We start from the raw sequence: 288358 nt of genomic DNA, 5'->3' as shown, positions 1-288358 counted from the left end.
AGAGGGGTGAACTGGTGCACTGGACCAAAGCCTGGTTAAAAAATTAAAATAGTAGCAGGTTGGTTGTCCTTAATTAATGAATTCCAGGAATTGTTTTTCAATTTTGGCTGGAGTATACCTATAATGCATTTGATCCACTATCAAATACCAGTGATATTAAAGCAGCATTTCAAAAACGACTCCACCATCAGTTGAAATAATTCACTAGTAAATATGACCATCTTATATAAGTCCTGATTCTGTACGATTTTTAATTAAACCTACAGATTTATTATAAATATTTATTCTTAATTGTGCTAAATGTTGTTGCTGAGAGCTCAAATTAATCAAGGCTCCGTTGGCTCAGTTACTTAAACCCAGTAATAGAGCTCTGCTGTAGGAGTCACAGGCAGTAAACCATATTAATCATGAAGTTTCAGCAGAAATGCCTTGGATAATGCAGATAGAGTTACCATCAGAGAGATCGCTTTGTCTTCCAAATATCTGATAGTGACAATTCGGCTGAAAAAGCAAATACTGCAAATAAACTTCATGAATCATCATTGAATTTAGAGAATACTCATTAGAATGTTGTTTTCAATAGTTCAATATCCGTCTCTCTCTTTCTGGTTTCTCTGTTTCTTTCTTCCTTCCTTTTATTATCTCTCTATTTCTGTCTATCTTTTCTCTCTCCTTCACTCCTACTTTCTCTAAGTTTCTCTACTGCATTTTTTGTCTCTGTTGTTTCTCCTCGTATCTCTTGCTTTAACATGAGATTGCATGCCACACCCCTCCAAAAACGTTTCTTTCCCCAGATACAATATATAAAATAATGACTCAAGATACCAATTTTTTTGGCAACTAAAATGGCCCCGACACTTTATTGTTTTTTCACATAAATTATCCTTCAGTACTCTTTTATTATCAACCAAATGACATCATGAATTCAAATAAACCTCAATTCTTGCTGCTCAGTTTTTGGAACTCAAGCAGCAGTACCACATATATTTTTACATAGAAAATAAACAGTCCCCCCCGGATACCAGGGTGACCCAACCACATAAAGTACTGGTGACTGGGGTGGGAGGGAGGGAGCTTTCTTCTTCCTGTCTTGCCGCCGGGAAAGAGGGAGAACTCTATCTCCCCAGCCCTTAAATAAACTCTCCCAAGTTTTCCAGAAGATTCCCTGGCTTCCCACGGGTCCCACTTCTGTGCTCCTCCCTCTTGTTGTGTGCCCCCACACCAAGCAACTTGGTATGGGGGCACTCAAGCCGAGCTGTAGCTTTGTGTGTCCATTCAGACATGGAACTGTGGTTCAGCCCCGCCCCCTCTCTTTCCTGATTGGCTAACTGACTTTGATTTACAGCAGCAGCAGTCAATGGCGCCGCTGCTGTGTCTCAGCCAATCAAGAGAATAATTATGAAAGGGGAACTATTAAGAGGCTAATCCTGAGGGTCTCTGCCACATCCCAGGAAATTGTAAAGAAAAAGAAATGCCCCAAAAGGGATAGTATGGGCAGGGAGCCATCACAGGATCAATAGATTGTAAATACAAGAAAAGTATATAAAAATATAAATTTTATTGAATATACAAAAATACCAACATTTAAAAACATTGATGAGATAGGAACAGAAATGTCAAAATACAGCTGCTGAGTGCTGCAGCAAACAAAGGTTCTGAAAGACCAAAGGTCAAAAACAGATTGTAGCTGCAATACAAACCCTACATGTTTCCAAAAACACACAAATATTCTTTTCTTTTCATGATACTGTACTTCCTTCTTCAGGGGTTGAGATAAAGCAGGCTGTTGCATTTCTATCAAAAAAGACATATGTGTACATATAAATAATCAACCAGTGAATAGCCATTGAGTCTGTATATGTAAAAATCAATTTTGCACGCAAAAAAAAAGTTATTGAAGAAAGGCAGATATACACATCGGTATGTACTATATAGATTGGTACTCGCAAAACACATGTTCCTCTACAGTAAAGATGGTGCACAGCAATGATGTAAATAGATGGATTCCCACGTCCGGAGGTCCACTAAGCTGGAATACCTCTCAACGGTAACCCCAATAGTTTGGAACTCACTAATCTCTTCAGTAGAGGTGGGTTTGGGTATGGAACCGGTCTCTGCCTGAGACTGGGGCTGACATGTACCCCCCTAAGTGGAGCGGCAAGTCAGAGCTCACAAGAACCGCCAAAGCATAGAGGATGCAGATCTAAGAGGTAACAAGGAGACAAAAAGAGTATACATATATACCATAAGTATATATGCATATGGATATAAACCACTGCTGGAATGTAGAGAGGCAAAAAAGTCTATTAGGGGGGGCAGTTGGAGAAGTCCATACAAATAACCAAGTAAATTTAAAGGATATATGTGTAATTGTATGGAGAAAAAGCCCCACATAAATAGGAGAAAAAAAGTGTTAATTTCAAACCTTTTGTGAACAATCCTCTCAAGACCATACAGGGGTGATGCTCATCTCGGCTGTGCAGCAATGATATGCTGCGCTTACTGTACCTGTGTTAAGTAGCCAGACAATGGGAGTGGTGAAAAAAGGGCAGCCAATCCAGCGAATTGGGTGTTCCTGACATCAGGGAACAAGGTGAGCCCGATAGTAAGTCTGTTGTTACTCCAGACACCTGTGTGAATAGCACACCTGTGTGTGGAGAAAATCCTCCATTCGCGGTACGCGATGACGTCGGATGTCGATGTAGGCCGCCGACACGAAGGATGGGCGGCAATTGAGGGCAGGAGTGGAAAAAAGCTAGTGCGCACCATCCCTGAGCCTCGAAATTCGCTTTGCACCAGCAAATCACCCACAGAGGTGCCCTGTCTGTAGGTATATTTAAAATTGATTTTTACATATACAGACTCAATGCCTATTCACTGGTTGATTATTTATATGTACACATATGTCTTTTTTGATAGAAATACAACAGCCTGCTTTATCTCAACCCCTGAAGAAGGAAGTACAGTATCATGAAAAGAAATGAATCTTTTTGTGTTTTCGGAAACATGTAGGGTTTGTGTTGCAGCTACAATATGCTTTTGACCTTTGGTCTTTCAGAACCTTTGTTTGCTGCATCACTCAGCAGCTGTATTTTGACATTTCTGTTCCTATCTCATCAATGTTTTTAAATGTTGGTGTTTTTGTATATTCAATAAAATTTATATTTTTATATACTTTTCTTGTATTTACAATCTATTAATCCTGCGGTGGCTCCCTGCCCATACTATCCTTTTTGGGGCATTTCTTTTTCAGTCAATCAAGAGGGAGAGTCTCGGATGGCTGAGGCACTCATGCAACATCGCTGGATCAAGATGGGGCTCAGGTAAGTGTGACAGAATCTGGACACCCTGACTGGGTATCTCCGCTAAAAAGCTGCTTCCCAAAGCTCTGGAACACGAGACCAGAAAATCTGGCTATAGTCACTCCAAGAACCAGACAACACTAGTTTTGTAGTAAACCAGAATAAGAACTGTTTATTTGAACAAGAATACAGGCTATTATACACTTGAGAAGGAGGTCACTCACCACATTAACAATGACCCAAATATTTACCCAAAACATCACGCTATGGTTTAGCTAACGAGGTACAGCTGACTCATGGCTAATCACATCACAGAGGATCCTTAATTAACCACCTGGATGACTCAGATGTCACATTGCAGGTCAGACTTGCTGACTCCAAACTCACACAGCACAATACACATTATTATAAGTATAAACACACCTTCAGACAATAGCAGACCTACTTACAATAAACACATTGTGGCAGGGGACCCAAGACAGGTGGCTTGCTGATGACATCAGCATCTGCTATGAGTCCCACACTAGCAGAGACCATCATGGCCTTTTTAATAATGTCCTTTTGCATAACAGAACATCTTCCTAAATGCTTATAGCTCCCTCAAATGCCAGGGCCCATAGTCGGCAGACAAGCTAACATTCAGTCCCCTCCAAAAGCCTCTGTCCCGGGTGAATCTGTCACAGTAAGTATTAGAGGGGCCAAGGGGGGCTGCTGCACACAGAAGGCTTTTTATCTTAATGCATAGAATGCATTAAGATAAAAAAACCTTCTGACTTTACAACCCCTTTAATGCAGGGAATGTATTAGGGCCGATTCCCATTGGTGTGATGTCCAACATCGGATGTGATTCGCACCGCACTGCAGTGCAAATCACATGCAATCTCTGTGCAATGCGATTTGAGACATACAGATAGAATGGCTGAATTTGCATCGCATTCGGACCAAACTCGCACAGGACCCGTTTTTTGTTTACACCCATGCGATCCGATTCCTGTCCGAATTTGCAGTTCGCACTGCGATATGGAAACTGATTTGGGGGTGTCATTAACTTTCAATTGACACTCCCAGCAGTTCGCATAGGGCAGTGTGAGCTGCCGCCAGGAGACATGCAATGTGGGAACCCGCAGTGGATTTGCAGGGTTCCCACATCGCTGCAGTGTAAACCAAGCCTAAGAGCCGGTTCACACTGGGACAACTTGTCAGGCGACCTAGCCGCCTGACATGTCGTGTTCCGTTCTGTACAATGGAACCGTTCTAATAGGAGCGACTAAAGTTGCTCCGACTTAGAAAAAGGTTCCAGTACTACTTTGGGGGCGACTTGAGGCGACTTGCATTGACTTCTATATAGAAGTCGTTTTGCAAGTCACCGCTGCTGTCGTGTGCAGGTCGCCTGAGGCAGTCGCACTGCAAGTCGTGCTGCCTCAGTGTGAACCGGCTCTAAAGGTAAGAAATGTTTAAGCTTTTGGAACCACTTTAAACCCCTCTCTCTGTTCTCTCTTCTTATCAGTATCCATCCCTCTCCTCTCTGTTTTCTGTTTTTTTTTTCCTCTCTCTCTATCACTCTATCCAGCACCTTAAGCTCGCCCACTGTATCTATTGCACGAACTGACGTACAGCTATGGAGATTCACGCAATTTAGCCAACCTGCCGCAGTATAATGACGGCGGCTGGTCGGCAAGTAGTTAATGCATGGAATTATTCAAGAAAGAGGTTTCATGCAAATTTAGGGAATTATTTTTACCTTGCAGTTTTAACCCCTTATTCATATATCATTTTTTTCTTTTAACTAGGTAAGAAAGCAAATTCCAGATGGTAACATTTCAGATTTTCACCTAAGGAAGAGGCTGGTGAAAAACCTGTTTATTGCAAAGTCCAGCAGAGCTTTAGGTATGTTACAGAAGCACAGCTGGACTAAAAATATTAAACATATAATTTAATCACTGCACACCCTAATGCATGTTAAAACCATGTGCCAAATCCCAATATAATGTATTTAATATTGTATTAAGTGTCCCCATGGTATATTTCTCAATGTATATATTAGAGAGTTTGGCAGCACTTTTATGCCATGTAATTATTGTAATGGAACCGTGAAGTAATAGATTTCATGTATAATCTGTTTTGTATATTTCTTTACTAAAATAATAGTACAAATCTTTAAAAAAATTACACAGAGTGTTTTTTTTTTAATTTCATATTCCCAGTGCTACTTTCTCCTATGTGTGAAACCATGCTCACAATTCAACATCTCAGCTGACAAGTGTTTGTCTGATAACCATGAATAATGTTCCCACCTGATATGGCAAAAGGCTTGCAGGCAGCTGTGCTCATCCATGAATAACTTGTTGGCATTTGAAGTTTGGCATTTTTTTTTTGGTAAGTTTGCATGAAAGCCTTCTAGCTTTCAGTACAGATGGTGCTGTGTTGTCACATATACACAGCTTGAGAACTCTCTCCATTGAAACAAACTTGTGAACAGCAGGCCCTTGTGATCTACAACAGAATCTTTATTATAGGGATTGCATAGCTGATTGTAGATTTTTTTTTCTATGGTCCGAAGTAGAGAATACAATTAAAAAAGTATATTTTATAAGTCAGTGAATGTGACATATTGCATATTAACTTTTTGTGGGGCTATAGACTGCTTTTTTTAACATTTTATCTATTTGCTTTACTGTTAAAAAAATATTTACAGAGCTCAATAGCTAAAGCTGAAATATACTCATTTACAGTGGCAAACAAAGAAAAAAGGAAAGGGTGCACCATAGTGTGATACTGTTTAATAAGGCACATGATAAACACTTTCACAAGTTACACTCACATTTTGCACTGTATACATAGGCATGTAGTACATGTGTTTTCCTCTCCTGGATTGTCACTTTTTTTTAGATCAGCGCACGAACTGATGAATTTTTTGTGTTTTTGTCATTTACAGTGGCTCATCCCTCACAAGATGGTTCCGTTTGAGCTTTCAGTGACAACCCAGAATGTCTACATAGGAATGACTACTGGAGTAATGTTTCTTTAGCTTCTAATCCTTTGTAAGCTATGCAATTCTATTTTTTTTTAATTGAGTACATATAACTAAAAAAGAATACATAAGTAAATGGTTTAAAAACTTTGAACCTGTAAAAAACTAGCTAAATGCAAACTGACCCCAGACTTACTCCTCCTAAAACCCAAGACTTACTCCTCCTAAAACCCCTCTCCAGGCAATGTAAAGCAATCCTCCCACCCCTCCTTCTCAACTTTTTGCCATTTTTTTAAAATAAAATTTTAAATCCCCATTATACTTACCCATATGTTATTCACTGGTGCCTTTTCTGTGGAGTGAAGAGCTTTGATCTTATCTTGCATTCTGTCTATGCACCAAGCGGATCTTATCACACTGCTGCAGTCTTCAAGCTCTAGGAGGACTCAACTGCTGGAGAGCCAATAGGAAGTGTACACATCAACTAGGCAATGATTTGGGAACTTAAAAGTAGTTGGAAATAGACATGTGCACTGCCGAAAAATGTGTTTGTTTTCATTTCGTTCGTTTTTTGTTTTTTTCAGAAATTAGAAAGTTCAGATATTCGAAAATTCCAAAAATTCGGAAATTCGAAAATTCGGAAATGCGTGAATTCGAAAATTCAAGAATTTGGAAATTGTAAATTTGAAAATTTGAAAATTTGTAAATTCGTACATTTGAAAATTCGTACATTTGAAAATTAGAAAATTCAAAAGTTTGAAAAATCAGAAATTCGGAAATTCGAAAATTCGGAAATTCGAAAATGCGAAAATAAGAAAGGAGAATCCGAAAATTTGAAAGAACAAAAATCTGAAAATCCAAAAATTCAAAATAATAACTAACTAACTATTAAAGTATAGGTATTGGAATTTCCTTTCAAATTTGGCTGTTAGTGAATGTAATGAATACAAATTTATCTGAAGTTGCGAATTATCCAAAATAAAGAATGCCGTATCTAAACAAATGGAATGGAATAATAATACGTTTTTATTATTATTGTTATTTATCATTATTAATTTGTTACGTTCCATTCGTTTAGATGCGCCATTCGTCATTATGGATAATTTGTAACTTTCAAATTTTTGGGTTTTTGAATTTTCATTCTTATTTTTGGATTTCAGAATTTTCAGATTTCCGAATTTTTGAACTTCGAATTACGAATTTCTGAAATTTCGAGTTTTCGAATTTACGAACTTTCGAAGTTCCAAATTTTCTAATTTCCGAATATTCGGAAATATTCCGAATTAACAAATTTGTCTAAATTCTTTAAAAAACAAATTCCGAACTAAACAAATTGCACATGTCTAGTTGTAAAGCCACTTGTTATGTCCCAATAATCCACTCTGATAGGTAACAATATGTGCCCCACTTTATGTCCTTTATTAACCGCTTGCTGACCGGCTCACGCCGATATACGCCAGCAGAAGGGCACATACAGGCAGATTAACATACCTGTACGTTGCCCTTTAAGAAACGGTTTGCGGGCGCTGCCGACCTCTGTGCCGCCAACCTCTGTGAGTGTGATCGCGGGTCCCGTGGACTCGATGTCCGCAGGGATACCCGCGATCGTCTCACGGAGAGGAGGAACTATGTAAACAAGCATTTCCCCATTTTGCCTAGTGACAGGACAATGATCACAGCTCCCTGTAATCGGGAGCAGTGATCAGTGTCGTGTCACACACAGCCCCTTCCCCCCACAGTTAGAATCATTCCCTAGGACACACTTATCCCCATACAGTGCCACCCAGTGGTTAACCCCTTCACTGCCGGTCACATTTACACAGTAATCCATGCATTTATCAACTAGCAATGCCATTGCTAGTAAAAAAAAATAATTAATAAAAATGCCATAAAACTATCCCCTATTTTGTAGGCGCTATAACTTTTGTGCAAACCAATCAATAAAAGCTTATTGTGAGTTTTTTTTTTTTTTACCAAAAATATGTAGAAGAATACGTATCAGCCTAAACTAAGGAAAAAAATGGGTTTTTTTTAATATATTTTTGGGGGATATTTATTATAGCAAAAAGTAAAAATAATGCGTTTTTTTCAAAATTGTCGCTATTTTTTTGTTTAAAGCACAAAAAAATAAAAACCACAGAGGTGATCAAATACCACCAAAAGAAAGCTCTATTTGTGGGGAAAAATAGGACGTCAATTTTGTTTGGTAGCCACATCGCACAACAGTGCAATTGTCAGTTAAAGCGACGCACTGCCGAATTAGAAAAAGTGCTCTGGTCTTTGGGCAGCCAAATGGTCCGGGGCTTAAGTGGTTAAAAAAAAGCCAATATCTACCTTATTTCAGAGCGCCTCCTGGCGCTCACTTGGCCGGCCGCCTCTCTCCTCTCCAGTCTGACAGCTACAGTGGGAGGGGCAAAGAACTCCCGCTGATGTCAGCTGAGAGGAGGAGAGGAGAGGAGGAGGAGATGGCCAGTCACATGGGCGCCGGGAGGCGCTCTGAAATAAGGTAGATATCTCCTTTTTTATTAAAGGACATACAGTGGGGCACATATTGTTACCTATCAGAGTGGATTGTAGGGACATTACACAGTTATTAAAGCAGCAGGAGGGGAGCATAGGGGAGCGGACGGAGCTGACAGGCAGACAGGGAGGGGGAGAGAGGACAGAGGGGACTTGCGGATGACGGAGGCACGTAAACTGACCATGGTATCAGGGGCTCAGCAGCCATGATTACATGGTTAGTTTACAGGGGGGAGGGCAGAACCAGGCAGGATCAGCCAGGTATTTCAGGTGATACAGGGGGCCAAATTACACAGCACAAGCACCATGCTGTATAACATGCTTTAGGGAACAGGATCGATTTTTTTTTTTTAGGGTTACAAACACCTTAAGAAACACCCTCTACCTCTGTAGAAGATAGAATGCATCATGTGACCAAATATTTACATGAGTAACTGTAGTGTTTAGATTATGAACATGCAGAAGATAATCCAGCAACAAGGTTACTTGAACATTAGTCTGGCTACACTTCTATGAAATTTCCAACAAGGGTGTGGGTGTGTGTGTGTGTTTGTGTGTTTGTGTGTGTGTGTGTGTGTGTGTGTGTGTGTGGAGGGGAGGGGGTGCTCTGCTGATGGACATCACTAAAATGAATGCAATGTTTGGGTCAGTACAGAGCAAAACAGCGCACCCTTTGAGGCCCAACCACTGCATAGCTCCCAAATGTCCCTGATTGTCCTTGATTTGGAACAAATTCTCTCTATCTTCTTCATTTGTCCCTAATTTCGGTCTGATCAATATAGTTGTATATAAAATGCACTATTTATCTTTCAAAAAGTGTTTGCCAGTCCTAAACCGTTCATCCAATTTCTAAATTGTTGCATTTATTCAGTTCAAAAGCCAGTATAAAGTGTTTAAAAAAAAAACAATTGGGGGCTTAGCTAATATTTTTTTATAATTCTCCTTTAAGGGGGCATGGCAGGGGGTGTGTCCTATGCAACATACCTTTGCTAATAAGTGTCCCTAGTTCTCAAAAAGTTGGGAGGTATGCAGCTGAAGGCCAAATAAGGGTGCGTGGCAGGAATCTGCAGTTACTAAAAATATCCCTTTTTACATTCCTGTGAACAAGAATGTACATTATTGTAACTGATGCTGACAATATAATAAAAAGAACATTTAGTGTGGAAAATAGATGATGGAAACAAAAAAGATTGTTTTCAACAAAAGTGCTTGACATATTCCTGTTTGCTTTTTATAATAGCTTTGTGCTGGAAAATCTTACATACTCAAAACTAATCTCCCACATTGGCAACATCTGTACACAAGGCCTGCTCCTTGTTTTTAACCACTACAGAGCTATATTACATTTTTAAATCAGTGTAAAGAAATATTAAAATGCACATTCAGAAGGGTTTACTAAAGCCAAATAGACTGTGCACTTTGTAAAGTGCAGCTGCAGAGCTTCATAAATGAGGTAACGCTTTACTTTACAAAGAACACCCAATCACATGCAAGGAAAAGAAAACAGCATTTTTGCTTGCACATGACTGGATGATGGAAGTCAGCAGTGCTTCCTCTCATTTACTGAGGTTTGGAGAACTGCTCTTGCAGAGTGCAACTGCACTTTCAAAAGTGCGCAGTCTAATCACCTTTAATAAATCAACCCCAAAATGTTTCAGTTGAAGAGCAATTTCAGGCACCATTTGAGGGTCTCATGGGGAACTGGAAAGGGGTCTAAAGTACCTTCTTCTCAATGCCGATGTGGGCAGAGTCTAGTTGCACTCATGCAAATGGTATAACATCTCGCTCAAAGATGTTCACCAATGCTCGAGACCAGGCAGAGGTTGCAGTCTTGTCAAGAATCAACCTAACTCAGAGATGACTTGTGTGCAGCAATAATGTACGGAGTTCCTTCATAAGATGTTTTTTTCCAAGTGACTACACATTTGTAACTTAGGTATGTGTTGCATTCGGAGGGACATGCAGAGTCCTTGCCCACTCCACCAATCCAGCAAACCTCTGTTACCTCACGTCCAGTAATGGAATGGAACCATGCGGATGCATAGGGGTTGATTTACTAAAACTGAAGAGTGCAAAATCTGGTGCAGCTGTGCATGGTAGCCAATTAGCTTCTAACTTCAGCTTGTCTAATTAGGCTTTGACAATAGTTTTAGTAAATCAGTTTTAGTAAATCAACCCCATAGTGTATGTAGCGCTGGTAGATTTTCAATCTACCGCTTATAGGTAAATTTAGTGGGTTATCTGTTTCATACATAGTCAGATTTAGCCTCTGTTCCAGTTTGGCTGTGTTGCATGTAGTTTCACACTGTGCCTGTGGGTGTTGTTGTCGCCATGGGTCGGTGTTGGAAAGGCAGCATGTTAAAGCGTATGAGTGCTCTTCTGTCCCGGAGATAACTCGGTGGAGGTGGTCCTCCGAGTTACATTCTGGGGGAGGGTATTTATGGGACAGACGCCATGTTTTAGGGTCTTTCATTCCACCTGTTGGCCCTCCTGGCCAACAGGTATGTGTTAGGAGTGCTACCACGTGGTCCTCCGACCAGGAGGACCGCGTTGCTGCAGCGTGTGGGTGGGCCCAGAAGCCTGTTTGGGGCCTACCACAGCGGCGAGGGAATGGTCCTGTGCTGTCTGTCCTACGGGAAGAAGCTGGACAACTGAGAAGATCCCAGGGGAGGACCCATCATGGAAGGATCATGCAGAGTGCTGGTCTGGAGAGGGGCCTGGTGACTCAGTTGGAGGACGCATCCTAAAGTTAACCTACCACATAGTACTGCTGGGTCGGCTTAAAGGTTCTAGTGCTGTGTTTGCTATCCATCGTAAACCATTACATCCTGTGGCAGAGGATCGTACGGGTTTCTATTCCATTCAAGTCTGTGGCAGAGACTTTTGTTCGTGCTGCGTACCGGCTGCTAGGTTAGTGAGAGAAACCTATCCGGGCGGGCAAAGATTCAACTCTAAAAGGAAAGTACATTCATCTACAAGATTCCAATTCCTAATACTACATTAAGAAAAGGTATTTGAACTTCCCTGCAACTCTCCTTCTACCTCTTTCCAGCTACTTCCTTCAGTTACTCTTTATTAAAGCATTGGAATAGATACTCAAGTGTCTGGTGCCTACACTGTCTGATATTAAGCTCAACGGGACCCTAGACCCGGTTATGGTGAAATTGAGGTAACAAAGGTGACGGTAACAGCCTGCTTTAAACCAGCAGCTCCACCGTGAGTTATTGCTACATGTGGGGTCGTCGTCTGGGATTGTTAGCCGTCAACCTTCCGCAACCCTGAGAAGTATTTCACCTGGAGTTTATGTTAGAAGAAGTTTCTGGACTTTGTCACTTTTTCCAGGAAAAGAAGGGGTTAAATTGCAGGACTTTATTTCTGACTGTGTGGGCTGCGGGTGAGAAGTAAAAGCCCGGGAGCTACGTAATCAGAAGAACAAGTGGGAGGAGCCTAACCTACTTGTTACCGCGTGGGACGCATGTGTGTGTGTTTGGCGCCAAAGGAGAAGAGAGGCCTTGTGATCGTGCTGAGAGGATCAGAGTGCAGCCATGTCTTCTTTTCCATTGGTACCATCAACTATGGGATCTAAGATGTTCCCTACAAGTACCGCTGCGGGTGCTATGCTGACCGGAACCCTGCTGACAGATACCGGCATTCGTTTGAAGCTGCAGGGGCGGTTTGTGCTATACACTGTTGGAGATATCGAAGGGCTGGGCATGCTTTGCCACAAGTGTGAAGGACTGGCCATACATCTCCATCCATTTGTCCGATGTTTGCAGTGCGGAGAATATTTGTTCACAGTGGAGCAACCTACCACGTCGCCCCGTGCTTATCGTGTGGATTGGGCTACAGATATTGCCACAGTGGAAACTACTGCCATTGCTGCTGGAGAGCAACAGACCGTGATCTCGTCTGCTACTGTGAGCGTTTCCGAGGAAGATGTTGCTGTTACCGCTTCCTCAGCAGACATCACCTTTATTTCCACGTCTACTACACCTATCCCCATTGCACCTGTTCCAAGGAGGGTGGAATATGTGAAGGCTTCCCACGGCCGTGGTCGAGGCCTACCCCAGAGACTACCCGAACCGGAGCCGGAGAAATACATGGATCCGGAGAAGTCCACGTCAGGAACGGGTGAGAGATCAAAGGGGAACATATCTGGGACTCTTTGTAAATATTTGCCAGCAGAAGAGTTGAGAGACTCGGAGATAGATTCTATGTCAGATCTCTCCGGTGATGATGTTTTGTTTGAAACAATGTCACAGGAACTATTGTGGGCCCAGGGTGGAGATGTTGCTTCTGTTTTGACCTTCTCAGAGTGGACAGCCCTGAATTCTGGGAAGACATCACCTTGTGTGGAGCCGCACAGTACTACCAAAGAGATATTGTCTAAAGTTGCTAGTTTGCTTCCGACACCTGTCGGATCTATGGTGAGTAAATCACTGAATTCTTGTGTGTCTCCTGGTTTGGGGAAAAATAGACCTTTGCCTAAAAACTTGCCCGTTTACAGAGAGTGCTCACCAAATGAGTTGCCACAGAATATGGTCTGGAATTTCCTTATATTACTCAGGAAATTTTGCAGGAAATTGAGGCCAACCGGGAACAGTGGTACCGTGAAGCTGTTTGGGACTATTTATCTGTGCCAAAACCTTTCCGGAGAGCTGGGTATTCTGTTGCCATGGATGAACACTTCAATGGATGTTTCCTACATTGGAACTATGGTCGGCACATCTATGCTGACAAAGTGGTCATTTGCAGACCTGGAAAAGATGATGTTGTGTACTTTATCACTACCGTGGATAAACTAGGAAAGAAACTGACATTGCCAGATTCCTGGTTTTATAGGTGATTATGAAAAGGAACTTTGGGGAGTGTAGTTAGAAAGTGTCAGTTTCTAGAGATCTCCGTGGTCAAGAGATAATATTCATCCCAGCGTTTTCAAATCCAAAGACTCTTTGCTATCTGGATTTTCTTTATTGAAAGGGTGTAATTCACTCAAAGATAGGGATGGACTTTTCAAGTTACTTTAGTTTATTTCCATTAAAAGGAAAATATGAGGGAAGAGAGTGTCATTCTTCTTCTGGAATGAGGCTTTGCTCCTAAACTGTTTACTGATGATGCTGTACATATCTAGTGTGTGTTTAACTTTGTTTTTTTTTCAGGAACAATTGGACCTCCTATCAAGCTGTTAGGCTTTTCAGCTAGATAGATAGTGGGGCTCGTGACAGTTCTAATGTGATTTCTTTTGCGGATGTGAACATGTTGTTGTATAAATGTTGAAACTGTAATATTTCTATACTGTCTTTTCTTCTTCCTCATCCAAGTTTTAAGTTCAAATATCTACTCTCAGGCTTGGGAGTTATTTTGACAGACGTTGAGGACAACGTCTATTGTAGTGGGGGGAGTATGTAGCGCTGGTAGATTTTCAATCTACCGCTTATAGGTAAATTTAGTGGGTTATCTGTTTCATACATAGTCAGATTTAGCCTCTGTTCCAGTTTGGCTGTGTTGCATGTAGTTTCACACTGTGCCTGTGGGTGTCATTGCCGCCATGGGTCGGTGTTGGAAAGGCAACATGTTAAAGCGTATGAGTGCTCTTCTGTCCCGGAGATAACTCGGTGGAGGTAGTCCTCCGAGTTGCATTCTGGGAGAGGGTATTTATGGGACAGACGCCATGTTTTAGGGTCTTTCGTTCCACCTGATGGCCCTCCTGGCTGACAGGTAAGTGTTAGGAGTACTACCGTGTGGTCCTCCAACTGGGAGGACCACGTTGCTGCAGAGTGTGGGTGGGCACAGAAGCCTGTTTGAGGCCTACCACAGCGGCGAGGGAATGGTCCTTTGCTGTCTGTCCTACGGGAAGAAGCTGGACAACTGAGAAGATCCCAGGGGAGGACCCGTCATGGAAGGATCATGCAGAGTGCTGGTCTGGAGAGGGGCCTGGTGACTCAGTTGGAGGACGCATCCTAAAGTTAACCTACCACATAGTACTGCCGGGTCGGCTTAAAGGTTCTAGTGCTGTGTTTGCTATCCATCGTAAACCATTACATCCTGTGGCAGAGGATCGTACGGGTTTCTATTCCATTCAAGTCTGTGGCAGAGACTTTTGTTCCTGCTGTGTACTGGCTGCTAGGTTAGTGAGAGAAACCTATCTGGGCGGGCAAAGATTCAACTCTAAAAGGAAAGTACATTCATCTACAAGATTCCAATTCCTAATACTACATCAAGAAAAGGTATTTGAACTTCCCTGCAACTCTCCTTCTACCTCTTTCCTGCTACTTCCTTCAGTTACTCTTTATTAAAGCATTGAAAAAGATACTCAAGTGTCTGGTGCCTACACTGTCCGATATTAAGCTCAACGGGACCCTAGACCCAGTTCTGGTGAAATTGAGGTAACAAAGGTGACGGTAACAGCCCGCTTTAAACCAGCAGCTCCACCGTGAGTTATTGCTACATGTATGTCCCATGCATGTCCGAAGTTAAATCTTACCTTCCCATACCTAGTGATCAGGCCTTAGATCTCCATAACGCTAGTCTGCTCCTGGTGACCAGAGGAGATGGACAGCTAGGGGGGAAGTCAGAACACTGCCCCCCTCACTACCAGAGAACCTGTCATCTAAGCAGGTACCATGCTAAACGACAGGTTGCTGTTCTTCCTCTCAGATTCCCCATGGCAACTACCTCCTCTCCTTTGCCTTGCTAATTAACCTTGTGTAATGGTGTTACACAAACCCCATAGTGCTTTAACAGACCTCGGTTCTTTATGAATATGCCCAACATACACCCCTTGAATAACTTCAGACAAGGCTCTAAGCAGCTGAAACAACTACTTTTTACTGAAAATTCAGCAGAACATGTAGAACATGAGTAAACGTCCTTTTAGGTTAAGTCCACCTTTAGAAAAACTCGAATAGAGGAGTCCATGGTTACGAAGATCCCGATGAGTCAGTGCTCTGATGGTGGACCGCAGGTCCCAGTGAGCTTCAGCAAAGCTCCCATACTCTTTCCCACTTTCAAGTCCCCTGGCACCCGAACCTATTACCTTTTTTTTATCACACTGAAGGAGAGGCCGGGCCCCAGAAAAAGCCTACTAACATGATCAGGGAAGGTAGCAAGAACATTAACCCTTTCCCCCTGATCTGGCAGCCAGTTAACTAAATAAAACACAAAGTACAGTAAACAATCTGCCTACACCTGTTTGTTCCATATTGGAACTCTATTCCCATACTCTTACAAGTATGCTTTTTAGCAAGTAAGAATTTGACAATTTGAAAAAAAGACTAGGGACTGCCCAGAGAGAGTCACTTTGAAGCAGTTGGCCAGCCCAAAAATTGCAAAATATGCAATTAAGAATTGTTTTATTAAAGTCACTTCAAAGTCAAAAAAAATGATGCAACTTTGGAGTCGGCTAGTATGCCGCGACTTGGGATTCGACTTGTGAGACCAAAGTTGCGTGACACGTGAAATCCCATTTTAGTCAATGAGAGCTGTCTTAATTATCACTACTGAAGTCGCTCACACTTTAGAAAAGGTTCATGTACTACTTCAAGGCCACTTCTTTCGGACTTGTGCCCATAGACTTTAATGGAAGTCACATCCAAGTCGAATCCTCATCTTAATTGATGTGATTTGGATCTGAGATTACAGGAAAATTACACAGGCATTTTAGGTCACGGCAGTGTGAACTGAGCCTTAAAGTTTACTATAAATATGTAAGCGCTAACATGTGGTTTTACCTCTATAGAATTCCATGTGTTGTATATTTGGAAGCCATATAATTATGATCTCTGTGCTGTATCCCCTTGAATGTTTTATATATAATATACAGTATATATTGTGAAGAGGCACCCCACGTCACGCTGTGGATTAGCAATATATGCCTGATTGTGGCAGAAGCAGGCGTGCTAATTACACACCTGTGGGCTGGTTTCATGTGCAGTGGTGTCTCTAGCTTTCCATATTTAGGGGGGGAACATAGGGGGACAAGGACAAAAGTAGGGGGGGCAACCATAGAATGCAAATGTATACATATATATATATATATATATATATATATATATATATATATACACACATATACACATACACACACACAGGAATCACAGGAGGCCATGGACAGCTCCCACTCCCAGCAGGAATCACAGGAGGCCATGATGGGCAAGGTAGATGAGGTCAGGTGTATGGAGGGGACATCGATCCTGTGGGGGGGTGTCTGTCAGGGTCTCTCACCTTGCTCGGCAGACTCAGAGCTCAGCACTGTCAGCAGGACAGGAAGGGTCCTCTCTCTTCCACCTTCTCTTTCCTCCTTGCACTGCTGCTTCCTCTAGTCGTGGCTTGTGGGGGTCGGTCACGGTCAGTGATGTTGCTCCTGGCTGGGGTCTCCACTCCACAGTACTTTTTACTGCAGCCACCAGGTGCGCCCAGACCAGCCACATGATGTGGTGTGGTGTCCAGGCAATATCCGACTGCGGCGATGGGAGTTGTTGTAGCACGCAGGCTCAGGCGGGCTGCGCTGCTCTCCTCTCCTTAGACTGACTCCACCCCCCCGGGAGAGGGAGCAGGGAGCTTGAGCACGCCGCCGCGCCACGGACTACACTACAACTCCCATAAACAACAGCGGCGGACGGCGGCTGTTGTGCAACGTCACCTGGGCTAATAGCTAGCCCTGCTTACTGGCTCAGAGACTGACAGTCATACTAGTGAGTCATTCAAGCGGACAGACTGTCTGCACTGGGACAGCCGCGGCTATTCGGTTATTACAGTAACTGACATTCAGACAATACTTAACTTGGGGGGCATATGGGGGGCACACAATAAAATTGGGGGGGGGGGTCGTGGCCCCCTCAGGCCCCACCCTGGTGACACCCCTGTTCATATGCATCCCAGGGATAGAGCTCAGAGCTCCCAATTGGAGACAGCTCCACCCAGGCAGACAAGAAGTCTGGCCGAGGAGTCAGGAGGATTCCGCCCTACAGACACAACGTCTGTGTATGAGTATCAGGAGGACACCCATGTTCTTGGACATTTTCACTTAGGGGTGTACTCACTTTTGTTGCCAGCAGTTTAATGGCTGTGCGCTGAGTTATTTTGAGGGGACAGCAAATTTACACTGTTATACAAGCTGTACATTCACTACTTTACATTGCAGCAAAGTATCCTTTCTTCTGTGTTGTCACATGAAAAGATATAGTAAAATATTTACAAAAAATGTGAGGGGTGTACTCACTTTTGTGAGATAATATATATATATATATATATATATATATATATATATATATATATATATATATATATATATAGTAGCACAGATTTACTTTAAAGCGTGCCTGAACCCAAAATCAAAAATGTCATTTATTGCAGCTTAATATTCTTAGATATGGACAGTGCATTCATTTGCTTTTTCGAGGATTTTTTGCCCTTATTTTCACATAGGGATCCTGCCAGTTACACAGTTTCTGCCCTACCTACTGTACTGTGTCTATGAAGGAGCAGCATGGTCACCCTAGGATAGGACATGATTTTGAACTAAAGAACACCCCCCCTCTCAGTAACATAATGGGGAGGTTTTCTGTAGTCCACAGAAAGTACTCAGACAGGGCCTTTAACACTGCTTGAAATTTCAGTGTGGCGTTATTACTACTAGAAGTTAGCAATTCGCTAGGCCCCATTGGAAGATTTCCTCTCTATTCATTTTCCAGTGACAACTCAACATGTTCCTTTACTTTCAGTCCAGGTTGCAATGGTCACTGGAAACTAGGGAAGGTAAATCCCTTATATACTGTACTCTAATTAAAAAAATGTTTTAAATTTATGTTAAGCAGGAGTCTATATTACCATTCCCAATATACAGATGGACACTATAGGCTAAAGATCTGTATATGAAATGCATTATTCAAAATATGAAACATATAAGAAATAGGCAACCGTTACAATAGTTACCAAAATTTGTACTTATTGAAAATACCCTACAGCTTGCCATTGAGTATTTAACTGCGTGCCATTATAAAACATTGCTATTTCTTTTACTATAGCTGTAGACATTTATACTGTAGATATATGTCATCTGTCATAACATTTTAAGTATTGGAATGATTTTGAATTTCATATAAAAAAAATGTAAGTGACATGGGTATTTTTTGCAAAGATAGTAACTGTTGTATTTTCACACAGTTGGGAATACATGTCCAAAATACGAAGTTATGTCGCTTTTCCGAGTCCTATACAGCTGCACTATTTTAGTTATAAATTATACCAAAATGTTCTTTTTTAAATTTCAGTATTTTTCTATTTTGGCAGGTACGAACAAACACCACGCTAACTGGAATGATTTATCTGCAGGAGTGCTGCTTCATAATAACAAGCTGAAATCTTTCAAAATAGCATGATAATAAATGACTTAATGTGCCGCTTACGTGACAATTTTAAAGGCTTAATTTAGAATCTGGGATCGGCATGAAATATTGTCATTAATGCTGCCTTTAGGTATAACATAATGCAACTAAAGCTGTCAATCAGCAAGGAGAAATATTTAATTGACTGTCATGAATTAGAAATTCAAGCAGAATTATGTTCTAAAGCAGTCAGTTCTTGGCAATAAAAAATAGAATTCAATATAAAAAGTGACATTAACAAATAACTGTAGTGAAAAGCTAAAATTATACACATTTAAGCTAAGAAAATCTGAAAAAGGATTGACAGATTTTATGTTGGACATTCGATCCCTGCTATTGGGTTAGAGAGTTGGGTCAGAGAGATACCGATCCTGGTATCCAATTATCTGGCAGGAAAACAATTATAAATTCTGAATTAGGGGATTGGCGCTGTTCACTAGTATGAGATAAAGAGATCCACTATGAACAAACTGCTACTCCAAGGAAAACATTTTACCCCAATTATAAATGAATAAAAAATATAGCATAGTGTAAATGCTGTTAGAAAAATAAAAATAAGTGCTAGGAATGGTCACAAAAATGTGCAGACTACCCAAAGTAAAAAAGAATATAATACATAAAAGGTGTGTAAAAAATGGAACTCCAAACAATAAGTGATCGGTCAAGTGTGTGTAGAAAGTGGTTGTCAGAGTCCACTGAGAATAAATGATGTTTGTGCAGTAAAAAGTGCAATAAAAAATATAAAAAGTGCAATAAAAAATATAAGTGAGTTATACCTAAGAGTGGGGGCAAACACACTGTTGCCCACTATAAATAAGTGTGTATAATGGTGTAGCCAAATATTAAAAAATTATATTGTTGACAAAGTCCAGGTGACCACAAAATTGTTATCAAAAAACAACACAAAAACAACAAGTGCCGTGAATATTAATTCTGTCGTTAGGTAAAACAGTTCTAGTGCAACAGGCTAGTGCATCTTCAGAGGTTACAGGTAAATCCGTCCCAATAGTGTACTGTCCAGGGTGGAGTCCCCTCTAGTGCCCCCACTCACCAGAGTGCCCAACCCCTGCAGGGGTAATGAGCATGTAGATCCAAATCTGATGATCCAATCGGTCGGTGTCCCCCTCACCACCTTTTATCACTTGTGTCACCAGATCGTTCTCAGAGGACATCCATCCGGAACAGTTATCATGTGCAGGGAGAAGAGAAGAGCCTCATAGTGTAATTCCGAAAGTAGATTTATTAAACTTAAGCTCACAACAGGAATAAATAAAATCCGAAGATTAAAACAAATAAAAACAAATGGCACTCTGCCGGCTGACTCCACGTGAGAAGCCGCAGACAGAGCAGTGTGAGCGGCGTGCGTTCCACAGCCGTCTGCCGATGCCGGAAGTGCAGGACAACAACAAAAGGATAAAAAGACGTATGCGTACCAAGAGACCACGCCTTACGCGTTTCGTCATCAAGACGTCATCTGAGGCGTATGGTGTACCAAGATGGCCGCGCCTCAGATGACGTCTTGATGACGAAACGCGTAAAAAGGCGCCTCAGATGACGTCACGTGGAGTCAGCCGGCAGAGTGCCATTTGTTTTTATTTGTTTTAATCTTCGGATTTTATTTATTCCTGTTGTGAGCTTAAGTTTAATAAATCTACTTTCGGAATTACACTATGAGGCTCTTCTCTTCTCCCTGCACATGATAACTGTTCCGGATGGATGTCCTCTGAGAACGATCTGGTGACACAAGTGATAAAAGGTGGTGAGGGGGACACCGACCGATTGGATCATCAGATTTGGATCTACATGCTCATTACCCCTGCAGGGGTTGGGCACTCTGGTGAGTGGGGGCACTAGAGGGGACTCCACCCTGGACAGTACACTATTGGGACGGATTTACCTGTAACCTCTGAAGATGCACTAGCCTGTTGCACTAGAACTGTTTTACCTAACGACAGAATTAATATTCACGGCACTTGTTGTTTTTGTGTTGTTTTTTGATAACAATTTTGTGGTCACCTGGACTTTGTCAACAATATAATTTTTTAATATTTGGCTACACCATTATACACACTTATTTATAGTGGGCAACAGTGTGTTTGCCCCCACTCTTAGGTATAACTCACTTATATTTTTTATTGCACTTTTTATATTTTTTATTGCACTTTTTACTGCACAAACATCATTTATTCTCAGTGGACTCTGACAACCACTTTCTACACACACTTGACCGATCACTTATTGTTTGGAGTTCCATTTTTTACACACCTTTTATGTATTATATTCTTTTTTACTTTGGGTAGTCTGCACATTTTTGTGACCATTCCTAGCACTTATTTTTATTTTTCTAACAGCATTTACACTATGCTATATTTTTTATTCATTTATAATTGGGGTAAAATGTTTTCCTTGGAGTAGCAGTTTGTTCATAGTGGATCTCTTTATCTCATACTAGTGAACAGCGCCAATCCCCTAATTCAGAATTTATAACTACAGGATCGCACCTTTGGGGCTTTCTTTATCTGGGGGGCTGCAGTTCAGTCACAAGCCCGTCCTAAGCGCAGAACACTACCATATAGGAAAACAATTACCTTTGTTCTTTTGTGGCTGGATGAGAGCCCCTTTCCCTGAACCGAAGGACAGGTGGATTGTATCGTTTGCCGGCAGGCTGATGCATCAGACTCTTATGATCTCTATAAACTGATCCGGTAAGCGGCATTATTGTTATATGTTTTGGCTGCAGGAACATTCAAGTTTCAGAATATTGGAGGTCTTTTCATGCTGATATTATCATCTATGCGGACTCTGTTCCTATATATCACAAGTTAATACTGGTTTTCCATGGGTCTCACGGTGTGATCATTATAAACACGGACTTCTGTCTTTTTATTGCACCATTGTTATTTCTGTTCACTTGATAATATGTATTATTGTTTTTTACAGTCATATATTGTGACACATGAATGATTGATTTTTTAATATATTGTTTTTACACAGTTATATATTGTGATACACGCACTTTTTGTTTTTTAAACGTCACACTTGTTCACGTTTTAATTTCATTTATTTATTGATTAATGGATGCGCGATTATATGGATTATATGTTTTTGAGCTTTTAGTAATTAGGCTAACACAAGCAGCGGCACTTTATTTTTTCACTTGGTTAGCGCAAATATTTTTTTCTTTTAGGCAATATATTTATATGGGACTATTATGAGGGCAAAAGTATGGGTGTGTGTATGCCATTAACTGTTCTGCTATTTAGAAGACCACTAACTGTCTCTCAGGTAGAACAAATGTGCCCCTGTTGGTGCCTTCATTGGGCCTTGTTTACATGGATCATTCACAACTGTATAAAAGTGTAGCGCTAACGTGAAAACAATGAAAAAAAGGTCTATGAGGGTTTGGGATAGAGGAAAGTCAATCCACATAGGAAGAAGCGGGTACCCCCGTCCAATCTCAAACCTACAATGTAGATATGTGTATAGTGCATGTGAATTTTACCATATCTAAAGCAAAGACAATGCCCCTAAGAGGTACAAGTGGTCATGGAAATAACATAAAATAACGAAAAAATGCTAGTGAAAACAGTTAAATGAATAAATGGTGTCAAACAATGTCCATAATGTTGGTGAAGAGATATAACTCTCAGAAAGACCATATACACATAATAAATCAGTCCATATAGTGCATGATGTGGTTGACCCAACTTGAATCCAAAGCAGGTGGTGTCACAGGAAAGTGCAAACCAGAGAGAGAGATGTAATACTCTTACCGACTTCGGTGGACTCACAGGCCGTGGGCGGTGAGTCAAATAGGCTTGTACTGTCCTCAAATGACAGTGTGAGGCTAGTTGGTATACCGGAAGATTTCCTCCTCGAATGGGGGGCCAGGAATCTGCCCAAATAATCTGCTCGATCACCGTCGACTTCGGTGGACTCACAGGCCGTGGGCGGTGAGTCAAATAGGCTTGTACTGTCCTCAAATGACAGTGTGAGGCTAGTTGGTATACCGGAAGATTTCCTCCTCGAATGGGGGGCCAGGAATCTGCCCAAATAATCTGCTCGATCACCGTCTTTGTCAGCAGGTGTGGACCATGTATGAAGAAAAAACAAGGAACCTCCACATGGTGTAAATCCAAGATAACTTTTTAAATGGTGTTTATTAGATCGTTCAAGATCATCAAACATGCCATTAAGCATAAAAAATAGTAGAATCGATTCAAAAGATATAAAAACAGCAAGCGTGGTATAGGTGGCTGGGTACAGCAAGAAACCCGACCGGTTTCGTCCGCAAAGACTTCGGCTGGGGTATAAGCCATCCCGCCACCTCCACGCTTATATATATACATTATAATGTTTAACTAGAAACAGCTGATTACAGCATCGTCCGTGCTGACTTCCTGGATCGGTAGCGTGCGCTCCATTCAGAGTCATGTGCTAGCTAAATTGGCCAATAGGAAGATAGAGTAATGGATCCGCCTCTCTCTACCAAGCCTCGATGTGAGTGTCCACTCGGCGTGCGCGCTCATTAGATGGAAGAACACGCATCTCAGTCATTCACCCAATCAGGGCTAGCGTCATATGACGTTCACGTGACCAACGTCACGTGATAGCGCCTGAAGTATCCATAGGTGTGCATCACTGCGTTTAGGCCGGAAGTGGGAACACGTCTCTGAGGTTAATGGAACGCATACTGCGTTCCAAGCGGGTCATTGAGAAAGGAAGTGATGGTAAAACACAAAACGGCGATAATTATAATCAGCCGTAATATTAAATATATGATCCAATTTAGATTTAATCATATGAATTTGTTATTTATACAAAAGTATACAATCTGGAAGTCAGTACGGCCATATCACAATCCGTGTGAACAAAAAGACAAAAAGTATGTATTAATTGGCCTATTTCTATTCATGAAATATATATATATAAATTAATGTTCTCCAACAAACTGAGTGGCCATACCAAAATATGTATTTAATATCCTCAAAATCAATGGAATAGAAAAAAATTTTTTTTTTTTTTGGTAGTATGATGTGAAATCAGAAAAAAATCCTATAAAATTATTGTTAAAAAATATATTAATAAAAAATAAAAATATTATAAAAAATACATAATAAATTTATTAATAAAAATGTGATGACTGTTGAGCAAAATAGTGGTAGTAGAACTAATCTTAGAAATACTGGACAACCTTGCCCTATTCATCAAGGACAAAGATCACTTGTGTCCTCAAATGGAAGGACTTAATTTTTTGTGGGTAATTGAAAACAGAAATGGTATGAGGGAAGAAGAAAGGGGACTGTACTCATGATTGATTAATAAATGAATTGATGTCCCACTCGACATTTAATCCATGTGGCATGAAACATCTTAATTGGTGTATCCAAAAGGTTTCAAGCCTTGACACTCCTCTTATACATGACTCGCCTCTCCAATGCGGGATAAATTTGTCTATTATTTGAAATTTTGTGCCGGTGGGATCTCGATTATGACATGTTAAATAATGGTTGGGAACACTATGATTTGTACGTCCCTTTTTAATAGATTGAATATGTTCATTAACCCTTATACCAAAAGTACGGATGGTCCGCCCTACGTACTGTTTCCCGCAAGGGCAAGTGATGAGATACACGATGTACCTCGTCGAACAAGTGACAAAATGTTTAACAGCATACTCTTTCCCCGTGGTGGTTGATCCAAAAGTCTCGATCCTCCGGGATCTAAGTGTATTGTGTTTACATACCTTGCACCTTCGGCAGGGGAAGAAACCCTTCATATTTTGAAAGAAGGAGGGGACCGAGGGGGGGTCTGTTACATTGGGTGCAATCTGTCCCCTCAGGGACATAGCACCTCTGTAAATCACCCCGGCTTGTTCCGGGAGAATGGGTCCAAGAACAGTATCATTTTTCAAGACCTTCCAATGCCTATGGAAGATATCTTTGACCTGCTTATGTTGAATTGAAAAATTAGTAAGAAAGGACCATTTGTGTTTGTTTTCTACCATAGGTTTAGGTTGTTCGGAGATAAGTGAGTTTCTGTCAACTAAGGAGACATTGTAAATAACTTCGTCTATTTTAGATGCATCATAACCTTTGTCTATAAATCTCGACTTCAGGGTATTAGCCTGTTCGAAGTAATCGGTGAGTTTTGAGCAGTTGCGTCTAATCCGCAACATCTGACTTCGGGGGATGGATTTCAGCCATGCCTCGTGATGGCAGCTGTCGATCGGAATGTACCCATTCCGATCGGTGGTCTTGAAGAAAGTCTTGGTAGTGAGATGGTTATCAACCACTGAAATCTCAAGATCAAGGAAGTGAATAGTCGACTGACTCGCTTCATAGGTTAATTCGATCCCGATCTGATTATTATTCAAGATACGAATGAACCCATCCAGAGATTCCATACTTCCTTTCCATAGGAGGAGGATGTCGTCAATGTACCTAGCCCACAAAACTAATTGTGGTGGGTCTAGGGCATAGACGACATCCTCCTCCCATTTAGCCATAAATAAATTGGCTAAGCTGGGGGCAAACTTTGCCCCCATCGCTACCCCCTTCTTTTGGAGATAAAAGTCTCCGTCGTACCAGAAGTAATTGTGTTTAGTGGCAAAACACAATAAATCCATAATGAACCTCTTCTGGGTACCTGGAATTGTGGTATTCCTAGAAAGAAAGGAGTTAACTGCTTCAAAACCCAAATTATGGGGTATACAAGTATAAAGCGCCTTAACATCGGCAGTGGCCAGAATAAGGTCGTTGCTATAAGTGACACATTGAAGTTTGACAATAGTGTCCTTAGTGTCCCTTAAATAAGATGGTATAGATTTCACTAACGGTTGTAGGAAGAAATCGATGTATTTTCCGATGCGGGATGTTATAGAATTTATACCACTAATGATAGGGCGACCGGGAGGTTGTGTAACATTCTTGTGGACTTTTGGTAGATAATAAATTATTGGAATACGTGGAGCAACGGGAACTAAAAAACTTTTTTCTTTCTTGTCAAGAATTCCCAGTTGAGAACCAGTATCTATCAAATCCACTAGACCTTTCTTAAACTCAGATGTAGGATTTTTAATTAGCTTAAGATATGTATCTGTATCATCAAGAATTCTCATCATCTCCATGTGGTAATCCGTTTTATTGAGGATAACGATCCCACCCCCCTTGTCAGCTGGACGAATGACAAGGTTTTTACGTTCACAAAGGGACTTAAGTCCAGTATTTAGGTTGGGATCATTGTATATTCTTTTATCAGGTAAGTTATCAAGGTCTTTAAGGACCAAATCTCGAAAGACTTTAATGGAGGGTGCCACTGAACCCGGGGGATTAAACAGCGATGGGTTCGCAAGGCCTGAATGAACTGCATGTGACGTGGTGTCAATAGTCCGAGGTCTAATAGGATTAGACATGATATATCTTTGAATATTCAACTTCCTAATGTATTTATGTACATCTATGAAAGTTGAAAACTTATTTAATTTTTTTGGAGGTACGTATTTCAACCCTTTATCCAGTATTGATTTCTCGGCTTTTGTTAGTTCTACATTGCTCAAATTAAAAATGCCACTGTCTTTTAGACACGTTTTCTTTTTCCTGGCGCGCCACCCCCCTCTGGAGCCGCGCCCGGATTTTGATTTCTTGGATGGTTTTCCCCTTCCTTGTGAAAATCCCTCCTCAGGAAAGGTCCTGGTAAATTTTGGTTATAGTTAAATGGTGATCTCGTATGGTATCCGTCATCCCTATCAAAATAGGGATGTCTGGAACCTCGATCATCATCATTAAACCTTCTCTCTCCAAGAGGTGAAAATCTATTCTGTGTTCGAAGCGGAGTTCTTTGAGGATATTGAAAATCCGGATAATGATCGTAATAATCATTGTTTCTTCTCCAAGGTGACGAGTCCTGTCTATGATGATCATAGTAAGGTCTCTGATTCCTATTTCCCTTAGCCCTACCCCTGTTATTTCTCCCTCTTCCCCCATTGTTGGAGGATATGTTCCTATAGTGGGGTAAGGGTGTAAGGGGTCTAGTAGGTAAATGGTGCACATCCTGTATGTTAGGTTCTACCCTATTAATTGATTGTTGTGAACCTAGGGGAGCTAAACTGCTATTGGGTGCTTGTCCCGACTCCGGGGCCATGATTGGTGGATTCTTATCCTGCCAGCTAAATACACATCCATTTTTATAATCACAGGTGTCCCTTGTGTACTTTTTTTGCTTTTTAACCCTCTGTTCACGTTCTTCTTTTTCTAGATGGTCTTTAAGATTTGTGGAAAGCAAATTATATTCGGCTAATTTTTTATGTGGGAGGAGTTTATCCCTGATTTCTTTGATTTCTGTGTCTAAAATTATTTTCTTTAAGCGTTTTCTTTCGATCAGGAACCCGAGCAGAGAGAGGCCTGCTTCATTAAAATAACGGAACCAGGATTCAAGGTCAGGTTCGCCCTGTTGGGGATGGATATTCCACCTCAAACCCCTTGGAACCAGACGCTCCTTTAAGTACTGCTCAAGAAATGCTATGTCCCATTCCAAATGGAGCTCAGAAACCATCAGGTTTTTTAACCTTAGGAATAACCCTCCTATTTCAGAATCACTATTATGGGGAGTAAAAACACCCTCAATATTGAATGTACGATTACTTCGATAGTCAAAGATATCCATTGTTATGGTATCAACCTTCAACTATGGAAATCAAGAGAGGCAGCAGTAATAAAGTCAGAAAAGTTAGCAAGTGGGTGTGTAAAATACCGCGCCAATCTAACACATCAGGATAGCGGCCAACACTACAATATGACAAAAATTGTGCACAATAACTAAAAAATAAAAGTGTAGCGCTAACGTGAAAACAATGAAAAAAAGGTCTATGAGGGTTTGGGATAGAGGAAAGTCAATCCACATAGGAAGAAGCGGGTACCCCCGTCCAATCTCAAACCTACAATGTAGATATGTGTATAGTGCATGTGAATTTTACCATATCTAAAGCAAAGACAATGGTCAACCACATCATGCACTATATGGACTGATTTATTATGTGTATATGGTCTTTCTGAGAGTTATATCTCTTCACCAACATTATGGACATTGTTTGACACCATTTATTCATTTAACTGTTTTCACTAGCATTTTTTCGTTATTTTATGTTATTTCCATGACCACTTGTACCTCTTAGGGGCATTGTCTTTGCTTTAGATATGGTAAAATTCACATGCACTATACACATATCTACATTGTAGGTTTGAGATTGGACGGGGGTACCCGCTTCTTCCTATGTGGATTGACTTTCCTCTATCCCAAACCCTCATAGACCTTTTTTTCATTGTTTTCACGTTAGCGCTACACTTTTATTTTTCAGTTATTGTGCACAATTTTTGTCATATTGTAGTGTTGGCCGCTATCCTGATGTGTTAGATTGGCGCGGTATTTTACACACCCATTCACAACTGTATACCCATTGAAGACTGTGTTTACCTACATCCTGGATGCATTTGGAGCCATGAAACTGCACCTACGTGGATGTCACATTGGGAGCAGCAGCCATCTCCATGCAGCCACTGCATCCCAATTGACAGCAATGGGACTGCTTGTATGAACATTGGGTCATGCCCATATAGGTAAACATAGCCCTCCATAGGTGCATGGTTATGTATGCCCCATGTAAACAAGGCCTTAGTATTAGGGGCGGCCCGTCCATTAAGGGAGCACGAGCACTGCCTCCCCTTTCAATCGCCGCCGCCACCCCCTAATTATGCATCCGGCCCCTTTCAGAACACCGGGCACATGAATTACAGTGGCAGGGTTGTTTTTTGAAGCACCTGATTAAAGCCAGAGGCTCTAATAGGCTTCAAAATAGACTGGGCTCCTGATGCAGAACATTTCGCTCAGATCTCACCCGGGTGTGTTAGAATAGCGAATGAATATTCGCTATTCTAACACTGAAACGCCTTTCAGCCAATCAGGAAGCGCCGGTGTGTGAGATGCGTTTCTGGATTGGCTGTAAGGAGAAGCATTCTGATTGGCCACCGAGGAGGTAGTAGATGGAAGCCACTGAGCAGGGGAAGAAAATGCCCGCTCGTGATGCACGCGGAGGAGGGCCGGGAAGCCGCCCGTGGTTGAGGTAAGTGCACCGACCGACTGACCGACCCGCAACATTTGGGTTTAGCATACTAAGCAGTGGTGGCTGGTGGTAATTTTTTTTTGGGGGGGGGGGGTTGGCAGGCAGTGCACCCTAAACCCCCCCAAAAAAAAAATTACCACCAGCCACCACTGCTTAGTATGCTAAAGCCAAATGTTGCGTGTTGTCTCTATGAAGGGGATTCAGCTTTGGTATTCTAACAGGCCAACTTTTACTATCTGGTGTGGCACGGGGTGTTTGGAATCACAGCTGGTGTCTTGCAGTTGTCTGAGTAGGTATTATTTCAAAAGAGAACACTGAATGTATAATTGACATTATAATTGACATGTATAAGAGACATTATAACCAAAATAACCATCCAAATACCAGGGAAAGATCTTAATTAATTTTGGATAAACAGGGCTTTTTTTCTCAAACAATAGGTGCTGGAACTCAACCATGACCCCCCAAAAACCCCCAAAACCTCCCCTGGGGTGAACCAAGTAAAGCCACCTAATGGATAAAATGGCGAGGGCAATCACGCCAGGGAGAGTTTCCTATTTAAGCCAAACCAGATAGTAAAAGTATCAGTGGACTGTGGAGAAACCCAGTTGAAGAGTCCCCTAGAGGTATGGGGGAGTCAAGGGGCGTGAGCCAGGTTACGTCCTGCCATGGTTTTTTCTAAAGGGACCCACAGCTTATTGTGAGTATGCAGGTCCCAATTATCGTAGCAACGCCATGGCTTGGTAGTATAATGAGAAGTCTGGCAAGCCAAAACCTCCTTTTACCTAAAGACGACGCATAAGATCATAAGAGAGGAGCGGGGGTTTTCCATACCACACAAAATTAGTCAATTTGCGACTCGCTTTAAGAAAAAAAGCCCTAGGTAGTTGAGTCGGGGTCATCTGAAAAAAATACAAATCTTGGGGAGTATCATCATCTTAATGATGTTAATTCTGCCCAACCAAGTGACTTGCACTTTCTCCCATGCCTTCAGTTCAGATTGGACTGAGATCAATAAGAGACTATAATTGGTCTTGTAGAGATCTCTGAAATTCGCTGGTAATTTAATACCAAGGTATGTAAGGGTAGACTCTTTCCATTTTTTTTGTTTTCATCACCTTAGAAAGAGTCTACCATCTTTCACTTTTTGTGCATGGACTTTTTTTTGAGTTATTATCAGTTTATTAACCATTTGGTTATCATCATCACTATTGGACTTTGTGTTTTTTATATGCTAACTTATGTTCATTATTCACATCCAGTCACTATTTCATTGTTTAGTCACTAGATAGTCTTTAAGTTCTGTGATTTATTTTTATCACTTATATTCAGTCACAATTTATTTAGTCACAGGATATTTTTTCACTATAGTGTTGCAATTCATTTTGCATTGTCACCTCATAGCAGTGTTTCCATACTGGGTAGAGGTTGTGTTCATTTATCACGGTTTCACCCGTTGTGGTACACTAACTTTGAAATTGTGAGTGTATGGAATATTGTCTCACAGATCAATCAGTTTAAGCTCAGCTCCCCCTGTTTTGTATTCCGTTTAATGTTGTGTAACATTTTGAGTTGCTGCTGGGATAATTTTTTGATAATAGTGCAGTTTTCTGTTTCCTATAATTACATTTGAAAGGAATGCAGTATATTTTAAAAAAAAACATTAATTATTAATAATGGTGCATCGGCGGAATGCATACTCTTCTTACAAAATATATTTCTCAAATAAAACCTTGGCTTGGCACAGAATCAGGTGTGTTCTGCACAACATTTTCTTCAAACTCACTGCAGCCTCATGTGTACTCATTGATAGAAAGATTACATAGCAAAAATGTATATACAAGGAGACTGAAGACCCATCCAGATGCTCCGCCCACACAGCCACATCATTCATTCCCAGAAAGTTGTGAATGAAAAAACTCATCTCCATCCATCTGCCACTGGGACTGTAGTTCTCAATTAAATGAAGTCAAGTACATGTAGTTCATTGTTACTCCCTCCAGCTTCGTAGATAAAAGACCTCTGTATGGACCTGAGTTGATGAATAGTCAGCAGGAGCCAAAAGCATTGCACCTACATTCCATTGATCATGGATGCAAAGCTCTGACAACTTAAATACAAAAAATTAGATAAATAAAACAAAAACATGAAATGCCCATTTTTGCTTTTTTGTGCAATATGGGTGCATTTATTAATATTTTATTTTTATTTTTTTTAAACAGGGTAATTCCTATTTTTTACCTTGTAAAAGTAGCTCCGACATTATCACTGTGCTGTACCTAGTCTGTACAGAGCAGAGCTGAAGGTGGGATAGCAGGCCCCACCCACTTCAGGCTGCCTGTAGAAAATAGAAGAAAAATATTACAGCGCACACATGCAAAAAAAACATTCACCTCCAGCAAGGCTAGTTTAAAAACACCTAAACATTCTCAAAAAGACATTTTCAAAAATATGGGGATTTGGTCACACCATATTGCTATATGGTGCTAAGCCCACTTACAGCGACAATGTACCCCATGATTAGTGGGTCCTACACTATCCATTGATTTGTGAGATCCTGCTTCTCTGAACCATGAGAGCTACACTCTTCTAAATGGGAGAATCTTGAGGTCTCCACCTTTGACACAAATGGACACTAATGAGAGGTACTTAATGAGAGAGTAGGGTGCTCCTATCCCAAAAGGATTTGGTCAGAATCCATACAATACACAAACAAGATATTTTGGGGGCACACCTTCTCATTAAAGCTGGTGCAGCCATAAGACCATACAATAGAAGAAAAATATTACAGCGCACACATGCAAAAAAACATTCACCTCCAGCAAGGCTAGTTTATCTTGTTTTTGCCTGTAGAAAATGACAGGAGTAGGCGGAGTTGAGACCAGTCACCCTGCACAAAGAGATAGCAGAAGTGATCGGTCTTTATTACAGAAAGCTCCTACACAGGAGTAAAGTTTCACATGGGATTACTGCACAGATCTGAAAGAAATGCACAAAGCACACCAAGATTCAATTAAGAATGAACATGACTTATGTATTTAGACATTATTTGCTTATTGTGGAGTTTAAAACCACATTTAAGAAGCATAAAATACAGCCCTGTCAGTGTGTTATAGGTTGTCCCGACACCTGTCACTGTCTTTTGATGGACAGCTTGGTCTGCATATAAATGTAGAGAAATATATAAAGACATGTGAAATAACAAAGGAATCTATATACTGAGTACATATGAATAAATGTGCTAACCACCCAGTTATCGGATTATACATGTTTTTTACTCTAATGCTCATTTAATGAGAACATCTTTCATTTTGTGAATATCTGATATAATTCCAATAAATATTATTTTTCTGGAGCATTGGAAACAGTCACTGATATTCCGTCATAAAATGATCAGATGAGATAAATTGTGCTGAGCACTAAAATAAACAGGCAGACGCGGTCTTCCTGGGGAGAATGCTGGCTTTCACAAACATTGGAACATCTGGATCAATAATATTGTATAGAACGCAGTTGTAAAGGCATGACCTACTTTCTACAACATGTTCATGGTGGATACGGTGGAGAGAACCATAATATCTAGAACAGAATACATGTGATAACAATTAAAAAGTAGAAAGAACTTTAGTATGGGGAAAAGCTTGCCAGAAAACAAAATTTTTGGAACACGATAAGTTGTAGTAATCTTTTTTTGCTTTAAAGAGAACAAATCTTGACTGAGCCTATGCAAGAATAATCATACTTAGATCACAATAGGTGCGTAGGCTTGCTTATGCAAGATTTATATTTACTATATTATTTAGCTTTACTTGCTTTTTGTGACCCCGATTCAATAGTTTGAGTGTCAGGAGCAGATGTCTCCTGCTGGTCTTCATAGGCTGGGCCTGATTTATTGATGGCATACAGTAGGTGTATGTCAAGGTATTGATGGTGCATAAACCATTAAAACTTATACTCACTGAATAGGCGTGTGCAGCACATGTGCATAGCCTACAGCTTATTTAGGTTGAATTTACAAATTTGTGTGTTTTTTTTTTAAATGGAATTTAAACTCCTGCACCTAAAATAATACTATTTTTTCAAACGTTTTTGAGTCGTGTTACCTGCTGTTGAAATAATATAGCATCAAGTGAAAATAGCTATCCTTAAAGTGGTTGTAAACCCTCATATATGTCCAGTGAAGTTAACAGCCTCAAATGATACACAGGGATGAAACAAATCCTCCTACATAAGTTTTACTTGTATATCTGCAGTCTTCCCCTTTCTACACTCTTTGGAAAATACAGATCATGTTAGAAACCTTTCTTCCTCTTTCAGCAGCACATAGGGCTGGGTGAGGAGTCTGGATTTACACTGTGTAAGAGCTGATTGGAGAAAAGGGACACCCCCCCCCCCCCCATATAGGCAGAGGAACGAAGGAACTGTAAAATGGTCCCACTGTTCATCCATGCTTAACAAAAACAATTACGTTAAGAGTACAAATTATTATTATCAGATGAACCACACGTACTGTATTTACCATTCTTCCAATATATCAACATTCTGTATGATAACTTTTTCCTTGTACAAATCATCCAGAAAACAATCAAAAATTATGGAAAAAAAATATATATTATTATTATTCACATAAATAAATATATATCAATAGCAAGTGACCAAGTCGGTCAATAAATCTTATGACCAAGTGCTTCAATATTAGAATACAAAACCTCCAGCTCCTCCAACTCCAATTCATACTATGATCTAAATAAACCTTCAAATTATGTGTGAATAAACAAAACACTTCATATGAATCAATTAAAAAATCAATAAAAAGTGGGTGCTAGTTTTAGCTTACAAAATAAACACCTTTCAGGGATTCTAACCATGCAAGTAAAATTAAATATTAATAAATTATATGTGCATACATAGTCCCATCATATAATAGGTCCCAATAGATGTATGCAAATCCTTCCGTGATGTGTTCCCTGTTGTTCTGTTTAGAATGTGATTCAAAACACCAGTGATTCTTGCACAAAATATCACCACTGTGCTCACCTTCATTTTTTGAACTATGGGAGTAGATCAATAAATGCTCTGTATAATCTCTCTAGGCAGGTCAGTCTCCACTGGCTGGTGATGTACTGCCCCTTTAAGTTCCTTCCTGGGATAGATCAGTGCTCAAATATAAGGACAAGGATGCCTCCCATTGTGCAGTAACAACTTTTTTTATTAAAGGTTCAAACAGTAAAATACTACTCACAAATAAAAAGGACTAAAACCACCCATCCATAGCATGTACAGCAAACTGGGTGCACTTGGATATACCAAGATGTAAGACTTCCAACCGAACCTGGAAGTGACGTCACCACGCTTCCGTCCTATTTACCAAAAAAATAGCTATTATATTGTGTTTGTGTGTTCTAAAATTATTTTTCCTACAAATATGCATTTGATAAACAGTTGTGCAAATATCAAATAACAAAAAAAAATTGCAACTGATGCAATTTTATTCTACAGGGCCTCTGCTTTCAGAAAATATTTAATTGTGTGGGAGTTTAAAGTAATTTTCTAGCACAAAAATGTTCATTTTAATGTGTGTGCGAAAAAATTGAAAAATTGCCCCAGTTAAAAGTGGTTAAAAGAGACTGTAAAGAAAAAAATACAACAACACGTACAGACTCAATGAACAAGAGCATTGTACTTCATACCTACATATCTTTGTGTGCAAGCACATACATTCATGCACTACCCAGTGTATGATTCATTATTTTGATGTTCAACAACACGCACCTCAAACTAGAACCTTTCTGCATATTGAAAATCAATCTACAATCAGCTAGAGAGACCAAATAGCTGTAGAGATCACGATTGCTATGTAAGAGGACATCTGCATGCATAAAGGCCCACGATGCAAGCTTACCGTGATGATGTATCCTTGCTTTTGTTAATTTGTTTCAGTAAATCAAGTCCATTGCCTACTAACTCCCAAGTACATATGCAATATAAAACAACACAACCACACTATTGTCTACATTTTTCCTGACATAATTGCTCGTTTGAAACAATTATGCGCTCTCAGGTGCTATTAGACAGTGGGGGACATTTACTGAAATTGTTGCCCCCTAGGGAAAGTCCTTTTAAAAATAAATATTACAAAGGTTTTTACTTTTTTAAGTGTCACTAGTATCACTAGTTACCCTTGGTTATAATTGTATAGGTTGTATGAGGAGAGCAGAAAATGGGCCCTTTTATAGTAAAGATAAAATAATGATTCATAAAATAAGATACATATTCATGTCTAATAAAGACTTGCACTAGTTAAATAACAATTTTACATTAACTATTGATGATTTCAAATCTATGTGTGAATGGTTTGTTGAGAACATTTTCATAGAAGTGGTAGAGTATTGTACCTTATTAACCATCGCTTACTTTTATTATTAAATTTAAATGTATTACATTTTTTTTATTTTACACTGTTGTTATTTTTATTTTTTTAATCACTATTATTGCTGTCACAAGGAATGTAAACATCAGGTATTCTTTATGGAGGGATCTGGGGTCAATAAGACTCCAAATCCCTCCTTTGCACTTGAAAGCATTCAAAACGCCAAGATCGTGTTTTTGAATACTTTTGATTTTCAAAAAATGACACCGTTGACATCCCGGTAAACCGAAAGTGATGTCATGTTATCTCTTCTGGGTTACCATAGTAGAGACCCAATCAAAGCCGATTTCGAACGTGACGGCTAGTATCTCAGGTCACCCGGTGGGACGGAAAAGCCAGAGAGAGCCGTGGAAGGCAGCAGGAGGGGGGGTTGTTCCTTCCCTCTTCTTGTAGTAGCAATAGAGTGGCTAGTTAGCCTCTCCGTTTGGTATTACAAGAGAACTGACCGTCGGCTCTGAAAAACAGTACAGGAATGATGCCTGCAGCTGTAGGCATCACCTTGGTTCAACCACTTGAAGTCAAAAGACGTACCAGGTACGTGATTTAGCAGCAAGTGGTTAAGCCACGGACGTTGCATTCTTAGCCACTGTTTTAGCCGATTTAACTGTTTTGGCAGTTAAATCGTGGCTTTAGTTTTATTTTAAACTGTTTTTGTTTCCCAAATCAGTTACTTTTAAGGCATGCTGTGATTGATAGCTGGCACTATTGCTTATGCCCACAACTAAACTGTCAAGACATCAAATAGCTTGTGTCCAGCACCATGGCAACTGCAGGTCAAACAGAGGTTAAAATGGCAGCTTCCTTGGCTCTAAAGTTCTGCTTTATTTTAATAAAGATGCAAGCTTTTGGGATAACTTAGATCCCTTCTTCAGGATGTTTGCATTTTTAATAACGTAAAAAGATAGTTGCAGGTAAGGGATGTTTGTAGATTAAAACAAACTGGGCAGCTCTGACTAAAGATGAACAATACCCTTGCTATAGGTGTAGGCCATTTACATACCTTATGAAGCCTGACTGGAATACTCCCAGGACTTGGCTAAGTGAGGCCTAGTCATCACTGCTCACCTCCACCATCACAGGAGTGAGCTCTTTCTTTGATTCAAACCCCCTCACATACTTTTCTCTCCACTGATGCAGTAGCTCTGAGCTCAGCATTTGAGAGCTCACTCCTGTGATGGTGGAGGTGAGCAGTGACAACTAGGCCTCACTGAGCAATGTCCTGGGAGTACTTAGCAATGTCCTGGGAGTATTCCAGTCAGGCATTATAAGGTATGTAAACAACCTACACCCATAGCAAGGGCTTTATTTAACTTTAGTCAGAGCTGCACAGTTAATTTTTATCTACAGATGCCTCTTATCTGCATTGGCAGTTTTGCGGTAAAGGTGAACTATCCCGTTAAGTTAGCCAATAATGAGACTCAGACTCCCAAACTTGGGCAAAGTTCTTCAAGTAATGCAATAACAAATGCAAGTAAAGTAACCTATAAAGATACGTGGATTGAACGTTATATCATCTCCAGCTGCAGTCCCAGTAAACATTTTTCTTTTTTACAGAAGGCACTCCCTAAAACAAAAACGAGGCACGAGTAAATAACTATTCATACAGTACAAGGATGACTAAGTGTTGTGTTTCGTGGGAGTTTAGTATGTTACGTAAATGGTATTAAATTACACAGACTCCAATGGACATATGGTATTGCCATGAATATAGAATCATTTCATCTACATAAAGCATTCCATACTCATTAGAAGGCCAAGAACTGTTTCTTTGGAAAAAGACAATGAAGGAACCCTGTACAAATGGAGGTTGTCATTGCTGACATTTTCCTGAATATATTAGATGACTGGCTGTTACTAGTTCAGGACTTTTCTCAGGAACTGACCTGGAACAAGCACGCCTGGAAGGACGGAGAGGCTCACCACTGTCTGGCTACACAGTGATTTACAATAATAGTAGTAGATTTTGGCAAATATATTTAAAACACATGAATGTATATAGATTTGTATGAAAGCAATTAGTATTTGGTATGACTAGAAGAATTGCCTTTGAGATGGGGATGGCAGTCCTATAAGGCCTTTCCACATAGTTAAATGGTTACATGCAGTAGTTATCTGGTCTTCCACAACCCTGGGGTCAAACAATGCGTTCTTACTCCAACATACCATAAGGCAGTACTCAATGCCTGAGTAAACTATTTGCTAGACCTAATAAATGCCATAAGGTTGTGGGGGAGCGTGCCTAACAATATGGAAATATTTTTATTTTTTTGAAAAGGCAACACTTTCATAGAATCTTTAGTTAGTTGCAGCAGTGGACTAAAGCAATGTGCAGGCACATTATAGCACAATTCTGGGCTCACCCCTCCTGCCCCCCTTGCCCCAGAGGCCACATTTATAAATCTGTGTGTCATTCAACCCAGGAGACAAAGAACATCTAGTGGCAGGAAGCATTGTGAGAGCATTAGAGGGGTGGTGAATATAACAGCCCAGGCTTTTTTTGTTTCAAATGCCTGGACCCTAATTTTAGTTTTTTTTTTTTTTTTTAATTTTGACCTGAGTTAGGATTTAAAGGTATAGTGCGGCATTGGAGAATGTCTGCTATGGATCGCTTTGCTCTGTGTGACAGGTGCACGTTAAAGTGGTTCTAAAGGCAAGTCATATTTTACCTTAGTGCATTCCCTGCATGCCCCCTCAACTCCCTATATACTAACTTGAGTCCTATATTGATCTAGTGCTGTGCCCATCTGCAGCTAGCACTGCTTTTCCTTCTTCACACAGCCACAGAGGCAGCAGCAGCAGCCATTGGCTGCTGCTGCTGTCAATCAAATCCTGTAAGGAGGGAGCTGAGGGCAGGTCCGTGCCATTCTGCGTGTGTCTATAGATGCACACAACCCGACTCTGGAGAGAGCCTGCAGGTGTGCCCCATAGCAAGCAGCTTCCTATGGTAAAGCACAACGAATAGGAGGAACCTTGAGCACCGGCAGGTGGAAGCTGGAAGAGGAGTATCAGGGCCGCTCTGTGCAATACTATTACAGGAGCAGGTATGTCTAACATATTTGTTCTTTTAGAAAAAAATTATGTCTTTACACTTTAAAAAGCCTGCTCCTGACGGTTGCCTATGCAACAGTCTGTGTCACTGAAAACACTGAGAAGAATCCAGAAAAGGGCACTACACAGAGGTTAAATTAACAGTTATCTGTTATTTCCTCACAGTAGAGCACACTGCCTTTTTCTTATTGATTTTATCTTAAGAAACCAAAGTGACTGTTGTTTTCACTTCCAATTACAGTCTAGCGAAAATGTTCTATTCTCTATTTTTGCAGACCTTTCAATCTCTGAATCTCAAATCAAACAGACCTATAAAAATGATGATATGTCTCAAACATGTCAAACATTTGCAAAAAAGACACAAACAATTGCTTTTACTAGAAACATTGGTCTCAATATAACAATTTTGGATTCGTGGCAAGACTATATTAAAGGGGCTCTTATTTTAAAAAAAGAAAAGAGAGAGAGAATAAAGGTCAATTTTTTTTTTTTTTGGGGGGGGGGGGGGTTAGGTATTTGGAAACTGAGTAGCTGGGTAGTATGTCTTACTTCAATCCAGCCTCTCCTCAAATCACATATCCAGCTGTAGTTGTTATGTCATTGGTATCAAATTGTTTCATGATAAAAGTGGTACAAATAGTCTTCATATACAAGGCTACAAATGGCTGAATAGTGTACAATATGGCAGCTTTATGCAAACCTGAATGGATACATGGGTACAGGGCTGCATGTACCCCCCCAGAATGATAGGAAAAAGGGGTGAACGGTTTCAATAACCCCTTTTTCCCCATGGGAGAGTGGCAGGATGGGCAGTTTCAAGTCTCCCCTTTGGGGAAATAAAATAAATATATGTGCATGCGCTAAAGGCTATAAATACGTGAACAAAGAATATAATAAATCTATACAATATTGAAAATTACAAACAGTGTCAAACGCCTGTGAAGAAAGTGACTAAAATCCACAATTGAATATATGAATAAATGGTAACAAGCAACATGCAAAAAAAAAAAAAAGTGAGAAAGAAAAGAAAAAAATCCTTTAAATAAATAACAAAAATATATAAGTGCTACTTGATAAATAAAGTGTCCGAAACCAATTCATACAAATGAATATATCTCAGTCCAAACCATTCACAAGAGTATATAAATCAAAGTGCACAATAGTGTCCAAACAAATAGCAGGCATTCCTCATGCTTGTATTTATGAAAAAGTGCTAAATATTCCTCATGCTCTTCTTAAGAGATGTGCATGTTATGGCATGCTGCAGTGCTCTCCCGTGACCCCCAATGGATAATGCGCTCACCTTAGAGCGTGTGACACAGTGGCTAAACAGTGTCAAAACACGCATTAGAGCCACTCCAGGGCTCATACAGGGTCTGCTGGTGATGATCTGTACCACGCTCAAATGGTGACATATATAAAATAAAGGAGACTCATAGCATAATACCGCCAGGAATTTATTTGAAAAGCCATAAAAACAATCCCTCCAGGAGGGTACTCACAATGCTTGGGTGCGTCAGTGCACCATCCTATCCAAAGTATGCAATACAGATGAATCCTGTGGTGTGCGGTGCGGTGTACAATCCTCTGCCTGTCTGTGTGTAGAAAGCTCCGTCCTGCCCCTCCCCTACGCGTCTTCGGCACAGGGTATACGTGCCTTCATCTGGGGGATCTAATAGGACGGGCGCTCCATGTGTAATTTATACTGTCACAGTGGCCATTTTGCCTGGGACCGCTGACATCCTAGTGTTCGGCTTCAACAGCGGCCATTTTGCCTGGGATCGCTGACATCCTAGTGTTAGGCTCCAGCTATGTAAAAACAACAGCAAATGACGCTGTATGCCGGCCTTGATATTTAGGAAAAAGCAGGAAATGAAAAGCTATAGTAAGCGGTGTTATCCCTATCTGCATAAGTATAATCCTAATCCAGGACAGAGCCACACATCAGAGTAGACACCACATCGCACACCACAAATAATGGTAATTGCACTAGCGATTAATATATGGAACATCAAAAAACTACAAATGTACTAATCTAATGGCATAATATATAACAATAAAAAATATATATAAAAAATTTTGTTTAAAATCATACTGAGAATTAAGTATGTTTCTCGCATCAGTAATACAGCACAATCATCATTGTGGGATCCTATAAAACCCTTAAAGGGACCTGTAACCTTTATTGCTCTGTAATAGGAAACTCACAGATATGTGTTTAAATAAAAATATTAAAATAAATATATAAAAAAAAATATTTGAAATAAATATAGAAAATTGATACAAAAAAAAAAAAAAACATTTTATATATAAAAATTCAATAATTCTATAACCTAAAAAATACACATCTGGAATACAGTAGATACGATAAAATTACAAATATAAATATAAACAAAAGTATTCCTGAAAATGCGTATTGATCTTGGAATATCACAATTACTATCTAGTAATAACACCTAAAAAATAGCCGCCTCACCAAATTGTAAAAGGGGAAAAGTAAGTCTATATGAACCATACCATAAATGTTAATCAGGTGATCATTTAAGTATCTAAAAAGTGCTAAGTAATCCAGGAGAGCGTTATATCAAAAAGCAATAAATATGGGGGAGTGCTTTGTGAAAGGCACTATATGAGCTTAATCGCTCCCCAATGTGCAAACATATTATTTTAGTGGCTAGAGTGAATCCAATCAAAATCAAGCGAATCGTCATAATCTACTATGTATACCCATAAAAAACCTTTTAAGTACTGTAAAATATGGATATCTAGGTGGGATACAAAAAGGTGAAATCAATAATTACTCAAGAAACATCTTAAATCGAACTCCTTATTAAGCCCCCCCCCCCGGGGCCATGGAGCCGAGCTGGTGTATCCACCATGATTCACGTTTACTAATTTCTCTTACAAAGTTGGAACCCCTCCAGTGGCGTTTGGGTACCTCTATCCCCCAAAATTTCATCCCAAGCGTGCTTTGATTATGTACACGTTTGAAATGTATGTACAGATGGTGCTTGTCAGACCCCTTACGTATATTCCTTACGTGCTCTTCTAAACGGTCTTTCAAAGCCCTAATAGTCTGCCCCACATAGATGTAATTGCATGGGCATTTTAACGCGTAAACAACCCCTATCGTGTCGCAGGATATAAAATCTCTAATGGTGTTTCTAGGATTGGTAAACTCCTTTAATCTTCTATTGTTACCAGGAACCCTAACGCAGCTGTAACATCTCCCACACCCATAAAAACCTTTTAGGTCCCAGAACATTGAGGGTTTCTGGGGGGGTGGTTCTACCACACTATGAACTAACCTATCTCGTAAGTTGGGTGCTCTCTTAAAAATAATCTTGGGTTTCTCTGGGAGTATCTCTTTTAGGTGGACATCTTGTTTCAAAACCTTCCAGTACTTCCGAATAATTTTTTGTACTTCATTGTTTTGTAAAGAATAATTCAGAACCATACTAATACCATCATTAACATCTTCTTCCGTAGTCTGAACCCTATCTTTAAGTAAATTATCTCTACTAAGGCCAGCGACTTCCAACTTTTCTTTATTCAAGAATTCTTTCTGGTACCCCTTGTCTATAAACATATTGGTGAGTATGTTAGACTGGTAATCATAGTCCTCAATCCTCATGCAGTTCCTCCTCATCCTTGTGAACTGGCCTCTGGGTATATTACTTAGCCAAGGTTTGTGGTGACAGCTGGAGGTCGGGATGTAGGAATTTCGATCCGTTGCTTTAAAAAACGTCTTTGTAATCAAGCCATCCCTGGTGTTAAAAATTTCTAAGTCCAGAAAGTGAATACATTCTCTATTTACATCCCAGGTCAAAGAGATGTTCAGATCATTGTTATTCATAGAATCCAACAAAGCTAACAATGCATCCATACTACCCTTCCAAATTATCAACAGATCGTCAATAAACCTTTTGTATAGTAAAATAGCACCGTAATCCTGATTTAAAACACCTTCCTCTTCCCATTTGGCCATATATAAGTTTGCCACGCTGGGGGCGAATTTAGCGCCCATGGCGACTCCCTTGGTCTGTAAGTAAAATGTGTTATCATACCAAAAGAAATTGAGCCGTAAGCAGAAATCTAAGCACCTAAGAATAAATGCAATAAAACCATCATTCGCCAAACTCTCCTTCCTCAGGGCCCATTCAACTGCTTTCAAGGCACCTTCATGATCAATATTGGTGTAAAGTGAGGAAACGTCTCCTGTAACCATAATAGTATCCTCTTGTGCACTGCATTCGTCTAAGAGTTGCAATGTGTGCTTGGTGTCCTTGAGATAGGCTTTAGTCTTAGCGACCAGAGGTTGCAGATGGATATCTATATACTCCCCCAATCTGGATGTCAGAGATTCGATGCCGCTTACTATCGGCCTCCCTGGGGGGTTATTACTATCTTTGTGGATCTTTGGTAAGTAATAAATTACTGGTATCTTACTAACCATGGGGACTAAATACCTTGCTTCTTGTTTACTTAAGAATCCTTCATCCATACCATCTTTAATAATATGTTCCAGTGCCTCTTTGAAGGATCGGGAAGGGTTACCGTTCAGTAACTGATATGTTTCAGTATCATTTAGTAATCTTTCCATTTCTGACTTGTATTGTTGTAGGGATAGAACAACTATCCCTCCAGCTTTGTCTGCCGGCCTTATCACTATATCTGTCCTTTTCTCTAGTGTTTTCATCCCTTTTTTAAAATCCTTCTGTTCATAAACCTTCTTCACTGGCAATCGCTCCAGCTCACTGGTAAACAGTTTCTTGAACAAATCAACATACTTGTTGTTGGCTATATATGGGTTGAACACAGAATTATTCTTCAAACTAGTGTGGTTGGTATTCCTAATCGCTTTTTCCACCGGATTGAGAGCGTAATATTTCTTGAGGTTTAACTTTCTAATAAATTTTTGTACTCCAACATATGTTTCGAACTTATTCACCCCTTTTTTAGGGGCGAACTTGATGCCCTTATCTAGCACCAATAATTCTTCTCTCGACAAAGCGATTCCACTCAGGTTAAAAATCCCATTACCTAGTCTTCTCGCCTTCTCTTTCTGCTGTATTCTTCTGCCTGCTCTCCTTCCCCTCTTCCTGGGTTTCTTGTCTCGCGGGGGGACCCTCCCCTGGTCTCCCCTAAAAAAGATTCATCCAAAAATTCCTCTTCATTATCCTCCAATGGTTGGTAACTATTATAAACGGGTATTCTATATTGATCATATAAAGGATCTCCATATCTTACTCGCTGTGGTTTTGGCGAGTAATAAACACCTCCCCTCTGCGTGTCTCTATATGAGTCAGGAGGGGCCCTCTGGGGGTATTGGTTTGATGGGGGGCCTCTATATGAATATTGGTTACTTCTGTACGGAGTACCTTGTTGGTATCCATAACCTCCAAATGGTCTATGCGGGGTACTATTCTGGTATCCCTGTTGCTTCTGCTGGCCACCAGAGCCATACTGCCAACCCCTTCGTTGTGTGGGGGGGTAAGATTGGTGGCCCCTTTCATGATAATTATACTGGGCTCTATTCCCATTGCCTCGATTTGGTGGTCCTCCTTGATACCAATTGTTCTGGTTCGGTGGTGGGCCATACCTGGGATTCTGAGCATTACTAACCCCATAGTTAGATCTTTGGTGTTGATCAAAGTATGGCTTCCTAAGCGGCTGCCGCCGGGGTGTGTGTGGTTGTTTATCGTCCTGTCGGTGTGGAATTTGTCCACCATTTGTTGGTTTGGTTCTCGGTTGTTGTTGCTGTTGTTGTCCTTGTGGTTATGAGGGTCTCATATCGCTAGTGCTTCCAGTTGTTGTCTGCGGCGGTATGCTAGCAGTGATAGTTGCTGCTAATGTAGACTGCCAGCGAAATACTCGTTTATTTTGATAATCCTCAAAGTCTCGCGTATATTTTTTCTTTTTGATATTTTTATTTTCAACATCTTTCTTCTGCATATTCTTGTGCAAATCATCCATGAGCTTGTTATATTCAGGTGTATTGATGAAAGGGATAAGCTTGTCCCTAATCTCTTTAATCTGATTCTCCACTAGTGTTAATTTGCGTTGCTTCCTTTTGAGGAGAAATTCCATGATTTCCCTTCCTTTGCCTATAAAGAAGGCATACCATTCATCTATATCCTCTTTTCCTAACAGACCATCATTTATGGGAACATCCCATCTAAGTTTTCTGGGAATTAAACCATCTTTTAAATACTTTTCCATGGTGGAACGGTCCCACCATATATTACTTTTCTTATCCATGCACTGTCCCAATTTTCTAAATAAGTGAGAGATATCATTCTCTTTGTTATTGTTAACCGAGAACAGATCCTCCAGATCTATCTCCCTATTTTCAAAAAAGGCAAAAGGATCCATAGGCTACTAACAAGTGTATGAAAATAATATCCCAAAAAATAGTGCTAAAATCTTGTGAGCCACAAATGGGTTAATGCCTCCAATGTGAATAAATGAACCTAATTCAGCTGCACACACTAACCACGTTCCATACCGTGTATATGCCAAAATAAAATAAATATATGTGCATGCGCTAAAGGCTATAAATACGTGAACAAAGAATATAATAAATCTATACATCTTTGGGGAGCCAGCTAAGGCTCTCAGGTGGACACCTGGTGCTCACATGGCCTGGGAGAGTAGTACATGTGACTTTCCCGGGCTTTTGGGGGTACTAGGGATGAAAACTGGATGAATCTGGTCAGATCCAGTGAAATAGGGCTATATAAATGGGGTTCCGTCCAGTCAGGCTCAGTCGCCTCAGAAGACAGGAGCTGTGGTGTTCTAGGAGTTTTTTCTCCATTGAGCAAACAGAGTCTTCTGGGGCCAGAAGATGAGCCTGATGTGGCGGATGATTGAGCGGGCCGGCGAGGAAGGAGGCAAAGATTGGATCCGGCAATGCCTAGACCTACCTCGGACTCCGTGTCAAGAGGCTCCGGCGGGAGCCACAACAGCCGTAGGAGGTCCAGGGAGCTCGGCGACCGAAGTCGGGATGTCAGCGGTGGAATCCATCTTCAGCGAGCCGGCGTCACGTCAGGATGAGGAAGGCGCCGAACAGAGAGAGGAAGTTCCGTGTCACAGGGTTCGTGACCCTTCGGCATCGAGGAGTGGATCGGCGAAGAGAAGGCTCATCCCTCGCCGAAGACACTCCCCTTCACCACCAGCAGCCAGACGAACGGAGGAGGCAGCGCATCGAGAGGCGTGGCTAGGGGCGCGGCTAGAGCGTCGAATAACCCCAGAGTAAGTAGAATCTCGGCAGCAGGTTCGGCCGGAGGTGTGTCAAACGGCGTGTCAAGAGGCGGAGCTAGGGGCGGGGCTTCAACACGGCACTCATTCATTCTTCAGCAAGAGGAATCATCGTCATAGCAACAAATAGCACGGCCTGAGGTCAGTAATAGAGCTGAATTTGAATTGACTGGCAATCCAACTACAATTAGTCAAGCACACAGAGAATTTGAGGAAGAGGGCTTAATGATATCTCAGGATGGTCAGCACACACAGCTACAAGGGAAGGGTGAGTCGGCTACTGTTCCTAGTTTAGTTAATATAGCTGAGCTTTTGACTAAATTGGCTAAAGATATTACTTCAGCTACTAGTCAGGCTCGAGCTTTGCCAACGCAAGAAAATACTCTTATGGGAATCTGGGCGCCATCTAGTGGTTTGTTAGCTAATGATCAGTCCTCAGATTCCAATACTTCATATCAATTAGCTAGATCACAGAATTTACCTGAAACATGTTTAAAATAATCCATTGCTTGTAAAATTTCTCCGTTGGGTTATCATTTATCTATTACAGTGAAAGAAAAAATTTGGAGAGGAGAATTTTTAGATATGTTATCCTTACTTCCTTCTGCTAAAGAGTTTATTAGTAAAGAAAAGAAAGAGGAGGATGATAGAAGGAGACCAGTTACAAGGTCATTTAATAACTGGTTGCAGGCTTTCTGCATTTTTTCGGGAATTATGTGTGAGAAATTTCCGGAAAAAAGCGTTGGCCTTTTTCAACATTTGGACATTGTTCTCGAGGCTTTTAAGAATTTTGGTGGCACTGCATGGTTTACTTATGATGATGCGTTTCGTCAGAAATTGTCGGTTCATCCAACATTACATTGGGGAGTGAAGGATGTGGGCCTTTGGCTCAACATTTTTCTTCCCCAAAGGCCAAGTTTTGTTAAGCAGAGCCAAAGTTCTCAGCCAACAAACAATTCCAATTATAGAAAAGGCATTAAATTTCAACTTCAAATGATGGTCAGTGCAAATGGCCAAACTTGTGCAAATATCGACATGAGTGTGCCTTCTGCACAGGAACACATCCAATTTCAAAGTGTTTCAAAAAGATGTCAGCAAATAACCAACAATCAGGGATTGTTCAAAAAAGCAACTACACCAGTGAAATGGCAAGATATGCTCCCGTGGCTCAGAATGTTTCCAGACAAGTTGAGGGCTCAGCTGTTAATTGAAGGATTTAGAGATGGATTTTGGTTACCAGTTTTTTTCGGGTAAAGGGTGTACTTTAGTTAATAATCTTAAATCTGTAGATCAATTTTCAGAGGTAGTTTATACAAAGATTTTAAAAGAAATGATGGAAGGTAGGATAGCAGGTCCTTTTAGTTCTCCTCCTTTTAGTAATTTCAGAATTTCCCCTTTAGGAATTGTACCGAAAAAAGAAAAAAATTCTTTTAGATGAATTCATCATTTGTCATTCCCTACGGGTCAATCTCTTAATGATCAAATTGATCATAGTCTTTCGTCGGTTACTTACACCTCGTTTGAAGACGCTTTGTCCAAACTGAGATATTTAGGAAAAGGGGCCCCTCATGGCAAAGGCTGATATTAAATCAGCATTTCGCCTTCTTCCTATTAACCCAGCATGTTTTAATTCTTTAGGTTTTTTCTTTAATAATCAATTTTATTTTGACACATGTTTACCAATGGGTTGTTCGTTGTCTTATTTCTATTTTGAGTCTTTTTCATCTTTTTTAGAGTGGGTGGTTAGTGTACAATCTGGTTCTCAATTTTTAATTCATTATCTAGATGATTTTTTATTTTTAGGTTCAGCTAATTCTTTTGATTGCTGGTTCTTATTAGACACATTTTTTTCAAGATCTGTAATGATTTTGGTATTCCGCTAGCTCTGGAAAAGACGGCCTGGCCTTCAACTTGTCTCGAATTTTTAGGTATTACCATTGATTCAGAATTGATGGAATTTAGATTACCGGAAGAGAAAATAAATAAACTTACAGCTTTATTGTTGGTTATAATAAGAAAAAAGAAGGTATTTTTAAAAGATATGCAGTCTCTATTAGGCTTGTTAGCATTCGCTTCTAGAATTATGCCAATTGGCAAAGTTTTTTCTAGGAAATTATATGTGGCCATTTCAGGATTAAAATCCCCCTTTTCTCATATTAGAATAACTCATGATATGAGAGAGGATTTATTAGTTTGGTTACAATTTCTTACACATTTTAATGGGAGATCTGTATGGCAAGTGGAATTTATTTTGGATAAAGACTTTTTTCTGTTCACTAACGCTGCTGGATCTTGTGGTGTTGCGGCAATTTGGCAAGCTCAGTGGTGCGCAGATCGTTGGAATCCCACATGGCAACAGAAGGGTCTTTTAAAAAATATAGTCCTTTTAGAATTGTTTCCAATAATTGTAGCGCTAGAGATTTGGGGTCCTTACTTTAAAAATAAGCGAATATTAGTTAGGACGGATAATAAAGGAGTCATGTATGCAATTAACTGTTTAACATCTAAATCTCCTCCGGTCATTGTCCTGTTGCGTTACTTGATTTTCAAATGTCTAAATTTGAACATTTGGTTAAAAGCGATTCATGTGTCAGGTAAGGACAATGACATGGCGGACTCCTTGTCTCGCTTTCAGATGGATCGATTTTTTCAGCTATTTCCAGATGCGGACAGAGTAGGAATACGGTGTCCTCCCAAATTATGGGATCTGGTTTGAGACCAATATCGGAATATATTAAAAATTCGGTTGCACCTTTGACATTGGCTGGAAATCAATCGGCCTGGTTGTTTTGGCTTTCTTTTTTAAATGCGATCCGGGAACCTGCAGGTTCTTTTTCTGAAAATTTAGTACTGCTCTTTTTGAATTGTTTATTCGATAAAGGATATTCGTGGTCTTATGTGCAAAGGACCCTTTCCGGAGTTTCATTTTTTCTTAAGCTTAAGAATTTACCTTCTTGCTTGCATTATTTCTCAGTTCGTCAAGCATTGAAGGGTTATAAGAAAAAATTTTTTACTTGGGACCAGCGTAAACCTATTACTCCAGATATCTTAGGTAAACTTTGTTCAATCACTAAACAAGTTTATTTTTCCGTATTTGAGTCAATACTATTTAAAGCAGTTTTTTCTATTACGTTTTTTGGTGCGTTTAGAGTGTCAGAATTGTTTTTTATACAGGTCAATGACATTATTATCTCTGACTCAATGTTAAGAATTTTTATTAGAAGGTCGAAAACCGACCAACTAGGTAAAGGTATTTGGATTAATTTATATGCTTGTAGTAGCTCTCCTATTTGCCCTGTTCGGTTATTGAACAAATATTATTCTATTAGACCTTTCATGTATGATAATTTTTTCATACATGAGTCTGGTTCCCCGTTAACAAAGTATCAATTCAATTGTGTATTTAAAAGATGTTTAGAACGGTTAAATTTACAGAATTCTCACCTTACATCGCACTCTTTTAGAATTGGAGCGGCTACAGAAGCAGCTAGATTAGGGTTAGACACTAATATGATAAAGAAAGTTGGTAGATGGAAATCTGACAGTTATCTATTATATATTCGACCTAATCAATCTTTTTGATTCATTTCAGGTAAACGCCGGATAATATGGATTGTTGGACATTCCTATGTGTTTTGGGCACATCGGAGAACTAAGAATAGAGTGTATTCTAACAATTTAGGTTTGGACCCTTTGCAGTTTAGCATTTTTTGGTATGGTAAAAGAGGTATGGTTTGGGAGAATTTAATGTCTGTAATAGGTAGGCTTCTTCAGCGTTTTCCACCTCCAGATGTATTAATTATACATCTGGGGGGCAATGATATAGGAAAACGAAAAACGTTAGACATCATTTTCGAAATTAGAGATGACTTACACAGGTAACAATTATCTTTTCCTCACACTGTTATTGTTTTTTCGGAAATTGTGCAAAGGTTGAGATGGCTTTCTCCACCTTCTATGCGACATGGGGAAAAGATCAGAAAAAGAGTGATTAGGGCAGTTGCAAAAATTTTACAGGCTTTGGGTATAATCTCATTTAGGCTTGTGGAATTGGAAGGAAATATAAAAGGTCTATATAGAGAGGATGGAATTCATTTATCCGACATAGGTTTGGATATTTTTAATACAAATTTAAGTACTTGTGTTGAAATGGCCGCGGTGTGGGGTGTTGGTGACAGGTGGTTTTGAATCCACCTGTCTTTTGGATAATGTTGGTTTCTGATAATATTGATGCAGCCGTAGTGGCTAGGTTGTTTTAAGTTTATTGAGTTGGTGTTATTATAATAAATATAATATTGTCTTTAAACCAATAATAAAGCAGCCGCGGCCTTATTTATCCAACACTTGTCTGAGTTTATTATTATAAGATTATAGTTATTTAGTTATTAAGGATTCCTGCCTGCTGTCCCATGCAGACAATCTGCAAACACAGCCCCATACACTTATCATCACTCAGCTTTACATATATTTGTATATGAATAACACAATAGTATAAAGTTCAAAAGTTCTTTAGTGAAGAGAGTAAGTAAATAATCAATTCCTCTAATGTGCAGAGAAGAAAAATAATAGTTTTTCAGGACCAGTGATGAAGTCTGAACATCCTCCATTACCTTTTAGGATAAAGACCACCACCATAAAGAGGAAGATATACTCTTACTGGAATGTATGGACCTTCTAATTAAAGAAAGGTCAAACGAGCAGACATTAGTCATCTGGAACATCCCCATTCTGGTGCCCCAGAAGAAGTCCTTAAGGGCGAAATGCATAGGTTGGAGCAATGTGCTTGTGTCATCGCGTACTGGAAATTATGGGAATCGCCATTTTAAGAGCCAGCAAGTCTGTTTGTTTATTGCGCAATTTACTTTTTTCCATGCTAGTGGTATTTTTTACATTAGTATAAATGTTTTAAGCATGTTTTACACGATCCGATTCCTATATTTCTTTCATGCCCATATTGGTACTTGGGGAAATATTTTGGAGTATATCAAGTCTACTGCCCATGTCTGTGGATGTTCCGAACGACTAATTTCTGCACATTTCACCTTTCTTTAGTTAGAAGGTCCATACATTCCGGTACGAGTATATCTTTTACTCTCTATGGTGGTCTTTATCCTAAAAGGTGAAGGCCAAGGTACAGACTTCATCAGTGATCCTGAGAGACTATTATTCTTCTTCTCTGCGCATTGGAGGAATTGTTTATTTACTTACTTTTTTCATGGAAGGACTTTATACTATTGTGCTATTTATTTATTTTTTAGCGCAACACTTTTTCTCAAATCCATTTACCATGAATAATATCTCATGGTGTGTTTGCAGCTTTTGTAGTTGTTTTTCTAGGTGTCACACAAGCGTGGTTTTGACTTTGTTTTTATTTGTATATTAATATATACAGCCACCACCTGCTATTGATACAAGCTAACTAGTGACTTCTGGCAGGGAAAATAAGGCCATATTGTTTACTATACTACCATTTGCAGTCATGTGCATGAAAACATAAAAAACCATACATATAATTCCTTTCCATATTATCATCCTATTTTTCAGTTTTTTTTTTTTTTTTTTAAATCAATCCCTCCTGCTTTTAAAAAAAGACAAAAAAGTACTTTCAGTTTTTGAGATTTTGTTTTTCGCAATTTTTGTTTAAACATTTTATCACTGTGGTGTTTAATACATGTGATTACACTTCCCTTTGCCTCTTTTTCTTATCACTAACCATGTTCACATTTCAAAGTTAGTATGCAATTCATAGGACAACTGTGGGGTTAATTTACTAAAGGCAAATAGACTGTGCACTTTGAAAAGTGCAGTTACACTCCAGAACTTAGTAAATGAGGTAAAGCTTCACGTTGCAAAGAATACCCAATCACATGCAAGGAAAATTTAAAAAGACAGCGGGGGTTATTTACTATAGAAAAATCCACTTTGCACTGCAAGTGCATTTGAAAGTGCACTTGGAAGTAAAGTCGCTGTAGATCTGAGGGGGACATGCAAGGAAAATAAAAAACAGCATTTTAGCTTGCACATGATTGGATGATAAAATCAGCAGAGCTTCCCCTCATTTCAGATCTACCTCTTAGATTTAGAGCGACTGTACTTCCAAGTGCACTTGTAGTGCAAAGTGGATTTGCCTTTTCGTAAATAACCCCCAGCATGTTTGCTTGCACATGATTGGATGATGGAAGTCAGCAGAGCTTCTGCTCATTTACTAAGCTCTGGAGCAACTGCACTTTACAAAGTGCACAGTCTATTTGCCTTTAGTAAATCAACTCATGTGTGTCCGATCTAAATACATTAATGTAAACCTATGAGGGCATAAATAGTAAAGTAGTGCCAATATTGAAAACATTTCTTGTACTCCTCTGTTAGGTCTTTGGGTACTGGGCTAAGGCCATACACAGCGTCTTGACTTCTGTCCAAGCTGTCCCACCTGCCACTAAACCCCGTTTTTCTGTCATTCAGTAGTCTGGTATACAGATAGAGTTGCCACCTGTCCAGGATTCACCTGGACAGTCCAGGTTTTGAATCATGTATCCGGGTTTCAGGAGGACATTATTAAGACCGGGCTGTAGCTCCCCAAATAAGCAAGATAGTCACACCCAAATATGCTGCCATCTGGGTGCTGCAGGCGGCTGTCTTGGGGCAGGTTCGGCATCAGTGAGAAACAAAGCAATGATGTCAGCAAGAACAACTTGACCACACCCACTGTTCAATGCGGCACGCTATACGCACCACATTACTACTCTACTTGGGGTACCCAAAGGTGTCCCAGGCCGCTAAAGTGTTCAGGTTTGGCTTGAAGAAAAGGTGGCAACCCTATATACAGACCACTCAGATCAGTAGAGGCTTTGGAACTAGACCAGTGTTTCTCAATCTTTTTTCAGTTAAGGCACCCTTTAAAATTATAGACAGTCTCAAGGCACCCCATTCTAAAATGTAATAAACAATTCTAATAGTATTACACAATGCAGCAACATCCAGACACGTAGGACACCCAACAATAAAGGTGATTTATTAGTACAAAGCAAATACACTTGTGCACACTAGCACCGACTAGTATTCCAGTGTTTCCCCTTTCCCTCAGCTTCTCTCCATCACTCAGCTAATGTGACTCCAGTGTTGACAGAGAGGGGCAGGGTAGGATCAAACAAGGATGCTTTGTAGGCAACCAACACCCTTCTTATCAACACGGATGACATCGGCGTTTGTTAGGGTTCCAGTGGTCGAAAGGTTGAAATGGTGCACAATAAAAACCTGTGGCTTTGTGTAACTAAAAGGTAGGTTTGAGTCACCTGCTGGCTTGTATACATTTTTGGGCAATTTTTAGGCATTTTGCTAAGGCACGCCTGAAGAAACCCTTAAGGCACCCCAGGGTACCTGGGCACCCTGGTTGAAAAAGGGTTGAACTAGACTGTTTAATGATAGAGTTCATGGATCATGGATTAGCAATAGAAAGGGGTTGATGCTTAGGGGATGATTTACTGGAGGCAAATAGACTATGCACTTTGCAAAGTGCAGTTGAACTCTGCAAGTGCAGTTGCTCCAAAGCTTAGAAAATGAGGTAAAGGGGTTGATTTACTAAAGGCAAATAGACTGTGCACTTTGCAAAGTGCAATTGCACTCTGCAAGAGCAATTACCCCAGGCCTTACTAAATGAGCAGAAGCTCTGCTGACTCCCACCAGCCAATCATATGCAAGCACAAATATATATTTTTTTATTTTCCTTGCATGTGATTGGGTATTATTTGCAAAGTGAAGCTTTACCTCATTTATTAAGCTCTGGAGCAATTGCACTTGCAGAGTGTAACTGCACAATCTATTTGCCTTTAGTAAATCCAGACCCAAAGCTTTGCTTTGCAAAGAATACCCAATCAAGTGCAAGGAAAATAAAAAAAAAACAGCATTTTTGCTTGCACGTGATTGGATGATGGATATCAGCAGAGCTTCTGCTCATTTACTAAGCTCTGGAGCAACTGCACTTTGCAAAGTGAACAGTCTATTTGCCTTTAGTAAATCAACCCCAGTGTGTTGACTGGACCAGAAGGCAATACCCTGTTTACAACATGGAATCCAAAGGCTCCAGAGTGACAATCTTTGGGCCTTGGCAGAATATAGGTCAACAAGGAAGAGGCAGCATGACCTGTAACACACCATGTAAGAAAAGATCTTTCACTGGAATCTAGAAGGTAAAGCCCAAATCTGGATCCACCCTCTGAGCTGTGGACCCCCCTAACCCTTTGCCATCTATGTGGTATGCAGGGTCCTCTTTGCCTCTTGCCTGGTACTGATCATTCCTCAATGATGCAGAGGATGTTGCTGTTGTATGTTGTCAATGCCATTCTCTGCCTTAATGTACTTTGAGAACAGGATACTGTACCCCCCCCTCCCCCCCAACCAGAGGGTGGACCCATAATGCCTTGCTCTTACAGGAAGCAACCCAGAAGATAATTGTCACTGGAGTGCGGAGTTGTGCGTCTGCAAGAGACAGCACCAAGAAAAGGTATGTGCTTTTTCTGTTTTTTTTTTTAATTTTATTTTACTGGGGTAGGGTTAATGATTTTAAAAAAATAATAATTATGCTGAGTTGGGCTTTAAAATTGACCTTTATCCGCTTTCACTAAAAATCACATGGCATGCAGCTCTGCACACTGATATGAAATCATTTTACATTCATTAGCTTGCATGCATTTTTTGCTTTTACCCACAATTACTGTTTTTCCATTCTCTGTTTAAATGAGGCACTGATTGTGCAATCCTGGCCTTACAGATGCCTACTGAGAAATAAAGGAGAGAATGTGGTCCATGGCACCATAAGTGAAAGAGCCTCCATCCCAATTGTATATACAGAAAAGGGGAACTTGGTCAGGCAACTTTAAATGAGGCTGATCACTAGAAAATCGATATTGACCATAATAATGAATTTATTACATGATGATAAGTAAAAAAACAACAATTTACAAACATGATAGAATATAGGTAAAAACATTCCATAGAGCTAAACCATACTAGATAATCATCATATTGGCATACAAATATATAAATGTAATTGTTTATACATTCGTATTACATTGTATTGTAAACAAAATAAGAGGAATACATAGTAACTTTTCTGAGCATCCTGTAGCTCTACGCGTTTCGTGGATTGATCTCCACTTTCTCAGGAGCAAATGCAGAAAGTAGAGTCTAAAAGGTAATAAAGAGGACCCAAATGAATCATACAATGGGTATGTTACAAAAAGTTGGAAACAGAACCCTAGTACTTACATGTCAGCTCATTATAAGGGAAAAGGCAAGGGAAAGAGTCGGACAGTCCTGCGGGTCGGGGGAATCAGAGAAAGTCTACCCCAGGGGCTGAGGCGGCAAAACTTAAAAAAACACAAGGAAGGGAAGAGGAGCGAACCAGGCATCCATGTCAAAATGCATCCACAGGTGTCTAACGTCCAGGAAGAAGCTACGCTAACGAATACAGCGAAACGCGTTGACGTCATCACGACGCTGTCACGTCCCATCGGGCGGATCGTGCTGGAGGAGCGGAACAGCTGTGATCACCAGCTGGGTGTCAGCTGGGTGTCAGCAAACACGGACCATGGATGCCTGCTAGACTGGACAGAGGATAGACGTCGTATAGACTCTTGATTTACAACACTACATTTGATTCCCCTTATCAGCAGAGGATATACTGTCGCCCATATGAGTCTGTGAGACTCCACTCAGTACCTAAAAGGACTTCCATTGTAGAGTGTCTGAGTTCCTCCTCTCTCAACCAATCGGGCTGGTAATGTATGAACGCCATTAATCAAGCCACTGTTTAAACGCATGCATAGTTAACTGTGACTGCCACCTGCATGATTGGTCTTCATACAGTACTTACATCTCAATCTTACGCAGCTGATTAGAACCCTGCCAATAGGATTTACCTGCAAATCTGTGTTAATCCACGCCATATGGACAATTCCAAGCTACTATCACAGGAATAGTCTCTCCATATAACGCACCTTGCTATACACACTTGATGTGTCAGCCTATGCCAATCAGCACCATCTTGCGCCTGCAGGAACAGCCAGACCATCTATCCATGCTGATCGTCCATCCCTGTTAGCCGGCCAACAGGCAACCTTCCCCGCCTGGCCACCCTTGAGTTCCCCTCCCCCCTCCCTTCCTGCCCCCCCCCCCCCTATGTATACTCTTCGGCAGCATTGTCATTAAATATTGATGCCCATAACCTTAACCAAGCCATTGTGCTTGACCATCTCCAATTTGACCCACTAGCTGCCGAACAGTATACCAGTCCGGACAGTGTCAGTGTCGTATTGTATGTGTGTTTGTCGTGTATGTTAACTAAGGTACAGCAATACCTTAGTCACTTTATTGTTTTTTCTTTTGCCATTTTTTTCACACTGTTAGATGTAACCTATGCTTTGCCTCCTTTGCCAATTGTGGATTTTATAGCATTTAATAAATCGTATTTTTAATGTACATACCTCTGGTCACTCATTGCTAACGAAACTACTGTCCCACTTGATACTTTATATCAAGAATCCCCCCCCCCCACCCTTCCCCAGAACCAGCCCCGATTATAGTATCCACAGGTGTGTGCATGGATAGTGGCATGTGGTCTGTGACAATCTGTGAAGAGTAAATAAAATGACTGGATATAAAGTGCAACAGTCCATTTGAAATGACACTGTACATTTTATAGGGACTGTCCTGCTTTTAGAACCATTTTATCACCACTTTAACTGGATTTTAAAGCAACATTGTAAATAAGAGACTATCTTGACCGTGAGAATAAATATGATCTCTGGCCAGACCTCTACTCCAGTCCCACTAGTTAATCGCTGCCTTCCAATAACATAAAAACCTACCCAAAAGTGCCAAATATCTAAATCAATGGTCATGTGACGCTCCTGCTGCAAGTCTTCCATCTTTTTCCTATAAAGCAGGGAGGGTCATTTTTTGGGTGTTCACATTGCTGTCTGAGTGATGTCAGGATCCTAAAGAGACCCCAGTGTTATGATGTCAAGGTGTTGGAATAGACTACAATACCGAAGCTCTGGTCACCATGCTTGGAAACTGTCACTGAGAAACACAGGCAGCAGATTAGGTCAAAATTGCTTCATAAGGCAATTTAAAATGACAGGGGTGAGAGAGGACTTGGGGGGTTCTAATTTGCACATATGGGTTTTACATTCAGTACCAAAAAAAAAAAAAAAAAAAAAAGTTGTAATAAAATATTACTGTAACTTACATACGCCCTGTATGAATTGCATATAGGGAACTACATACACTATATTACCAAAAGTATTGGGACACCTGCCTTTACACGCACATGAACTTTAATGGCATCCCAGTCTTAGTCCGTAGGGTTCAATATTGCGTTGGCCCACCCTTTGCAGCTATAACAGCTTCAGCTATTCTGGGAACTGTCCACAAGGTTTACGAATGTGTCTATGGGAATGTTTTACCAGTCTTCCAAACTCCCTCATCCATGTCTTTATGGACCTTGCTTTATGCACTGGTGTGCAGTCATGTTGGAACAGGAAGGGGCCATCCCCAAACTGTTCCCACAAAGTTGGGAGCATGAAATTGTCCAAAATGTCTTGGTATGCTGACGCCTTAAGAGTTCCCTTCTCTGGAACTAATGCCGCGTACACACGACCGGTTTTCCGTCGGAATAAACTCTGAAGGTTTTTCCAACGGAATTCCGCCGAAACTGTCTTGCGTACACACGATCACACCAAAGTCCGATCGTCCAGAACGCGGTGACATACAACACGTACGATGGGACTAGAAAAAGGAAGTTCAATAGCCAGGAGCCAATAGCTTCCGTCTCGTACTTGCTTCAGAGCATGCGTCATTTTTGATCCGTCGGAACAGCATACAGATGAGTGGTTTTCCCCGATAGGAATTGGTTCCTTCGGAAATATTTAGAACATGTTCTATTTCTAGGTCAGTCAGAATTTTTGAAAAAAAATCCGATGAGGCATACACACGATCGGAATATACGATGAAAAGCTTCTGTCTGACTTTTTCTGTCGGACATTCTGGGCACCAGTCCTCAGGAGGGATGTACTGGAAATGGAGCGAGTACAAAGAAGGGCAACAAAGCTAATAAAGGGTCTGGAGGATCTTAGTTATGAGGAAAGGTTGCGAGCACTGAACTTATTCTCTCTGGAGAAGAGACGCTTGAGAGGGGATATGATTTCAATTTACAAATACTGTACTGGTGACCCCACAATAGGGATAAAACTTTTTCGCAGAAGAGAGTTTAATAAGACTCGTGGCCACTCATTACAATTAGAAGAAAAGAGGTTTAACCTTAAACTACGTAGAGGGTTCTTTACTGTAAGAGCGGCAAGGATGTGGAATTCCCTTCCACAGGCGGTGGTCTCAGCGGGGAGCATTGATAGCTTCAAGAAACTATTAGATAATCACCTGAATGACCGCAATATACAGGGATATGTAATGTAATACTGACACATAATCACACACATAGGTTGGACTTGATGGACTTGTGTCTTTTTTCAACCTCACCTACTATGTAACATTCTGCTCTTATGTACACGGCATAAGGGGTCAAGCCCAACCCCTGAAAAACAACCCCAAACCATAATCCCCCTCCACCAAATGATTTGGACCAGTGAACAAAGCAAGGTCCATAAAGCCATGGATGAGCAAGTTTGGGGTGGAGGAACTTGACTGGCCTGCACAGAGTCCTGACCTCAACCCAAATAGAACACCTTTGGGCTGAATTAGAGCGGAGACTGCAAGCCAGGCCTTCTCGTCCACATCAGTGCCTGACCTCACAAATGGACTTCAGGAAGAATGGTCAAACATTCCCATAGAGGCACTCCTAAACCTTGTGGACAGCCTTCCCAGAAGAGTTGAAGCTGTTATAGCTGAAAGGGTGGACCAAATCAATATTGAACCCTACAGACTAAGACCGGGGTGCCATTAAAGTTAATGTGTGTGTAAAGGCAGGTGTCCCAATACTTTTGGTAATATAGTGTATTTCTGATTGTTAGTCTATAAAGACTAAAGATTTTCTAGTGAAAAGGTATCTTTTATTGATTTTCATGGCAGTTAATCAGGCAAGCAGCGATCACAATGTTCCAAATGAGAATGGATCCAAATGGGGAGTCTAGCGGAGCAGACATGCATTGTTAGAGCTCCGCACCGCTGAGGAGAGAAAAGAAGGACAAAGCGGAGCCTGCAGGCTCAAAAGGTATCCATTTGAACCTTTTTGCCCCAGGGAACAAACTGTGAAAGTTTGGGCAGGAAATATGGTACTGGGAGGAAGGCGTGGCAGAAATAAAAATCACCTCACAAAGAGCTCACAGGCACTCACTGCAGCTGAAGCAGCTCCAGTCACCTCACAAGATACAGCATCAGGGCGCTCTCACAGACAGAAAATGTCACAGCAAGACTCTCCATTTGAGTCAGATACAGAACAAATCCTCTCACAAACTTCTCCACAAGCCTCCTCAGCATCCCCAGTAATTATATTACAATTTGAAAAGATGCTTCATAAGGCTTTAAAACAAACATCAGACCAAATAACAAAAAGCCTAACCAAAGAAATAAGAGAGCTGGGAAACCGCACCGCCTTAGAAATAAAAATGGATGAAATTGAAATTACAACCCAAGAAAATATAACAGAATTGGAACAATTAAAAGAAGAGAATTTAATACTTCAAACTAAGCTTGAAGATTACGAAAATAGAGCCAGACGTTCAAACTTGCGCATAAGGGGAATACCTGAAACTGTGACAGACCTGCAATCTACTATTACTGCTCTATTACAAGAACTAAAGCCAGATATCCCTATTGAACGTTTAGAACTGGACAGAGTACACAGAGCCCTCACAGCCAAAAAGAAAGATGGACCCCCACGTGATATAATCACAAAATTTCATTATTACAGAACGAAAGAACAAATACTAATTGCTGCAAGAGAAAAAAAGGAACTTAATTTTCAAGGACACAATTATCAAATTTTTGCTGACCTATCCCAACTTACTATTACTAAAAGACGATCCATGAAACCCCAACTAATGGAACTGCAACGCCACAACATTATGTATCAATGGGGCTTCCCCTTTTCAGTCAGATTTAACTACCAAGGTACAATTTACAGAAGCAGATCAGCAGATAAACTACAACAAACCCTTTTAAAATTAAATCTGACAGAACCCACAAGCAGCAACACTCCCACACGCAGAAGAATGGCATCATCTTCACCTTCAGGCAGCACTCAGAAAATTTCAGAACAAAATGGGAATCATCATTCTCACAAAAGAGGCCGTTATGCTACATCATCCATGGACCAGGAAGATTCAATGGACTGACATCCTAATTCCTGATATCTCTTCATTTATTATACTAAGAGATGGTTCTCTATAAAAAACCTGTATTTATAACTGAATGTAACTGCATTCTGATAGTAACACACTGTGTGGGATCATGTTACATTCCAGTTATATTTCTTATTACTTCTGATTCATATAGCCTTAGAATATATAAGTGAAATAAGGAAATTCTTGTTCAGTTATATATTTTCAGGTAATAACAATAGATTTATTACTTTTTAGGACAAATATGTTCAATAATCCAGAAGTAATGGAAGCTTTTTCTTTCTTTTCTTAAAACAAATATATTATTACCTAACTAGTTCCTAGAACTATGTTTTTGTTTATTCTAATCTGAAGCAATACAACCTCAATTTTATGAGTTAACATATCTAAACAGTTACATATGAATAAAATATGTAATTGTTTACTCTAAAAGGGTTAAAATCCCAAAATAATTCAAACTATCTTCATCAATACCAAAGTTATTAACAGTACCTTTCTAACTGAATTATTTAGCCTAGGGCAAGACTAACCATATACAACCACCCTGGAATAAATAATTTCAACAAAAACCATATTCTGCACTCCAATTAATGAATTATCATTTTGATGTCTTTTGACATAGCACTTCTCTCCTGTAAGCGGAAGATCCGTGTACCCCCATTAGCCCTCCTCATTCTCCCAACCATATTATGTGGGAGTGTGACGAAGGCACTTATTCCCCTGAGAGAGATATTTATTCTCTTTCACGGGTAAATTGTGATTACTTGCAAAAAATAATTTATACAATGTATCATCTAATCTCATATGTTTTTTGTTTACTCTTTACTCCAGAATTCACTGGTTTCTTTTCTATCTTTTCATCTCTTCAGTCCACACAGGTTGATCTGCGCAGTCAGCTCTGCATAACAAAAAGTAAGTCAAAACTATTTGATCTGTTGCCATGGCACCACTGAATATACTTTCCCTGAATGTTCAGGGAATAAATGTCCCTCAAAAAAGGACCAAAGCCTTCCGTACTTTCCATAACAAGAAGGCTCACATAGTATGCCTCCAAGAAACACACTTCACCAAAGATTCTACTCCAAAATATATTTCTCCTTTTTATCAACAAATTTACACGGCTTCTGCCTGTACCAAACAAAGGGGAACTCTAATTGCATTTCACCGATCCACACCATTCACCTTATCATCAGAAATTAAAGACCCAGAAGGTAGATACCTGATACTCATGGGTTATATAATGGATACAGCAATCACGGTGATTTCCTACTACGCTCCTAACAACCTACACCATTCCTCTCACATATATTACAAGTGATTAATACACACAAAATAGGAACAGTGATAATGTGCAAGGATTCGAACCAGGTCCTCCTCCCATTTCTAGATAAATCACCTTTTACACCATCCAAAATAACCTCTAGATTACCTTTTTCTCAACTTCTTTCCAAATACAATCTGGTAGATTAGTGGAGAGAAAGTAACCCAATGAAAAAGAAATTCACTTATTTCTCGCACCCTCATCAAACCTTCACCAGAATAGATCATATTTTTCTAACAATAGGAATGATACCAGAAATTATTGCATCAGATATAATTCCGATTCCGTGGTCTGACCATAATGCAGTATACACTACTATAGCCTCAGCCATACCAAAAGCGCATGACCCAACGTGGTACTTACCGGACATAATGCTCAAACACCCACTACATCAGATGGCCATTGAACAAGCTTTAAAGGAATACATATCAATTAATAATACAACAGACATTTCCCCAATAACACTGTGGGAAGCCCATAAGCCTGTCTTGCGTGGTACAATACAAAGACAAATGGCACTATTTAAACGGGAACGCAAAAATCTAGCAAAAAAACTAGAACTCAATTTTAATGCAGCCTACATATCATTCCAAAGATAATCCATCTCAGAGTACAAAATCTCATCTGGAAAAATCTAGATTGGAATACGATCTATTTCTCACTGAGTCAGTTGATAAATCCCTCAAACGCTCCAAACACAATTTCTACATGAATACAAACAAACCAGGTACATATTTGGCTCGGGCATTAAATTCAACTAACAAATCTTTCAAACCAATACGTTTGAAATTATCAAAAAATGTTTATACTTGTAATCCAGTTAAAATAGTCCATAAATTTCACTCACATCTCGCAACTTTATACAAGACAAACAATAAATTTAATCCTACAGAGGCTGAATCCTTCTTCTCAAAAATAACCTTACCTGAGTTGCCTCAGAATCAAAAAAGCAGTTTGGATGAGCCTATAACTATAGATGAAGTTGCTAACGCCGTAAAAGACCTAAAACTTAACAAAAGACCAGGCCCAGACGGCTACTCTGCTTTATACTATAAAACATTCTCAGAAATACTCTCTCCCATTCTCACTGAAACTTTTAACAAACTTCTAGAAGGACATTCTTTTCGGCAAGAAACACTAATGGCAATTGTTTGTATGATCCCAAAACCCCTTTCTGATGATACTTCCTGTGTGAATTATCGGCCTCTCTGTTAAACCTTGATATTAAATTATTAGCAAAAATAATAGCAAAACGCCTCAATAGCATTATAGGAAAATTAATACATAGAGATCAAGTAGGCTTCATGCCAAATAGACAGGCAGGCGATAATATACGCAGGGCAGTGTTATTGGCACATATTGCTAAAAAAAGGAAAATCCCTTTATGTTTTCTATCTCTCGATATTAAGAGGGCATTTGACACAGTATCCTGGCAATATATGCAATATTCATTACAAAAATGGGGTTTTGGACCCCACTTTTTAACATGGATCAAAGCATTATATAATAAACCCAAAGCCTATATAAAATATGCTGGATACAAATCTGATGCCTTTAATATCGAAAGAGGTACCCGACAGGGTTGCCCATTATCTCCCTTATTATTTGCCCTTATACTCGAACCCATGGCCCAATACATCAGAACAAACCAAACTATAACTGGCATTGAAGTAGGAGGTATTACACACAAATTATGTATATTTGCAGACGATATATTACTTTTTCTATCATCACCACAGGTCTCTGGTCCTAACTTAATACCAGCTCTTGATGGATTTGCAGCCCTATCCGGCATTATGATTAATCCTAAGAAATGCCTAGTGCTTAATATTTCGCTCACAAACATGGAATTGATCCTGGCTAGGGCTGCACTCCCATTCACATGGGCAGAAAAATCAATCCCATATCTTGGAATTCATTTAACAGCATCTCATTCTGACTTATTCTCAACCAATTATCCTCCTGTATTAGACAGATCACAAATCTAATAAAACAATGGTCGCAACTTCCTTTATCCTGGATAGGGAAGATTAATGCAATCAAAATGACTATTCTACCCAAATTGCTTTATCTATTCAGAGTCCTCCCTATTCCAATTCCTTCCTATTTTTTGAGAATAGTACAAAAAAGAGCAACTTCGTTTATATGGGGCTCTTCTAAACCACGTATACCTATACACACACTACATCTTCCCAAAAATAAAGGAGGCCTGGGATACCCTAATTTTACTAACTACTACAGAGCAGCACATTTGGCCAGTCTGTCCAAATACCATGCAAAACAGGAAATCCCATTATGGGTATTTATAGAAAATGACCCTCTATTAATATCAAACTTGTTATGGCTTGATCCTAAAGACCGCTTTAAAATTCATAATCCCATAACTAAACACTTCTTATCTCTCTGGGATAAACTAAAAACCAAATATCAGTTACAATCTGCACACAATCCTCTCCTTTCTTTTATCAGAAATCCGGCCTTTTATCCGGCATGGATCTACCCAAATTCTTTTAAAGCTTGGACAACATCAGGCATTCAGACACTAAATGACTTCATAGCATCTAAATCATTCCTTTCATTCCCATCGCTTAGAGAAAAATATGATCTACCAAACTCTGAGATATTTAGATATCTCCAAATCAAAAATTTCTATACACCATTCCTAAAGGGGGATACACCATTATCCCAATTATCCATTTTTGAATCAATCTGTACAAAAGATCCATTTGCTAAAGGTACAATTTCATCACTTTATAATCAATTATATGGAGTAGTAAATCTTAATAGACCCTCTTACGTTCAGAAGTGGGAGGAGGACCTGGGACAAACTTTAGAAGACACGGACTGGTCTAACATATGGCTCACATCTAAGTCATCTTCACCCAACATCTTAGCACTGGAGACAAATTATAAAGTTCTAACTCGCTTGTACCTTGTACCCGCTAGAGTGGCAAAATATTCACCTAATACCTCAGCTCTTTGTTTTCGAGGATGCCCAGAAATAGGCACACATTTACACATATGGTGGACGTGCCCAGTAATCCAAACCTTCTGGAAGGAAGTCTTCATGATTGCATCTAAAATATTTAAAAAAATAATACAACCAGATCCATATATAACTTTACTTAATCTAAAACCGGAATGGTTAACACTCTCTCAATTCAAACTTATGATCCAACTAATAACGGCTGCAAAACAAACAGTGGCCAAGGCATGGAAATCTCCTACATTGGTACTAGCAGAAACAATTCACAGAATGAATAATACAATGTCCCATGCTAAGATGGTAGCCATCGATCAAAATCAAATTCCAAAATTTGAAAAACTTTGGCAACCTTGGATAAAACAGTTCCTGTCAAATTTCAATGACTCTGTCCTGTTGCCATGGTAACAGATTAAATGCCTTACAGAGACACCCATTCTAAGGCTTCAAAGAGAACTAAAAAGAATAATAAACTGACGAGCGGGACAACCTTGTGGACCATACCTCTGCCTTTCTACCCTTTTTCTTCTTTCTCTTTCCTTTTCTCCACATTACGATTAAAGCTCATTATCAGAATTTATTTGACCTATATACACTCTACCTGTAAACAATATGTATAGTAGGTATAAATCATTTAAATACCTACAAAAGTAACTAAGGAAATGATATATATCTTTAATTTAGGTTTACGTGAACCCAATGTTTAATATTTGAAATTTCATGATATTTACCTATATAAACCTTACTGTAAAACAATGAGCTTACTTTATAGATCCTTGTAAACTTACTTTATGTATCTTTATAATATTTTATACTCAATAAACTTCTTTTGACAAGAAGAATGGATCCAAATGAACAGAGGACACAGGCTGTTACATTATTATTGTTAAAGTGATACTCTGTGCCTGAAAAAAAAAATCAAATAGGCAAGTCATATATAATAAAGTTTTTAAACAATTACTAGGTGTTGGTTATTAGCATGTATCGATCTGGAGTTGCTACTCAAATTATTCCATGTATAATATAATATATTATAATAATGTATAACATCATATTATAATATAATACAATATTAATAGTCACTATGCATCCAGTAAATACTCAGCAGCCTACCAGCTTTCTAATATGTTATATCAAAACATAGAGCAGATGTTCTGCAATTGGTGGAGGAGTTGAAAAAGTTATTCAGATGACGTCAGTGCTTCTGCTGTGAACTTTGAAGATGAGTTACTCCACAGTGCCTGCACTTACTGTACATATGTCAGTGAGGTCTTATTTTAAAGCTCATTTTCTGCAAGTTAACATTAATATTTTAATACATGAATGTCTATGACTTGGCAACATTCAAATTAACACTGAAATGTAGGGGGGGGGGGGTTGAGAACTGATGCTCCTAGGGCCATGAATATATTAAAGGGTGTTTCCTGGATGCATTAGATGGGCTCATTAGAATGTCCTAGCTGTACTCTTTTCTTGTGATGGGCATCACTAAACCTCTACATCACTTTTTTACATCTCTCAATGCCAGGAAGGGTTCTAATAAGTCAGCAAATAAAGATTTTGAGAAATTCTTCATAGGCATGTGGGAAAAAACCCATATACTATACCTATCTATACCTTAAGCTAGCCACATTTTATCTTACGGCAAAAAACAAACACATCATAACACTATCAACACAATAGCCTGAATACCATCAAGATTTCATAACGCTAAATGCCAATACTCTAAACCGCAAAATATAAAAATGATGGATAACATTACAAGACCATAAATAACATGGATAGACTTGGCAGACATATGTGATGACGTTTCAATGCATATCGTTCATGCAGATAAGAATATCTGAAATTAGTTCTAGTACAAGTCATGGATGAAAGCTTTTCATAAACACAGAGCTCTGTCTCACAACTTTGACAAATGCAAGTTGGCTTCTTGTTTGTGTCTTGTTTGTTTCTTGTCAAAATGTGATATTTATACGTCCTCGCAGAGATGTTAGCCAACCTGGACTTTCTTCACGTACACGTATAAGTAAATCTGACTTGACAATACAGCGAATTTGATGTCAATAAAGGTGCTTGAGCAGACGTGTAATATATCTCTCATCAGGGCCACTGTCGGAAGGTATCTTGCATTTTCTTCATACTATTTACGTTCAGATGTGGAACTCAACTGAGGGTGTTTGACTGTATAAATTATTAATAAAAATATACGTCATCTACAATAAGAGTGGATGACATTAAAGAGGTTTTGTAATCTACTTTACATCTTGTATTTTATCTATTTTATCTATGTTTGTTCTTGAATGTCATGATGATTAAAGCTTAACTTCAGGTACACAGCTAAAAAGATTGCTGCAATTTTAGCTAAGCGTGACATGTTAGGTATCTAGTTACTTTGCGTAACATCATCTTTTATATTTTATTAAAAAATTGGCATATATTGTGTTTTTTGCATTAAAATTCATTCAAGTGTATTCTTTCCCCCAAAAAATTGCATTTGAAAAACGCTGCACAAATGCAGTGTGACATAACAAATTGCAATGATGACCACTTTATTCTCTAGGGCAGTGGTTCTCAACCTTTCTACTGCCGTGATCCCTTCATAAAAGTTGCGGGGACCCAACAGTAAAATTATTTTTGTAGCGTGGGTTGTCAGCACCCAAGGCAAGACAAGTAATTTGCGCCCCTAACCCACGGACATTTAGCCATCCCTGAGTCATTTCCACTCGTACAGTATTAAAACCCCTTATGGTACATTTTAGGATGTACCACTCTTTCTCTTTGTTCTCCTTTCTTTCCCTTTTATTTCTCTCTATGCTAATATCTTGTTTTTTCCCCCCATCCCTCTTTCTAGCCGTCTTTTTTGTTCATTTTCTTATTCTTTCTCTCCCTTTTTTCTTTGTTCCTTCCCCTCTTTTCCTCTCCCTTCCATGTATTCTCTATTTTTATTCCTTCTCTTACTCATTGGTGGGGGGAATGGGATCATTGGCAGTGCTGAGGGGGAGTTCTGATCGGCCAGCTTAGGTGCTCTTGATCAAGGTCATCTGCTGATCTGAGAACTGTAATGGGGACTTTTAATGGCAACTCTAATCACAGGTAGTGTTACTCACTGTGTCTCCGGCTTCACTGTGTCTCTGACTTTGTGGTGTCTCGTAGCAGTGACACCTATGCCGAAATCAGGAGATAGGGTCTCCTCCAGCCCCAACTACTTCATTCCTCACAGTCAGCTGACCTTTAGTCTCTGCCCCCCAGCCATGCTGTGAACTGAATGGGCGGCTGGGAAGAGGCTGAGTGGGTGGCCACGGGCTCCAGGAACAGCCCAGCTGGGCGGCCACAGGCTCCAGGGACAGCCCTGCTGGGCGGCCGCGGGCTCCAGGGACAGCCCAGCTGGGCGGCCGCGGGCTCCAGGAACAGCCCAACTGGGCAGTCACAGGCTCCAGGGACAGCCCTGCTGGGTGGCTGTGAAAAGGCTGGGAGAGCAGCGCGGGCTTCAGGAACAGCCCAGGATTCATTGACCCCTGGCAAATCGTCATTCAACCCGAGGGGGTCCTGACCCCCAGGTTGAGAACCACTGCTCTAGGGCCTCTGCTAAAAAATGTATAATGTTTGGGGTTCTAAGTAATTTTATAGCAAAAAAAAAATACAGATTTTTACATGTAGGAGACAAGTGTCAGAACAGGTCTGGTCTTTGAGTGGTTAATTCAGATTTTTCATATATATCTTTTATATATTTTACATATAAAATACAATTATACATTACATGTGATTGTATATTTTACTGTACCTTTGTAGAAACAGTATTTTAGGAAATTCAAAATGAGAGTCAAGCAATTACATTCATCTCAACAGACCTATGACATAACCAGTGTTAATCACCGCTCGTAAATGCCAAACTCATCCATATTCCAATTTTTGATAGCAGCAATCAAGCATCTTGGTGTCTGCTTTATCAGAAATAAACATTGCATACAAATTGTGTTGTTGTTGTCGTAGAACTACGTTATGCTGTTAGTGACTGATAAACAGTCTAGAATACAGTTACATAACATATGATATTTACTTTCATTACCATCTAATTCTTAATGAGCAACAGTAGGCAAAAAGTAAAAGCAATTAGTACTAATGCTGTTCGGGATCCATTTTAAAGTTGTTCTAAAGACAGAAGGTTTTTTACATTTTATGCAGTAAGGAAAAACAATTCTGCATGCAGCTCCCCTCCCAGCCCCCCCGAAATACATGCCTGAGCCCAATCTCGATCCAGTGATGTGCATGAGAGCAGAGGCTTTCCTTATCTCTCTCCCTCCTCATTGGCTCAGATATAGCAGTGAGACACATTGGCTCCTGCTGCTGTCAATCACATCCAGTGCTAAGAGAGTGGGGGAAGGGGCGGAATCACATTGTGTTTGTTCCGTGGAGACACAGAGTCGGCTCAGGAGTGAGCACACATGAGTGCCCCCATAGCAAATGGCTTGTTATGGGGGCACTCGGCAGGGGGAGGGGCCAGGAGCCCCAGCGGTGGACCCAAGAAGAGGAGGATCGGGGCTGCTCTGTGCAAAACCATTGCACAGAGCAGGTAAGTATAACTTTACATTCATTTTTGTATAATCGATGAAAGCTGAATTCAGCAGACTTTTTTTTTATAAAGCTTCTGCAAAGATGCAATGTGCAAGAGAGAGACTGTTTATTACATATGCAGGCTCTGCATACTGCTTTGCATTGCCGGTCACTTAGCTTAAGGCAGTAATAAACCCAAATGCAAGCATTTATTTTATTGCAGCTTACCAGTTCTTGCTGAATGGTCTTTCAGCTTGAGTTCCTGTTATTCCTGATCCTGGACTTGCTTGACCCTGTTATTGACCCTTTTTTTTTTTAATTCTTGCCTGTCTATGTTTGCCATTTTACTTTTGTTACCAACCTTGGCCTGGACCAAAATTTTGCCTATTGATTCTGTACCTCGCTGCCTGTACATTGCCAACCTCTGCTCATCCCTGACCGTGATCCTGCTCATGATTTGATGGCGTCCAATCAGTGTCGGCTGGTGCTAAACTTTTTTGGGGGGTGTGACAAAAATATAAGCGTAGGATAGTTTTGCCTTAACTAGATGTGGTGTGATCGTTAGAAGTAGTGTAAATGTAGATGTAGTTTAATTCTGGATTATTAAAAATATAGTATTCTATGTCAGTCATGCACATATGTTCTTTCATTAGCATTTGAAAAGGACAGAGATAGTTTTTTCTAGGATCGTAGTGACACCTAGATGCCAATAAAAGTTCCCATTAGAGTAAACACAGATTGCCACCTTCCTGAGGCTCAAAGAAATCTGCTAGTCATCTTGGCTACACGGATCTGCAGGGGGCATTCACAAGGCTCCGGACAGTCTGTAAGCTTTGATTAATATCAAGAGATCTAAGGAACCTATTTTATCTCTCATAAAAGCTAAAATATTAACGGCAGAGAGATGAAAATAATTCCTTGTGATCGTACACCTGATGGGTTACGTTTACATGTGACTCTGTGTGTTTAGCAGGTGTGGTATCCTGGAGAACCACACAAAACCGTTATATGGCGCCTGATTGCGGCAGGCAGGCAGTGATTGGTACTGTTGCGATCGGACTGATGCGCTGGTATCGGAAATCCTATCCATGACCCAGCAATCAGCGCCGTTCTGGGCCAATTTGACTCTGGTCATTTCAGAACACAAAACATTTGTGGGCTGAGACAGGAACACCCCCCCAGGGTTGATTGGCCAAGGGCTAAAGTCCAGCCCGCATCCATATTTCAATAAATTGGGTAGCCTGAGATATGGACATGGTTCTTCCACGAAGCCAGTTCGAAACTGGGGAGTTCCCACATGTTCCAGTATGCTTCTACTAACGGATAGATTTTCTTGGTAAAGTTTATTTCTGTTTTTATCCCTTTTTATTTTCATAGCAAATTGCCAATTTGTGTGTCTTTCTGCATTTTTTGTATCTTTTTTGGTAAATCTTTTTTCTTTGTATATCTTATATGCACTGCCCACTTTCGGGATATTAAATGATAAAATTAATAAGTGACTTCTGTGTACTAAGCTAGGACTCATATCTCTGGAGAGGTTGTTGTATTTTAGTGCCTAAGTACTCGGTTTAAGTTACATGCCAATCGGTATGCAATTGCACTGTGTGTTGGCAGATTGCATGCAGATTGTAAGCTAACAGATCTGCCAGACAGAGATCTGTGTGTGTGGTGGCTCAGCAGACCAGTCTGCGGACAAACTGTTGGGTGGTGGCAGGCTATCGTTTATTGTGTGTCTGGTGTGTGGGTGTGGGGACAGTGGGAAGAGTGATTAACACCGGGGTTCAAGCTTGCAGGATAGCTGGAGGAATCCTAGAAGTGTGTAGTAATTGCTAGACTGCTCCCCAACCCTTAGAGTGCACCAGATTGTATGTAAGATTTGTATCTGCCTGTGTGTGGTCAGCTAGCTGGATTGGAGTGGAGTCTCCCTCTAGTGGTGGCCAAAGGTAGTGTAGGCTGTGAAAGTACCGCAGCCAGTCTTACATGCGCAGTAGAAGTTCCCCCTTATTCCCTTAGTTCCTCATATACCCCGGTCACGGAACGCACGTCGCGGTTAGTTAGTAGCCGTGGGGGTGTGAATACGTGACAGATTGGCGGCAGCGAGCGGAATTTGCTTAGTACATTAGTACATGGTTTATTCATTTAACCTATGTACTAAAGGTTGGAAGCTTGTTAGAAGCAACTGACCTACAGAAGCTCACTCAGTGCATAATTTTTGTTTTGTAGAAGACATACTTGGCTATTTGCTCCCCACCCCCTCTTGTTTTTTCTTTTCTATCTTTTATTTGGGCAAAAAACTTGGAGATGGTAACCCACGAGATGATATGCTGGTACAAGAGGCAATCCGAAGAGACCGCGATTGACCTCTGTGAGCTAAGAGGCATCAGTACAGTCGGCAAGACGAGGACCCAACTTTTATGTGCGTTGATAGAGGATGACCATGAACAGTTCACCATGGCATCTAAACCCAGAGACTGTGCCATTCCAGATGACTGTGTGAGACAGCATGATTCTGTTCTCAAACCCTCTCAGCGGAAGAAATCACTACAGCAGATGAAGCAAAGAGGGAGAGAGCACAAACTGAACAGTACCCAAATCCAGCATGGAAATGCAACATCACCTCCATCTGCATCAAGAACTACAAGAACTAGACCTACATCTGTGGAAACCTTGAAGTGTTTTGTCTGTAACCAAGGTGGACATTACTCAAGCCTTTGTCCAAAGAGGAGGAGGCCTAGCCCACCAGCAAGTGTGAAAAGTGCACCCCCTACTGTGTTGCTTGTTGGGGAAAATGTAGGAGACCGAGCGGATAACCTGCAGCCAGTTACCGCAAGTAACAGCGTTACAGTCGGACTCCGAGGTATGGGATCAGAGGATGTCCTAGCTCTTCCAGGATTGAGGTGCTGTGAGGATGTGATCCCAGGGGAAGCCATGGTCGTCACTGGAGGTGGAGGAGCCATCTCTGCCGTGCCTATGGCTTGTGTTTCGTTGAACCTGGACTCTGAAAGCCAAATGAAAGAAGTGGGCAGAGCAGATCCCACGTATGTAGGAGGCCATGCGGATAGCCTGCAGCTGGTTACCGCAGGTAACAGTGTTACAGTTGGACTCCAGGCTATGGGATCAGAGGATGTCCTAGCTCTTCCAGGATTGAGGAGCTGTGAGGATGTGATCCCAGGGGAAGCCATGGTTGTCACAGGAGGTGGAGGAGCCATCCCTGTCATGCTTATGGCTTGTGTTTCGTTGAACCAGGAATCTGAAAGCCAAGTGAAAGAAGTGGGCAGAGCAGATCCCACAAATGTAGGAGGCCGTGCGGATACCCTGCAGCTGGTTACCGCAGGTAATAATGTTTCAGTCGGACTCCGAGATACGGGATCCACGGATGTCCTAGCTCTTTCAGGATCGAGGAGCCATGAGGATGTGGTCCCAAAGAAAGCCACAGTTATCACAGGGGTTGGAGGAGTCATCCCTGTGTTACCAACAGCTTGTGTTGCTTTGCTCAGAGGATCAAAAAGCAAAGTGAGAGAAGTAGGCATAGCAGATGCCAGTAATGTACTATTGGGTACTGACCGGGTGCAGTTGGTAGCCCGCTATGAGCCAAATTCATCCCCCCTGAAACCTGCATCTCCACCTGAAGCCCCGGATTCACGTAAAGTACTGTTGGGTGACTCAGTGCACGTTGGGAACTCTGGGGAGGGTCAGGGGACTAGTGACTGTGTGCCAGGTCCAGGCCCTAATGGGTTTCTGGAGCCAAGGCCCAGAGAGGAAACTAAAGTCAGAATGAACTCTGAAATTGATAATGTTTTGTGTGATGTAAAAAGTCATGATTGGTGCTGTGCAGACATTCCCTCTGCTGCAGTGGTGACTCCCGGGGCCCACCGGGCTGCCCCGAACTGGTTATTGCCCACTGCTACAGAGGGACTGTCTGTGAAAGGGCCCAATCCAACTGGGTCGGACCCTTGTGAACTTGGTCAAGCAGGCCTGAGGTCCCCTCACACTGTTGTCTCCCTGGCGTCTGTGGCAGATCACTCTGAGTCCCCTGAGGCTGTTAAAATTGACATCAGCCTGGAGGAGTACAGAGGTCTGGCTGATGGACTGCCAGTTGGGGATGGCGGGATGAGGGTGTATGGGGAACAGGACTGTGACTCTGTAACCACATGTAAAGAAAAGGAATGTTTTGAAGTACCTGCTGAAAAGGCAAATTGTGTTTCAGTAGATCCTGGTACGGACAAGCAAGGTGTGCTTGTAACCTTATGTGAGGCAAAGTCTTCTGTAGTCTGCTCCTCTGCCATCACAGCTACCAGTACTTCCATTGTGGATTCTGGGCTGTGCATCACAGAGGAAAGACCACAGGGTGAGGGGGCAAATCTGATCCAATCTGACTCTACTCCCTTGGCAGTTGCAGCTGACAGCACTGAGTTCTTAGGGGATGATACAGTTGTTGCCAGCCCAGAAGAACTCAGGTGTTGTGCCAACAGATGCTCTGCTGAGGATGGAGTAGGAGTATGGGATGTGGGTCAAAGGACAACCTCCGGTGGAATTCAGTCTTCTGTGATCTTCTCCTCTGTCACCACAGTTGCGAGTACTGCTATTGCGGATTCGTTGCTGTGTGTCACAGAGGGAATGTTACAGGGTGACAGGGAAAATCTGGCCCCATCAGGGCCTACCATCTCAGCAGCTGCAGCTGACAACACCGAGTACTTTCTGGCTGATAAGTCTGATGTTGGCCCGGAGGAACTGAGGTGTTGTGCTGGCAGGCCTTCTGCTGAGGAGGACAGAGTAGGAAAGTGTGACACGGGTCCAAGGATGACCCCTGGCAGAATAAAGTGTTTTGTGGCTTTATCCTCTGTCCCCACAGCTATGAGTATCATGATTGAGGATTCGTTGCTGTACATAACAGGGGAAGAACCACAGGATTATGGGGGAAAACTGACCCCATCTGAATCTGCTCTCTCAGAGGCTGCAGCTGATGGCACTGAGTTCCTACAGGCTGATATGTTTGGTGTCAGCGTAGAGGAATTCAGGGGTTGTGCTGGCAGGTCTTCTGTTGAGGCAGAACGAGAAAAGGTGTGGGAGACAGGCCAAAGAGTGGAGGCCCTGGTACCCAGGTCATGGAACCAGGCCCAGATCACCCAGGGACGCCCTTATGCCAGGCTCAAACATCTGGGTGTGGTAGCTCATAGAGTACCACCAGATGGCCAGGGCCAATGGCTGAGAATGCTGACAACACACAATGACAAATTTGCCTGTACCCTTTCAGTAGGTAGTCAGTGGCCAGTGGATGAAGTGGATCCGCAGGGCAATCTACTGGCCAATCCTGATCTCTGACCCGTTAGGATCAGTCAGAGAGGGGTGCGGTCACCCTCTCCTATCTGCAAAGGGACAGGCTGAAATGTCGGTGGTGCCAAGCTTCAGTTGGGGGAACCTTCACCCCATCTTAGGGAATCTTCCATGCAGACGCGTTAGCTGACCCGTTTAGGCTCAGCTGTGCGTCATCAGGAAGGGGGAGATGTGACAAAAATATAAGCGTAGGATAGTTTTGCCTTAACTAGATGTGGTGTGATCGTTAGAAGTAGTGTAAATGTAGATGTAGTTTAATTCTGGATTATTAAAAATATAGTATTCTATGTCAGTCATGCACATATGTTCTTTCATTAGCATTTGAAAAGGACAGAGATAGTTTTTTCTAGGATCGTAGTGACACCTAGATGCCAATAAAAGTTCCCATTAGAGTAAACACAGATTGCCACCTTCCTGAGGCTCAAAGAAATCTGCTAGTCATCTTGGCTACACGGATCTGCAGGGGGCATTCACAAGGCTCCGGACAGTCTGTAAGCTTTGATTAATATCAAGAGATCTAAGGAACCTATTTTATCTCTCATAAAAGCTAAAATATTAACGGCAGAGAGATGAAAATAATTCCTTGTGATCGTACACCTGATGGGTTACGTTTACATGTGACTCTGTATGTTTAGCAGGTGTGGTATCCTGGAGAACCACACAAAACCGTTATATGGCGCCTGATTGCGGCAGGCAGGCAGTGATTGGTACTGTTGCGATCGGACTGATGCGCTGGTATCGGAAATCCTATCCATGACCCAGCAATCAGCGCCGTTCTGGGCCAATTTGACTCTGGTCATTTCAGAACACAAAACATTTGTGGGCTGAGACAGGAACACCCCCCCAGGGTTGATTGGCCAAGGGCTAAAGTCCAGCCCGCATCCATATTTCAATAAATTGGGTAGCCTGAGATATGGACATGGTTCTTCCACGAAGCCAGTTCGAAACTGGGGAGTTCCCACATGTTCCAGTATGCTTCTACTAACGGATAGATTTTCTTGGTAAAGTTTATTTCTGTTTTTATCCCTTTTTATTTTCATAGCAAATTGCCAATTTGTGTGTCTTTCTGCATTTTTTGTATCTTTTTTGGTAAATCTTTTTTCTTTGTATATCTTATATGCACTGCCCACTTTCGGGATATTAAATGATAAAATTAATAAGTGACTTCTGTGTACTAAGCTAGGACTCATATCTCTGGAGAGGTTGTTGTATTTTAGTGCCTAAGTACTCGGTTTAAGTTACATGCCAATCGGTATGCAATTGCACTGTGTGTTGGCAGATTGCATGCAGATTGTAAGCTAACAGATCTGCCAGACAGAGATCTGTGTGTGTGGTGGCTCAGCAGACCAGTCTGCGGACAAACTGTTGGGTGGTGGCAGGCTATCGTTTATTGTGTGTCTGGTGTGTGGGTGTGGGGACAGTGGGAAGAGTGATTAACACCGGGGTTCAAGCTTGCAGGATAGCTGGAGGAATCCTAGAAGTGTGTAGTAATTGCTAGACTGCTCCCCAACCCTTAGAGTGCACCAGATTGTATGTAAGATTTGTATCTGCCTGTGTGTGGTCAGCTAGCTGGATTGGAGTGGAGTCTCCCTCTAGTGGTGGCCAAAGGTAGTGTAGGCTGTGAAAGTACCGCAGCCAGTCTTACATGCACAGTAGAAGTTCCCCCTTATTCCCTTAGTTCCTCATATACCCCGGTCACGGAACGCACGTCGCGGTTAGTTAGTAGCCGTGGGGGTGTGAATACGTGACAGGGGGGGGGTGGCAAACAAACCTCCCCAGGTCCGCACTCAGCTCTCCATGGTCCCCCTGCACTCACCCCTGCGTGGCTTCCTTGGCTTCTCCTTCCAGTTAACCCGATCCGCCTCCTGTCCTGATTGGCCGGGAGGAGAAGCCGGAAGACAATAGTGAGTATTGATTTGCTAGTGGATGCTCTGGTTCTAATCATGTGCCTCTGGCTCTCCTGCATCCACCTGGACTTTTACCAAACTCAGCTTATAACCAAGCTCTGATCTCTACTGGACTTGGTGTGTTCTGGGTGCCTTCTCCACTGTGCCTTTGCTTACCTGACAGCAGTGCTCCCAAGTTCAATTCTTCAGTTCCAGCTTCCTGGTACCTGCAGCCTTCCATTGCCCTTGCAGCCCCTATTCCAACTTCCAGGGTTGCGTGGACTAGAATCATACAAGAAACTAGCTTCATCATCTTGATCTCCTAATACAGGCATGTGACAGATAAACTTTAAGAAGGAGAGGGTGGTGTTCTGCTTTTTGAAACAGGGTCATGGATCCATGAAAGAAGGACAGTGTAGGCCCTGCCCTTTGATTGGCAATGTATCACAAAAGGCATGGAGCTTAGGTTTCCTGGGTTAACACTTTTGGCTATGAGATTGGTGGGTTAGATATTCAACCTTTAAGAGAAACTGCCTTCAGCGTGGAGGCAGGTGAATCCTTATGATCTCCAGGTTCATCGTTTTGCTAAAGTTGAGCTAAAAGACACCAGATTCCTCCTTTTCATGGCAGAATTCTCGACATACCCATAAAGCTGTGCACAACTGTCATGAGCAGCAGATAAGGTGTCTGAACTGTCATGGTCCTGCCATTTGCTAATGAGCAGCTCTAATTGTGAGAGGGTTACAAGCAGTGGTGGCCCGTCCATAAGGGGCGCAGGGGTGTCACCCCCCTAATCCATGCGCCCAGCCCCTAATCTACATGCAGAGAGCCAGACGCATGGATATCAATGTTTTTTTTTTTTTTTTTTTTTTTAAAGCACATGAATAGAGTCTGAGTCTCTAATTGGCTTAAAAAAAGGGTGGGCTCAGGACGCAGGGCAAGGGAAGCTGCCGAGGAGGAGGAGGAGATGCAGGGTGAAGCCGCCAAGGAGGAGAAGACGTAGGGTGAAGCTGCCAAGGAGGAAGCCACTGAGGAGGAGGAGGAGATGCAGGAAGGAGCCAAATCTGCCCATGACCTAGATGGGGTAAGTGCGGGGCTGATGGGCGAACAAGTGAGCGACGGGGAGGTTTGAATGATGGATGGATCGACCAAACTTTGTTCTGGTTGCTTTGTTTGGAGCGCCCTGAAGCCTTCTTCACAAATGTGGTGGAAATGTTTTTTTTATGGGATTAAGTTCATTGTACTCTGAGTCAATCTGTGGATAGTGTAGGAAAGGAACAAAGAGCAACAGAGAACATAGACCTGAGTTGTGCCTGGGTCACGTGGTCAGTATGCCTAAAAGGGGGCATACCCAAGTATGAAATGAAATAAAATGAAAATGAAAAAGAAAAAGGGAATGGGTGGGTGGGACACGAGATCCTACGACCACAGGAAGGAGAAAAAGGAGGGCAGGCTTTATGCAGCCTGACTCCTCCTACAATTACAGGCTGACCTGCAGTCAGCCTTACACTTGTACTCGCAGTCAATCTGTGGATAGTGTAGGAAAGGAACAAAGAGCAACAGAGAACATAGACCTGAGTTGTGCCTGGGTCACGTGGTCAGTATGCCTAAAAGGGGGCAAAAATAAGCCAGTAGGATGATTATTATGCCAGATTATTACCCACTGAAATTACGTACAATCTACCAAATTGACAAATGCTTGTGGCATCTCAAAAGTGGCTCTGGGACATGCCCAGAGAAACAAGACGACCTCCACCTACCCAAATAAGGGCTGGGGCCCCTGGCACAAATTCGCAGAAGCTGCTCCTATCTCTTATGAATGCCGGAGTATACCTTAGGGTCCAGACCCCGATTGGCCAAAAAACAGGGGCGGCAATGAAGTATGCATTGAGCTACGGAGAGGGGAGCGCTAGGAAAAGACAACCGAGGACCATCCCTGGGTTTGCACTGCCGAGCTAGTTTAACCCAACACAGGGTACCACGCCTTGCCAGGCTCCAAACCTGATGACAGTGCTGCCACCCGATTATTGCATCTTGCGAGCATGCAGATGTAACAGAAAAGGGCGGGGTGCAAAACCCGTTGATTTGGCCAAAAGCAATACCCCTGTCCTCAGGACCCCCAAAAGGCCGGGTATAGCGCTGCCTTGAGCACCGAGCTGGTACCCCACACAAAGGAGACCATGAGAGCGTGACAGATACGACACGGAAAAATGACCCATGATGAGAAGTCTGCTGAGCACAGCAGGAGGGCTACTCTTCAGGATCCCTGAGGATGGCTTAAATAGAGTGCACAGAAAATAAAGAAAGACCTGTCGGGGTCTACCAACAACATGAAATGCTGAGTCCCAACCAGATACGCCCCGACAGTGCTGTGCCGATATAAGTTAAAAGAGGCAAAAAAAAAAACCAAGTAGGAAGCCTACTGATACTGGCCTAGGGACTGAGAAAGTTCAGAATCCACTAAAGCCCCTGAGCCCGTAAAGGCTGCTGGAGCTGCCATGGCTGACTTACCAATAGTTCCATACTCTTGCCAATGCTAGCCAGACGTAGCTAGGAAATAAAAGGTCGTGTGCATTTGGACAGGGAAGAAACCGCAGTCCCCTGGGTAACCTACTCTGCACTTGCGCTCGACGAGCAAGGGAACAGTAACTTAAAAACTGGGCTTTCCGTGCCGAAGCCAGGAAAGCAATCCACTGCATAGGGATACTGCCCTCGGGTCAAGAATTGAAGCTAGCTGAGTGTGAAAAAATTAAGCCTTGGGACGGACCAGGTTCTGAGAGAGGGTGAGCTACTGTGCTCCGACCCAACCAGCTGGAGAAGGAGGGAAAGAAGCAAAGACCCCAAAATCCGCTGCTTGAGAAATGTCCTGCAAAAACCGGATATTTGCAACCTGAAAACGTATCCAGGTGCTGAAGTAAGTGGTGAGATGTAATTTATAAAACAGAACCGAGATAAGAATGTAATCTGGATGAGAACAATTGCTGCTGCCCATGCCAATTAAAACCGTCCAACTCAACCGAGAGGACAAAACATATGAACGGTACCCCGCAAAATGATGAAAACAGTAAACATGAACCGAGTGGCAGTGATACACCACTGGGACCGCAACATGAACTACGAGAGAAACGTGAACAGACTGAGAAACCTGCGCCAGGAACGTAAGCTGCGTGAAGGAACAAAACATATGTATAGCGCAAGCTGACGAAAACGTGAGCAGCATGAGAACCGAGGCTGCAAGAAAACCGCAAACTACATGAGAAACACTGGTAGCATGAGAACGTGAATTGATGAAAAGCGTGAGAACATGAGAACGAGAGTAACCTTGGGAAAACATGAGAAACCTGGGAAAACGAGAGAAACATAAAAATGTGAGTTTATCACAGAAACAACAAATTGCATGAGAAACGTAACTAGTATGAGAGACGAAAATTGCATGAGAAACGTAAATTGCATGAGAAACGTAAATTGCATGAGAAACGTAAATTGCATGAGAAACGTAACTAGTATGAGAGACGAAAATTACATGAGAAACGTAAATTGCATGAGAAACGTAACTAGTATGAGAAACGTAACTAGTATGAGAAACGTAACTAGTATGAGAGACGAAAATTACATGAGAAACGTAAATTGCATGAGAAACGTAACTAGTATGAGAGACGAAAATTGCATGAGAAACGTAAATTGCATGAGAAACGTAAATTGCAAGAGAAAACATAAATTGCATGAGAAACATGAGTTTGTACGAAATACATAAGCAGCGTAAGAACAGATGAGGAGACTTGCCACCGAACAAGCCAATTAAAAACGATCACCTCAATCTGTTAAACCCATAGACGTGACGGGTAATCTGCAGTGGCAGAACATGAACAACCCAGCTGTTTGAAAGCAACCAGATAACATTACAGACAACCAGCCCAAGACATAACACCCCTGGTACCTGACAAGTATGATGATGTGGGTGCAGAAATGACAAGACCAAGAGCGCAAGAATGTGAACCTAATGACGACACCCCCCTACTGTATGCAGTGAGCAAGCCCGAGCAACCTGCAGCGCCAGGACAGGAAATTAAAACGAACACTCAGGGCTAAGGTACCCACAGACCGTGGTGGGTAGTATTAAAGGTGTAATGGTGAACGTGCACGTATGACGTATGGAAAACAGGCGAGAAGATTGTGGGACAACAATCAATTAAAACGAAACCTCAGCCCGTACGGATCTGTAAACGTGACAGACCCTGAATGTGAGCAATAGCTAACGGAAATGCAGCAAACTAAAGGCTGTGACATAAAAAGCATATGACATGAAACGTAAGAGACATGGGAAAACGAGAGAAGCATGGGAAAACGAGAGAACCAAGGGAAAAACGTGAGAACCAAGGGAAATGTAAGAAAAACATGAGGAATGTAAGAAAAACATGAATAGGCATAAGAAGTGACAAATTGCATGAGAAAACCGTAAATTGCATGAGAACACTGTAAATTTCATGAGAAAGCTGTAAATTGCATGAGAAAGCTGTAAATTGCAAGAGAAACCGTGACAAAGCATAAGAGATCGTAAAATGCATGAGAAACCGTAAAATTTATGAAACCGTAAAATGCATGAGAAACCGTAAATTGTATGAGAAACTGTAAAATGCATGAGAAACCGTAAATCGCATGAGAAACCGTAAATCGCATGAGAAACCGTAAAATGCACGGGCAACTGTAAAATGCATGAGAAACCGTAAATTGCATGCGAAACTAACATGCATGAGCAACCGTAAATTGCATGAAAACCGTAAAATGAATAAGAAATCATAATTCGCATGAAAACCGTAAAATGCATGCGAAACCGTAAATTGCATGAAAACCGTAAAATAAATGAGAAATCGTAAATCGCATAAAAACCGTAAAATGCATGAGAAAAAAAACGTAAAATTCATGAGAATCGTAAATCGCATGCAAACGGTAAAATACATGAGAAACCATAATTCCATGAGAAACCGTAAATTGCATGAGAAACCGTAAATCGCATAAAACCGTAACATGCATGAGAAACCATAAATTACATGAGAAATTGTAAATTGCATGCCCCCAAAGGACCCCCACAGAATATCATGAGATGACAGGCGATGAGCAAGTGTCATGACAACCCCACAGCCTGAATTAACCCCTGAACCCTGTGTTTATGCATGCGTGGCATGAGGTAACCGGATGCTAGTAGCGTGGCCCCATGCAGGTGAAAAGGCAGCACCCGCAGGCTGCCCTGTCAGCAAACTGTACCATGGACACCCCCATCTGCATTAATACATTAAATACCTTAGCAATACCACAGCTGATCCCCTTCCCCCACAGCGCGAGTACTGGGATGGCAGCTCCAACGTGGAGGTGGTTCTGCACAGGGAGAGGAGCAGCACAGGGAAAGGAGCAGACAGGTGGCCGATCACCCCCCACGTCAGCACCGGGAGGAGCGGACAGGCGGCCCCCTTAAAAACCAGAGCAGCACAAGGAGAGGAGCAGAGGGAGGCCGAACACCCCCATCACCACCCTTTACATGCACAAAGGCTGACCCCAGAGCCGACATGCCCCCTGCAACAGGCTGCCCCCCCCCCCAGCCCAGGCCGGCACCTGAGCGGGACGGGTGGCATCTGATGTGGATCCTCCGTTGATGCCACCCACCCACACCTACCGGAACCGCGACCACCGGGAGAGAGAACCATGAAGAACCTTGCAGCCGACCATGCTGCCGCCCTGCAAGCCGAAACAGGAAGTGATCTGCCGTGACCTGCCCTAACCCGGAAATGACATGTCGACACGAGATCCTATGACCACAGGAAGGAGAAAAAGGAGGGCAGGCTTTATGCAGCCTGACTCCTCCTACAATTACAGGCCGAGCTGCGGTCAGCCTTACACTTATCATGGCAAAGAGGGACTTTGCAATTAATTGCAATTCATCTGATCAGTCTGCATAACATTCTGGAGTATATGCAAATTACCATGATAAAAACTGATGCAGCAGACTTTGTGAAAATTAATATTTGTGTCAATTTCAAAACTTTCGGCCACGGCTGTACACTGCCTGCTAGCTTTTCCGCCAAAAATTCGATTTGCAAATCCACGGTAGTGGTGAAACCCGAACCTCATCCCTAAGAGATATCGAGAGTAGATATAAAAGAGTCAATTTACTAAAGGCAAATGGGCTGTTCACCTTGAAAGGGAAGTTGCACTTTGCTAGGGAATTTTCACCAGGGCTCAGTGAATGCTTTGCAAAGCAGACCCAGTCAGGTGCACATGATAATTGAATGATGGAAGTCAGTGGAGCTTCATGTCATTCACTAAGCTCTGGGGAAAAATTGTTTGCAGAGTTAACAGCCTGTTTGTCTTTAATAAATTAACACCATATGGTTTACACTAAATGAATAGTTATATGTTCCTGTTGCCCAGGTGAATCATCATGTAGTGTGACAAAACCCCAGATGACTTGGGGCGGAATTATGGACAGGATACAGTATATCTGCCCAGGACGTTTGCCACATAAATCCTAAGCTTGGCCCACTATTATCACTATCAGAGAGTCAGTTCAGAGCAATGATGAGCAGCGACCCTCTGCGTGTACATAGGAAGTGACTGAAAGGGCCAAAGGAGAACAGCAGCAATAAGACAAAAAAAAAAAGAAAAATGTTAAAATTATTTTATAAAACAAGAAAAAAGCATGGCGGTTATTTATGATACACTGGGATTGATTTACTAAAACTGGAGAGTGAAACATCTAGTGCAGCTATGCATGGTAGCCAATCAGCTTCTAACTTCAGCTTATTCAATTAACCGTTGACAAAAAAAAAACCTGGAAGCTGATAGGTGTCTATGCAGAGCTACACCAGATTTTGCACTCTCCAGTTTTAGTAAATAAATCCCACAGAGATTTAGCAAATGTCATTCATTTTTTTTTTTTTTTATCAAATTAGGATATAGGCATTGAAAATGTGTATTGTTTGTCTCTGCCTGTACAGTTCAGACATTCTTTATTGTGGCAAGATTGACAGCAGTACCACTTAACATATTAAAATATTCCCCCGTAATAGACTATGGAAAGGCTGATAAAACAACCATCTGGTTGACTGTGGTTTCTGAAGCTTTGTACTCTTGTGTTTTTCCCTTTATACTTCCTAGTTTGTTTTTTCCATGAACACAACACCGAATTATGCATTGGCAGGAGATTTATAAAAATACAGGGGGAAAAAATCTGGCACTATGCTATAAACTGGAGTTTTAGTATTTTCCTAAAGTCAGCATAAACAAAAATATCTCAAGTGAAAAGTTAAACAGCGATACAAATACTACAAGAAAATAAGACACCCATAGCAATTCAAACAGAACAAAAATGCTCGAAAATTATCTGGATATCTGTATTTTATCAGTGATAACAATCAAAATGGTATAATTCTACACACACATTGCTAAAAAAAAAAAAAAAAAAAAAAAACACAGTCAGGCAAACATCAACATCACTTCCGGGCTCCGCCCTCAGGCCTTAATGGACCAATTTTTTTTTTTATGTTTAAAAATAAAATGACATTATTTGTTTATTTATTATGAATTAATTATATTAATTATTATATTAATTATTAATATTATTGTTTATTAATTTTTTATTGCTTTTAAGTGCAAATGTGAGATCTGAGGTCTTTTTGACCTAAAAAGAGGCCCTGTCCTGCTTATTTCTATTACAAGGGATGTTTACATTCCTTGCAATAGAAATAAAAGTGATCAACAAATGATTTTTTTTTTCTTAAGGAACAGTGTAAAAAGAAAAAAAAGAAAAGTAAAAAAAAAAAAAAAAAATTAAAGTGCTCTGTCCCTCCGAGCTTGCACGCAAAACGCATACGCAAGTCGCACCCACATATGTAAAAGGTGTTCCAACCACACATGTAAGGTATCGCCGCGATCGTTAGAGCAAGAGAAATAATTCTAAACAGGTAACCTGTAGATAAAGTTAAAGGGGTTGTAAAGGTAAAAATTTTTTCACCTTAATGCATTCTATGCATTAAGGTGAAAAAACTTTTGACAATACCGCCGCCCCCAGCCCCCCCGTTTTACTTACCTGACGCCTCGAATCTTCGCTGCTCGTTCTCGTCATCTCCACTGCAGCTCAGCCTGGTCGCTGATTGGCTGCAGTGGATGGATTGAAAGCAGCGCAGCCATTGGCTCGCGCTGCTGTCAATCACATCCGATGACGCGGCGCGCCGGGGGGGGCGGGGCCGAGTGATACAGCGAGCGGCTATAGCCGCCGGCTGTATCACGGGAGCGCGCCCGCAAGCACTCACCACCATGCGAGGGAGCTTGCATTAAGGTGGTGAATGCTTGCGGGGAGGAGCTGAAACAGCCGCCGAGGGACCCCAGAAGAGCAGGTTCGGGGCCACTCTGTGCAGAACGAGCTGCACAGTGAAGGTAAGTATAACATGTTTGTTATTTTTAAAAAAAAATAATTTTACCTTTACAACCCCTTTAAAGCGTCACCTATGGGGGTTTTTAAGTACCGTATTTTGTCGCCATTCTACGAGCATTCGCAATTTTAAAGCATGACATGTTGGGAATCAGTTTACTAGATGTAACATCTTTTACATTATACAAAAAAATTGGGCTAACTTTACTGTTTTCTTATTTTTTACTTTAAAAAAGTGTATTTTTTCCCCAAAAATTGGCTTTGTAAGACCGCTGCGCAAATACGGTGTGATATAAAGTATTGAAACAATTACTATTTTATTCTCTAGAATCCCCTCTAAAAAATATATATATATATATATAATGTTTGGAAGTTCTAAGGAATTTTTTAGCAAAAAATACTGATTTTAACTTGTAAACAACAAATGTCAGAAATAGGCTTGGTCCTTAACCACTTCAGCCCCGGAATGATCTACCCTCTTCCTGACCAGAGCACTTATTGCGATTCGGCACTGCGTCGCTTTAACTGACAATTGCGCGGTCGTGCGACGTTGCACCCAAACAAAATTGACGTCCTTATTTTCCCACAAATAGAGCTTTCTTTTGGTGGTATTTGATCACCTCTGCGGTTTTTATTTTTTGCGCTATAAAAAAAAAAAGAGCGACAATTTTGAAAAAAAGCAATATTTTTTACTTTTTGCTATAATAAATATCCCCCAAAAATATATAAAAAACATATTTTTTCCTCAGTTTAGGCCGATATGTATTCTTTTACATATTTTTGGTAAAAAAAATAATATTTGGTAATAATAATTTGGTAAAAAAAACAATAAGCGTACATTGATTGGTTTGCGCAAAAGTTATAACGTCTACAAAATAGGGGATAGATTAATGACATTAATATTATTAATTTATTTTTTTTATTAGTAATGGTGGCGATCTGCGATTGTTATCATGACTGCGACATTATGGGGGACACATCGGACACTTCTGTCACTTTTTTGGGACCATTGTCATTTATACAGCGATCAGTGCTATAAAAAGGCACTGATTACTGTGTAAATGACACTGGCAGGGAAGGGGTTAAACACTAGGGGGCGATCAAGGCGTTAAGTGTGTTCTAGGGAGTGATTCTAACTGTGGGGGGATGGGCTACTACTCACATGAAAGCGATCACTGCTCACAATGACAAGGAGCAGTGATCTCTGTCATGTCACAGGACAGAACGGGGAAATGCCTTGTTTACAAAAGTATCTTCCCATTCTTCTGCTCCGTGACACGATCGCGGGCACCCGGAGACATCGAGTCTGCGGAACCCGCGGTCACACAGCATGCTGCCGCATCCTAAAGGGAACGTACCTGTACCCCCATTTGCCCAGCCGTGCCATTGTGCTGACGTATATCATCATGTGCTGGTCAGCATGTGGTTAAGTTGTTTATTAAATCACCCCATCTATAGGTGTGTGTTTTTTGTTTTTTTTTCATATAAAGCCTTTTTTTGCTTCTGTATGTGTTTTCCAAAAGGATACTTTTCTCTAAAGAATGAAACTTAATTTTCTGTGTTTGCAATTTTTCTCTAGACTCTAAAGCTGGATACATACTATACAATTTTCTTCAGATTTTTTCCATTAAATTTACCAAAACCATATAATATCAGGTCAAACCTAAACACTTTCAATTTGTATGCAGGCCCTTGCACTGCATAGTTGAAGATATCAAGATAAATCTAAAGGAAATCGAACAAGAAAAGTTGTATAGTGTGTATCCAACTTAAATCCCACTCCCTGACATGGACCTGACATGCATAGACAACCCATCCATTCCCAACAAAACTAACGCTGGCAACGCACCAGTAGATTTTCAAACAAGCGTTCACAATATGACTTTTCAAAAGTACTTCCAAATTTTGTTTGCCTTTATCATCTGATTTTGGGATACATGAGCTTTCACAAATGAAAACCACATTCACTGTTAGAAGTTTGTTTGTTTGAGAAAAAAATTCCATCCTGCTCCTTCGAATTTTCTTGTCACCGTGGTTGGAAACGAAGGTCGATTTGACCCCACTGAATATTAGAAAATAATGTATGGCCACCTTAAAGCCTGATCCCGGGCAACTACAAGATTAACCCTTGCAGAGGGGCTGTGCCCTGCAAAGTTTAATTGCTTGTTTTGATCTAAAGAACAAAAAAAGATTTACATACCCAATTCTTAGCTCCTCCTTGCAGCTTGAGTGGTCCCGTGGCTTTTTCACCCCCACACAATAGTGGTCTAGGGTCCTCACATCATCAAGACCAAAGCAGGAGGGTCCATAGCCCTGCATTGGACCTGATGAAGCCTGGGGACTGTGGGAGCATGGGGGAGCACCATTTGCTGGAGGAGCTGAGAATAAGGTAAATAAAACTCTTCTATCCCCTAGACCAGTGGTGTCCAAACTGTGGCCCGGGGCAGGATGTGGCCCATTGCTTGCATTTATCTGGCCCTTGGAGCAATATTCCTCCTACTGACACTACGAGACACTATTCTGCCAAGTAACATCAACTACGGGGCACCATTTCTCCTACTGACACCAACAATAAGGCACTATTCCTTCCAATGATAGCAATAATGGGGTACTGTTCCTCCCACTGACACCAATGATGGGGCACCGTTCCTCCCTTTTACACCAATGATGGGGTACTTTTCCACCCACTGTCACCAATGATGGGGTACTATTCCTCTCAATGATACCAACAATGGGGTACTATTCCTCCCACTGACACCAATGATGGGGCACTATTCCTCCCTTTTACACCAATGATGGGGTACTATTCCTCTCAATGACACCAATAATCGGGTGCTATTCCTCCCACTGACACCAATGATAGGGGACTATTCCTCCTACTGACACCAGTAATGGGATACTATTCCTCCCAATGACACCAATGATGGGGCACTATTCCTCCCACTGGCACCAACGATGGGGCACTATTCCTCCCACTGACACCAACAATGGTGCACTATTCATCCCAATGATTAAAAAAATTGGGCACTATTCCTCCCAATGACACCAACAATGTGGTACTATTCCTCCCAATGATTCCAACAATGGGGCACTATTCCTCCCAATGATTCCAAAAATGGAGCACTATTCCTCCCAATGACACCAACAATGTGGTACTATTTATCCCAATGATGCCAACGATGCCAATGATGCTAACTATTCATCCCCTAATACTAAATGTTGCAATGTTTACTCCCACTAAATTTCCAATCCCAATGGCCACAATGCGCCCACCCTAAAGTCTGAAGGACAATAAACTTACCCTTTGTTTAGAAAGTTTGGAGACCCCTTCCCTAGGCAAAATAAGCTATTAATCCTTGTAATAGGGCTGCGAATTGCAAGAAATCATTTAACATTTTCCCAGATTTGGGCTTTAATGCATATAAGCACAAGGTGCACAGTGGATACCAGTTGAGCTGATTTTGTTCCCAAGCCCAGACAAGTACATTTAACATTTCACAGAAAGCAGTGGTACTAAAAGCAAAATCAAAAATGAGTAAATGACATATAATGATGCAGTCTGTCACTAGCATTAACAAAGCAGATTTTGTTTTTCTGAGTCCCCCTGTAATTTAGTCTTATTACCCATTGATCCTACCGTTCATTTTCAACTTCCTTTATCAGACCAAGCTGTGCAGCAAACATGGACATTAGAGGGTTGAGAAAGCCATTTAACACTGACAGGGGTGTTTACAATACACACCTTCTTTTTATTTAAATAAAACTTTTATCCCAAAAGGAAAAAGAAAATGTTTGAGTAACTGCTTAAAGTGATACTAAAGTCAAATGTTTTTGTGTAAAAATAACAAACATGTTATACTTACCTGCTTTGTGTAATGGTTTTGCACAGAGAAGCCCAAATCCTCTTCTTCTCGGGTCCCTCTTCGGTACACCTGGCCCCTTCCTCCTGTTGAGTGCCCTCACAGCAAGCAGCTTGCTATGGGGGCACCCGAGCCAAGCCGCAGCTCTGTGTGTCCATCCAGACACAGAGCCATGGCCCGGCCCCGCCCCCTCTCTCCTCATTGGCTCACTGACTTTAATTGACAGCAGTGGGAGCCAATGGCACTTCCCTGCTGTCTCAGCCAATAAGGAGCGAGAGTCCCAGACAGCCGAGTCTCTCGTGCAACATCGCTGGATTGAGATGGGGCTAAGGTAAATATTAGGTGGGCCTAAGAGGGAGCTTCTGCACACAGAAGGCTTTTTATCTTAATGCATAGAATGCATTAAAGTGATCGTAAAGTCTCGTTATAAAAATAAAAATAAAATAACACACATGTTATACTTACCTCATCTGTGTAGTTGGTTTTGCACAGAGCAGCCCAGATTCTCCTCTTCTCTGGTCACTTTTTGCTGCTCCTGGCCCCTTCCCCCTATTGAGTGCCCCCATAGTCAGCAGCTTCCTATGGGGGCACTGGAGCCGAGTCACAGCTCCGTGTGTCCATTCAGACATGGAGCCCAACCTGGCCCCGCCCACCCTCTCCCCTGATTGGCTGACTGACTTTGACTGACAGCCGAGGGAGCCAATAAGGAGGAGTGTCCTGGACAGCTTAGACATTTGGGGACATCCCCGGAGAGAGAGGGGGCTCAGGTAAGCAATTAGGGGGTGCTGGGGTGGCTTCTACACACAAAAGGTTTTTTATCTTAATGCATAGAATGCATTAAGATAAAAAAACATTCTGCCTCTATAACTCTTTTAAGATTAAAAAAAAACCTTCTGCCCTTAGTACCACTTTAAATTGATTGCAAAGGAAAAAAACTAACAAACTTCTCTATACTTATCTGCTCTGTGAGATGGAATTGCACAGAGTGGCCCCAATCCTGCTCTTCTTGGTTCCCCTTCTGATGCCCCTGGCCCCTCCTCTCTGTCCACTACCCCCATGGGAAAGCACTTCCCAGGGGGGCACTCATGCAGGCTAACTCCAGAGCCTCACTACTGCATCCATCGACAAAGACAGTGTGACTCTGCCCCCTATCCCGCTCCCTCGTCACTGGCTTTGATTGACAGCGGTGGGAGCCAATGGCCCCTGGTGCCCCAGCAGAGCCAGTGAGACCTGGAAGGTAGCGGAGGGAAGAGCTGCAGACGTGCACAGTGCTGGATCAAATGAGGGCTCAGGTAAATAAAATGGGGGGCGAGGGGCCAAAAACAATCCCTAAACATTTGTTTACCTTAAAGTAAATCTAAAAGCAGAAGGTTTTTTATCTTAATGCATTCTATTCATTAAGATTCTGTGCAGCAGCCCTCCAATGCTTACCAGAGCCCCATCTCGATCCAGAGATGTTGCACAACAGCCTCGGCAGTCTGGGACTCTCCCTCCTGATTGGCAGAGACACAGCAGCGGGCGCCATTGGCTCCTGCTGCTGTCAATCAAAGTCAGTGAGCCAATGAGGAGAGAGAGGGGGCGGTGCCGTGCCATGGCTCTGTGTCTGAATGGACACACAGAATAGCGGCTCGGGTGCCTGATTTTTGTGGGGGTACTCAGCAGGAGGGAGGGGACAGGAACGCCGGAGGGGGACCTGAGAAGAGGAACATCCGGCTGCTCCGTGCAAAACCACTGCACAGAGTAGGTAAAAATAACATGTTTATTATTTTTAAACAAAAAAAACAAGACTTGAATATCACTTTAATGCAAGGAATGTATTAAGGTAAAAAATGTTTAGGCTTTAGAACCACTTTAAAAGGTGTTAGGCTTTAATTTGTTAGTTACTTATGTCAAGACCATCTAATAGTGGTCTCAAACTGATCTGGCCCTTTGCTTGCCTTTATCTGGCCCTTGGGGCCCTATTTCATCCACTGACACCAAAAAAAGGGCATAATTCCTTTGGCTGATACCATTAAAAGGGCACAATTCCTCCCACTGGCACAAAAAATAGGGCACAATTCCTTCCACTGACACCAACGATGGGGCAAAATTCCTTCCATTGATACCAACAATGGGCCTCTATTCCTCCCACCGACACCAGCGAAAGGACACAATTCCTTCCACTGACACCAACAATGGGGCAAAATTCCTTCCATTGACACCAATGATGGGGCATAGTTCCTTCTACTGATGCCAACAATCGGCCACTATTCCTTCCATTGACACCAATGATAGGACATTTTCTACTCCCACTGGCCCTAGTCCGGCCCCCTTAAAGTCTGAAGGACAGTAAAGTGGCCCTATGTTTAGAAAGTTTGGCGACCCCTGATCTATATCTACTTGTCTAACTAACACCATTCTCTCCAGCCAGTGTTGCTGTCCAAGGTGTCTCTGTTGCTCCTCCATCAATAGGTAGAAATAGAGGGGAAAAAAATACAAAAACAAAAAAACGAATGCAGTCATGACATCCAAAGATTTGATAAATAGTACATTTTTATTTTTAGCTTTAGATATGCTTTAACAACTCCTTTATTTCAGCCATTCAACTTATTAAAACCTTTAGAGCAGCCTTTCTCAACCCTTTTAACATGGAGGACCCCTTGATTAAACTTTTTGGCTCCAGGGAACCCATGCTAATAATTATTACATTTACAGCTCACAGCACATTAGTGTGATGGTCAGTGGGAAGAATGCTCCTTACATTTGTGGTCATTGGGAATAATCCCCCTCTTACAAGTAGCTAAAAACATAATTGGTGTCAGTGGTTACTCATCTGGGAGTCAAAAATCACTTATTGCTTAATGAACTCTGGTTGGGAAACCCTGCTTTAGAGACATTTACTGGATACTCAACCACTTTACCTCCGGTAGATTTACCCCCCCCCCCTCCCCCGAGACCAGGCCTTTTTTTGCGATACGGCACTGCGCTACTTTAACTGGCAATTGCACGGTCATGCGGCACTTTACCCAAATAATGTCCTTTTTCCCCACAAATAGAGCTTTCTTTTGGTGGTATTTGATCACCTCTGCGGTTTTTATTTTTTGTGCTATAAACAAAAAAAAAAAACAATATTTTTTCTTTCTGCTATAATATATATCCAAACAAGAAATTAAAAAAAATCAAATTTCTTCATAAGTTTAGGCCAATATGTATTTTACTTTTTTTGGTAAAAAAAAAATCCCAATAAGTCTATATTGATTGGTTTGAGCAAAAGTTATAGCGTCTACAAACGATGGGATATTTTTATTTATTTTTTATTTTTTACTAGTAATGGTGGCGATCAGTGACTTATAGCAGGACTGCGAAATTGTGGCAGACATTTGGACACTAACTGACACTCTTGACACATTTTGGGGACCAGTGACACTAATACAGTTATTAGTGCTAAAAAATATGCACTGTCACTGTACTAAAAACACTGGCTGGGAAGGGGTTAACATCAGGGGCGATCAAATGTGTTATCTGTGTGTCTAGCCTTTGCTTTCTCACTGTAGGGGAGGTGCTTTTACAAGGGGAAGCCATTGATCCATGTTCATACTTTGCGGGAACACAGGATCAATACCTTCCCTACTGACAGAACAGCAATCTGCCATGTTTACATAGGTAGATCACCGTTTTGCCTGTGTACTGTAGAATCGGCAGGTGCCGGCAGACATTGAGTCCAGGGTACCCACAAAAAAAACAATGTTTTTTCATTTGTAGCGCGAAAAATTTAAAAAAACATGTGGTGATTAAATACAACCAAAAGAAAGTTCTTCTTGTGTGAAAAAAAGGACAACAATTTCATAAGGGTACAGCATTGCATGACTGAGTAATTGTCAATCAAAATGTGAGAGTGTTGAAAGCTGAAAACTGGCCTGGTTAGGAAGGGGGTTTAAGTGCCCAGTGGGCCAGTGGTTAATATTCTGATTTTCTGCCTCAAAGCAGCATTAAACCCAAAACCAGAAATATAATATATTACAGTTTACCAGTCATTAGATGTGGTGGCTGCATTAGTTTTTTTTTTTTTTAGGCTCTCTTTTTTACCTGGTGATCTGGCCAGTAATACACCTCCTGTATTAGGGTGCCTACACTCTCAATAAAGGAGCAACAGAGACAATTTTACAATCAGGATTGCTTTATTGAAGGATAAAATAAAAGAATATACAGAAAGAAGAACTGGAACAACCAACTTGACATGGTAGTACGTAAGCACAGGGTTTACAAGTGGTAATAAAATAAAGTAAAATAAGAGGGAACAAAGAGAACGGTCCAGCAAATTTAAGAAGGAAAAACCTGCTCCAATACAATCCCATAATACCTGTTGTTATATGTACATCAATAGGAAGGGCTACTCTGGGGTGGTTCTGGAAAGGGAGGGGAGGGTGAGGCACTTAGTGGAGAGAATGAAGGGGGAAGACAAGGAAAGAGAAGATATCCAAGTCTAGGAGGCATTACAACAGTACAAGTATAGAAACTCTGCTCTACTGTGAAGTCCACGGCTCCCACACCTTGTCAAATTTCCAGGGGCAGTCATGACTGATGTACGTCAATTTGTAAAGAGGCAGCGCAGCATAAATCATAGCCTCCTAAGATGACAGCGTAGGTGGAGCAGAGGTGGACCATTTGAAAATAATTGCCTTTTTTTAGCATAGAATAGTAAGGGATCCTCAACAGAGCCAGTTCAGGAGACATAGAAACCATCAATGCAATAATTAATTCTAACAAGTTCAAAGATCTCAGACCAAAGGGTCTGTAGCTTAGGGCACTCCCAAAGCATATGAATACTTGCAGATTTAGAGACACTAAACACATTAAAGTCAAACTCCAGCTAACACCTTTTTAGCAAGGATAATTTTCGACATTCGGGGCGTGGTACCACATGATGCCGTGTCGGTGTACCTAAGGGAGTGCCCGTAGCTTTTCCGGTCTGAGGATAGCCCAACTTTCTCCTGGACGATTGAATCCCTGTTCAGACTGGTCTCCTGGCCATAACCAGCCGACTGTATTTATTAGTGGACTGTTCGAATCCCAGGACAAAAATCTGGGGCCCAGGGCACCTAAGGCCGGCCGGTGCCGACTCCCCAAAGACGGTACCCCTAGAAAACCAATTTAACATTGGTGCCTATGGGAAAATGAGCCAGCTTGCCTCCCAGGCCTTAGGGACCCCGGACCCCAAACATTGCATACATGCTCCCTAGACCCTCAACTACATGGGGCTGAAGAAAGTGAGTCGATAGCACCTATGGTTTGGAAAATAGGGTCATGCAAAGTTGGGTGTTTTGGGGCCTAAATCACAAAGGGGTCCCAATGCAAGTCAATGGGAAAAACCGGTTCCCGGTGGTTTTCGGTTAATAACTTTCCAGCCAAATGTGCTATCCACCCCCATTTTGGCCCATGCTTCCTAAATAGCACAGGTACCCCTGATACAAATCTGGAGTTTCGGGGACCTTCCACCGGGGAGTTACCGCGAGCACCAGGGTACCCTCTTTCACGGTACCATGTATCACAAAATTACCAAACTTCAGGGTTCTGTAGAGGACATCAAGAGGTATCTGTGCCTGTATCATCTCTGCCGCTCTGTACTCTAATGCCTGGTGTGCTGTCTTATCCTTTCTCATGCTGTCCCCTGAGCCACCGGGAACGCCGCCATTTCAGTCGAGTTCGTATGCCTCCACGAGTATAGCTGAACGCTGCTGAACGATGCTGAGTATACCTGAGCTGAAGCCAGCTGAGCCGAGGCCGCTGTGACCCACACGGCGCTCTGAAATTAGCAAGGCACACCGCCTGCAGGGGTCTGGAGAGACTGCATCATAGTCGTCTAAAGCCGAGACAGGCAGACACCGAGGAACGTGGAGCAGGCTGAGATCAGCCAAAGTCAGCTGATTCTTGATTCCTGACAAAATTGGCTTAAGCTGTTAAGAGGTGCCGTGGAGCTGAGTGAGTACAGAGGCTGGCTAGCAAAAGCAAGCCAGGACTGAGATTATTTAACACAATACAAACAGATAAATATACCAAATTTCAGCAAATTAAAATGGCACGCAAAGTTAAAATAGTAAGATGCTAATTATCAGGAGACAGTGAACTGTGGAACTTTACATTCTATTCATAAAGCTGCATTTCTGTGACATATCCTGCATTATACTTTGAAAGTTATATTTTATGTTAAGTACATATTACTGCACATAATAGCGTATACAATACCTGTCATTTATTAATTGCCGCCTAAGATAAATAGAGGAGAAGGAAGAGGGAGAGAAAAGAGGAGGGAAAAAGAGAGTAAGATGGCGACTCTGTCAGCTACATCACGTTCTAATGCTCAGATACCAATCTGAAAGTAAACATTCAAAGGGGCATCCAAAAGGCCAGAAGGCCTTAAAACAGAAAAAAACAACCACAGCAGTCAAGCCCAATGAAGAAGTACTTGACAGGAGACAGAGCACCAAATAAAACTACAGAAAGATCAGAAAGAATGAGCAGGTCTGGCTCCTGAGGTGCTTACCCATTGTAAGGGGCCAGTAGATCACCATCTACACGTGCTGGTTCCCCTCACCGGAGCTCTATGGCATCTCTCAGGCTCTGAGCGCCTGGAGGATCAGAGCCCAGAAATATTATTAGCTATGCGGAGTCTGAAGCAAGAGTTGGCAGGCGTGTTCACAAACTTAGAAAAATCAATGAATAAAGATATGATGGCAGTCTGTACCGATCTTTTTCATCTGCTTGTGCATGTAGAGGACAACGAATAACAGCAGGATAACCAAGAGGAGCTTCAAGTAAAGGTTGCAAAGTTAACAACAGCCCACAGAGCAGCATTATACAGATACTCCTCACTTAATGACCGGGTTCCGTTCCAACGACCAGGTCGTTAAACAAATTGGTTGGTAAATGAGGAACCACAAGCAATCAATATTTTAAGCATTCCTAACTACTGTACTGTACTGTATTCTGAAAAAAAAAAAAGATATAAAAATCAAAACTCCAATGCAATAATGTTGTTTTATTTTGCAGAAGTACAGAACACAAAAATGTAAACAAAAATACTGTACTGTACAGGATATATAGTGTGTACAGTGCCCAAAAAATAAATGTATACTGTACAGTAGACATTTAGAGAAACTTTTTTTTCATCAAATCCTTCAAAGGGTGATAGTGCTTCAGGGTCATCAGTGTCATCACTGAAATTGAAATTACCAGCAGGGTCATCAGTATCATCATTGGAGTTACCAGCAGGGTCATCAGTATCATAGGGTGGAGTTACCAGCAGGGTCAACAGGAGTTGTAGATGAGGGAGAAGATGACAAGGAAATGATAGAACTGGTAGGGGTAGCTTGCAAGAAGAATTCTGTTAAGGTGCTCTGCTTTGTTATTTTCTTTTTTTCATCATGTATTTTACAATAACATTGCATAAGTTCCTTCATCTGCCGTTCCACTTTAGAGAACCTTTCAACATTTGGGTCCATACTCTCTCATTGTAATAAAGCTGCATTCACTTTTGAGAACACGCCAGCTAACCCCCTGGCTGTGAACTTCTTTTGTGCTTCTTCTATTGTTTCCTCCTTTTCTTCCTCTTCCTGTTCTAAGTGCTGCCGTACTTCCAACTCTATTAAATCTTCATTACTTTGCTCTCCCTCAACAAATTTCACTAATTCTTTAATATCAGTCACTTCAACATCTAAGTCAAGCATGTTAGCATGTTGCACACTTTTTTAAATTATAACTTCAACATCTGTTTCATGAAACTCTTCGCTATTGTTCACAAAACGCGTTAAGCATTTTTTACTCCCCCCCCCCCCAAGCTGATGCAATATTTTTTTTTTTTATGCAGTGTAAATTGTTGTAAGCTTTCCAAAAATCATGAAGGGTAACTTCATGATTTTCAGTTGCCGCTACAGCTTTTGAAAAGGTGTTGTGCAAATAGTAGGCCTTATATGTTGCTATTGCACCCTGATCCATGGGTTGTAGGACAGCAGTTGTGTTTTTAGGCATATACACTACCTTTACATCTGAGAGTAGGTCATCAAGATGCAGGGGGTGGCCTGGGGCATTGTCAAGCAGGAGGATAATTTTAAAGGGAACGCCCTTTTGCTGACAATAACGCTTGACCGAGGGTACGAAACAGTTGGTGAACCAGTCATCAAATAAAGCTTGTGTCATCCATGCTTTGTTATTTACACAATAATAAACAGGCAGTCTGTGCTTACTAACCTGCTTCAATGCACATAGATTCTGTGAATGATACATGAGGAGAGGCTTTAAAGAGGAGTTCCACCCAGGGAGTCCAGTAAAAAAAAAAAAAAATTAAAAGTCAGCAGCTACAAATACTGCAGCTGCTGACTTTTAATTGGACACTTACCTGTCCCTGGGTCCAGCGATGCAGGGGATCGAAGCCCCGCTCGTCTCCCCCTCCATTCAGCGGCGCCGGCACTGCAACTGTGGGCTCCGGGCTGTGGCTTCACAGCCTGGCACCCACTGCGCATGCACGAGCGGCGCCGAGCGCCGTGATTGGCCACAATGGGTCCCAGATGATTGACAGGAGGGAGAGAGCAGAGCTGAGCCCTTCCTGTGCCGAGGGGGAAGTGATGTCACCAGCCCAGGCACTGGAAGAGGCAGACTACGAGGGATCACCTAGCAACAGGCATTTAGAGGTAAAGTAAAAAAGTAAAAAAAGTAAAAAAAAAGTAAAGTAAAAAAAAAAAAAATATCCAAATTTTTTTTGTATTTTTTTTTTTAATTTTTCATGTAGTTTTTTTTTTTTTTGGGTGGAACCCCACTTTAACTTGAACCCAGCAACATTTCCTCCCAACAACAACATGACCCTGTCTTTAAAAGCCTTAAAATTGGGCATTGTTTTTTTCTTTGTGTGTGTAGGACCTTTTCGGACATTTTTTTCCAAAAAAGTACAGTTTCATCCACGTTAAATATTTGCTCTGGACAGTAGTGAGCTTTTTCAATGATTTTATCAAACTCCACCACAAATTTTTTAGCTGCTTCCACATCTGCACTTGTCTGCCTCCCCACTGATACTCCGATTATGAAGGTTGAAGCTTTGAAACCGTTGAAACCATCCATGGCTTGCTGTAAATGTTTCAGTTGAATCTTCTCCTTTGTTCACTTTCAAATTCTCAAAAATACTGCGTGGTTTGGTTTGAATCAATAAAAGACTCATTGGCATTCTTTTTTCTATTTGTTCGTCAATCCATACTGCCAGCAATTTCTTTATTTCATGAATGAACCCTATCCGCTGCCTAGTTATTATGGCTTGATATATCTTTATCCTTTAGGATTGTTGAAATGGTAGAATGTGCAAGTTTCAATTCACTTGCAATTTCTTTACATTTCTTGCCAGGCTCATATTCCTTAATGATCTTATTTTTCATATCAAGATCAATAGATTTGTGCAGAATGAAAAAAATAGTTTTGTTTCATTTAGATTTGTTATTTGAATAAATTTGTTTCATTAAATTAGTTTAATTTGTTTAATTCATTATTGGAATTTGTTTAGTTTATTCGTTTTCAAATTGATTCAAATTTTTCTAATTTGAATTCGGATCGATTTGAAAAGTTTTCAAATCAATTTAGAATAGTTTTCGAATTCGAAAAATTATCAAATTCGAAAAGTTTTCGAAAAGTTTTCCAATTTCCAAAGAAAATAGAAAAGAATAGAAAATAAATGAATAGAATTTTTTTTTCTATTTTATTACTTTATTTTATATTCTATTTTATTCTCTTTGGAAATTGGAAAATTATTCGAATTCGAAAAGTTTTCGAATTCAAATTTGAAAACTATTCAAATTAGAAAAGTATTAGAAAACGATTCGAATTCGAATTTCGTGCAAATTTTTTTTTTTGTTATTTCGGATTCGTTTAAATTCAGTACGATTCTAATTCGGAAATTCGCATACATCCGAATTTCCAAAAAACAAAAATTCGTCCAAATTTTAATTTGGAACGAAACGAAACACATATTTGTAAAATAGATCTTTTTTTTATCTGAGCACTTTCTGCAGGTGCAAGCACGCTTTTTCTTTTTGCTGACATGGCGTGGGCAATACCTGTATACAGTACAAGCACACATTACAGTACTGTGTACATAAGGACATAAAACAGTACAGTATAAAGAACACTGGAAGGGGCATTTAGGAGGACAGGGTACATTACAGTAAGACATAAGACATAAAACAGTACAGTATACAGAATACTAGAAGGGGCATTTAGGAGAACAGAGTACAGTAAAGTACAGTGTATACCTGTAAAACAGCAGGCCGGGAGTGAGAACGAGGCTGATGCAGAGAAATGACATGATGTTCTGCGCGCAGGTTGGGAGAGCGGGAGAGCTGGTCGTAAGCCCAAGCAGTCAACCTGTGAGGGTCGGGGAGAGCTGGTCGTAAGTCCGAGCAGTCATCCTGTGCGGGGTGGGAAGAGCTGGTCGTAAGTCCGAGCAGTCGTCCTGTGTGGGGTGGGGAGAGCTGGTCGTAAGTCCGAGCAGTCATCCTGTGTGGGGTGGGGAGAGCTGGTCGTAAGTCCGAGCAGTCGTCCTGTGTGGGGTGGGGAGAGCTGGTCGTAAGTCCGAGCAGTCGTCTTGTGTGGGGTGGGGAGAGCTGGTCGTAAGTCCGAGCAGTCGTCCTGTGTGGGGTGGGGAGAACTGGTCGTAAGTCCGAGCAGTCGTCTTGTGTGGGGTGGGGAGAGCTGGTCGTAAGTCTGAGCAGTCACCCTGCACAGTTCGGGGAGAGCTGGTCATAAGTCCGAGCAGTCGTTAAATAGGTAAGTTAAACGAGGAGTGTCTGTAAAAGATGGAAGATTTAAAAAAACAGGAACAGGAGGAATAATATCAGGTTGCAGGGAATACCCGAGACGGTTAAGGATGAAGCCCTTCAAAACGTAGTCCAAAAAATTTTGAATCCTGTACTGGGTCAGCCAGAATCGAATGCTATTCGCTTTGATAGACCTCGCAGAATACTAGAAGGGGCATTTAGGAGAACAGAGTACAGTAAAGTACAGTGTATACCTGTAAAACAGCAGGCCGGGAGTGAGAACGAGGCTGATGCAGAGAAATGACATGATGTTCTGCGCGCAGGTTGGGAGAGCGGGAGAGCTGGTCGTAAGCCCAAGCAGTCAACCTGTGTGGGTCGGGGAGAGCTGGTCGTAAGTCCGAGCAGTCATCCTGTGCGGGGTGGGAAGAGCTGGTCGTAAGTCCGAGCAGTCATCCTGTGCGGGGTGGGAAGAGCTGGTCGTAAGTCCGAGCAGTCGTCCTGTGTGGGGTGGGGAGTGCTGGTCGTAAGTCCGAGCAGTCATCCTGTGTGGGGTGGGGAGAGCTGGTCGTAAGTCCGAGCAGTCGTTCTGTGTGGGGTGGGGAGAGCTGGTCGTAAGTCCGAGCAGTCGTCTTGTGTGGGGTGGGGAGAGCTGGTCGTAAGTCCGAGCAGTCGTCCTGTGTGGGGTGGGGAGAACTGGTCGTAAGTCCGAGCAGTCGTCTTGTGTGGGGTGGGGAGAGCTGGTCGTAAGTCTGAGCAGTCACCCTGCACAGTTCGGGGAGAGCTGGTCATAAGTCCGAGCAGTCGTTAAATAGGTAAGTTAAACGAGGAGTGTCTGTAAAAGATGGAAGATTTAAAAAAACAGGAACAGGAGGAATAATATCAGGTTGCAGGGAATACCCGAGACGGTTAAGGATGAAGCCCTTCAAAACGTAGTCCAAAAAATTTTGAATCCTGTACTGGGTCAGCCAGAATCGAATGCTATTCGCTTTGATAGACCTCGCAGTGTTCAGCGACCGCGGAATGTTGCTATGGAGCTGCCGCGGGATGTAATCTGCAGATTACATTACTTTGAAGAAAGAAACGCAATTTTGGCAAAAATGCGAGGAACAGCTAATGATAATTTCGAAGGCACACCAATACAAATTTTTCCAGATTCATCGAAGGAAACATTGGAGTGTCGATGGGTATTGAGACCTCTTTTGGATAAGTTACGCTCTGCAGATATTTCATATCACTGGGTTTCCCAGCATGTCTGGTGGCAATTAAAGATGGCCATTCATCAACACTAAGATTTCAAGAGGACTTACAAGAATTTTGCTTAGATCTTAATATTGACTCACCAGAGCTCCCGAACTGGCACGAAGTCCTTGGTTCTTTTCTCCATGATGCAGCATGGAGGAAAAAGTCGCATTCACAGAAATGGAATTAATGTAAAAAAACAGAAAAGGATAAGGTAGGAAGGGAAGGAAGAGAGAGGATTGGAAGTACTCTATCGATGAAATATTTAACGTTTGAGGGAAGAAAGGGGAAGGATACACCCCTTTTATTTTGTTTCTCCCTCTCTCTTCCCCTCCCCTTCCCTTCCCTTTAATTATTTGACAACTATTACATAAATTCTTATCCCTAATGAAGATTTGGGGATCTGGTGCCCTGCCGCACATCCGAACCAAGTTGTCCCGAATTCGCACTGGGTCTACTGCAGTTTTATGCATGGTGTAGCTAGGCTACAATGTGTTGTTTTTGCTTTGGTGTTTGTTTTTTTTTTCTCTTTTTTTCTTTCTTTCTTTTTTTCTTGCTCTTTATACCCACCCTCTCTTCTCTGCCTTCTTCCCCTCGCCTGCGATATAGAACATTTGTTAAAGGACGGGTTCTTGTCATATATTGGACACTCTAATGCTGATCTCTTATATTGTAAAGGGTCTGAATACCTGGGGTAAAAGACACCAGATTTTAAGAGATTTACAACTCATCTCCTGTTCTATTGTATTTCTGCAAGAAACATATTTAACGCATGGTACTTCAACTCGTATAAAATCTGTGCAGTATCCTATATGGTAGTATAGAGTATATAGTATATAGTATTGTCAGATGCTAATAAGGCAAAAGGAGTCGCCATTAGTTTTCATAAGAACATATCTTTTATATTAGAATAAATGATGACCGATGCTTATCGTAGATCTTTATTTCTTAGGGGCATGATGGGTGGTATGCAGTGTAACTTAGTAAAATATATTGCCCAAACATTAAACAATCAACATTTTTCGTCTATCTAAATTGGAAGACTTTGTTCGTCTATACCAGGGATCCTCAAACTACGGCCCTCCAGCTGTTGCAGAACTACACATCCCATGAGGCATTGTAAAACTCTGACATTCACAGACATGACTAGGCATGATGGGAATTGTAGTTCCTGAACACCTGGAGGGCCGCAGTTTGAAGACACCTGGTCTATACTATCTAAATTGGAAGAATTTGCCAGGGGCAATATTATTTTAGCAGGAGATATTAATATGTCTTTGGAACCTCTGATAGATACGTCTCAAGGTTCCTCTAATGCCCCGTACACACGGTCGGATTTTCCGACGGAAAATGTGCGATCGAAGCGTGTGTGAGCTCCATCTGACTTTTTCCATCGGATTTTCCGACACACAAAGTTTGAGAGCAGGCTATAAAATCTTCCGACAACAAAATCCGATTGCGTCAATTCCGACCGCGTGTGGACAATTCCGACGCACAAAGTGCCACGTATGCTCAGAAGAAATTCCGAGACGGAACAGCTCGGTCTGGTAAAATTTGCGTTCGGAATGGATACAGCACTTTCGTCACGCTGCAATGTTTTAAATAGTTTAATACAGCGCACTCTCTTCATCTTTTTAATGTGAGAAGAATGAAGTAGTTTTGCTGCTCATATTCACACATACTTCTCACAAACTTATTTCTTTATTATTTATCGGGATTCCCTCAATATATTTTGATTTGTCACATCTGACCAAATTTCTTGTTGGTTATTGTTAAATTTTTTTTTTTTTTTTTTTCAAGGCTGATTTTTTTTTTTTGGGTTTGTATTTTTTTCAAGGCTGTTTTTTTATTTGTGTTTTTTTGTGTTTTACTCCATAATATTTTTGTGTGTGTTTTGTGTGTCAAGTTACCACAACACCATTTATATCTTGTATTATTTAATCTCAAGGAGATTGTTTGGTGTTGGTGTCCCTTGTTAATTTCACATTGTATTTTTGAAATGTACCTGCCTACTCACAAACTGTCCTTTTTGAAGGAAAACACACATAGGCAAGTATAATTGAAACAAAAATTCCTTTATTAAGGGCTCAGAACCAAACAAAGAGGGAGGCAATGATGGAGAAACAGCAGAAATTGGCGAAGCCTTTGACCCCCAGGGCAGACATCAATTATTTTACTGCAAAATTGGTGGCCTGAGGAGTCCATATATAAGGGTGGGCAGTCTTGTCCAGAAGTCCCAGAGATCTGGAAAGCAGCAGATGACATCTATGTCCCCAGGCTGTGGTACTACAAGAGGCTGCATATTTTGCCAGACCAGACTGAACCCAGGGTCATCACTCTCTGGTCTTCTTTCCACGCTTCCTTCCCGGCTGTGGCTCTGGTGTTGGAGATGTGGCAAGAGGAGGAGTAGGACCTGGAGGAGGAGGAGGACTGGGGGGACCTGGAGGAGGAGGAGGACCATGTGTGAGGTCACAAATGTGGGTAGCACATGTTATTTGGCCCCTCAACCCCTTATTGGGAGCTTCCAAAATTAGGAACTCACAGAGGAGTTGTTGGCCCTCCTCCATCTGCATCATTTTGCAGGCAGTTATGCCAGCAAAGTCCTCCTCCACACTGTGGGGTGTTCTGAGGGCCTCAGTAGCCTTCCAAAAGAGACCTATGGCAGCCTCCTCCAGGTTACTCCTCTTCCTGGCACTTTGTCTTTGAAGGTGTAGGGGAGGGACCTGGATATCAGGCAGCCTGTTTGGCCCGGCCACCTCCTGGCTGAGACTTCCCTGTGTATGAAAAAGGGATATGGTGTTAGTTTTTGCTTCATCAATCACAATCATAAATTAGTACTCCAAACTAACATCTAGTTAACATCATTGATTGGACAACCAGAAATATTTAGAAGAATGGTATACCTGGCTCAAGCTGGGCTCCTCCACATGTTGCTGCCTGGAAGGCTCAGGTTGGGCGTCAGAAGCCTCAGCTGGGGGGGAGGAAGCGTGGAAGGAAGACTGGAGAGTGCTGGCCTGGGTTCAGTCTGACCTGCCAGAAAATGCAGTCTGTCATAGTACCACAGCCTGGGGACATAAATGTCATCTGCAGCTCCTGATCTCTGGGAATCTTCTTGCGCTCCCTTAGATAAGTGCTCCTCAGGCCACCAATTAGGATCTTCAAATAGGCAATGTCTGCCGTGGGGATCACCGTCTTCACAAATCCCAACAAATTATCCAGCGCTGCCTTCCTCTTTGTTTGGTTCTTATATTCAGGGTGGTTTATCTGCGCAGCTCCCTGAACATATCTATGAAGATTGGCATAAAGTCCTCATCTTTCAAGATATTCATTTTCACTGCAAGACACAACACAAGACAAACCCTAATGTCAGCCTAAAGTCTTCTAAACTTGTGCAAATACAGGCCTCAATCTAGAAGCAGTATAGGCCTAATGTTAAATCTTACCTTCGCTATCACGATCGGCGCCTCCGTTACTCCTTCCCCCGATCACAGATCGTATGTACTACGCATGCGTGTTACGCTTTATAGACACTGCGCATGAGTGAAACTCCGCCCGCCCCTGACGTTCTTTCTAGTCTATTCCTCGCCCCTTCTCATTCATCGCAGTGGGGGAAGAGCACATGGTGGAGACACAGCAGGTGTCAGATAATTACACCAATGAGGAGGAAGAGGATTAAAGCCCGGAGCCTGAAACGTCCCGATACAGAAGGAGATGATATAAGGCATCAAATATGTCCTTTGGGGAGATGTTGGAGATGGTCGACATAATGAAGAGGGCCGACTATGACGGGAAGTATGGACCTTACCCCAACCCCAATGTCAGAAAGGCCAAGATCATGGCGAAAGTGGTCAAAAGCCTGCACCGGAATTTTGGGGTACGACGATCGAAAGATCAGCTCAGGAAGCGGTGGTCAGACCTCAAATTAAGGGAGCATGAGCAGTACAGAAAGATCAGGAGAGTGCTGCAAAAAAGTAAGTAGTTGTGCTGTGTTCCGATTCTTTTTATGTTTATTACGTGGGTGCTGCTCCATGTGCTTTTCTTAACTGTTATCCATTTCTAAATGTCAACTTTTATGTTCATGGGCACATTATTCGTTTGTATCAAACATTTTTCGTGCGGCCTAAAAAACACCATTGTTTTGGCCATATGCATTTGCCAACATTTTTTATGGCCTACTTGTCTGAAACTAATTTGGTTGTGTAGGTGGGTTTGTTACTAGAATGAAATGCAAACTAGATTCTGTGTAAGGAGAGGACACTCAGCAGCAGTTTTCACATCTGGACGCTGGAGCACTAGTGTGGGACACAAGAACACCATTTTTATTAGGGGGCCCACACAGGTGCTCCAGTGTATACTATAGAGGTGTCTCCATCTGTGAAGCTTATACAAAACAAGTATTGAAGCTTGACAAAGGACACTAAAAATTCTACATCTTGGAACTCTGCCAAAATAGACAATTGTACCCCACTTCCAAACAATGTTTCATATTTATAGTTCTGACATCAAATATCTGTGTGCTAAGTATACCAATTTTTTTTTACATAGGGGAGAAAAGATTTGGAGGACACCCCTCATCCGAGGAGACCACAGACCCCCCGCCTCTGGAAGAAGGGGAAATCCACCCAAGCAACGCAGAGCAGGAAGAGAAAGACGTGGTGGAAATTGGCACCACAACAGGTGAGTGTCTGCGACCACAGGCTCAGGTAAGAGATGGATGCTGGCATATTTATAATACATGGTGTTTTTTGGTTTCTATCTTTTTAGGTGATCGTGATGTTGTGGATCCAGATCCTTTCACCTCGGAAAGTGCACAGATCCTGATTGGGGAGATCATGGAGTATAATAGGGACTTGGAAAACATCAAGAAAAACATCAATGATGTTCTTCAAAAAATGAAGAACATCATTGATGTTTTAGGGAGAGTTTAAAACCACTCCAAATCCCTTTGTTTTTTTGTGTGCTACAAATTTTTGACATTTTTTGACAAATTGGAGAAAAGCCAAATTTTGAAGAGGCACACAGTGTGTCAACATGTGCTATCTGCCATCACGGGAGATCAATGGACGCGTTTTGGGGGTGCAACCCCTTCCTCAATAATAAAGTAGCTGTGAGGAAGGGGTTGCACCCCCAAAACCCTTCCCTTGATCCCCCGTGATGGCAGGTAGCACATGTTGACATTCGTAAATTTGTGTGCATCTTCAAAATTTGGCTTTTCCTGGGGTGACTTCACCCCATCTGAACGCAATATCAAACACAGTTTCTAAATACCCATGTCTGATATTGCCTTCAAGTTCTACCAAATGTGAACTTTGTAAGTTCAAGATTTGTGTCTTTCTTGTTGGTTTGAAACATGCCTGTTTTATCTTAAATGTACATTTCTACTTTTTCTAATGTGACCCCAAAAATTTTTATACAACAAACATGTTGGTTTGTTTTAAAAACCTTTTCTACATGCACATGTGATTGTGCTGGTATTAAAAAGATTGTTAATCAAGAATGTGTGGATTATTGTCTCAACGGTACAACACTTTTGTGCTGCTCTAACTGCTGTTTTCTGTGACAATGGGTGTTATTTCCTGAGGGCAAATGTACTTTGCACTACAAGTGCAGTTTCAGTGCAGTTTCAAGTGCACTTGTAGTGCAAAGTGTCTTTGCCTTTAGTAAATAACACCCAACTGTGCTTTGTAAGGTTACACAATCACGCCATTTTCAGGACTCACCACATTTCTGTCAGGGTCAGCTAAAACAAACACAAGCAGTAAATGTCACCAAAGATTTGAGTATTTTTTTTTATTTTTATTTGAAAAAGGTTTTAGACATTGTCTGGCATATTGATAGCCCCCCTACCCGCAAAGAATTCAAGGTATCTTAGCCGGACATGTCGGGCACTCAGGGGAGGCAAGCCAGGACGGCCACTTTCAAGCGCCGTCAGGGTTGGTTCATTTGGAATTGCAGCCTCAGGCCCAACTGAGCCAGCATAGTTGGCAGAATGTTGCCGTAAAAAGTTGTGTAGAGCACGCCAGGATTATATGATTCAGTTTATACTTCGCCATATGTATGGGTGTAAGAAATTGGCGGAATCGGCTGGCCATGATTCCAAACGTGTCCTCCACCACTCTTCTGGCTCTGGTCAGCCGGTAATTAAAAACCCTCTGGTCCAGGGTGAGGGTCCTCATTGGGAATGGCCGCATAAGATGGTCCCCCAGCGCAAATGCTTCATCCGCAACGAAGACGAATGGAGGTGGCAAGTCCTAGCTGCCATTCTGGAGACGCCTGTAGAACTCCGTCTGGGCGATGACTCCACCATCCAACATCCGGCCATTCTTCCCCACGTCCACATACAGGAACTCATAAGTAGCCGACACCACCGCCAACATCACAATACTATTGAACCCCTTATAATTATAATAGTACAACCCTGAGTTGGGTGGTGGGACGATGCGGACGTGTTTCCCATCAATTGCCCCTCCGCAGTTAGGAAAGTCCCACCGCTAAGTGGGAGGCCACAGTCTGCCATTCCTGTGGCGTGGAAGGAAACTGTGAAGTCAAAACAAAAAAACAAAATTAGTCATTTTGCACATAAACAGGGAAAGCAGATTAGACACAAACATTCTTGGCCAACATCAAGATAACATTTATTTGAGGGAGTTTTTAAAGACCAAAGTATAAGGTACACCTATCAGATTACCCCTCCCCCCTCTCACAGGCCATTTCTAACATTATAGGGGGGAGCTCTTGGACAGGTAACCCTCTCCACTTCATTGAGAGATGAATGCCTAAATAATGGGTATTACTTTGGCCAGCCCCTCCTTAGTTACACTATTGGCAGTCCACTGGACAGGTAAGAAGTGTCATAATACAAAGATATAAATACACATTGTACACATTTTAGCACATTTGGACATTCTGCTATTACCTATCAAGATAATAATAGGATACAAAAAATTTAAACAGTACCATTGGAAAGTATACAGCCAGGCCCTTGCAATACATGCTTTGGGGAATTCATCCATACATCTGACCACTAAAGAGGTGGGTATAGTGTGTATGGGTTTGGCAAAGTCACCAGATAGATGATAGAGGATAGATAGAGAATTGGTATCAGCTGACTTAGCAGTTAGGGGGAGGGAGGGTTCCAAATGATTTGGGGACCCCCCAAAAAAAGCCTCTGGCACTCTGCCTGAATTTAAAGCACAAATCCCATTTAAAAATATTTTAGGGGGTGTTTGGGGTAAAGCACTACTATGGAGCTGATAAAATACATTGTTAAGTGACTACATGAGGTGAATATAGGGCCAGGAGACCATGCTGGGGAGGTAAGTGAAGGCAAACATGTATGAAGGACAACAAAAATAATAACATAAAAATCCAGCATGCATGAGGACAAAGGGGACATTCACATCATATTACAATCATGGTAATTAGGGAATGAGGAAAGAAATACAATAAATAAGCAAACATTAAATACAATAAAATGTGATATTGAAGGATAAAAATCTTACCTTAATATACTCCTTCTGCAGGACCTGATGATGGCAGAACAGGTCTCTGGGATAATGATCCCCAGAGCCTGGGGGGAGATGCCTGTCGAGAACTTCAAGTCGTGCAGGCTTCTCCCCGTCGCCAAGTACCGCAGTGTGGCGACGAGCCTCTGCTCCGGAGTGATGGCTTGCCTCATGCAGGTATCCTGCCTGCTGATATAGGGGGTCAACAAAGCCAACAAACGGTGAAATACGGGGTCCGTCATCCGGTGAAAGTTCCTGAAATCATCAGGATTATTCTCACGGATCTCACGGAGCAAAGGCATATGACAGAACTGGTCACGCTGAAGCAACCAATTCTTGGTCCATGAACTCCTCCCCACCCTGTTCATGGACTGGACTTGTGTCAAGGTAAGGACCCCAACACCAAGCCCCCGCACAGCACGAACTCTACGAGGAGTACGTATACGCAACATGGATAGAAAACGGTCGGCTGCTCAGAACGAAGTAACAGAACGCACTGAAGAACAGCAAGGCCTGTGAAGAGTGACCTGAAAAATAGTAACGAACGAACAAGAACACAATGACTGAGTCACGGGTAGCTTGCTGCACGCACTGAAGAGCAGATACAAACCCACAAGCACAAACTGAACAGCAGAAAACGATCTGAAAACCACGAGTCTGAAAAAGCGCGAATCGTCTCTCACCAAACTTTTACTAACACAAGATTAGCAAAAGGAGCCCAAAGGGTGCCGCGCTTGGTTCTGAACTGGCCTTTTCTAGTCTCGTCGTACGTGGCGAACGTCACTGCGTTCTTGGCGGAAATTCTGACAACTTTGTGTGACCGTGTGTACGCAAAACAAGTTTGAGCCAACATCTGTCGGAAAAAATACATGGATTTTGTTGTCGGAATGTCCGATCAATGTCCGATCGTGTGTACGGGGCAAAATAGTTGATGTTTGGAGAATTTTAAACCCTGAAGAACGTGATTATTTATATTACTCTAAAACCCATGATTCTTATTCCTGAATAGATAATATTTTTATAGTTCATCACCATCTCTCCCTGGTTAAATCAGCCAATATAGGAATTAGCACTGTCTCAGACCATGCCCCTGTGTCAATTAGTTTGATACTTTCTGGTCAGCCAAAAAAACAAAGTAATTGGAAACTGAAGATATTCTTCTGTCCGAGGCACCGGATTACACGGAACTGCCTTAGCTTGGTATTTTGCAGAGATTAAATCATCGGAAGTGCTTGCGTACACCCTGTGGGAAGCCCATAAGGTGTATATGAGGGGGAAGCTAATTGAATTGGATGATAGAAAGAAAAAAGAAGAACAAAAAATTATGGATCTGTTGCGACAGGTGGCTGATTTAGAGAGAACTTTCACTTCAGCGGGCTGCCTTGGTAGATCTTACGCAGAAACGCGAGGAATTAAAACTGCTTCTTGAAATGGACTTTAAAAGGCACTCCCAGTTCATGTCAGAGAGATGGTATGAATGGGGAGATAAACCAGGTAAAATGTTGGCTCTCTCTTTACAGGAAAAAAAACAGCAACCTTTATCCCCAAGATTAAATCCCATTCTGGGGAGTTTGTGCATACTACTTGCGATATTGCTCAGACTTTTGGCAAATGTAATAATGTGAGAGATAAATTAAATTCTGACCCTATGGAGGAAAGACATAGAAAAATGATAAAGTATCTACAACAGTCACAGCTACCTAAACTTACTAACGAGCCGTTTCAAAAGCTGGAATTAGAATTTACGGAGGAAGAGTTCTATGCAGCTTTAACCACTTCCCGACCAGCCGCCGCAGTTATACTGCTATACGTCAGCTCGCTTTCAGACCACTAGGGGGCGCACAAGCGCCGCCGGAGCTAATGCGTGTGCCCGGCGGTCGCGATGACCACCGGGCACCCACGATCGCTCCACACAGAGACAGAATGGAGATTTGTCAATGTAAATAGACAGATCTCCATGCTGTCAGGGGAGAGAAGACTGATCTGTTATTCATACTAAGTATGAACAGCGATCGGTCTCCTCACCAGGGCAGTCCCATCCTCCCACAGTTAGAATCACTCCCTAGGACACACAGTTAACACCTTGATCGCCCCTGCTGTTAACCCCTTCCCTGCCAGTGACATTTATACAGTAATCAGTGCATTTTTATGGCACTGATTGCTGCATAAATGTCAATGATCCCAAAAAATGTCAAAAGTGTCCGATCTGTCCCCCACAATGTCGCAGTCCCGATAAAAATCGCAGATCACTGCCATTACTATTAAAAAAAAATAATAATAATAATAAAGATGCCATAAATATAGCCCTATTTTGTAGATGCTATAACTTTTGCGCAAACCAATCAATATACCCTTATTGCGATTTTTTTTATGTACAAGTATACATATTGGCCTAAACTGAGGAAGTAAAAAGCAAAAAGTAAAAAATATTGTTTTTTTTTTCAAAATTGTTGTTCTTTTTTTGTTTATAACGCAAAAAATTAAAATCACAATAAGGCTATTTGGCGTTACCAAAAGAATGCTCTATTTGTGAGGAAAAAAGGATATCAATTTTGTTTTTGTACAAAATTGCACGCCCGCGCAATTGTCAGTTAAAACGAGGTAATACCAAATTGCAAAAAATGGCCTCGTCATTAAGGGGGCAAATCTTCCGGGGCTGAAGTGGTTAAAGTCAACACCAAGAGGTAAATCCCCAGGTCTGGATGGGTACACAATATCTTATTATAAGAAATTCAAGGAGATTCTTGTCCCACGTTTGACTGCTTATGCCAATTCCATTGTGGGATCTGAGGGCTTCCGTCCGGAGTCACTTACTGCATACATATCCGTATTACCAAAGCCTGGAAAAGATCTATCTAGCTGTGGAAATTACCGTCCAATATCATTACTCAACGTGGATATAAAGTTCTGCTCAAAGGTGTTAGCGACTGGACTACTCCCTCTGACCCTGCACTGGAGAGGACTGGAGCAGACAGGTTTTGTCTCTGGCTGTGAAGCCAGAGACAAGTCCTTACGAACTTTGTCCATAAGCTCATATGTCAGGAGTAGTTCCCAACCCACCCTGTTACTTTCAACTGACGCTGAAAGGGCATTTGACAGGGTGGACTGGGAATATTTGATGGTGACTTTGAAGTTTTTGGGAATGGGCCCAAGAATGCTTCATTGATCCCTTTACGTACAGCCAACCGCCCGAATAAGGGTTAACAGTTTATTAAGTGACATATGTACTCTTAAAAATAGTACACGTCAGGGATGCCCACTATCACCCATTTTATTTTCTATTTACTTAGAGCCTTTTCTTTCGAATGTACGGATGAATCCTAATATACATAGTGTAAAAGTGAAGGGGAAAGAACATGAATTATCTGCATTTGCATATGATGTGCTATTCTATGTCCAACAACCAAGGATCACATTGCCAAATCTACTTGGGTTACTGCGGGAATTTCAAACTATATCTAATTTTAAGATCAACATGACTAAATCTGAAATATTAAACATATCAATATCTATGCGTAAAGCCGAAACTTTAAAAATGTTGTTCCCCTTTACCTGGCAACCATCCACTCTAAAGTACTTAGGCATTTACCTTACACCTAATCTTAATAATTTATTTCAATATAATTATCTTACTTTGCTTAACAATATTAAATTATATTTACGTAAATGGCCCCTTCTTTGTCATTTATGGGTAGGTAAGATAAATGTTATACAGATAAATGTCCTTCCATGAGTCTTATATGTTTTACGTTCCTATAGGATTCTTTTCGATGGTCCAGTCTACTATTGCACACTATGTTTGGAAGGGACATTGTACTAGAACATCTCGAGATACCCTTTACCGTCCTAAAAAACAGGGAGGACTGGCCTTACCAAATTTTAAATTATATTACCAAGCGATCGTATTGACACGCATGGTACACAGGAAATGGCATTGGGAGACAATGATTTATCGGTAGTATTATGGATACCATGACCAATGAGAAGGCTAGCAAATATTTCCCCTGAATAGATCTACCTTGCATTTTTGGGATTCTTTACATAATCGATATGGCTGGGAATCTAACTCCCCAATAATGCCTTTGTTGAGACATGAATATTTTATGCCAGAGGTTCTAGACAAAGGTTTTGAATCATGGTTTCCAGAGTCGATACCACTACCACATCAAATGATAAAGGACCCAAAGATTAAACCACTAATGTTCTTGTGTGGAGTAGACCAGCCAACATTCATGGATCAGTGGAGATACGTACAGTTATCTCAGTTTATCAAGGGTCTCCCGCAATTTATTCGCTCTTTAAAAGAACTGAATCCTATAGAGGCAGTTGTGCAACATAAGGACTCATCACAGCATTATATTTCACTTTTTTACAAAGCTATGCTGACCTTGCAAAATCTCAGTTATCCAGATTATATAGGCCAGTAAATTAAATTTACAGATAATCAATAATATAAGGCTATACAACTCTCCTATATGTCTGTCTGCTACTTTGCGCAGAATGGTGGAGGTAAACTCCTTACTCGGTGTCATTATACACCAGTGAAATTGCAAGCAATGTACACTTCAAACTCACTCTGGTGCTGGAGAGACTGTGGAGACCGAGCTACACACAGGCACATATGCTGGTTTTGTCCTAAGAACCACCATTTTGGGAGGAAGTGGCAAGGTTGATCTCCCTGATACAAGGTGGAGTAATTAGACCTGAACCATTGACATTCCTATTTCACTGTACGAATCAATCAATAGGTCAATATAAGACGACTATGATTCCACATCTATAAAATGTGAGTAAATCTCCTATCACATTATTTTGGGGTGAGTGATCTATACCTACTATTTCGCAATGGCTACGTAGGGTTGATGAGCTCTAATGGAAGAATTAACTTGTAGGAATAAAGGGCTAACCAGGAAGTATCTTAAGACATGGGCAAAATGGTTTAAATTTAAGACTACTATGTTATGTTATGAATTAATTTCAGACTTTTCTCTCTTTCACTCTTCTTTTGCTTTCTTTTATCTCCCCTTTTCCCCTTTTTTTCCCCTCTCTTTTCTCTTCTTTTCCTCTTATTTGTCACTCCCTCCTCCTACCTCCCTTCTATTCCTTTGAATAGGAAGTGGTTGGGAATTAATCATTTAAATTTATATGGTATGTGTTTAAAGTTAATGAAAGTTATTTTTACGACTGGAACATGTTGAAATTTTAACTACATCTGTTGTAGGGAACAATTTCGCTATACACATATGATTTAAGGGATGTTCCAAAGGTATTCATGAGGTCTGACATATATATTGTACTGTTTTCTTAATTGTTTTTCTACTTAAAATAGCAATAAAAATGTATTAAAAAAAAAAATAAAACAACTTTTTAGCAGTTACAGTTTTGGTCCCTTTGTGGGTGAAGATTTTACATATTATTAAAGCTGATCATTGTAAACACCCCTGTCAGTGGTAAATGGCTTGTTTCAACCCTCTAACTGCTACATCTGTAGGGTAGCTTTGCCTGGTTGAGAAACAACAGACTTATTGGCAAGCTCACCAGATGAAAATAAAAGAAAGAAAGCCTTAAAAATAGAAAACAAATGCAGCCTTTACACTTAAGATTTGGTAAGCTGTACTGTAATAAATGTTTTCTTTTTGGTTTAATACCACTTTAACACAGAAACATGATGAGAGTATAATTTGTAACTTCCCAAACTGGCCTAGTTTAACCACTGAAGGATCGCCCCACGTACATTTACTGTGGCAGGGCGGCCCTTTAGCGCAAAATCAAGTGCCTGTACTTGATTCTCATCTTCGGCTCTTGGGTGCACGCATGATTGGACACAGCGGGAGCCAATCAGTGGGTTTGGTGGCCAGTGATCATTTGTAGAGAGGCAGAACGGCGGTCTACCTATGTAAACAAAGCAGACCGCTGTTCTGCCAGAAAGGAAAATGAAGATCTCATGTTTCTGCCAATCAGAAATATGGCTCTCTGTTTTCCTTTAGTCAAAGCATCCCCCCTACAGTTAGAAAGCACACATAGGGAACACTTTTAACCCTTTGATTGCCCCTGATGTTAACCACTTCCCTGTCAGTGTCATTTATACAGTGTCAGTGCATTTTTTTTAGCACTGATCACTGTATTGGTGTCACTGGTCCACAAAAAGTGTCACTTAGTGTCCAATTTGTCCACCGCAATGTCGCAATCCCACTAAAGATCACTGATTGCCGCCATAACTAATAATAATTAAGAAAAAGTCCCTAAATCTATCCCATAGTTTGTAGACGCTATAACTTTTGCACAAACCAATCAATATACGCTTATTGGGATTTTGTTTTACCAAAAATATGTAGCAGTGTACATATTGGCCTAAACTGAGGAAGCAAAAAGATGTAAAAAATATTGTTTTTTTTTCAAAGTTGTGGGGGTTTTTTTGTTTATAGCACAAAAAAAATAAAGACATCAAAAGAAAGCTCTATTTGTGGGTACAGTATTGCACGACCACGCAGATGTCAGCTAAAGTAACGCAGTGCCGTATCGCAAAAAATGGCCTGGTCAGGGAGGGGGTAAAACCTTCCGGAGCAAAAGTGGTTAAGTATGTGTGTGCCTGTGGCTTTAAGCAAGATATCACATGAAGGTGATATGGTAATTTAGTAGTGATGGATCAGGAGAACCTGGTCTATGCAAATTTTTGAGATATAAATTTTTTCATATAGCTCAGTCAGGGCTGCGGAGACTCACACAAGGCAAACGTGATTCATGAGTTGTACAATTCTCAACAGCCCAGACAAGCCATCACGCATATATTAACAGAATGAAAACATTTTCAATTTGCCTAATTTGCTTTGATTATTAACCGCTAGAAAATAAACTCCTCTGGGAGAAAGACGTATGTAGATATTCTGTGAAAAACCCTGTGGAATGTGTTATTGCTATATACAAAAATAAAATAACTGAAACAGCATGATGGAGTTTTATATTTCTTTTTTTTCAGGACTAAAATTATATTTTTAAAAAATATGCTTTCTTTTTGATCAGGTAAATCAGAAATCTTGCATATCTTGTATTTATATTTTGTATTTTCAAAACCAGCCACAGGTGGGGCTCTAGGCGCCTTTGTTTACTTATTTTACTATTATTTATTTATTACGGATATTTACAGTATATAGTGCCAACAATTTACAAATATATTGTCCATTCATGTCAATCCCTGCCCTCAAGGAGCTTACAATCTAAGGTCCCTAACTCACATTCATACATACACATGCTAGGGCCAATTTTGACAGGAGCCAATTATTATTATTATTATTATTATTATAAGGGGATTTATATAGCGCCAACAGTTTACGCAGCGCTTTACAATATAAAAGGGAGACAATACAGTTATAAAACAATAAAATACAAGAGGATTAAGAGGGCCCTGCTCAGAAGAGCTTACAATCTAATAGGATGGGGCAGGTGGTACAAAAGGTTGTAACTGTGGGGAATGAGCTGATGGAAGTGGTAGGAGATTAGTTAGAGACGTTATAGGCTTTCCTGAAGAGATACGTTTTCAGGGACCGCCTGAAGGTAGCAAGAGTAGGGGATAGCCGGACAGGTGGAGGATGGGGAGAGGCTCTGGAGAAATCCTGGCGACGAGCATGAGAGGAGGAGACGATAGAGCTTGAGAGTAGGAGGTCTTGAGGAGAGCGGAGAGGACGATTTGGGTGATATTTGGAGACAAGATTGGTGATGTAGCTCGGGGCAGAGTTGTGAATGGCTTTGTATGTTGTGGTTAGTATTTTGAATTTAATTCGCTGGGTGATTGGGAGCCAGTGTAGGGATTGGAGGAGAGGGTTGGCAGACACTGAGTGGTTGGTAAGGTGGATAAGTCTGGCAGCAGCATTCATGATAGACTGAAGAGGGGAGGAGCCTATGGAGAGGTAGGCCAATGAGAAGGGAGTTGCAATAGTCACGGCGAGAGATAATAAGGGAGTGAATGAGGAGCTTGGTAGTTTCATTTGTTAAAAAGGGGCGAATTTTAGAGATGTTACGGAGGTGAATTCTACAAACTTTTGACAACGATTGGATTTGAGGCTGAAATGACAAGTCAGAGTCTAGGATTACACCGAGTACTCTGGCGTGAGGGGAGGGACTGATGGTTGCATTGTTGATTTTGATGGAAAAGTCGTGGAGGGGGGCACGGGCGGGGGGGAATATTAATAGCTCAGTTTTAGAGAGATTTAGTTTAAGGAAGTGGTGCGACATCCATGCTGATATGTCAGTTAGTAAGTTAGTAATGCGAGAGGAGACTGAAGGAGTGAGGTGAGGAGTAGACAGATAGATTTGGGTGTCATCAGCGTATAAGTGGTATTGGAAGCCGTGGGCGGTTATCAAGTGACCAAGGGAGGAGGTGTAGATAGAGAAGAGAAGGGGTCCAAGAACAGAGCCTTGGGGGACCCCCACAGAAAGGGGCAATGGAGAGGAGGAGCCAGAGTTGTAGGTGACACTGAAGGAGCGCTGTGATAAATAGCCAGAGAACCAGGATAGAGCAGAATCTCGGAGGCCAAGGGAATGTAGTTTATTGAGAAAGAGCGGGTGGTTTCTGTGGAGTGCTGTGAGCGAAATCCAGACTGTAAAGGATCAAGAAGGTTATTTTCACTGAGGTAGGAGCTAAGACGGTTGTAGACTAAGCGTGTCTTTGGTGTTTGGGAGGAAACTGTAGTACCCAGAGGAAACGCAAGCACAGGGAGAACATACAAACTCCATACATGCTCCTTTTCACATATTTTACAGACTACTCTTACCCAATGAAAAAAATTATGTTAACAGAGCTAAGTTGCTCAAGATCACATTTACCATACATCTGCAGTCAAACAGAAAAGTACGTCTGTTGGCACAAACTCAACATTTTGGAAGAGAAGGTGAATAGGTCCTGATGTTTGTGGGTTGTTCATCTTGACCACAGGAACAGCAAAGCTTCTTACTTAGGAAAAGACTACTGTGGAACTCACTCAAACAGAAAAAGCAGAAACGGTTTATGACAAGGGTGTCCAACCTACGGCCCATGGGCTGCATGCGGCCCAAGTTAGCTCTGAATGCGGGCCAACACAAAATCATAAACTTTCTTAAAAATGTTGATTTTTTTTAGGGTGGGATTTTTTGTAAAAAAAGCGCTTACACTTAGCGAACATATGCAACAAAAGAAAATTTTTACAGTATCTCTACTGTCTGTGAGACTTTTATAGGTTTTAGCTTCCCAAAGAAAAATCTTTCACTCTTCACAATCACGCCTTATTCATGTCACCAGTTTTCGGCAGCACTTATATTTGTGAGCAACTATTTTCCTGTGCCCACCAGTGCAGCCTGTGTCACCAATGCAGCCTGTGTCACCAATGCAGCCTGTGCCCACCAGTGCAGCCTGTGTCACCAATGCAGCCTGTGTCACCAGGGCAGCCTGTGTCACCAATGCAGCCTGTGTCACCAGTGCAGCCTGTGTTCCCAGTGCAGCCTGTGTCCCCAGTGTAGCCTGTGGTCCCAGTGCAGCCTGTGTCCCCAGTGTAGCCTGTGTTACCAGTGCAGCCTGTGTCCCCAGTGTAGCCTGTGTTACCAGTGCAGCCTGTGTCCCCAATGCAGCCTGTGTCCCCAGTGCAGCCTGTGTCCCCAGTGTAGCCTGTGTTACCAGTGCAGCCTGTGTCCCCAGTGCAGCCTGTGTTCCCAGTGCAGCCTGTGTCCCTAGTGCAGCCTGTGTTCCAAGTGCAGCCTGTGTCCCCAGTGCAGCCTGTTTCCCCAATGCAGCCTGTGTCCCCAGTGCAGCCTGTGTCCCCGGTACAGCCTGTGTCCCCAGTGCAGCCTGTGCCCCCAGTGCAACCTGTGTCCCCAGTACAGCCTGTGTCCCCAGTACAGCCTGTGTCCCCGGTACAGCCTGTGTCCCCAATGCAGCCTGTGTCACTAATGCAGCCTACCTGTGCAGGGGAAGAGAGAGGAGAGCTGCCACCACCTGGTTTATCAGAGCTCCGGGGAACATAACAGCTTTCGTTTCAATAACTGTGTGTTCCCAGCCGCGCGCCATCATATACAGCCCCTCCCTCGTGTCCAGGGAACTTTTATAGACAGATCACCTGTTGCAGGATTGGAGGGGTGATCTGTCTATCAAAGTGCCCGGACAAAGAGGAGGGGCTGTATATGACGGCGCGCAGCGGGGAACACACAGCTATTGAAATGAAAGCTGTTATGTTCCCCGGCGCTCTAATAAACCAGGTGGTGGTGGCGGCCCCTGCGATCACTGGCAGAACTACTCCCATACAACCCAGGCTGCCGGCGGTGCTCGCCCCCGCTCCCAGGCAGCCCACACTTTTGGGAATTTTTAAGGGCTGGTAATGAATTTTATGCATTAAGAGAAAAAACTTTTGTGTGTAGCAGCCTCCCCAGCACCCCCTAATACTTACCTGAGCCCCATCTCTCTCCAGTGATGTCCATGAGTGTCTTAGCCATCCAGGATTCTCCTTCTGATTGGCTGAGACACAGCAGTGGTGCTTCTGTGGCTGTCAATCAAAGTCAGTTAGCCAATCAGAAGAGAGAGGGGGGGCAGTTTGGGGCTCCGTGATTGAATAGACACATGGAGCTGTTACTCGGCTTGGGCACCCCTATAGCAAGCTGCTTGTTGTGAGGGCACTCAACAGGAGGGAGGGGCCAGGATCACAGAAGCGGGACCCGAGAAGAGGAATATCCAGGCTGTTCTGTGCAAAACCAACTGCACAGAGGAGGTAACTATAAAATATTTGTTTGTTTTTTTCAGTGAGATTTTACAATCACTTTAACTGTAATGGTAGAGCAATGATGCTCTACCAATGTAATGTTAAATGTTAATGGTAATGTTAAATGCTCTAACAGTAATGTTTAAGCGGACCAGTCATTTTTTCAACTTTCCATCTATTATATCTTCTGCCCTTGTTGTTTTAACTTTGGATGGTAAAACTTTTTTTTTTCTGCCAGTAAATACCTTATACAGCCCACTTCCTCTTTCTTGTCTGGCCATTAGCCTAGGCTTATGACATCATGCACAGCTCTCTCTCTCTAACTCTCGTGAGAGTTTACCAGGAAGGGAGGGGGGTGAGTCATAAGAGGGCCAATGAGGCAGGGCTGCAGAGCTGGAGGTGTGCCTTTGTGTGTCTGTGTAAATCCAGGAAGTGAACAGGCATCAGATTCAGCTGCCCACAGTTAAAATGGATGCAGCCAGACTCAGTGGAGGGAGATTTCTGCAGCATTTTTTGCCAGTACAGAATCACAGTATATATAAAATAATATGCAAAGTTGTTGGAGGGAAGCTTCAGAATGACAAAGATGTTTTTATTACAAATTATGTGAGCAGACTGCAGTTCCTCTTTTACAAACACTTATTTCTGTTTTTTTTTTTTTTTTAGATGAAGTGCAGAGGAAATTTGCAGGATCGGTTGGTTGATTGGCAATCAGAGCTACAGGTTCAGGGTTTCATCAGCCTATGTAGCTTTCAGCGTAGTTTAAATCCCCTCTACTGATCTTTTTATGTTTATGGACCTGTAAGCTATTTGCCATGTAAATTCAATGTTTAAGAAAATAAATATTTTATTTAAGAGGTTTAAGATCAGACCAACTGGGTGCATCTGTGATGGTTTACAGGAAGTGGACGCGTGGAGGAAAGCACTAGATTGATCTTGAAGGTTACGTTGAAAGTTGCATCTTTTTTTTTACCACTGTCGGACAATCAATTTTTTATTTAAGATGTGGAGATGGGTTTCAATTGTTTTAATTGTTTAAGTACAAAAGAAATTATAAACTATCCATTTAAAAACATAAATACTTAAAATAAATAACATGAAAATGACCCAGACTGTTTTATCTTCCCCTTAATAAGATGAATTACAGGAAATTGCACGTAGCGTTGTTTAAAGAAAAGTTTAGCATTTTTGTTCAGTGGAGATTATAGGCTTAATTGTGTTTTTTTATACTTGCATTTTCCTGAAGTCCTTCATTTTAAAAAAAAGAGAGAGAAAGAAATTGGAGAGGTTTGTAAAGACTTTGCTTTGTCTCCTGTGCCATTTCCTTTAAGATAAAAGGGTGCGTGCGCTAATCTGCCGCCTTTCCATCTCCTCTTTGAAACTCTAGATGATACGTTTGTATTCACAGCTGGGCTGGCTACATAGTTCCTCCTATATTACCTTTAGGACATTTTAAGATTTACATTTGGATCAAGCAAGACTTTCTATGCCTTAAGAATCCTGCCAATGAAATAAAGCAAAAACCGCTTAGGAAAGCATGCACTTAACTTTACCCCAAAAGCTAACGTCCCACTTACTCTTTGGATTTTGTTACTGTCTTTAAAATTCATTGCCCCCACCTCCATGTTTTATGGTATTTTTGCTCTATTTTGCTATTATAATTAATTGCTTCTTAAATTTAATGGTTTGGGAGGAAGGATCTGGTTTGAAATTCCAATCATTAATCAGATTTCCCGTAGGGTGTACGTAACAGACCTTTAACCTGAAGCATTCTTAAGCATTGTGTGGCCCGATATAAAACTGAAAATGCCTCACCTCTCTCCTCTCAAGACAAGCCTTTTATTAAAAAAGAATTAAAAAAAATAGTGTCCCTCCATGTAATCCATCTTCAATCACGCCGCCAACAAAAATAGAAAAAAAAAACCCTGATGTCATCTCTTGAGGCCGTCTGCCTCCTCACTGCTTTGACAGCTCTTATATAGGCAAGGGGCGGGGCCACCTGACTACATCACCCGGTGGCACCACCCCCTTATGACATCACGTGATGTCATGTGATGTCACAAGGGGGCGGTGTCACCAGGTAACTGGCTGGCCCCACCCCTTGCCTGTATAAGAACTGTCAAAGCAGAGAGGAGGCAGACGGCCGTGACCTCCCAGGAGGCAAAGCATTTTTTTTTCTATTTTTGGGGTCTGGCAGGCAACGTGTTTGATGATGGATTACACTGAGGGACACTTTTTTTTCCTTTTTAATAAAGGACTTGTCAAAAACTGTTTCCTGTGTTTCTTACTTTTTAACACTTTTTTGTTGAATGGGTAGGGGTGGGGGCACCCTTCTTAAACCCGCAGCTCCCGACAACCATAGCCCAGGGTTGTCGGGAAGAGGCCTTGTCCCCATCAACATGGGGACAAGGTGCTTTGGGGTGGGGGGCGCAGAGCCCCCCTGCCCCAAGGCACCCCCCCCCCATCTTAAGGGCATGTGGCCTGGTATGGTTCAGGAGTGGGGGGTTGGGGTGCTTGCTCCCCCCCCCCTTTTCCTGACCTGCCAGGCTGCATGCTCGGATAAGAGTCTGGTATGGATTTTTTGGGGGACTCCACGTTGATTTTTTTTTTTTTTCTTTTTTTTTACCAGTACTGCCGGGAGCTGGCAATACATTATAGCATTATAGCTGCAAGCAAGTTTAAATTACATTTTTTTCTTTAGAAATGTCATTATTGCTGCAGCATGTTCTATACATCGCACAGATGTGATACTTTACAGGCAGACTAAGGGGATCCCCTGGCACGCTATTTACGAAATATTTAATTTTTATTGTTTCACTTTAAGCATCATTAACCACAAAAAAAGGACATAAATTTTGTTTGGGTACAGTGTCGCCCGATCGCCCAATTGTCAGTGGAAGGGACGCAGTGCCGTATTGCAAAAAATGGCCTGGTTATTAAGAGGGCAAATCCTTCCGGTCCTTAACTAGTTAAAATCACTGCTCCTTTAAAAACTATAGTTTTAAAAACATTTTTTGCATTGATACATGTCCCCCAGGGCATGACCCAGGTCCTGATACACTTTTTATGGCAATAACTTGCATAAAAGCCTTTAAAATGAGGACTTTTGATGTTTTATGTTCGTGTCCAATAGACTTTAACCACTTAAGGACTGGAAGGATTTACCCCCCTAAAGACCAGGTAATTTTTTGTGATACGGCACTGCGTTGCTTTAACTGACAATTGCACGCTCATGTGACGTTGTACCCAAACAAAATGTATGTCCTTTTTTTCCCACAAATAGAGCTTTGTTTTGGTGGTATTTGATCACCTCTGTGGTTTTTATTTTTTGAACTATAAACAAAAATAGACTGACAATTTTGAAAAAAAAATATTTTTTAATTTTTGCTAATATCCAAAAAAGAATGTAAAAAAACAAATTTCTTCATCAGTTTAGGCCAATATGTATACTTCTACAAATTTTTGGTAAAAAAATAAAATAGCAATAAGCGTATATTGATTGGTTTGCGCAAAAATTTTAGCGTCTACAAAATAGGGGACAGTTTTATGGCATTTTTATTATTATTATTTTTGCAGCCGACAGATCGGACACTTTTGACACTTTTTTGGGACCAGTGACATTTATTCAGCGATCAGAGCTATAAAAATGCACTGATTACTGTATAAATGACAATGGTAGGGAAGGGGTTAACACTAGGGAGAGATCAGGGGGTCAAGTGTTCCCTAGGGAGGTGTTTCTAACTGTGGGGGGAGTGTACTGACAGGGAGTACAGAGAGATCACTGTTCCTTATCACTAGGAACAGACAATCACTTTGTACTAACAGAACAGGGATCTGTTTATTTACATGAAGATTTTGTAGATTTGTCAGTTTGTATGTAGTAGTGTTGATGATTAGGATGTGTTAGATAGGTCTCCGTGTGACATTGATGAGAGAGGGGGGCTTCTGTTGTTGTTTTCTCATCCTTTAGGGCGCAATGAGCACTGGGAGATTTGGAGGAGCTATTATGGGAGGGGGCATCTGGGAATCACAGCAATAGTGGGTCCATATGTGCACTTTCCCATTTGGTCACCAAACGCTCAGATTTTTATCCAGTCAATGCACGTTGCCCAGAAATGGATAAATTCCAAAAGGTTTTTGAAAGAGACCTGACTATACTGTCCATGCAATCATCTTTGGACAGTTTAGTGAGGCGTGACAACCTTTCTAGTCAGGAGAGAAAGGCACTCAAAATCTTAGAGCAGGACAAAGGTATTCCTATCAAAAACTCAGACAAAGGAGGTTTGGTGGTAGTAATGGGCACTGAACAATACAGGTGTGAGGCTGAGAGACAGCTGTCTGATTGTAAAACATTCTCTAGTCTCACTGGTGATCCCACCAAAAAATACAAAATGTTGTTGACCAACCTAGTGAATGAAGGGTTGTCTCTGGGTGTCTTTGATAAAAAAATGGCAGCCAATTTGATTCCGGAATACCCGGTATCCCCGTTTTTTCACCATCTCCCAAAAGCTCATAAGGGGTTAAATTCGCTGCATGGAAGGCCCATTATTGCAAGGATTGGATCCCTTAATGAGAGATTGGGAGAATGGTTAGACAGCGTCCTGCAGCCTATAGTGTGCAGTCTCCCCAGCTATCTCAAGGATACAAACCATCTTCTGAGTATTGTCAAGGACATGACATGGGGCGACAGTTCACTGTGGGTCACATGTGATGTCTCCTGTTTATATTCCTGCATTCCACATGAGAAAACTCTGGAGGTTATAGTGTTCTATTTGGAACGAGGCACACAGTACAACATTGAGCATAGACTTTTTGTTTTAGATGTCCTACAATATCTCTTGATACACAATTTTTTCACTTTCAATGGAGACTGGTTCCTCCAGAGATGTGGAGCAGCTATGGGAGCCAAGTTCTCACCGTCATTGTCTAACCTGTATATGGGTTGGTGGGAACGCTGTCACATATATGGTGTTGACAATCCTTTTAGGTCATCGATTAAACTATTCTATCGCTACATAGATGACCTCATCTTTATTATGGACAGAGAACTTGGCTCCCTAGAGCTGTTTCTACCACACCTCAATTCGAATGACAAAAATTTACAGTTTACAGGACAGTGTAAGTCAAGGGATATTGATTTTTGGACATACATCTGTGTGGCTTTGAAAATAGCATTCACACCAGTTTGTTCAGGAAACCCATGTCTGGCAATACTTTGCTCATGGCTCAGTCGGGCCACCCCAGACATACTGTCAGGGGTATCCCTGTTGGCCAGTTTTTGAGAATCCGCAGAATGTGCAGCGACCAATCATCTTATGAGAAAGAAGCAAGAGCTCTTTACTCGCGGTTTTTACAGAAGGGATATCCCAAACATATGTTAGAAAAAGCCTGCGCAGTTGGGGATTCCAAAGATAGGTCAGAACTTTTGAGCCAATCCAAATATGGAACAAAAGATAAACAGAAAAAACAATTTTTCAACAAAGAGAGACCCACTTTGAGCACATCCTTCAGTAGGGAATTTAATTGAGATCAAAACCATTGTACATCTATATTTGCCTATACTTTTTTAAGATAGTGTATGTGCAGGCCTCTTGAAGGATGGAATAAATTTCATTCCCAGACGTGCACCTACATCGGACGTACCACTAGGAGACTCAGGGATAGATTTCAAGAACATTTGTACAGCATTGAAAAAAATGTATCCACAAATGTTGCTAGACATGTCAACCAATACCATAATGGCAGCAGTACCTTTGCAGATGTACAGATTCTAGAAAAAGTCTTGACACCTACTAGAGGAGGAGATGTTTTCAAACTTCTCTGCAAAAGGGAGGTTTTTTGGATTTTTTTATTTTAACACCGGAAAACCTTTTGGAATGAACCATGAATGGGACATCACACATTTTTATAATTAGTTTTTGTTCCATCCAGGTCTATATATATACATGCAGTGCATGTGAACAATTTCAGACACGCATGTATATATATATATATATATATATATATATATATATATATCAATTCCATATCTTTTTCCATTATTTTGTCACTGTTGCGATTTGCATATTCTGATGTTTATATTTTACATCTGAATCCATTGCTTTTTGTTACAGTGCTCCTTTTGTCCTTATGTCCTTCGTAGATCTGACTTTTGATGGCTATTTTTTTATCATCCGTCAGCTCCATGCGTTTTTCACATCAATAGTCCGATTACATCAAGTTTAGTTTAGCGGAACAAAGTTTTTAATACCCACTAAGATTTTGCTTTATACATCTATTTATATACACACCTATGAATGTTTATCATGTGTGCATAAACATTTTGCATTCATGTATTCAATGAGTAGGTGTGTTTTGGGTTAACCCTTTTTGGGCAATTATAAGCCTGGATTTTTAGGCTTTCTAGGCTTTAGGCTTTATTCTCCTTTTCTTTACTTTTCTCCTTTTTCATGATTTGCTTGTGATTTAATTTTAGGTAAATGATAGCAAGCTTATATATATATATATATATATATATATATATATATATATATATATATATATATATTTTTTTTTTTTTTATTATGACTGTTACTGTTTTTGGGTACATTTGTTTAGACATATGTATGCGTTTTAAACGTTGCAATGTTTTTAAAATGTTGGTTGAAATGTTGTTTGTATGTGGCACTATTAGAGCCAGTTGTGTTTTTGGGTGTATCCCAATTTGGGCGGACTCCCTTAAAAGACCTGCCTGTTTAGTGTTACATTGGTTGTGAACAAGCAAGCTATTGCTTGTGAAACGTCTACCATTGCCTGTATCTGTCTGACCCTTTTGACAATAAAGATGACATTGAGATAATTTGGAGTTCCAGTGTGCGACCAATTCCTTGTTTTGTTCGTCTTCCACGGTGGTGAGCCGAGGTCTGCACCTGTGATTCATCCTGCACCTGATTTTGCCTGGAGCGGTGTGCTTCTCTTTGTTCTTTGCTGTTTGTTTACATTGACAGATCCCCGTTCTGGCTCTCTGTGAAGTGATCTTGGGTGGCCGGTGGACATCGCGCCCGCCGGCCATGCGCATTAACTCCGGCGCAGCGCCATGGGCGCTGTAGCTATTGCATGAAGCGATGAACACCTACAGCGATTCAACCTACCACAGTATAACTGCGGCGGCTGGTAGGCAAGTGGTTAATAATGTTCGCATGTTCGATAGAACTTTTTGCCTGTTCGAGATGTTCTGGTGCAAACCGAACCAGGGGTGTTCGGCCCATCCCTATTTTTAAGTACTGCCTGGAATTACTCCACAATTCGGGCACCAGTTGCCTAATGAGTTTTGATCAAACTATTTTTAATGTGATTGCTTCACCACGTTGTACTGATGTTAAGGTTGTTCCCATTCTCATTTCAAAGCAGAATGATTGTACCTATCTTCTTTATGCTGCAATATTTCAAAGTGACATATTTATTGTATCGTGTCCTTCTCCTTTCCAATAAAATATTTGAACAAGAACTTTAGGAATATGAACTGATTTATAAATAAATATATGCCTGTAAACCTCTTTCAATTGTAAACAGCAATGTGTCTAAAAAACTTGTGAGGTTTCCTCACTAAGTAATGTTATAATTTGACAACTTTAGCCACAACTTCTATCAGGTTTTCATTGCTGTTTGTAAACCCATTTGTAAGATTTAGGACCAGTGTTGTCAGGCTTTTATTCATGTCAGAACTGTTTTTCTCCCCATACAAATCTATGAGAATACAAAACCAAAAAGCAGGTGAAATGCAAGTTAGAAGCAGGTCAACTCAAATGTTTCAAAAGTCAACATCACCTGAATTCTGAAAGATCTCAGAATCGCTTCAAATTGATATCAAAAGCACACTCATTGGCAGAGCAAAGCCCATTGACATAGGCCCCCACCCTCTCCATATGTCCCAGTGTCATAAGGGCAAGAAATGATGTGATATCTCTCTGATGGGGATAGAGCTACATTTATATAGTAAAGCAGGGAGAAGGTTAAAGTATCTGCTTTTTTTGACTCTCTGTGATACCAATGACCCAGTGACACTGAAACGTTCTCGTTTTTTACCGGTGTCACTAGGCCAGGAAGTGAAATTTTCTACATGAGGCAATCGATAGCAATAAAAATTTGAGACAGACATTGCCCATTCTCTTGAAAGGCTTTGGCCCAAGTCAAGCTTTCAGTAATCACATTACAGTTTGCTACAATAGGTACATTTTTGTGTCTTGTGCATTTTTGAGAATACTTACTATGGGGTTGATTTACAAAAGTCTAAGGCTAATAGGCTGCTCATTTTGCGAAGACATTTTCCTTTAGCTTAGTGGATGTGGTAGAAATTCACTTTGCAAAGACTACCCAATTACATGAAAGAAAAATAAAAAAGCTTTATTTTTTCTTGCACATGATTTGATAATGGAAGTCAGCAGAGTGTCACGTCATTTACTAAGCCAAAAGAAAATTCCCTTGGAAAGTACAACTTCTCTTGCAAAGTGAACATCCTATTGGCCTTTAGTAAATCAACCCCAATATCTCTATTTTAGTATGCTTTTGCTCCTTGTTTTTCATGTGGTCTTACCTGTTAGCAATAAGCTAGATACTTTGAGATAATTTGTATAGAATACATGTGAAGAGTGACAGGTCTCCACCACAAGGGTACATGATCAAGAAGTTTGGGGCTAAATTCTGGTCGCATTGGAATCTGACCTGATCAGTGATTGCTGCAGAGTTAATAGGTGAGACCTAGCTGTTGGAGTTGGATCTGACTTTAAGTGTGCTGAAGGAGGAGAATGAGTCTCAAAAAGAGACACCAGATGGATATCTGCCACAATGGACTGGAGACTGGAAAAGAACAGCAATGCTAAGTAGTGCATATTGGATAATTGACTGTAAATTTAGTTCCCAGGGTTCTTCTAGATACCCACCTTCCTCCTTCATCCCCCAAAAAAACAAAATTGCAAAGCACAAGCATTATTCACTCCCCCCACACAATATAATTTCCCTACATATCCTCCTCCATGGCCCAGCAACGTTCCTTTTTGGGGAACATCATCAAATCACCTTGGACTTACAGGAGAATGCTGCATTGAATGACACTGCATAATTAATGAATACATTTTAAGAAATACAAGGGTTAGACAGAAATATGTAAACACTACACGATTTGCAGGTATGAAAGTGACAACATTTTGCGTTGAAAGTGGAAGTGATGTAACATTTGACAGCAGACGACATAAACTCCAAACATACAAAGAACACTAGACACACCAAACTGGATTAATAATGGCTTAGCCTTGTTTATTGGTTTTTACAAATATAAACAATTAACAATTCACCACAACTCCTAACCTTCCTGCCCAGGCCAATTTTAAGCTTTCAACGCTGTCACACTTTGAATGACAATTGCACGGTCATGCAACACTGTACCCAAACAAAATTTATATAATTTTTTTCATACAAAAAGAGATTTTTTGGGTGGTATTTAATCACCACTGGATTTTTTTATTTTTAGCTAAACAACTAAAGACAGAATATTTTGAAAAAAAAAACAACTTTTTCATAGTTTGTTATAAAATTTTGCAAACAGGTCATTATTCTACTTCACTGATGTGCGCGGATGAGGCTGCACTGATGAGCACTGATGATGTGGCACTGATGAGGTGGCACTGATGGGCATTGATGGGCACCGATAGGCTGCACTAATGAGGTGGCACTGGAGAGCACTGATGAGGAGGCACTGATGGGGCTGCACAGATAGATGGCACTGATCGGCACTGATGGGCACTCATAGGCAGCACTGATGGGCAATAATAGGTGGTACGGATGGGCGCTGATAGGTGGCATTGATGGGTATGGATAGATGTCACAGTTGGACACTGGTAGGCAGCACTGATAGGTGACACTGATGAGGAGACACTGATGGGTACTGATTAGCGGCACTGGTGGACACAGATTGGCAGCACACGTGGGCACTGGTTTGATTGCAATGATAATCACTGCCCTGTTTATCAGTGAACGTGTCCCTTTTACAGAAGGCGGTTATCAGCTCTTTTCTCCCTTTCTCACATTGTCAGCGTGTGGAAAGCAGTGCCGATAACTGGCTACTGTCTACATCCATGATCAGCTGTGATTGGACACAGCTGATCATGTAGTAAAGAGCCGCTGATTGGCTCTTTACCTCAATCTGTGATCAGCAGTCTCTGGTGGCAGGGCGCGGGCGCCCACCAGGTGCGATCATCAGAGGCTCTCATATGATGGTCACCAGGAACTAGCCAACAGTGCTGTAGCCGTCATTTGACTATCATGTGCTCGGAAAGTGGTTAATCAATAAACACTTTAAAACTGTAAACAAAATCATCCAAAATCAGTGGAGCGCTCTTCAAATATCCCTCTGGCGACTGGCAAAGACCCCACTCCCGCTCTTGGAATTTCTGGAATGTTCTGGGGAGTCAAGTGACCTTAAATTACCTATCCTAGAAGACCCCCAGAACATTCCCAATCAACTGACTTTTTTTGACCTATCACAAAACTCCCCATTGAAATCAATCCATGGGGGCTTAAAACTCCTCCTGCCATCAGGGAAAGGGGGGCCTTAAAACAGGTTATTCCCACTTTCCTCACATCCTTTTGCTTCTGCTGTGTAATGAGACACCTATCTATCAGGTGGGAAGTCTCACTTTTGTTATTCGCTGCGTGCTCTGCTAGTAACATGGAGTCATGTCAGAGCTTACTGAGTTTCAAAGAGAGCAAATTGTTGGTGCCCGCTTAGCTGGTGCCTCTGTGACTGAAGTTGCCAATTTATTTGCGGTGTGATGAGGTACAGTATCAAAGGTTATGATGGCATATACAATTTCTGGGAAAACGTCGTCTGATAAGCATAAGTACAGCTTAAATGGTCAACTGCCCAAAAGAGACAAAAGGACAGGATTGCGACCCAGAATAATATTTGTCAATTCCCAGGAGAATTCAGGCCGCCTTGGATACAAATGGTGGTTCAACACCATATTAAGTAACAATTGCCTTCTTCTACCTGTTTTTTTTATATTTTTGTCCAACCCCTATACATGTGTGGGATTCGAGGAAAGAAAGAGGGACAGAGGGAGTTGACAGGAGGGTGTGTGGGCTGAAGTAGAGCATTAAGCACTGCTGGCTCTAGTGGTATTGTGTGATCCCTTGCAATGAGAGGGGTATCTGGGATCTTTGCCAGCACCAGGAAGCAGAGTTGGCTACCCCTATAAAAGATGAGCAAGGAGCAAAAGCCAAGAGGGTGCCCAGCATAAGATGTACCAAAATTGTTATTTGGACTAGTAAAATCAGTAAGGTGGATAGACGACTGTGATAAGGTGCCAAACCCAGCAGGTAAGATTACTTTTCTCTTTCAGTAATAAAGTTTTTCTAGGACTCACAGTATGTAATATACTAGACCATCCAGGTAAGAGTGTCAGACTTGTTTTTCTACTAGCGAGCGACTGCAAAGCACAATTGCACACATCTCATTTTCGGAGGGCTACCACTGTTCAGTAATTAAAAAGAAGGAGTGTGCAAGATCATTACACAAAGCTTCATTTGTTTGGGTTTAAACTGTTGCAGTTCCCTGAAGTTCTGCATCAGTTCAGTTAATCTCATCCTGTATCAGATACACGTGGCTCTGCTGTTATGCAAGCCTCTGTATATTACATTTATTACATTTGGGCTATGGCAACAGTACAGCACTAGAGTCGTAAAGCACTGTGAGAACATAGCTGAGCTTAGACCCTTAGAGGACATTGCCTGAGACACAATTTTAACCTTGTAATAGGAGCAGACCTTCCTATAAATCTGGGAGGGTAATGTTTATAGGCAATTCTGGAACATATTTGACAAATCAGTGTGTTTGTACTGCTCCATTCCCACAGCAAAGAACTGTTACTGTGGAACAAACCCCTTTGGAGGATGTTGAATCTCTGACGAGACATCAAAAAAGTGGCAAACTTTTGAGGCCACATTTCTTGAAGCCCCAAACTTTCTAAAACAGTTTTGCAGGGAGCTTAATACTCTGTCCCATTATAACAAAAATGGCATTCCCATGATCTCTAGCTGGCAACTAGGGACGAGCTTCGAGTTCGAGTCGAACTCATGTTCGACTCGAACATCGGCTGTTCACCAGTTCGCCGAACAGCAAACAATTTGGGGTGTTCGCCAGGGGACATGGATCATTGCAAAAAAAAGTTTTAAAAAGGGCCGTTTTTTCGGGAGCAGTGATTTCAATAATGCTTAAAGTGAAACAATAAAAGTGTAATATTCCTTTAAATTTCATACCTGGGGGGTGTCTATAGTATGCCAGTAAAGGGGCGCATGTTTCCTGTGTTTAGAACAGTCTGACAGCAAAATTACATGGCAAAGGAAAAAAAGTCATTTAAAACTACTCGCGGCTATTAATGAATTGCCGGTCCGACAATACACATAAAAGTTCATTGATAAAAACGGCATGGGAATTCCCCACAGGGGAACCCCGAACCAAAATTTTAAAAAAAAATGACGTGGGGGGGTCCCCCTAAATTCCATACCAGGCCCTTCAGGTCTGGCATGGATATTAAGGGGAACCTCGGCCAAAATAAAAAAAAAAAAATGGCGTGGGGTACCCCTCAAAATCTATACCAGACCCTTCAGGTCTGGTATGGATTTTAAGGGGAACCCCGCGCCAAAATTTAAAAAAATGGCGTGGGGTCCCCCCAAAAATCCATACCAGACCCTTATCCGAGCACGCACCCTGGCAGGCCGCCGGAAAAGAGGGGGGACGAGAGAGTGCCCCCCTCCTGAACCGTACCAGGCCACATGCTCTCAACATTGAGAGGGTGCTTTGGGGTAGCCCCCCAAAGCACCTTGTCCCCATGTTGATGGGGACAAGGGCCTCATCCCCATAACCCTTGCCCGGTAGTTGTGGGGGTCTGTGGGCAGGGGGCTTATCGGAATCTGGAAGCCCCCTTTAACAAGGGAACCCCCAGATCCCGGCCCTCCCCCCTGTGTGAAATGGTAAGGGGGTACAAAAGTACCCCTACCATTTCACAAAAAAGTGTAAATGTTAAAAAATGACAAGAGACAGTTTTTGACAATTCCTTTATTTAAATGCTTCTTCTTTCTTCTATCTTCCTTCGGTTTCTTCCTCCATCTTCTTCTTCTTCTGGTTCTTCTGGTTCTTCCTCCAGTGTTCTCGTCCGGCATCTTCCTCTGCGGCGTCTTCTTCCCTTCTTCTTCTCGGGCCGCTCCGCATCCACAATGATGGGAGGCTCTCGCTGTGTGACACTTCTCGTCTCCTGACGATTCTTAAATAACGGAGGGCGGGGCCACCCTCTGACACACGGGGACTTGACGGGGACTTCCCTGTGGCATTCCCCTGTGATGTCAGAGGGGGCGGGGTCACCCGTTACATAGCCCCCAGGTACGAAATTTAAAGGAATATTACACTTTTATTGTTTCACTTTAAGCATTATTAAAATCACTGCTCCCAAAAAACGACCATTTTTAAAACTTTTTTTGCATTGATCCATGTCCCCTGGGGCAGGACCCAGGTCCCCAAACACTTTTTATGACAATAACTTGCATATAAGCCTTTAAAATTAGCACTTTTGATTATTCATGTTCGTGTCCTATAGACTTTAACGGTGTTCGCGTGTTTGAACAAATTTTTTGCCTGTTCGCATGTTCTGGTGCGAACCGAACAGGGGGGTGTTCGGCTCATCACTACTGGCAACGCTAGTTCATATACAGTATCCTACTTACGTGATTTAGGGCAGTCCAATGATAGAAACAAACTCATCCCGCTCAAAACCCAGTTAATCCGTGTAGGCTGTGCACAGAGTCTGTTACCCTGTTGACAATAAAGTTTAATTACTGATTGAGTGCTGGCTTTACTACAAAGTATTTTATGCAAGGCACCCACAAATAAAATACTATGTCAACAGGGGTGAACTTGGGTTCAGTCCGAACCAATGTTTGACCAAAGCTGGAAGGAGGGTATCAACGTTGACCCAATCAGCTGCAGCTGGGGCTTTCCCCGCCCCACAGCTGTGCGTTCACAAAGGAACAGAGAAGTTCCTGACATCATTGACTTAATATGACCACATGGCCAGATTAGGTCAATGTAATTGGTCCTATTAGGTCCACTGATTGGTCCAGCTAATCCAGTTGATTTGGCCGACACTGACAGCTTTCTTCAGGTTTCAGACTTAACTTAAGCTCATCCTTAGTGTTAAAGTACATCTAAAAGGCAGATTCTTTTTTTTTTGGACATAATCCCACTGGGTAGATTTCCTGTCCTGTAGACACAACAGGAAGTGAGAGGATATTGGCCCAAAGTGTGGGAAAGCCCCTACAGTTGTCACCAGAACAGGTGTTAAGGTTTCAAACTCAAAATTTGGGATTTCCTTTCACTTTCAGTCCTGATAAAAATGGACCCTGGGACAAATACGATAGACAAAGACGATAAATCTCCCCAGTGGAAACTCAGACAACAAAAACCTGATAGAGCTTCCATTCCTTCCCTCCTTATCCAAAACAATAAACTCTTATGCCCCGTACACACGGTCGGATTTTCCGATGAAAAATGTCCGATCGGAGCGTGTTGTCAGAAATTCCGACCGTGTGTGGGCTCCATTTTTTTTTCCAAATTTTCCGACAACAAAATCCGTTGTCGGAAATTCCGATCGTGTGTACACAAATCCGACGGACAAAGTGCCACACATGCTCAGAATAAATAAAGAGATGAAAGCTATTGGCCACTGCCCCATTTATAGTCCCGACGTACGTGTTTTACGTCACCGCGTTCAGAATGATCGGATTTTCCGACAACTTTGTGTGACCGTGTATATGCAAGACAAGTTTGAGCCAACATCCGTCGGAAAAAATCCTAGGATTTTGTTGTCGGAATGTCCGAACAAAGTCCGACCGTTTGTACGGGGCATTAGGCTTTGGATATGCTTTTTATACTGCACACAAATTCATGTTGTTCAAACAAGAAAAAATGTCAATACTGGCTGCACCCCATCTCCTCTCCTTCCATGTATTCCTAAATTACAAACCAATGAAGCCCTTAGAAACTGTCAGGATGGATTAATTTTATTTTGTGTTATTTTTCTTTTCTCAGCCTCAAACTATTGTTCACCACAATCCAATTACACAGCATATTTTGGTGCTTACAAAAATGAGAGATAATGATGATATCCAAAAACTATGCAAAGTGTACGACATCATCCAGATGTTGGGTGTGACATGAGTGGTGCAAAATCACCCAAAAAACATGACCTCAGTTTGGTTACGTTCTATGCTGTTTTTGTATTTCACATGCCTTCACATATACATACTACATGTCATTAGCCAAACATGGACTGAGCAGAGAGCTATAATCTCATATTTCTCTTATATGTAAAACAAAATCAAATGTCACCTTACACTTTGTGAACACAGCCGCACATGTTTGCGATCAGACCAAGTAAGGCGTTGCCAGCTTTTTTTTTATCCGTCTTACTGAAAGAACAAGAGCTTAAACAAATACTTATATAGGGATTTCATAAAATGAATAATACTTTTGACTTTTGCACTGGATACAATTTTTCAACACATAAAAAAGAAAACTATATTGTATTGACAGTAATTAGACGTTTTTACTTAATTAATTTTTGATGCAAATTTCACATGTTCTGATTATTGTATTTCATAAACAAATAGGAAAAATCTTCCTTCATTTGGTTATCTGTATACCGAGGAATGTGATTAGCATTCCTTACTTAAACATTGATTCCAGGAAATTATATAAATGTATATCTAACTCCAAAACTTTTATTTTTTACTATATGCCATTCGGAAGATTATCCTTTGTTGTGTTGTGGTCTAGAAGCATGCTGAGCTGCATGTCCCCCATGTGTACAGCTATGCGGTGTAGAAGCACGTGAATTCTTAGGCCCCTTTCACACTGGGGCGGTGGGGGCGTACCGTCGTTCTTGCAGCTGTATTCGGCCGCTAGCGGTGCAGTTTTAACCCCCGCTGGCGGCCGAAAAAGGGTTAAAATCACTCGTACAGCGTGGCTATAGCCGCGGTATTGCCGCGGTATAGCCGTGCTGTCCCATTGATTTCAATGAGCAGGAGCGGTGAAGGAGCGGTGAATACACCGCTCCTTCACCGCTCCAAAGAAGCGGTTTGCAGGACTTTTTTCACCGTCCTGCCAGCGCACCGCTTCAGTGTGAAAGCCCTTGGGCTTTCACACTGAACAAACAGCGGAGGCTGTTTAGGGGCGGTTTGCAGGCGGTATTTTTAGCGCAATACCGCCTGCAAACTGCCCCAGTGTGAAAGGGGTCTTACAAGCATTATTTAAATCATTTTTTAAAATTAAAATAACAAGCATTTTATACTTCATAGTATCATAGTAGGTAAGGTTGAATAAAGACAATAGTCCATCCAGTTCAACCTGTGTAGGTGCACATGTGCCAGTGTCTATAATTATTTCCCATATCCCTGTATTTCGTGTTCCTTAAGATGCACATCTAAGAGTCTCTTAAAACTATCAATACTCCCCACAGTCACCACCAATTGTGCAAGAGAGTTCCACATCCTTATTGCCCTGTCAGTGAAAAACCCCCTTTGCAGTTTAAGGTTAAACCGCTTCTCTTCCAATCTCAATGTATGGCCCCTTGTCCTCTTACACTCCTTGAAACTGAATAGTTTTTTCCTATGCTGGGATTGCCATTGAGATATTTGTAAATCTCTATCATATCTCCTCTCAAGCTTCTTTTCTCCAGCGAGAATAAGTTTAGTGTTTGCAGTCTTTGCAGTCTTTCCTCGCAATTGAGATCCTCCAGTCCCATTATTAGTTTTGTTGCCCTTCTTTGGACTCTCTCCAGTTCCAGCACATCCCTTCTGAGGACTGGTGATCAGAACTGGACAGAATACTCCAGATGTGGTCTAATCAATGTTTTATAAAGTGGCAGGATTATCGTTCTCTGGAGTATATCCCTTTTTTATGCATGCTAATATTCTGCCTGCTTTGGTAGGTGCAGCTTGACATTGCATACTATTGCTCAATCTGTCATCTACTAGGACCCCCAGATCTTTCTCCATCCTTGATACCCCCATCGGTTCTCCCCCTAGTGTGTAGTTTGCTTTTGTGTTTTTTGCCCCAAGAGCATTACTTTACATTTCTCCCCATTAAACCTCATTTGCCATGTAGTTGCCCACTCCATGATTTTCTTTCTGTAAAATTTCTATATCTTGATGTGAAGTTATTACTCTGCTTAATTTTGTGTCGTCCACAAAAACTGAGATTGAGCTATTAATCCCATTCTCTATATCATTTATGAATAAACTGAATAGAATTGATCCCAAGACAGAACCCTGGAGCACCCCACTTACCACTCCAGACCAGTCTGAGTACACATTATTTATCACTACCCTTTGGACACGCCCCTGTAACCAGTTTTTAACCCAAGAACAAACCTTATGGTCCATGCCTGCAGACCTCAGTTTGTAGATTAAGTGTTTAGGGGGGACTTGCAAAATCAAGGTAAATTAAATCCACAGGCCTTCCCCTGTCTAGATGGCAGCTTACTTCCTCTTAGAATGTTAACAGATTGGTCTGGCAAGAACTGGTCTTTCATAAACCCATGCTGATGACTACTTAAGATATATTTTCCTCAGTAAGTTCTTGGATATAGTCCCTTATCATCTCCTCCAATAATTTACCAACGAGTGATGTTAGGCTGTCCTGTAGTTCCCAGGGATTTGTCTCTGTCCTTTTTGGAATATTGGTACCACATTGGCTTTTCTCCAATCAGCTGGTACCAATTCTGTCAGTATGCTGTCCACAAAGATTGGGAACAATGGTCTGGCTATAACCTGACTGAGTTCTCTGAGGACTCTCGCTTGTAAGCCACCTGGTCCTGGTGATTTATTTGTTTATCTTTTATCGTTTATGTTTATCTTAAGTTTATCTAGTCTTTCCTTCACTCCGGCCTTTGTTAGCCACAAGGGTATGCCCTGTGATGTGTCACTGACAGTACATCCGTGGTTGGTATACCCCTCCTGTGTAAAAACTGAGGAGAAGAAGGCATTTAGTACAGTTGCCTTCTATGTGTCATCTGTAACCATCCTCCCTTCCTCATCTTTTATTTGTGAAATGTGCTCTGATTTTGCCTTTTTACTGTTGATGTATCTAAAAAATTTATTTGGATTTCTTTTTCACTCTGCTCCGCTATGTGTCTTTTGTAATCTTTTTGCGTTCTTACACTTTTTATTGTATTCCTTGTAGTGTTTGAATGCTGACTGCGACCCATCCACTTTATACAATGCATTAAGGTAGAAAAAACTTTAAGCCTTTAGAACCACTTTAACTCATTCCAACCAGGATAAGTAGATCTCCTAAGACACACTGAAGTGCTATTGACACAGGATCCTCTTTTGAGCACCAACACAGAGGCACCTCGGGGAGGCCCCCTGGCCTAACCACTCAGCTCATTCCATACCTTCCTCAGGTCTTGAGGCAATGGACCCCAACAGCACCTAAATCCAGCACCTGTTTGCTTCCAGAAGATGTTTCCATCTTGAAGTTAGAAGAAGGAATAGTATACAACTAAACCCTTTTACTCTGTACTCGAGGAGCAGCTCAAGTCTTTAGGGGTTTGCTGGGTTTTTGTTTTTCGTTTTTTTGATCAGTAAAGGCACTAATTGAAAGAAAAAAACAACAGATTTCCCCATCCAAACTTTGGAGGAATCCTCCCCTCTGTACCATTGTATCAGGACAGCTGGGACTCCTCCATGGTCAGAATGCACAATCAGCAAAGGTTTTCCTATTGGGATCAAGGCGATTGTTTGGGACTTTATATGAGGTAAAGACCATTTAAGTCATATATCTCCATCCCTATATAATGAAAATAACATGGGAGGGCGAAAAAACAGTGGGGACAGGTGGGACTTTATATGAAGCATGCAGTCTAGGTTTTCTTATATCCCTGATTGACAAAAGTTGATAGCTAGATCAACTTTTGTTAAGCAGAAACTCCCATATGTAGGCAGGTGCAGTCTAATTTCTACACTGTAGATGGCGCTCATTTGCAGCAGCATTGCAGTTTGAGGGGAAGTCAAGAGAACCACGGTTCCTCTATGGTTTTCTGGGTCACTGGGGAAGCTATATGGTTGAATGATGCCATTCCATGTGACTCTGGCAGTCATCTTGGTTCAGGCAGGGCCTATTTAAGGTCTTGGCTCTCAGGCTTGGCAAGCATTTTGCGTGTGGGTAGTGTAGTGTAGGAATAGGTCATCCGTCTGGTAGGGATAGTGATTAGTAGTAGGGAGAGGCTCCAGATGAGTAGAGAAAGAATAGGGACACAACATCCTTCCTAAAGACCTCTCCATTTGGTTATGGAACGGCCAGGCCACATTCCACCCCTACACACGGCTTATTGTGAATTATTAAAGGTCTGTTCTCTGCAACTGGACTCTAAGTATTTACTGCCACTGCCCTACGCTGCGCCTCCCCACACATAGGTGGATCAAAATTTGGCAGCCCCTGCTGAACCAGCCACATTTTGATCCATCTATAGACAGCTTAAGGGGAAGTTCCCAGAAGCTAAAACCTAAAAGATTACATCTTTGCATGCCGTGGTCCTTGCACTGTTCTCCACTACTCAAAATGTCCCACATTGGCAGGGGCAAGGCTGGACCTTTTTTACAATCTATTATACACCCCACTCACTGGGATTCTCTAGTGGCTATCTAGGCACCTACACTGCTTCTCAACACTATATGGTTCCTAACCTTAGCTATGGTGACATTTGGAGACCAATTTGGAGAACTACACTGGGCACTCCTGTACCCCCACCCCACACCTTTACTGCCCTTGAGACAAAACAGAAAGTGAGGGAATAACATAACCACTCTCTCTCATGACATGGAGATAAGATTAGTAGGAAGAAGATTTCTTTATGGCAGCAAAAGAGAACTGGGCAGGGCTGACTGCACTTTTTGGGAATTCTGTGCAGCAGAGGCACTGTGCTGTCAGCTCATTACATGAAGTTAGGACTTATATGCAGAGTTTTTTAAAAGACAAAAATGGTTGCTTTGGAGAGAAGCATTGCATTTATTAGATTTTGTTTTCTACTTTGCCCGTCCAAACATGTTTTTAACAGTAACTAGCATAAGTAATTGCATTTGTTATGTTATCTTCTCATGCTGGAAGAAGGAGAAGCAGTCGCAATTTAGTGCTTATTTGATAGAAACAAGAAACTTGCCAATTAGAAAAATACAATAATAAAGTGACAGAAAAAAAGGAGCTAATCAGTCTACTGCTTTTCCTCCACTGTCCAAAAAGTAATGTCTCCAACATGGCTTTATTGTGTGGCAGAGCGGTGTACTGTATACGGTTTGAATAAAAGGGCAAAAAACAAATCCTCTGGCAGGTAAAAAAAAGTCTCTTCCTTAATGCATTTCATGTAATGAGCTTTTTGCCTGGAGCTCAGCTTTAATACCTCAAATTGACTGGCTTGGATCAAGCATGCAGTAAGCAAAGCCAGAACTCCAAGTTTCAATACCTATTCTTGGTCAGTGACTTATGTACTGAAACCATCAACGAGACAGCCAACTAGTTAGCATTTTCAGAAGCAAAGGTCATATCTGGAGCCTGTATTGTTCTTTTAGTACATAAGTTCTTGTCTTTCTATGTAATTACAAACACAACAGTCTTCGATCTGCATAAGTTTACAAAGTTTGCAAATGAGTTTATGAGTTCCAAGTCAAATATACATTTTTTCCATGACATAACCTGCATCTTGTTACAAGAAATTGGATAACACAGATGATCAAGTTTTGGTTCAGCCCGTTTTTTCTCCACACTTGACTTACATGTTATTTCTTGGCAAACATCATTGTAACGGTCATGTTACTTCAGGTTATAAAATGCTTGTGATTAGGACACATTGCACATGTGGGATAAAAATGGAGATGCACGTGGTTAAAGGATGTGAGATCATACACAGAACTCAGATATTAAATGTGGGAAAAAAGAAAGAAAATTGAAATTACTGTATGTTTTTCTGGAGTAGTGGAAATTTGTGGAGGTAGTTATGAGCAAAAAATAGAGTTTCTGGACCGCCCCACGCATATATACTGTTTAGAAATGAGCCGTTTACATTGCACAGATACACATTACTGTGAGACAACCTTCTCCCGTGACACTGTACACCTTATCTTCCACATGCAGCATTTTGAGGGAGACACCACAGAGCCTGTGCCCTGCTCCACCAGCTCAGCTCTCCTACCACCTCACTCCTAGTGGCAGATTAGAGATCCCGCAGTCAACTGAGCGCAGATCTCCTTGTGTGCACAAGTTAACTCTTTCATTCTCCCATACCTGCAGCTAGGTCCATGGGGTCTCCGTGCTGTGGATTCGATACTGAATGCTGTGGGGCACCAACTGCTAGGGAGGGAGTCAGAGCACCAACTCCCTTGCAAACCAAAGGACCCATCACCCATGCACAGTACCACTCTCCCGCTGGCTGACTGCAATAGCATTCCCACCAGTCCTTGTTACCCATATCAATCACATGTTAACCACTTCAGCCCCGGAAGGTTTTGCCCCCTTCATGACCGGGTCATTTTTTGCGATATGGAACTGCATTGCTTTAACTGACAATTGCTATACCCAAATAAAATCGACGTCCTTTTTTTCCCACAAATAGAGCTTTCTTTTGGTTGTATTTGATCACCTCTGTGGTTTTTATTTTTTGTGCTATAAATAAAGACCAACAATTTTGAAAAAAAAAAAACAATATTTTTTACTTTCTGCTATAAAACATACCCAATAAAAAAAATAAAAAAATCAAATGTATTCATTAATTTAGGCAAATATGTATTCTGTTGCATATTTGTGGTAAAAAATCCCAATAAGCATATATTGATTGCTTTGAGCAAAAGTTATAGCTTCTACAAACTGTGGGATATTTTTATAGAATTTTTATTTATTTATTACTAGTAATGGTGGCGATCAGCGATTTTTATTGGCTGACAAATCTGACACTAAGTGACACTTTTTGGGGACCAGTGACACCAATACATTGATCAGTGCTAAATAAAAAAGGCACTGTCACTGCACTATTGACACTGGCAGGGAAGGGGTTAACATCAGGGACAATCAAAGTGTTAAATGGGTCCCTAGGGGGTGCTTTCCAACTGTGGGGGGGGGGGGGGGGGTGGTGCTTTGACTAGGGTTAAACAGAGATCCGTGTTTCTTAGCAGAAACACAAAATCTCTATTTTCCCCTCTGGCAGACTGGCGGTCTGCCTTTTTTACATAGGCAGACTGCTGTTCTGCCTCTCCTCAGAATCATCGGTGGGTCCCGGCAGACATTGCCTCCGCCGGACCTGCTGATAGACATGTTTAACCACTTCTGGACTGCCCCACACATATATACTGCAGCAGGACGGCCCTCCTGCGTGAAATCACGTACCTGCACAGGGTCTGGGGCGAGCGCTGCCGGCGACCCGCTCCCACTGTGAGCGGACACAGAGGGAGTGGGTTGCCGGCAGCAGAGGGCCATGGACATCTCTAACATGTCTGCCCAGTGGAAGATCAGAGTTGGATTTTTTCATACTTAGAATGTGTCTGTATGCCCTTTTGTGAAATTCTTGTTTGGTTTTTCCAATGTAGAAGGATCCACACTGGCAAACCAGCATATAGACAACGCCAGATGTTTTACAATTGGCGAAATGTGCTGGTTTAAAAATCTTATCACTGGGCAGTTGAATGTTGTTTCCAATGTACATGTATTTGGAGTGGTTACAACCACCACATTGAAATGTACCCAAACGTCTGCATGGATCATTGCGTAATTCTCCTGTAAATTCGCTTTGTACGAATATGTCCTTTAAGGACTTAGTTCTACCGTAAGTAATAAAGGGGCTATTTGGAACAAAAGGACTTAGTAGGGGGTCAATACATAATAAGTGCCAATATTTTGATCCAATGGCCTTTATTTGCCTATATTGTCTAGTGTATTGTGTAATAATTCTAGCATCATTAGATTGCCTCGTCTTAGAATTCCCTGAGAAACTTACAGAGCATTCAGCTACACAGTCCAACAGCACAGTGTACATAAAGCAGAGTCCAACCCTAACTAACTAATGCAGGCTGCCCAGCTCCTACCTTCCCCAAGGGAAAAGTCCATTTCAAGTCCAGTAGTGGTATGTTCCAGGAAGAATTCCAGCAGGATGACCCAGAAGGGGGCCACATGCTCCAGCAGAACTATGTGATGCAACAATCCTTCCTCTGTAATCCCACATGGAAGAAGCCCCCTGCCCTGAACCCTCCCCTGGTATTTTAAATTGTTAGATAAGGACCCTAAAGAGGGACACAAGTACCCCCCGGGTACAATGGGACTTTATGGGCAAACAGAAAAAAAGACCATGTATCATAAAATATCATTTATTTGAAAAAGTTATTTTGTTTTAAAACACATGTGTAATGACAAACATAGCAGCAGTTTGTACAGTACATTTATATGAAAAGACAAAAAAGATGCTCATAATGATTTACAAATTCCAATGAACGTAGATTTTCTCCTTTAGCCCGACATGTTTCAGGAAACATATCCCTTCCTCAGAGGCATTATAGGAGAGGGTACAAATACATTCTAAAAAAAACAGGAACAATGGTTTCAACACAACATTTCAAGGCAGCATCAACATTGTAGCACATGAACATGTCCAACATACATACCGATACTGAATTGTAAAGGATTTTCATACAAGTACTTTAAAATCAAAGTTTCATAGGAAGGTAAGCTTGCCGATGTCTGTCCATCAAAAGGTGATGAACCCCGTCTATGCTCGGAACAGCCCTCACAAAGGTCCCCATGAAACAGCCCTCATGGCACAGCCACAGAAAAACCCTGACGGATGATCAAATATCCTATTGTAATAAAAAGTATGTATAAATATACACAAAAGATCCCGATATTATACTCATTTAAGCCATATGGAGCTTTGTAGCAAGCATATTGCATAGCCCCTTTCAATTGCCAAAAAAGAAAACATTCATTCTAATGGCAAATTAATACAGTATTTGTATCTTAGATTAAAAGTTAAAATTCTTGTCAGTAGAGGGAGGGAAGGGAGGAAAGAAAGAAATTCCCACCTTCTCTGGGTATTATTTGGATATATAAAAAACTGGAACTAACAAAAGGAAAATACTTTTACTTACTTAGAGTGGGTGTGTGGACACAAGTGTCTGAGACGTTCATTGGAATTCCTAAATCCTTATGAGCATATTTTTGGTCTTTTCATATAAATGTACTGTACAAACTGCTGCTATGTTTGTCATTACACATGTGTTTTAAAACAAAATAACTTTTTCAAATAAATGATATTTCATGATACATGGTCTTTTTTCTGTTTGCCCATAAAGTCCCATTGTACCGGGGGGTACTTGTATCCCTCTTTAGATTCCTTATCTAACAAATGTTTGGGATGTTGGCAACATTTTAGTGAGAATACAACAATTCTCCCTGTGGTTCTCCATTTATACTCCCTGGTATTTTAAAGATCCACCCCAGGACCCATGAACCCCCAGGAAAGATCTGAGACAAGATCTAAAACACCTTCCTATCCTGGGCAGCCTGAACTAACTATGTACCAACAATGTATAACTAATACAACAGCAGAAATACATTAAGGGGTACCCCGTAACCTCCTGTAGATAGATAGATAGATAGATAGATAGATAGATAGATAGATAGATAGATAGATAGATAGATAGATAGATAGATAGATAGATAGATAGATAGATAGATCGATCTACACCTGCCTAGCTTATTTATTATATAAAGGGGTCCCTAACTCTCAGGGATCCTCTGTACAGCTGGACAGGCTGCTCAAATGATATGTTTGCAACAGAACATTACAACATTTTACCAGTTATTTCAGATGCATTATATTTCACAATGTATTAGAAGATTTATACATTTTTTTACTAATATTTCACATCTCTTCTTAGGTCAGGGTGTCACAAACTCAATGATTCCCAGTCAAGTTCCAGTGACACCTGCAAGAACATGGCCAGCGACCTGATTGATGATTTTAAGATTAATCAACATTTAGTGACAGCTTTGTCAAATCTTCCAGACAGATACATATATCATTTATCAGACGAATGGAGAAAGTGTAGAAAGTTAATGTACTTTAGGTAGAAAGGCTTTTCTATCATCATAGATGAAAAAAATATTATTTTTAACAGCCAAGAACAATAAAATGATCACATTACTCAAAGAATATAACTTAACCTGGTTAAATCATAAATGAATAGTATTTTACAGGATGTTTGTTCTGTTATTGTCTATTGTTTATTCTGTTTCTGAAGACTCATTTCCGTTCTTTCCAACAGCCTTTGAGAAATCTCTGGAGTGCATGGATTTTGGTTAATCAGGACCATGGGAGGACTCTGTAATGTGATTTTAAAAATATTTTTAAGTTAGAGTTCCACTGATACCACCTTTTTAAGACCGAGTACAAGTACCGGTACTTTTTTCAAGTACTCGCTGATACCGATACTTTTTTTATGTGACAGTGTTGTCATGTGACAGTGGCATTAATATGCAGCACTGATGGGCACTAATAGGTGACACCGATGGCCACTGCTGAGGCGGCACTGATGAGGTGGCTCTGATGAGAATGCACTAAAATGCAGCACTGATGGGCACTGATGAGGCAGCACTGAAGGGCACTGATGGGGGAGCACTGATGAGGAGGCACTAATATGCAGCACTGATGGGCACTGATGGCCACTGATGAGGCGGCACTGATGAGGTGGCACTGATGAGGATGCACTAAAATGCAGCACTGATGGGTACTGATAGGTAGCACTGATGGGCACTGATGAGGCAGCACTGAAGGGCACTGATGGGGGGGCACTGATGAGGAGGCACTAATATGCGGCACTGATGGGCATTGATGAGGCAGCACTGATGAGGTGGCACTGATGAGGATGCACTAAAATGCAGCACTGATAGGTAGCACTGATGGGCACTGATGGGGGGGGCACTGATGAGGAGGCACTAATATGCAGCACTGATGGACACTGATGAATGATTCACCCTATAGCATACTCTAAAAGCTGGTAACAATACTGAAAATACAGGCCATGTGCTGGCTGGAAGTGAAAGTACACTATCCCATAGTAGAGACCTTAGTACAGATCTGACACTGTGAAAAAGCTTTGCATTCCTGAGTGAGCTCGAATGGGTCCAATGCAGCTGCATAAAGCGAACATGGATATTTGCAAACCATCCAGCACAGAAAATTTTACCCCTCTTTCTGCTGAACTGAAGTAGGTTAAAACTAAACTCCCTGCAAACAGCTAAATTTAAAAATGGACATATAGCAGAGCTGTTTTACCTGACAAAGGATTTGTATTTCTGTTTATCCAGTCCTGAGATTTACACATCTCTGCCCCAGAGCACAGCCTTGTCTATTAGGGGAGGGGACTGGATCTTTCTCTGCTGCAGTTCTAACATCAATTGCAGGTCCCCTCCCCATTGGCGTACTGATAAACTCATTTCTCTGTCACTCTGTTATCTCTTATCAGCATGCTCCTTGGTAGCCTAATATGTACTTGAGGTGCAAGCTATGAATGGAAGAGAGGGACCTTTCATTCATCTACCCATCTTCCATCCATAGATCAAATTTCATTAATTGAAGCTATAACACATATTCTATCAATGGAGGAGGGGGAGGAACGGGCTTGCATAGTCAGCACTCTTGATGAGTGCTCATAACAGGTCCCTCGGCTCATATTAATCCCCCGAGGCAACCAGAAGATTAACCACTTAAAGACCAGACCTTTTTCTGACATTTGTTGTTTAAAAGTTTAAAATAGTATTTTTTGGTAGAAAATTACTTAGAACCCCCAAACATTATGTATATTTTTTAGCAGAAACCCTAGAGAATAAAATGGTGGTCATTGCAATATTTTATGTCACACAGTCTTTCCGCAGCAGTGTTTCAAATGCAATTTTTTTTTTAAATACACTTTCATGAATTAAAAAAAAAAACAGTACAGTTAGCCCAATTTTTTTGTATATTGTGAAAGATGATGTTACGCTGAGTAGATAACTAACATGTCATGCTTCAAAAATTAAAAATCTCCGTAGGCGACGTTTTAATTTTTTTTACAGGTGACCTGTTTTGAGTTACAGAGGAGGTGCTATAATTATTGCTCTCGCTCTAACGATCGTGGTGATACCTCACATGTGTGGTAAAACACTGTTTACATACGTGGGCGCGACTTACATATGTGTTTATTTCTGCACGCAAGCTTGGAGGGACGGGCGCTTTAAAAAAAAAGTTTTCTCTTTTTTCTTATTTATTTTACTTTTTTTTTTTTAATTTCTTTATCGTATATCACGGGACACAGAGCACCATAATAATGACTAATTGGGTTATACGCTACCTTTAGGTGATTGGACGCTGGCAACCAATAGAAAGACGGTTCCTCCCATATAACCCCTCCTATACAGGAAGTACCTCAGTTTTTTCGCCAGTGTCTTAAAGGTGATGGTCATGGCTGTTGAAGCTCTTCAAAATTCTTCAAATAAATGTCCCAGTGAGGATGTTATAATCGGATCCATTTGGATGGCATAAGAAAGCTAAAGTGGATGGTACCCGAGCCTCGGTTCAAGAGCCAGGTTTTGCTTGTAATGTGTCCTATATGGCGCTGGACCCTTGTTAAAGCTGGTATTCCTGGTCATAACTTGCCCAAGGTAAACCAGATGGGTGCCTTACAGGTCCAAGGGTGTGGACCCCAAAAAATGGGGGACCCGGTCCTTGAAGGTCCTCGGAGGCGCTACCCGCTGTGATGGGGGAAGATTGGGCCTTGTAAAACAGGCCCTGCTGCTTGGGATGGTGAGTACTCCCTTTGGGAATTTTTTTATACACATATTCCCTCTGTTCCACTGAAATCCTTATGCGTGTGTCTGGAAGTTACAGATGGCCGGTATGGCGCACACTTATGGCAGGCGTGCGCAGGTGTGCGCATGTACCGCATATGCGCCGCGTGCGCACCGACGTTGTGCGCGTGCGCCGCTGCTGTGCGCATCACAGTTGCGCCGCGTGCGCGGTGTATGTCTGGGCATGGTAGATGTGCCGTACGGCCTGCATGCCGCTGGTCGCGCGGGCGCGTGCATGCGCTCAGTCCACTGCCAGGTTAGGCTTTATAAGAAGCTGGAGCTCCTGGCGTGTGCTAGGACAGCACAGAGCGATACTTGGGCACGTGAGTCTAAAGGTTTTTGGACACAGTTGCGACAGGTTAAACGCTGGTTACAGCTTGTGGGGAGTACTTTTTTCCTCGTATGTAAGCAATGTCTTCCAGAAAACGAGGTACAGGGAGCAGGGCAGGCACAGTGGTAAGAGTACCTCCCTTGAAAACAGGAGACCAGCCCCATGCTGATGCAGCCTCAGTCTCCCCTGAAAAACCTGCGGCATCTGGCTTGGCTGAGCCATTGCATTTGTCAGGCATAGTGGCCACTACCAATATTCCTGCCTCGGTTTATGTTACTAAGGATGATTTGGCATCTGCATTAGCGGGCCTTGAAGGCAAAATAGCTGGCATGATTGCTTCTGTAACACAGGGAGGGAAGAAGCGTAATAGATCTCCCTCCCCTGAGCCCGGGCTAAGTGGAGAATCACTAGAGCACCAGGACTCTTATAGCCAGATGGGTTCGGGTGATCTGGAACCAGAGTGGGCAGGGGATTTGGAGGAGGTGGCCATAAAGGACCGGGAGGAAGGAGAGGCTGAAGAATCCTCAGCTGAGGACTCAGGTTCAGAGGAGCCAATTTCAGCCTCCCATTCCCAGAATTTGTTTATCCGATCTGACTGAGATGGTACGAGTCGGGTTCAAGTTACCCCCAGTTCAGGAGTCTGGACTCTCCTGTTCTACTTTGGGATCCTTGCGACCTCGGCAGGGTTCCCAAGCGTTCCCTTTGCATCCATTATTGGAGCAGGTGGTTTACGCAGACTGGGATCATCCTGACAGGATATACTTACCTCCAAAAAGGTTTCCTATCTTATATCCTATGGAGGAAAAGTTCAGGAAGAAATGGGGTACACCTTTGATGGACGTCGCCATTTCTTCAGTGAATAAGAATTTACCCTGCCCAGTGGGTAATGTCCAGGTATTTAAGGATCCTGCCGATAAAAAGCTAGAGTCCTTATTAAAAGTCTCTTTTTCGGTGGCTGGTGCAGCAGTTCAGCCAGCAGTTGCAGCTATTGGGATTTGCCAATCCCTGAAAGACCGGTTTAAAAGGTTAATAAAAAACCTGCCTTGTCAGGAGGAACCTACCGAGGAATTGTCAGAGCTTCCTCATGCTCTATGTTTCGCAGTGGACGCATTGAGAGACTCAATCCAGCAAATGTTTTGTTTTGTGTTACTGTCCATACATATGCACAGGGTTTTGTGGCTAAAGAACTGGTCTGCTGAGACGCCATGCAAGAGGTTACTTGCAGCTTTTTCCTTCCATGGAGAATGCTTGTTTGGCGAGGATCTGGATAAATATATCCAAAAGATCTCTGGAGGAAAGAGTGCCCTTCTCCCTACTAAAAAAAGAGGGAAGCAACCCTCTTACAAAATTCCCAATGCTCCAGGACCTAGTGCTTCTTCCCCAAGCTGTATCGACAGCCTCAGCCGTCTGCTTTTAAAAAGCCTCAGGGTCAGAGGAAGCCCTGGAATCAAAAGCCAGCCAAGTCCAACTCCAAGTCAACCTTGTGAAGGGACGCCCCCGCTCTCACGGGTGGGGGGCAGGCTTCGGCTGTGGATGCATGGGATGCATGGGAAGATCTGGGCCAAGACAGATGGGTCATTTCCACTATAACACAGGGTTACAGAATAGAGTTCTGGGAATTTCCTCAAAACCATTTTCTATACTCAAGGGTCCTGTCGGATCCAGAGAAAAGGAAATGCCTATTCCTTGCTTTGCAGCATCTGCTGAAGCAAGGGGTAATTGTCAAAGTTCCGCACGAAGAAAGATTCAAGGTGTTTTACTCAAACCTTTTTACTGTGCCAAAACCAATCGGGGAAGTAAGGCCCATTTTGGACCTCAAGGCTCTCAACCCCTTTGTAAACGTCCGGTCCGTCCGTATGGAGTCGGTCCGTTCAATAATAAAATCTCTGAGAAAGGGATATTATTTAGCATCCATAGATATCAAGGACACATACCTTCATGTACCGATCTTCGGACCACATCAAAGGTTTCTGCGTTTCACAGTAGAGGGCCGTCATTTTCAATTTGTGGCACTGCCATTTGGTCTAGCCACGGCCCCCAGGGTTTTCACAAAGATTCTGGCCCCAGTGTTGACATCCCTAAGGTCCCAGAAGATCTCCGTGGTAGGATATCTGCACGATCTTCTCCTGAGGGATTGCTCTTGCCCCATCCTGATCCAAAACGTGTCAAGAACAGTGCGGGTTTTACAACGCCTAGGTTGGATTCTATATGTGGACAAGTCGGCCCATTGTCTGACCCAAGCCTTGGTGTATCTGGGTCTGGTCTTAAACACTGCCCAAGAAAGGGTGTTTTTACCCCCCCTTGAAGGTCATTTCCATAGTGGAACTCGTCTAGAAGGTGAAAAAAGAACCAAGACCTTCTATTCGGCTGTGCATGAGGTTGCTGGGCAAAATGATGTCATCCTTCAATGCAATTCCATATGCACAGTTTCACTCCAGGGTGTTCCAGAACAGTATTCTGGAAGCCTGGGACAGGTCTGCGCGAACCTTAGATCATCCTATGGTTCTGTCCCCACAGGTACAATGGAACCTCTCTTGGTGGTTAAAAACCAGCAATTTGAGAAAAGGAAAATCTTTTCCACCGACAGCTTGGAGAGTGGTAACTACAGACGCCAATCGTCTCGGCTGGGGAGCAGTCCTGGAGGAGGCGTCTGTCCAGGGAATATGGTCCCAGGCACAGAGGTCCTTGCCCATCAATCTATTGGAGATTCGGGCAGCTCGTCTGGCTCTGCGCTTCTGGACGTCCAGGTTACGGGGTCTCCCTGTCCGAGTCCAGTCCGACAACTCCAAGGTTGTGGCATATATCAACCACGAGGGAGGTACCAGGAGTCGGGCAGCTCAAAGATAAGTAAATTACATATTGACTTGGGCAGAAAAGCATGTGCCGTTTCTTTCAGCAGTGTTTATACCGGGGGTGGACAGTTGGCAGGCAGACTTCCTAAGTCGCCAGAAATCGTTCCCAGGGGAATGGTCCCTGCATCCCGAGGTTTTTCTACAGATGTGCCAACACTGGAGGACCCCAGATGTGGATCTGCTGGCATCCAGATTCAATGCCAAGCTGGACAGGTTTGTATCCAGGACCAAGGATCCGCTGGCTGTCGGGATAGACGCATTAGTAGTTCCTTGGGATCAGTATTCTCTGATATATGCCTTCCCTCCAATCCAAATCCTGCTGCACTTACTACGCAGAATACAGGAGGGATGAAAGCCAGTGATCTTAGTGGCCCCAGCGTGGCCTCGGAGATCCTGGTACTCGGAGATTGTGAAGTTGGCAGTGGGGGGACCCATTGGTCCTTCCATGCCGTCCAGACCTGTTGTCTCAAGGACCCATATTCCATCCTTCTTTACGGTTGCTGATTTTGATGGCATGGCTATTGAGACCAGAATATTGAAAGACTGTGGTATTATGGGTTCAGTCTTGTCTATTCTGATAAACACTAGAAAGTCAGTTTCTCGAGCTATCTATTATAGAGTCTGGAAGTCATACATTCCTTGGTGTGAGGAAAGGAAGTGGAACCCTTGTAGGTATACGATTGGAAGAGTTCTGGCCTTTCTTCAAGCAGGAGTAGACTTGAAGCTGGCTTTAGGGACAATTAAAGGACAGATTTCGGCCTTATCGGTATTTTTCCAAAAACCAATTGCATCCCATTCTTTGGTACGAACCTTTGTCAAGGGAGTAACGCACCTGAGGCCGCCGGTTAAGCCGCCTTTATGTCCCTGGGACCTAAATTTGGTGCTATCAGCTTTACAGAGTCAACTGTTTGAACCTATTGGACATATTCTGTTTGTCCTATTAGCCAGGAAATAGTTTTTTTTGGTGGCTATAACGTCGGCTAGAAGGGTGTCAGAATTGGCCGCCCTTTCTTGCAAAGAACCTTTTTTGATTCTTCATCAGGACAGAGTGGTCATGCTCCCTCGTCCGGATTTTTTACCAAAGGTAGTTTCCAAATTTCATTTGAATCAGGATATCATTCTACCTTCCTTTTTTCCAAACCTTAAATCTAGGGAGGAAAGGTCGCTTCACTCGCTTGATGCGGTGAGGGCGATCAAAGTTTACTTAAAGATGTCAGCTTCTTTTCGGAAGATTGACTGCCTTTTTGTCCTGCCGGAAGGTCCTAGAAAAGCACAGCCGGCAACAAGTTCAGCTATATCTAGGTGGATTCGCCAGACTATTATCCAGGCGTATGGATTAAGGGGCAAGGTTCCACCTTGGGATTTAAAAGCACACTCCACTAGAGGGGTTAGTGCATCATGGGCAGTACACCAACAGGTGTCTATGGCTCAGGTTTGCAAAGCGGCCGCTTGGTCTTCAGTTCATACGTTCACCAGGCTTTACCAGTTGGATGTCAGATGTCAAAAAGAGACTGTTTTTGGCCACAGCGTGTTGCAGGCAGCTTTATAGGCTCTGGCCCGTTTGGGCTTAGGGATATTGTGTTCCCCCCTCCTTAGGTGCATTGCTTTAGGACATCCCAATTAGTCATTATTATGGTGCTCTGTGTCCCGTGATGTACGATAAAGAAAAATGTATTTTTAATACAGCTTACCTGTAAAATACTTTTCTTGGAGTACATCACGGGACACAGAGGTCCCTCCCCTCTTTTCTGGGATCGTCATTGCTTGCTACAAAACTGAGGTATTATAGGAGGGGTTATATGGGAGGAACCATCTTTCTATTGGTTGCCAGTGTCCAGTCACCTAAAGGTAGCGTATACCCCAAGTAGTCATTATTATGGTGCTCTGTGTCCCGTGATGTACTCCAAGAAAAGGATTTTACAGGTAAGCTGTATTAAAAATCAATTTTTTTATGGTCTTATTAAAAAATATATATATTTCGATCACTTTTATTCCTATTACAAGGAACGTAAACATCCCTGTAATAGAAATTGCATGACAGGACCTCTGTATTGTGATATCTGGGGTCAAAAAAACCCAAGATCTTCCTTTTAGATTTAAAAGCAAAAAAAAAAAATTACATTGCCTAGAAAAAAACAAAAAAACAAAAAAAGGGCCCTTTAAGGCTTAGAGGTGGAAGTAACATAAGATGTCGCCCTGGTCATCCAAGAGCTTAGAGTCGAGTGGGGGCCATCTTGCCCTTACTCGACTTCCTGCCCACCAGTCCGGCGGACAGTTTTAACCACTACCGACGTCTCCGGTAAGCGCGGACAGCTGCCCATAAAATCACTTTTATCTGAAAGAGGATCACCCACTGTATCAAAATATACCGAGGCTATGGCAGTGTCAGAAACCAAGAAATAATAAAAGTAAAAAGAACAAACGTAGTCAAAACATAGCCAAAGTTTAGTAACCGGAACGGATTGTAAGCCAAGCCAGGAGTCAGGGATCAAAGTAGTGGAACAGCAAGTAGGATCTGTAGCCTGAAGGGATGTCAGCAAAGCCAGTCTTTAAACAGGAACGCAGGAGATAGTTACTTGTGATGTGACCAAGGCGAAGGCAGAACTCCTCTGGACTGGACGGCTTAAGTAGGCAGGACTGACGAGCAGGATCATCAACAGCTGGGTAACTGTGGAGAGAGATGGGAGCTGGCAATTAGTCGACAGCTGAGCGGCCAGCTCAGAGAAGGAAAGGCTGAGCCCAGCCCTGACAGGCAGCTAGCTGCTGCCATAAACCCGGTATATAACGTCAAACAAATGACGTATATATACAGTAGGTGGTCCGGAAGTGATTGTAACTGATCACCTTGTAAAACAAACCATTCAGTTTAAAATAGAAATGAAAGGCAACACATTTTTATATAGATATAAAAAAATGTATAAATACCTGTTTTCCCTTTTTTATAAGTGATCACATTCCCTCTATTCTCATCTGCATAAGACCTTGGAGGAGAGTACACTGAGTTCCCAGCATAGATTATAGAATTCAGCTGTTAAGCTTCACATTTCCCATGGTGCATACAGGAGGAGAAGGGCGGGAGGAGAGGGAGCAGATTGGCTCTCTCCTCTCCCATCCACGTAAAGGAGGAGGAAGGTGGAACTGTCACTGCAGGCTCTGAACTGTATGAGAGAGACACTCTCAGGTCGGAGCCCTGCGGCCAGGAATCCCGCTGGGGCCCCCAACAGTGGCGGAGCTCCAAGGCCCGGTCGCAAGTGCGACCTATGGGACACTGGTAGTTCTGCCAACAGGATACTTTCTCATACCACTACATGGTACAGCAGGCACATATCAGGAATATGAAGTTTTGGGGTAACAAACACGTTAAATCTGCGGGGGTTGGCGGGGATAAGAGGACTTAAGATTTCAATTAAATTGACAGCCCGCCGCACAAGGAACATTTTGCACTGATTGTAAGTACTGTCCCTTATGTTGATTTAAAAAAAATGTTTAGAATAAACTTGGGCTTTAACATACCTGCAATTACCTACAAGCCCTACAGTAATCTCTCTCTATGCAGTTTGTCAGCAACAATCCCTATGCTTTCCTTATCATAGCTAAAACACATTGTCGTTGATTTACTAAAACTGGAGAGAGCAAATTCTGGTGCAGCTCTGCATAGAAAGCAATCAGCTTCTAACTTCAGCTTGTTCAATTAAAACCTGGAGGCTGATTGGTTTCTTCATTAGCCTATAGCCTCTCGTAGCCTCTCTAGCTACTGTTGCTTCAAGAATATTTGTGGGCATTGCCAGATATTTTTAGTTAAAACATCTGTGCTGTTACAGGTAGAGTACTTTTCAACACTCTCTCTATCAGTAGCTGAACAGGTGAAACATTAGTACATGAGATGGGTGTAGGTAGCAGATGGAGAAGCGATAAAGTGTGGTCAAGTTTAGTGCTGAATGATCTGTTTGATATCTTTACTGTTATGCAAAAAAAACATATGTTGTAAATGCAGGTACTAGCTTGCAAATGATGCTGTAAGAATTTTGTTTTTCATCTAGTAGTTAAAGGATTATTTGAAAAATAATCCACAATCATTGGGATCTCCATAACACCTGGTTAGCACCCTTTTATTTTTACTCCTAGTGTGCTGAATACTTTGATAACAAATAGGATTACAGCTTAACAGAGGAGGGGAGAGTTACCGCATTGGGTTACATTTTTAAATGTGCCGTCTATCAGTGCTCATCAATGTCCCCTATCAGTGCCCATCAGTGCTGCCTATCAGTGCTCCTCAATGCCGCCTATCAGCACCCATCAGTGCAGCCTATCAGTGCTGCCTATTAATGTCACCTATCAGTGCTCATCAATGCTGCCTATCAGTGCCCATTAGTGCCTCCTATCAGTGCTGCCTATCAGTGCTCATCAATCCCGCTATTAGTGCCCATCAGTGCAGCCTATCAGTGCCGCCTATCAGTGCCTCCTCATCAGTGCCTCCTCAGCATGACGGTCTCATATTGCCCAGAGCCTGCACTGACAGTTCCACCTCCCTCATCCCTCGCACAGATGGGAGAGGAGAGAGACGATCTGCTCCTTCTCCTCCTGTGTGTGCATCGTGGGAAGTGTTAAGCTAATCAGCTGAATGATCAGAATTCAGCTGTTAAGCTTCACACTTCCCATGGTGCACACACAGGAGGAGAAGGGCAGGAGGAGAGGGAGCAGATTGGAATTCGCGAAAAGGAGGAGGAAGGAGGAACTGTCAGTGCAGGCTCTGGACTGTATGAGAGAGAAGCTCTCAGGTCAGAGCCCTGTGGCCAGCAACCCCGCTGGGGCTCCCCAACAGTAGCAGAATTCCAGGGCCTGGTCGCAAGTACAACCTATGCGACCCTGGTAGTTCCGCCACTGGAGTAGTCCCATTGAGCAGTCAGTTACCTTTATTTATTGTGGTAAGGCCAATCCCCAGTAACTATGATGGGCCAATCTTCTATCAAGGGGCCCACCTTTGGAGCACTGTGTGAGTGCCAGGTGCTAGACTGGGCATTTTTGTGTGATTCGATGATGCCCGACAAACTAGGTGTGGATGACATTATGGGTACTTAAGATTGCTCTACACCCCACTGAATAAATGGACACTTAGTAGTGACTCTACTGTGAGTAATGTTCCTATGCAAGTTCCTTATAGTGTGTGAGAATCAAGTTAAACACTGGTTAAATTCAGTTTGAGTATGCATTCTTAAAACAATGAAGCACCTTCTATTGCTCTCAGTGACTTTTTTTGTTGTTGTTACTACTGTGGTCTTATATCCTGGTGGAGGATGGCTACATCTGTACTCCATGGTCCCACTGCACATAAGAACATAGCCACCCTCTCTTGACCACTCCTGAGATGGACTTGTAGTGTGAATAAAGTAGTGTTCATAACCAGAACTAGAGTGTACTGTTCATTCCAAACAATTGGAAATCAGGGGAAAAGGAGAGATTTGAGATCTCAAGGAGGATGTTACAAGGGGACAGAATTATTTCTTGAAAAATAGATTATAGGGTCATTAAGCAGTAGATGTGTACTGATTATTTTTAAGCATAAGGATATTGTTTAGGGTCACTTTAAGTCTATTGCCATTAAATATTCTGTGTGAAGGCTTTTAGGGTATTCTAATCAAAAAAGAGGGGACTGGAGGTCCTTTATGACCAGTAGTCCTGCAGTCTAGCGGCAGCTTTCCATCACAGTACATAAGGTGAGTTACATCTGTCTTCTGATGAGGAGATCTTCTCCCAGAGGAATCATGAGGAACAAGAGGGAAGATGTCCCTATTGGACTATAAAAGTGGCTTTGATAAGTAGTGCAGGAGGGTGTCCTGTCATCTGTCTGCACAGGAGGTCATGAGCCAGACGAAGGGGTTGTGAGCAAGAATCTCCTCTGTAGGGCTCCATGCACACTGAGCTTCAAAAAACACCAGTTATCTTAACAGAAAAAAATGCATAAAGAGCATTTTCGTACAGATGTTTAGGCGTGTTTAGGAGAGTTTAGCATTTTTTCTGACAGAAAACTCCAATCAAAAAACGCAAACCAGAAGGGTTTTTTTTTTTCCCTGCCTCTAAATGCTGAGCTTAAAATATGCCTCTAAACGTCCTAATGTGCATGGATACATAGGAGAACATTGAGCTGCTTCTACAGGCAAAACACAAAACTCCTGTAGAAGCAGTGATTTTAAGCCAGTGTGCATGCATGTACCATAATGGATGCCTGACTAAGCGACACTGCAGGGTCCATGAAATGGAGTGATCACCCACAAGCAATATAATATAACATTTCATATCGGAGTTCATATTGGAGTTTCTGTAATGCATGTACAGTTGTTACTGGTTGTTTGCATCCACACAATAACAAAGACACGCTCGATACATAAGATAGCAGTTTCCGGACATAATTCAAGGTCATTTTGATATGCAAGTGCTTGTGTTTAAAATTGTTTGAAAAAGTCAGAAAAGGTTAAAGCTGATGCTTTTAACAGACTACTTTGCATTTAAACTTTTTATTCTCTTATTATATCTAATTGAGGGAATGCTGCTGCCCATATTACAATTCCATCTTATTAAATTCAGTACATCTTAACCACTTCAGCCCCGGAAGAATTTACCCCCTTCCTGACCAGAGCGTTTTTTGCGATTCGGCACTGCATCGCTTTAACTGACAATTGCACGGTCGTGCGACGTGGCTCCCAAACAAAATTGACGTCCTTTTTTTCCCCACAAATAGAGCTTTCTTTTGGTGGTGTTTGATCACCTCTGCGGCTTTTATTTTTTGCGCTATAAACAAAAAAATAGCGACAATTTTGAAAAAAACCGCAATATTTTTTACTTTTTGCTAAAATAAATATCCCCAAAAAATAATTAAAAAAAAATTTTTTTTCCTCAGTTTATGCCGATACGTATTCTTCTACATATTTTTGGTAAAAAAAAAATCGCAATAAGCGTTTATTGATTGGTTTGCGCAAAAGTTATAGCGTTTACAAAATAGGGGATAGTTTTATGGCATTTTTATTAATAATTTTTTTTTTTACTAGTAATGGCGGCGATCAGCAATTTTTATTGTGACTGCAACATTATGGCGGACACATCGGACATTTTTGACACATTTTTGGGACCATTGTCATTTATACAGCAATTAGTGCTATAAAAATGCACTTATTTCTGTGTAAATGACACTGGCAGTGTAGGGGTTAACCACTAGGGGGCGGGGAGGGGTTAAGTCAGTACTGGGGAGTGTTTTCTAACTGTAGGGGGGGGATGGGCTAGCTGTGACACGTCACTGATCTCTGCTCCCAATGACAGGGAGCACAGATCAGTGACACTGTCACTAGGCAGAACAGGGAGATGCTGTTTACATCAGCATCTCCCCGTTCATCCTCTCCGTGAGGCGATCGCGGGTATCCCCGCGCCGAACGAGTCAGCGGGACCCGCGACCCGAATCATGGAGCTCCCGGCCGGCGCGCACGCAATGGCACGGCGGGAAATTCAATGGGACTTCCCTGTACGCCCATTTGCCCAGCCGTGCCATTCTGCTGACGTACATCGGCGTGCGCCGGTCGAGAAGTGGTTAAAGAGGAACCGCAGTCTGCTCACATAATTTGAAATAAAATAATATTTACCATTCTGAAGCTTCCCCTCCAATCACTTTGCATATTATTTTATATATACTGTGATTCTGTACTTGCCAAATATGCTCCAGAAATCTCCCTCCACTAAAGCCCCGAACACATGATTGGATTTTCCAACTGGAATTGTGTGATGTCAGGCTGTTGGCGGAAAATCCGACTGTGTGTATGCTCCCATCGGACAATTGTTGTCTGATTTTCCGTGGACAAATGTTGGCTAGCAGGTTTGTTCCGCGGACAAATGTGTGTTGCCGGATTTTCCGAGCGTGTGTACACAAGTCCGTCGGACAAAAGTACAAACACGCATGCTCGGAAGCAAGGATGAGCCAGAAGCGATCAGTCTATCAGTCTAGCGATCGGTCTAGCGAACTAGCGTTCTTAATGGAGAATTAACATTCGTGACGTGGCAAATTATGAAATCTCGAAATACAGCGCACAATTCTCTTCTTCTATAATGGGATAATAATGAAGCTGCTTTGCTGGTGATACTGATGGAGTTATTGCAACCGAATTTTCAAAGGCTTTTTTTTCCTAGTGATATCAAGAATAATATTATTATGCTTCTTTTTTTTTTTTTTTATTTGGACAAGTTACCACAACACCATTATCCCATAGTTTTTAAGATTAAAGATACAACTATGTTGGTGTCCCTTGTCAATTTTACATTGTATTTTTTTAAATGTAATTGCCTACCAAACCCAAACTGTCATTTGAAGTAAAACACATAGCCAAGTATTATTCTTCACAATTTTTTTATTGTGCATTAAAAAAAGAAAACAAATAAAATTAGACTTGCTATCTGCCAATAGAACTTAACCAAAAAGTGCATTCTATGCATCCAAAAATATATAAAACATAACAAGTCAAATCATTATTCAACCAAAACAATAATGTCAAAGCAGTAACGCCAAGACCAATAATAAATAACACGTTATCTCCTCCGATTCCGCAACATGTCTGGTTGACGAACGGCCGTTCAGAAACTAACTGAAAAGCGCAAAATGAAAAGTGCAAAATTAAAAGCGCGAATCAACACTCACCAAACTTCTATTAACACGAAATTAGCAGTAGGAGCCCAAAGGGTGGCGCTAAAGAGCTGAAAAACAATGTAGTACGTCACTACGTTCATAATTGTTGGCCAACAATTGTGTGCCGTGTGTATGCAAGAAAAGTTTGGGCCAACGCCCTTCGGACAAAATTCCACGGTTTTGTTGGCTAACAATCCGATCTTGTGTATGAGGCTTAAGTCTGACTGCAACCATTTTAACTGTGGGCAGCTGAAGCTGCTGCCTGTTCACTTCCTGGATTTACACAAACAAACAGAGGCACACCTCCAGCTCTGCAGCTCTAATTGGCCCTCTTATGACTCCACCCCCCTCCCTTCCTGGCAAACTCTCACGAGAGTGAGAGAGAGAGCTGTGCATGATGTCATAAGCCTAGGCTTTTTACCAGACAAGAAACAGGAATCGGGCTGTATAAGGTATTTACTGGCATAAACAAAAATGTTTTACTACCCAAAGTTAAAACAACAAGGGCAGAAGATTTAATAGATGGAGAGATGAAAAAAATACTGAAGGTCCGTAAAGGATAGCAATGGATACCAAAATACATATCTGCTGTGCTGAGTGAGAGGAGTAAATATAAGTTACAACTGCTACTACATAAATTACCCTTAAAGTAATAGTAAACCACAAAAAATTCCCCTCACAAAAATTCATCTGCAAAATAATAGCATAATGTGCTAGTATGTTCTTACCTTAGAACTAAGCCCTCCAGCGGCGCGCTGTCACCACTGACAGGGCTTCCATTTATACCCTGACTTCCTTCTGGGTTCGTGGGCTTTGGCAGTTTGAGTGGCCTGAGCTGCAATGACATTACCCGCGCATGCACTGTGAAGTCACGGCCAGGACAAAGCTCTCTCAATAGATGACACGGCGTCCATTTAGACTGCAGTGCACATGCTTTGGTGATGTCACCGTCTACTACTATAGTAAATATCTCCTAAACCAGTGATTCTCAAACTGTGTGCTGTGGGAGTTTTGCAGGTGCAGGTGTGCCCTGGGAGTTTTGATAAATATTTAAAATTGCTAGCGTTTTGAAACCTTGAACATATCCAAAAATTAAATGGTAAATTAATGTTGCAAAAGTTAAAAAAGTAACATATATAAAAACACAATCTCTGTCAGTCTGTCATTCATTGGTTCCTTTCGTAACGCGAGACTTGGGCGAGATCTCGGGAGAACTCGATCGCTCTAATTATATTATAATAATAGAGACTGTTCCATTCGAATTTTGATGCTTATAAAGTTTGTTCATTGTTTAGCGATGGAGAAATACTTAATCAAGTCTGGAACTCTAAAAGAGAAACTGTTAAATGAAAAGCAAGAAATCAAGTGAAAGTACAAAGAAGATTACAATTGCTTCAATCTGATTTGCTCTCGAAAGCAGGCACATCCTTCACATTAAATTTTAAAATAAAAATTGAAATGAACAAAAATTGTTAAATCTTTTCAGGTGTGCCGTGAAAATTTTTAGATCTTTTTGGTGCGCCACAAGACGAAAAAGTTTGAGAAACACTCTCCTAAACGGTGTGCATTTAGGAGATATTTACAGTACCTACAGGTAAGCCTTATGTTAGGTTTATCTATAGGTACAAGTTAAAAATGGGGCATTACTACCACTTTAAAGTTCAGTAATTATATACAGTAATTCTCCCACATCCCCCAACCTAGCCAGTAAACGACCCTAAGGTCAATACAACTCCACCAAGTGCTTACTATCTCCTCTGCTGGTGGTGGCTTTCCGTGATGGTAAAATCTAGTGCCGGGCTTCCAGCATCTGTGCACTAACGTCCTAAGGCCCCATTCATACCTGAGCGTAGCGTTTTCAGGCAGAAAGTCGTGCGATTTTACTGCAATTTTTGCCGCAATTTTTGCTGCGATTTTGTACAGGCCAAAAGGTCACCAATGTAAAAAGCAGATAAACGCCCAAATCTGTCGAAAAAAAAAAAGTTCCAGAACTTGTTTGAGCTTCAGGCGTTTTGGAGCTTCTAGCTTCAGGTGTTTTGAAGTGGAGATGTGAACCATCTCTATAGAGAATAATTGTTTTTTTCCCCTCTGGCGTTTTGTAGGTTCAGGCTTCAAGCTACAAAACACTCAGGTGTGAATGGGGACTAAAGAGTTGAATGGAATATTGCTGCTGGAGTACGGGTACGTACCATTTTAGGTTAGTTTAGGGACTAAGGAGAGGAGCTAATTACCAAACGTGTCCTTAAAGAATATCTAAATGAGTTTTTTGGGGGGTTTTTCGATAGAATATGGAAGTATTCTCTCTCTCTTCTCCTCTCTCTCTTTTTGCCCTGGTGACCATTGTCACCGGGACAAAAAGTGATAAAAAAATACAACATTGTACTATCTGTCTATAGGAACACCTGTTCCAATGACAGTTGTCGAAAAGAGAGGGAATCTGTCAGCCATTTTACATTTTGGAACATTTCAAAGCAAAAGTGGTTCCAAACCAAGGAACCTGACATTTCCTTTATTACCTGGAAAACCATGTTCAATGTGATGCTTTGAAGCTGCTTTTGCTTTGATGCCTAGCTTGACCTTGTCTTACTAGACTTAAAGTGTAAGCCCCATCCATGTACAATACCCAGTGAAGCACCCTAACTGAGCTGCAAAGCATTCTCATTAGACAAAAGGAAGACAAGCTGAGATTGGGCTAGTAGTCTAAACGTTGGGGGAGGGTCAGGTAATAGAAAGACCTGTTCTAGGCAGGAACTTAAAGTGATACTAAATACATAGGGGCAGGGCTGGACTGGGACAAAAATTTGGCCCTGGACTTCATCCAGACCGGCCCACTTTACTCCAAACACCTGGTGTTGGCGCTTCAATCTTCTCGGCACCATGGTTCATATGGTGTCAGGATGATTGAAGCGCATTATTTCTATTATTACATTGTAATATAAAATGAAATAGTTCAACTCACCATAATGCAGAATCAGGGGGAGCCTTGAGTGTATCACCTGCCACCTCACTTGCCACATCGCCTGCCACCAGATGCAGTGTTTCACTTGCCACGTCACTTGTCAGCAGAGGCAGCTTGTCATTTGCCACGTTGCCTGCCACCAGATGCAGTGTTTCACTTGCCACGGCACTTGTCAGCAGAAGCAGCTTGTCACTTGCCACATCGCCTGCCACCAGATGCTGCATGTCATTTGCCACGTTACCTGCCACCAGATGCAGAATGTCACTTGCCACGTCACTTGTCAGCAGAGGCAGCTTGTCATTTGCCACGTCGCCTGCCACCAGGTGCCGCATGTCACTTGCCACGTTACCTGCCACCAGATGCAAAACGTCACTTGCCACGTCACTTGTCAGCAGAGGCAGCTTGTCATTTGCCACGTTGCCTGCCACCAGATGCAGAATGTCATTTGCCACGTCACTTGTCAGCAGAGGCAGCTTGTCATTTGCCACGTCGCCTGCCACCAGGTGCCGCATGTCACTTGCCACGTTACCTGCCACCAGATGCAAAACGTCACTTGCCACGTCACTTGTCAGCAGAGGCAGCTTGTCACTTGCCATATCGCCTGCAACCAGATGCTGCATGTCACTTGCCACATTGCCTGCCACCAGGTGCTGCATGTCACTTGCCACCATCGCCTGCCACCAGATGCTGCATGTCACTTGCCACATTGCCTGCCACCAGGTGCTGCATGTCACTTGCCACCATCGCCTGCCACCAGATGCAGCGTGTCACTTGCCACGTCGCCTGCCACCAGATGCAGCGTGTCACTTGCCACGTCGCCTGCCACCAGGTGCTGCATGTCACTTGCCACCATTGCCTGCCACCAGATGCCACATGTCACTTGCCACGTTACCTGCCACCAGATGCAAAACGTCACTTGCCACGTCATTTGTCAGCAGAGGCAGCTTGTCACTTGCCACGTCGCCTGCCACCAGATGCCGCATATCACTTGCCCCGTCGCCTGTATCCTGCCAAGTCACTTGTCACCAGATGGCAGATGCAGTGCTACTACATGACTTGATGGGCACCTCCAACCCAGCTCTGTAACCCCCCCAACACACAACGTGACAGGGGAGGAGAGAGAGATACACAGCGCCAATTGTAGCATTAAAACAACTTGTATTCCACTTAAAGAACGTTACTGACAAAGGTAGTAGGGTGAAAGGCATTGAGACACTGTGATCTGAATTAGGAGCCGCCACCGGGAACCGAACGGGCCAGTAGAAGCAGAGCATCGGTGTGTACTACTACTTCCTGGTAGCGGTGGAACGCATGATGGGGCGGACGTGATGTCATCATCCGGAAATGATGCAAGATGTGGGAGGTGACGCATCCTTCAGGCCATCATTCCTCCGCCACCAGGAAGTAGTAGTACACACCGATGCGCTCTGCATCTACTGGCCCGATCGGTTCCCGGTGGCCGCTCCTAATTCAAATTGTTGACAAGCCTGGATTCTTGCCAGTGTTTCAATGCCTTTCACCCTACTTTGTCAGTAACGTTTTTTAAGTGGATTAAAAGTTGTTTTAATGCTACATTTGGCGCTATGTATCTCTCCTTCCCTGTCTCTGAAACTGGCCCACTGAGCCATCGGCCCACCGGGAATCTCCCGGTAGTCCCGATGGCCAGTCCATCCCTGCATAGGGGTTGATTTACTAAAGGCAAAAAGAATGTGCACTTTGCAAAGTCCAGTTGCACTCTGCAAGTGCACTTGGTCCCGAGCTTAGTAACTGAGCAGAAGCTCTGCTGACGTCCATCATCCAATCATGTTCAAGCAAAAATGCTGTTTTTTTTTTTAATTTTCCTTGCATGTGATTGGGTACTCTTTGTAAAATGAAGCCTTACCTCATTTACTAAGCTCTGGAGCAACTGCACTTGCAGAGGGCAACTGCACTTTGCAAAGTGCACAGTCTATTTGTCTTTAGTAAATCAACCCCATACTGTTTAATTTACATGACCCCTTCTCTTTATGTTGTCATGGATCTGCAGTAGTGTTCATCTCTGCTTACCTCTGTGTTTAGCTTAAAGTGGATGTAAACCCAATGTCATCCGTTCTAAACTACTGCCATAGGGGTTATCTATAAGGATATACATGCCTCCTGCATGTATATTTACCTGTCAAATGTCTCCCCTCTGTCTGTTATGAGAGCCGAAAAACTGCAGATTCTGTGGGTGGGTCTGTTGTCTGGAGCTCGGTGGGTGGAGTCGTGATGTCAGTAGACTCCCCGCCCACTTCTACACTCCCCTTGTCAATATGCATTTCTCCTGTGTATTTCTAACACTGAACTTCTGCTATGATCTCTAACATCCAGTGAAAAGACAGGAAAGTAACCAAATCATGCTGAGGTGTGGAACAGCCAATCCTTGCAGAGCTGCTGAAGAAAGGAGTGGGGGTGGGAACTAAAAAATCATGCCTGTGTCTTAGGCTGTCACTCACAGCAGGGGGGAGTATTTGACAAAGTTTTTCTCAGTTTGTCAAGATTTTTATCACTGAACAATAAAAGAGGTGGATTAACTCTTTGTGGCAAGACTGGGCTCAAATGATAGGAAATCTTTTACTCTACAGTATGATATATAAAATCCACTTTAAGAGACCGGCCGTCTCTTCAACTGTCTGCTTAAAGTGGTTGTAAACCCTTTACAACCACTTTTTGGTACAGGTAAGCCTATAATTAGGCTTACCTGTAGCTACATTGGATATCTCCTAAACCTGAACGGTTTAGGAGATATCCCTGTATTTTCATGTGCCGACGTACCGTTACCGGCGGCTCCCACGCACATTGTGCGGGAGTGACATAATCGCGGCTCCGGCCAATCACAGTGCGGCAGTAACTCTGGGAGCAATGTCAGTCGCCGGAGCAGTGAAAGAGGACCGCTGTGGGGGCTTCGATCTCAGGTAAGTAAGTAATTCATAATGAACTAGTATGCTATGCATACTAGCTCATTATGCCTTTGTCTTGCAGGTTTTTTTTTTTTTTGTCGTTTTTTTTAGGGTTTACAAGCATGGCTCCACCCCAGCCTCTAACTAGGAATGCTATATTAACCTGTGCACTGCAAGCCATCTTTGCTGATCAATATTGTGTGTTTGGCTTCCTGTGTGCGTCTTGACGTGTGCTCTACGTCTGATTCTGTTTACCAACTTCGACTTGTTCTTGACTGTCTCTGTTTCCATAGTGTAATCTGTGTGGTGATTTTTTGTACAGCAGTTGTTATCATTCCAATCTATTTTATGTCACACGTTTTTTTGCACAGCGTTTTTTCAAATGCAATTTTTTTTTTTTTTTTATATTCTTTACTAGAATTTTTTAATACAGAGAAAATAACAGAAAAAAAAACACAATTAAAAAAAAATGACTTTAATAATTTAAAAATAAAATAAAAATAAAAACATTATATATATATCCCAATTTTTTTGTATAATATGAAAGATGATATTTCGCTGAGTAAATAGATAGCTAACATGTCATGCTTTAAAACTTTGCTTGTGGAATGGCACCAAACTACAGTACTTAAAAACCGCTTTAAACATTTCTACAGGTTAACAGTTTAGCCAGGTCTTGTGCTGCAATTATTGCTCTCACTCAGACGTTTGCGGCAATACCTCACATGTGTGCTGCGAACACCGTTTACATATGTGGGTGTGACCTACGTATGCGTTCACTACTGCCATCTTGCCATTACTTATCTCTATGGCAAGCCGCAGCCGGCGCCGGATGGGCACAGCGATCGGTAACGTAAGCCCGGAACACCCCCCCCCCCTCCGAATGTGGGGATCACTTTTATCTGAAGGTCCAGAGCCTGAGGGAAAAGAAAATACTGGGGTTATAGCACCTAGCTGCAGTCATAACCCTAGTATTTAATTTCAAACAAACAATGTATTTTCCCAGTTAGGCTCTTTAATTTCTAACAATTTCAAATAGTTGTACGTTTTTCTCGAATTAGTTAGATTGGGTGTATTCCAGCGACTATGGTGGAGGTGGTCCTGTAAACACCATCCAGGAGAGAAATATGGAGGCTTTTGTTATCAATGTCTCCTTCTGAAAATGCTAATTGCCTGGCTGTCATGATGATGCTTTGGCTTCAGTTGTGTTTGAGTTCTAGAGCTGAAAGAATTGTATAGCCAAAGAAATCTAACATTTCACTCACTTTAATTTGCACACTTTTTCCAAAGCTGCGACTCAGAAACAGGGCTTTTTTTCTCATGGAATAGGAAATGCTGCCCCAACTCCACACCCCCGCAAAAAAAATCATGCCCAAAAAAAACTCACCCACATCCATTATTTTATATCATAATAATTAAAACTAAAAATAAATTTATCAGGAAGTCAGATTTACATGCAACATCACCGTGTCTATATGCAAAATTATATCACATGCCATTATGTTCAATTCCAAGGGGCAGGCTAGGGCAGTATAGGGGCAGGCTAGGGTAGTATATAGACAGGCTAGGGTATTATATAGACAGCCTAGGATAGTATATGGACAGGCTAGGGTAATATATAGACAAGCTAGGGTAGTGTATGAACAGGCAGGGGGAGTATATAGACAAACTAGGGTAGTATATAGACAGGCTAGGGTAGTATATAGACAGGCTAAGGCAGTATAGGGGCATGCTAGGGTAGTATAAACACAGGCTAAGGTAGTATATGGAAAGGCTAAAGCAGTATAGGGGCAAGCTGGAGTAGTATATAGACAGGCTAGGGTAGTATATAGACAGGCTAGGGTAGTATAGGGTCAGGCAGAGCGGCTTGGGGGGGGGGGGGGGGGCAGCTGTCATCATGACACACAAAACTGCTGGAAAAAAAATCTTGGTCGTCAATTTGCTGGGTAAATAGAAGAGAAGGAGAGGTGGCTGTGGTTCAATTTTCTGCCCCTCTCAAAGTGCTGCCTGGGACCCACTGGGACCCATGGTAGGGCCGGCCCTGGGTGCAGGAACTCCCCCTTTACGAGTGAGCCCCTTTCTCCACCCCCTATCCACCTCTGAGCACCGTTCATTGGTCCCACCCCCTACCCACCTCCAAGGAAAGCCTCTTTTAGAGAATACAAAACCACATATCATTTTTATGGTGCTAATTAATTTTTATGGAATTTGTTAATGATGACAAGAAAAGCAGTAAAAAAGATCCTCTGCAGCCAGCAACAATAGGGCCCCTCTGCCAGAAACAAGAGATCACCCCAACAACAATGGACCACCCGCAACATATTTTCCCCCCTAACAACAATAGACTCCCAAGAGCAACAACAGATCTCCCCACAGCCAGCATCTATAGACGTTCCGTCAGCCAGCAACAATAGACCCCTCCTTCAACAGTAGATTTTTCCCAGCAATAATTGACCCCCCCAGCAATATAAGACCCACCCCCAGCAACAGTAGGTCCCCCACTAACAATAACAGACCTCCTCAGCAACAATAGACCTCCCTACAAAAATAGATTCCTTCCCGTTAAAATAGATTCCCCAGCAGCCAACATCTATAGAACCTGCAGCTCACCCCAGCACCCCTTACCACTATATACAGTCAGTGCTGGAGGTGCCGGAACTGTGTTTCCCCACGTTCCCGATGAAAAAAAGGGGGGGTATCATTTTAAGGTCACCCATGCTCTGCCCTTTTTCAACAATGTCATGAAGTGGAGGGGCTTAGCCATTATTATATACTATATAGATCCCCCTTTAGAGCAGGCCAGGGCAGGTCCCCCATAGAATAGATCCCCCTTTACTTAGTCTTCTTACTCTTACCTTTTTTTCACCTGTATGTAGTATAGAATCCCCAGGTTTTCCTGCAACACCACACTCCAAGGTCTCCGGCCTCTCCCCCTGCAAAGAATATGTTATATATTTTCCACTCCACGAATCCTCCATGCTTCTTCCTCCACCTTGACTCAGGGTGCCTGCCTGTTCTCCGACTCTCTCTCCCATGCGAGGCGACCACAGCACAGACCCTCCCCCAGACATTTCCAAAGGTCACTGTGCATGCAGGCAGGACTCCACTACCACTCCACTTGAGTAGGCTGCACCGGCCGGATCTACACCTCCCTCTACACAGTACACAGGAGGGACTGGCGCAGAGTGGCTGAGCGGTTGAGCCAAGGCCTGAACCATCGCATCAGGGGTGAGGGAGGAATGGCACTTGCCCCCCCCGCAGACTCCCATGGCCAGGGGACTAGTACTGTCGAAGGTTTTCTTTTAAGACATTATATGTTTTATTCTTAGTGCAGCATGTTATGCTTTGTTACCACCAGACACATTAAAGGCAAAAAGCGTTTGACCGTAGCAAATTACAATGTCCCGCTTTGATATTACTAGGAAGCACAGTAAAGCAAAGCATCTGTTTCAAAAAAGTCTTTCTCTTAATTATCTGATATGTTCCTGAAATGTTTTCATACATATTTATAAATGTAATTCAATGCTCTTTAATCAAGTTGTAATTTCGTTTTTAAAATCCCTGAAAATAAAGTTACAAATTGAAGTGCCTGAAAGGTAATCTTTACATTCATCTATTGGACTACTCCCACCGTGTACAATTTAGTGAATGTGGCTCATTCATTTTTTTTGCTGACCAATCAAGTCAATAATATGCGTGGTCCATAAGATACTGTAAACACACTACAGCAGATAATAGCTCCATCCTTCAACCAAACTGCACGCTGCAGTCCAACCCAAGTATCCAATAAATCCGCTTAATGAGTCAACACTTAAATGAGGCGCAGGGCCTGCCAAACGGTTAAAAGGAATAATTCTTCTGTTAATCGCAAAAATGTTGCCGTGAGATAGTGGTTCTCAGTATGAATGGCCCAGCAGTAAACATAGCTGAGATTCAGTGTAGAGGCAGTACAGCCATGGAGGATATATTGTCTCAGTCATGGCCGACTCAGATGGGTGAGCTGTCACCCCGAGAGCAAATTGTATGGGCTTTCCGGGTTGTATACAGCAATAAAGTTGGAAAAAAATGACAAATGTGTTTACAGATCTCAGTGCTTATAGTTGGTCAATGAGGGATTTAATAGGGTAATAAATGTTAGTGGTTCCCTGGGGTTTTAAGAGCTCATTTATGAGTGTAGGAAGCAGACAATGAAGATGAAAGTAATTATTATCTATTGTAAAGCACGATCATGGCCGGAAGTAAAAACCGCTGAGTAAATTTATGGTCACAATCAAAAAGTCCCCTCTATCAGCTTTAGTGTTTACACAGAGACACTTTCTACCTAAGCTGTTTATGCGGAAAAAGCACCTTTCTAACAATAGACAAACACTTTTAGTTTGGGCTCCTCATTCAATCAGTCATACATGGTGATGTCCAAATATTACTTACTTGTGGATACTGAAGTCCCAAACCATGAAGATAACAATAAAAAAAGTTGTTTGAGTAAATCAAACAAGCTAAGACAGCTCTTTATTATTTGTATCTTCCATCCTGTCAACAATGTAGCCTCCCTGAAGGTATTCCCGAGTGTGGCTCGGGGTTAAATTTCAGCACCATTAGCGGTAACCCCGAGCCACACTCGGGATTGCATTGCAGGATCCTGCGATGTCTCCCCCCCGCGCTGTCTGCGGGCTCTGTCCTCCTCCGAAGCCTCTCTGTGCCAGGCTCCGTTCCCTGCGAGCGTCGCGACGCACAGCAAATTTTAAAAAATGTAAAAAACATAACACATACATTACTGTAATCTTACAGATCACAGTACTGTATGGAATTATTTCACATCCCCTTTGTCCCCAGTGCTTTGTCCAATGCCCTGCATGCAGTTTTATATTATATATACTGTTCTTTCTGCCTGGAAACTTGAGATTGTCCATAGCAACCAAAAATTTTCCCTTTACATCAAAAGTGACCAGCTAGAAAACAGCGATAGTAAATTAGAACACTTGCAGAATTGAGCGATAGTGAATCGTGGGGAAATTTATTTTATTATTATTATATTATTATTTTTCTTAATTACTTATATTTATTTATTATATTATAATTTATGATTTTGTGTTTCAAACTTCATCATACCCGGGATATCTACTAGACTCTTGGTGGACAGATTTAAGTTATTGCTAAGAATTACAGGCCTACAATATAAAACGCCAAATTTCTATGCAAAATAATTGTACCGCTTCCAGCACCTAAAATCCGAAATAATCATACCGGCTAGGGAGGTCAAATAGAAATATGTGAGCCTTAAATGTTGACAGCTGTTCTCATGTTAGTCCACAGAGAACATCTATGTGACAGACCCAACCGGGACAGGGGCTTTTGGAGGTAGCCTCTTGCCTACTGACTATCGGCCCTGGCTTTGGAGGGGGCTCTATTTTTTGGGAGGTGTGTGCCTGAGGAACCTCTGGAGTAGTTTTGCTTTAGATTCAAGTCAATGTCTCCCCGATACACACATATTCTGGAAACTGGAGGACCTGGATACCGATTTGGGGCCTCTACACCCAAACCAGCATTGACTGCTTCAACCTCCCTCCTAGACTGAGAGCAGATAAGAATATAATCAGCTCAAAAGAACCTGCCGCTGGGGTCTCCTGCTATAATCTGTGTACTGAGGTGTCTCTCCCATTTTATAATTTCGCCATTGTGTGCCTCCTAGGTATGAATTCCATTGTTAATGCCAGCACCTCTTGTTTCTGCCTGTCTGGTAATCCTCTTGGAGATGGGATTTGTCTTGTGTCAACTTTACCTTGTTATTGAACCATTGTGGGATGTTTATGTGCTTATGTTATGTTAATGTGTAATGTACGTTGTACATCCAGGGTTTCTGGGCTTGTTGCCGAATTATCTGGGGCACGCCATGACTTATCAAGGCTTGTCTAAGTGACTAGTTGTTAATTAAGCTTACTGTTTAATAAGCTTACTGTTTATGTTTATGTTGGCTGTGCCTTAGCTATGGTAATTATCTTACTGTTTACAGTTTGCATAATGAGATCAAGCTCTTACCTGATTTTGTGTGGTATATATTCTGTGTGAGTTTACAATAAAGTCAGTTCCAGTTTGCATCTAAGCTAGTGTTGTCTAGTCCTGGGTGCAATATTCAGCTATAATATCTGGTTCCTGGTTGTCAGACTGGAGGAAGCTGTATACTGACGGAAGCACCCAAGAAGTGCGCCAAGCAGTCAGTCACAGTGTAAAAGTTCCTTTCTCTGTAGACTATAGGAATGTGTTTATATATAAGGACTAGGAAGGATCCAAAGCATTACTGACATTTCAGTGAAAAATCATGACATTTCACGGGGAAGGCTAAATTAGGGCCTCATGCCTGTACCAAAAAAAAATTCTCTTTAGCTGGGAACATGACATTAGATATTTAGGAACAGTGGTAGAGGAGACGGTGAGGCGGTGGAGAGGTACACACATTAGTGTGTACTGGATACCGTACTGCATTAAGTACATTGATACAGGAAATAGTAGGGCTGAGCAAGGGGTATAGTAATAAACTGAACATGAAGATACAAGCATGCTGTGCATATATACCAAGTCCTGTAACTCAAAGTGGGAATGAATGATGCGCAAACTGACCTCAACATCATGGCTCTGCTTTCATGCTTGACATGGTCAGATTACTACAGCAGGATACCAGGCCTGTCTAAAAACACTAAAGAATATAAATAGAAGAGGTTACATTTGCACACAACCTTATACAAGCACAGACACACACTGTATATGAAATTATGCATTTAGTGGTAGCATACACTTTAACATCTTGTTTATCAAAAAAATGATGTGTTCACCATGTTAGGTAAAGTTTTATCTCACTTTAGATAGCGTTCCGAATAATTGCAGGGTTGATGCAACAACCACTACATGCTCTTCTGTATTCGGGCTCTGAGCATGAGCCCTAACTAGGATACTGAAATGAAGCATGAAAGCAATCAATAAAGACACATCTACGAGGATTCTGCAGAACTGTTGCCCTCCAGCAAAGTGTTAAGTGACTAATAGAGATTGCTTGGATTCTCCTCCAACTGGGTAATGTCAGGCTTGATTTTTGTATCACTCAAGAAACAAGATCATATTTCTGTCTATGAAGGTGCCTTTGCCAAGAATCCTTCAGACTTATGTTTTAAATATGTATTGTATTTTATTTTTTTATTGTTTTATTGCTACTCTGTACTGGTTGCAGGATTTGTAATGTCAAATCTATTCACGACTGTTAGCTGTGTTTATTTTCTATGAGGAAGTTACTCTGTAAAAAACAAATGTTCTGTATACATGGCTCCCTCCTTTATTTGCATTGTGTTTACATGCGTTTCTTAGGTTGCAATCGGGTGGAAGTTTAAGGATAACTTCTGTTTTTCTTTCTGCCCCAGGGTTCCCAGGTGACATAATTGAGCAAATATGGTTATGCCCATATTTGGTAAGTGACACCACCCAGGATCCCCACTTGTTTTATTTACATAGTGCAACCAGGGATCTGACATTCAGCACCAGCAGTGGTGCAGTAGGGCAACATCATCGGGCAGTGGGTCATTATGGTGGCAATGAGACATAGTTGAGCAGCAGGATGTTTTTTTGTTTTTTCCATTGTTACTGTTTTTGAGGGGCATCCAGTATTATATAAGTCTGCCTCCCCAGAAACCTTCACATCTTCAAACAATCACAGGCGCTTGTCCCTCAGCATTGGGAAAATGGTTTACAAGGTGGTGGGGAGGGGACTTTATTCCTCTATGCAAGGTATCCTTACAGTGTTGAAAAGCATGTTCCCAGGTATGGTATGGAAGTCCTTGCTGCTTTCCCATTCCTAGCCACCCAGGCTTCAAGACTAGATAAGGGTCTGATATGAATCTTAAAGCGGTAGTAAACAGCAAAAAAGAAAGCAAAAAAATCTTCTCCCTTTAAATTAAGAACATAATGTGCTAGTATGCATGGCATATTAGCACATTATGAAAGACTTACCTGAAAACAAAGCCCTCCAGCCGAGCACTGTCAAGACTCCCCCAGGCCTTCTTCCTTCTGGGTTCACAGTCTGCAACCATTTGACTAGCCGAACCGTGATGACGTCACTCCTACACATGCACGGCCACGGCACTGCTCTCTCTTTGGATGGCAAGCCCTCTATAGAGATTGCAGTGCGCATGCGTCAGTGACATCACCGGCGCTGCTACAGTACATATAACGTTGCATGTTTAGGAGATATTTACTGTACCTACAGGTAAGCCTTATTATAGGCATACCTGTAGGTATAAATAATTACAAAGACTTTACTACCACTTTAAGGGGAACTCAATGCCAGTCTCTTAAGGGATTGTTTATTTGGGAAATTAAAAAAAGGTCCGGGGTCCCCCCCTAAGATTCCAACCAGAACCTTATCCAGACATGCAGCCCAGGTGGCCAGGAAAAGGCAGTGAGCATGCAGCCCTCCTACCTGCACCATATAGGGACACATGCCTTTCAATATTGTGAGGGTATCTTGCAAGGAAGGCCATCAAAGTCTCCTTCTTTTGCAAGGCACCATGTCCCCATGTTGAGGGACAAGGGCCTCTTCCCCACATCCTGCCCCCCAAAGGATGTGTGGGTTTCTGAGGGGGGGGGCTTAGAGAAATCTGGAAGCCCTCTTTAAAATAAGGGGACCCCAAATATCTCCTCCCAGGGGCATGAGTACTGGGGTAAATCCATTATCAATCATGTGGTCCAATGATGTAGATCCATAATCAATCACATTGACCCACCACCTGATGATGTTTCCCAACTATCATGATAATCCACTGGCCAACAAGGTTTCTCCGCCGTCATGATGACCCTGTGTACAATTATGCACTCCTATCACTAAATGACAGAATTCTGGCATTACAGTAAGACAAACACAGGGCTAGATATCCCGGCTAACACCATTGAAAACAATTGGTTATGACCAAATATGGTCAGTGACATCACCCAGGATCCCCAGTAGTTTGTTTACCTTCTAGCAGCCAGGGATCTGCCACTTGGGAGTGATGGGAGTGCAGAAGGGAAGCATTGTCAGGTGGAAGTGAACCATTGCTGGGTGACAGGTCATCATGATTATTAATAGATCTACATCACAGGACATAGTTACATAGTTACATAGTTAGTCAGGTTGAAAAAAGACACAAGTCCATCCAGTCCAACCATAAAAAAAAACAAAAAAAACAAAAAAACAATATACCCAATACTATACCCACAGTTGATCCAGAGGAAGGCAAAAAACCCCAGCAGAGCATGCTCCAATTTGCTACAGCAGGGGAAAAAATTCCTTCCTGATCCCAGAGAGGCAATCGGATTATCCCTGGATCAACTTTACCTATAAATGTCAGTACCCAGTTATATTATGTACATTTAGGAAAGTATCCAGGCCTTTCTTAAAGCAATCTACTGAGCCGGCCAGAACCACCTCTGGAGGGAGTCTATTCCACATTTTCACAGCTCTTACTGTGAAGAAACCTTTCCGTATTTGGAGATGAAATCTCTTTTCCTCCAGTCGTAAAGAGTGCCCCCTTGTCCTCTGTGTTGACCGTAAAGTGAATAACTCAACACCAAGTTCACTATACGGACCCCTTATATATTTAAACATGTTGATCATATCCCCCCTTATTCTCCTCTTCTCAAGAGTGAACAAATTCAGTTCCTCTAATCTTTCCTCATAGCTGAGCTCCCCCATGCCTCTTATCAGTTTGGTTGCCCTTCTCTGCACTTTCTCCAGTTCCCCGATATCCTTTTTGAGAACTGGTGCCCAAAACTGAACGGCATATTCCAGATGAGGTCTTACTAATGATTTGAACAGGGGCAAAATGATATCTCTCTCTCTGGAGTCCATACCTCTCTTAATACAAGAAAGAACTTTGCTCGCTTTGGAAACCGCAGCTTGGCATTGCATGCTATTATTGAGCTTATGATCTACCAAAACCCCCAGATCCTTCTCCACTACGGATTCCCCCAGTTGTACTCCCCCTAGAATGTATGATGCATGCATATTCTTAGCCCCCAAGTGCATAACTTTACATTTCTCAACATTAAACCTCATCTGCCACATAGTCGCCCAATTAGACAGTGCATTGAGGTCGGCTTGTAAATTGGAGACATCCTGTAAGGACGTTATTCCACTGCATAGCTTGGTGTCATCTGCAAAGACAGAAATGTTACTTTTGATCCCAGACCCAATATCATTTATAAAGATTTTAAAGAGTAAGGGTCCCAGCACTGAACCTTGGGGTACACCACTGATAACCTTAGACCATTCAGAGTAAGAATCATTAACCACTACTCTCTGAATTCTGTCTTTTAGCCAGTTTTCTATCCATTTACAAACTGATATTTCCAACCCTGTAGACTTTAGCTTACACATGAGCCGTGTGTGCGGAACTGTATCGAACGCTTTTGCAAAATCCAAGTAAACCACGTCCACAGCCACCCCTCTGTCCAAGGTTTTACTTACCTCTTCATAAAAAGAAATCAGGTTTGTCTGACAACTTCTGTCTTTCATGAATCCATGCTGTCTGTTGCTTAAAATGTTTTTTTTCAGCAAGAACTCGTCTATGTGGTCTTTTATTAAACGCTCCAGTATCTTCCCGACTATAGAAGTTAAACTAACAGGTCTATAGTTACTTGGTAAAGACTTTGATCCCTTTTTAAATATAGGCACCACGTTCGCCCTGCGCCAATCCAGTGGTACCATTCCTGTCATTAATGAGTCCCTAAAAATTAGATACAATGGCTTTGAAATTACAGAGCTCAATTCTTTTAGGATCCGTGGGTGGATGCCATCAGGTCCAGGTGCTTTATCCACTTTTATTCTGTCTAAATATTTCTGGACCATATCCCTTTTGAGCCATTGTGGATCATTGGGGGCTGTGTCAATACCACCCCCATTATGGACATGAGCTTCCCCATGCTCTTTTGTATACACAGAGCTGAAGAAAGTATTTAATAAATTAGCCTTCTCCTTGTCCCCAGTCACCCACTCTAGATTATTTTGTAAAGGGCCTACATGCTCAGACATGACCTTTTTACTATTAATATATTTGAAGAATTTTTTGGGGTTTGTCCTACTATTTTTTGCGATCTGTCGTTCATTTTGAATTTTTGCACCCTTGATTTCCTTTTTACATATTCTGTTAAATTCTTTGTAGCATTTAAACAACTCTAGTGTTCCTTCATTTTTATATTTTTTAAAAGCTCTTTTCTTATTGTTTATAGCTTTTCTAACTTTGACCGTGAGCCACATAGGTTTTCTTTTTAGCCTTTTAAACTTATTGCCCATGGGAATATACTTTGCAGTGAGGTCCCAAACAGTCTTTTTGAAGAATTCCCATTTCTGTTCTGTGTTTATCGCTGCCAATATTCCCTCCCAGTCTAAGTCCTCGAGAGCAGCCCTCATCCTTGGAAAATTTGCTCTCTTGAAGTTAAGTGTTTTTATCTTTCCCTTATGTATTTCTTGTTTACAGCTAACATCAAATGAAATCATGTTATGGTCACTGCTACCCAGGTGTTCCTTTATCTGCACATTAGTAATAAGCTCTGCATGGTTTGAGATTACCAGGTCCAACAGAGCTTCATTCCTAGTTGGGGCCTCAATAAACTGGACCATAAAATTGTCCTGTACTAGGTTTATAAATTTTTGCCCTTTAACTGTCCCAGCAGTGCCATTACTCCAGTCAATTTCTGGGTAGTTAAAATCTCCCATTATTATCACTGTCCCAGCCCTTGCAGCCCTTTCCATCTGTGCAAGGAGCTGAGTCTCCACCTCCTCGTTAACATTGGGTGGTCTATAACAAACTCCAATGATTAACTTTGAACTACGCCCATCTATATGCAGTTCCACCCATAATGCTTCAGACTCATCACACTCTCCATCAATCAGGTCCTCTTTCACACTTGCTTTGAGATCACTTCTCACATAGAGACAGACCCCACCACCTTTCCTTTTTACCCTGTCTCTCCGAAAGAGTGCATAGCCAGGAATATTAATAGCCCAGTCATGTGAGGATTGAAGCCAAGTTTCAGCAATACCGATTACATCATAGTTCACCTCATGCACCAGAGCTTCCAACTCACCTATTTTGCTTGGCAGACTTCTGGCATTGGTGAACAAACACTTTAATGCATTATTACATTTTGGTCTGGTGTTTTTCATATATTTTTTAGTAGTACAAATGGCACTACAGTTTCCAATGGCTGTTTGCAACATGGGAAATTTCTTGACACCTGCCATAACCCTCCCCCCATCTGTCCCCATTCCACCCTCCATTAATGTCTGACCCCTAACTGACCTGTCTTCTTGATGTAATTCTAGTTCACCCTCCCCCCTCAATCCTAGTTTAAATACTCCTCCAGCCTTCCTAAAAACCTCTCCCCCAGCACAGCAGACCCCCTTCCATTCAAGTGCAAACCGTCTTTAGCATATAGGTTGCACCCCAATGAAAAGTCAGCCCAGTGCTCTAGAAACCCAAATCCCTCCTCCCTTTACATTATTTACATTTTTCTGTGAGTTTATTAAAACATGTTTTTCAAGGTTTCAATGTGTTTTACAATTTCACTTTTTAATAATAAGTAATGTAATAAGTGGACCTAATGTACCCTTGCACTCACTCCCCTGGGAGGAGATGTATATATGTGGGCCCCCTTATATTGCAAGGGGCTTCCAGAGTTCTACAACCCCCCCCCCCCCCACAAACCACACATACAATTGGGGGACAGGATGTGGGGATGTGGCACCTCTTGTCAAAGGGTTACAATACTCTATCCCTGGTTCCCAATAATTCTCCTGTGTTGACACAATGGGGGTTATTTACAAAAGGCAAATCCACTTTACACTTTACACTTGTGCAAAGTACACTTGAAATTGAACTGAAAGTTCACTTGGAAGTGCAGTCACTGTAAATCTGAGCGGTAGATCTAAAATGAGAGGAAGCTCTGCTGATTTGATTATCAAATCATGTGCAAGCTAAAATGCTGTTTTTTATTTTCCTTGCATGTCCCCCTCGGATCTACAGCGACTTTACTTCCAAGTGTACTTTCAGTGCAATTTCAAGTGCACTTTGCACTTGTAGTTTGCACTTGTAGTGCAAAGTGGATTTGCCTTTAGTAAATAACCCCCAATGTCATATGCTCTTCTTATCCAGACTACATCATCAAGAAAGCTATACTGAGAAGTGATGTACACTGTACTACTCTGGGGAAGTGATCAGGATTTTAAACTCAAGTCATTGTATGTAAAAGAAAAAAAAAAAAAAAAAGAAAAAAAAAGTAATAATAAAAATAGAAAAAATGATTATTATTTTTTTTTTTTTGTACATACTGTCATGAGTTAGTGTCCCTAATCACCACCACACGAGTCGTATGATGATGCTGTACTGCACTGGTGACAGTATATAAAAAAATCAGATTTTTTTTTTTAATAACTTAATTTTCCCCAAAAATTGAGACTGTCTACTTTCTAAAAAAATAGGGTGATTTGGGGGATATTTGTACTGTTATAGCATAAATGAGACAGGCTTCAGTACATCAGGACTGATCGATTTTCAGATGTATATGTTCAGATGTATATGTGGACTCTATAACTTTCCTGCAGACTAAATATTATAAAAAATATTACACTTCTAAATGTCTAAATAATTCAGCACGAAAGACACAAAGAAGAAGGCGCGGTACAAGGTTCTCTCTGATTTATTTGATAGGAGGGTATAAAAGAGATGAGTGTCATTCCATGCAGCCAATCCCATGAATAAGTCAATGTATGACGAAACATATCGGGGGCGTGACTGTGACGTAGGACACTGTTAGCCGTACGAGATATGTGGAGCGGTTCCCATACACACTGTTGGAGATCGGGCTGATGATCATACCCTATCTGTGTGGTATAAAAGCGATTTAGCCTTGCACGCAAGTGCGGGCATGTGGAGTCGGTGAGTGCGTTTCTTAAGGGTGTGGGAGCACCGAACACTTGTGGTGTGGTGGAAGATATCAAGAGGACAATTTTATGTTATTTCCCAGCATCCACGTTTGACTATATGGACATTTTTGTTTGATTTAATCACATTTAAATCACATGGTGTTTTAAATGTTTAAACACATTAGTTTGCACTATTTCTTTACAGTGCACTTGGTATATATGATTACAATTTATGTACTTTGTTTATAGCAGCGCCACTAGTGTTCTTCTTTGTGTCTTTCCTGCTGAATTTTTTAGACATTTAGAAGGGTAATACTTTTGATTTTGTATTGTATAGTGGCAGCTTTATTGATTTAGTGATTTATTTATCAATTTAGTCACTTAAACTCTTCACTCTTATATTTGTGGCGCGGTGGTGGTAATTGTAGTAAGGGGGGGGGGGGGTTGTTATTATAATACTATACAACAGACTAAATATTATACACTGTTACTTTCACCAAAGAAATGTAGCAGAATATATTTTGGCCTAAATTAAAGAAAGATTGTTTATTTGCAAAATATTATAACAGAAACTAAGAAAAATGAATTTTTTCCAAAAAAAAAAACAAAAAAAAAAAACCAGCAGCGATTAAATACCACCAAAAGAAAGCTCTATTTGTGTGAAAAAATAAAATATTTAATAATGGTACAGTGTTGCATGACCGCACAATTGTCATTCAAAGTGTGACAGCACCGAAAGCTGAAAATTGGCCTGGGCAGGAAGGGGGTAAAGGTGTCTGGTATTGAATTGGTTAATGTACGCTGCTTTAGCAACCTAAATGTCTTTCAGTTAGGGCTTATATGTGCTCTACCATAATCACCTTTCCTTTACTCTCTCAGCATGTCATTCTTGCACAGGGAGCAAGAGAAACCTGGATCTTTCTAACAAGGAAGCATGGGATACACTCTTTCCCATGGAAGTGATAGCACTCGTGCTTAGAGATTGACCGTTAGGGCATAGCTCCCAACTGTCCCTAATTTCGAGGGACTGTCCCTGATTTAGAGCAATGTCCCTCTGTCCCTCTTTCCCTCTCATTTGTCCCTCGTTTTGGTCGGATCTATATAGCTGTATATAAAACGCACTTTTCATCTTTCAAAAAATGTTTCCCAGTGCTAAACCTTTCATCCAATTTCTAAATTGCTGCATTTGTAAATATTAAAAGCCAATATAAAGGAATAGTAGTGGTAAAAAAAAAAGCCCTTGTGGATTTAATTAACCTATTTTTGGGTTAATTCTCCTTTAAGGGGGTGTAGCAGGGGGCGTGTCCCATGCCTACATATATTTGCTGGTAGGTGTCCCATCTCAAAATGTTGGGAGGTATGCGTTAGGGTACTGGGAACTGTCACATTGGAGCAAGTAAATTGGTGGATAAATAGAAACGAAAAAATGAAAAGGAAGGATTCCACATGTATTTGTAAGATTTTGCAAGCAATATTCCCATGTTCTAATCATGAGAAAGGCTACAGTATCTGCATCCTTTTAGAAGTATTTAATCCTTGGGGAGTATCTCACCAAAACATACATTTCTATTACAGTGGGTATATAAAATCTGACTTGTAACTTTGTGCAGACTTCTGGGAAACTCAGTGAGCCAATCACAAAAGCAGGAAAGAACATTTCTGGGGATATTCTGTATACTAACAGAGTAGAGAATGCCCCAGGTTGCCATATTGCATTAAATTTTACAGAAAATTGGCAACCGTCGCAGATTGAAAAGGAAAGGTAATTTTTAATAACGTTAAATTACAAAATGATTCGTGTAGCAATCGTATATGCTATTATTTTTTTTTTATTATTTTGCTATGTGTCTTTCCCATGAAAGTGGACTTACCCTTTAAAGTACTGCAACAAGTGTCTGCATAGCAGCCAGGAAACTAGCATTTATATTAGGAGGTAAGCAAAGGTAACCTTTATGGTTCACTCATGACAATAAGCAGCAATAACTGTGACTGCAAATATAGCAAATGGTGTACAAATACATGATTATTTGTATACATTAGAAAGTAATATATAATAGCACTTTACAAAAAGGCAACATATTAGATATGCTAGTCCTTTAAAACCTTTCATAGTTCGTGGTTTGTAAGACCGATCCAAATATTTTTCTTCCTTAACGTCTGCCATATGTATTCATGATGCGCTTCACTCCCTTCCTTATTTCTCCTCGATACTTAATCTCTTGCACATGACTGACATACTTTCATCAGTACTTTCAATAACAAAGGAGAGTGTACTTTATGTGAGTGCCAGTCTGTATCAGGAGAAATGCTTACAGTCAGAGGCTGCTAGTGATTTAAATACGAAGAAGGTGGAAAGGTTGGAAAGTGATCTAAAATTCAGTTTTATCTGTATTCTTCCAACAGTTTTTTTTTTATCATTCTGAAAAATGTAAATGTTAAGTGATCTTGAGAAAGAAGCATGTTAAAGGAACATGCTAAAGGATAACTCCACTCTCATTAAAATATATACAGTATGTATATACAGTGCCTTAATAAAGTATTCATACCCCTTGAAATATTCCACATTTTGTCATGTACAACCAAAAACGTAAATGTATTTTATCTAGGGTTGTCCCGATACCACTTTTTTAGGACCGAGTACAAGTACCGATACTTTTTTTCAAGTACTCGCCGATGCCGATTACCGATACTTTTTTTTTAATGTCACGTGACAGTTTTTTTTTTGCTATTTTTTTTTGGGGGGGGGGGGGGGGGTGAACGTTGTATGTGTGTGTGGTTTTTTTTTGTTTTCTTTTACAATTTTTATTTTTTACAATAATATTTTTTTATTATTTATTGTTTTTTTTTTTTTTTTTTTTTAAATCAGCCCTGTTGGGGGGCTTTGGTGAGATATCAGGGGTCTTAACAGACCTCTGATATCTCCCCCTTGAAACAGAGAAAGAGACAGAGGATAGAGATTCCCCAGTCCCTTTCTCTGCAGCGTCAGCTGCACTGAGAATGAATGGAGAGAAGACAGCGGCTTCTCTCCATTCATAAACTGACACATCGTAATCACAGAAGATTACAATGTTTCAGTTATGTGAATGGACAGAGTCAGCTGACTCTATCCATACACAAAGGAAGGAGGGGGAGGACGGAGGAACTGAGGGGGAGAACGGAGGGAACAGATGAGAGAGGAATGCAGGGGACAGATAAGGAGAGAGGAACGGAGGGGGAGTACGGAGGGGACAGATAAGGATAGAGGAATGCAGGGGACAGCGGAGAGGCGCAGAGGAAAGGAGGGGGCACGGAGGAGGATGCAGTGACAGTCAGCTGTGAGCGATCACCGCTGTATGTCACTAAAGCTGGTGAAAGCCGCTGGGGGAGAATCTTGTAACTCCCCCACCGCCGATCACAGCTGTCCTCCAGGTATCGGGGAAGCATCGGGAGCATTTGCCCGAGTACAAGTACTTGGGCAAATGCTCGGTATCGGTGCCGATACCGATACTAGTATCGGTATCGGGACAACCCTAATTTTATCTGGATTTTAATGTGATAGACCAACAGAAAGTGGCACATAATTGTAAAGTGAAAGGAAAATGATAAATGGATTTAAAATTTTGTTTACAAATAAACTTACAAAAGTGTGGTGTGCATTTGTACTTAGTCCCCTTTACTCTGATACCCCTAACTAAAATCTAGTGGAACCAATTGCCTTCAGAAGTCACCTAATTAATAAATAGAGCCCGCCTGTTTGTTATTTAATCTCAGTACAAATATAGCTGTACTGTGAAGCCCTCAGAGATTTGTTAGAGAACCTTAGTGAACAAACAGCATCATGAAGGTCAAGGAACACACCAGACAGGTCAGGGATAAAGTTGCGGAGAAGTTTAAAGCAGTGTTAGGTTATAAAAAATATCCCAAGCTTTGAACATCTCCCGGAGCACTGTTCAATCCATCATCCGAATATGGAAAGAGTATGGCACAACTGTAAACCTTCCAAGACATGGCCATCCACCTAAACTGACACTCCGGGCAAGGAGAGCATTAATCAGAGTAAGCAGCCAAGAGGCCCATGGTAACTCTGGAGGAGCTGCAGAGATCCACAGCTCAGGTGGGAGAATCTGTCCACAGGACAACTATTAGTCGTGCACTCCACAAATCTGACCTTTATGGAAGAGTGGCAAGAAGAAAGCCATTGTTGAAAGAAAGCCATTAGAAGTCCCGTTTGCAGTTTGCGAGAAGCCATGTGGGGGACACAGCAAACATGTGGAAGAAGGTGCTCTGGCCAGATGAGACTAAAATTAAACTATGCACACTGCACATCACCCTAAAAACACCATCCCCACCGTTAAACATGGTGGTGGCAGCATCATGTTGTGGGGATGCTTTTTTTCAGCAGGGACAGGGAAACTGGTCAGAGTTGATGGGAAGATGGATGGAGCCAAATACAGGGCAATCTTAGAAGAAAACCTGTTATGCCGAGTACACACGAGCGGACTTTACGGCAGACTTGGTCCGGCGGACTGGAGTCCGTCGGATAATTCGATCGTGTGTGGGCTCCAGCGGACTTTTTTTTCCCAAAAGTTCGACGGACCTAGAAATGAAACATGTTTCAAATCTTTCCGACGGGCTCGAGTCTGGTCGAAAAGTCCGCTCGTCTGTATGCTAGTCCGATGGACAGAAACCGACGCTAGGGCAGCTATTGGCTACTGGCTATGAACTTCCTTATTTTAGCCCGGTCGTACGTCATCACGTACGAATCCGTCGGACTTTGGTTGATCGTGTGTAGGCAAGTCCGTTCATTCGGAAAGTCCGTCGGAAAGTCCATCGAAAAGTCTGCCGCACCAAGTCTGCTGTAAAGTCCGCTCGTGTGTACGCGGCATTGGATTCTGCAAAGACTTGAGACTGGGACAGAGGCTCACCATCCAGCAGGACAACAACCCTAAACATACAGCGAGAGCTACAATGGAATGGTTTAGATCAGGGATCTTCAAACTACGACCCTCCAGCTGTTGTAAAACTACACGTCCCATGAGGCATTGTAAGAATGTGTTAGCATGGCCCATTCAAAGTCCAGACCTAAATCCAATTGAGAATCTGTGGCAAGACTTAAAAATGTTTGTTCACAGATGCTCTACATCCAATCTGACTGAGCTTGAGCTATTTTGCAAAGAGGAATGGACACAAATTTCACTATATAGATGTGCCAAGCTAGTAGAGACATCCCCAAAATGACTTGCAGCTGTAATTGCAGAGAAAGGTGGTTCTACAAAGTATCGACTCAGGGGGGCTGAATACAAATGCACGCCACACTTTTCACATATTTATTTGTAAAAAAATGTGAAAACCGTTTATCATTTTCCTTCCACTTCAGAATTATGTGCCACTTTGTGTTGGTCTATCACATAAAATCTATATAAAATACATTTACGTTTTTGGTTATAACATGATAAAATGTGGAAAATTTCAAAGGGTTGGAATATATGTAGGAAGGCCAGTATGGTGGCCTGAATTTATGGGAGGAGCCCGGGGGGTATTTAAGCAGCCCGCTCACCTGTGGTGCTTGTCGGTTTCCTGTGCGCGATATACGTCACTAAGCCGACTATTCCGATTTCAGCGTTCGCAAATACTTGGCTCCCGCATTTCGTGATCTCCGTGCCCGAGAGTTTTTGAAGTCCGCGTTTACCGATTCGTTCGCACCACGCGTCTGGCTGGGCTGTCGCAGGTAGGGTCCCCTCGGATTTTTGTTTTTTACGTTATGTCATGTCACTAAACCGTGGTATCAGAATTACGAATCACTTGCAAATTTCACGAACGTAACCGCATGTGTATTACTCGCACTGTCGTCATGTTACCATTTCGCGTTATCTGAGGAAACCATAGCGACGCAAGCGTCGCTTCATTTCAGACAGGTCTTAATTGTTAAACATGTGTCAGCAGACAGCCATAGCGATTCGTAAATGCATAAATCTTTTCGAACCACGTCAGTTCGATACCAATCATTTCTCATTTCTGAAACATTTCTAAACTCATTTCTAACATTTCAAATCATTTCAATCATTTCTCATTTCAGTCACCTACCGCGCTCCGATTCGAATCCAGTCGCACCTAAAAGATGCACCGATTCGCTCCGGTGTGCCCCAGTAGTCACGGCCTCATTTCAGTACATGCTCCAGAGTCACGTTATTATCAGTCATTCGTACCTCTGTCATGGTTATCATTTCATTACCACGTATCACGTTCCGACATGAATTCAGTCGCATGGGAATGCACCGATTCATCTCGGCGTGCCCCAGGATTGGCCACATTTCAGTACATGCTCCGGAGTCCGAGTCGTAGTCAGTCGCTACAACAGCACGACCGATTCACGCCTCCGTCATGGCAAACGATATGTTACACCTGCACTTACCGCGCTCCGCTTCGAATCCAGTCGCATCCTCCATGCACCGATTCGTTACGGCGTGCCCCAGGGCTCGGCCTCATTTCTGAAACATGCTCCAGAGTCCGGATCATAGCTAGTCGCAGATATCGGGCGACTGATCCGCATCTCTGTCATGCCATTACTACCATTTCACTCCCACAGCGCATCACCGTTTCGAAACCAGTCACATCTGAGATGCACCAATTCGTCACGGAATGCCTCACTTGTTTCGGCCGTATCCATACCTATACCAGAGCTCGGTTCGTTGCCAGTCGCAAAATACGGCACAACCAATTCGAGCCTCGGTCAAGGTAAACATTTCTCTCATTTCATTTCATACTGCGCTCCGATTCGAATCCAGATGCATCAAACAGGCACCGATTCGTCCTGGTGTGCACCAATGTTTTTCAGTTGCCTCATTTCAGTACATGCTCCAGAGCCCGGTTCACGGTCGGATCAGTCACGACACGACCGGGCCGGGCCTCTGTCATGGAGTTCACTCATTTCATAATCAAGGCAAACATTTCAAATCATTTCATTGTCACAAAGATTGCATGCACCATGCAAATTGTCGCTTCAAGTTAGTTAGCAATCCCTTCACGAATTATCACCTTTCATTTTCCTCTAGGTCAGTCAAAGTTCAGTAGGTCCACCCTGCACCAGGTTGGACGATATCCCCCCCAGGTAAAAAAAAAAAAAAAAATGGGAGAATAAGTCGGGTAAGTATGACTCAGGGGATCAAAGAAAAACTTGAAATTCATGTCACCCCCAATAGGTTACAGTCAACTGGAAAATAAGAGCTCAAGACAGGAGATTCTCACCAGATCAACTATGTCTCAGGCCAGCAGCGAAGACTTCACGGCCCCCCTGTCACCTTCCCCGGTCTCAGAGAGCGGCAGCGTGCAGTCCCTCAGGGGATGGACTATCCCCAAACTGACGGCAGAGCTCAGACGCAGAGGTGTCCCCTTCCCCGCCACAGCGAGGAAAGGCGAGCTCTTCAAACTCCTCTTCCCCCCACCAGCAGCAGGACCCAGTACCCAACAGGCATCCCTCCAGTCAATATCATCAGCTATCTCACAATTACACACGATGGTGTCATCCTTGTCTACCTCGGTTACAGACGTCCAAACCAGGGTGGCACTCCTGGAGGCTCGACCGGCCACGGCTGTCCCTGACCCAATCGCAACTCAAACCTTGACACCCCTTCCTGCAGGTACCTCAGGCTGGAGCCCCATTGTCTACCCCTCCCATTTGGTCCCAACCAGTATCAGGAAGGACATTTTGGACGGCAGGGACATCAACCTGGCCTCTCTCCTTATTTCCGTGCACGATCTGGCAGAAAATAAGGCCTACTCCTGGGGTGACATATCGGTGGTCCTTAAAGCCAAAGACCCCAGATTGAACCGCAAGTTATCGGTCCCAGAATTTACCCTGGCCTTTGGCATGCTCAGAGACGTCTTATGCTCAGCCACCCCCAGCAGACGGGAAGAGCTGGATTTGTATCTCCATACGGTGGTAGACTTGGGCTACAAGTATGGAGGATTTGCGTTTTATGATTACCACCGTTCCTTTTCCGCTAAGGCCGCCGCCAGACTCACACAGTTCCAGACTACGACAAATTGGAGTCTCATGGACACAGAGCTCTTCTGCCGCCACTTTGCCGGCTTATGCTCACCTCTGTGTGCGATTTGTCAGTCCTCCACCCACACTGCCACCTGGTGCGCCAATGCGGCGATCAGACGGCCCTTCGAGTTTCCCTCTACCTCGGGTACAATTCAGGGTCAGTCGCCCCCTGAACCAACGCCTCAGGTGGACAAATTCGGACGTCCAGTCCGAACCGTGGGAGGGGCAGCCATCTGTAATAACTACAACTACGGGTCCTGCAACTTCAGCCAGTGCCGCCTACTCCACATCTGCACCTTATGCCAAAGAGCACACCCAAGGAATTTGTGTGAAGTCAAACAACACAAGAGGGCATGACTAAGCCGGATCAACCTCTTATGGTTAGGACTGTACCTCACCTCACATCCCACCCCTTCCCTGGCCACCTACCTTATCCAAGGCTTCACAGCAGGCTTTCACACCGGCCTCATTTCACTACCCCACAGTACTCACGAATGTGCCAATCTTCGTTCAGCAGCCATTGACGAACAAGCCATAGATCAGCTCTTACAAGCAGAGGTAGATCGAGAGTATGTTATAGGCCCTTTCACTTGCCCCCCTTTCAGCACATGGAGAGTCAGCCCTATTGGGCTTGTCAAGGGCAAGTTCACGAATAAATTGCGTTTGGTGTACGACCTGTCTGCGCCTCATTCTTCCCACATCCCCAGTCTCAATTCCCTGATCCCCTCCGAAGAGTTTTCCCTAAAATATTCCTCCGTCGACATGGCAATACAAGCAATCATCAAAGCAGGTACAGGTGCCTGGCTCTCCAAAGCCGACATCTCGGATGCCTTCAAGCTCCTGCCCATCCACCCATCCCTTTGGTGCTGGCATGGCATCAAGTGGAAGGAGGCATATTATTTTGCCACAAAACTGACCTTCGGTTCGAAGAGTAGTCCGTGGCTCTTCGACACGTTCGCTCAGTCCCTGGTTTGGATACTGTTACACAAGGGTCAATGCCAAGAAGTCATCCATTACCTGGATGACTTCCTACTAATAAAACCTCCCAGCAAGCCACCAGGAGACCTCGACAAACTCAGAGTGATATTTGGAAACCTCAATGTTCCCATCGCCGAGCACAAAGTCGACGGCCCAGCACACATCATCACCTTTCTCGGGGTCAGCTTGGATACCTGCGTTATGCAAGCCAGTCCCCCCCTCGACAAACTAACACGCATTAGGGCGGTCCTTCACGAATTCACACACACCAAGGGCTGTACCAAAAAGCAGTTGCAATCTCTCCTGGGAATGCTTAATTTCGCCATGCGAATTATTCCACAAGGCCGCACCTTTGTATCACGCCTGCTTAGATTCCTGTCAGAAACTCAAGACCCCGATCAGATCTTAAATCTAGACTCCGCAGCTATAGCGGACCTATCTATGTGGGAGGAATTCTTGTCCGCCTGGAATGGCATATCCCTATTTATACCCATGGTTTCGCCCCTGTCACCCCAGGTAGTGACAGACGCTGCAGCCTCCACAGGTTTCGCGGCAATTTTTGGCCACCATTGGTTTTCAGGACCCTGGCCTCAACAGATACTGTTGATACCCGGTTTTACTCAAACATCTGCCCTCTTTGAACTTTATCCCATAGTGGCAGCTGCACAGCTCTGGGGCCACCACTGGACAGGACAAACCGTAGTCTTCACCACCGACAACCAGGCCACAGCAGACATCATCAACAGAGGCAGGTCCAAGTCCCTAGCAGTCATGTCCTTCCTGCGCAGATTGGTACAACTGTCTTTACAGCGTCAGTTTAATATACACTGTGCATTTATTCCCGGCAGATACAACTTAGCTGCTGACGCACTGTCACGTTTTAATTATACCTCCTTTTTTGAACAGGTTCCCGAAGCCGAACCAATGTCGGCCCCTATCCCTGTCTGGTCACAACTGACCCTGGACTAGTTCAACATTTACACGGAGCAACGCAACTCATTAATCATTCACTCTCGCACAACACACTCAAAGCCTACCAGACAGCTTGGAAGGCGTTCAATAAGTTTCTCACATCCTGCCGTAAAGGACCAACAGATGTCAAACAGGTACTGGCCTTCACTGCGCACTGTCACACGCAGCTGGCCTTATCCTACAATACCATTCGGCTATATCTAGCCGGCATCCAACATTTCTTGACGCTTGAAGACCCCACGAAATCTTCACTGTTCTCATCACACGCTATACGAGCCATCCTAAGGGGCATTCAGAAACAACAACCAGTCATCAGCACCAAGCGCTTACCCATTACGGGGCCTATCTTTAGGGACATGTCAACTATTCTGGCTACTTCGCCATTCGGTCTGCTCCCCAGCACGGTCTTACAAGCAGCCATATATTTAGCTTACTATGGGTTCTTGCGACCTGGCGAATTCACCTCTAACAAACCCACAGACCAAGTACTATGCAGACGGCACTTGCTTCCATACCAAGACCATTTCATCCTGCACCTCGAGGTCTCTAAAACCCAGCAAACGGGCTCAGGAGTGAACATTCACCTCTACAAAACCAACAACAGCTGGTGTCCAGTCGCGGTACTCAACCGACTCCGGTCACTCCTGCCTGAGCAACCAGACACCAGTCCCCTTCTACCATTCCCAGTTAAACCCTTAAGCGCCTCTCAGTTTGTGAAACACATAAGGATACTTCTCCGCAATCTTCACCTTGACCCTAGTCAGTATTCCGGACACTCCTTTCGCATCGGAGCAGCCTCCGCAGCATCCCGCCACGGGGTTCCAGACCACATCACCAAAAGACTAGGCAGATGGAAATCAGCCTGCTTCGCCTGGTATATCCCCAATCCGCAAAAAGAGATGGCACAGGCATTCTCCAAATTGGCTCAATAAATAACTGAAAACCAATAAATATTATAACCCTACCTGAATGTTTTTGCCCCCTTATTTTGGCATACCGGCCATTAGACCAAGGCACACTTTCAGGTCCATTTCATATGGTAAGTCCACACTTTTAGGTCTATTTCCAATGGTAAGTCTCATCTTTACTATAAGTGTTATCTATGTCCATATCGGACATAGGGCTCCAACCATAAGTAGGAAGGCCAGTATGGTGGCCTGAATTTATGGGAGGAGCCCGGGGGGTATTTAAGCAGCCCGCTCACCTGTGGTGCTTGTCGGTTTCCTGTGCGCGATACCCATCCTCCCATCCCCATTTCACAACATTTCTCAACTATTCATTTCATTCATTTCTCTTTACAGAAAATCATTTCTTAAACCAGGGTATGCCCCCTTATTTTGGCATACCGGCCATTAGACCAAGGCACACTTTCAGGTCCATTTCATATGGTAAGTCCACACTTTTAGGTCTATTTCCAATGGTAAGTCTCATCTTTACTATAAGTGTTATCTATGTCCATATCGGACATAGGGCTCCAACCATAAATATATATATATATATATATATATATATATATATATATATATATATATATATATATATATATATATATACACAGTTGAAATAAAAAGTATGTGAACCCTTTTGGAATGATATGGATTTCTGCACAAATTGGTCATAAAATGTGATCTGATCTTCATCAAAGTCACAGCCATAGACAATCACAGTCTGCTTAAACTAATAACACACAAAAAATTAAATGTTACCATGTTTTTATTGAACACACCATGTAAACATTCACAGTGCAGGTGGAAAACGTATGTGAACCCTTGCATTTAATAACTGGTTGAACCTCCTTTGGCAGCAATAACTTCAACCAAACGTTTCCTGTAGTTGCAGATCATATGTGCACAATGGTCAGGAGTAATTCTTGACCATTCCTCTTTACAGAACTGTTTCAGTTCAGCAATATTCTTGGGATGTCTGGTGTGAATTGCTTTCTTGAGATCATGCCACAGTATCTCAATCGGGTTGAGGTCAGGACTCTGACTGGGCCACTCCAGAAGGCGTATTTTCTTCTTTTTAAGCTACTCTGTTGTTGATTTACTTCTATGCTTTGGGTCGTTGTCCTGTTGCAACACCTATCTTCTGTTGAGCTTCAGCTGGTGGACAGATGGCCTTAAGTTCTCCTGCAAAATGTCTTGATAAACTTGGGAATTCATTTTTTCTTCGATGAAAGCAATCCGTCAAGGCCCTGACGCGGGAAAGAAGCACCAAATCATGATGCCCCCACCACCATACTTCACAGATGGCATGAGGTTTTGATGTTGGTGTGTTGTGCCTCTTTTTCTTCACACATAGTATTGTGTGTTTCTTCCAAACAACTCAGCTTTGGTTTCATCTGTCCACAGAATATTTTGCCATTACTGCTGTGGAACATCCAGGTGCTATTGTGCAAACTGTAAACGTGCAGCAATGTTTTTTTTGGACAGCAGTGGCTTCCTCTGTGGTATCCTCCCGTGAAATCCATTCGTGTTTAGTGTTTTACGTATCGTAGATTCGCTAACAGGGATGTTAGCATATGCCAGAGACTTTTTTAAGTCTTTAGCTGACACTCTAGGATTCTTCTTCACCTCATTGAGCAGTCTGCGCTGTGCTCTTGCAGTCATCTTTACAGGACGCCCACTCCTAGGGAGAGTAGCAGCAGTGCTGAACTTTCTCCATTTATATACAATTTGTCTTACCATGGACTGATGAACAGCAAGGCTTTTGGAGATACTTTTATAACCCTTTCCAGCTTTATGCAAGTCAACAATTCTTAATCGTAGGTCTTCTGAGAGCTCTTTTGTGCGAGGCATCATTCACATCAGGCAATGCTTCTTGTGAAAAGCAAACCCAGAACTGGTGTGTGTTTTTTATAGGGCAGGGCAGCTGTAACCAACACCTACAATCTCATCTCATTGATTGTACTCCAGTTGGCTGACACCTCACTCCAATTAGCTCTTGGAGATCTCATTAGTCTAGGGGTTCACATACTTTTTCCACTGGCACTGTGAATGTTTACATGGTGTGTTCAATAAAAACATGGTAACATTTAATTATTTGTGTGTTATTAGTTTAAGCAGACTGTGATTGTCTATTGTTGTGACTTAGATGAAGATCAGATCACATTTTATGACCAATTTGTGCAGGAATCCATATCATTCCAAAAGGGTTCACATACTTTTTATTGCAACTGTATATATATATATATATATATATATATATATATATATATATATATATATATTATATACAATTGCTGCACAAGCCATATTGTTATATAATATTATACATTACTTTTCATTTTTAATCTGCAGCAGCTGTAATTTCCTGTAAAATTCAATGTAATATGTCAACCTGGAGGAGTTTCTATACATAGTTGTACAGAGCTTCCCCAGAAATTAAAATTCCTGCCTGTATGATTGGCTCACTGATTTTCCCAGAAGTCGTCATTAAAATACAAGTCATATCCTCTGCAACAGGAATTATATTTTTGGTGAAATTCTCCCTAAGGGTTTCTTTTTTCAAAAGGGATGTAGACACTGCAACTTGACTCATTAGAACACTGCAACTGGATCAGCTAATTAAATTGATCACAGACACTCCCATCCAGGAATCGGAATCCAAGGACAAAGTAAAACATACAGCTTCACCCAGCAGGGATTGTTTTTGTTTTTCAACAAAAGTGGAGTTACTCTTTAAGCCAAATTATAAATTAAACCTTGAGATAACTATAGGGAGCACATTGTATCTGTGCTTACCCCCCAAAGGAGCTGCTATTGTATTGGTTTCCTGATTCTGGGTGCCATTTACCCCCATCTGGCAATGATACACCCTCTGACACACCAAGACTTCGATTCATGAAATTTGAGCTGAGCACATATATCTGCAGTGTTTTCTTACCTCTCTTCAAAGCACTATGTCCCGTAGCTGTCTCCTGCTCTGTTCTTCTGTTTATCAGCCTGATAACTCCTGACAAGTTCTCCGTCACATATGATAAAAGCCGCCAGAGTTTTGTGTTGGGGAGAATGCTATAAATGGATTAGCAGAGCCTTGAACTATTCAATAATCAGCTCTGAAAGTCTCTACCTATGAGGAGAGGGGTGTGTGCCTGTCCTCCAATCAGCTGTCTTGGCTGTTTGCCCAGACTTCACTGCAATGTTGAACAGGAAGTGAAAATCTCCTAACACAATCTGAACTTTCTAAACAGTATATAAAGCTGAAGACAGCAGATATACATGTAAAACTTATGTAGGGAGATTTGTTTCATCCCTGTGTATGACCTGAGACTCTTCACTCCACTGGGTATATGTGATGGTTTACAACCACTTTAAGAAGGAAATTAGGGCTACACACCAAATGAGGCAATACAAATTGCAACAGCAATAAACAGTCACAAGATAAAGCAAATTTGTACAGTACAATAACAACAAGGTTAGAACCAAGTATTTTTGCTCTCAAACTCCACTAGTTACCTGATTCCGGGGAGGCTAAATATGAGTACTCATTTAGAGGCTAAAAGTCGTAGAGTCTCTCTACAATCCCTCTCTTTGGTACTAGACATTGGCTAGTGTTCGGATCCAGGGTCCTGAGTTGAAGCACTCATACAAATTTGTAATCCATCAAAAAGGGGGGGAAATCCCCAAACTGAATCTCCAATAATGGTGGTGCGGTTACGAGATTGAGGCCAGCACTCACTACTATGCAGTCTGCTATGAGGTCTGCTCACTTTGTCTGGTGTCCAGAACTCTGGACACTTAAGGGCTGCTTCCGTCCGAAATTTATGGAGATGGTGGCAACTCTGGCCTCTGTAAGCATAATCTCTTACAAAGCTAGTGGCACCCCTCTGCTCCAGCTCTCTGGAACCCTCTGGTAGCAGCTCCATCCGAGTGAGTGTAACAGCACAGTTCCACTCTGATACCACAGTGAGCTCTAGACTTAAGCGGTGTCTATGATTCAGCAGTCCACCAACCATTTCTCTTCGCCCTCCGCATTAGACTCCCCGAACCCAGGTTTGTCTTTCCTTTATCTTCCTAAATCTAGCATACCTTCCACCTGGGACTTGTAGTACCAACAGGTCTTTCTTAGTGTAAAGTATCCAGACGAAGACTACATCCCCCACAAATTTCTGCAGCTCCCAGCAGTCTTGTGCAGCTCTCTGGGAAGGCTTTCTGCTTCCCTCTTGCATCCAATCATAGTGTCTTTCTGCTGTCTCTAAGCGATGGATGGGCTGTCAGGTGGCCATGGCTGCAAAGCAGCCTTTTACAGTCCCTGACTGTCTCTCTCTCTCCTCTTCCCTTGTTCTCCCTGTGAAACCCTCTGCACAAATCGCCTGCAGCCAGGGATGACAGCTGCAATGTGTGGGGGGCTATGAGCTGTCACAGTTAGGTCCATGTGGCTGCATTCCCCAGGGGCTCCGTAGAAACAGGCTACATTATTATTTCCATACAGACATTGCTATTAAGCACTATTCCACTCCACTCCCTGTTGTCAGTAATCCAGTGTGCACTAGTCCACTCTATTTCCTTTTGTCAGTAAACTGGTCAATCTTACTCCATAGTATCGATATTCTAGAGAACACACTCTAATATTGGGTATCTGGTGAGTACTAGTCCACCACATTAACTGTCTTCAGTAATTTGGTGAGCGCTATGTCTACCTCACTCGCTCTTGTTGGTAATCTGTTTGACAGCTTGTAACACCACTCCTTGTTGGTATACTAGTGAGCACTCCCAGTTGTTGTTTGTAATCTGATGAGCACAATGCCCCCCCCCCCCCCAACACACACAAACACACACTCCCCATTGCTGGTAATCTGGTGAGCAACTTGTAACCCCACTCCCTATTGTTGGTAATCTGAGCATCATGGCAACCTTACTCACTGTGGTTGGGAATTTGTGGGGTGCTAGTCTACCCCCCTCCCTAATATTGGTAGTCTGGTGAGCACATTGTAAGTCTGCTCCCAATTGTCAGTAATCTGGTGAGCACCATAGCCACCCAATTCTCTGTTGTCAGTAATCTGGTGAGCACCATACCAACCCTATTGTTGTCAGCTACAAAATTACAATGAACTGGCATTCTTGATGGATAAAGAAGAAGAAGATGAAAAAGAGTGCTGCAGTCACTTTGTATTATTCTACAAAAGAATGGAACCATGGCTATACAGTATATACAGTATGTATATACAAGGTGTGCTACACTCCCATTTCTCATATATTGGTGCCATTAGCTGGAACTTATAATACAAAGTGACTGCAGCACTCCTCTTGTTTATTTATCCATCAAAAATGCCAATTCATTGTCAGTTTTGTAGCTGACAACAATAGGGAGTGGGGTGGACTAGTGCTCACCATATATACCGTATACATTTCAGATGTTTAGAGTAGAATTGTTAAAACTTAGCATATTTATTTAGTTGTAGACTGAAGGACTGAAGGATATAAGCTTTACAACTAAATATGTATGCTAAATATTAACAATTCTGCTCTAAAAGTCCCAGAATTAGTAAATTAGGGGAATAATACACATATATATATATATATATATATATATATATATATATATATATATACACAGTATAAAATACATTTTGAGTCTTAGAGCCATTATTGATATATATAGTAATTGGAGATGTCACACAAACCTCTAGTTTATAAAGTCTTGGTCAAAACAAAAGTATTTTCTCAGCAAACTTTATAGTATCGCCCATATTACCCATGAGAGCTTTCCTCGATCTTGGCCTTGTGTTCCTAGAATAGTCTCATTCGAAAATCTGCTCTCCTCATGAACTTTGCTGATCTCCTTTATTATTTATAATGAACTTTTGTTCTTATTTTTCTTCTGCTAGACCAAGGCAGTCATTTTAAAAGAACTATATCTTTTATTACCGGATAACTCTAATGGTTATCATGTTGAGATTAAGTTACCTGAACAGAGTTATGTTTAACTTGTATTAGTATTTTTCTGAGATTAAAGAAATAAATTTGAAATCTGATGGCTCAGCTTTAAATTATGGCAAAGGAGACCTTGATGTATGTATCCCACTTTATGTGAGATTTTTTATTTTTTAGATTGAATAGATGCAATCATGAACTTAGAAATATAAGATCTTAAGGGGCAGCAGCAAGCATTAGCCCCCCTCCCAAACCATATCAAGCCACCTGTTCTCAACATGGGGAGAGTACCTTGCCAGGGAGGCCTCCACTGGCAAGACACCCCACGTGTTCCCATTTTCTCAAATCCCTGGCTCGGTGGATGTGGGAATCCGTGTGGGGGCTTATCTGCCAATATTCTAGCTGCAATTGACATTTCCCTGACCAGCTACTGAATGTAAAAAAAAGTGGTCAGAGATGCTTGCTGATGACATTGACCAAATATAGCGATGCAGAAATTAAAGTTTAATGCATTAGGTATGCCTGTGTGATGGTCTGAAAACAGCTTGGGTTCAGGCTGAACTCAAAATCCACCCAAACCTTAACGTACTAATAGCCTTTGTCAAATTAGGTACTTAAAGGTGCTGGATAGAATCTATATCATAAAGAAATTGTAGGCTGCTTACTTGACAAGGAAGAGATATCCAAGAGTTCCACGTGAGAGTATACATGAGGTGAGAACCAAAGGAGGGGCAGTGCTTATGTCTAAAGTAATGTACTTTACCACAGCAACCTTTATATAGTTGTAATGTTTATTGAAGGTTCAGAAAAGCCCAGGCATTTTGAGCCTATGGAGGTTCTCAAAATTTAGAGTTAGGACTGCAGATAATATTTTCTTTGGTTTTGTTTGACATGTGTCACCCTTCCATGTGATCCTTGCTGCAAAGAACAGTCATGGGTGTAGCACCCTCCTAGGTAGGTTGCTAGGATGTGTATATAGTTAGCATAGTGTGGTCCCCTGTCGAACAGGAGACCTTGAGGTAAAATATAGAAGCTTTCCTTGCTTAACAGGAAAGTTATATTTGTTCAGCTAGGGAGTCCTGTGTGTTTTACAGTGCTGCTGTATCTGTATTGGCTTCTCTGTATCCAGGTAATCTTGGTGCTGGTTGAATAGGAGTGACTCACGCTGATCAGTAGCATGAATATAAATGCCATCTCAGCCAATTACAGGCATAGGGGCTCCTATGCATGCTAGGAAGGGTATTTATATTTGGTGCAAAAAAAAAAATTAGGTAAAGTACTTATGTGCTACTAGAAATGTTGACGATTAAAGTAGCGTAAATCAAAGTGTATATAGCTGGTGAACTTCTAAAGTGTCACCAGCACCAATAGATATGTAAATAGTAAAATGAAGCAGCGCTATATACTATAACCAATACTAAAACAACATAAAGTGTTATATATAAAAATAAAGTGCAAATGTGATAAACAAGTCCTATGTCGATGTGCAAAAGTGCAATCATATGTCATCAGAAATAGTCAAATGACAATAGAAAAAAAGTGCATCAAATATCACAATGATTAAAAGTCTCTTCAATTGTGCAAAATAAGTGCAAAAGCATGAGGGAAGGAGGGGGAAAAAGTGTCCAGGTGCAAAACAGCATGATAGGATGTAATAATAGTCTGTAGATAACCTTCAACAATCCACACCCAGTGTGATCCACGTTCTACATCAAATTCCTCCGATATTATCTCCAGATCCAGGGTGTTTGACACGTTTTTTTTCACGTATGCTGCTGGCTTTGCCATTTTTAGATGTTATTTTGTCTATTTTAAATAAAAGACCTATGCTTTTTTAAATTACTACAATATGGAGGCTCGTATATTCTTTATGTAACACTCTGGATTGGGAGATAATATCGGAAGAGTTTGTTGTGGAACGTGGATCACATGGGAAAATATCCATCCATCCCTTGAGGCTGCAGTTGTTCCTTATCCCGCTGGGATATTTCCATTGAAGAGGAAGACAGCAAGGTTCACCAGGATCCAACATCTTAATGCATGACTAGACCCATTGGGGTCTATCCTTGAGGTGAGAGGCTAGAACACACTGGGTGTGGATTGTTGAAGGTTATCTATAGACTATCATCACATCCTATCTCGCTAATCTGCACTTGGACACGTTTTCCACCTCCTGCTTTTGCACCTATTTTGCACAATTGAAGAGACTTTCAATCATTGTGATATCTGATGCACTTTTTTTCTATTGTCATTGGACTTTTTTTGATGACATATGATTGCACTTTTGCACATTGACATAGGATTTGTTTATCGCATTTGCACTTTATTTTTATATATAGCACTTTATGTTGTTTTAGTATTGGTTATCCTCCCTGGCGGTATTCCCGAGTCTGGCTCGGGGTGGAATTTCAGAACCAAAAGCGGTAACCCCGAGCCAGACTCAGGATCGCATCGCAGGATCCAGGAAGAGGTTACTTACCTTGTCCCCTGGATCCTGCGATGTCTCTCCGCAGTGTGAGCGGCCCGTCCTCTGCTCGATCTATCACAGAGCCAAGCTCCGTTCCCTGTGAGCGCTGCGACGCACGGGGACGGAGAACGGCGCCAAATTCAAAAAGTGAAACACACACACAATACATACAGTGTACTGTAATCTTACAGATTACATTACTGTATGAAATTATGTCACCTCCCTTTTGTCTCTAGTCGTTTCTCCAGTGCCCTGAATGCAGTTTTATATTATAAAAACTGTTCTTTCTGCCTGAAAACTGGAGATTGTTCATAGCAACCAAAACCGTCCCTTTACATCAAAAGGGGTTTTAGACCAGCTAGAAAACAGTGATAATAAATTAGAATCACTCGCAGAATTCAGCGATAGTGATTTGTGAGGAGATCCGTCATCATGCAATGAAAAGTAATGACAGCGACAATTCTGCATCTGAGCAAATTTTTGTGTTTTTGATTTGATTACATTATTGAATAATTTTTATTATTATTATATTATTATTTGGTATAATTATTTATAGCTATTTATTATATTATAATTTATGATTTCATTTTTTTAAACTTTATCATACCCGGGATGTCTACTAGACTCTTGTTCAGACAGATTTAAGTGGGTTATTCCTAAGAATTACAAGCCTACAATATAAAACGCAAATTTCCATGCAAAATAATTGTACCGCTTTCAGCATCAAAAATATGAAATAATCATATCGCCAGGGAGGTTAAAGTATATAGCGCTGCTTCATTTTTTTTATATTTGGTGGAACACATAGGAAAGAGGAGAGAGTAACTGAGAAGAGGGTGCTCTGCCCTCCTCAGCACCTGCTGCCATGTAGCCTCAGGTGAAAGGCCTGGAAGCTGGAGTACTGGCCTAAGTGTTCTGAAGAGCTGACTGAGGGGGTGCCATCCCTTTGAAGATCTGTCTGGGATTACTGGAGGGTGTTGCTGGAAGATTGGAAAGAGGCAACCATTCGGTCCAGAGGCCTTGTGAGTACAGACTGTAGAGATCTTGGGGCCTGGTTCTTTAGGCTACCCCATCTGTGCTAGGAAAGTCAGCTACTTACAGCGGAAAGGGGATACTGGCTAGTGTACTGAAGAGCAACAGTCCATTATTTTCAGAGGGGAGTGCACAGTGCATCAAGTAGGAGTTCCACAGTTCCAGTTAAAGAAGCTGTCCTCAATGAAATTAGTTGAATCTGGAGTATCTCACCACATTCCCATCCCTAACCAAGTTCTCAATAAAACATCAAAACAACCAGACTGATTATTGAAGAAATGGGCAGAAGTAAGAGTGCACCTGGCCGTGCATGGAAATACTGTGTGCCTGGCTACAAGAGTCAGGATCCAGGTAATATATGAAGCGGCTCCTACAGGGGTAGTGCTACATAGGTAGGGGCAGTGGCTATTTGTTTGTAATTTTGAGGATCTTTTTTCCCTTCAATGGGGCTGACCATATGCATACACCAACATGAGCAGATATATATTTATTTGTGTTGGTGTATACACATTTTTAATAATATATTTATGGCTATATAGTTTGTATATTTTTAAATACACATTTTAATGGAATTCTATTCATTGAAAGAAGATGCATGAAATGATCCAATTATAATAAGTACAACTGGACCACTAAGTGGGAAATAACATCAACCTTTAATGTGAGGGTGATGCATTAAACACTATTAATTTAATTAAAACTGATTTCTAATAATTCCGCACTTTTGCAAAAAGTGAAGGCATACTATGAGTCAAGTCCAAGGTGGTGCATGACATCTCCTAGAATTATGTCTGTTAAGGACAGTTGGCAGTTTTATTTATTTTCAGCTTAAACCCTCTTGGTCCTAAATCTTCACTTTATTTAATCAATTAAAAAAAATAAGGCATAGGCTGACAGATAACATAGTGGTAATGCTAAGTTTCCTGTAGATCAGTGGTTCTCAACCTTACTAGCACCGTGACCCCTTGATAAAATTTGTGGGGACCCCTAACGGTAAAATTATTTTCGTAGCATGGGTGGTCAGCACCCAAGGCAAGACAAGTCATTTGCGCCCCTAACCCACGAATAGTTAGCGCTCCCTGAGTCCCTTCCACTTAGGATGTACCACTCTTTCTTTTTGTTCTCCTTTCCCTTCCTTTTATCTCTCTCTATCCTAATTTCTTGTTTTTTTCCCCATCCCTCTCTCGTCGTCGTTTTTGTTCTTTCTCTTATTATTTCTCTCTCTATCTCTCTCTTTGTTCCTCCCCCTATTTTCCTCTCCCTTCCATGTATTCTCTATTTTTTTCCTTCTCTTACTCCTTGGTGGGGGGGTGGGGGGAATGGGATGAGTGGCAGTGTTGGCGGGGAGTTGGGATGAGTGGCAGTGCTTGTGGGGGGTCGGATCAGTGGCAGTGCTGGGGGGGAGTTCTGATCAGCCAACTTAGGTGCTCTTGTTCAAAGTCATCTGCTGATCTGAGAACTGTAGTGGGAACTTTTAATGGTTACAATAATCACAGGTAGTGTTACTCACTGTGTCTCTGACTTTGTGGTGTCTTGCAGCAGTGACACCTATGCTGAAATCAGGAGATAGGGTCTCCTTCAGCCCCTCCCACTTCACATTCTTCACCAGTCAGCTGACCTCTAGTCACTGCCCCCCAGCCATGCTCTGAGCTGAATGGACGGCTGTGAAGAGGCTGAGTGGGCAGCCACAGGCTCCAGGGACAGCCGTCCTGGGTGGCGGCGAAAAGGCTGGGAGAGCAGTGCAGGCTTCAGGAACAGCCCAGGATTCGGTGACCCCTGGCAAATCGTCATTTGCCCCCCGAGGGGGTCCTGACCACCAGGTTGAGAACCACTGCTGTAGATAGACACAGTTTTTGTATTATTTTATTAATTTTATTGAATTTATGAATAAAAGTGAAGTTTTAGTAATAAATATGTTTGATGTGTGAAGAGTTTAGTGCATCACTCCAACATTAAAGGCATGGTTGCCAACAGTCCCGATTTTCCCGGGACAATCCCGATTTTGGGACCCTCGTCCCAATTGGAGGCTGTCCCGAATTGGGATTTTCCACAAGGAAAATCGGGAATGGTTTTTTTTTTGTTTTTGGAGCAGCTGGCTCCAGCAAAATGCAAAATGGCGGCCGGTGCCGCCGCTCGATCTTCCCCCTAGTGACAGTGAGTCAGTGTTGAGTAAGTGGACAGAGGAAGGGGGCTTGGTCCGTGCAGCCAATGAAGCGGCTTCTTTAGCTGCATGGCCCCTCCCCTCTCCACTGAAGCAGAAGACAACAGAGTCACCGTGTCTTGCCGAAAGTTCCCCAGCCCCGTACTGCGCAAGCGCTGCGCCTGCGCAGTACAGGGGGTCCATACTTGCCGAGGGGAACTTTCTCAGCAGGCAGAACACCAGCCGCTCCTGCACTGAGCAGGGGGGGCTGCACTGAGGGGGGGCTGCATTGAGGAGGGGGGTCTGCACTAATAGAGGGGGGGCTGCACTGAGGGGGCTGCACTAATTGAGGGGGGCTGCACCTAGGGGGGTCTGCACTGAGGGGGGTCTGCACTGAGGGGGGCTGCACTAATAGAGGGGGGGCTGCACTAATAGAGGGGGGGCTGCACTGAGGGGGGGTCTGCACTAATAGAGGGGGGTCTGCACTGATGTAGGGGGTCTGCACTGATGGAGGGGATCTGCACTGATGGGGGGTCTGCACTGATGGAGGGGGTCTGCACTGAGGGGGTCTATACAAACTCTGCCGGGGGCACCTTATGCAAGGACAGACTCTGCCGGGGGCACCTGATGCAAGGACAGACTCTGCTGGTGGCACCTGATGCAAGGACAGACTCTGCCTGGGGCACCTGATGCAAGGACAGACTCTGCCGGGGGCACCTGATGCAAGGACAGACTCTGCCGGGGGCACCTGATGCAAGGAAGGACTCTGCTGGTGGCAGGTGACGTGGCAGGTGACACGCTCAGGGATCCCACTGATTCAGCATTATGGTGAATTGAATGATTTAATTTTATATTACAATGTAATAATAGAAATAATGCGCTTCAATCATCCTGACACCATAACAACCATGGTGCCGGGATGATTGAAGCGTTAACACCAGGTGTTTGGAGTATCTTTATCTGCTGATTGTTAAACTTTCTAGAATACACATATTTCTATTGTGTAGGATCTGGGGCTGCTTTCCCGTCATTCCCCTCTCCCCCTTTCCTTCTCCCCCTTTCCCTCTCCATCCCTCATTCATCTCAGACTCTAACCACACCCTCTTGAGCCACGCCCATTTAAGCCATGCCCACTTTTCACATAAGCCACGCCCATTCTTCACCGCGGCGCGCTTCGCACTTGTAATTTTTTTTACTAAGCCACGCCTACAAACGAATGCCCCCCCCTAATTATTGTACGGCTCCGCCTACAGCCAAAAAAGTGTCCCACATATTTTTTTTTGCAATGTTGGCAACTATGTAAAGGTTAAAGAATTATTTGTTCAATAAACATCCCAACTATATCAAGACTGTCTGGTAAAGTATTTGGACACCTTCTGACAGAGTGGAGTACTGGCATTTCTTTTGTTTTCACCTTAATCGTTATTGCTGTCTGTAAAGGGAAATCACCAGTATCATCAAGATGAAAATTTTCTTAAGTTCTTCCTATTGCATCTTGGGGCAGGATGTGTGACAAAAACTCTCTTATCTTTTTCCTCTCTATTGAAAACAAATGCATTGCAGCAGTGCATAGTAAAAAGTGATATCTGTAGGTCTCCTTTAAATATCAATGCCTTTTAGATTAGTTTTATTATTTTAAATTATTTAAATTTTAATATATGTGTATATTTTTTCTCTTCTTTGCATAATGATCATTTATGAGAGGTGTTTAAACTGAGACATACATAAGCCATTGTTTAACTTGTGTGTGGAAACAAATTTTACCAAGTGTAGGATTGACTATCACTTTCAATTAGCAGCTTAACAATTCCAATGTGTGTAAAAATAGCACAAAAACTGATAATTTTCTCTGCTCCCGTGAGATGGAACATTGACATGATAAACATAACATCCAAGCATATGAATGTATTCTTTATTAATTAAGAGTATGTGCAGCATTGTGACAAATTAAGAATTACAGTTTTTATCTCACAACATGTCATAATGTGAAAACATGATCTCTTTGAAACAGAAGATATAATCTAATGGTGACAGTTGAATGTACAGTATACTGTGTCAACACCAAAAGGGCGCAGGACTTTAAATATGCCTCTGAGAACACACCACACAAGATATATAAAAAGTACAGAAATATTTATTATGAAATAGACATATCATAAAATGAACAACGGCATAAAAACATGCAGTTTTTTACCATGCAGTGCAAGATGCATGTCATGAAGGCATAAGAGTTCATATTTATATTCAATGATAGCTTGGTCTGGTCGACGCAAGCATGTACAGCAGGGATATGCAATTAGCAGACCTCCAGCTGTTGTAGAACTACAAGTCCCATGAGACATAGCAAGACTCTGACGGCCACAAACATGACACCCAGAGGCAGAGGCATTTTGGGACTTGTAGCTTTGCAACAGCTGGAGGTCCGCTAATTGCATATCCCTGATGTACAGTATATAACTTAACTGAAAATGAGAAAAAATATATTGTATATATGTACTGCGAGGGAAAACAAGTATTTGGTCCCCTGCTGATTTTGTATGTTTGCCCACTGACAAATAAATGATCAGTCTATAATTTTATAGGAATCAGCCCAGAACTACACGGGAGAATCTTGTCAATGATCTCAAGGCAGCTGGGACCATAGTCACCAAGAAAACAATTGGTAACACACTACGCCGTGAAGGACTGAAATCCTGCAGTGCCCCCAAGATCCCCCTGCTCAAGAAAGCACAGGTATAGGCCCGTCTGAAGTTTGCTAATGATCATCTGAATGATTCAGAGAAGAACTGCGTGAAAGTGTTGTGGTCAGATGAGACCAAAATCGAGCTCTTTGGCATCAACTCAACTCGCTGTGTTTGGAGGAGGAGGAATGCTGCCTATGACCCCAAGAACACCGTCCCAACTGTCAAACATGGAGGTGGAAACATTATGCTTTGGGGGTGTTTTTTTGCTAAGGGGACAGGACAACTTCACCGCATGAAAGAGACGATGGACGGAGCCATGTACCGTCAAATTTTGGGTGAGAACCTCCTTCCCTCAGCCAGGGCATTGAAAATGGGTTGCGGATGGGTATTCAAGCATGACAATGAGCCATAACACACGGCCAAGGCAACAAAAGAGTGGCACAGGAAGAAGCACATTAAAGCGGAGTTCCACACAAAAATGGAACTTCCACTTTTCGGAACCCTCCCCCCCTCCGGTGTCACATTTGGCACCTTTCAGGGGGGAGGGGGGTGCAGATACCTGTCTAAGACAGGTATTTGCATCCACTTCCGGCATAGACTCCCACGGGAGTCTATGCCTCTTCCTGTTCCTCCACGCTGTCTCCTGGGAAACGCACAGCTCCCAGGAGAGAGCGGGGACCAGTTACGATGCACAGCGCGACTCGCGCATGCACAGTAGGGAACCGGGAAGTGAAGCCGCAATGCTTCACTTCCTGAATCCCTCACCTAGGATGGCGGCGGCAGCTGCCGAGAATCGAGCGGTTTATCGGCGTCGGCTGCCGACATCGCTGGACCCTGGGACAGGTAAGTGCCCATGTATTAAAAGTCAGCAGCTGCAGTATTTGTAGCTGTTGGCTTTTAATATTTTTTTTTTTAGGTTGATGTAGGTGGACTCCCTCTTTAAGGTCCTAGAGTGGCCTAGCCAGTCACCAGACCTTAACCACTTCAATACAGGGCACTTATACCCCCTTTCTGCCCAGACCAATTTTCAGCTTTCAGTGCTCTCACACTTTGAATGACAATTACTCAGTCATGCAACACTGTACCCATATGAAATTTGCGTCCTTTTTTTCACACAAATAGAGCTTTCTTTTGGTGGTATTTAATCACTAGTGGGCTTTTTATATTTTGTGCTATAAATAAAAAATACCGAAAATTTATACTGCTACATATCTTTGGTAAAAATACCCCAAATTAGTGTATATTATTTGGTCTTTGTTAAAGTTATAGAGTCTACAAGCTATGGTGCCAATCTCTGAAAATTGATCACACCTGATGTACTGAAGGCCTATCTAATTTCTTGAGACATTAACAAGTCAGGAAAGTACAAATACCCCCCAAATGACCTCTTTTTGGAAAGTAGACATTCCAAGGTATTAAGTAAGTAGCATGGTGAGTTTTTTGAAGTTGTAATTGTCATATTACCAGAGCATATGCATACAACAAATCACACCCCAAAATACATTCTGCTACTCCTCCTGAGTATGGCGATACCACATGCGTGAGCCTTTTACAGTCTGGCTACATAGAGAGGCCCAACATGCAGAGAGCACCATCAGGCCCAACCATCAGGCCCAACACTGAAGTAGCATAGTCAGGCGTTCTACAAGCATAAATTACACATCTCATTTCTAAACCACCTATTATATTTTTGAAGGCCCTGGAGCACCAGGAAAATGGAATTGCCCACAAAATAACCCAATTTTGGAAAGCAAACACTCCAACGTATTATCTATGAGGCATAATGAGTCTTTTGAACGGTTCATTTTTTTCCAGAAGTTTTTGGAAAATGTGGAAAAAAATGAAACCACATTTATTTTACACAAAGTTGTATATTTATAAGATATTTCCAAAACATAGCATGTACATAGCAAAAATGACACCCCAAAATACATTCTCTTACTGCTCCTGAGTATGATGATAACATATGTGTGAGACTTTTACACAGCCTGGCCACATACAGAGGCCCAATATTGAAGTAGCATTTCTCAACCACCTATTACACATCTCATTTCTCAACCACCTATTACACTTGAAGGAGCACCAGGACAATGGAAACGCCAACAAAATTACCCCATTTTGGAAAGCAAACACCCCAACGTATAATCTATGAGGCATAGAGAGTCTTTTGAACGGTTCATTTTTTTCCAGAAGTTTTTGGAATATGTGGAAAAAGAATGAAAACGCATTTTCTTTACAAAAAGGTGTCCATTTGTAAGATATTTCCAACACATAGCAAATACATAGCAAAAATGACATCCAAAAATACATTCTGTTACTCCTCCTAAATATGGCGATACCATATCTGTGAGACTTTTACACAGCCTGGCCACATACAGAGGCCCAACATTGAAGTAGCACCTTCAGGTGTTCTACGAGCATAAATTACACATCTCGTTTCTCAACCACCTATTACACTTTTGAAGGCCCTGGAGCACCAGGACAATGGAAACACCAACAAAATGACCCCATTTTGGAAAGCAAACACCCCAATAATATATATATATAGTATAATCTATGAAGCATAATGATTCTTTTGAATGGTTAATTTTTTTCCAGACGTTTTTGGAAAATGTGAAAAATAAATGAAAACACTTTTTTCTTTACACAAAGTTGTCCCGAGTCAGAAGGCAGTCATGTTGGGTTGGCAAGACCAACTGCCATGTATGTAGCGGCCCTGGCTCTTGGGGAACGTGACACTACAGTATTTGGGGGATTTGAATTTCCTGTGCTGGTACTTGGGTGTGATGTGGCAGCACTGGTTCTGGGCCTGGGCATTTGTTCCCAGGGCCTATCGCTGGTGGCAGCACTGGTACTGGGCATTTGTTCCAGGGGCCTATTGCTGGCGGCAGCGCTGGTACTCGGTCTGAGAACTTGTTTTTGAGTCCTATTGCTGGCGGCAGCGCTGGTACTGGGCCTGGGAATATAATCCTGGTTGCTGGCAGCTGCCTGGTTTCCAGAGCGCCGTGCCCTTTTAGGAGGGACCGATTCTTCATCCGAATCTTTTGCCGATCCACTAGTCTCGATGGGTTCAAATTCCCAATTTGATTCGGAATCAGAACTGGCATTGGAATCTGATGAGAACTCCCCGCTGCTCTCATCAGTCATGGAGAGGATCTGGAACGCCTCTTCACTGGTAAAACTCTTTTGGACATGGCGCTGATGGCTGTGTGACAGGTGGCAGGTGACCGTCACTGATGGGCTGTCCAAGGGTGACAGATGAGCGGCAGGTGACGGTCACTGATGGGCTGTGCGATGGGTGGCAGGTGACGTTCACTGATAGGTGATGACAGTGTGATGGGCGATGGTCACTGATGAGTGACAGGCGATGGTCACTGATGGGTGACAGGCCACGGACGGTGACAGGTGATGGTCACTAACGGGTGATGGTCACTGAAAGGTGACGGGTGATGGTCACTGACGGGTGATGGTCACTGACTGGTGATGGTCACTGACAGGTGACAGGTGATGGTCACTGACGGGTGACGGTCACTGAAGGGTGATGGTTACTTGGTCACTCACAGGTAAGGGTCACTGACGGGTGATGGGTGATGGTCACTGATGGGTGATGGTCACTGACAGGTCATGGGTGATGGTCACCGATGGGTGACGGTCACTGACGGGTGACAGTCACTGAAGGGTGATGACCACTGACGGGTGACGATCACTGACGGGTGATGGTCACTGACAGCTGACGGGTGATGGTCACTGATGGGTGATGGTCACTGATAGGTGACAGTCACCAACGGGTGACGATTGCTGACGGGTGATAGGTCACGGTCACTGATGGGTGACGGGTGATGGATGACTGGCCATGGTCACTGATGAGTGACGGGTGATGGATGACAGGCCATGGTCACTGATGGGTGATGGGTGCACCGCTTGCGGTCACTGATGGCAGTCTCTTATGACACAGGTGCACTTCATGGGTTGACTGTGGTAACTGCTGGGTGACAGGTGACAATGGGGGGAGCGATGTGACAAGTGTTGTGTTTGGTGCAGACACTACAGAACACAGATCTGTAACTCACTGCTCCTGGCTCTTCTCTCCTCAGACTGGAAACGGTGTGTGAGGAGGGAAGAGCCGGTAACAGCTAGTTACCTGTCTGTGTGAATGGATCAAAGCCGATCATGTGGTAAACAGCCGCCGGTCAATGGCTGTTTACCAGTGTCAGTGACCAGCAGTGTTCCCGGGAACACGCCGTCACCGGCATGCATGCGAAGCGCGTTCGCGCGCATGCGTAGTGTGCGAGGGGGAAGTACACACACAATAATCAGGTACTCCCAATACTCAACAAAAACAGTTATACACAATACACAGTGTCCCAGCTAGACACAGTCAGTCTTTTTTTTTTTTTAACCACTTTAGCCCCAGAATAATTTACCCCCTTCTGACCAGAGCACTTAAAAGTGAGTGCACCCCCCAAGTGGAAGTGTCCAAATTGGGCCCCATTAGCCATTTCCCATCCCTGAGGTCATGTGGCTCATTAGTGTTGCAAGGTCTCAGGTGTGAATGGGGAGCAGGTGTGTTAAATTTGGTGTTATCGCTCTCACTCTCTCATACTGGCCACTGGAAGCTCAACGTGGCACCTCATGGCAAAGAACTCTCTGAGGATCTGAAAAAAAGAACTGTTGCTCTACATAAAGGTGGCCTAGGCTATAAGAAGATTGCCAAGACCCTGAAACTGAGCTGCAGCATGGTGACCAAGACCATACAGCGGTTTACCAGAACAGGTTCCACTCAGAATAGGCCTCGCCATGGTCGGCAAAGAAGTTGAGTGCACGTGCTCAGCGTCATATCCTGAGGTTGTCATTGCTGCAGAGGTTGAAGGGGTGGGGGGTCATCCTGTCAGTGCTCAGACCATACGCCCCACACTGCATCAAATTGGTCTGCATGGCTATCGTCCCAGAAGGAAGCCTCTTCTAAAGATGATGCACAAGAAAACCTGCAAACAATTTGCTGAAGACAAGTAGACTAAGGTCATGGATTACTGGAACCATGTCCTGTGAGGAGTACAAAGACAAGTGTTTCTTGCCTACAGTCAAGCATGGTGGTGGTATCCTCAAACGAAAGGTGGAGAAGCGCAGGGTCTCTAACATCCACCAGCTCTGTGATGTTGTCATGGAGGAGTGGAAGAGGACTCCAGTGGCAACCTGTGAAGCTCTGGTGAACTCCATGCCCAAGAGGATTAAGGAAGTGCTGGAAAATAATGGTGGCCGCACAAAATATTGCCACTTTGGGCCCAATTTGGACATTTTCACTTAGGGGTGTACTCACTTTTGTTTACAGACAAAACTTTTGTTTAGACATTAATGGCTGTGTGTTGAGTTATTTTAAGGCAGGGGTCTCAAAGTACCGGCCCGCGGGCCATTTGTGGCCCATGGACTGGTTACAAATGGCCCACACGCAGGGCCGATCCTGGGAAGGTGGCAGCGGCATCGAATAGTGCCCAGGCTGAAGGCGCATGCGCCGTACATAACATCACAACAGCTGATTTTACCATCAGCTGCTGTGACGGCGAGACGACGCAGGCACACAATAGCTGACAGAATCTTTTTTTTCTGTCAGATTGTGCTCCGCGCACAGCCGCGCTCCCGTGGCGAGTTCATGTCCATGATGGGTGGATTTATACACGTTGTGGGTGGATTTATGGGCACTTGGGGACAGAATTACATGGCCAGTGCTGCAAAACTTTGTGATGGGTGGATTTCTACATTTCTTATGGGTGGATTTATGGGCACTTTGGGGCGGAATTAGATGGCCAGTGCTGCAAAAATATAAAACTTTGTGATATTCTGCCCCAAAGTACCCATAAATCCGCCCACAAGAAATGTAGAAATCCACCCATCAAAAAGTTTTATTTTTTTGAAGCACTGGCCATCTAATTCCGCCCCACAGTGCCCATAAATCCACCCACAAGAAATATAGAAATCCGCCCATCACAAAGTTTTGCAGCACTGGCCATATAATTCCGCCCCCAAGTGCCCATAAATCCACCCACAACGTGTAGAAATCCGCCCATCATGGACATGAACTCGCCATGGGAGTGCGGGCCACAATCTGACAAAAAAAATATTCTGTCGGCTATTGTACACCTGCGTCGTCTCGCCGTCACAACAGCTGATCGTAAAATCAGCTGTTGTGCTATTATAGTGCACTGTAGGCACTATTCGAAATCGGGCACTTTGACAGAACACTGGCCCCGGATCCAGGGTCCTGCTGCCACTTTAGGGCGGAAGATTGTGGTGTTCTCAGGGTGCCCTGCCACTAGGCCTGTGATGAAGCCAGGACCTGACAGGAGGAGAGGACTCAGCAGGCAGAAGATCGGGCCACCAGCTGACTGCCAGGAGGAGAGGTAAGTGAGCCTTCACACAGAGGCTAAGCAAAGTCCTTAGTTGCGTGACTGGGGTTGAAATTTGTAAAGAGGGGGTATTTGTGGAGTGTGTGCGTGTGTGTGGGGGGGGGGTTGGTATTTGTGGAGTGTGTGTGTGTGTGTGGGGGGGGTTGGTATTTGTGGAGTGTAAGGGGGGATATTTGTGAAGTGGAGTGTGGGGGGGGGTATTTGTGGAGTGTAGGGGGTAATGCTGGGGTTTAATAGTGCGTCCGCTGACACAAGTGCTGGGGGTTAATAGTGCGTCCGCTGGCACCAATGCTGGGGGAAAGGACAGTTTGCATTACCCCCATTGGATGTGAAAATTTGTCCTGTGGCCCTCAAGTAATTTGAGTTTGAGACCCCTGTTTTAAGGGGAAGCCAAATTTACACTGTTATACAAGCTGTACACTCACTACTTTACATTGTAGCAAAGTGTCATTTCTTCAGTGTTGTCACATGAAAAGATATAATAAAATATTTACAAAAACGTAAGGGGTGTACTCACTTTTGTAAAATACTGTATATTTTTTTAGCAGAGACCCTAGGGAATAAAATGGCGGTCATTGCAACTTTTTACGTCACACTGTATTTGTGCAGCAATTTTTCAAATGTGTTTCATGAATTAACCACTTCAGCCCCAGAAGATTTTACCCCCTTCCTGACTGCGATTCAGCACTGCGTCGCTTTAACTGACAATTGCACAGCCGTGCGACATTACACCAAAACAAAATTGACGTCCTTTTTTTTCCCACAAATAGAGCTTTCTTTTGGTGGTATTTGATCACCTCTGATGTTTTTTTTTTTGTGCTATAAACAAAAAAAGAGCAATAATTTTGAAAAAAAGCAATATTTTCACTTTTTGCTATAATAAATATCCCCAAAAAGTATATAAATTCTTTTATTTTCTCAGTTTAGGCCGATATGTATTCTTCTACATATTTTTGGTTAAAAAAATCGCAATAAGCGTATATTGATTGGTTTGCGCAAAATTATAGCGTTTACAAAATAGGGGATAGATTTATGGCATTTTTATTATAATTTTTTTCTTTATTAGTAATGGAGGCGATCTGTGATTTTTATCATGACTGCGACATTATGGCAGACACGTCGGACACTTTGACACTATTTTTGGACCATTTATACAGCGATCAGTGCTATAAAAATTCACTGATTACTGTGTAAATGACACTGGCAGGGAAGAGGTTAAACGCTAGGGGACGATCAAGGAGTTTAGTGTGTCCTAGGGAGTGATTTTTAACTAGGGGGGGGGGGCTACCACTGATATGACAGCGATCACTGCTCCTGATGACAGGGAGCAGTAGATCCCTGTCATGTCACTAGGCAGAACGGGGAAATGCCTTGTTTACATAGGCATCTCGCCATTCTTCCACTCCGTGATACAATCGCAGGACACCGGCAGGCATCAAGTCCGTGGGATCCGTAGGCACGGTCACACTGTATGCAGCGGCACGCGCGGGCCCACTAGCCCCGCAAATTAAAGGGGACGTACAGGTATGCCCATTTGCCCACCGCTGCCATTGTGCCGATGGTCGGCAAGTGGTTGATAAAAAAAAAAACAGTAAAGTTAGCCCAATTTTTTTATATAAAGTGAAAGATGATGTTACGCTGAGTAAATACATACCTAACATGTTACGCTTTAAAATTGCCCACACTTGTGGAATTGCGCCAAACTTTCGTACTCAAAAATCTCCATAGTGACGCTTTCAATATTTTTACAGGTTACCAGTATAGAGTTACAGAGGAGGTTTTTGGCTAGAATTGTTGCTCTTACTCTAATGCTCATGGCGATACCTGACATTCGTGATTTGAACGCTGTTTACATATGTGGGAAAGACTAACGTATATGTTTTTGTTTATTTTACTTTTATTTTTTTATTTTTATACTTTCTTTTAAGTTATTATTTTTTTATCACTTTTATTCCTGTTACAAGCAATGTAAACATCCCTTGTAATAGGAATAGTGCGTAACAGGTCCTCTTTATGGAGAGATGTGGGATCTATAATACTCCACATTTCTCCTCTGGGCTGGTAAAACGAGATAAAAAAAGTATATAAACGTTTTCGGCCTTTCCAGCTGAGTCCCCGCAATGTTTACTTCTGTCGGCCCAGACGTGACATCATAAACGTTGCGCCAGGCCTCCGAAGGTCATAGAGATGACTGGGGACTATCTGGTCACCGGAAATTTCTATGCTCAACTTCCGGCACTGGCTGATTCCTTCTCTGGAATCGCCGGTAGAAGCACCGGAGGGCGGCAGGAGGGGACCCCCCCCCTCTGAGCCTTCTACCGATGGGGGGGCGTCCCCTCCCGTAAGAACTATCAAGCGGCTGAACTGCCGCAGCTGCAGGCATCATTCAGATATTCCCACTCAAAGTCCAGGACGTCATATGACATCCTTGGGCGTGAAGTGGTTAATTTTGGCAACAAAAGACACATTAGGGCTTATTTTTGGGGTAGGACTTACCATGTAATGTGCTGTCTTCTCTCCCCCTCTCCCTCCCTGCCTGTCAGGAATCCCCAATGTGAACCGAGTTAAAATGCTTGTAAAATCCTATAATCCACTCTATTACAGTATTATATAACGTACAATGTGTGTGTTTTTGTTATATAATTGTGCCAAATACCTTCATTACAGCACTGCTCGGCACTTCCGTGACCCGCTGGAGCTCTCTTCCCCACTCCGAGCACTGCAGAGAGAGGGGCCAAAATCCCCCACTGACAGCTGAGAGAAGAGGAGGAGAGCGGAGGAAGGTTAGCTGAACGCTGAGTGGCGCTGTACCAAAGGCATTTGGCACAACTATATTACAAAAACACACACATTGTACATTATATACTACTGTAATAGAGTGGATTATAGGATTTCACAAGCTTTTTTAAACTAGGGCTTATTTTCAGGGTAGGGCTCATATTGCAGCTCTCCTGGAAAATAACAATAGGTCTTATCTTCGGGAAACATGGTATGTACAAACTGCAAATTTTGCTATGCCACACAATTTGTTTATGAAAAATAAATGTTGTTGTTTACTAAGTTGTGCCTCACGTGTGTTGCGCTGACAACTGTTGTTTCTAGCTTTATGTGTATTATTCAGTACAATAGTCATGTTAGTGCCATCTTGTGGACAATTGATAAAGTACAATAAGTTTATGTCTCAGGATTTTAGTGACACGGAAGTGATTTATTGTTTACTTTGGAACTGCAGCTATGACCCACCCACAATGCTTCTGGACAAGGTCAGAACTGAACTGCATTGTGGGAGGATATAAAAGGGTAAGCAGCGGCCATTTTAGCTCTCTTGTTCCTGGGACGCGTGGCCTGTCAGCAGGACTCTGTGGGTGTGTGTGTCCCACAGGGTTGCGGCCTACCTTGCGAAGGAGCGGAGCAGCTGCAGTACCCTGCAATCGCAGTGAGCGGGACAAGAGACGTGATTGTTCCGGAGGACCCGTGGGGAGTTAACCAAGGACTCCCGGTCGTTTGTGAAGGAAAAGTGTGACGGCGTGGTGGTGCCTCTTTATGGAACTGGGAACTGCTGAACCGGAGACATCCACCTGCCTGGATTCCGTGTGGTGAGAGGGTTGTTACCCAGAAGTTTAATTGAGTATTACACACACATCTTTAGAACTGTACAGAGTGTTGCTGGGACTGATAGTCTTACATCCAAATTGGCTTCAGCGTTCAAGAGCGGATGTTAGATGTTTTGTTTCTTCTTAAAGACACCTAGTCACTCATTTGGATTACAATTGTTTTAGTGTGTAATACTACACTACATAGCACCCAGGAGGAACCCTCTATATGGATTACAATTATAAAAGCTAGCGAAGACTGAAGACGTCTGGACTGTCTTTTTCATTGCAGGGCCCTGCATTTTAGTATAGTGACTTTAAGTTCTAGAGCAGAGGGAGCTCCCGGGTATAGATTCATACCAAAATATATATATTTCTGTGATTGTCATTGATTGTCATATCATTCCTTATACTATCGCACTACGTTGGTGTGATAGTATATTTATTGAAATAACTCTTTATACAAATATATTACTTATTCAAAGAAATAAGTTATTTTTGGTCATTATTGAAGTTTGCATGCAGTGTTGTCATTTCTCCTACAGGTGGAGCTACCAGTACCCAGGTAGAGGTAATCCTAATTGTAAGTGTATATTGTGGGTTAAAGTTAATGCTCATATTATTTCAACACTGCACTACAGTTGTGTCAAGGGGAGTGGACAATTTAAGAAGGGTGTAGAGCAAAGAGGACAGGTCCGCTTAAACCAGCAGCTCCACCGTGAGTTAGTGCTACACGTGATTCATATAAAGTCCCAAACTCCTCCTCTTATTTACTAATTTCATATGTTCATTTAACTATTTTTGACGTCCGGATGGTGGATTTGTGAATCTCATTTGTGCCACATGCATGATTCTACTGTCTAGGCGTTGTGTATTTGCTGATCTCTTCCAGTGTCATTTACGCTTTAAATACATGATTACTGATGTCACACACTGATCTCCAATCCCAGAGGATGCAATTTTTGGGGGAATGTGTCAGCCGGAGTCTGAGTGTGACGTCATCACTCACCGGAGGGTCAACTGACTCCACGGCTGGATCGTTCTTACTGCTTGTTCTTATCTACCTTAATGTAAGTACAATTCCTTTTTTAATAAAACGTGCTTGATTTACTGCACCATCAGGCTTCACATATGTCCATGCAAAGAGCAACATTTTGATAACAAGGGGCTTGTCTATACATTCCATTGACGAGATTTTTAACCATTGGAGGCTTTTGACAGTGAGAATATCCACCTTTGATATTTTGATTGAGCGCTTTTTTATTTGGTAAGAGCCCCTCTTTTTCTTTAAGGAGCACCTTTGAGCACTGGAGCACTTTTGGGTGGAAGTTTACAAGCACTGAGAACTTTGTCACCATCAATTCAAAATGGACTATTAGTTTATATGAATTTTCCCTGGTATATTGATATGAAGTATTATACACATTATTGCAAACGGATATTTTCATTTCTGTTTATGTGCACATTTTTTTTTTTAAATTGGACATTCATTTCCTTTGTGTGATTTAAACAGATAGCAGATATAGCAGATATACATTTATAGCATTGGATGTTTTCACGTATGTTTATTTGTACTCATTTATGTATGTGTTTTCTAAATTTTTTGGGGGAGATTTAAAGAGATACCGCACTTTATTCACATCATTAGCAGGTCTAGTATTCAGAATATTTAAAGTTGCAGCGGTCCTCATAATTACCGTACTTTCTTTTGGCTGAGCGCAAGAATTTATTTTATTAGTTTGCGACATTGTTTGGGATTACATACACTTTACATTACATTTAAACCAAAATATTTTAAATTTGGATAGAGTAGGCAATAGTTAAATCCTCTTTATTGAGGCAGCACAAATTGCTGTGCAAAGTATAGCCATCTACAATCTCTCTAGTGCTATATATACTTTGCAGGTTGTCACTCCTCCTTGCACCGCCATGTAAAATAAGCCCATGAATCTCATCTGGCAAACACAATAACTACTCAGCCGCAAACTTCTAAACAGCAACAATTTTATTATATTAGTGGTAATATCTATTGGCTCAGTCTGCAGGGACTTGCCATCATCATTGCTGGAATTGTAAAGAACAGCCTCACCCTTCTATCCATAATGAGCACCATCTACGTATATGTCATCTGTCACCTCATCAGCATATTGAGGTCATTGCTAAGCCCCTCGTAGTAATCAGCATGAATTCTTCTAATGGAAGATGTTTAGGATAAATGTTTTCTTCGGCAGTTTTAATAATCCGGCTTGGAAAGTAATTACTTTATAACATGGATATGTAGAAAAAATGAATTTGCTATTAGGGTAATGGCATGAGATTCCAAGTAATTGTGCAATCTGTTTATTGCATTAGTTAACATTTAACTTTCAAAATAAATTTATGGTGGACGTTGATGACCCTGTAGTGTAGGCACAAAACTTCCTCAACGCATATTTAACTTCTCTGACATTGCAGAAGAGGACAGTGAGATCATCGGTGTTGCAAATGGTATTTATGTATTGACCAGGTTCACTCAGCCAGTCCGGTTACTAAACTCTCACCCACAGCCAGGGGGATTGTAATTGGTGCCCCTTGATCTCAAAAATGATTCACAGACAGTAAATTGACAACGGGGAAGTCTTATAATAGGAGCAAGAATAATCACTCTGTAATGCACAGCAGGATTCTCTTCTGAAGAAGACTCTTTTGCATGCAAGTACAATAATCCAGCAGTGGAGAACAGTCTGGGGGCACATTTGGACTGAGTGGAGGGGGGGGTTTATGCTTAGGGGGTAAGTGTTTTTGTGAAGAGATTTTTGCTGATACATAATGCTCATAGCTGTTCTGGGGGGGGGGGGTGTCACTGTTTGGAATTTTTGCCCTGGGTTCCAGATTACCTTGTCCTGGCACTGCTCATTGTATATGCAAAAGATGAACACAGTCAGGAAAGTAGGAAGCCTTTATTGCAAAAGAGACATACTAGCGTACACAGGTATTAGACACGGCTCTAAGGGAAAATTGGGGAGCACAGCAAATGTGAGTATCAGTGGGTACCCCAAAAAGAGAGAGTGTCTTTTTGCCCCAAATAGCTATGTTAAAATCTTTAAGAGGGCACATCTAGCATGACACATTTATAATGAAAGTGGAGCAGGCAAGTTTTATGTGTCTTATGGATATTTCCTAATACCTGTATGTCAGAAGGTGATAAAACCCAACACTTTATACATCTGCACTATCGTTTTTAGAGCTTTGTAGTTGCCACTTATATATTTTCTTGACATGCATTTTCCTGGGTCCAACATGTGACCATTACTCACTCCGGTTATGTCATCGATAAAGTCATTTCTGAGTAGTCCCACACTTCAGAAGCACTCTGTCCACTTTTATAAATGTTATTCTCAGAGGGCCAGAATGTATATTGTATATGTCTAATCGCTGCTTCTTGTTATTCTCTTGAAAAGAACCGAAGATTTAAAACAAAAAGCTGTGCACTTCTTGTAAAAACGATTTTCTTGTCTTGAAGAGAGCAAGCGTGTAGCTTGTCATAACTTTTTATGGACAAACATAAAGAAAAATACTGCAGTAATGCAACACAAGACTTTAGTGTTTGATGTGCCAGATTTATATGCTTGCAAATGAAGCGCAAACAGATTGCATAGTCTAATAAAATCATTTGTGGTATAACCATTAGAAAGAAAATAATGACAAATGTGCCGCGATTGCCAATAAAATTATGTGTGATACGGCTGCCAGATCTCTATTTTATATTCTATAATGCAGAATCATGTTTAGTGGGCAGAGTATAAAAAAAGGGTTCTGCGACAGGCAGGCTGTATTGTGGTTTTGTATTTTTTCTATTTTGGCTATTATCTTTTAGGAGAATATAAAATATTGCTTATTCCTATCAGTAGGTGTTTAGTCAGAAGCCTCAGCTCCCTTTGACTAGTATAAATGTTAAAGGTGAAGAAAAAGCTTGTTTTTAGAGCAAATTCAAGCAGATTATACAAAAACTTAAAAAAGAAAAAAACTTAGTTGTGAACTCCATTGAAGTCTATGGAAGCGGTGGGGGGGGGGGGGTGTTGAATCTTGATAGTGAATTCTGCTTATTGTTAACATAGAACTTAATTAAATTAAGATTAAGGGAGGGTTATAACTCCTGTCCTTTTTTTTTCTTTTGCCATATGTGTCTCAATGGGGAGATTTCCCTTAACACCCTGTCCCATAACTAAAACAAGAAGTTAGAAGAAATCCCTCCAACATGAAGAAATCCTGGGGCATCACCGGAACCCAATTAGAAGGTGTGACAGACCTGACCAGGACAGGGGCTTTTGGAGGGGACTGTTGGGTGGCCTCTTGCCTCCTGACTATGGGCAGTGGCTTTTAAGGGAAGAAGACTCCTTGGGAGGTGTGCCCACGTCTCCACAAAATACACAGACTCTGGGAACTAGAGGGACCCAGGTATATAGGGCCTCTATGCCCAGCAATGACTGCTTTAGATTGTGATACTCAGAGCAGATGTTAAAATCAGCTCAAAGTAACCTAATTCTGGCATTTGTATTGTTGGGGTAATGTGATCAGCCTCTACCTGAAGTTGTGTGCTATACAAATTCTACACGAGTTTCCAATAAAGTGAGTTCCAGTTCCAGTTTGTACCTGAGCTAGTGCCGTCTAATATCATGGGTGCAATATGCCGCTATAATACCTGGATCTTGAGTCCAGACTGGAGGAAGCCATATCTTGACAGAAGCACCCAAGCTGGGTGCTGGACAGTTCCGTCACAGAAGATTTCCCCTCTATTACTGCTCTGGCGTGAATGTACAATATATAATGTATGTAAAGCGCTGCGTAAATCGTTGGCACTTTATAAATGCCTGTAATAAATAAATGCATAAATAAATAAATAAATCTGTAATTTAGAGACCATATTTTCACACCATTCATTTCAACAGGTGGTGCATGGTTGTGAAATACTATACCCAAATAAAATTCCTCTCCTTCTTTCTCACAAATAGAGCTTTCTTTTGGTGGTACTTGATCACGCTGCAATTTTTTATTTTTTGTGCTATAAACAAAAAACAACAATTTTGAATAAAACCCCAATATTTTATACTTTCTGCTCTAAAACATATCCAAGAAAAGAATGCAAAAAATCTAACTTCTTCATCAATTTAGGTCAATATGTATTCTGATACATATTTTTGGTAAAAAAAAGTCCCAATAAGCGTACATTGATTGGTTTGTCCCAAAAGTTATTGCATCTACAAACAATGGGGTTTTTATTTTTATTTTTTTTACTAGTAATGGCAGTGATCAGCGAATTATAGCAGAACCGCGATACTGCGGTGGACAAATCGGACACTAACTGACACTTTTGGGGACCAGTGACATTATTACAGTGATCAGTACTAAAAATATGCACTGTCACTGTACTAATGACACTGGCAGGGAAGAGGTAAGTGGCGGCCCGTCCATTAGGGGCACAGGGGTGCCGCCCCCCCCAATCTATGCGCCCGGCCCCTAATGCACATGCAGGGTGCTGGGCGCATGGATTCCAATTTTTTCTTTTTTTTTAAGCACCTGGTTAATTGGCTTTAAAAAAGGGTGGCATCGGGGTGCAGAGCACTGCACCCCGAGCCCACCCAGTTGTGTGATAATAGCGAATAAATATTCGCTATTGTCTTCCTGATTCTCCTCCTGGCCAATCAGGAAGCAGGTCCTGAGACCCGATTGACCAGGGGTCAATAGGGTCAACCATTGCTTCTCCTCCCCACTTCCTGTTCAGCCGGGAGAAGCAACGGCCCTTGAGCTTGGAAGAGTCAGGGATCAGCTCAGCCAGTGGTCCTTTCCAGCCAGGACTAGGCTCCCTCTTCCATTGACGGCTTACCCGCAGCCTCATCCAGCACTTCCTGGCTCAGACAGTGGAGGGAGGAGGAGGGGAGATCAGAGTGTCATCCCGGGACTCGTCATCTGCCTTCTAAGGTAAAGAGGCCTCTAATCACCGCATCCCCATCCATCAATCTTCCACTGGGGGGGCTTTGGGGGGGTGATCTTCGCTTTCCTGTAGGTCATCAGTAGGGGGAGGGCTGGCGTTAGTTTTCCGCCCCCCCAAAGAAGTTAAGGGGCAATCAGAGGGTTAACTGTGTGCCTAGCTAATGATTCAGTGTAGTGGAGGATAAGTTTTTACTAGTGGAATGCATGGATCGATGTTCCTGCTTTACAGAAACACAGGATCCATATGTTCTGTACTGACAGAATGGCAATCTGCATTGTTTACATAGGCAGACTGCAATTCTGTCAGTGTACCGAATGATCAGTGGGTACATCGGGTCCGCGAGACACGCTGATCAGCTCCCGCTGTGTAAAATCATAGCGGGAGCGACCCACCGGTGGCGTGCACTCATGCCGATACTCGGAAGTGCAGAATCACATATATATACGTGATCCTGTGCAGTGTGGCCGCCCTGTAGCAATTTGCTATGGGGTGGTCGGGAAGTGGTTTAAAGCTGTACAAGGTGTTGCAGTGGCAGCGCAGATTTGGCTATTGAGTTTAATTGTTACTTTTACAAATAATTATGCCCCGTACACACGGTCGGATTTTCCGACGGAAAATGTGTGATAGGACCTTGTTGTCGGAAATTCCGACCGTGTGTGGGCTCCATCACACATTTTCCATAGGAATTTCCGACACACAAAGTTTGAGAGCATGATATAAAATTTTCCGACAACAAAATCCATTGTCGGAAATTCCGATCGTGTGTACACAAATCCGACGGACAAAGTGCCACGCATGCTCAGAATAAAAAAAGAGATGAAAGCTATTGGCCAATGCCCCGTTTATAGTCCCGACGTACGTGTTTTACGTCACCGCGTTTAGAACGATCGGATTTTCCGACAACTTTGTGTGACCGTGTGTATGCAAGACAAGTTTGAGCCAACATCCGTCGGAAAAAATCCTAGGATTTTGTTGTCGGAATGTCCGAACAAAGTCCGACCGTGTGTACAGGGCATATGGCTTACAAAGCAGCATCATAATCTCATTCATTTTAGTCAAAAAGTTGTAGCAGCAACACATGCTTTTAAGTAGGAAACTATTGAAATAAAATTGAGCCAAATCCATCATAGTTTCTCTTTAACCGCTTAAGAACCGTCCCATGTTTATATACTGCAGCAGGGCGGTCCTTAATCGCAAAATCACGTACCTGTATGTAATTTCCTTCTTTGGCTTCAGGGCGCATGTTGGGGTTGGACACAGCGGGAGCCAATCAACGGGTCCGCATGGACCCAATGTTCGCCGGGAACCAGCTGATCATTTTGAGTGAGGCAGAACAGCAGTCTGCCTATGGCAGATCGCAATTCTGCTAGCAAAAAAGACAGAGATCTTGTGTTTCTGCTAAGCAGGAACATGGATCTCTGTCTTCCTACAGTTAAACCATCCCCCACACAGTAAGAAAAAGCACTCCCAGAGAACACATTTAACTAATTGATCACCCCTGATGTTAACCCCTTCCCTGCCAGTGTTATTAGTACAGTGACAGTGCTTTTTTTTTTAGCAGTGATCACTATATTGGTGTCACTGGTCCCCAAAAAGTGTCAGAAGTGTCAGTTGGTGTCAGATTTGTCAGCCGCAATGTTGCAGTCCCGCTAAAAATCGATGATCGCCGCCATTGCTAGTAAAAGATATTAAAAAAATAAACTCCATAAATCTATCACATAGTTTGTAGACTCTAACTTTTGCACAAACCAATTATTATACACTTATGGGTATTTTTTTTTCACCAAAAACATGTAGCAGAATACATATTGGCCTAAATTAATGAAGAAATTAGATTTTTTTTTTATTTTATTGGATGTGTTTTATAGCAGAAATGGTCAGGTCAGGGAGGGGGGTGAACCTCCCGGAGCTGAATTGGTTAAAGTGCAATTCATGAAAAAGCTGCAAACTAGTTTATTAAGGTGGCTGGTAGATGTATAGCCATCATTTTGTTTTATATATATATATATATATATATATATATAGTAGGGAAGCGTTGATACTCTGGTCAGTTTATTTTTTACGGTTTGATTCACATTAAGGGGATTTCCCCTTCACTTGCTCCTCTGGAAAAACAACAAGAAGGGTACGGAAATATCTGCTTAGTGAAGAGAATTCAAAGGATTCTACACATTCAAATTTTCCAGAGGATCTGAAATTGATCTGCCATAAAAAAAAACAGATCACCAATCCAGATTTGGTGGAGTAATCATGGAGTCATGCATGAATACCCATGATGTCTTTTATAGCCCTCATTTGAAGATTCAGCTTTATTAAAAATGACAGCAAATTATTGTGACATCTTTCTATACTTTAATTTTTAAATTAAATACTAAATAAAATGTAAATACATGTATATAAATATTGTATTTCATAACGAAACAATATTTATGTAATATAGTCTATTTTTTTAATTAAATATTGTATTTAATAAATACAGAATATTTATGTTTTTTAACATTGTTTATAATTTCGTCCATGAAGTATGTATCAAGCTCAGAAACATTAATTTTCTGCATTTAGTAATAATGTCAATGACTTAACAGAGTAAAGCTGTTTTATTTGCTAATTCAACTGTTCAAAGGCATTTTACTGCTCTAAGCACCTTAATGATATAAATATTAACATAGCAATTAAAGCAAGCTTAAAATTACATTATAGGGGCAGCCATTTGTAGCTGCATTCTATCATTCTACAGACGATAAGTAAGCCCAAAGGCTTGTTTTGTGTGACTTGTGCCATCCATCAGCACTGTATTGTGGTCCTGCTATGTGGAAAAAACAGTTACGTTGTTAACTAGGCTGAAAAAGGGCAAAAGAACGTGGATGATCTTCAATCCCTCAGCAGTTTAAGTCCAGAGGAAGACAACCTTTCACCGTCCCATAGTAATAGATTTCTTCATAAGAATAACATTTCTTCCTAATCATTTTCCTAGATTAAAATGCTACCATATCCTCCATTAAAAGTATGGCCGTAGATACCGTCAGCTCCAATTAAAAATAAATTGTCCAAAACTGTTATTTCACCATTATTGCCTCATCTTTCAGGGCACGTCACAGTTTTACCATTCTTACTATAAAGAATCTGTTTCTACATTGATGGTAAAATCTTCTTTTGTCTATACTCAACTAATGTCCCTTGATGTGCTTACTCAACAGGTATGTAGGGAAAGAACATGTTTCTGATCATTGTTTAGCTTGAAACTAGGCCAGATGAAAGTAAATAACCAGGGCTCTTATGTGTTTTTTTTTATTGTATCCACCTATATCCAACTGCCATCCCTTCTTATAACCCCATGCATCCAAATACTCTCATCTATTCACTTTATGTACCCAAATTCTAAAAGATTGAAAGAGATAATTCATTACTATTTTACTGGACACTTGTGTAGCACCCCCTAGTGTTGTTAGATTGCTAGAGTTAGATTGTTTGATAATGTAGGTAAATGTGTGTAGGTTTGGCTGGCAGCCAAACCTGTCTGTGTTTTTCCTGGGTTGGGCAGAGATCCAGGGAGAGCTAGGTGACTCACATGCAGCATCACTGAGACATTCCCCCTACTTCTCGAGCTTAAGTGAAACTTCCAGAAGAATGGGAGGGGAGGTAAGGTGGAGCTGCCTGGAGTATTCATGAAGCCCCTGACCAATCCCCAACAGAAGGGTTGGCAGGGGGCAGGCCCCCTCAAATACTCAGGGTCAGCCAAGTAGGGGCAGTGGGGTTAAGGTGGAAGCTGGAGATGGAGTGTTAGGCTGTCAAAGGCTTTTGAGAATAACCCCCTCGTCTGGGGGAGGGTGAACTCAGGCCTGGGCTCGGGTGCGGATGGGACCCTTTTTATGACACACAGAGGGATCCTGACCAGGAGATATGGGAGCAAGGAGAGGACAGCAGAAGGACACTGCCCGGCAAATCTCCAGGGATGAAGACAGCCAGGTGGGCTGGAGAGTGATACACAGTCGGGAGGACTAAAAGAGGCATGCCTGATAGAGTAGTCTGGGATGGATGCAGAGTTATTCAGGAGGACTGCGGTGGAATGGGCACGAGAAAGGGATAGCTGTAGCCAGGTGGTCTGGCAGTGCCTGAAGAGGTGGTGCTGGGAGCAGCAGCCACAGATAGGACAGCTGTGCACTAAGATTTTCTTTGCTACACCAAAGGGGCCCGCAGTCCCGGCCTGTAAGAGGAATTTCCTATTAGTCTGAGCTATGTGTTAGACTATTCAAACAGTGCCAGCTAGTCCTGGGTGTTGTAGTTCCAAGAGTTGTGCTGGAGGAGAAGGAGTATATTTGCAAGCAAGTTTGTGCAGGAGGCAGAGGAGTGTATATACTGGATGTATATAGTTTGTCCCTGAAGACTTTACCACATTGATTAAGTGGGCATCCCATAATACCCTCAACCCTATCCAAGTTCAATTCCTTCAATAAAATACAAAAACAAAACTGCAAGGATTGATTCTTGTCTCCAACGTGAGGTGGAAAATTATGTGTGCCTGGCTGTGCAGGGTGGGGGATACCAACATTCACCAGTGGCTTCTGCAGGGGTAGCGCTACACTTGTGATATTTAACTTGGTCAGCTTTCACTCTGACAAATGAAACCTTAAAACTCACACATTTCGTAACATCTTGAGCTAGTAGTATCAAATTTACTATAACCAAGTCACTGGATTTTGCCACACAGTTGTGTTTGCCAGGAAAGGACTAGGTAAACAGAACCAACTGGTCTTTTGATGATAGGGTTGCTTTCCTGTAGGCTAAAGAAAGTGTTTTATGCAAAGCCCCTTTGTATCCACACAGATATGCTAAAAAGGGGATTGTAAAGGATGAATTTTAAATTACAAAGTACTATATGCACTAACCAAAGTTTGTTGCAGCATTGTGAAAATTATATGGACTTACCTAAAATAAAATACCATCAATATGGACTCTCCTAAAATAAAATACCATCACAAATAATCTTTAGTTACATAGTTAGTAAGGTTGAATAAAGACACCAGTCCATCCTGAATGAGTGTCTACAATTGTCCCTATCGCTGTACATTGTGCCTCATTAAGATGCTCATCTATTACATCATTATTTATTTAAGGTACCCATATAGTGCCATCAATTTACACAATGCTCCACACATACATCACACACTCACATCGGTCCTACCCTCAAGGAGCCCAGAATCCAAGGTCCCCAACTCACATTACTGTACTAGGGCCAATTTTGGACAGACAACAATTAACATACCAGCATGGGAGGAAACCCATGCATGCACAGGGAGAACATGCAAACTCCAGGCAGGTAGTGTCATGGTTGGGATTTGAACCAGCAACCCTTGTTACTGCTAGGTGAGAGTGCTACCCACTATACCATTCTTAGAGCTACAAAGAAGGTTGATGCTGGAGGACTTCCCTCTACTAACCTTTGTGATCACCAGCTGGCCACCACCCCTACAGCTGTACCTGACTTCCTGTCTCACTCTGATTGAAGTTTAAAGTGGTTGTAACCTTCTGACATGAAACAATGAACAAAACATATCCTTCTATAGGGTATACTTTCCTCAATTCAAAGTACAGTCTTGTTCCACTACTATCTGCATAAGCTATTTCTGACAGGTTATGCTGACTCCAGAGGATCAAGGGAGATGGAGAGGGGGCTTCCAGCACACAAACTGTGATTGACAGCCTCAGCTGTCCTTTTATTCCTATGAGATTGTGTAGAGGGGGGGGGGGTGCCTATTCTCTCTACTCAGGTCTCAGATTACACTCAACTCTTCATTTTGAGCTATGCAGTTTGTGACATGACATCATCGCCCCCTGCTTCTGGAGGCTCAGAAAAGCTGTGTAAATTCTGGACTTGAGGGTGTAAAGAGAGGCCTTCAGATAAACATGTATTTGTTTCATCTCTGTGTTTCAGCTGAGGCTAGCTGCTTCAATTGGTATATGTAGGGGTTTAGAAACACTTTAAATGGGGGAGTATCTCCACTGAGGGCCACCCGCCCACTAACCTGGCGGAAGGCAGATGTCCTCATGCACCCCAGTCCTTTCCTGGTGCACACTGAGGGAATGTTATTATTGCAAGTTCACTGATAATTCTTATTATAAACCATAATATATAATAATATTTATTAAAAAATAAACCCCATCTCCGTTTCTGTTTGACAAATCAAAATTTGGTATTTTCCCTCGCTCTCAGCCTTTATAACAATGGACATTAGGACAGATAATGAGGGTGAATCTCCCCAATTTGGAAAGCAGACAGCAATAAAACCTGATTGGTGTTCTAACCTTTTCCTACTCACAAATTAAGGTTTTGGCTCTACATACACTGTAAACTTCAAACTTGTGCTTATGATGCATATACTTTAAAGAAAATGTGAGTTTAAAAAAAACTGTGTGGGGCCCCTTCAGAATCAAAACCAGCCCCTTATCTTATGGTATGGAAATAGAGGTAGACCTGAGGCAAAACAACAACAACAACAAAAAAAGAACAAAAAACAAGGAAACAAAAAAAAAAAATAACCTGGGTACCTGTGCCGGGGGGGGGGGGGGTCCCTAGCAAAGCACCTTGTCCTTATAAGGGTCTCATTTCCTCAACCCTAGCTTGGTGGATGTGAGGCTCTGTGGGAGGGGGACTTTTTTAAGAATCTGTAAGCCCTTTTAAAATACGCGATTCCCCTAAAATCGTCCAAAACCCACGGCCCAGATGGTTACACAGTACCATGTTATAAAAAATTAGCAGGGTTGTTAACTTCCAAGATGGTTAAACTGGATAATCTCGTCCTGGGCGGGGATTCATTCCCAGATGACAGGCTGTTGGCAAATATGTCCGTAATCCCAAAACCAGGCAAGGATCATACCCTTCCTCTGAACTTTCGTCATATTTAGGTCATTAATAATGACTTGAAGATTTTTGGCCATCTATTACTAGACCGTCAGGCATCGGTCATCACTTCCTTGATCTCTCCAGATCAGACAGGCTTTATTCCAACTAGACAAATTACAGATAACATACGGCTAACAACTAATGTTATACAGGACACTGACATTAACTCCCATAAGGTTCTACTCCTGAGCCTAGATATTAATAAAGCCTTTGTCAGCGTCCTCTGGCCCTATTTGGACTCCATTTTGTCCAAATTAGGCTTTGGGGAGAGTTTTTTCACGTATTTAAGGCACTTTATCACAGTTCCCGGACCCATATTAACTGCTTTAAAACCGAATCGCCGTAGCTGTATGGCAAGTCACGTAGGCTCAGTTGTAGGCAGGCGCGTGCCGCCGGCGGTACACGCTCACTCCTGCTGCACGCTGCGGGAGCGTGCCCGCGGGTCCGGAGGACTTGATGTCCTCCGGCGGCCCTCAATTGCCTTGTACACAGGCAGAATGGGGAAATACCTATGTAAACAAGGCATTTCCTCGTTCTGACAGGTAACATGACAGGGATCTACTGTTCCCAGTGGTCGGGAACCGTGATCTCTGTCATGTCCCAGTAAGCCCATTCCTCCCACAGTTAGAAACACTCAAAGGGAACACAGTTAACCCCTTGATCGCCCCCTAGTGTTAACCCCTTCCCTGCCTGACATTTATACAGTAATCAGTGGCTATTTTTAGCTCTGATCGCTGTATAAATGTCAATGGTCCCAAAAAAGTGTCAAAAGTGTCAGATCAGTCCGCCGTAATGTCACAGTCCTGATAAAAATCGCTGATCACTGCCATTACAAATAAAAAAAATAATAATAATAAAAATGCCATACAAAATGCTATAAATCTTTTCCCTATTTTGTAGACGCTATAATTTTTACACAAACCAATCAATATATGCTTATTGCGATTTTTTTGCCAAAAATATGTAGAAAAATACATATCAGCCTAAACTGATGAAGACATTTGTTTTAAAAAAATAAATGTGGGATATTTATTATAGCAAAAAGTAAAAAATATTGTTTTTTTTTTCCAAATTGTTGCTATTTTTTTGTTTATAGCACAAATAATATAAACCGCAGAGATGATCAAATACCACCAAAAGAAAGCTCTATTTATGGGGAAAAAAGTACAGTATGTCAATTTTGTTTGTGTACAGCGTCGCATGACCGTGCGATTGTCAGTTAAAGTGACACAGTGCCGAATCTCAAAAAATGCTCTGGTCATTAAGGGGGTAAAACCTTCTGGGGCTGAAGTGGTTAAACTCCCTGAGTGCAACTCTGAATACTTTGCTCTGGGTCATGGTACTAGGCAAGGGTGCCCCCTCCCCCCCTTTATTAGCCTTGGCGATAGAACCATTAACCCGCTCCATTACCTCCAACCCTAATATTAGAGGATACATTAGGAATGGCTAAGAATTTAAACTGAGCTTATATGCAGATGATGTCCTCCTGTTTCATTCAGACCCTTTAATCTCCCTCCCCAGCCTCCTTACTACCTTAGACACTTTTCACCAACTTACAGGACTAGGAGTGAATCCATCTAAATGTGTAGCTTTACCTGTCAATCTCCCTTAACACTTATTGAATAATCTTAAAGATAAATTAGAATTTACTTGGAGTTTGGGCGCCCTGCAATACTTAGGGATACGTTTAGCCCCCTCTCTCAAACTGATGTATGCACATAATTACCCCCAAGCCTTTTCTAATATAGGACAACTACTTACTCAGTGGTCCTCCTACCATATATCTTTCTTAGGACAAATTCAAGCAGTAAAAATGTCGATCCTCTCCAAGCTATTATTTTTCTTTAGATTCTTACCCCTTTATCCCCCGCTCCACGATAATGGCGGTACAGTCTGAACTGTTCAAATTTATCTGGCAGAACAAGAAGCCTCGAATAAGCCAGTTATTGATGTATAAGGCCCAATCTAGAGGTGGCCTTGGCTGCCCTGATCTATGGAAATACTTCCTGGCTTCACACCTAATTCAACTAGCACAATGGTACACCTCTTCTTCCTCTATTCCATGGCTGCAGTTTAAAAGGATCTCAGTTGTCTCATTCTACGTTCCGGGTATCCTCTGGTCACGCTCTGTCTCCCCTAAGGATGTTGCACCACTTAATGTTATAGTGGGCTAGTCCATATACTTCTTGTCTCTCTATAAGGTGAAATTTAAATTGCTCTCTAATCCTCCATGCTTAGCCCCATTCTTGGGTGACCCTCAGTTCTCCCCTGCCTTCAATATAGGCCAAGAGTTTTCTAGCTGGACCTCACAGGGCCTAGTAACTTTGGACTCTCTGTTGCAAGGTTCATCTTTTTGCTCATTTGAGCATCTACAATGGATGCCCTCCACGGTTCTGAATTCTATAAATACCTACAAATTCGACATTTTTTTTTACTAGTATATTAACTAAGGCCGTGGATTCAGTTACCATGCTATTTGAGAACCTTTGTGGAAAGACCTCTAGAGATAAAGGGACTATCTCTACCTTATATCAATATCTTAATGATCACAATAGTATGGTCAAATTAACAGCTATGGATGGGAGGCGGAGACTGACCAGGAGATCTTGGCGGAGGATTGGTAAGACATAGGGGGTTATTTACTATAGGAAAATCCACTTTGCACTGAAAGTGCACTTGGAAGTAAAGTCGCTCTAGATCTGAGGGGGACATGCAAGGAAAAGAAAAAACAGCATTTTAGCTTGCACATGATTGGATGATAAAATCAGCAGAGCTTCCCTTCATTTCAGATCTACCCCTTAGATTTAGAGCGACTGCACTTCCAAGTGCACTTGCAGTGCAAAGTGGATTTGCCTTTCGTAAATAACCCCCAGTCTCTAATATGCATAAATGCACACGTTCCATCACTATTAAAGAGACCGTAGTTAAGCTACACACCCAGTGGTATTACACCCCCACAAGGTTGCATAGGATTTACCCACTGGTTCCCGACACATGTTTCAGGGGGTGTCGAGACAAAGGTACTCTCCTCCATACATTCTGGAGCTGCTCAGTATCTTTATGGCAACAAACCTCTTCGATAGTGCTCAAAATAACAGGAATACCTTTGACCTTGACTTACCAGATGTGCATCTTATTTGTGGAGCTCCCCGAGGTCTCGCCCCCTCATCAAAAGATGGCACATACTCTTTTTAGTGCCATTCAGTGGGCAATAGCCCTAAATTGGCGATGTCCCTCTGTTCCATGATCACAGGTACTCCTTCGCATGGTATCTATTGAACTGATGGAAAGACTGCACCACACCCTCATGGATTCCATGCACATTTTTGAGCGCAAAGTGGGCAAACTGGTCAGCTTATCGGATATAATCTGTGACTGGGGGGTATTATTTCCCTGTTTACACTAATTAGATAGCTTTGAACTCTTTTCAGAGGACACACTCAGTACCGTTGATTCTATCACATATAATTTTTTTTTTTTTAGTCTAGAGCATATCTTACATGTAGGCATTTATTTTATCTTGCAGATGCAAAACTGTTACTTTAATTAGTTTTCTTTTATTTGAAATACATTATTTTATTGTTATTCTTACATGATGTCACAATGAGAGCTGTATACCTGTACAATCACACCTTGGTTCTCCAATGTACATTTTATTCTCTCTGTGCATTTATTTTATTTACTTACTGAAATATTTTAATAAAAACGTTTGTAAACAAAATATGGGATCCCTCAGATATCCAGCCTTTTCCCCTACATCAATGAGTAAGGGTTACCTAGTACCCCGTGTCACCCTCTGTTACAAAAAAGTAAAATAGTGAATAAAACATCCACATCTTTAAAAAAGTCCTATATTTGAGTGGTGTAGTGGATAGCACTTTCACCTAGCAGTAAGAAGGGTTGCTGGTTTGAATCCTAACCACGACACTACCTGCCTGGAGTTTGCATGTTCTCCCTGTGCCTGTGTGGGTTTCCTCCAGGTACTCTGGTTTCCCCCCACACTCCAAAGACATGCTGGTAGGTTAATTGGATCCTGTCTAAATTGTCCCTAGTATGTATGAATGTGAGTTAGGGACCTTAGAGTGTAAGCTCCTTGAGGGTAGGGACTTATGTGAATGTACAATGTATATGTAAATCGCTGCGTAAATTGACAGCGCCATATAAGTACCTAAAATAAACAAATATTTAAAAAAAAAATGTCCCATGATGTAAATCGAACATCAATAATGTTGCTATGAGTGATGTCTCACCAACATCACCTTTATGGTAATCTCTACCGGTCACTACTGCTCCTTCAAATGACAGCTCCCCTGCAGGCTGCTGATTATAAAAAACTGTTAGCTAATATCAATGACCAAAAATGGTCATGACACCGGCCAGCATCTCTGGCCATATTTTTTCAATGAAGTCTCCCAGAATACTCTCCGGCTTGTTTCAACTTTGAAAAAGCCAGTGTCTGTCATTTAGTGGTGGTAGTAATACTACCACTAAATGACTGACCTCCGATCAGAGGTTCAGGTGGGTGAACAGACCAAATCTGGCTATTTGGTTTACCTACCTGTTCAGGGACCTTGGAACAACCTGAACCTGAAGCACATTTGTATTCTTTTAGATAAAGAAGAAGGTGGGTTGGGGACATATCCCAGTTCATGGTAATGCCTCACATTCTTTGTCACAAAAGCTGGAGGAGCTGGAATCTGCCGCAAGGCAAAGTGAAGAGTAAATCTGGGTACACATGCTCATTTTCTTTTCCTTTTCAACCCAGCAGACTGAATGAAAAAAAAAACCTGACAGATCATCGTACTAACACAAGAGATGTTAGTGTGGTGATCTCCACTGTGCATTTGTGTTCTGACAGGGGGACTGCCCCCCAACCAGAACACACTGATTATCGCTTGCAGCCATTGGTTGAAAGTGTTGATCAGATGCTGGTTTTCCAGAATGTCCTTTCAACAGAAGCCAGTCAGAAGGCCGGCTTCTGTAGAACAGACAGCTGTACACATGGGCCGAAAGTTGACCGGTTCCTGTTGAACCTGCCAATTTCTGCCAAGGCTTGGTTCACACATATGCATGACAGGCAAGTGTGACCTACTCTAACTGGAGCCGGATCACACATGTCCGGGGTGGCCACGGTCCAGATTGAAAATGGGTCTGGTGTGTGTTTGGGTCCGGTTCAGGTTTGAATTCAGGCAAAAATTTGGACCTGAATTGCACCTGAACCAGCGAACAGACACACTGGACCCCAGGCACAAACCTGCAGCCACACATGTGTGAACCTAGCCTTAAAGTGGTTGTAGAGGCACAATATTTTTTACCTTCATGCATTGCAGCCCCCCTCAATACTTACTTGAGCTCCCTCTCAATCCAGCAATGTCCAAAAGAGCCTTGCCTCTCCGTGGACTCACACTCCTAATTGTCTTTTGGCAGCAGCGGGAGTTATTGGGCCAGTGAGCCAATCAGGAGATGGAGGGGGTGGGGCCGAGCCGTGGCTCCGTGTGTGAATGGACACGATGGCGGGGGGACCCGAGAAGAGGAGGATCCTGGCTGCTATGTTCAAAACTTGTTTTGTGCAGTAACATGTTTGTTATTTTATTTTTTTAAACCAAGACGATCGCTTTAAGCTGCTCTTCCATAAACCCTAACTTTACACCCACCACCCTCCATATTGTTCTGGAAGTCAGACTTACAATTTTTATTTACTGGATGCTAGTCAGCATTTTGCAAAATTGAAGCCACATGCCCCAGCGACACATGTTTTTACAAGGTTAAAATTCCACAGTGAGTGAACAGATATGAAAGCAATGCAAGCTGATGATAATTTTGTCTTTCTCGTAAAACACAAAAACAAACACAGCTATGAGCTATTAGCGGTGTATACTCTCAGTGTGCAGCACTCACGATAGAACATTTCCATTTTAACATAAAGAATCCTATTTTTAGAGCTTACTTAATCATTGACAGGGGGTGCTTTCAGCCTTGACATTATAATGAAAGAAGAAATGGCAAATATTTCTATTTCATATAATTACTGTCACTTATATACCTGTCTTATCGCATCATCATTAATAGGTACAAAGTAACAGGAACATTCTTTGAACTATTTGCTCCTCTAGTGCATCTTCTCTTCTTTCAATCAGCCAGAAAAAAAAAATTACAAACCGTGAAATGTGCAATATAAAAAAAATGTGTGTGATATCATAATATGTCAATATTCATGTATGAATTCAGATTCACTCATTCAATGTCACTGAAAAATGATATTTGACACAGAACCACATATAATGCAATATTAATACCCAATTCAATCTTTTTGTTAAAAAATATGCATTACAATAAAAAAGCAGTTTTTGCTGAAATACTAACCTATCTGGTTCTGTTACCTTGTAGTCTCTCCACTCTTATTTCCAGCACCAGTTTTCCCAGTTGACTGATGCCCAGTGTCATCCAACATGCTTCCTGTGAGCTTAGACTGTTATAAACAAATCCCTTGGGGGCTCGTCATCACATCGGACTGGTTCACAGTACTGTTGCCCAGAACGGTGTTCCCTGGGAACAATATAACTCTTGGCCTTGCAGTCAGATTAGTTCCCAAATTAAGTTGACTTTGGCAGCTGAAAAGTAGAAAGATTGTATACGGGAAGTCTGAGTGGATATGTGAGTGTGAACCGGAGTAGCATTTCCTTGGATCTCCAGTGCCTGGTGAGCTGGATCAAATTGGAGGCAGTTGGTGGTTGGTAATATGATCCAAATATATTGAACACAAGCGCTTTTTGACTTCTCTTCTTATAGAGGGTCAAAATTAGCTGGTACGGTTACATCTGACAGTGGTGGTACTCACATGGGTCCTCTTTGAAAGCAATTGCGGTGGTGGTTTTAATTCACATAATCGGAGTGGACTGTTTTTAACCATATAGACTTCACTGTTTTGATCATTTTTGTTGTTGTTAACTAGAGTTTAATTTTTTTTGCACATTATTTTGTGATTATATAATAAGTTGAGTATCAACCATTTCACTACCCACGTATAGTCATATGACGTCCGCAGGTGGGATCTCCCATTCTGGGCAGGCGTCATATGACATCCTCAGCTTCCCGGCGGTATAGGGGACGTGCACGTGCCCATCGAATCACTCAGGAGCCGATGTGTCATTCCTGTGTCATTCAAAGAAGCTGTAGTATGGCTTCTATGAATGGCGGATCTGGCAAGAAAGAACGGACGTGGTCAAGCTCTCTGGATGAAAGCTCCTGACAGCTTTGCTGCATTAACCCCCACCTGAGACTACGGCGGCGACGAGGGCAGGGGGAGGGGGTAGGACAGAGGAGGATTTCTACTGAAAGGAGAAGAATCAACACAAGGGACACATCATACTAACTGGAATTTATGTCCCTTGTGGTGATTTTTTTGTCTATATTTTAAACTAAACTTGAGCATGGTTTTGTGGCTTGTGCCTTCCACCAGCATTGCTTTGCATGTCTGCTATGTGGCATATATATAGTTACATTGTTGAAGAAGAACTGAAGGCAAAACTTTTTTTTTATTTCTTTATGTAGGATTGTAGCAAGGGTGCAGGCATAAAATTGCATATGACAGTTTATCAGCCACAGCTCAGAGGCAACTATAACATACTTTTAGGCACAGTAAGAATATGACAAAGATAAATTTACAACATTACATAACTTGACATATCATTGATACATTGGGGGTTATTTAGGAAAGGTAAATCCACTTTGCACTGCAAGTGCACTTAAAAGTGCACTGAAAGTGAACTTGGAAGTGCAGTCGCTCTAAATCTAAGGGGTAGATCTGAAATGAGGGGAAGCTCTGCTGATTTTATCATCCAATCATGTGCAAGCTAAAATGCTGTTTTTTACCTTCCTTGCATGTTCCCCTCGGATCTACAGCGACCTTACTGCCAAGTGCACTTGTGGTGCAAAGTGGATTTTCCTTTAGTAAATAACCCCCATTGTCACTTTAAGTAATATGCTGTGTCATGATAAACCTTTAAATCTTATATCAGGCAGGGGATAGTTTCCACCAGTGCAGTCCAGTATTAATTCAAAGGCACAGGAATTTAGGGAGTGAAAGAAGCAGCCATCGGCATTTGATAGGGGTGGCCCCATCAGGGTGCCTAAAAGGGGAGTGGATGTACAGGGCGAAAAAAGGGTGGGACATGGGAAGGGAATATAAACGGGAAAATTAGTGGGGGATTGGGGGGATACATCGGGGAGAATACTAGTAAGGTAAGGCACATGAGTTTGTGCATTCCAGGTTGGAAGTTAAGTCACACATCCTGTCCTAATTTGGTCCGAGTGGGTTCAGCAAGTCCCGATGAGCAGGACAATGCACTCCATGGATTCCATGTATTCTGGATTCTTTCCTCTCTGTAATAGAGGGAGGTGGTGAAGTGCTCCATCTCACAAATTTAATTTACTTTGCCAAACCATAATGATAATAGGGAGGGAGGGAGGGCGGGAAGACTGTGTCCATTTTGCAGGTTCATGTGGCGTTGAGAAGGTGAACAGTTAAGGAGGAATTGTAACAAGTTAGAAGAATATGGTTAATGTGATTTGGCGCACAAACTTTTTAACTTTCAACCAAAATGATCAACTGTTTGGTCAGCTTCAGAAGACATGTAGAAGGATGCCTGAATGAGAAGAGCATCTCCAGCAGAGGTTGGATGACTGCAGGAATTTGTTCACTTTGTGTGTGCAGTGAATTCTGGGTCTCCTAATATTGGGGTCAAAGGTGAGGGTTATAGAGATATCCCAGGTAATGGGAAAAAACCCGAGAAATGGAGAGCACTTCTGCTCCAGTTGCACCCAGGGCTTCACGTCAAGTTTGGTGCACCAACAGATCACTCATGATAAATGTAATGCTCAGTTATATTGGAGTATGTCGGGTAAGCCTATTCCCCTGTATCGCTTTAGGAGGGTTAAGAAAGAGAAGCATATGTGTGGTGGTTTGTCCCCCTCATATGAAAAGAAATAAGTGAAGGGAGGGTTATTATAACTCTTTTTGCTTTTTTTTTTTACTTTGTGTCCCACTGGGGGTGTTTCCCTTCACTTCCTGTCTCAGCAGAAAGTGAGAGGAAATCCCCCCAAAATGAGGGAAATCCTTGGTAGTTACCAGGGTCACCAGAACCAGTGTCCCCAATGGAAGGTTTCCCATTCCTCTCCATGTATTTCTTTTTTTTTAAATAAATGTCCTTCAGTTATACTTTAACCAGGCTGAAAAAATACCAAACAAATGTTGATGACATTCATTCTCTCAGTGTGTAGCATGCATTTTTAAGGCAGCTCCCCCAAGTGGCTGGGATATGACTACACTAACATGTTACCACCTATTCCTGTGGGTTGTTTAGACAGCTCCTGCTGGAAGGTTATTTTCCTTTTCAAGCAGCTAAGGGAGGTCAGAAGCCAAGTCACCCAACTCTGGCTCATTTCCACACAACAGAAGTAAGCCCTGAATTAAATGACTGAGGCCGTTTGTTCAAGAGTAGGGATGAGCCGAACAACCCCCGCTTCGGTTCGCACCAGAACCTGCGAACGGACCGAAAATTTGCACGAACGTTAGAACCCCATTGACGTCTATGGGACTCGAAGGTTCGAAATCAAAAGTGCTCATTTTAAAGGCTGATTTGTATGGTATTGTCCTAAAAAGGGTTTGGGGACCCGGGTCCTACCCCAGGGGACTTGCATCGATGCAAAAAAAACTTTTAAAAACGGCCGTTTTTTCGGGAGCAGTGATTTTAATGATGCTTAAAGTAAAAAGAAAAAAAAAAAGTGAAATATTCCTTTAAATATCGTACCTGGGGTGTGTCTATAGTATGCCTGTAAAGTGGCGCGTGTTTCCCGTGTTTAGAACAGTCCCTGCACAAAATGTAATTTTTAAAGGAAAAAATCTCATTTAAAACTGCTTGCGAGTTTAATGTAATGTCGGGTCCTGGCAATATGGATGAAAATCAGTGAGACAAACGGCATGGGTACCCCCCAGACCATTACCGGGCCCTTTGGGTCTTGTGTGGATATTAAGGGGAACCCCGCACCCAAATTAAAATAAGGAAAGGTGTGGGGCCACCAGGCCCTATATACTCTGAACAGCAGTATACAGGCGGTGCAAACAAGACAGGGACTGTAGGTTTGTTGTTAAGTAGAATCTGTTTGTAATTTTTAACGGGTACATTTTTAACGTGTTTAGCTCCAGCCAAAAAATCTTTTTTAAGCTTTTTGGAAAACATAGGGAAGGGTTATCACCCCTGTGACATTTGTTTTGCTGTCTTTCCTCCTCTTCAGAAGATTTCACCTCACTTTTTGTCCCAATGACAAATGTTTTTTGAAAATTTGGGGTTTTTTGTGGAACAAGGATTGGAAAGCATCAGTGGAAAGGAGAAATGTTTTTCCCATATTAACTCTTACAGGAGAGAATTTCCCTTCCTAGGGGTAGATTTCATCTCACTTCCTGTTGTCTCCTTCCGTTTGCAAGTAGGAGTCGTTTGTAAGTTAGATGTTTGAAAGTAGGGGCCTGCCCTATATACTCAGCAGAAATTTGGGCCTTAGGTGTTGTTGTGGCCACAACACTGTAAGCCCTCACAGGGCCCTGCTGTGAAATATTAGATCAAGAATTGTAATTACATGCCCCTGTTGAACAAGGGCAGAAAAATTGGGCCTTTGGTGGTGGTGGTGCTGGTGCCACAACACTGTAAGTCCTCACTCGCTCTTGGTGGGTGCAGAAATGGGCCCTGCTGTGAAATATTAGATCAAGAATTGTAATTACATGCCCCTGTTGAACAAGGGCAGAAAAATTGGGCCTTTAGTGGTGGTGGTGCCACAACACTGTAAGTCCTCACTCGCTCTTGGTGGGTGCAGAAATGGGCCCTGCTGTGAAATATTAGATCAAGAATTGTAATTACATGCCCCTGTTGAACAGGGGCTGAAAAATTAGGCCTTAGGCACTGGTGCTGGTGCCACAACACTGCAACCCCTCACAGATACTCTAGTTGGAACGCAGAAATGAGCCCTGTTGCAAAGTATTGCATCAAAAATTGTAATAGCACGCCCCTGTTAAACAGGGGCTGAAAAATTGGACCTTAGGCACTGGTGCTGGTGCCACAACACTGCCACCCCTCACAGATACTCTAGTTGTAATGCAGAAACGAGCCCTGCTGCAAAGTATTGCATCAAAAATTGTAATTACACGCCCCTGTTAAACAGGGGCTGAAAAATTGGGCCTTAGGCACTGGTGGTGGTGCCCAGAACCAAAAATGTTCTTACAAGCTATCAGTGTGATGATTGAGGAGGAAGAGGATAATTACTCAGGGATAGTCACTCAGCATCAGCATAGGCAGTCTTTGAAGGGATCTGAGATTTAAAAAAAAAATATTCGGTTACATCAGCATCAGGTGCTTGGTAGCTGGTGGTGATCCAAGACTGATTCATTTTTATGAAGGTCAGTCGATCGACCGAGTCGGTGGACAGACGCACCCTGTGATTGGTTACAAAGCCTCCAGCAGCACTGAATGTGCGTTCCGAAAGAACGCTGGATGCAGGACAGGCCAGTAGCTCAATTGCATACTGTGCAAGCTCTGGCCAGTGATCCATCCTCAAGACCCAGTAACCCAGAGGATTTTCGGTGGGAAAGGTGTCCAAGTCAGATCTTGCCCCTAGGTATTCCTGCACCATGTAAAACAGACGCTGGCGATGGTTGCTGGAACCGATCGTACCTTGGGGCTGCGGACCAAAAAATTGTCTGAACGCATCGGTCAGACGGCCACCTTCTCCACCGCTCCTTCTTTGACTGACCGAAGCCTCAGCAACACGTTGTCCAGAAACAGGAGTTTGTAACCTCCCAGTCTCTGGGAACGCGTTGCACAGACCTTTCTGCAAGGCCTCCCGAAGATGTTTCATCCTCTGCTCCCTCTGCGATGGCAAGATAAGGTCCGCAACCTTACCCTTGTAACGTGGATCAAGGAGGGTTGCCAGCCAGTATTGGTCCTTCTCCTTGATACCACGAATACGAGGATCCTTACGCAGGCTTTGCAGGATCAGGGAGGCCATGCAGCATAGGTTTGCTGAGGCATTCCGTCCGAGGTCCTCTGGGTCACTAAGGACGAAATGGTCCGCAGCCACTTCCTCCCAGCCACGTACAAGTCCATGTGTTTCTTGGGACTGATCCCTTAAAGACTGCTGCTGATGCTGAGTGCCAGGCTCCACCTTCATACTGACACAATCTTCCTCCTCCTCCTCCTCCTCCTCCTCCTCTTCCTGTGTGATCGGTGGGCACGCAGGAACACTGTCTAGATAAAGGGGGCCTTGAGAGCTAAGGAAGTCCTCCTCTTCCTGCCTCTGTTCTGCCTCAAGTGCCCTGTCCATTATTCCACGCAGCGTGTGCTCCAACAGGTGGACAAGGGGGACAGTGTCACTGATGCATGCACTGTCACTGCTCACCATCCTCGTGGCCTCCTCAAATGGTGACAGGACAGTGCATGCATCCCTGATCATGGCCCACTGGCGTGGGGAAAAAAAACAAGCTCCCCTGACCCTGTCCTGGTGCCATAGTCGCACAGGTACTCATTGATGGCCCTCTGCTGCGTGTGCAGCCGCTGCAGCATGACCAACGTTGAGTTCCACCTGGTGGGCATGTCACGGATTAGGCGGTTCTTGGGCAGGTTAAACTCCTTTTGGAGGTCCGTCAGCCGAGCACTGGCATTATATGACCGGCGGAAATGCACACAGACTTTCCTGGCCTGCCTCAGGACATCCTGTAAGCCCGGGTACCTGCCCAAGAACCGCTGCACCACCAAGTTAAGGACGTGAGCCAAACAGGGCACATGGGTCATTTGTCCCTGTCGGAGGGCAGAGAGGAGGTTGGTGCCATTGTCACAAACCACCATTCCTGCCTTAAGTTGACGTGGCGTCAACCACCTCTGAACCTGCCCCTGCAGAGCTGACAGAACCTCTGCCCCAGTGTGGCTCCTGTCCCCCAAACACACCAGCTCAAGCACCGCATGGCATCTTTTGGCCTGCGTACTTGCGTAGCCCCTTGAACGGCTACGGAGCACCGCTGGTTCCGAGGACAAAGCACAGGAAGAGGCCATGGAGGAAGAAGAAGAGGAGGGGGTGGAGGAGAGAGGTGTGTCACAATCATTAGCATTTTGGAGGCGTGGTGGCGGAACAACCTCCAACACTACTGCACCTTGTCCTGCATCCTTCCCAGATGCCAGCAGAGTCACCCAATGCGCCGTGAAACTTAGGTAACGTCCCTGTCCATGCCTTCTGGACCATGAGTCAGCGGTAATATGCATGGACATTGCCTTCCACATGCCGGTAGAGAGCCGGAATCGCCTTCCGTGAGAAAAAGTGGCGTTTTGGTACCTGCCACTGAGGAACTGCACATTCCACAAACTCACGGAAGGGGGCAGAGTCTACCAACTGAAAAGGCAGCAGTTGAAGTGCTAGCAATTTTGCCAAGCTAGCATTCAACCGCTGGGCATGTGGATGGCTGGGAGCAAACTTATTTCGGCGGTGCAGCAGCTGTTGCAGGGAAATTTGCCTGGTACAATCTGACGTCGGTGTACCAAAAGCAGATTGCCCACAAGTACTTGGCTGTGACACACCTAATTCTACACCTTCATTCCTCTCAGTGCAGGTCTCAGAGAGGACTGAAGGTATAGTGGGTTTGGAGATCTCAGCTGATGAGGAGCAAGGAGAGGTCCTCATTGTTCTTTGGTGTGGGTCTTTTAGATACGCTTGCCAACGAACTGCATGGCAGGTCAACATATGTCTGGTCAAGCATGTGGTACCCAAGCGGGAGATGTTTTGGCCACGCGAGATACGCTTGAGACATATGTTGCAAATAGCAGCGGTGCGATCTGATGTACTCGTCTCAAAAAAGGCCCACACCAAAGAACTTTTTGAATAACGCGCAGAGACTGCAGCGCCCTGCATATGTGGAGCTTTGGGGTGTGATGCAGTCAAGTTGCTGCCCTTAGGCTGGCCCCTGGAGGGCATCCTGCCTCGTTGGTGATGTGCCGCCTCCTCCTCCTCCTCTCTCCTATCAGGCACCCACGTTGAGTCAGTGACCTCATCATCCCCTCCCTCCTCATCACTGGAGCAAACCTGGCAGTATGCTGCAGCAGGGGGAGCATGACTGCCAGATTGCTGTCCTTCTTGGGCACCCCCTCTGTCCGTGCTCACGTTACTGCCTTCATCAAGCTCAGTATCATCATCAGAGCCTTCCAAACGCTGGGCATCCTCCTGGAGCATGTACCCAACACTGTGGTCAAACAGTTCGAGGGACTCCTCAGGAGGACATGGTGGGGCTAGGGAAGAAGTCACTGATGACATTGAGCCAAGGGAAGAGGCCGCTGCTTTGCCAGACAAAGTACCCTGGGCATGGGTGAGAGAGGATGAGGAGGATGAGGACGGCTTGGTCATCCACTCGACCAAGTCTTCCGCATGTTGCGGCTTAACATGGCCAGCTGCCGAAAAAAAGGCCAAGCGTGTCCCACGGCCACGTGCTGATGAGGATGCACTGTCTCCATGACCAGCACTAGACACAGAGCCTGCTTGCCCTCTCTTATTGGCTTGTGACTGTCTGCCTCTCCTTCTTGGCCTTCCAGACATACTAATGGCCTGTAGCTGCACTAAGCTGGGATATATATATATATATATATATATATATATATATATATATATATATATATATATGTACTGATACTGCAGCTAGCAAAATCAACTGCCTGCCTGTAGTATGAGAACACCACCAACCTTCTACAGGTAGCTTTAGCTGAACACTGTGCAGAGCTCGCAAAAAACTAACTTGTAGCTTTTTTAGCTGCCTGCGGTAGTGATAGGATCAGGAAAACACCACCAACCTTCTACAGGTAGCTTTAGCTGAACACTGTGCAGAGCTCGCAAAAAAATAACTTGTAGGTTTAGCTGGACACTGTGAGGAGGATGCACCACACTAACTTGTAGTTTTAGCTGAACACTGTGGTTGTAATAGGATCAAAAGAACACCAGCAATTTTCTTCAGGTGGCTGTAAATACTTTAACAAGACAAGCCTGCCTGTCAGTAAGAAGATAACAGGAACGGATCTAGCTGAACACTGCGAGCAGGACGCACTGCACTAACTTGTAGCTTTAGATGAACACTGTGCAGAGGTCTCACTACACTAACTTGTAAGTTTAGCTGAACACTGTGAGCAGGACGCACTGCACTAACTGTAAATAGTCTAGCTGCCTGACTGTGGTACTAATAGGATCAAAAGAACACCAGCAATTTTCTTCAGGTAGCTGTAAATACTGTAACAAGACAAGCCTGCCTGTCAGTAAGAAGATAACAGGAACGGATCTAGCTGAACACTGTGAGCAGGACGCACCGCACTAACTTGTAGGTTTAGCTGAACACTGTGAGGTGGACGCACCACACTAACTTGTAGTTTTAGCTGAACACTGTGAGCAGGACGCACTGCACTAACTGTAAATAGTCTAGCTGCCTGACTGTGGTACTAATAGGATCAAAAGAACACCAGCAATTTTCTTCAGGTAGCTGTAAATACTGTAACAAGCCTGCCTGTCAGTAAGAAGATAACAGGAACGGATCTAGCTGAACACTGTGAGCAGGACGCACTGCACTAACTTGTAGCTTTAGATGAACACTGTGCAGAGGTCTCACTACGCCAACTTGTAGGTTTAGCTGAACACTGTGAGGAGGACGCACAGCACTAACTTGTAGTTTTAGCTGAACACTGTGAGCAGGACGCACCGCACTAACTTGTAGGTTTAGCTGAACACTGTGAGCAGGACGTACCCCACTAACTTGTAGTTTTAGCTGAACACTGTGAGCAGGACGTACCCCACTAACTTGTAGGTTTAGCTGAACACTGTGAGCAGGACGTACCCCACTAACTTGTAGTTTTAGCTGAACACTGTGAGCAGGACGCACTGCACTAACTGTAAATAGTCTAGCTGCCTGACTGTGGTACTAATAGGATCAAAAGAACACCAGCAATTTTCTTCAGTTAGCTGTATTTACTGTAACAAGACAAGCCTGCCTGTCAGTAAGAAGATAACAGGAACGGATCTAGCTAAACTGAATACAGTGTATATATATATATGCAACACCTGGGATGCATATATATACGCAATACACTGTAAGTGCAGCTAACTGACTGACTGTTCTGCCTAATCTATCTAACTCAAATCAAATGACACTGTCTGTCTCTCTCTCTCTCTATCTATGAACGCCGGAACACACACTACACAGGGCCGCCGTGCAGGCGGCCTTATATAGTGTGGGGCGTGTGCTAAATCCCCTGAGCCATAATTGGCCAAAGCCTCCTTGGCTTTGGCCAATTACGGCTCTCTATTCAGATGGCGCTGTGATTTGCCAAGCATGCGGGTCATAGTGCATGCTTGGCCAATCATCAGCTAGCAATGCACTGCGATGCCGCAGTGAATTATGGGCCGTGATGCGCCACACGAATTCGGCGCGAACGGCCCATATCGTTCGCAATTCGGCGAACGTGCGAACAGACGATGTTCGAGTCGAACATGGGTTCGACTCCAACACGAAGTTCATCCCTATTCAAGAGGCCTCTCTTCAAACCACTAGCTCCAGTCATCTACCCCCAGGGTCCTGCTGCAACCCTGAAGCACTTAAGACAGCAGGGCACAAGCTTTAGGGGACACATATTAGGAAAAAGGAAACTCATGCAATCCACATCACAGCAGGGGCAACCTGATGGCAGGCCAACCAGAGCCCATGACGGTGCAAATCAACTTCTTTACTATCCTCTCGCTCTTACTCTTCACCCCAGCCTATTGTAAACACATTAAGTCCAGTTAGGTTTGGATTTTGTTTTAACTGTTTTACAGAATGTGTTAGCAAACAAAATCTTTTCTTCACAAGGAGGCATTTCCAACACAGTCTTAAGGCAAGTTTCAATAGAACAAACATCTTTCAGAATTGCGGGTACTCAGGTGCTTACATTGTCATAGGTGCTCAGTTGCTCTTTTAAAGGAAGGTGGAAACTCTGCTGTTCATCCCTAGAAGGTTCACCCACTTTCCCTCAAGGAGAAAGCCCTCACATAGAATATTGCCTTAAGAGACATTTCACAGCCGTACCACTCTTGTTCTACGTTGATGGTAAAATCTTGTTTCCTCTACATGCAACTGATATATACCTTTGTCCCTAGCATGCTTACTCAACATGTATGAACGAAATGAATATACTTTTGAACATGGTGTATCTTCAAACTTAACAGGTCAGATACAAGTGAAGAACCAGGGCTAGTATCTATTTCTGACTTTATCCAAGCCTTATCCCCGTAATATTCTAGACTGCATCCCTTTCTATTACCCCACGCATCCAGCTATCCTCATCTGTCCAACTTATACACCCAAATAGTTTTAAGAGATTGGGAGAGATCATTTATTAACATTTTACTGAATAAATTACACTTTACATGGTTACCTTTAACTCTTCAGTATTTGGGCACATCACTGAAAGAAAAGTTCTTAACATCTTAAGCTAGTAATTTACTATCATTATTATTATTATATAGGATTTATATAGCACCAACAGTTTGCGCAGCATGAGGGCAGACAGTACAGTTACAATACAAATAAATACAGGAGGAATCGTTAGAGCTTATAATCTAAAAGGGAGGGTCAAATGATACAAAAGGTAATAACTGTGTGGGATAAATTGATGGAGAAGATAAAAGTACAGTTGTTAGGTGTAGGCAGGATAGGCTTCTCTGAAGAAAAACATTTTCAGGGATTGCCTAAAAGTGGATAGAGTAGGAAATAGTCGGACAGATGTAGGGAATTCCATAGGATGGGATAGGCTCGGGAGAACTCCTGGAGGAGAGCATAGGAGGGGGTGACAAGTGAACTAGAGAGCAGGAGATCTTTGGATGAACAAAGAGAATGATTTGGCTGGCATTTTGAGAATAGATTAGTGATGTAGTTGTGGGCCGAGTTGTGGATGGCTTTGTAAGTATTAGTTAGTATTTTAAATGTAATTAGTTGGATGAGTGGCAGCCAATGGAGGGATTGGCAGAGAGGGGTGTCAGACACTGAGCGGTTGGTAAGATGGATGAGTCTGGCGGTAGCGTTCATGATGGACTGAAGGGGGGATAGCCTATGGAGAGGTAAGCCAATTAGGAGGGAGTTGCAATAGTCAAGGAGAGAGATAACCTGGGAGTGGATTAGGAGCTTTGTGGTGTTGTTGGTTAGGAAGGGGCATATTTTGTAGATGTTGCGGAAGTTGAGGCAGCAAGCTTTGGAAAGTGATTGGACGTGGGGCTAAAAGGAGAGTTTAGAGTCCAGGATAACACCTAGCACCCTGGCATGTGGGGACGGATTGATAGTTGTACCATTGATCTTGACAGAGAAGTCAGAGGAAGAGGCACGTGGTGGAGAAAATATTATGAGCTCAGTTTTGGATAGATTGTGTTTGAGGAAGTCGTGTGACATCCAGACTGATATGTCGGTCAGTAAATTAGTAATGCGTGAAGAGACTATAACTTAATTCACAGGTTTCCTTTGGCCTAAAGAAATGGTACATTTACCGCAGTGATGGTGAAGGAAACTTCTTATTCCATGAACCCTAACCTTATACCTACTGTCCTGTGTATTCTGGAAATCAGACAATTTTTATTTACTGGATGCTAGTCAGCATTTTGCAAAATTGAAGCCACATGCTCCAGCGACACGTTTTTACAAGGTTAGCATTCCGCAGTGAGTAAACAGATATGAAAGCAATGCAAGCTGATGATAATGCTGTCTTTCTCGTAAAACACAAAAAACAAACACAGCTATGAGCTATTAGTGGTGTATACTCTCAGTGTGCAGCGCTCACAATAGAACATTTCCAATATCCTAACATAAAGAATCCTATTTTTAGAGCTTTCTTAATCACTGACAGGAGGTGCTTTCAGGTCTGACATAATAGTGAAGGAAGCAATGGCAAACATTTCTAAATCATTTATCTACTGTCACTTATAGACCTGTCTGTATGATGGCAAGGCAATTATCATGTTATCGTATATTCATCATTAATAGGCACAAAGTAATAGAAATATTCTCTGAACTTTTTGATCTTAAAGTACGATATATTCTCTTTTTTCAATCAGTCAAAAAAAAAAAATCATTATTCATACCAATTTCCGATGTCACGGGAAACTGGAATTCTACATGTCCCCTCATCTAAAATAATATTAGAACCCAACTCCACCTTTTGCTAAAAAAAAACAAAAACATTTTTTTCCAGATTGGGTTTGACTTTCTAAAACTGGAGAGAGCAAAATCTGGTACAGCACTGCTTAGAAACCAATCAACTTCCAGGTTTATTTGTCAAAGCTTAATTGAACAAGCTGAAGTTAGGAGCTGTTAGGCTACCATGCACAGCTGCACCTGATTTGGCACTCTCCAGTTTTAGTAAATCAACCCCATTGCGTTAAAAAAAAAAAAAAAAGCAGCTTTTGCTGAAACACTGACCTATCCAGTGCTGTTCCCTTGCAGACTCACCACTTTGATGCCCAGCATCGCTCTGCACACCACTTGCCGACTGCCTAACTGCAAATGTACGTCATTACTTAGACATAACCCGGTATTGTTTTTTCCCTTGGGAGGCTGGCTTTCAGATAAAAGTGGTCACAGCAGCGGAGGTGCCCCCTCCTTTCGCCGCTTCCAGGTCAATTCCATGCTTACCAGAGCCATCCGTAAGCTCGGAAACAATCCGTTACTGCCGATGGCTAGGCAGGAAGCCAAGTGAGGGCAAGATAGGCCCCAGTCAGCTCTATGTCACTTCCGGTACTTGGGCAGATAGACGGGATTTTTTTTTTCTTAAAGTCAAAATTACATTTTTTTTTCTTTTTTGCTTTTAAAGGTAAATGAGAGATCTGGGGTCTTTTTGACCCCAAATCTCTCAATAAAGTGGACCTGTCATCCTTATTACTATTACAAGGGATGTGTACATCATTCCTTTAACAGGAATAGAAGTGATAAAAAAGAAAGAGACAGTGTGAAAAAAATAAAATAAAAGTAATATAAATAAGAAAAAAAAGCACTCCATCCCTCCAAGCTCGTGCGAAGAAGTGAACGCATACATAAGTCACGCCCGCATTTGTTCAAACCACAAATGTAAGGTATGCCCTAGATCATTAAAGTGAAAGCAATCATTCTAGCACAAGACGTCCTCTGTAACTCTAAACAGGTAACCTGTAAAAAAATTTAAAGCGTTGCCTATGGATGTTTCTAAGTCCTGTCGTTTGTTGTCATTCCACAAGCATACACAGCTTTAAAGCTTGACATGTTAGGTATCTATTTACTCAGCGTAAAATCATCTTTCACATTATACAAATAAAATTCAGCTAACTTTACTGTTTTTTTTTTTTTTTTTTTTATAATTCATTAAAATGTTTTTTTTTTTTTTAAATGTGTTTGAAAGACCGCTGAGCAAATACAGTGTGGCATAAAATATTGCAACAACAGCCATTTTATTCTCTAGGGTCTCTGCTAAAAAAATATATCATCATCAGATTTTTACAACAAATGTCAGAAAAAGGCCTGGTCCTAAAGTGGGTATTAAGTTTAGGCTTTCATGAACACACCTCTGGGGGCTTATTATTACGCTGGCCTGGTTCACAGTACTGATGCCCAGAGCAGCACTCAAACATCATTATATGAGCACTATTCTGTGCAGATGTAAGGGTCACCTATCATTACCAATTTAGGACCTAAAGTATAACTAAAGCCCCAACTTTTTTTTTTACATTTTAAATAGGGTAGTGAAGGGATATAATCCCTGTCTGTTCTTTTGCCATCTGTGTCCCATTTGGGAGATTTTCTTTGACTTCCTGTCCTATAGCCACACAAATGGCTAGGGATGCATTAGATGCTGTGTGACCTAAATAAATAAGTTGTATGTCCCTCTGGTGAATAGGGACAAGTTAGGTGTATTGATTATCGATTAACTTCGTCAGTACAAACTGCAGCCACAATATGTGTGCCCATCATTATAAGATAAGGCAAACAAACGAAACAGGGACTACGCTGATACCTAGTTAAAACAACAACAACAAAATGTTTTCTCTATATTTGCCTTTAGCTTCATGGGCACTGCATTACAAGAATAAAACTCAGACCAACAAAAAGAAAGAATCCTTAACTAGACCCTCAGGCAGAGCCTGAATATGACCCCCACATAATAGAAATTCTGGTGGGATGGTAGTTTAATGAAAAATTACTTTTATCTCTTTTTACCGAACAGGTTTTTTTCTTCCTCTAAGTTTCTTTACCTATAATCTCCAGGATATGGTGAAGAGTTTAAAGTTTTCAAAAAAAAAAGTAGGGGGGTCAAGTTGATTCCTTTTTATATTAGGGATGATCATAGATACTTTTTTGGGTCCTTTCAGTCATCCCAAAATGAAAATAGCCAAGGTGACTTAGGAGGTGGTACACTCCCCCCTTTCCCCCTAATGGCACGTACACACGATCGGACTTCTCGTCGGAAAAAGATATGACAGCTTTTCCGATGGGATTCCGCTCAAGTTTGCCTTGCATACACACGGTCACGCAAAAGTTCGCTGAGCTTACGACCGTCAAGAACGCGGTGACGTACAACACTACGACGGGCCGAGAAAATGAAGTTCAATTCTTGTTTCCGAGCATGCGTAGGAATTTTGCGCGTCGGAATTGCCACAGACGATCTCATTTTCGGATAGGAACTTTTTCCGACCAAAAAAATTGAGAACATGCTCTCAATCTTTTGCTGGCTGGAAAGTCCGATGGAGCATACACACGGTCGCATTTTCTGACGAAAAACTCTCATTGGTCTTTTGCGGGCCGAAATTACGATCGTGTGTACGCGGCATAAGCCTTTCAAAGTATTACAAGAAGCAGTTTAATCTGTGAGCGCGTCTGCATATACTTGATGTACGAGAGCCACGTATGAATGTGCCGTTAGTTAAGGAACAGGGAACGGAAGGACCATTTCATAGCCATTTTAGAGAACAACTTTCAGTAGCTTTAAAAAAAAAAAAAAAAACTTTCCAGAGAGAAACATTACTGACCTCACTTTGACTATGCTAATGGCCAGGCTTTCCTACTAACCCTCTGACCCAATACATTGACTTACTAATGCAGGATAAGCTTTCACATTAGAAGTCCTGCCTTTATTTATCCGATCTGTATATTTGTTCCTGGTCAGTGACTTCAAAAGTTTGAAATGGCAAGTGAAAAAAAACAGCTAGGCTATATGCATGAAAGATTTAATTAACGGTGAAATGACAGAGTTTCTTGAAAGAACGAACCCCCACCCATTTATTCAACTTAGTCATTCTCACTGTGCTTCATTGACTTTATATTCTACCAGTCAAACCTTGTGTGAGCTTGGTTTCAGTTGGTGTTGAAGCTTACATAGGGTTGATAAATGTCCTCCTCTTCTTGTGTAACCATGTTCAGGCCTGACGATTGGCTATTCAGCACTGCATCCTGGGACGAAGTGGAGAACACATGCTCCCTCATTCCAAGAAGTACTAGGTATTTCCCAAGTCCTCAAAGAGAACAGCATAGGAGCAGCAGGGAAGTATTCAACAGTTAAAGTGGTTGTACACCCTATACAACCACTTTTACCTACAAGTAAGCCTATATTACGGTTTAACTGTAGGTGCTGGAAATATCTCCTAAACCTCCACGGTTTAGGAGATATTTCCGAAAAAGCTGAGCGTGCCGTTTCTAATGGGGTCATGCCGTGACTGGCGGCTCCCGGTGTGCTGGCAAGTATCTACATTGTGACTTGAACCAGTATCCAGCTGGTTGTTGCTGCAGCATCCAACCTTTAGAGCTTATACCAGGAAGATGTGCAATGGGAATATGAAACATTGCGCGGGAGTGACGTCACGTGGCTCCGGCCAGTCACAGAGCCAGAGTTTGCGGCCCCGGAAGGAAGAGGGGCAAAGATGGACGCTCCCTGCTAGTGGGGACAATGGTAAGATTGCAGGCTTCGGTTTCAGGTAAGTGACACATAATGGGCTACCATGCAAATAAAGAGGAAGTAAAAGCCATCAGGGTTTACTTCCTTTTTAAGTATAAGTGGGTCAATTGGTATTGAGGAATTCTTTTTGATTCAACAAATAAAGAATTAGAAAAATCCCCCCCCCAATCATTGATGGGTAGTGGCATTTTAACCTCACCCCCATCCACGGTGGCCAGTGATACCGCTGCCTTCCTCTGGTGCTTACTCAAAATCAGCGCTGGTAAATTTACAAATAAAAAGGTCACTGTACAAAGAAGAACCCAGCCTCCCTCTTTTTCCTTCCATTTGTAAAAGGAAGAGGAGGGCTGCCTATGTGTAACCACTTGCCCTCCAGAAGATTTACCCCTCTTCATTACCAGGCCATTTTTTGCTTTTTGGCACTGCATTGCGTTGCTGACAATTGCACGGTCATGCAACACTATACCCAACTGAAATTTATAGAATTTTTTTTACACAAATAGAGCTTTCTTTTCGCGGTATTTGATCACCACTCTGTTGTTTTAGAAAAGCCTGGAGCAACAGCATGCAATGATGTATGCAAAGGGCGCACATGACAGTGGTAGCAGTGTAAGGGTTAAAGTTAATTTGTGAATGTAGAGCCGAGGGGGAGGGAGGATCAGGGGTGGGATTAGTTAAAAGGAGTTCCCGCTCTGGGAGGGACAACAGAAAGATTAGGAAAGTTCTCAGGAAGGTGGTGCTGCGAGCATGGCTGAATTAGAGGGTCTCATGGCCCAGTTGCGGGAAGAAGCAGCGGTTAGGGGAGCTGAGTGGCTGCAGGAGACTATCGCAGCCGCGCTACAGGGCTCAACTAGGCAGGCAAGTGGGGGAGAGAGAAGCGGCACTAGAGCACGCCGCTCTCGTCCGCCTGAGCGGTTCTCGCCGGACCGCATGACGTCAGCGCAGCGGCACTCGGGTAGTCTGTCTTCCAGACTCCCGGGGGGCCCACCGGCGAAACGTGCAGCGGGAAGAGAGCGGGCCAGCGGGCGTGCGGCCCCGGCGGGACAAGAGGAGAGACATGCCAGGGATCCGGCCACGGCTAGGCCTCAGAGCAGGAGACACACAGAGAGCGCAAGCCCCGCCCCCAGGATGATGGCGGGGAGCGCCGCCATCGCCTCAGCTGCACTGCCTGGAGGAATCCCCGGGCCTTCTAGTTCTGCGGCAGGGGACAGGCAGAGGGGAGAGAGAAGCAGGGCTGGCCTAACAACTACAGGAGCGGAGGCAAGCAGGGCTGAGGTAGCCCACACCGGTCCTGGGAAGGCAGTCCGGAAGTCCACAGGAGGTTTCGCTGCGCGGAGGAGGGGAAGGATGGCGAGCAATGCGGCAGCCGCGGTCCACATCCCGGGCGGGCCTCCATTGGATTCAGAGGAAGATCCGGGTCGGAGCGGAAGGGAGGAGGAGTCCGGATCGGAGGAGGAGGCGGCCCCCCTGCCCAGGAGGATGGGGCCAGAAGAGGGCAGACGGTCGGCTGATGGGACGATACCTAGGCAGCCAGGTGAGCCAACACAGGTCATTGCACTGTCTAGCTTAAATGATGCATCAGGTGTTGCAACTGGGGCGGGAGGTTTAGAAAACAGCATGGCGGGGTCTGGCATAGGTGTAGGAACTCAGGGTTTCCTGGGGTTTTTAACGGGAATTAAGGAACTGGTGCAGAGGTTGGAGGCTGCAGAGAAGCCGGGTGAGGGCCCGAGAGCGGCATGGACACAGCAGACAGGGAAGGATTTAGGAAGTGCTGGGGGGGACCCCGACAACAGAGGTTGAAGCTGTGGTCGCGTCGCCTGCTCAGCAAGCTACGGGGAGTGGAGTTGCGCAGGGGAAGGAAAAAACAGCGCTGACAGGAGAGGCTGCGGCGAGGAAGGATATCATTAGGCTGGCGGACGCGGCTCGCTGTGAGGTGTATGTGTGCTACGAAGGGCCGTTAGGAGCGCACTTGAAACAGGAAGTGCGGGAAAAATTATGGAAGGGTGAGTATGTAGAAATATTTTCGTTACTGCCCTTGGAGAAGTTCAATCTTGATAGAGTCAAGCCGGACGACTCCAAAAAAGAAGATGAGGAAAAGAGGAGGTATAGGCTGATACCTAGGACATTTACGAATTGGTTGCAAGCGTTCGCGATCATGGCAAGTGTGATAGGGGAGAAGCAACCGGAACACTGTTCGGCGCTTTTCTGCTATCAGGATGCGATTGGGGAAGCGTATAGAGTATATGGAGGTTCGGCATGGTTGCGATACGATGAACAGTTTAGGCAGAGGAGAGCGGTTCGCCCAGAGCTACGGTGGGACCATAAGGACATCAGCCTATGGATGCGCTTGATGACGACGGCGAGGGCGCCGAACCAGTTTTTTCAGGGGGGAGCCGGTGGACCGTTCGCCCAGGGACATTCGGCTGGAAACAAAAAAGGGGTTTGTTGGCAGTATAACTCAGGATCCTGTAAGTTTGGCGGAACATGTAAGTATAAGCATGAGTGCTCAGGCTGCGGGGGAACACATCCATCATCCAGATGCTTTAAGCAAGGAAAAGGCCGACAGGGAGAGGCTGGGAACAAAAGGGAGGACGCCGGTGATGGTGGAAAGGATGCGGCCGTTTCTCGGTAAGTACCCGGACAGAGCGGCAGCATCGTTATTGGAAGAGGGCTTTGCGTGGGGTTTTCGGATTCCATGTAGTTTATCGGTGACTTCCCCGGTGCCCAAAAATTTAAAGTCAGCCCTGCAACATCCGGAAGTGGTTTCGGAGAAACTGCAGAAGGAAGTGGCATTGGGTAGAATGGTTGGCCCTTTCCCAGTAGTACCTATAGTTGATTTGGTGGTATCTCCGCTGGGCGTGGTGCCCAAAAAGGAACCCAACAAATTCAGGCTCATTCACCACTTATCCTTCCCGAAAGGGGGATCCGTGAATGATGCCATAGACCAAGAAGCATGCTCGGTGACATATACGTCATTTGATGCTGCGGTGAGGTGGGTGAGACACTATGGAAAAGGTGCCTTGATGGCTAAGGCAGATATAGAATCAGCGTTTCGTCTGTTGCCGGTCCACCCGGATAGTTTCCGGTTGCTCGGGTGCCATTGGAATGGCGGATTTTATGTCGATCAATGCCTACCAATGGGTTGTTCAGTGTCGTGTGCGATATTTGAACAATTCAGCTCCTTCGTGGAATGGGTGGTAAGGGATGTATCCGGGGTGAATTCGATAATTCACTACTTGGACGATTTTTTATGCATAGGCCCGGCCTCTTCTAGAGTATGCGCGGTGTTGCTGGCTTCCTTACAGCATATAGCAGGCAGATTTGGCATTCCATTGGCGGCCGAAAAAACGGAGGGACCCTGCGCGGTCATCACGATTTTGGGCATGGTGCTAGATTCGGAAGCAATGGAATGTAGATTGCCTGCTGACAAATTGGAGGATTTGAAAAAAGAAGTGGCAGGGCTGATAGGAATTAAAAAGGTACAACTGCGTAGGTTGCAATCGGTGTTGGGCAAGCTGAATTTTGCTTGCCGCATACTTCCGATGGGGAGAGTGTTTAGCCGCCGGCTGGCGGCCAGCACGAGCGGGATAAAATCGCCAAAACATTTCGTGAGATTGAGGAAAACGCACAGGGAGGACCTGAAGGTATGGCATACCTTCCTGGAATCCTTTAATGGCAGGGCAATGTGGATGTCAGGACCAGTCAGTAATTTTGACTTGGAATTGTTTACCGACGCCGCAGGATCAACAGGTTTTGGTGCGTTTTTCCGTGGAAAATGGAGCGCGGGTCCATGGCCACAATCTTGGATAGAAGAGGGCTTCACGAGGAACTTGGTTCTGCTGGAACTGTTTCCGGTAGTTCTGGCAGTGGAACTATGGGGTGCATCATTCAGGGATCTGAAAGTGCGCTTTCATGGGGACAATATGGGGGTGGTGCAAGTGATAAACAGGGTCACGGCGTCATCTCCGCCAGTGATCAGGCTGCTGCAGCACTTAGTCCTAAGATGTCTACAACTGAATGTTTTCATTCATGCTGTGCACTTGCCGGGGGTGGAAAACGTCATTGCTGATGCGCTGTCTCGCTTCCAGTGGGACAGGTTCCGGGAGTTGGCGCCGGACGCGGAGCAACACGGGGTACCTTGTCCAGACTGGCTGTGGGAGATTGCGCTGGCATCGTAGAGGGATGGATTAAGCGGTCGGTAAGTGGGAATACATGGGCATCATACAATAAGGTATGGCAGGAGTGGATGTCATTTGGACAAGCTTTGGGGGAAGAGCCTGTAGGGCAAGGATTAAGTTCTCTATTGCTGTATTATGTGGCAAAGAAATTGGACGAGGGCGTGTCTGTGTCAGTGATGAATACACAGTTGGCTGGTTTGGCTTTCCTTTTCAAACTACAGGGGCAGCCCGACGTCACTAAGGAATTTTGGGTACGACAAGCGTTGAAGGGTTACAGGAGGGCAGTGGTTAAGCGTGATTCGAGGAGACCGGTAACTTTTGAGATATTGAGGGGGATTGTGGATCAGTTGGGTGTGGTTTGCTCATCTGAATACGAGGTTGTTTTGTTTAAGGTGGCTTTCGTGTTGGCATTTTTTGGAGCGTTTAGGATAGGGGAACTAGTTAGTCCTTCCAAAAAAGTACAAGGGGGAATTGGGTTACAGGAGGTGCAACTTGAAGAGGAGGGGGTATCGATATTTTTGAGGAAGTCGAAGACGGATCAGGGGGGAAGAGGCAGGATGGTGCGAATTTATCCCATTCATGGTTCCCCCCAGTGCCCGGTGGGCACGGTCCGGGAATTCTTGAAGGTTAGGCCGGATTTTCAAGGCCCCTTGCTAGTGCATTTAAATGGTAATTTGTTGTCACGTTTTCAGTTTGTAGCTGTGTTTAAAAAATGTTTGAAGGGGCTGGGGCTGGATGAGAAGGATTTTTCCTCCCACTCATTTAGGATTGGAGCGGCGACGGAAGCGGCCAGGTTGGGGTTGGATGTAGAGGTTATAAAAAGGATTGGGCGGTGGGAATCTAACAGATTCCAATCTTATGTTCGGCCACAACTGGCAATAAAATTATAGGGGACAGGGTTGTTTTCTGTTGGTTTAGGTGGGGCATGCATTTAGCTATCTGTTATGGCAAGGATTATAGTTGGCATAGTCAATGTTGAGAATAGTGTTTGTGTTTTCTTCTAATTTCAGGTGCAGCACCAAGAATGGTCTGGATTATGGGCCATTCTTATGTATGTTGGGGGGCTCGGAGGGGAGACGCTAGGCCTGAGGGTCGGCAGCTAAGTTTTGACAGAAGGGAAGTGTATATAAAGTGGTTTGGGATACCGGGGATGTTGTGGGGAAGGTTGGTTCAGGAGGTACAGCGCTACGCAAACAGAGAGGGACCTCCAGATGTCCTGGTGATACATGTTGGCGGGAACGATTTGGGCATTCGCTCGATGATAGACATCGCGCGGGATATCAAATTTGACATTTGGCGATTGATGAAGGAATTCCCGCGGATGATCATTATTTGGTCGGACATGGTTGCCAGGATGTCTTGGAGAATGGCCAGGTCAGTGGAGGGTGTGAACAGAGCCAGGAAGAAGATCAACAGGGAAATCAGTAAGTTTGTAGTCAGTAATGGGGGGTTAGCTATTTGGCATAATGAATTGGAATTCGAGACATGGAGGTATCTGAGACGTGATGGGGTGCATCTCAACGATGTGGGTACAGATTTGTGGGCGTTAGGCTTACAAGATGGCATACAGCGAGCTATTCGGGTGTGGAGGGGCACCCAAGAGTAAGGTGTTACTATTGGGATGCTGTGGCGGGCGTTGGTCTGGGCAAAGGAAGGAAGATGGCAAAAAAGTAAGAGTGGGGATCCAACGTTGATATGGGTCCGGAGGTTTTTGGTTCCCGGTTAACGGAGGTTAGCCGGGAAATGATAATGGGGCACTGCGGTCACGGCAGTCTCTGAGCCAGCTTGTCGGCTTGAGGCCTATTGGAGATTTTGGATTAGGGCTGCAGTGCGATAGTTGTTATCGCCATCAGTTTTGTTTTTGCTAAGCGATTGCCCAGACCTACGCTCTTTTGGATAACAGGTTGTATAACAGATGTTTTTTGGTTATTGTTTTTTATGATGACAGAATTTATTATTTTATATTTTATATTTTTGATATGTTAAAATAAAGTAGGCTGCTACGGCCTTTTTTATTACTCCAAAAGCTGGTGTGGTCTTATTTATTTGGAGTAAGAGTATAAGGATTGGTGCATAGTTAATATACATCTGTTATCCAATAGTCAAGAAAAGCCTGGAGCAACAGCATGCAATGATGTATGCAAAGGGCGCACATGACAGTGGTAGCAGTGTAAGGGTTAAAGTTAATTTGTGAATGTAGAGCCGAGGGGGAGGGAGGATCAGGGGTGGGATTAGTTAAAAGGAGTTCCCGCTCTGGGAGGGACAACAGAAAGATTAGGAAAGTTCCCGCCCACCCTCCCTAATAATTAGAAAAATGTTAGTGTAGAAGGGTATGGTGTTTTTCTTTTGTTAACAGTTGAAAAAGAGAAGATGTCGTGGCAGTGGCGGGCGTTGGTCTGGGCAAAGGAAGGAAGATGGCAAAAAAGTAAGAGTGGGGATCCAACGTTGATATGGGTCCGGAGGTTTTTGGTTCCCGGTTAACGGAGGTTAGCCGGGAAGTGATAATGGGGCACTGCGGTCACGGCAGTCTCTGAGCCAGCTTGTCGGCTTGAGGCCTATTGGAGATTTTGGATTAGGGCTGCAGTGCGATAGTTGTTATCGCCATCAGTTTTGTTTTTGCTAAGCGATTGCCCAGACCTACGCTCTTTTGAATAACAGGTTGTATAACAGATGTTTTTTGGTTATTGTTTTTTATGATGACAGAATTTATTATTTTATATTTTATATTTTTGATATGTTAAAATAAAGTAGGCTGCTACGGCCTTTTTTATTACTCCAAAAGCTGGTGTGGTCTTATTTATTTGGAGTAAGAGTATAAGGGTTGGTGCATAGTTAATATACATCTGTTATCCAATAGTCAGGGTTTTTTTTTGTGCTGTAAATGAAAAAAGACAGAACATTTTGAAAAACAAAACACAATATTTTTTACTTGTGTTTTAATATGCACAATAAATAAAAAAAAAAAAAAATGTCTTCGTGAATTTAAGCTAATATGTATTGTGCTTGGTAAAAATCCCAATACGCGTATATTGATTGGTTTGCACAAACACTATAGCCTCTACAAACTATGGAATATATACTGGAATTTTTTTTTTTATACATATACTAGTGATGGAAGTGAATAGCGGCTTATAGCTGGACTGTGGTAGTATGAGGGGCAATCTAATACTAACTGACACTTTTGACACTTTGTGGGAACCAGTGACACTAATACAGTGATCAGTGCTAAAAATATACACTGTCACTGTACTAATGACACTGGCTGGGAAGGGGTTAATATCTAGGGCGACGAATGGGGTTAAATGTGTGCCTAACAGTGCTTGGCGCATTCACTGTGAGGTGCTTTTACTAAGGGACGTGCTGGCTTTTTATTTCCTGCTTAATGGGGAAGCAAAAATCGCCACATCACCGCTGACAGGACAGAGGTCTGTATTGTTTACATTCGTAGAGCTCTATCCTGTCATCTTCTTCGCTGATCAGCGGGGGCTGGCAGTCAATGACTGTCCTTCACCCGCTGATCAGCTTGTGCTTTCACTAACCACTGTGCGCGTGTGCGCCCCCTACCCGGAAGTGCTGGATAACGTACTAGATATGTGATCCAGTGCAGGAGATCACGCCTACGGGAGGTGGTCGGCAAGTGGTTAAACTTATGATCTTTGTCATTGGATCACAGTGAGCACAAAATACAGAACCATTTGTATTGACTGTTTTCATTTTGCCTGTAATCTGCTTTGTTTAATGACAGAATGATCAAAGGCATTGTGAGCATACCTTGCACGTGCATGTCAAACATCCTCTTTGGAGGAACGGCCATTTGGGACTCTCCCTACTGATTGGCCGAGACACAGCAGCGGTACCATTGGCTCACGCTGCTGTCAATCAAAGTCAGTAAGTCAATCAGGAGAGAGAGGGGGTGGTGCTGAACTGTGGCTCCGTGTCTGAATGGACACAGGGAGCTGCGGCTCGGCTCTGGTGCCCCCATAGCAAGCTGCTTGCTGTGGGGGCACTCAACAGAAGAAAAGGACCAGGAGTGCTGGCGAGGGACCTGAAAAGAGGAGGATCTGGGCTGCTCTGTGCAAAACCATTACACAGAGCAGGGAAGTATAACATGTTTGTTACTTTTAAAGAAAAAACAAGACTTTAGTAACACTTTAAGCTAGCTTCATCATCTGCAGCCTAATTAGCCACTCATGTTGCACAGTGCTTCTGTCTATAGTTTGTAGCTGCAGACACGTGGACAATGGCCAGCCATAGACAACAGAGAGATGTCAGTTTTGGGTAGAGCTGGCCTATAAAGGAAAGACAAAAATATTCACTTGCATATAACAAGCTAGTATAATGTGGTATTTTTTATGAAGTATGAAAGAAGTCTACCACATTGTCAGGGCATCTGCTAAAATTTACCGTAATTATATTCAGCTGTAACACGCAATACTTTTCCCACTCCGTACCAGCTTACAAACAGAATACAGAATTTCCATTCATTCTAATTGCATTTTCAGTGCAGTTTATCACAATGAAGTTTAACATCCTTTACCACAGAGGAAAAAAATTCCTGATATTTCTGCCATTGGTATTAATAGTAGATGCAATTGTTAAGCTGTACATTCCATGTTGACTTGCTCATTATTTATTGTTACCATTATGTAGATAAGAACAAAACAGAGCTAAGGTAACAATGTCAGTGTACAAGGTCTAATAATGCAGGCCATTGAAAAACCCAGGACCGTGAATAGAGAAAATATCTTTTGTGAGGCTCAGTGTGTCATTAAATCCATAAAAGTGAAGAAAATGGAAAATGATATCCATTTCAAATTATCAGCCAGGCCTAGACTAGCAATCCAGCAAGTGTGGTATTTGTAAGAACAGCTGAAGCATCTCAGACAGAGGTTCCTAAAGTATAGACAAAACTTTTTTTTATTTTTTTGTATGTAGTAGAGGAGGGTTATAACTGCTGTCAGTTTAAAAATGGTGGCTGGAAGTCGAGTGGTTAAGATTAATGACTTAAAAATATTAAAGCTAGTCTGTTAGCACAAGCATTTTCAGATTTTCAGAGGGAGGTCAGATACTGGGGATGTAAATTTGACTACATACACATTAAAAGACTATATTTGGTTAAATAAAAAGAAAAAAAAAAGAAAACAGAAAAAGGAAAGATACTTCCATTCAGTTGGAAGTGTCCTTGTACTGCTGCTAGCTGGTCTCTTTGTTGAACGCCAAAATCTTTTGCCATTCCCTCTTTTCCCCATACCCCCACAGTGGTAATAGGAGGAGAGGAGGATTTTGAATTTCAACTAAGAGACCAGCAAGCAGCATAAGGGACACTTCACATGTAATTGTCCTGAAAAAAAATAAAAATAAACTAAACTTAGGCTGTAACCACTTCAATATGGGGCACTTTCACCCCCTTCCTGCCCAAGCCGATTTTTAGCTTTCAGCCGTGTTGCACTTTAAATGACAATTGCGCGGTCATGCAACACAGTACCCATATGAAATTGTTATCATTTTTTGAGACAGATAGATATTTCTTTTGGTGGTATTTAATTATCACTGGGTTTTTTATTTTTTTGCTAAACAAACGAAGACCAAAAATTTTGAAAAAAGAAAAAGTTTTCTTGGTTTCTGTTATAAAAATTAGCAAATAAGTAATTGTTCTTCCTCATTGATGTGTGCTGATGAGGCTGTACTCATGGGCACTGATTGGCTGCACTGATGGGCACTGATTGGCTGCACTGATGGGCACTGATGAGGCAGCACTGATGGGCACTGATGAGGCAGCACTAATGAGGCGGCACTGATGGGCACTAATGAGGAGGCACTGATGAGGCGGCACTTATGAGGCAGCACTGATGGGCACTGATGAGGCAGCACTAATGAGGAGGCAGTGATGGGCACTGATGAGGAGGCACTGAGGAGGCTGTACTGATAGGCAGCACTGATGGGCACTGACTGGCACTAATGGGGCTGCACTGATTATCAGTGAAAACGATGTGCTGAAAGGCTTGCCAGTTAATGGCTCTGCTTTCTTCACACAAACACAGTCTGGGAGGAAAGGTCTGCCAATAACTGTCAAGTCTGTTTACATGTAATCAGCTGTGATTGGACACAGCTGATCACATGATAGAGGGCCGCTGTGATTGGCCCTTTACCGTGATCTGTGATCAGCTGTGTCCGAAGGACACAGTGGTCGCAGAGTGCACCGGATGCGTGCCCCAGGGGGCACACAGGAGGCGGGGTTCTGGGAGGACGTCCATGGACACTCTCCCAGAACTGGACGACCGCGCTGTAGTCATCCTTTGGCTATAGCATGTTCAGAAAGTAAAGTGTACATTTTTAAACAGAGCAGGTAATGATTAGAACCCCTATTGGGTTTTAAAGTTGTCTGGGGCTCTTTTTTATAGAGATATCCCTTCACTTATTGTTCAGGTGACAAAATTTCCAGACAGAAATAAAGGGATAATTTGCATCAGGGACTCAAGAAAAAAAGATAAAAAAATTAGTAGACTAGGGGATTTCTAGACTGGATGATGGATTTTTATTGCTGCTTGTGTCCCTGTTATAAATTCTTCCAAACTTCCTGTCTGGTGAAAACATTGTCACTGTGACAGTTATAAAAAAAATGTGATTGCGAATGTCTCATAATTCACACAAAGATTATTCTTATCATTAGTATCATTCAATCCTAAGAGAAAATAGCCATAAGAACATTTGATCATAAGTGTTAACAAACCAATAGAGAAAATAGCCTAACTTTGTAGGCTAAGAACATTCAACCAGCAGGGGGAATACTTTTAGGGAGACCTCTGCACTGTGTACACAGTATATTGGGATTCCTGTGCAAACAATTGAATGAATGGGTGTTCGGCCAAGCGAATCTCCAGCTGCAGTGAAACATTTAGCAGTGGAATCGTTACTACTTATCGATGTGACAGCTTCCTGCACACTATGCAATATTCCCAATTGAAAAGGCCATAGAGTAAGTGGAGACTTGAGACTGGAGACACCATAGATCAAAGTATATATCACCAGCACACCATGGATAGTCAAAATTAATGTTCAAACATTTATTTGAGAAAGTTACATGATAGAGGAAAGGTGCCACAGTTCAGGGCAATGCAGAACCCCTTCGATGATCATTACATGCCTGAAGAAGGGGTCCTAAGGGGCCTCGAAACATAGCACCTTACTGCGGTGTGGTTGTTAGGGAGCACAGAACAGGGGTTCTTTTCTTTCCTACAAAACATTTGGATAATTTGTGATAAGTCTTTGGAACACTCTTGTATTGAATTGTATTGTTGCTTTTTTCTCTCCTTTTACAGTGCCTTGAAAAAGTATCTGAAAAGTGTGGTGTGCACTTGTGTTCAGCCCCCCGTAAATCAATACTTTGTAGAACCACTTTTCTCTGCAATTACAGCTGCGAGTCTTTTTGGGGATGTCTCTACCAGCTTTGCACATCTAGAGAGTAAAGTGTTTGCCCATTCTTCTTTGCAAAATAGCTCAAGCTCTGTCAGATTGGATGGAGAGCGTCTGTGAACAGCAATTTTCAAGCCTTGCCACAGATTCTCAATTGGATTTAGGTCTGGACTTTGACTGGGCCATTCTAATGCTGCATACACAGGGTCGGAATTTCCATCAAAAACAGTGTCATGGGAGCTTTTGGTTGGATATTCCGACCGTGTGTATGCTCCATCCAACTTTTTCTGTCTGAATTTCTGCCAGCAAAAGATTGAGAGCTGGTTCTTGACGGAAATTCCATTCGTCTGTATGCAATTCCAACGCGCACTATACCATGCATACTCGGAAACAATTTGACGCATGCTCGGAAGCATTGAACTTCATTTTCTTGGCTCGTCGTAGTGTTGTACGTCACAGCGTTCTTGACGGTCAAAAGTTACGAGAACTTTTGTGTGACCGTGTGTATGCAAGCCAAGCTTGAGTGGAATTCAGTCAGAAAAACCATCCAAGATTTTTCCTACGAAAATTCTGCTTGTGTGTACAGGGCAGTACACATGAATATGCTTTGATCTAAACCATTCCATTGTAGCTCTGGCTTTATGTTTATAGTCATTGTCCTGCTGGAAGGTGAACCTCCGCCCCAGTCTCAAGTCTTTTGCAGACTCCAACAGGTTTTCTCCTGGCTCTATATAAATCCTGTATAATAATAGTAATAATAATAATAAATTAGATAAAAGGAATACAAGGGTTACAAATGCTAGGTATAATTTTTGGTATATGATTGTGGCTGATGGTCAGTACTTTTGGCAAACTATTTTCCATCTACTAAATCTGAAGGTGAAATGTGACGTTTAACAAAGATCTGCTTTGTTTTTATTAAGGCAATGCCGTATTTTTGCAAAAGAGCTGTTCTCTTCACACTTTTTTGCTGAAACAAATTTCCATGAAAGTTAAATGAGCCCAATAGTGCTGAAATATGGAAAATGCTGCTAATATTCACATTTTGAGAAGCTACAGTTATTAGAAGTGACCTACTTAAACTGCTTCTCCAAAATGGGCTGAAAGATAAGGGAGCATAACTGCAGCCATGCTTGTCAGGCAGAACCCAGTCTCTGTTAATCATATGGCTCACCTTGTCCTTATCTATCTGTGCAGTCAGGAGAGACTGAGAAAACGGGACCGCCTTGCAGTTTTGCTTCTCCTTTTATTCTGAGCAGTTCCAAAGTGAAGATCTGCAAGGGGAAAGCAAAGATTTATGCTCTAGCTTCATTTCCAGAGGTCAGAAGAAGACCAGAAATGCCATGATTTATTTTTTTGGCAACTGATTCAGTGATTTCCTTCCCTGTACAATTCATACAGGGCCATAAAGATGCACAGAGACAATAACAGTGATGCAATTAACATCAAAGATGGAATTTCTTGATATGGAGGGCAGAAAAAAACTTAAGAACTGAAAGAAACCTTTAATATTTGTTATATAAATGAGAGTGAAAGAGTTGAATCATCATTTTCCAAATAAACACGAGCTCCGGTAAAGTTAGGGTAGTAGACAGTGCAATCCTTTAAGAAGACAGATGTATAGAGTGGGTTTCAAAGAAGAAGAAGGCTTGACATCTAAAGCCTCGTACACACGATCAGATTTTCCGCAGACAAAACCTCAGACTTTTGTCGGAAGGGCGTTGGCCAGGAACTTGTCTTGCATACAAACGGCAAGGAATTGTCGGCCAACAAACACGAACATAGTGACGTACTAAGTGGTTTTTCAGCTCTTTAGCACCACCCTTTGGGCTCCTTCTGCTAATTTTGTGTTTAGTGTGTGTTGATTTGCACTTTTCATTTTGCACTTTTCATTTCGTGCTTTTCATTTAGCGCTTTTTAGTTTGAGCTTTTCATTTTGCGCTTTTCATTTAGTGCTTTTCAGTTTGCGCTTTTCATTTAGTGCTTTTCAGTTCGCGCTTTTCATTTCGTGCTTTTCAGTTCCTTTCTGAGCGGCTGTTCGTCAACCAGCCATGTTGCTGAATAACGTGTTATTTATTATTGGCCTTGAAGTTATTGCTTTCACCCAAGTCCAGTCCAGGAACAGGAGGAGGATTTCTTGGACCAAAAATTGGTTGCTTTATTAATCGTGACCAATTATGTCATATGCCTTTGCTGCGGGAGCTCCAGGAGAATAATCTGGATGATTTTCGGAATTATCTCCGGATGACGAACCCCTGCTTTCATCAACTCTTGGCATTGTTTACCCCCTATGTTAAGAAGCAGGACACATGCATGAGACTTTTATTTGATTTTTTGGTTGAATAATAATGATTTGATTTGTTATATTTTCTATAATTTTGGATGCGTAGAATGCACTTTTTGGATAAGTTCTATTGGCAGATAGCATGTCTAATTTTATTTTTTTTATTTTTTTTAATGCACAATAAAAAAATTGTGGAGAATAATACTTTGCTATGTGTTTTACTTCAAATAACAGTTTGGGAGTAGGCAGTTACATTTAAAAAAATACAATGTAAAATTGACAAGGGACACCAACATAGTTGTATCTTTGATCTTAAAAACTACACGATAATGGTGTTGTGGTAACTTGCCCAAAAAACAAAAAACAAAAAAAAAACATAATAATATTATTCTTGATATCACTAGAAAATAAAAGCCTTTTAAAATATGTTTGGCAGAATTCCATCAGTATAACCATCAAAGCAGCTTCATTATTATCCCATTAAAGAAGAAGAGAATTGTGGACTTTTGTCCGACGGACTTGTATACACACGCTTGCAAAATCCGACAACAGACATTTGTCCGCGGAAAATTTTAAAGCCTGCCATCCAACATTTGTCCGCTGAAAATCCGACAACAATTGTCCGATGGAGCATGCCCACAGCCTGTCATCACACAATTCCCGTCAGAAAATTCCGATCGTGTGTACGAGGCTTTAGTCCATCAGTTTGGTGGGAGTCTGACATCAGCACAAGGTGCTCTTGGGTATGGTGACCCTTCACCAATGCATTATTTTCAGTTTCCTTCTGTCTCCCATTAATTTGTTATGTGCTGTATTCAGTACAAATTTCTAAAAATGCATTTATGATCCAAAACAATATTTAAAATATATACTCCAAGTTTATTGAACATACTGTATATACAATACATGGCACTTTAACACAAGGAAAGTGCTACACTCTCTACAATTTAAGGATATATTTCTACCTTTTGATTCATCTGCATAACATACCGCTCATTAATACTAATCAAAGCAAATTCATATAGCACTTTAAACATCAAAGCTCCTGTAAATTTCCAGATAAACAGTCTTATTACATACCCATAAAAAGCTTAAAGGATACAAGATAGGCTGATCAACAGTAGGCTATCTCCACCATTTTACCCTTACTAAAACCAATGAATCGGGGGTATGTATATGAAAAATGCCCCTTGTATTGGTGGAGGAATGCCCTCCTTACCATGGTGCTCAGAATACCACCCTTAAGCACAGATGAAAAGATATTTGGTATCAAGCTGCTGGCTTTGGTGGTGTTGGTCCTGGAACAATGAAGGCATCACAATAGGTCATCCATCAGCCACAGCACAAGGAACCCCTTGCAACCTCTGGAGGAACACTGGTAGAGAATGGATGACCTAGAGCCTCCCTTGCTTTTCCCCACAAAACAAATGACACCATCTACAAGTTAACACATTCTTTTTTATTAACCTTCCATAAGATTGGAGGACCTGAGGAAGAACAAGTGTATGACTACCATGCCTGTAGCCCAAATGAAGCAATGTTCAAAATTTCCCATCATTGGTAATAAATATAATAATATAAAATGGCTCTATAGCAAGTTTCCTGGTGACTTTGTAAAAAGTGAAATTCCTTATGTCCCAAATTTTTATTATATTGTCACTATAATTCGCAGATTTTGGAACGAACGTTTGAATGAACATTCTTGTGAACATTTATACAAAAATACTCATAAGTACTTTCAATGACTTGTCGTTTGAATGTACTTAAAAATGTTGGTTGATTTTAACATTGATTTTGGTTATAATGGACTTTACTGAATGAAAACCACACTACGGGGTCATGCATTATAAAGGAGCTCAAAGAAGTGGCTCCTGCAGGCTTTGGAGCTTTATGATCTTTCATTTTTTTGTGCCTGGAAACGCCCCTCCATGTTAACCAATGTGTCCTATGGATTTTTCAGGAGCTTACAGGCATATAATTCTTACAGGCAGAAAAAAAACCCCCACCAAACTCGCATTTTTGAGACAAGCTTTCGAGCAGAAAAGATGCCTAAGTGGGTGATGGAGGATGAAGAGGATGAGGATGGTTTAGTAAGCCAGTCCACCACCTCCTCTGCATGCTGTGGCTGGATAGCACAGGCAACATCCTTAAACAGAGGAAATGATTCCCTGCCAGAGGACGGACCACATCCACCTTTACCTATGGACACAGATGTTGCTGGATCCCTCACAGTGTCATGGGAACATCTGCCTCTCCTTGTTGGGCTCCCGGACTTAATGCAGAGGGGGGCTTATTAACAAAATGTAACAAAGATGGGGAAATATGTACGTGGATGGAAAGTGGTGTTTGGTGCACTTTAACTATAATATACTGTGTTAAACATGCACTAACGCACTGCAATATACTGCGGTAAAACTGCAATAACACACTGAAATATACTGCATTAAATGTACAGTAATGCACTGCAATATACTGCAGTAAATCTGTAATAACACACTAAAATATGCTGCGTAAACATGCAGTAACGCACTGCAATATCCTGCGGTAAATCTGCAATAATGCACTGAAATATACTGTGGTAAACCTGCAAAAACGCACTGCAATATACTGCAGTAAACATGCAGTAACACACTGAAATATACTGCGTTAAAAATGCAGTAAGGCACTGCAATATACTGTGGTAAACCTGCAATAAAGCACTGAAATATACTACGTTAAAGATGCACTAACACTGCAATAACGCACTGAAATATATTGCATTAAACATGCAGTAAGGCACTGCAATATACTGTGGTAAACCTGCAATAGAGCACTGAAATATACTGCGTTAAATGTGCACTAATGCACTGAAATATACTGCAGTAAACCTGCAATAATGCACTGAAATATATTGTGTGAATGTGCACTAACACACTGCAATAACGCACTGAAATATACTGTGTTAAACATGCAGTAATGCACTGAAATACAGTGGGGACAGAAAGTATTCAGACCCCCTTAAATTTTTCACTTTTTGTTATATTGCAGCCATTTGTTAAAATCATTTAAGTTCATTCATTCATTCATTTCATTTCCTCATTAATGTACACACAGCACCCCATATTGACAGAAAAACACAGAATTGTTGACATTTTTGCAGATTTATTAAAAAAAAAAAAACTGAAATATTACATGGTCCTAAGTATTCAGACCCTTTGCTGTGACACTCATATATTTAACTCAGGTACTGTCCATTTCTTCTGATCATCCTTGAGATGATTCTACACCTTCATTTGAGTCCAGCTGTGTTTGATTATACCGTTTGGACTTGATTAGGAAAGGCACACACCTGTCTATATAAGACCTTACAGCTCACAGTGCATGTCAGAGCAAATGAGAACCATGAGGTCAAAGGAACTGCCTGAAAAGCTCAGAGACAGAATTGTGGCAAGGCACAGATCTGGCCAAGGTTACATAAAATTTCTGCTGCACTTAAGGTTCCTCAGAGCACAGTGGCCCCCATAATCCTTAAATGGAAGACGTTTGGGATGACCAGAACCCTTCCTAGAGCTGGCCGTCCGGCCAAACTGAGCTATCGGGGGAGAAGAGCCTTGATGAGAGAGGTAAAGAAGAATCCAAAGATCACTGTGACTGAGCTCCAGAGATGCAGTCGGGAGATGGGAGAAAGTTGTAAAAAGTCAACCATCACTGCAGCCCTCCACCAGTCGGGGCTTAATTGCAGAGTGGCCCGACAGAAGCCTCTCCTCAGTGCAAGACACATGAAAGCCCGCATGGAGTTTGCTAAAAAACCAAGAACTTTTTGGCTTTAATTCTAAGCGGTATGTGTGGAGAAAACCAGGCACTGCTCCCCTGTCCAATACAGTCCCAACAGTGAAGCATGGTGGTGGCAGCATCATGCTGTGGGGGTTTTTTACAGCTGTAGGGACAGGACGACTGGTTGCAATCAAGGGAAAGATGAATGTGGCCAAATACAGGGATATCCTGGACAAAAACCTTCTCCAGAGTGCTTAGGACCTCAGACTGGGCCGAAGGTTTACCTTCCAACAAGATAATGACCCTAAGCACACAGCTAAAATAATGAAGGAGTGGCTTCACAACAACTCCGTGACTGTTTTTGAATGGCCCAGCCAGAGCCCTGACTTAAACCCAATTGAGCATCTCTGGAGAGACCTAAAAATGGCTGTCTACCAACATTTACCATCCAGCCTGACAGAACTGGAGAGGATCTGCAAGGAGGAATGGCAGAGGGTCCCCAAATCCAGGTGTGAAAAACTTGTTGCATCTTTCCCAAAAATACTCATGGCTGTATTAGATCAAAAGGGTGCTTCTACTAAATACTGAGCAAAGGGTCTGAATACTTAGGACCATGTGATATTTCAGTTTTTCTTTTTTAATAAATCTGCAAAAATGTCAACAATTCTGTGTTTTTCTGTCAATATGGGGTGCTGTGTGTACATTAATGAGGGGAAAAATGAACTTAAATGATTTTAGCAAATGGCTGCAATATAACAAAGAGTGAAAAATGTAAGGGGGTCTGAATACTTTCCGTCCCCACTGTATACTGCAGAAAACCTGCCCTGACAAAAGAAAATGACACTAAAGTAAAAATGAATGGCCCCACTACTCTCACACTGCACTATCACTAGATTCACGCTAAACTGACACTCTACACTCACAATAGAATCACAATAGTACACTATAGCACACTAGCTCGCTAGTAGCTTTGAACAGAGCCCTGCTCTACCCCTCTCCACGCCAATATCACACTGCAAATGGTTGAAATGGGAAGAATTTTTTTATAGTGTGGGTTGGGACTAAGAGCGATGAGCCATGATTGGATAAAGTCATCATGACAGTGTCCAATCATGGCTCTAATAGTGCTATATGCCCTGATTGGGCAAAGCTTTTATTGTTTCAGCCAATCAAGGCTTCCAATGCATTGTACGGTGGTGCAGTGCATTGTGGTTGTTTCGCGGGCCGAACAAATGGTCGGACACCCTGATAATTCAGGTGTTCGTCGAACGGCAAATAGCCAATGTTCGGTCCGAACTCATGCTTGGGCCTAACCGTTTGCCCAACTCTGCTCCCCATTGTCATATACCCTTTACACTCTTCTCCTGCACATACTGTACCACTCTCTCTTCTAATCTCTAATGCCGCGTACACACGGTCGGACTTTTCGTCTACAAAAGTCCAACGGACGCTGACGGACTAAAGCTGGCTGGTAATCCGATCGTGTGTGGGCTTCTCCGGACTTTCAACTGACTTTTTCAGCCTCAAATCCGATGGACTTTAGATTTGAAACATGCTTCAAATCTTTCCGACGGACTCGAGTCCGGTCGAAAAATCCGCTCGTCTGTATGCTAGTCTGACGGACAAAAACCCACGCTAGGGCAGCTATTGGCTACTGGCTATCAACTTCCTTATTTTAGTCCGGTGTACGTCATCACGTAAGAATTCGACGGACTTTTGTGTGATCGTGTGTAGGCAAGTCTGTTCGTTAGAAAGTCCGCCGCAAGTCCGTCGAAAGTCCGTCGAAAGTCTGTCGGACAGGCTGTCGGACTTTTGTAGCTGAAAAGTCCGACCGTGTGTACGCCCCATAAGTATTATTTCTAAAATGTATCCTTACCCATTCTGGAATAGGCACATTTTTGCTAGTTCAATTACAAACTGCCAAATGTTGAAGTTATAGATTTTTTTTCATGAAAGTGAAGTTTTCATTTAAGGCAAGAGCTTTTATCTAGCACTGTGTGATCATGCTGGTTTCCCATTAGCAGTTTTCATTGTTCTAGTTTAGTATGTCAGTAAGGAAAAATACAGAACATCACAGCTAGGATATCAAAAAATCTGATGGAGGTGAAGCTCCAGGCTCATCGCACAAGTGCAGCTGATAGATCATGTCTGTCGTGAGCCACAGTCCATCATTCATTCCTGTCCACTTCTGGTTTGATGCTCTGAAGTTTAACTAACAGTCTCACCTCCAACAGCACAAAACACAACAGAGGTGAGTGAGAAGTAGATACAAAAGGAGAAAGACTCCTATATCGGGCAATTATTGCTTTGCGTGGGCAGCCAGGGTAAAAAAAGAAAAAAAAATCACAGCACAGAGTAATATCTCACATATCAGGTGTAAAACAAGTCCGGTGATATTTATCTAAAAATAATACCTAGTGAGAAATGTCACAGTTTCAGATGAAAAATGAGTAAGAGCGCTTTTGCAGCAGATTGTATCATACTAATGTATTTGCAGAGGTGTAACTAAATCTGTAGAAATATTTAAAGACCCATACCTCCCAAAGCTAGGATAATAGACCTTCTGGTTTTGAATGGACAGGTACAAGTTGAATCTCATGCTGGCTAATTATATGTTTTTAGAGATTCCGTTGTAAGATTTTCCTGTAGTTTGTGTCCTTTCCTCCTTCATTAATAAGGATATAGCAAAGTGTCACTCTCTTTAGATAGATTGCCCAAGTAATTTTTTTTTTTTTTACATTAAGGAAATTCTCTCAGGGGAGTAGGAAGCAACGACTAGGCTTTGATAAAGTGGACCTTGCACTAAAAGGTCCACTTAATGCTTTTGGACCCCATGTAAAAAATGGCACGTGATAGATGTAACAAAATGCTCCAGTGGAGAAAAGTTAGAAAATATTGTAACCTTTCAACAGGCTCCTGCACTGGAGCCGGTGATGCCAGGTTATTTATGGTGGGATTCTGGGAATGATGAATTTTCCAGATCTTGTAAGAAGACCAGAAAAAGAAACAAAAAGAAAAAAATGGAAGGAAGAGAAAGAGAAGAGAAAAAAATAAAGAAAGGAAGAGAAGAGAAGAGAAGAGAAGAGAAGAGAAGAGAAGAGAAGAGAAAAAAATGAAGTAAGGAACAGAAAGAGAGAAAAAAAGAAAGGAAGGAAGAGAAAGAGAAGAAAAAAATAGAAAAGAAAGAAGAGAAAGAGAAGAGAAAAATAGAAAAGAAAGAAGAGAAAGAGAAGAGAAAAATAGAAAAGAAAGAAGAGAAAGAGAAGAGAAAAAAAGAAAGGAAGATAAGAGAAGAGAAGAGAAAAAAGGAAGTAAATGTAGCGGTAGGTTGCTACAAGTTAATAACATCCACCAAATCACCCTGTTGCCAGACCCCCATATATCACCTCTGAGATAATGAGCAGTCATGTGTTTAGTTTTGTTGCATTTATTGCGGGATACAACTTGGTTGGGGTAAAGGAAGATATGGGATGCCCATAGCACTTATTGAATTGTCATCACATTTGTAGAACATTGATTAGCAGCTTTAGCCCTGAAAATTATGCACTTCTAACATTCACAATCTGTTATCCTGCATATCTCCACTGCAGACTATTGCTCTTCTTCCTCCTCTGCACTGACTCCTGCAGAGTATCACTACCTCGATCTCCTCTTGTACAAATCCTTTGCTGCAAACTGTTAGATTCCTGTCTCATCACTTCCAGTAAGACAAAAAGGATCACTCTGAATAACCCCAGTTTGCTGGCTGTACTTTGTTACTGAAATAAAGTCTCTTAAATGGTGTTGCTTCAGCAAATCAATAAGCCAGAGACATACTATACCTCTCCCCGGCGGCTCAGAGAGTTTGGTAGGTACACGGTCTTTTGGATGGTATTACCAGAGTGCTTTACCAGGCTAGAGATACTCGGTACCTCTCCCCGGCGGCCTAGCACACGGCAATAAGCACTGCTCCCAGCCAGTCCATAACTGCAAACCCTGCGTTCCCCGGCCACAGCATTCTGCACTACTCTCAACAATTTTCCTTTTGCTTCTTCCTCACTGACCTTCTCCAAAGTGTAAGTCCTGTGTTCCTCGGTCACAGCAGCTTGACACTAACTCCATGGTGAAGATCTTTATCCAGGAATACATGCTAGCAGCTCCTCCAGCCCTCCTCCATGCTTGGCGCGCCCCCCATGGCAGTTACCTAAAACTCCATTCTCCTTTTTCCTGCACCGTCAGAATCCCTTAGCAACATGCGACCCCAGCTTATATAGGAGGCCTGCCCCCTGCCAATATCGAATGGGAATTGGTCAGAGCTCCTCACATGAGCTGCCTGCCACTCAAACTTCAGGTCCAACCTCTATTCCAGAACAATCTTCCTGAAAGCAGGGGAGGCGCCTCTGAGTAAGGGCACAGGTGGTCACACCCACTACTATATTCAACACTCACAGCCTGAAATCAAAACAAACAGGCCTAACCTAAAGTATAGGCCTGTCTAAATTTGCCTACACTGATATCTTAAACCCAGAAAAAAATCCTAAGGCCCCTTTCACACTGGAGCGGTTTTCAGGCAGTATTGCGCTAAAAATACCGCCTGAAAACCGCCCCTAAACAGCCTCCGCTGTTTGTTCAGTGTGAAAGCCCGAGGGCTTTCTCACTGAAGCGGTGCGCTCGCAGGACGGTAAAAAAAGTCCTGCGAGCCGCTTCTTTGGAGCGGGGAAGGAGCAGTGTATTCACCGCTCCTAAACCGCTCCTGCCCATTGAAATCAATGGGACAGCGCGGCTATACCGCGGTAATACCGCGGCTATAGCCGCGCTGTACGAGCGGATTTAACCCTTTTTGGCCACCAGCGGGGGTTAAAACCGAACCGCTAGCGGCCGAATACCGCTGCAAGAACGACGGTACAGCAGCGCTAAAAATAGCGCTGTTGTACCACTGACGCCCCCACCGCCCCAGTGTGAAAGGGGCCTAAAGGTAGAGGGTGCTACATAAGGAAGAGAAAGAAAGAGAAAAAAAAGAAACGAAGGCAGAGAATGAGAGAGAAAAAAAGTAAGGAGGGAAGAGAAAGAGAAGAAAAAAACTAGAAAAGAAGGAAGAGAAATGCAGCATACACACGAGCGGACTTTCCGACCGCGCTCGTCCGATGGACTTTCCGACTGACTTTTGACAGACTTCCGACAGACTTTTTTTACGAACGGACTTGCCTACATACGACCGGACTACGGACGGACTTGCCTACACACGACCGGACTTTCCGGCGGACTATGTCCGCCGGTCTTCCCGACGGAGTTACGTCAGACTTTCCGAATGAAGTCACAAGGGGGCGTGGTCATCGGGTGATGTTAACCACGCCCCCTTATGACGCCACAGTCACAACATGCTCCGGGACTGTGACATCATAAGGGGGTGGGGTTACCGCCTATATAAGCAATTGCGGAGCGCTCACACAACATTACAGCGGGAGAGAGCGTCGTGTCAACATCAGAAGAAGAGAAGCGGGAAGAAGACGATGCAGAAGTCCGGGCCACTGCTAGCAACAGAGCGGCAGAAGATAGCGGAGGAGCCAGCAGAAGAACCGGACACCGGGAGAAGTGGTCGAACACCGGGAGAAGAGGCCGGAGAGCGGGAGAAGAACCGGACGCCGGGAGAAGAGGCCGGAGAGTGCGGAGAAGTCGGAAGAAGACCCCTGAAGTCGGAAGAAGACCCCCCGAGCTGTCTAATAAATTACTTTAAAAACCTGTGTAGTGTGTTTTTTTATTGACACTTTTTCCTAGGTGAATGGGTAAGGGTACAATGTACCCCATACTCATTCACATAGGGTGGGGGCCAGGATCTGGGGGCCCCCTTATTAAAGGGGGCTCCCAGATTCCAATAAGCCCCCCGCCCGCAGACCCCGACAACCAACGGCCAGGGTTGTTGGGAAGAGGCCCTTGTCCTCATCAACATGGGGACAAGGTGCTTTGGGGTGGGGGGGGGGCCCCAGGGCACCCCCTCCCCCAAAGCACCCACCCCCCATGTTGAGGGCATGTGGCCTGGTACGGTTCAGGGGGGGCGTCCCCACCCCTTTCCTGACCGGCCGGGCTGCCTGCTCGGATAAGGGTCTGGTATGGATTTTGGGGGGACCCCCACGCCGCTTTTTCGGCGTAGGGGGTTCCCCTTAAAATCCATACCAGACCTAAGGGACATTGTCGCCTCCCGCTTGCACTCGTCGCAGTGAGCGCGAGATGTAGTACCCTGCCCTTGCGCCGTATCTGGTCCGTCGGACCAGCATACAGACGAACAGGCTTTCCGTTAGGAACTGAGTCTGGCGGAGTTACGACGTAAAGATTTGAAGTAGGTTTCAAATCTAAAGTTCGTCGGATTTCCGATCGTAATGGTCTGTCGGAAGTCCGATGCAGCCCACACACGGTCGGATTGTCCACCGGATTCGGTCTGTCGGACCAGTCCGGTCAGAAAGTTCGCCCGTGTGTACGCTGCAAAAGAGAAAAAAAAGCAAGGAAGAGAAAGAGAAGAGAAGAAAAGAAAGGAAGGAAGAGAAAAAAAAAGAAGGAAGAGAAAGAGAATAGAAAAAAATAAAAGAAGGTAGAGAAAGAGAAGAGAAAAAAAGAGAGGAAGGAAGATAAGAAGAGAAAGGAAGAGAACAAAAGAAAGGAATGAAGGAAGAGAAGAAGAGGAAAAAATAAAGGAAGAAAGAGGAGAAGAGAAAGGAACAGAAAAAAAAAAGTAAGGAAGAGGAGAAGAGAAAGTATGAGAAAAAAGAAAGGAAGGAAAAGGAGAAGAGAAAGGAAGAGAAGTGAAGAGAATCTGGGCTTATGAATCCCCTTTATGACCTCAACCCGTATTCTCCTTTGTAATATCACTTAACCTAATAATATTCCTGGACTCACCTATTCACTTTACATTATACTTTACTCTTAATATTGTCCTAGGAGTTTCACCTTCCACTCCCCATCCAACTCATAATAACTCCGCAAAAGCTAAAATATATTTGGTCTTGTCAGTAAAGCTCATTTGAATTTGAGAGCTAGAAGAAGAATTTATAACATTATTTCATAGGAAAGGTAAAGTTTCAGGCTGGTGTGAGCCCTTCGTGTCATAAGGCTCCTTTCACATGAGCGCAATTTGATCCAATCAGCAGGACATCTGTGAATGGATCACCTGCTAAATCGACGCAAAACTGGATGGCTATCACTTTTGTGACATCATGCCCATTCACTTTTTTACTAGATATTCATACAGGAGCTTTCTGGACCCATGTTGCATCTATAGGCTGCATCAATTTACATCAGACTACCTCTAATCTGACCTTTTTAAAAAATGTCCTCACCTGAAAGGACTCTGAGGTAACTGGATGTAAATGGATACATGTCCATATGCCTTACCCATAGACCAGTGTTGCCAGCCTACCAGACTGAAATTTACTGACACAACACCCAAAATTTACTGGCGCAGCCAAGTTTTTACTGGCATTTCCAAAACATACAAAATTACAGTTTTAAGTGCAAATGTCAGTATTTAGGCTACAAACAAGTACAATATGCAATAAGCAATGTGATTTAAAGCAGAGTTCCACCCAACTTAAGTGTTGGTGACCCCCTAAAATGCCACATTTGGCATGCCATTTTTTTGGGGGGGGGGAGTGGGTACCCTGTTTTTACAGGCACCCAGCTCCCACTTCCTCCTCTGGTGCCGCGGCGCCGGAAGGAAGATCACCTCTCCCCCCTCCCTCCCTGCAATCTTCTGGGACACGTCACAGGTCCCAGAAGATTGCCCAGCCATTTACAGCGCGCAGCGTGGCTCACGCCTGGCTGTGAAGCCGCAGCTGGGCCCCCACAGTTAGAATTCCAATGCTGCGGAGAGGAGGGGGAGAGAAGCAGGGCTTCATGCGCCCGCATCGCTGGACCGTGGGACAGGTAAGTGTCTGATTATTAAAAGTCAGCAGCTACACTTTTTGTCGCTGCTGACTTTTAAATGGGTGGAACTCCTCTTTAAATTGTAAGGCAAAAAACATATTTCCTATTTTATTTTCAATATGGTAAGTAACTCAGGGACAGGACTCAAGAGGGAAAGAAATTAGAATGGGCGGCACACACACATTAAACTGACTCTCATGGTGACATTCACAGCAGTGTGCAGCAGCACAGATGATGATGACACCTCACCAACACGACACGTCCCCTCCTGGCTTATTGATTTGCTGAAGCAACTCCACGTCAGGTGGTCCCTTCAGTCCATTCCAGTCCAAACAGCACTGAGAGTCCCTCTCCCAGAGTGCCTTGCTCCTGCAGACCCGCACACAAGGCTCTGGCCGCTCTTCTCGGTTCCCTTGCATGACATCACACAACATGCTCAGGCACCGCCTCCGCCAGACCCACTCCCCCTGCGGGCCACCGCCCAAACACACTGTAGCAGACACTCGGATGGTCTCAGCCAGCTCCAGACCAGAACTGAGCATGTGCAATTCCAAGCCAAGCGTCACAGCCATATTTCTTTACTGACAACTAGGGATGGGCGAACAGTTCAGCCCAAGCATAAGTTAAGGCCGAACATTTGCCTGTTCAGCCGTTCACCAAACACCCGAATTTGCAGGGTGTCCGCCGGGTGTTCGCCCCGACGAACACCCTATAATACACTAAGAACTGCACAGTGCATTCTGTGCCCTGTTTGGGCAAAGCTTTGTAGTGTAAGCTGTTTGTTAAGGAGCGGGCCGGGAAGCCGGCCATGGCATCCTTAACAACCGATAAGTATTCAGTAAATTAAAAAAAAGTGCCAGGAACAAAAACGGCATGGGGTTCCCCCCCAATCCATACCAGACTCTTATCCGGGCATGCAGCCTGGCAGGTCAGGAAGGGGGTGACGGATGAGCGAGCCCCCCCTTTAAATTATACCAGGCCACATGCTCTCAACATGCCACATGTCCTCCACCCCAAAGCACCTTGTCCCCATGTTGATGGGGACAAGAGCCTCTTCCCGGCAACCCAGGGCTGTGGTTGTCAGGGTCTGCGTGCAGGGGGCTTATCGGAATCTGGAAGCCCCTTTTAAGCCCCCTACCCATTCACCAAAAAAGCGTACAAAAGTAATAACCACATGAGACAGTTTTTGACAAATCCTTTATTAAAAATGTAAAAAATAGTGTCCCTCGATGTAAATCCATCGTCAATCATGCCGCCCGCTGACCAGAAAAATAGAAAAAATGAAAGACTCTCCACCTCCTCGGAGGCCTCCCGCCGTATGTACCTATATAAGAAATGTCAAAACGCAGAGCATGCATACGGCAGAAGGCCTCCCAGGAGGCCAAGCATTTTTATTGTTTTATTTATAGGGTCCAGTGTGCGGTGTGATTGACGATGGATTTACATCGAGGGACACAATTTTTTTATTTTTAAATAAAGGATTTGTCAAAAACTATCTCGAGTAGTTATTACTTTGTACACTTTTTTGGTGAATGGGTAGAGCACAGTGGCCTTCATAATCCTTAAATGGAAGACATTTGGGATGACTAGAACCCTTCCTAGAGCTGGCCGTCCAGCCAAACTGAGCTATCGGGGGAGAAGAGCCTTGGTGAGAGAGGTAAAGAAGAACCCAAAGATCACTGTGGCTGAGCTTCACAGTTGCAGTCGGGAGATGGGAGAAAGTTGTAGAAAGTCAACCATCACTGCAGCCCTCCACCAGTCGGGGCCTTATGGCAGAGTGGCCTGACGGAAGCCTCTCCTCAGTGCAAGACACATGAAAGCCTGCATGGAGTTTGCTAAAAAACACCTGAAGGACTGCAAGATGGTGAGAAATAAGATTCTCTGGTGTGATGAGACCAAGATAGAACTTTTTGGCCTTAATTCTAAGTGGTATGTGTGGAGAAAAACAGGCACTGCTCATCACCTGTCCAATACAGTTCCAACAGTGAAGCCGTGTGTACATTAATGAGGAAAAAAATTAACTTAAATGATTTTAGCAAATGGCTGCAATATAACAAAGAGTGAAAAATTTAAGGGGGTCTGAATACTTTCCGTCCCCACTGTATATTTAAAGGAACTTTTATTTTTTATTGTTGCACTTTAAGCATAATTAAAATCACTGCTGCAGACAAAACAATCCTTTTTGTTTCTTGTATTATTGACCCCCATACCCCTTTTATGGACAATTACTTGCATATAAGCCTTTAAAATGGCCGCTTTTGATTTTTCCTGTTCAGCTCCCATAGACTTCAATAGGGTTAGAACATTTCCCTTGTTTGGGAGTTCTGCTGTGCACCGAACAGGGGTTGTGTTCCACCCATCCCTACTGGCATTTACTGGCAGGAAAAACGTGCCTGTTTTTTACTGGCTGCCAGTAAAAATACTGACGGTTGGCAACACTGCCATAGACATAGTGCTTCCGATCAGATCTGCCTAAAAAAGTGACATGCGGACTTGATTATACTGCCCATGTGAAAATGGTCTAACGTTCTTTACCTGATGAAGGGTTAATGCAAGTCCAAAACTACTTACCTGCCCTGTGCAGTGGTTTTGCACAGAGCAGCCCAGATCCTCCTCTTCTTGGGTCCCTCTTCGGTGCTCCTGGCTCCTCCCTCCTGTTGAGTGCCCCCACAGCAAGCAGCTTGCTATGGAGAGACCCGAGCCGAGTCACAGCTCCCTGTGTCCATTCAGACATGGAGCCATGGCCTGGCCCTGCCCCCTTTCTCTCCTCATTGACTGAATGAATTTGATTGACAGCAGTGGAAGCCAATGGCGCCGCTCTGCTGTCCCAGTCAGCCGAGTGTCTGTCTTGTGCAACATTGCTGGATCTAGAGGGGGCTCAGGTAAGTATTAGGGGGGCTGAGGGGGGCTGTTGCACACAGAAGGCTTTTTATCTTAATGTAAAATATGCCTTTACAATCACTTTAAACAAAACCTCCCACACAGGTTTTACTTGTTTATCTGCAGTCTTCTCCTCTCTACACCCCTTCAAAGGGGCAGAAAAGTGTTAAAATCTTTCTTCATATGTCAGGAGCATAGAGGAGGGGGTGGAGAGGTTGCAGTTACAGTGTGTGAGAACTAATTGGAGGATAGGCTCTGAATAGACAAGCTGCCTGCTGAGCTCCCCCCCCCCCCCGAATCAAATTTATCTCATCTGTCGGGAAAAACTTCTCAGAAGTGACTCATGCTGATAACAGAGGAATGAAGCACCAGAGAGAAACAACACTAATGCCATGTACACACATGATCGGAATTTTGGCCCGCAAAAGTCCGATGAGAGTGTTTTGTCAGAAAATGCGACCGTGTGTATGCTCCATCGAACTTTTGTTGGCCGAATTCCAGCCAGCAAAAGACTGAGAGCATGCTCTCAATTTTTCAGTCGGCAAAAGTTCCTATACGAAAATGCAATCATCTGTGGCAATTCCGACGCGCAAAATTCCTACGCATGTTCGGAAACAATTCACCGCATGCTTGGAAGCATTGAACTTCATTTTCTCAGCTCGTCGTAGTGTTTAGCGAACTTTTGCGTGGCCGTGTGCATGCAAGGCAAACTTGAGCGGAATCCCGTCGGAAAAGCCATCATATCTTTTTCCGACAAGAAGTCCGATCATGTGTACGCGGTATTAGAACTTTGGAGAGAGATAAATAAACAGTACAGATATATGTGCTTTGCTCAGATTCCATGACCAGGGTTTATAACCACTTTAAGAAGAAGTATAATAAGAAATAGTAGGTAGGCGCCGCAATCCGTGGCCCTCCAACCATAAGAGCTCGGGATCCAATGGGAATACGGTATTTACAAGTAGTTGGAATTCCCCAATACCTATGAAAAAACAATAAAGTAGCCTTATACATTCCTATTAGGACAATGTTCCTTATTATGTATATTTCAGTATGTGTGTGTAGGTAATTCTCCACCCTACTGTTCCCATCATCCTTGTACTTTCTACAAGTAAAAATAAGCACAATCCTCCCTGTAGAACTACAGTATGATCCAAATTCCCTACCTGAAAAGGTCTCATCACCATTTATAGATTTGTACTGAGGAGTGTCTGATACAAAAGTTAATCAGTACACATTCAGAATTTACTGTCTGTGAGTGCTTCCAAGTGCTATCAGAGAGGGAGCTGCCTAGGACCGGAATAGGGTCCACTTATATTATATCCCAACCACAGATATGTTTTATTGAAGGAATAATCATCTTACAGTTGATTTGAATCAACTTTCACTTCTAGCGATCTAGCGGTATCACACACACACATCAGTTATCATCATTCAGGAGAAATACAGATGTGCAAGAAAAGAATCCAATCAAGGTGACGCACAATGTAGATCACAACAGATTCAGTAGAGAGAAGGAAAAACAAGAATGAGTGAAAGGAAGTCTATAAAACGTACAAATGCTTAATGAAATGCAGAGACTGGGCGCAGTTATAACATTTTATTATCTACAGAGTAGGCAGCATTTCAATCTAAACTCAATGAGTAACTTGACTTTATAAATAGTGTTCGTTTGAGATGTGACTAAAATACATTGAGCTTTATACAAGAGGCTCCAAAGCGTAGCAGGTGCGCTCTTCTAAGTGGTGTAATTAATACTGGTTTATTAGTGTAGATGGTTGTAAAATCAGTGCCTGCATTCTCAGAGACAAAAAAAAGGACAGTTATGTAAAACGGACGCCCAGGTGCAGCAAATGTAAGCTATCGTTTAAATTACAAGACAATTGGCTATGATACACCGTTCCTCTTAAAACGCCCTTATTATAAAAACAAAAAAGCCCCGCGAGGTGTGTGCTGTTCCTTCTATCCCAAGGACATCTGTCCTGAATATTCCTGGGGAAACACGTCACAATGTGTGAGCCGCAGATGTGAGCGACTGCCTGCAGACATATCATCATGCAGCCATTGAGTTTCATATGAGGCTTTTGTTTCCATGCTTAGTTAGTTCTGTTCGCCTTCTTATTAGCATGCTAAAAGCAGTTCACCGCCTTGATATGTAGCCATATATATGTCATACAATTGTGACTAACAGAACACATTTGATGAAGTGCGCATCACATTTCATTTAGAAAAATATAAATACAGGCGGTCCCCGGGTTACAAACAAGATGGGGTCTGTAGGTTTGTTCTTAAGTCAAATTTGTTTGTAAATCTGAACAGGTAAATTTTTTAAGTGTAGCTCATGCCCAAAAAATTGTTTTTATGTTTTTTGATTAGCATAGGGAAGGGTTAAGACCCCTGTAATATTTATTTTGCTGTCTGTGCCCCTGTTCAGAAGATTGCCCCTATAACAATTGGATTTTGAAAATTTTGAGTTGTTGTGGAAACAAGGATTGGTAATAAAGCTTCAGTGGAGACACCTTTTTCCCATGATAACTCTTATGCCGTGTACACACGACCGGACTTTCGACGGACTGAATCACGTCGGATCACTTTTCGATGGACTTTCGATGGACTTCCGTTGAATCGGACTTGTCTACACACACAATCACACCAAAGTCCGACGGATTCGACTGTGATGACGTACAACTGCACTAGAATAAGGAAGTTCATAGCCAGTAGCCAATAGCTGTCCTAGCGTTGGACTAGCAGACAGACAAACGGATTTTTCGACCGGACTCGAATCCGAGTCCATGTTCTAAATCTAAAGTCCGTCACATTTTCGACAGAAAAGGTCCACTGCAGGTCCGATGAAGCCCACACACGGTCGAATTGTCTGACGGACTCGTTCCGTCAGACAAGTTTGGTCGAAAAGTCCGGCCGTGTGTACACGGCATTACAGGAGTGAATTTCCCTTCCCAGGGGTAGATTTCCTCTCACTTCCTGTTGTCTCCCTCCATTTGTAAGTAGGAGTCGATTGTAAGTCGGATGTTTGTAACCCAGGGACGGCCTGTATGCACACATAATTACCAGTAAAATAAGCCCTAATGCAGTGTTTTGTACTGGATCAGGCAGCTTGTATAATGCAGCCTACTTGTTCCTCAGATAAGGGTAAGTGTAAAGATAGGCATAAAAGTCTACAAAATTTGTGGGTCTATGAAGCAGCACTATTAGAAAGTTCCAGCTGATTGCAGACAAGGTTCAGATTTCATATAACCCTGAGCTCTCCTGTGGACACTGAAACAAACTTTATGGGTTGAACTACAGTTCAATACATTTAGAGATCCAGTCACCCAGAACACTTGCCGCCCCCCTCCAATGCGTTGTCTCCACTTGCTATTAATGCAAAATAGGTAGAGCCTTCATTAGTGCCCGGGTCAGCAAGCTTGGCATTTTAATATCAGGATATGCGTGTATAAAGTAGCATCAAAAACTCTCTTTTACATATTCAGTTTAGGAGGATCCCAGGCAGCTCTGGATGGATGAATGAGAGCATAACCCAAGCCAAAATGTTATGGTAGGGAAGAGCTTGAAGTTTTTGCTGTTTGTGCTCCCAGTTTAGAGGCTTAACCTCATAATTTTGACCTGAAGAGTAGTAGAGTAGGGACGAGTGTTTTTTATATATATATATATATATATATATATATATATATATATATATATATATATATATATATATATATATGGCTTTTTTTCAGCGGGAACGTGGGGGAATACAGTGTGTACAGTTTCTAATACACTTCAGGTGGTGTACACAGTATATAATACAGTGCAGCTGGTGTACAGGTTCTACTACACTTCAAGCAGTGTACACAGTATATAATACTGTGCAGCCGGTGTACAGTTTCTAATACAGTGCAGGCGGTGTACACAGTATATAATACAGGGTGTACATTTTCTAATACACTTCAAGCAGTGTACACAGTATATAATACAGTGCAGCCAGTGTACAGTTTATAATACAGTGCAGTCGGTGTACAGTATATAATACAGTGTAGTGTGGTTAAAAAAAAAAATCCCCATCATGTCTGGAAGGCCACCAAGCAGAGGCAGATGCTCACAGGCCACTTAAAGAGGGCAAGCAGCCTCTGTGTCTACAGTGAACGCTGGTGGTCATGGACATGGTGCACCCTCTGTAGGCAGGTCATGCTTGTCTTTTTTTTCTGCTGCTGGCCGTGTTATTGAGCCACAACATGCAGAAGAGTTGGTGGAGTGGATAACAAAGCCATCCTCATCCTCCTCATCCTCTGTCATCCAGGCTCAGAGTAGTTTGCTTTGAGCTGCCAAAGCAGCCTATTCCACTGGCTCCTTGTCAACAGTTACTCCTTCTGTAGCCCCACCATCATGCCACGGATGAGTCACCAGAATTATTTGACCAGGGCCGGTGCTACCACTAGGAGTAGGCAGCCACTTAGGGTGCACTACCACCTAGGGCACCGCTATGGCCTCTGTCTCGGTGAAGCACCAGGCGTGTGTGAGCTCGGTGCCGGGCTGGCTGTCTCTGAGAACACATCCGCTGCGTACCGACAATCCTCCGATGTATCCCACTGAGCGCCCTGCTGTCACATCTCCTCACACAGTAATATCTCACAGTCCCGCTCTGGGACTCCTTTACCCCAGCCTGTCCCTCTGGTGCGGCGCTGTGTGCCTGTGTGACTCTGATTGCAGTGGAAGGGCGGGGCTCGGTGAAAATGGGCGCATTGAGAGCTGTGCAGCATCTGTTAGCTGACCTACTGAGTAGCGGGGACACCATGGAGCAGGTGGATGGCGGCACTGGCAGGGACTCCTAAGCAATACTGCCCACCCTAGGTGGGTCAGGTAGGTCAGTGTATGGGTCAGGTAGGTCAGTGTGGTTGCCAGGTAGGTAGGTCAGTGTATGGGTCAGGTAGGTCAGTATATGTGTCAGGTAGGTCAGTGTAGTAGTCAGGTAGGTGGGTCACTGTATGTGTCAGGTAGATGGGTCACTGTATGTGTCAGGTAGGTCAGTGTATGTGTCAGGTAGGTGGGTCAGGCAGGTAAGTGTATGTGTCAGGAAAGTCAGTGTATGTGTCAGGTAGGTGGGTCAGGCAGGTAAGTGTATGTGTCAGGAAAGTCAGTGTATGTGTCAGGTAGGTGGTTCACTGTATGTGTCAGGTAGGTCAGTGTAGGGGTCAGGTAGGTGTCACGTAGGTGGGTCAGGTAGGTCAGGTAGGTCAGTGTATGGGTCAGGTAGGTCAGTGTAGGGGTCAGGTAATTAGCACAGTGTATGGATCAGGTAGGTCAGTGTATGTGTCAGGTAGGTGGGTCAGGTAGGTCAGTGTAGTAGTCAGGTAGGTGGGTCACTGTATGTATCAGGTAGGTGGGTCACTGTATGTGTCAGGTAGGTCAGTGTAGTGGTCAGGTAGGTCAGTGTATGTGTCAGGTAGGTCAGTGTAATGGTCAGATAGGTCACATGTGTTACAAGGGCAGGGCAAAGGGGGTGGAGTCAGAGGGCAGAGCCAATGGGGGAGGCAAAATTAGGTTTCACCTAGGGTGTCAAAAATCCTTGCACCAGCCCTGTATTCGACCATAGTGTTGATTACATGCTGCTGGAGGATGCGCAGCAATTTGAAGGCTCTGATGTTGGTTCCCAGGTTGAGGAAGGTTGAGGAAGGGAGTAACATGAGCTTAGAGAGAGGGGGTGCCACAGAAGGACAAGAAACTGGCAGTCATGTTCCCCCAGCTGTAGCATACTGCCAAGTTTGCTCCAGTGATGAGGAGAGAGGGGATGTTGAGGTCACTGACTGTACTTGGGTGCCTGAGAGAAGACAGGATGAAAGTGAGGAGGAGGAGGCACAACTCCAACAAGACAGGATGTCCTCCAGGGGTCAGCTTAAGGGCAGCCACCCTATTGCATCACACCACAGAGCTCTGCAGGTGCAGGGCGCTGCTGACTCTCGCTGACTTGCAAAAGTTCCTTGGTGTGGGATTTTTTCAACACGTATGCAGTAGATTGCACCGTTGCTATTTGCAATCCATGTCTGAAGCAGATCAATCATGGCCAGAACAGCAGACGCTTGGGCACCACATGCTTGACAAGACATATGACGGCCTGCCATGCAGTCCATTGGCAACAGCACCTGAAAGACCCACATCATAGAAAAAGGCGGACTTCTCCTTGCTCCTCATCTGAGACCTCAAACCCTACTATACCTCCAGTCCTCTCAAAAACTTGCGCTGAGAGGAATGAAGGTATAGTAATAGGTGCCACAAGTACTTGCAGCCAATCTGCTAGCAGTACACCACCAGTTTATTTCAGCAGGCAAATTTTGCTACCCTAGTTGCTGAATAGTAAAAAAAAAAAAATTCTGTCCCAGCCATCCACATGCTCAGCGTCTAAATGCTAGCTTGGCCAAATTGCTAGCACTGCAACTGCTGACTTTTCAGCTGGTAGACTCTGTCCCCTTTCGTGAACTTTTGAAATGTGCTGTACCAAAGTGGCAGGTTCCAAAACAACATTTTTAATCACATAAGGCCATTCCAGCTCTGGAAAGGCAATGTTTTGGCCTCAGTGGACAGGGTGGTCAGCTGCAAGGTTCTTATTACCGCTGACTCATGGTCCAGCAGGCATGGGCAGGGACGTTACCTTTCTTTCACGGCACACTAAGTAACTCTGCTGGCAGCTGGGAAGGATGCAGGACAGGGTTCAGTGTTGGAGCTTGTTCCCCCACCATGCATCCAAAAAGCTTGTGGTGATTCTGGCACAACATCTGCATGCTTCCCTCCCTCATCTTCTTCTTCCTCTATGGCCTCCTCTCTACAGAATTGTCCTCTGAACCAGCAGTGCTCTGTAAGCACTCAAGGGGCTACGCAAGCAGTCAGGCTAAAATATTCCAAGCGGTCCTTCAGTTGGTCTGCCTAGAGAACAGGAGCCACACTGCGGTAGAGATTCTGTCAGAGGTGGTTGACACCATGGCAGCTTGAGCCAGGAATGGTTGTATGCGACAATTGCACCAACCTTCTCTCCACCCTCCGACAGGGACACTTGACCCATGTTCAATGCTTGGCACACATCCTGAATTTGGTGGTGCAGCGTTTCTTGACCAGATACCCAGGCTTACAAGATCTCCTGAAGCAGACCAGAAAAGTCTGTGGTCTTTTCCGGTGGTAATATAATGTCAGTGTTTGGCTGGCTGACATTCAAAGGGAATTAAACCTGCCCATCAACCGCGTCATTTGTGACATGCCCACCAGGTGAAACTCAACATTGGCAATGCTGCAGTGGCTGCACACACAGCAGAGGGCCATCAATGAGTACCTGTGTGAGTATGGCACCAGAACAGGGTCAGGGGAGCTTGGCTTCTTTTCACCACGCCAGTGTCTACTGATCAAGGATACATGCACTGTCCCTGTCAACATTGGAGGAGGCCACAAGGATGGTGAGCAGCGACAATGCATGCATCAGTGACACTGTCCATCTAGTCTTCCTGCTGGAGCACGCGCTTTGTGGAATCATGGACAAGGCACTTGAGGCAGAACAGCGGGAGGAAGAGGAGGACTTCCTCTTCTCTCAAGGCCCCCTTTATGCAGATAGCATTCATGCAGGGCCGCCAAACACACAGGATTGTGTCAGCATGAATGTAGAGTATAACACGCAGCAGTCTTCAAGGGATGGTTTTCATTGCCCAGAAAGAGTTGTACGTGGCTGGGAGGAGGTCGTTTCTGACAATGTCATCCTTAGTGACCCAGAGGACTCAGAATCAAATGCCTCTGCAAACTTATGCTGCATGGCCTCCCTGATTCTGCAAAGCCTGCAAAAGGACCCTAGGATTCGAGGTATCAAGGAGAGGGGTAATTACTGGCTGGCAACCCTTCTTGATCCACGTTACAAGGGTAAAGTTGCAGAACTCATCCTACCTTCGCAGAGGGAGCAGAGGATGAAACATCTTCAGAAGGCACGGAAGAAAAGTTTGTGTAATTCGCTTCCAGACCCTGGAAGGTTACCATTTCCTGGTGCTGGACAACGTGTTTCGTTCGGTCAGAGGAAGAGCGGTGGAGAAGGTGACCAGCTGGTCACCATGCCTTTGAACAATTTTTCAATCCTCAGCGCCAAGGTCTGATAGGTTCAAGCAACCATCGCCAGCGTCTGCATTATATGCTGCATAAATATCTAGGAGCAAGAGCAGACTTGGAGACCTTTTCAACAGAGCATCCACTGGGTTACTGGGTCTTAAGGATGGACCACTGTCCAGAACTTGCTCAATATGCAATCGAGCTACTGGCCTGTCCTGCATCCAACGTGATTTCTGAATGAACATTCAGTGCTGCTGGGGGGTTTGTAACGGATCAAAGAGTGCGCCTGTCCACAGACTCTGTTCATAGGTTCACATTCATAAAAATGAATCAGTCCTGGATCAGCAGCTATCAAGCCCCTAATGCTGATGTAAATGATTGAATTTGCTATGGATCTGAGATCCCTTGAAGACTGCTTATGCTGCCTATCCTATTCCTCCTGAATCTTTATGATGCTAGCTTCCAACAATATTTTTGGTTTAGGGCACCACCAACACCCAAGACCCAATTTTTCTGCCCCTGTTTAACAGGGGCATGTAATTACATTTTTTTTAAATAATATTTAACAGCACTCAACAAGAGTAACTGTGAGGGGGTACAGTGTTCTGGCACCACCCCACCAACACCCAAGACCCAATTTTTTTGTACCTGTTTGACTGGGGCATGTAATTCCAATTTTTGAAATAATTTTTTTAACAGCAGGGCCCGTTCCTGTGCCCAACAAGAGTAACTGTTAGGATGAGTTACAGTGTTCAGGCACCGCCAACACCCAGGGCCTAATTTTTCTGCAGAGTATATAGTGCAGTCCGTATAGTCAGGGCCGGATTTCCCACAAGGCCACCGAGGCCAGGGCTCGGGGCGGCAGTGGTGCAGGGGCGGCGGCGACTTCTCGGCTTTCGCGGCCGCCCCCCTTATTTTACCATTTTTTTCTATGCCGGCCGCTGCTAGAGGTCCATGGCCGGCGGAGACAATGTCTCCACCGGCCACCATTTTGCAGAAGACTAGAACGTCAGAAGGGGTGGGGTCACTCGGCTACGTCACCGGGTGGCTCCGCCCTTGCCTATACAACAGCTTTCACAGTGAAAAGATGCCTCCCATGGAGGCGGAGTATTTTTTTTTTTCCGGGTCCATCGGCGCCGTGATTGAAGATGGATAGACATTGCGGGACACTTTTTTTTCTTTTTTATAAAAACTGTGTATTGTGGTTTTTACTTTTTGACGCTTTTTTTGGTGAATGGGTAAGGGTACAATGTACCCCATACCTATTCACATGGGGGGGGTGGGATCTGGTGGCCCCCTTGTTATAGGGGGCTTCCAGATTCCAATAAGCCCCCTGCCTGCAGACCCTCACAGCCACTGGGCCAGAGTTGGAGGGACGAGGCCCTTGTCCCCATCAACATGGGGGACAAGGTGCTTTGGGGGGGACCCCAAAGCACCCTCCCCATGTAGAGGGCAAGCAGCCTGGTATGGTTCAGAAGGGGGGGCGCTCACTTGTCCCCCCCTATCCTGGCCTGCCAGGCTGCTTGCTCGGCTAAGGGTCTGGTATGGATATTGGGGGGACCCCACGCCATTTTAAAAAAGAAAATAGCGTGGAGTTTCCCTTAAAATCCACACCAGACCCAAAGGGCCCGGTAGGGATTTTGGGGGGGGGACCCCATGCTGTTTTTTAAAAAAATACGCCAATTTTTTCCTCGTTTTTTTTTCTATATTGCTGGGAGCCGGCAATACATTACAGCCGCAAGCAATTTTAAATGCCATTTTTTCCTTTAGAAATGTCATTTTGCTGTGGCACAGTAAAACACATCAGAAAGACGCACCACTTTACAGGCAGACTAAGGGGGCCCCCTAGGCATGATATTTAAAGGAATATTTCATTTTTATTGTTTCACTTTAGGCATTATTAAAATCACTTCTCCGTTTTAAAAACTTTTTTTTGCATTGATACATTTCCCCTGGGGCAGTACCCAGGTCCCCAAACACTTTTCATGGCAAAAACATGCATTTAAGTCTTTAAAATGAACACTTTTGATTTTTCACGTTCGTGTCCAATAGACTTTAACGGTGTTCGCATATTCGCACAAATTTTTTGTCTGTTCGCATGTTCTGGTGTTCGGCTCATCCCTACCTGGCTGGCAGTCTCCACTCTAATTCATCCCAAAGGTGGTTCTGTTGGGTTGAGGTCAGGACTCTGTGCAGGACAGTCAAGTTCCTCCACCCCAAACTCACTCATCCATGTCTTTACAGACCTTGCTT

This window comes from Aquarana catesbeiana, linkage group LG02 (genome assembly GCF_042186555.1).
Source record: "Aquarana catesbeiana isolate 2022-GZ linkage group LG02, ASM4218655v1, whole genome shotgun sequence".
NCBI classification, from domain to species: Eukaryota; Metazoa; Chordata; class Amphibia; order Anura; family Ranidae; genus Aquarana; species Aquarana catesbeiana.
The sequence above is the reverse complement of the archived record's forward strand: the minus strand, read 5'-3'. Positions refer to the sequence as shown.